At 34.9% G+C, this 283,725-nt stretch overlaps 2 protein-coding genes across 3 annotated transcripts in view; one reads left to right on the top strand and one right to left on the bottom strand.

Annotated features, from left to right (window-relative positions):
- Dennd1b (DENN domain containing 1B) overlaps positions 1 to 42,541 on the top strand; it is a 245,539-nt gene extending 202,998 nt beyond the window's left edge. For both annotated transcript variants that reach the window (XM_048809591.1, XM_048809592.1), the window contains 8 exons: positions 1,821 to 1,911; positions 8,642 to 8,682; positions 9,358 to 9,426; positions 13,665 to 13,721; positions 14,517 to 14,624; positions 34,062 to 34,141; positions 35,105 to 35,321; positions 36,298 to 42,541. In XM_048809591.1, the coding sequence (XP_048665548.1) occupies positions 1,821 to 1,911; positions 8,642 to 8,682; positions 9,358 to 9,426; positions 13,665 to 13,721; positions 14,517 to 14,624; positions 34,062 to 34,141; positions 35,105 to 35,321; positions 36,298 to 36,831 (1,197 nt within the window). In that variant the 3' untranslated portion in view covers positions 36,832 to 42,541. The remainder of the gene's footprint in view (positions 1 to 1,820; positions 1,912 to 8,641; positions 8,683 to 9,357; positions 9,427 to 13,664; positions 13,722 to 14,516; positions 14,625 to 34,061; positions 34,142 to 35,104; positions 35,322 to 36,297) is intronic.
- An 8,195-nt stretch (positions 42,542 to 50,736) lies between these two features.
- Positions 50,737 to 244,165, bottom strand: Crb1 (crumbs cell polarity complex component 1). The gene is made up of 12 exons (XM_015483387.2): positions 243,778 to 244,165; positions 184,460 to 185,041; positions 170,739 to 170,934; positions 169,065 to 169,204; positions 164,821 to 165,003; positions 108,528 to 109,484; positions 102,709 to 103,256; positions 101,006 to 101,171; positions 94,591 to 95,497; positions 91,959 to 92,087; positions 88,306 to 88,432; positions 50,737 to 53,954 (listed from the first exon to the last, which is right to left on the bottom strand). Exons 1-12 carry the CDS (start codon positions 243,845 to 243,847, stop codon positions 53,739 to 53,741), a joined length of 4,221 nt encoding a protein of 1,406 aa, XP_015338873.1. The 5' UTR covers positions 243,848 to 244,165; the 3' UTR covers positions 50,737 to 53,738.
- Between the last annotated feature and the right edge of the window lie 39,560 nt (positions 244,166 to 283,725).

Raw genomic sequence — 283,725 nt, 5'->3', positions numbered from 1 at the left:
TCATGCACATTGCTGGTGGGACTGCAAATTGGTGAGGCCAATTTGGAAAGCAGTATGGAGATTCCTGGGAAAGCTGGGAATGGAACCACCATTTGACCCAGCTATTGCCCTTCTCGGACTATTCCCTGAAGACCTTGAAAGAGCGTACTATAGGGATACTGCCACATCAATGATCATAGCGGCACAATTCACAATAGCTAGACTGTGGAACCAACCTAAATGCCCTTCAATAGATGAATGGATAAAAAAAAATGTGGCATTTATACACAATGGAGTATTACGCAGCACTAAAAAATGACAAAATCATGGAATTTGCAGGGAAATGGATGGCATTAGAGCAGATTATGCTAAGCGAAGCTAGCCAATCCTTAAAAAACAAATGCGAAATGTCTTCTTTGATATAAAGAGAGCAACTAAGAACAGAACAGGGAGGAAGAGCATGAGGAAAAGATTAACATTAAACAGAGACGAGTGGGGGAAGAGAAAGGGAGAGAGAAGGGAAATCATATGGAAATGGTAGGAGACCCTCAATGTTACACAAAATTACATACAAGAGGTTGTGAGGGGAAAGGCGGGGGGAAACGGGAAAGAATTGAACAACAGCAGATGAGGTAGAGAGGGAAGATGGGAGGGGAGGGTACGGGGGATAGTAGGGGATAGGAAAGGTAGCAGAATACAACAGTCACTAATATGCCATTATGTAAAAATGTGAGTGTGTAACCGATGTGATTCTGCAATTTGTATTTGGGGTGAAAATGGGAGTTCATAACCCACTTGAGTCAAATGTATGAAAGATGATATGTCATGAGCTTTGTAATGTTTTGAACAACCAATAAAAAAAATAAAATATATCACAGATTTTCACTTGAGGTTGGTCATATAAAATTATGTGGAGATATTTTTCAAATGCAATAGCAAAACCACAAGACTTTACTATGCTGTATATGTTGGGATAGGTAGGAACAGGGCAGAATGGTTGGGAGGTGCCCTGCAAGGTAATTGTAATTTTAAAAGTATTTGTTGATGCTTATCTTGGCTTCTGCATCTCACTGCAGTTTCTTCTTTAAGAACACTGAAAACAATTTTAAAAGAAACTTATAGTCAAAGCAATATGTATTTATCTCAACTATGTTTGAATTAATAATTTTAACTTTGATCATCCAGTGAGCAAATAAGCCAGAAATTGTGAAAGTTATATTTATTTTATTATTAAATGATTAGAACTTCTCAACACCCTATTACACTTTAGGACATAATAGTTTAGACAAGGAAAGTTTTCTTTCACTAAAGTTAATATTTATCTCAAAAGTAGTAATGTCTGTCATTTCTTGGACACTTACTGTGTCAGAGGCTATGTTAAGAACACTAACCTAAGTTATTATAATTTCATGTTTGCAGTAACACCAGGAGACAGGTACTGGTGAGGGAAGATACAACCTCAGGGACAAATGGCTCTTGGCAAGGCAGATGTGCTTTTGTGCAAACTCTTCTGTGGAGATTGTACACTGAGTTACCTTTCCAGAGCCTATGACCTTTACTGCTATAGTTTGCCATTTCTTATTTTTAAGAAAACTACAGTCTGTGCTGGACATTTCTCTTACAGTAGCTGTAGTAATTGTTTATTGTGGTTTAACTAATTGGCTGCTGTTTACTGAGCACCTGCTCTTTGCATTGTTTTGAGAATTTCTTATTCTGTATGTATATGTATATCATATTATATGTGATTATATGAGGGAAAATCTGCTATTAATATTTTTGATATAAGTGAAAATTTAATATTGTGAAGTAAATGAAAAATTAACATATTTGATACTTTTCAGTTTATAGATGGTCGACTGGCAAAACTAAATGCAGGAAGGGGTTTCTCTGATGTATTTGAAGAAGAAATCAGTTCAGGTGGCTTTTGTGGAGGTAAAACCTATTTACAATATTATTATCCATATTTAAAATAACAATTATCTTGATTTTTGTACTTGAATTTATATATTCTGTTTCATAAACAACTCTTTTCTTCTGTATATACATAATGTCTTAAGTATATTTTTCATCTTATAATATCAATATCAAGTAATTTTGTTTGATATCTGTTATTCAAGGCATTAAGTTTGTCTTCATGAATTGGTAGCTGTTGACTTGGACAATCTCCTAATAATACTGCAAATGAATAATAGAAGTCCAATAAATATATATCCTTTTGCCTTTCCTCCTAAATAGTTGTCTCTACCAGAAAATAATTGTAGTGGTAATTTCTGAGTATGAATTTAAAAACTGAGATTCGGATTGAAATGGCACATGTAATATAATCTAAAGGGAAATATGTGAACACCATAACTCATTCTGCATTTTTATGTAAGTGTATTATTTTATGGAAGTCTTTTCCTATTTTCCTTTGCAGATCACTTCAGCTTTAGGAAAAGTATATCATTACATAAATATAACTAATTCTACAGCCCTCTGGTGTATTGTATTTATGGTGTCACGCAAGATTCCCATAAGTATAATTAATTATTCAAATGTAAATATCCCAAAATATAATTATATGGGCAACTAATGATTTATAGATTGATGTTTTGTGCACAGATGTTCTAGTATATAGTCGCAACTTACATAGAATTTTGGTTGAGTCCTTGAAATGTCCCATTTATTCATTCATTCAGGCAGTATTACTGAGTCCTTACTATGTATTGTTCTAGATACCAGGCAAGCAAAATAAAGATTTTTTCCCTCATATCTTGGTGTGTTTGTTTTTAACCTGGTATAATGGCGTTTTTTTCAACTCTTTGTAGTTATATTTGAAGAAAAGAAGTTTTTAGTCTGCATGAATAAATAGTTGTTAGAATTGAGAAAACATGAAACGATAAAAAGTCATAAGTATTCATCTATAAATTTAACAAATTTTAATTTTATTCTTAAATAAGATTTATTTCCTCACCTTAAAATATAGAAATAAATATACATTTTTTTCATTAAAAGAAATACAAATGAATTTTGCAATTGCAGACCTTTATCTAAGGTACAGCATTTTATTGATTGCATTTAGCTTGGGGAAAAAGTTCTATTTGACTTAGTAGGTAAGCTGCATATGGAATCATTCAGCTCCTTGCTTTCCTTAGCTCTTAGGGAAAAATTTAGCTTCAATGGAACTTTTGTGTTAAAATAATGCTGTTTTACTTTTCAACTAAGACAAGCAAAATATTGTCAGCTTATGGACAAATTGCTTGAGGCATCTATTCAGTATTTACATAACTGCTGTCTCATTATCTTTATGACCCGTGGGGCTAGTAGCTTTTATAGAATTGAAGTTGACATCTTGTGACAGTAATGGGGTAGAACTATGATCCTTTTATACAGTTAAATTCTGTGGTCTTAACCATTGCTCAAGATACCTCTGTAATAAAGTAGAAATAAATGGCTTTTCTGGTGGAAGAGGATAACTTAAGATTTTTTTTAATTAAAGATTTTATCACTTAAAAAATAATAGGGAAATATGATCACTGGTTATCATCTGACTTAGAGACTGCCACATTGTTAGTTCAACTCAATTTCAATTGCTTTGTTGTTCTTTAGTACAATTTAGTACAGAAAATGTTTTTGAGCTTTTATTCTAATTTGAGGGAGCAAATAACCTATCCCAAAGGAAATCCTAGTTCAGCAATTACTCATTTCAGTAAATAAAGAAGTACCTTAAAATAATACCTGTCAAATTTTATTTTTAGTTGTATTTTAGATTCTTTTAGATATACATGGAGATTATTCTTAGAAAATAAAGCATAATTCACTAGGATTTGAAATAAGAAAAATGACTAATAAAATTAGCAATATTCTTCTAACTACTAATTAGGACATATCTGTCTGTTTAGGATATATATCTGTCTGTTTATTTCCAAAAATATTTCTTGGTGGTCTCCTCCAAATGTGTCATCTAGTATACTCAGGAGAAGGAAGAGTATATCTGCCATGACATTCACCTGTAAAATGTAAACAGTAATAACTCTCATTTCTCTTACAGTAACTGTAGTAATTGTTCATGTTTATTGAGTACTAATATGTGTCAGAAATTCTCATTTTATTCTGACTACACTCTAAGAGGCACTTTGACTAGTCCATTTATATGAAGGCACTCAATTCAGTAATTCTCTCAAAGTCGCATAGGAAGTAGAGACCAGTCTAAACTCGGCACATATCTACCTAGTTTCAAAGCTCTTGTGGTAATGACTATAGCATATCTATGTTTTTATACTAGGAGATATTAATAAGGGAACAGGTTGTAAGCAAAAGTAGCACTTAAGCCCTCTCTTCTCTGAATAAAAGCAAAAGTCCTATATTTCTGACCATATCTTGAAGACTTGTTTATACATCAAGCACAGAAAAGATCACTGTAAGAGAAATCAACATTAACTAAAACTGAAGAACAAAATTAAGTTTCTTTAAGCAAAAATAATTAGGAAAATTTAGGGAAGCATCTATACATCATGACAGTAGTAATTTGTATGCTATTTTTGTTGCTAGTGTTTGTTTTATGATAAAATGATTGTTGAGTATGGTATAATTGTGGTTCTAATTAAAATTATACAAGGCAGTATAATCAGATATAGAACATTTAGATTCACATTTGAATCTAGAAATATGATTAAAGAATCTGTGAATTCATAGAGATTTTATAAAACCTTTTTCTGTCCCATAAGTTTTCATATCAGGACTACTAAGCAATTCATGTTATACTTGATTCTTTTCATCACTTTTGCAGAATGTTTAATCTTAATTTATAAGAATAGTATACCAGGAAATATATGAAGGGAAATGTATCCATGGATGTTGAAATATAAGAGGTCATGAATATAACAAGACTCAATTAGGTAAACACAGATCATCTCAGAGCCACAATTTCCTCATTTGACAAGTTATTCATAGTAATAACTAACACTCATGATATTTCTGGGATGTGTTAGATACCCTGCTAAACATCATATCATCATTATCTTTCATACTCACATTAATCCTAAAAGCCATTGACTTAAGATGAATGATGAGGCTGAGACTCACCAAACTAAGGTTCTTTTTCCTAAATAGTCTGTGAAAGCCACTCAAGAAAGTTTAAAAGGAATGTTGTTTTGTAAATATATTTTCAGTTAAAATAATACTAGTTTTTAAATCCTCATCAAATAGTCTAAACTTTAGAAAGGAGAACTATTTTAATGTTGATTTTTATATAGAAGTATGTGGGTACTCTTCATTAGTAGCATTATTTCCTCATTAGCTTCCTGATATAATCTGGTCAGATCTTTGTTTATTTCTTTTTACTGACTAAGGTATTAAAGAATTTGATGAGGTAGTAGATATTTATCAGTTTTAGTGGCATTTTTCTGGCCACATAAGCACTTTAAATCAATTTACATATTTTGATAAATAACTATACTTTACTGGAATTTAAACAAATACATTTGAAAAAACAGTCTTTGCATAAGTGAAAGCTAAAGATATTTTGTCCTTGAGTAAGTCAAAATGAGTTGTTTAATAAGAATGTTAAAATTTTTAAATAAGGCTTGTTAATTGCCTGAAACAGTTAACTTAAAAGAAACATTGATGGATTATTTTTTGCATTCAAATTAATTTTTAAGAAGAAAAGCAGCCTTATTTTTTTTAACATTACCAAAGGATTATGTGCTTGTCTCATAAATTTCATAGAAATAGGAACCTTACTTATGTCATAAAACAGTAAAATTTAGGGATACAGTCCTTAAATTTTTTAAAACGGGAATCTACCTAAATTGTTTCACATTTTGCTGTCATCTTAACCAGTTTATTTATTCCTAGGGAATTACTGTTTGCCCTCATATGTCATAGTTTTATATTATTCTAGATTTTTAATTTCCCTTTCAAAGCTCTAGCTTGAGCAGCCCCTCTCCCTTTCTTCTTTTTCTTTTTTCTTTATTTTTGGGGGAGGGGATGGGAGTTGAACTTGGCAGGCACTCAACCACTGAGCCTGGTCCCCAACCCTATTTTGCATTTTATTTAGAGACAGGGTCTCACTGAGTTGCTTAGTGCCTTGCTTTTGCTGAGGCTGGCTTTGAACTCATGATCCTCCTATCTCAGCGTCCAGAGCTGCTGGGATTACAGGCGTGCACCACTGCACCCAGCATCCCTTTCTAATGTAATTGCTTTGGAGGTGATACAGAGAAACCTCTGTATAACTTAAATGTTCTGATATTTTACTAAGTAGTCTTAGAGATAGTATTTCAGAGTTGAAAGAATAATGAACCAGGAATTAAAATGCCTAGATTATTCTTTCTTGGTTGTTAGACTTCCAAATTTGGGCAAAGAATGTATCATCTCAGAACCACAGCTTCCTTATTTGGAAACTTATTAATAATAATTAATAATAACTAACATTTATGGTGGTTCTGTGATGTGTTAGGTACCCTACTAAATATCATATAATAATTATCTTTCATTCTTATATACATTAATCCTAAAAGTCAATGATAGGCTTTGACCAATAAGGAGGGTGAGACTCTGCTATTAAGAACCTAGTTCCATATCACATGGTTTGCAGGGTGGATCTGGACTACAAAGGTCTGTTGCACACCAAATGCTGCTTCCTTCCCATCCAGCTATGTTTCCTATGGCATTGCCTGCTTTGCCTGTTTTATAGTAGAAATGTTCAGATCGAATAACATAATGTAGATAAAAACATCTGTGACCTGTGGAGAGCTCAGTAGGAACTTTTTTTAAACCTTACAATCCTAAATATGACACTAACCTTTCTATAACAGATCCATTGTCTTATCATAGCCATTTTCTTTGTGTTTGAGTATCCAAAAATGCTGAAGTGTTATATTATTGGCATTTCTCTGATTTCTTAAATTCATTTTAGGAAAATAATTAAATACTTTACAGAATAACTGTAAATAACATCTAAATCTTAAATTTATGATTTTCACTCAATCATTTTTAACAATAAAGAAGTAAAAAATATATGAACTGATGAGACTTTTTAATAGACGAGTGAATAATTTGGATGAATAAAAATATGCACTTAATTTTATCATTAATAAAAATCTCCTTGAGAAATAAATTTATAGGATAACTTGGAATTTGTTATTTTACAATGGAAAATACATTTTAAAAAATTTGGACAAGCCAAGACCTCTTAAAGCTTACCCTTTTAAACTTATTTTACATAAATTATTTTAGGTAGATACATTTTTGTGTAGTCATTTACAAAATTAAAAACAATATATAGTATTTCTCTCTAGATTATTTTCTCCAAAAAAGGCATAATGCAGTGTGGAGTGGTAAGAGATGTTTATCAGAATAAAAGTTTATCAGAATAAAAGTGATTTCTTGATACTTCTTTAAATTAGGAAAAGATTTTAAGTCTAAGAGTGAATCCAGAGCACAATGCTTTGCCTGATGTTTATTAGGGTTACAAAGAATAACAGGAAAAAAATTCTTAGGCTGGGATCATTCTGCTTCTGTTTTTGTAACAACAAGGTGGTACTTCTCCTCCCCACCTCTCTAAGCCACAACCACAAACAAAGGAACACCATTTTTAGAAGTCACTTGTACCTGGTTATTGACAGGGTAGCCACTGGCACTTTGATTTTTTTGTTTGTTTTAGAAGGAAGTTACTGGGAATTGAGCACAAGGATACACTACCCCTAAGCTACATTCCCGGGCCTTTCTACTGCTTATGTTGGTATAGGGTCTTGCTAAATTGCCCAGGTTGGCTTTGAACTTGCCATCCTCCTGCCTTAACCTCCTGAGTCTGAGATTGCAGGAGTGTGCCACTACACCTAGTAACACATTTTATTGTGATTTTTCACCCTTCTTTAGAGAATATTTAAACATTTATACTAACAAGAAAGTAGTTGAAATCAGTTGATATGAAAGATTAGGCTAGTAATATGGATTACTTTTTGCCTTTGAATCTCATTTTATTGGCCAAATTATTTACCGTATTTCAAAGTCAGTCAGTTCCAAATTGTATTAGAACTAGTTTTTGTCAGCATTTGAGCTTTGTAATAATAATAACCAGGTACACTGTAGCTTAAAAGCTACATTTGCTTTACATTTCCTTGGGTGATACCTTTCAAATTTATAGATTTGTAACCAGAGAATATGCTCAGAACTAAAACTGTGGTTTAATTGCATTAAAATAAAGTTAATTAATGTGTTAATAATTAACAACCACAGAATAAATTTGTTGTACCTCAGATTCGTTCAGCTCCAAATTTCCTTCTGAATTTTTCACACTTCTCTCTGCACTTGAGTGGCATTTTAAGTAAAATTATGTAAAAAAGGCCAACTTTTACAAAACAGCAGAGACATAAAACATTGAAAATTAAGTTTAAAAAAATAGAAATTTTGGATTTGAAAAGAGGTGCGATATTCCCTCTGAGGCCAATATGAAAATAAAAGAATAGATAATAATATATTATTTTCATATGTCAATGAAAAAAGTGTCTTTTCAAGTGCTAATTATAAAAATTAAAGCATTAATTCTCATTGTGCCATTGCATCTTTTACAACATTGTAAGTAAAATTTGCCTACTAAGATGCTAGAAATACTAGTTATTGATGAATTTTAATTTATAAATTTTTATTTTTGATTCCTGATATCAGATTTTCTGTATTCCAGGGAACCCAAGGTCATATCAACAATGGGTACATACAGTAAAGGTAATAATATGCTTTCAAAGTTTCTTCTTTCACTGTGATATGGAGAAATCAGTAAAAGTATGCTATTTATACTTTGCTACTTATTTATAATATTTGAAATGTGTGCAAATTTTCTCAGTGCACATATTCTTATTTTATGCTTATAGTTTGTTGATATTCATAAATATAATTTTAAATTTGAAAGTTTCTGTCTAGAGATAAATGACATATTTTGTAGAGCAATATTTTCTTCTCACTTTATACTATAATCCAGATAAGGAACTAGCTGGAATAGCCAGATTTCATGGAACTTTTATAATTTCTTCATAACATAGTTTTGTTAATATGACTTTTTAAAAAATCTCTCTTCTATTGATTAAACTTTACTACCCAATATTAAAACAGCTGATAAATATTTTATTCCCTTTTTATTAAGTTTTAAATATGTAGGTTTTACTATCCATGTTACTTGTCTGCAACTTCAAAGATAAAATGTCTTTTAAACGATGTAATATACCAACTAAAAGAACAGAATCAAACGTTTATAGTTAAGTTATTGTAGTATTTTAAAACATTAAAAAATAATTTTAAAAGGTATTTAACTTGTGAGTAAAATTATTTTTGTATACTACTAATAATGCTTTGTTTTCAGAACAGTTTGCCAAAAGTTTTTGGAAACATTTTTTTCTTTTGCAGAAAGGAGGTGCACTGTTCAACACAGCAATGACCAAAGCAACGCCTGCAGTACGGACAGCTTATAAATTTGTAAGTGTTTTTATGGTATTTAATAATTTTATTGATAGATTTATATACTCCCTAGAAGATACACATATGAATTCAAAATATTTTTCAATAAGCTTTAAAAAACTTTAGAATTAATATTGACCAACAGAAATTCAGCTAAAAAGTTATCTTAGTGTATAGAAAGAGCATTTCCTTTAAATAATCTAAAAATGGTTCTTCATTTTATTTCAAAGCTACCAGCACAATTGTACAGCACATTAAAACGGTCCATGAGGAGGTATCGTTTTGTAAATTTGATTCTTTCATTCATTTTAAATTCCCATTGTGCATTTGAGGCAGAAGTAGAAAAATGTGGCAATATCTCTTCTCTCACAGATTCATTGAGTCTCCAAAATTAAAATTCTTCAGTAATTCTCCATGGCATGTAGTAAATTACAATAACCACAGTAACAATGAACAAATAATAAATTTAAAATCTCTTTAAATATGATAATTAAGACCTTGCATTACCTGTTCCTTCCTGTATTCTGTTCTGTTTTCCCCAATTCTTCTGAAACTTTCGAATGTCTGAACATACTTAGCAATGCCTTATTTTTTTAATGCAAGATATTTTCTTCTGCCCTTCTATTCTTGTTCAAGTTGTTCCTACTACTTAGAACATCCATTTCTTGGTCTCTATCCATCTAGTAAACCACTGGTTCATCTATTAATGTCCCTTGGAAAAAAAGTTTTCCCAATCCCATGCCGAAAAAACAAACAAACAACAACAACAATAAAAAAACAACTAAGTTTATAGAACTATTTCTATGGTTCCATTTGAACTGTAGGAACTTGCTTCAGCACTTTCTGTGTCTTCATATATGTTTATCTCTACACTAGACCAGTAGCTTCTCCAGGGATTATCTAGTGGTAGTGAAGTTTTTTTGTTTGTTTGTTTGTTTGTTTTTTTAAGTTCAACAGGTCATATATATTCTATATTTCTAAATATATTCAGGGTAGTAATTGTGATATTATAAAAATTTATCTTCAAGTGCTTTCTCAATAAATAATTGATATGATAGAAATAATAATAAAGTATTTTAATGTTTAGAATTTATGTTCTTTTCTTACATGCAATTGCAATATAAATGTAGTTACTCTTCCGATTGAAAAAAATCTGTTTCAAAGATTGCATTTTTTTTGGTAGGGAAGCTAATCTACAGAGTTGATTCAAAAATAAAGTTCTAACATTCTGAACTACTTGAAGCCATTTCATAAAGCGTTAAGTGAAAAGAAGTCATCAGTTTGCCTTAGAAACTTCAGCCTCTGCCTTTTGTTTGGTTTCCTCATGACTTTGCTGTTCTAGGAGATTACTGCCTCTAATGGGCTGATTTAAGTTGCTTTTGAAGGGAAATTTTTCACAATGAAATAGCACACAGCTACCAAGTGAAAAAACAACCTAATATCAAGCCTTGTTTCTCACACATACAAAATTCTAGATGCTAGGAAAGTTTTTGCAGTTAGTAGGCCCTCATTTTATTCCTGGAGCAAGCCTAGAGAGCTTGTATAGTTTTGCTAAATGTGTGCTTTCCTCCTGAATTTCACTCTTATCTTTTATAAAAGTACGATAATAAAACAAGCATGTACAGACTCATTCATTATTTAAAATTTGATCCTTCTAGGCAGTAGGATGTTTTCTTTTGAACACTTTTCTGCAAGGCAATGAAATCTTTTCAAATTAAGAATTCTGCTCTTTGGAGAATTATTCCCTAAATCAATTTCAACAAATTATGGTATTTAGAATATACTTAATAACTTCTTATCATTTATCTTGTATCATATCAGACATGCATCAAAAGGTTTGAGGCAGGTTAATCAGTTATTTTGTGACCTTCATAATTTTACCTAAAACTGATCTCTCCAGATTGCTCATGTTCTAAAATATGTGCACTAAAATTCCTTCTTTGACTATAAATTGCTATGAATACTACTTCTAATTTCTTTATGTGGGTATAATAGAAGTTATTTATTTTCTACAAGTGGCATATTTTTAAGCAGCAGAGGCCATGTTTTTGCCTCTGTTTTATACACTAAACACATTATTTGAATAACTGTCATGAACTGGGCCTCATTCTCATCATGGAGTTAGCTTAGCATATAAAGTACTGTAAGTAATTGAGATGCTATTCCTGATGTTATATTGATATTGGCATCATTTCACCCTGTGTTTTGAACATACTACTGAAGTACTGGATATGTATTTGTTGAAGTAAATAATGATTTTGTGCTGTATTTATAATATTTTTTCTATACTTATTTCTATGCTAGAAAGTTTTTTTCTCTGCTTTCTGTACTTTTCCATATTAAAAGGGCCCATAAAGCAAACAAGAGATGGAACACACATTCTCATAATTTAAGAATTACAGTAAAGTGAACTATATATTTGATTTGACTAAAAGATTTTCTAATTAATCTTTTCATTAGATCCTTGCATTAGTCAAAGCCATTTGTTTGGTGCGTTTCTATAGTGAATAGTTGCTGACATTGTTGAATGTCAGCTTGGTGAATTGAAAAGGATAGAAAGAATCTGCTCCATCTTCTAGGTAGTATGAAGGAAACCTAATGAGTAGGCAGGGTTGTATACATTTAAATTAATCAGTGCACAAATTGCAGAACTACGGAAGAGATTAATACTAGCTTCAACTTGATACAGGAGAACCTGGAAAGATAAGTATGATCAGGTGGATTAGAGGATGTCTGGATAAACTAGAATATAGTCCAAATGCAGTAAAAGCAAAGATGGATACAAACTCTTAAGAGATGGGAACAAAAGCATTATTCCTTGGTAATTACATATTTTTACCAATGAAATACAGGAATTAATATAGGACCTCTTAATTAGATTAGGTAGCTTTATGAATGAAGAATGTGAAAGTGCTATTTATCAAGTCTAAAGAAGAATAGGATATAATTTAGAGTTATTGGCTTTTTGGATTACTTTTACTATGTAGTATGTTTTAGTTTGCTTCATTTACAATGAAGAATTAATTGTTTTATTCAGTTCAAGATATTCCTTATGGTATGCCAAATACTCTACTGATTACTACAGATATTAACAGGAAGGAAATAAGATCCTTCTCTGCAAAGAAATTGGGAAAGTCGTGTGTTTACTTTTTCTAAAAGCACCTTGAGAGATCAGGATGGGTTAAGTGGAGCATGGCCTTTGTAGTTGAAGTCTTTAGCATGTGTGTCTTCAGTTTCTCTGTCTATACAGTGAGGTTCACAATGCCTTTTTGGTGAGACTTAAATTCAGTGATTATATTTTTTACAACTTTACTTCTTCCTTTGAGAAGTTGGACTCTATAATTTTAATATAAATTAAAAGAAGAGAAGTTAGACTTTATAATTAAATAGATTGAGATTTGAATCTTGCTAGGTGGACTTATTATTCCTGAGTCACTTTCCTTATTTGTTAGATATGATAACAATCATGCTGAACTTCAACCTGTGATGACTAAAAGAAATAATGTGTGCTAAGCACTCAGCACACAATCATGTATTTAGGAAACAGAAAATAAATGTGTATTCCTTTCTTCTCCTTTTTCACTCTGGCCACAGTGAATGGGAATTTCAAGTAGAGCAAAGGCTAAGGCTTTTGTGAAACTCCCAGTTGTCTTTAGTTAAGTTATACTCCACACACTTCACAGCAGGACTTGGGACACTCAAATCTGGAGCCAAACTTTGGTGAAAAACGGATAGCCTTCAAAGTGTTAAATGACTTTTAATTTTTGCCAGAAATATATATATGAAATAGATATACCATCACAATGGATTTATTTGTAAAATTTCTGTGACTGCCTATAAAAGCACCTTAATAAAATTTTGTAAAGTTGCCTGAGTTTCTTGAAGTTTAAACATTTGCCCCAATAATTTTCTGGTGTGATATGCTTCCTCTTTGCCCCTAGCTTGTCCCAATTTTAAATTAAGCTGTACTTTAGAAATCTGGTAGATCCCCCTTGTGTTTTTTATAGGTTACCAGACAAAATAGACTAAATGTTAGCCTTTGTGTGATTTGTGGAAATATTAAATACAGCCTAATTATGATTTAATTTAGGTATAATGAAATAGTGAATGATGGTGTCCTGGAAAATAGTTTTAGGTTATAATCAGCTCCTTTTCTAAATAATGCAAATAGTAATTCTAAATGTGATCATGTGTACTTATTTTTAAAGTGTTAATAGAACTATGCTGAACCAGACACATTCATTATCATTTTCTAGGCAAAAAACCACGCAAAGCTGGGATTGAAGGAAGTGAAGAGTAAACTGAAGCACAAGGTGCGTGGAATTGTTTCCTTCTACCCTCACTGTTGTCTTCATCTGAAGCTTATATGTTTACAAATCACATGAGACTTATGTTTTTAATGACTTTTGAAATATGCTTATCCCTTTGTTCAAAAATGTATTTTTCATAACAAGCCCTCTGGCAACTCTCTGCCATTCTATATGCATACACTGAACAATCTCTTTATTGTTTGCATATTTTATCACAGAACTGTGGAGATCTTCAAAGATGATTAACCGGATGTATGTTTTCATAAAGTTGATTGCCTTGATATTACAATTGAAGTTCTTGCTTCATGCTGAGAATTTTTTTTAAAAAAGATACCTTTGAAATAGAATTAATTCAGAAATGCCATTGTTTGGTTTAGAGGCTCTTTGCAAAACAGTTACTTTAAATTGAAGAATATTCTTAATTTTGTATATGAGGATTTATATTTAAATTTATGATATTGCAGGTATTTGAATAATTATGTCAGTATATGTGTATTTTGTTTGATTATACATTATGATAGATTTTATTATAAATTGTTACAGTTTTTACTTTCACCTTTCAAGAAAGCATAATAATTGAAATTTTCAGAGTAGTTCAGGTTATTCAAGAGTTTATTATGAAAATTAATTCACATTTTAGAAGAATGTACTTTGTTCCTAAATAGACTATTTAAATTTTATAGTTGAAGTGTTTTTTATTGTATGCATGTGTATCAGATACTAAGTCTATTAATCAAATAACTTTGGTAATAGAATAAATATGCTAAAATAATTCCTTGCTCATTTTTTCATGTATAGGAAAATGAGGAAGACTATGGGACCTGTTCTGGTTCGGTTCAATATACACCAGTTTACACTTTACACAGCGAAAAGGGAGGAAACATAGAAAAGCGTAAGCTTGCCCAGGTAAGGTCATTTACCCTGTTGGCTGCATGTTCTAAAATTACATAATTTTAGTGAATTCTTTAAGGACAGTTTTGGACCCATTAATTTTTTGTCTCATGATAAGAAAACCTGCAGTATTGTCGAGGAAATGATGGTGGATTCTGGGTATGAGATTAAGAACCAGATGTCCTAGCCATCAGTTTCTATATATATATAGGTTGAGCATCCCTAATCTGAAATCCACAACCAAAACTGAGCACTCAAAACACAGGTGCACTATAATATTTATAAAAACACTGAATAAAATTATCTTCAGGCTATATAAAATATATATGAAACACAAACGCATTTTGCATTTAGACTTGGGCCCCATGCCCAAGATCTCATGTAGATGCAAATATTCTAAAATCCTAAACTCCCAAATCTAAAACATTTCTGGTCCTGAGCATTCCAGATAAGGGATGCTCAGCCTGTACTTCATCATGTCATCACAGAGCTCATAATCCAGTGGGGTGAGACAAATATTTGATTTCCATAGAGTATGAACACACCGTGATGATGAACAAGAAATTACAGATTTCCTTTACTACAAAAAATCAAAGGAAACTCATATACAGACATTTGTTTACTAAAACAGTCTGTGAAAACCTCTGTAGAAGCTGCTCAACTTACAATGGGGTTACTCCTGATATAAACCCACCCTAAGCTGAAATATTATAATTGAAAATGATTTTATACACCTAATTTACCAAACCTTTACCTTAGGAGCACAGTATACTGTGGAGTTGTTTGCCCTAGTGACTGCATGGCTGATTGGGAGCTGTGGCTCACTGCCATGTCCAGAGCTGAGAGAGGGTGTCGCATCACATATGACTTGCCTGGGAATAATCCACAGCTTGCAGTATGGTTTCTTCTAGAAACATGTTGCTTTTTCTTATCATTATAAACTCAAAAAATTGTTTAAGTTGAACCATTGTAAATTGGGGGCTCTCTGTATATCTATCACTTTTCAGAGGTAGATATTTTACTTGCTAGGAATATTTAAAGCTTCTGCCTCTATGCTAATGCCACTTAAAAGACAGTGGTAAAGCTTTCTGAATCATAGCATTGTTTGCCTCTCATTTAGTATCAAAAGTATATTTCTGTAGGTTTTTAACCAAGGAAAATTTGTATCCATCAAATTATATTTTAAATGCTGTTAGAAAACAATGTTTAAAACAGAATTCTTGAATGGATATATAAATTACAAAAATCAAGAACTAGAGAGTAGCTACAAAGCTTATTACAGCCACCAAAGTTTATAAGCAGAAGTTGATGGCTAGAATGGTCCCATCACAAGGCAATTTGCCTTAAGTTTCATAACTAGTCAGTGGCAGAGGAGGTATAGAAGTTTATTTCTAATGCTTAGTTAGCTTCCAGGGATAGCTGGATACCGAAGATTATGGATGGCCATAAAATGCAAATATGTCTTTGTGTAAGTCTATTTTGTGCTGCTATAACAGAACACCTGAGACTGGATAGTTTATAAAGAACAGAGCTTTATTGCTCATCTTTCTGAAGGCTGGGAAGTTCAGGGCAAAGGCATGAGCATTTGGTAAGGCCATTATGTAGTGTCATCAAGGGGCAGAAGGGAAGGTAGAGAGCAAAAAAGAACAAGACGCCAAACTGACCCTTTTATAAGGCACCAGTACCACTTCTGAGGGTGAGCCCTCCTAATCTAATCGGTTCTTAAAGGTCCCATTGTTACACTGCAGTTAAATTTAACATGACTTTTGGAGGGAGCAAACATTCAAACCATAGCAGTCTTTAAGAATGGGAAAGGGCCAGTAAAGCTGTACTAACATCCTAGACATTTGTAAAGAAAACCCATTCATTTGATAGTTCAACACCTACTGTGTGTTAGGCACTTTTCTAGATATAAAGTATGTATATAGAAGGAAAACTGAAAACTTCTGTTTTCATGGGACTATTCTGTAACATGTTAAGTAGTTTCTCTTCATTTTCTACTTATTAAACTGATATCTATATCTAGTTATATTACTATATCTAGTTATATTACTCTGAAATGATTAGAATTGCTTAATTGCAGCATATTGTTAGTGCTTGTGAGCTAAATGAGCCCTTCAATAAAGCCCTTATTCCCTATAGAAGCTTTTGTGGTCACTATTAACCGAAAAACATTAACTTGTAAACTAATGATGTGTTTGCTATTGATATTTCTGATTCTACTCTCCTCACAAGTATGTTCAATTCTTGTCTGTTTTCAACCCTTAATATCTTAAAAAAAACTTTATAGAACAATTTACTGGCTTAATAATGGGACATTTAGATCATAATTACCATGGCAAAAAAGATTTTTATATGAAAAAAATATGAGATCTTTTTTACCTATAGGATGCTTGAAGATGAAAACAAAATATGTAAATTAAAGAAACTCTTAAATGTCAGTTTTAAGTTAAACTATTGTCAGGTTTTTGTATTTAAAACTATTCCTTTCTTTTAACATGACATAACATGTCTAATATAATTTAGTTATAAAATCGATTTTTTTAATTTCTGGTTTTGTTTTCTGCTAATTCCTAGAGATAAATTTTTCTTCTTATTGTGTACACTTAAGGTCTACAAAGATATTTTGATATACGTGATAAAATGTTTACTCAAGATAATTAACATATCCATCACCCTCCCAAGTTACCTTTAGTGTAGTGAGGGCACCTAAAAGCTACTTCCTTAGCAGATTTCCAATATAGAATACAATATTAACAATTGTGATCAATACACAGTACATTCTGATCAAAAAAGTATATTAGGTCATAGAAAACCCTACATGATAACAGGTCCCATTCATTGTATGAATCTTCAGGCTGTCATTTGTTGTCACATCACTAAGTTACTTGTGTTTGTTAGTTAGCATTATATGAGTTCTCAAGAAGATGTGACAGAAGTGATGGCTATAAAAAGAATTGAGAAGTAGGGCTTATTCTTTTATGAATTCTATTGTTATATCATGTGCATGTATGACTTTAACAACAAATTTTACCATTATGTACAACTAAAATACATCAATAGAAAATATGGAGACAAACAAAAAGCCAAATCATAAACCATGAAACAATGTCATTCACCACCGCCAAAAAAAAAAAAATTCTAATTACTATATAGGAATTTCTTCATCATATTTATAATTATGATGCAGAAATTAAGAGTGTCTAGAAAATCTTTACATTTTAAGTGATAAGTGTCTAGTTTCAAGAAGCCTGTATACCCAGTATATTTCCCATTATATCAGTGGATTCGTATATCTAAGAGTCCTTATTTCAATAGCTAAATATATTCATATGTCCAAACATTTGTGTCCTAATATTTTTTTAAAATTTAATGTTTTATTTATATTTTTCTATCATTGAAGTTTGTTTGATTTTAGATTCATGTATATACTTATCAAAAAGTTAAATTTGTGGCCAGAGAAACAAGAGAGAGTACCATGTTATCAGGGACACTGGGAGGTAATAAGAGTGAGTAGGGTGATCAGGAGAAGGAATCTCAGAGAAGGGTTTTAAGAGCTGTAACCATATCTCATAAAATGTCTATCATTTATAATTGCTTTATAAAACTATTTGCCAAAAAGTCATCTTGGAGCAATTCTTTCATTTTTACTTTCCATCTTAATTTTTTCTCCCAAGTCTCACAGAATTCATGCTTTCTAATATTGCTAATTTTACTTCTTTGAGATGAGTTATATTACTCTGAAATGATAGCCTGTTTGTGGCCGGAGGCTTATTTCTAAAAGCAGAACATGGTGTATTCAAATTGAAATTGTCCTAATCCTTTATTTGAAATATTTATTTATTTTTTTAGTGTTTAGCAAATTTGCACAAATGAAAAAAACAGTATCAGGACATTTGTGATCCAATGATATGGGTATTCCTTCAATATCTAAGTTAAAGAATATACGTAGGCCTGTGATAGAACTGGAAACAGGAAATGGAAAGAGCAGTCAGGGAAGAATGTCAGCTTCCCTTCACTTGCCCCTGCAGCACCTGGTCTGTTCTATGTTCATTGTGCATTCTGTATACATTGTGCATTCTGTATACTTTGCTTCTCTGTGCCCTGGTATAAATCTTGCTGGTCCTCAGTTTAAGCAGCTACTACTCAAAATGGAGAGGAATTCCAGAATCCAATTTCTTATGGAAGGATGTAATCAGCCCACTTGGACCCAGCATTAATCCTTGGTTCAATAAACTCCAGCCAGAGAAAACAGAACGAGACCATGTTATCAGGGACAGTGGGAGGTGGTAGGAGTGAGTAGGGTGATCAGGGGAAGCAATTCTCAGAGAAGGGAATTTCAGTACTATGACAGTATCTCATAAAATGTCTATTATTTATAATTGCTTTATAAAGCTATTTGCCAAAAGGCAAACAAACAAAAAAACAAATCCATATTGTTAAGTTCCTAGAAGCTGGATCTATGTACTTATCTGAAGGTAAGTTTAAGGTCAGCCTACCCTGAAGTTCTCTTGCCTTAATTCTCACATGACAATTGAGCCACTTCCACAAGCAAAAAAAAGGTTACAAGCAGAAATAAATTTAGAATACACTATTTGCATGTTGAGCAAAGAAATCGAGAGGGGACAGCCATAGTTTACTGCTCTTCTTTGTAGTCTATTACTGTAGAAGCTTCCTTGGAGCATCCATCTTTTAGAAATGATACAATCCCATTGATTTAATAAAAACATGAGCCACTATATTGTGGATGAGACAGAAAGCTGCTGCTAGAGTCATGAGCATATTCTTTTAGGCTGATTTCCAAATCAATTATTTTTTTACTCCTAATTCCTCATGTATAATAATATGAGTAGATTAAATTTTTAACTAATTATGTAAATATTTCTAGGAAAAGTTAAATGTGGTTAAAATCAGAATCTAGATATCACTATGTACTGCAGTAACACTAATTCTTATTTATTCATTTATATTTTACCTATTTCCAAAAATACAATTTAACACCTTACAAGTAATCATAGAAGAGTAAAATTTAAATACATCTATTTAAGTTAGATAAGACTGAAGGCTGACAGAAAGTAAGTATAATAAGAAGTTGTGAAAGCACTTTTCATTCCTCAGCAGCCAAAATGAAGAGACATGCACAACTATTATTATGTACAGGGTTTTAAGTTGTTCAGAAATTACACAATCATCCTAGGAAATAGGGAAGATGCTTTGGATCCACAGATAAATTAGTATCCCAGGGGCTCATATTTTGATGGAGTTACCAAACAGTGGCAAGGATCTTTGTTTTAAGAGACAAAAACTTGTTTTTCTTTGTTTGGTCTCTTCTGTGTACAGTTTTTATTATTTGAATTGTTCAGATTCATTAATATCCTTGTCAAAAACAGTTATATTTCCTAGCCCTGGACTTACTTAGCTCTCACATGAACTTTGAATCACTTGAAAAAATAAAAACTACAACTGAAAATACACTTAAAATATATATTTTTTTCTTCCTTCTATAAGGCTGTCTAGCAGAATAATATCACTTTCTTGTGTTAGAACTGGCCTCTGAATTACATATCAAAAGGAGGGATGCTCCAGTTCCTATCTATTTAATTCATCAAATAACCAAATTATCTTAAAAGATATGTCATGTGCTAAATTTAATGACTTAAAAGCAAGATTCTGCAGGGAATTTTAGGATTTGGTGATTCGAATAATATTCCTTTTCTTAATTTCTTTTCTGTTCCTCCGTTTTTATAGAGTTGAAACCATAAAAGAGGGCACTAGAGCAACCTTAGAAAACACGGAGAAAAATGGACAGGTTCTTGATAACAGTGAGGATCTCTCTGTCTGTCTGCATTACGTGATTCATACAAAACTCCCAACAATCCAATCAGAGGGGAAACTATTATCCCCTGCCCATTTTTCAGACTTATAAGCAGGGAAATTGAGAGATTAAGATCTTCACATTGAGTTCTTCAGGTAATAAATGGCAGAATAGGAATTCAAAAGCAGAGAGATTGCCTAACCACTACCATGGTAACTTTGGGCTGGGTAGAGTGCTTGAAGCAGACAGGCAGTTGGAGATGAGGGCATAGATCGTTAGTGCCACAAGGTTACCTGACTGAAAAAGATAGTAGCATTGATTGAGCTCTCTTCCAAAAAGAACATCCCTTAGCAATACATGTCATTTTCCTGGGATTCTATAGACATTTAATGCATATAAAATACCTGCCACATAAAAAGTACTCAATAGTTGGTAGGTGTTCATTTATATCTATACATAATCTTGATTGCCAGGTCTTTTAGGCAGTGCCACCATCAGACTTTCTTCTCTCTTGGTAATTACTGCCCAGAGTCAATAACAATTATCTGGACACTAAAAGAGCAAGAGTTCCTGAAATTTACCTTCTTTATTTTAAGTAGGCATGACTTGAAATCTCAGTATATGATTTGAAAAGCAATATATGCCGTTATACTGGCAAATCCCCTTTTTGTCAGAATATAAGACCCTATGTGTGTTGTTTTATTGTCGGTAAAATTATCTCAGCAATGCATGTGGGTTCCTAGTCCATTTGATTATCTATTTTAGAAGTAGATCTCAAGTGTAGCAATAACATTACATTTCTGGTTTCCAGTGAGAGTTGCCAGTGAAAGACTTTATTTGCATTTGATATTTATTTGATATTTTCCAAATTATAAAAATGGAATGATTTAGAATATATTTTAAAGTAAAAAAATAAAGTTTGTAATCTGGGTGCTATAAAGAAGAACAAGATCCAAAATATGTCTTGTTTTAATCCTGTGTTCCATTATTTAGCTTATATTTGGTATAGATTGTAAATCTACAGTCCACCCCCAACAAGCAGTAATTTGTGTGCTGGTCTGCTAATTAGGATGGTTATTTTCTGTTTTGTTGATGAGGCTTAAATAAATGTCGAGGGTACAGCCATGAAGATCTCCCAATTAGGCTTCACATTTGTAAAACCCAACCCTTTTCCCTTTTGTGTGAAGATGACAGTTCTAACAGCAGCCCCATCCTAACAGGACTCCAGGGAAAGGATCCTCCTCTGGTTTTATTGAAAACAGGGCCAGTTGGGTCCAGTGAGAATACTGCCACTGGTCATGGTGCAGAGCAGTTTTAATCTTGACAATGTACTTACCTTCTTTCATCAATTTTATTTTAGAACAGAATGCTAAATGCTGAGTGAACAATATTTAGACTATTAAGACTGATCTGAAGTTATTTTTTAAAAATTATAAAATTTTCGAAGAATAAGAAATTCTTTTAAATAATATGTAAAATTTATATAAATTTAAGGTTCTGCTCCATTTTAATAATATTAGCCATTCTTGACTTAGTCTGGCAATTACAGAATTATAGCATGTATTTATCTAAGTGTATGATACACACATGTACACATGCACACATACACACAATTACACTAGTGAACAAGTATGCGAGCTGAGCTGTATTACAAGTCAAAATTAACAGATGGATGGCCCTAAGCAAGGCAAAAAATCACTGCAACAAAATCTATTGAAAGTGGAGGAGTGAAGCTTTTTGTTAAGCCCTATTAAAATCCTGGTATACATATCACTTTTAACTATTTCATGTCTGGGAAAAATAACAATCTTCTTAGATTTTCTACCTGTTCTATCAGGTATGTAAAGCTGCACAAGAAAATATGAATGAAAGATTATTTTCGTTAATAATATGATATAATGCAGTGTGCCTGTTAATAAATACGTTTGGAATGTCGTCAGAATTTTAACTTAAACAGTGTTTACAAATAGAAATATGTGTAATAGTCATAATAGCAACTGATAAGAGCAAGTAAATTGGTGGACATATTTTTAATATAGTCATATGGACTAATATGAACTAGTTTGAGATATGAGCAGTTATCTTTTGAATGCACAAGGAATGTGTTTTCACCATAAAATATGATCTATGAGCTTTTTCATTTCTACCTACTGTGCCAGGTGCCATGCCCAATTAATGAATGAAACTTTGCTGTCTTTTTGCGTCTTTGTGTATTGAATGGTTTGTAAATCATTCTAATGGCTTTGTGGAATATAGGACAATAGCCATGAGCTCATTTTATAATTAATGAGTAGTATACTTTTATCTGTAAAAAAATATGCTCTGAAGATAATTACTTTTTTGGTTTGCTTAGATTTGTAAGTAAGGCATTTGAAAGCTATATTTTCATTGAACTTAAAAAGAAATCCCAATATGGTAGCATCTTTGTAAATGTGAGAAGACATTTGTCTTATAGATGATCATATTTTAAAATGCTGAAAATGAACTTGCTTCCATGAAACTTATAGGAGCAAATGAAAATGTAGGTGTTTTCTTAAATTACTTAGTCCTAAGGATAAAACAAGATGAGGTATTCACACCTAATAGGGTGTGGCTCATATTAATATATTTATGACAAACTTACTTCATAGGAATTCAGAGGATTCCAGGAATAATAGGTGCACAGATGAAATAATAGATTTCAGGAAATGATATACTTGTTTTGGGATCTTTGGAAAAATACAGTCCATTGAACAGCTTTTCTGGACTGGACAGTACAGAAAAGACATAGTTTACAGAGGGAAGTAGCCACTTGCTTCTGACCAAGTAAAAAAAGTGATTGTAAATCACAAGGGGATAACTGTGTTGGAGTAATTGAAAATAATACTTAACTTTGTAAAATAAGTTTATTTTTACAAAATAATACAAATAAGTATAACTAAATCATAATTAGCAAATAAATAAATAAATAAATTTGTACTTTTAGCACTTCATTTACTTTGGCTCAATCGTGAGAACATTTGAAGCTAAAATGCTGGATTAAAGTAATTAATTTGAAGAAGGCTTCAAATGGTAAACATTTGGCTGGGCACAGTGGTGCATGCCTGTAATCCCAGCAGCTTGGGAGGCTGAGACAGGAGGATCACAAGTTCAAAGCCAGCCTCAGGACAAGTAAGGTGCTAAGCAACTCAGTGAGACCCTGTCTCTAAATAAAACAAAAAATAGGGCTGGAATGTGGTTCAGTGGGTGAGTGCCCCTGAGTTCAATCCCTGGTACAAAAAAAAAAAAAAAAAAGAAAAGAGAGAGAGAGAGAGAGAGAGAGAGAAATGATAAACATTTGAAATAAGTTAAATGAGTGTGTGTCTGTTAACAAATGCCCATTAAAAAGTACTGCCAAAGTGAAAGTACATTGCAGCAGTCTCCATCCCAAAGTCACTCTTTCACATAGGATATATGTAGTCTAATGTATGCTAATGTCAGAGATTTTTGCAATTGATCTTTTGAGTCCACATTGAAAACTCTGAATACCATATTGTTAGTTAGAAAGTTATTTTCTCCATTGTTTCTCTGTTGAAATAATATTAATTTCCAACAGGTCAAATTTGATTTTAGCTAAACCTGTTTAAAAAAAATAATAATAAAATCCATTATGGGTTACAAGGGTGCCATCTAGTGGAAATCATTAGTACTTTCATTAAAAGAAGAGCATTTAAATTTATAGCGCCTTTTCAGAATAGTCTCTTAGAAACACAATGGGACACACGTTGAGACATTTATATTGTCATAAAATTGTTCAAGAACATTCAATCAAATAAATAGTTTAAAACTAAATATTCCTTCTAGTAACTCTGGGACGTCATTTTTTGGTATGTTTAGCTCTACTAAATAATACCTGGCATATTAAAAAGAAATAATGAAAAATAATACTAATTATATAAACATATTCCATATACATTTTGAAATATTTTAAAATGTAACTCCCTAATGTTATAATCTTACCCTTCAAATTTATTGTCACAAACAACTATTATTTATTATAGAATCTTCCCAACAAAAATAAAGGTACTCAGTTTTTCCATTTAGTAAATTTAATGAATATTACCACTCTTTATGTGGAATCACAAAACTAATATTTCTCCTCCCTGTTTTTCATCCGGATTAGTTTTTGAAGTTTCTTTTTTTTAAACTAGTACCTCTTTAATTTGTAGCATTCTGATTAACGACAGCTCTCTATTAAAAAAAAAAAAAACCTAAATTTTGCAGACAAATTCTTATTTTCTCTCAGGCATCTTAGGATAAAGAAATGGCGATTTTCCTCTGGTTTTGTGTAGAGAAGTGCTTTTAAAGTTTGTCAGAGATCAATGTTAATGTTGATGAAAGGAAAAGCTAGTCATTTCCTTTGTAGAGGTTACTCCTGCTGCCTTTTAGTGTCCCCTGAGAGGGAAATTGCCAGAAATGTCAATAGATATATAACTACAGGAGTATAATAGAATCTTATTATAATCTGAGCCTGATTTATATCTATACACATTGTTATATTCTTAATACATAACATAAAACAGTAGAATGATACATAAATATCTTAAGTTAGCCTGTGCCCCCATGCCAATTACAAAATAGGGCTACTATGTTTGCAGCCTTCTCTGAAAGTTCTTTATGGTTTTTCTAACATTGGAATATAATACTAGTCATTTCACAGAAATCTATTCCCTTTGTGGCTTTATCAGTGTCTCTGACATTTGTAATAAATGCTTTTAAAAACTGGTTATTATTTGATTCTGAGACCAAAATATCAGTGCAATGTCTGTTGAAATTTTGACTATATTCAACATACCCACACACACACACACACACACACATACATTTTAAATCTCTCTGTACCTACGTGTGATATCACACATGCACATATATACACTTAATATATTGTGTGATAAATTTGATAAGTAAAATGTATCTATAGTTATTTTCCTAATCAAATAATATTAATCCTTTTTAAAAGCATAATTTATTAAAGTAGTTTAATAATATGGAAATAATATGGTTCTGTTGATTAATGCTGACTTCTGAATTTTTTATCCCAGCTAGAAGTTCATCTTCAAATTAATTAATGAAGAAAACCAAATTCTGTGTTTTATTGAGAATATAAGACAAATGGACTTGACGTGTATATGAACCCTTTTTTAAATGTTGAAATATTGAAACTCTGTCAACAAAAGTGAAATAGATTGCCATTTATCAAAGGTTTACTGATATATTTATTTATTTTGCTTTGAGAATGTTATTTATCAGTCTTCTAAAATTGTGTTTATACTGACCAATAATAATCTGGCCCTGAAAAATTACTGCAAGATCATTGGCAATATTTGCATTTTCAAATATTAAAGATCAAAAATTATGGAACAAAGTATTTTAAATCACTTGTTATATAAACAGCCTTTAAAAGTTGTCTTAAAAATATTGTTTGCAGCCATGTTTCTTGTACCCACTCAGGTGAATAATGAGACCTCCTGCGAGTAATGACCTTCTTTCCACCTATTAACACACTTCAGTGACAGACCATCTTAGGGTACCCAGCAGTGTTGCCATGGGGTGAATTTTATAAAGTCTCTGATCAACAATGGAGAAATGAAACTAAAGTACTTCATTTCCAGGATGGTTTTAAACTCCTAATCTCTGCTCAGTAAAAAGCTCTCTATAAATGGGGTTAGTTCTGATTTCTAGCATTCTGTCTAATAAAGGTATTTCTTTAGTCAAATTCTAGAACAACTTAATATTAATTAAAATAAGCTTTTATTAATGTAATTAGTGGTGCAATATGGACAGAATAGACACACCATCCTGGAGTCTAGTTTAATTCAACTATATGAATATCTAGTGACTGCTGATTGACAGTTTTCAAGATCACTTACCTCTTTGTGGCTTCTGAGAACTTTCATTTACAAATTCAGAAAGCCTTTCCTCCTTTGACCTTCGTATTCACTCTCCCTTTTACCTTTTTTTTTCAAGAGACAAAAATGTAATATATGCACACAGTTTTATATATAATGCAGTATCACAACATATAGGGCATTTACTCTTTTTTTGTACATTCAGTTACGTTTGAAACACTTCTTAAGGCTACAAAACAGAACGTAGAAAAGTAAACATGAATATATTCATGTATAAAAAGTGATATGATAAAGAATATAAAGTACTATTTTCCTTTCAACACTTCAAAAGACATGTATTCTCCCTTTTACTTTTTTAATCATCACCCTCATCAGTTGTTAGAAACCACTTGGATGGTTTATGAACTTGAGCAACTTTCCTGAGCTCCCCAAGCCTCTTAGCCTTCAGGTCTATGACATGGTGATGATTATGTTCACTTCCATAGAATTATTGTGGATGTTATATACTGACAAAATTTGTTCTTCCAACACTCACTAGAAGTTTCATAAATATGAGGTAATATTATTTCCATTCTATCAAATACAACAACAACCACCAGAAAAAATAAAAAGGAAGAATTAATGCCTATTATGTTTTAGAAGCAGTATGAATTAGACTGGTTGATAATACCCCTCAGCTCTTTTTTGCTGATAGTTTTTTTGTTTCATTTTCCTTGCTTTCTTTAATCTTTGTGTTTCATTTTGAATAATTTGTATTGACCCGTTTTGAAATTCAGTCTTTCTTCAGTCTGTTGATGAGCTGATTAAAACAATTCAACTCTCATATTCTGTTGTTTCTTTTTTCATATCATTTTCACTTTTTAAAAAAAGATTTCATCTCTCTGCTATCAGCCTATCTATTCAGGTATGTTGTTTATCCTTTTTATTCTTCTCATGTCTCATAATGCTTAATTGAGTACTGGGCCCCATGGATACAAAAAATTGTTTACATCCAGAAATGGACAAGATTCTTCTTCTGTAATGCTGTTAGTTTAAGAGGTTGAGTCTACCAGAAGTTGCACTGGATTTGGATTTTCTTGTTGATATCATTTCCTTCAGTGGGTTGCTGTCTTGTCCTTAGGGTGGAGCCCTGCCAGTGCAGTTACTAGGTTTTCTCAGTGTTCCTACTTCACTCTCAGCTATCAGCAGACCTTTTACATCTGAGCCACACTGGGCTAATGGGGACAGGGGGAACCTCTCCATGTTTTTCACCCTCCATAGCCGCTGTTTCCTGGTCCTGGCCGTAGGGCTTTTCTGTGCTGTATCCAGCTTCAGTCTTGGGGACTATGTTCCCCTTTATTTCAGGTGTGGACTGTCTTAGTAGCCCTCTCCCTCCTCCCTGTGATAGACAAACTTCATCAGTCTGTATTTCATCCAGGGTGGATGAGAGTTACCTGTACCTCCCTCGTGGAATAGACCTCTGCTTGGTATCAATGTAAAATCATTTGCTTAAGAGAGTTTCTTGTTCCTCCTTAAGACACAGAGATTTTGCTTCTCTGTTGGATCTGAAGGAAGGCTCAAAGAAATTGAGGCTTCCTACTTGTCGCTGAGCTTGTCACCTTCTGCATACCTGAACCAGTAAGGGAGCTCTTCAGTCTCCCATCTTCACCTCAGTCTTTCTTATGAGCACTGGGTGGTGAGGTAGCCCAATTAGCAAACAAAATTATGGACATTTATGTTTGGAAAAGAGCCAAACTCCCCCTTGTCTTTGACATTCCCAGCTATTCCAAATTAACATGTTGGCCCATACTTGGCCTCTAAGACTATTAAAATTTTAGCAGATTTCTTCTTACCTGGTTATATGGCAGTTTTCTCTTTCCTTGTGCTTTGCAAATGGTGAAATTGGTCCTGTCTCCCATCTCTCTTTCGAAGAGATTGAAATATATGAAATTCAGTGTATTTAGTTACCTGGCAGCTCAGGACCCTGAGAGGCTCAAGAACAATTACAATTTATTTTTTAGATTTTCCAGCCCTTTCTCATTGTCAGAGTGGGAGTGACATTCTCTTGCAGCTTTCTGCATTGCAGATGAAAGTGGAATTAGAAGCAAAAGAAATTAAAAGATAAGATTCTTGTTCTCAAGGGCTTGGTAAAATAGGAATGAACTGAAAATGATATACTGATTTTACAAGGGAACATATACCAGGTAACCTTTGAGTGGTAGAAATAAAGTGAATAAAGCTGACAAAGAATAAGAAATCACTGTGATCTGGGAGAATTGGGAAAGGGTCCTCAACATGTCAGGACCACTTCAGAATCTTCTTACTGACGAGCCTCATGTGACATTCACCATTTATTCTCATAGCACTTCATGCAGGTATTTTTGTCTTTGAATGAAAAATGCATAAGCTCAGAGATTTCTTTCAGACTTGGGAGTAAGCAAAGTGAAACTTTTGGACAACAGTTTGTCTCAACTCCAAATTAGGGGCAGTAGCAAAGATTACATCTACCTTCAATAATTCATGTATTAAAAACACCTTAATTTTATGAAGTATAAGAATTCCATTTTCTTCATTTTCTTGCTCATCTGTCTATATTCCTTATCTCCCCTATCTAACCCCAGGCCAAGAATTTAAATTTACCTTGTATTTTGCCTTATTTGTATTTGTCTGCCATCTAGTGATCAAAATGGTTACTGCAGATCACCTGGCCCTTGTTGCTTCTGGAAGACTTCTTTCACCTTTCTACAGTCTGATTATACACTTTCTGGAGACCATTATAGTGAAAAGAAAGAAAACATTTAGCTTTATTAATCAGCTAAACAAGACTTACTTCTTGAGGTTTCATCAGACATTGAGTTGTATGGTTTTGCAACTTAGTCCTACCCCTAAGGTTTTCTTATGATTTTTCTTTCATATAAAATAGTTTCTCTTCTCGTCTTCACCAGCCAACTTTATTTCAGTCAATTTCTAGCTATATGTTTAACTTCTCTAGTAGGATTTTCTCTAATAATTTTCATCCCGTACTGATAGCCTTTCTTTTTCAATACATTTTTCCAAATCAAGTATTGACTTCATGAATTTTCATATATTCTAGATGTGTATTTTACATTTTCATGGAAGCAGAATTTAATTTTATGGTTATGTGTGTTCAGAACCTAGTAGGAGTCTGATTGAGGATGTATGACATCTTGTTTCCTATTTCATTTTAATCTTTTGTATCAAAGTGATATATATTCTTTATTTCATTTTTATGAGTGTTTTTACATCCCCAAAATGTGCCTTTATTTTGTATAGTACTGGTTTCCAAGACAGTTGCTAATAGCACATCCTCTATGTAACTTGTGTTAGTATAACCCAGTGTTAGTCCAGAAACTTTTTATTATTTCAGTTTTAGTAGATGAGCAGCCAAAGCAAGCACACTTCAGAAGATTCTATACCTCCTTACTTGATCCAAGAATTTACTATTGTTTGTAGTATGTAATTGCAGTTCTATATTGTTAGCATTACTAGTGTATACACTGAACCTATCTTTTCATTATTAAGAATGTTTCTATTTGACATTAATTATAACTAGCATTACATAATTACTTTAAATAATGTCTGATCAGTAATTTACATAAGTTTTCATCTATGCTGTCTGTTAAAGTCTTAATTGAATTACATTCATGCAGTGAGAAGAGTAAGTTTTTAAATCTTACATTCAGGATTTTAGCATTTTTGTCTTGTACTTTTTAATGTCTTCTGAAGAAGAAATATCTTTTTCATTTCTTTTATATGACTCATAGCATTGAAGAAAATAGCTTGCATGCTGTAGGTGCTTAGTGAATGTTTATAAAGGAAGAGATGCTAAGAGGCATTGCTTACTACCTTGCTTTCAGTAGGTTCTCAATTAAGATTTGATTAAGTAGCTTTTAATATTATTCTTCATAATCTGGACCTACAAGTCTAGGATATATTCCTTGCCTATCCCACCAAGTTCTCACTTGCTTGCTCCATCTCTGACCTCCTCCACTTCCATATAACCACCATGAATTTAAATTTTTCCAGCCTTTTGCCTTTTTAGAGTGTGTCTGCCATCTAGTGATCAAAAAGGTAACTGCAAAGTTTAATGGGCCCTTTGAGGAGCCCTGTGTACCAAGTTAATTCACAGCACACCACTTTCCCTGATCATCCCACCACAGAGACTTTGTATGTATTGTTAACTATTACTATCATCTTATTAAAATCAGCTAACTGTTGAGAGCTCAACTCAAAAAATCTTTCAGAGAAAGACTTCCTTTGACCTCTCAGGTTAGGTCAAAGTGCTTTTGTTGCAATCACAGCTTAGTACAAGTTAATTTTAGTCATAATTTTATGCTTATTTGTATGATTATTCACTTTAATTCATGTGTAGTTTACTAGAAGGTAATACCCATGAGGGCAGAGAGCCTTCTTCTTTGTTCCTCTAGCATTAGCCCAGTACCTGGCACATGGAAGGCACTTCTTTAATCTTTGTTGAAGGAATGAATATAACAGTCATCTATACCTCATGGATCCTTAAAGTGCTTATGTTAGTCAGTCAGTAGGGTAGTTTCTTACTAGTTGTTTAACTCATTGAATAAATACTTTGAATAAATACTCAACAGAAACTATCTACTTTGTATGATACTCATTTACTCAGAAAACATTAACTGCCTACAACAAAGGATAACTATTATCAAAAAGTAAAACTATGAATCATTTTATTTAGTTAATTAGTGAGAAAACCAGTGAGATAATACAAAGGACAGTCCATAGGTCGTTGGAAATATTGAAATGCTAGCAGATGCAAAACTCTGTTAGACAAAGGTTAACAGTCATAGAAAATTATTAATATATTAATCAGTTTTTTCTTTCTAATTATAATTATGTTTTGGAAATTGATCACAGGATACACTGTTTAATACCATTCCCATATAGAAGTGATGAACCCTGGTCTAGGTAGGAAATATGAAATCCTAATTCAGATGTGCCTATGAAGCCCACATTATGACTTTGATGCTACAGATTTCAGGAAAAAAAATAGTAGCTTCATTTTTAAAAAAGTTGGAATTGAAATAAAATCATCTACAATATATGCAGGAAGCTGTAGGATATAAAGTAAACTATTAGGGAAGAAAATGATCTAAGGATTTGGAACACAACAGAGAACGACATGGATTTGGTTTTCTGGTTCCTATTTTTGACTGTGTGTGACTTTGGGTAGATTATGAAGCCTATGTGGGTATTCTTCCAGATTTCTTGTACAGTCCTTTAGACACTAAGTGAGTGCTTAATGGAAGAATTTAATTAATTCAACTCTGTATTCCCAGGACCTAACCCCGTATATATGTGAGAATGCTTTGTAAAATACTCTATATATTGTTATATATTTATTTTCTGATCATCCTCTTCTATTAGTTCTTAAATTCTAATGATATTAACAAATGGCAACATAAAGTCCCAGATTTCTTATAGTTTTGCTCATTTAGTTTTAATTTTGATTTCTTTCATCAAAAAGTTAAAGGTAAGACCAATTGGCTGGCATAATGCCGTATACGGGGTTCAATGCAATAATAATGTCTTGTCTTTAGAAATAAAGAATTGTATTATATTTTGTGAGTTGGGGGATGAAATATATTTTCCCCAAAGAAATAATGTTGTGAGTGGTGATTCTGCAAATTTTCACTTAACTCATAAACCTCCAACTTACAGTAGTATGATAGTAAAGTGATACTATGGTTTTAGGTCATCCCCTTTATTTCTTTTCTTTCTTTTTTTTTTCTTTTGCAGTAGTAGGGATTAACTCAGGGCCTGGTATAGGCTAGGCAAGCACTCTACCACTGAGCTACATGCACCCTGGTCCCTCCCCAAATATATTTATAATCACCAGCCTTACAGGAAACTTAGAGGAGTAGAGAAGAATAGATCAGTGCTATAGGTTGCAGAAACTTGCTTATTAATTTTGGGTGCAATAAATGCAGTTATCTGGGTTGGAAAATAAAAATGAGAAGACAGAAAATTATTTCTCTGTGGTTTCATGGCTGAAGTGTACACATTCATGTTCACTGTTGCCTGTCTCAAACAATAGCATGCATTCTTAAGCAACTAAAACATACAGATTCTGGCCTTTAAATGTCATTTTCCACTTAGAAAAACTAGGAATCTTTTCTGAGGTTATGTCAAAGAACACAGGAACCAACTTTAAAGAGCTACCACTGATGAAGGATGGGATAATTTTTTAAAGTTTCATTTTGAAATATTTCAAATATGTGTAGTAGTAGAGAGACACTTATTAATATTTCCCAGGTTTCTTTCATGTACTTTCAGTAACAGTCAACTCAGGGTCAGCTCATGCATGCTCCTTCTTCCATCACTGTATTATTTTGAAGTAGAAAACCAACAGTATTTCGGGCTGGGGATGTGGCTCAAGCAGTAGTGTGCTCTCCTGGCATGTGAGGCCCACCCAGGTTCGATCCTCAGCACCACATACAAACAAAGATGTTGTGTCCGCCGAGAACTAAAAAATAAATATTAAAAAATTCTCTCTCTCTCTCTCTCTCTCTCTCTCTCTCTCTCTCTCTCTCTGTCTCTCTCTTCTATCTTAAAAAAAAAGAAAACCAACAGTATATAATTTAATCTGTAAATGTTTCAGGTTCTATCTCTAAAAGATAAAGGCTATTTTTAAATCAAAATCATGGTGTAGCTAGGTGTGGTGGCACACACCTGTAATCCCTGTGGCTTGGGAGTCTGAGGCCAGGAGGTCACAAGTGTAAAGCTAGCTTCAGCAACTTAGCATGTGGCACTCAGCAACTTAGCGAGACCTTGTCTCAATATTTAAAAATAAAAAAAGGGCTAGGGTGCTTAGTGGCTAGGCACCCCTGGGTTCAATCCCTGGTACTTGTACACACACACACACACACACACACACACACACACAAATTATGGTTTAAATTTTAAAAATGGGGCAGTTTGAACACCAAGAATAATAATAACTATGGTGTATTGAACCATATTAAATAATATGTCATGCTTATAAAAAGTCCTTATGGCTCACTTTTAGAAATTGTTAGAGAACTAACTCATTACTCTAAAAATTGTTAAATAAAATGAAACAGTTGGTGATTTATCCTCTCTTTTCCCATGCACATTGCACTTTGGGATAGCTAAAGAAAGTTGTTCTTTAGAGAATGCCCTGAAATTAATATAGAAGGAATGCTCTAGAAAAGCATAATTTTGCAGTTCCTAAAGAAATGATGGATTTAGTCAGTGGTTATCATAAGTCATGAGAACTCTCAAAACCCCCAGAATCTCTGTTGAACCAGAACCTACATTTATCTTTTTATAAATTGCTAAAAGATTTATGTACACACTAAGGATTGAGAAGTACTGCTCTAAAATACTTGGGGTGAGGGAGGAGTATGAGCAGGGAATAAAATAAAGACAAGTTAGGCAAATACTGATGATTGTTAATACTGTGTGACAGGTGCATGGTGGAGGTACGGTTGGTACTCAGTCAAATATACGTAAATCAAGGTCTGTGCAACTGTGTGCTTGTGTGTGTTCAGTCCACTGATTTATTTTTCATTATTAGTTTGCAGAACTATTAAGTGTTGAGATGAATACCAACTGTTTTCTTTCATTTCTTCTTTCCTTGTTTGCCAAGTTACTGGGTAACCTTCAAAAACTTTATTTTGAAAATGTTCCTGATAAAATCACATTGTTACTTTAAAATTTACTAAAGATATTTGTTTTAAACTCTGAAAGTCATTTTATTGTTCAATTTCTTTGTAGGCACGCTTAAAAAGGCCTCTTAAGAGCCTGGATGGTGTTCTGTATGACGATGAGGAGGACGACATTGAAAGAGCAAGCAAGTAAGTCATGGAGTGTGGTGTCCTACCCAGGGCGTGGCTTGGTAGCAAAGCCTTAGGCTACAAAGGATGTCTCAAAGAATGCACACTCCTGGAGCTCAGGTTTTACTCCCGTGCAGTGTCCTTCCGCAAAAGTAAACAGTGCTCTTGGGAACTTTGTGGAGAATGTCTTGGGACAGGAAAGAAAGACAGGCCTGAAATACCTTGTTCTTGGAAAGCAGCAATGTCTAGAGACTTTACTATCTGGGATGGTGATAAAGAAGACATAAAGATAAAGGTAAAGATAAAAATAAAGAAGACACCTAAATTAGGCTCTTACCCTTATGCTGAAAGGGGCAAGTTTAAATATGAGGAAAGGTGATAATCAAATTGAATTGAGTGAGACATTTCAGTACAGGATAATATCAGAATATAAAAATTTAGTACAAATGTTAAAATCAATTATAATATTAGGCAAGGGAAATAATAGTGTAGACTTCTTAATAATTTTGATATATGGGAATGACAAAATAGACAGTATTTCTCTACATTAAATAAACGTTTTATATAAAAAATATGCATTTCTCTATAAAATAAGTGAGTAAATAGAAGGAAAACCATATAAAAATATTGAAAGTGAACTTGGGCTATTACAAACTTTCTAAGTGTTCATGCGAATATTTCTAAGGTAAAGGGCCCAAATCCCACAGGATTAAATGCTGTGAAAAGCCCTGCTGCTTCTAGATGGCTAAGGTACCATAAACTTTTGGTTCTTAATGCATGTACTTAAATTTCCAGTACTTGAATTGGTGCATAAATAACTAAGAACAATTAGTTTGACCATGAACCAGTTATTGGTTTTTGTGTTGTTCCACTGTGAAATGCTGCTATGGATTTAAAACCATCTCATTGATTAAATGTGGTTGGTGAGCTGAGACACAGCATCTCAGGGTGTCCACCTACTATTGCATGTTTTATTTTCTCCAGGTTATCTTCTGAAGATGGCGAGGAAGCTTCTACTTATTTTTATGAAAGTGATGACTCTGTTGAAACAAAAGCAATGATTCCTTATCCAGGTGAAATGGACTTGTTAGGAGAGATCCTCGACACACTGAGCACACATAGCTCAGATCAAGGAAAGCTGGCAGCTGCAAAGAGCTTGGATTTCTTTAGATCAATGGATGATATTGATTACAAACCTACGGTTAGTTGACCATTCAGCTTATAAAAGTAAATGAAAACATTCTTGCCCTTGCTGTGATTGACTGATCTTATAATCTTAGTTGGTGGAAGCATTTAACCTCTAAATAGGTGTTCAAACCTCAAAACTGGTATAATTTAATCACTAAGAATTATTTCTAATAATAAAATTCCTATATTTTCCCTTACACTTACCTAATTCTGGTGATTATTACTATTAATTGAATTTTTTGTCTGGAAGTAATTTTTTTTATAATCTAATTTTATAGTTGTCTTCTTTGGGGGAATTTTTAAAATGTTAAGTGTTTCTATCTTTTTATTTTACTTCCTGGGTTTTCAGAAAAGTATAATAAATGGATTTTTTGAGTCATTTTCCATCTTCTTACTTCCAAAATGAATGGTGTTTTAAACAAAATTGAACTAAAGCCAGGCACAGTGTTGCACACCTGGAATCACAGCAGCTCAGGAGGCTGAGGCAGGAGGATTGTGAGTTCAAAGTCAGCCTCAGCAACTCAGGGAGGCCCACAGCAACTCTAACATTAAAAAAAGGAGGGGGAGGGCTTTGGGGATGTGGCTTAGTGATTAAATGCCTCCAGGTTCAATTCCTGGTATTAAAAAAAAAATTAAAAATAAAAACAATTGAATAAATGCTTTAAGTACATGAAGGATAATAGTATGAGCAATGGCAACCCTGTTCTGATTGTAAGAGACTCCAGAACTTGGCATGAATTATATAGTCTAGTTTGAATTTGACAGGTGACAATTATAAAGACATAGAGACCAAAGTCCATCACATTTCATTCCTGTTCATAGAACGATTTAGAGGTGTCAGAATAACTGTCAGTGCTATAATTCCCCCTGGGAAGAACTTCAAGTTGCCAGTCTTGAAAGATATGAACATTGATTTCAAAATGAAAAAAATGCTGCTAAAGTAATGCTGTGATCTTATTAAAAGTGTTCTGAATTTGTTATTCTTTCAGAATAAATCCAATGCTCCTAGTGAGAATAACCTGGCTCTCCTATGTGGAGGTTCTGGTGACCAAACAGAGTGGAATCTCGGGCAGGACGATAGTGCTCTCCATGGTAAACACCTCCCTCCATCTCCCAGGAAGAGGGTTTCCTCTAGTGGCTTGACAGATTCTCTCTTCATCCTAAAAGAGGAAAACAGTGAAAAACACCTCAGTGCTGACAATTTGAGTAACCCTACTGTGGTAAAAAAGCCAGATCTTACTGCAGGATTGAGTTTTCCAATAGCTGTCACTGAAGTATCCCAGACTGATAAAGGAAGAAGAGAAAAGAAAGAAACACTAAGCCAGATTTCAGATGATCTGCTTGCGCCCAGCCTTGGGCAACGTCCATCTACTTTCGTTCCTTGGGAGAAAGAAGGGAAAGTCAAAACAACTTCAGAAGATATTGGACTGCTCCATGAAGTAGTGTCATTATGTCACATGTCATCTGACTTCCAACAAGGTTTAACCATTTCAGAAGAAAATACAAGGGGAAACCAAGCTTAAGTCACCAATTAAGGGTCATTCACTTGCATCTAAGCTTCTATGGAAACATTTTGGGATTGCCTGAAATTTATGTAGTAAACAAAATCATTTGTAGGAATGATAACTCTTGCTACTATTTAATTTTTTTTATTTGGAACAAACATTTCCCCCACTTGTTCATCTTGTGGATATGTATGTTATCCATCGATTTTAAAATGTAAAGTGAATTCTTCTACTGTGCTGTTAAATCAGGTACTAGTTTGTATGTATGTCTAAAGTAAGTATTGAACATATGATTTCCCAGTATTTGGTGCTTAAATGCCATTCATTTATTTAAACTAAGTATGCATATATAATTCTTGCATATAACCAGTAGCTATTGTACTAATCTGGTTGAGCATGAACCTGATCAGGATGTCAAAACTAGCCTGAAACTGATGAAATTGTTAACCCACTAATTGCCTTAATCTTAAAACTATATTAAGCATACTTTAATAATGTATGAAATTACATGTAAACTTTGAGAGCTAAGTTATTTGTCCTTCAGAGCAATAATGCCTTTTTCTATTCATCAATTTAAGATCAAAATTCATTTTTTAAGGCTCAAAAGCTCTCTTGTGGAAATATTTAATTTGCTTTTATAAGGACACTGTAGCCATGTTTTCCAAAAGGTATAAAGCTATAAATTTACCTTTCACTCAGTGAAATATATGAAGTGCTGAATTGCAATGTGAAGTTAATGACTTCTGTTTACAAATGAGACACGTACAGCATTTTCAGTCTCTGTGTATGCCTTTGCTAGCTAGGGGTTCACTGCAAGAAGGCCAAATGCAATGTAAACTTGTCCAGACTAAAATTTTCATGTCTTTTTTCTTAGCTAATCATTTTCCATCAAAATGCTTCATATCATTATCTCAGATTTATTTTTTTTCAAATAACTGATTTTGTATGTAGAAGTTTTAGATTTATAGAAAAATTGCAAAGACAGTGCAGAGAGTTCCCACAATAGCCCTGTACTCAGTTTCCTAGATTATTAACATCTCACTTCGGTGGAATATATTTGCCATAATTATGAACCAGTATTGATAGTCCATACATTATTAAGATTTCTGCAGTTTTTCCTTAACGGATGCTTTCTGTTCTAGCATCCCATCCAGGACACCATATTACATTTATTTGTCATGTTTCCTTAGGCTCTTCTTGGCTGTGGCAGTTTATCTTAAACTTTTCTTGTTTTTGATGACCTTGACAGTTTTGAGAAGTAGTGGTAAGATATATTTCAGGGTACCCCTCTTGGAATTTGTTTGATTTTTTTCCCTCCTAATCACAATAGGATTATGGGTTTTGGGGGGAACAGGTCACAGAAGTAAAGTGTCATTTTCATCACATTATATCAACATGTTTTGTGGATGTTGATGTTGATAACCTGGCTGAGGTAACATTTGTCAGGCTTCTCCAACATTAATTTACTCTTCAACCCCCTTTCTACACTGTGGACTTTGGAAGGAAGTCACTACAAGTCTCCCACTCTTAAGGAGTTAGGCTTCATCTCCTTTAGGCAGAGGGTTATTGAAATAAATCATTTGGAATTCTTCATGGGAAATTTGTCTCCCACAAATTTACTATTAAGCTTTGGAATTCATCTAAATTACATAATTACTTCATGGTAGGGCAGACTAGTGATGTTATGGCTAATTTATCTCTGTGTACCTATTTTCTGTAGCCTCAGTCATGATTATATTCTTTTAAAAATACCTTTTTTAAAGAAAAAAGAAAAAAAATGTATGAGAAACCATTCAAGAACTCTAGTAAGACACCACTGCAAATATTTACTGAAGAAGTATAATTTCAGTTAAAAATCTAAAAGTAGGTTTGTTTAAAACATTGCTTAAAATTATTTATTCAGGTCAGTTTTTTAAAAATTACATTTCAAAATTAAAGGAGTACATTGTAATCAGGATGATTAATCATTCGTAATTGTAAAAGAAGATGAATCTTGTTTTCCTTATAAGAATGGGTTCTAATATTAAAGAAAAAGTTTTTAATCTTTATTTTATCATAAAAGTAAGATTCAGAGTTCTTGTCAAATTTTGCCTTTATATGTTCATTTCAAATTCCAGTTTAATTTATTGAAATATGCAATTAAAAAAACTCCATATATCAGAAGAGCTGTTCTAATTGAGAAGTAAAAAAGGCTACTCTGATGGTTAATCTGCTTGGCAAATGCTCCATTATTTGTGAAAGAATACAAAGCCATCTTTTAATACAAATTTTGAAATGAGGTATTTTTTTTCTCCTTCAGAACTCAGTCTGAAGAATGAGATGATCATGACACCAGACTGGGGTGTCAATTGACTTCTTAATAAATAGCATGGCCACAGAAATTTATGTTCTTTTTCTAACTTTCAGTCATCTCACAGCATGTTTGGCTCTAATACTATGTTGTTTTGAGGATACTTAGCCACTCACAAATAGCGTTAATTGTCTTAAGGAATTTTAAAGTGATTTGTGCCTTATTTTTACATTCAAAATTAGATGTTTTACTCTGTTAAAGACAAAAGCAAAAACAAAATTCTACCTGTTATTTCTGAAAAAAATCCAGAAGACCATTAGCAGATATTGGCATCTCAAAACATTAAAGTTCTGAGTACTCAGAGTCTGCTTTTAAACTAGCTTCCCAATATTTAGGTAGATATACTGCAAATGAAGTGAAATTAGCATGAAGTCTGAAATAAATAAGTTTTGTTTTCTACTGTGCCATATTTTCTGTTGTAACTAAACCAGATTACAAAAATTCCCTCACTGTTTGAAATTTTTTCAAAAAAAAAACAGCACCTCATCTTTAGCAAAATTATATAAACTTAATGACTTTTGATTTTGTGATATGATCATTTATATGACCTCTAAACTGAGTCATGACTCTTCCTGAATCTTGCTGTAGCTTTTATTGTTTTGCCCTTAGATTGCATCCATGGTCTTTCAGGGAAATAGAGAAATAGTATATAAATTTAGCGGCTGTTGTTTTGTTTAGTGAAAATGTTGCTAACTGGCATATTTTTATGATTAACTACTTTAGCAAATCTTAGGCACCAAAATAAAGCATGATTATTTTTCCAACTTAAAACTAATAACTCCTTCGTTTTAAAAATATGGACTTTTAAAACCAGTCACAAGGTACGATAACTGAAGGTGCAGGGGAAATAAAATAATTAACATTGTTCTTGCTCTGAAAGGAATTTCAAAAGTATTGAAATAATAATATAATAATGTGCTTTGCTTAGAAGTTATCAGCCTAAGATTCGAAAGTCAAGAAATATGTTCTTTTTTTTAATACCTGCTTAATCTAAAGCATGTTCTAAGTACAGAACTAAAGTACCATATTTGATTTCATTAACTTTCCTAATCATTATGCTAATTATAATAATGCTGCTAAGATATCTTTCAGAGACTGATTGTCCTTGTTTAACTGATTTTCTGTCAGATAAGCAAGTGGCTTATTCCTCTGTGGGGAATGATGCTCCTTTTCCATGCTTAGGGCACTTTATTCAGTTTAGTAAGAAGTGAGGGTGTGGATGAGAATCCAATCATGTTGATAAGAATCCAGTTTTTGTAATATGAAATGAATTGCATTCTGCCTCATATATAACAACTTAGAATAAATAAATAATTTAACTTTTTTTTAAAAAATCCAGTTTTTACTTTTTTCTCTTATCTTTATAATAGCATTCTCTAGAAACAGGTCCTTCCATTTAAATTAAACTAAGTGACAATGCTGTTATTAGGATTTTATGCTAATATTCTAATACTAGAATCCAGGAAATCTAATGAATTGTTTATTAAATAAAATGATGAAGTAGATTCCTGAACAAGAGGAGAAAACTGAATATTCTTATAATCGGTAGACCTTCATTCTTTATTTGAAAATTCAGATTGATTACTTTCATGAATAAGTTTTCTAATGAGAACTCCATTTTGTTTAGCATCAAAGAATCTGAATCTAAGAAAATATTTGTAAATGAGAATATAAATTCAGGAATATAAGATGAATCTCCAAGTTTAATTCCCCCAGAGCAATTTTTAATATAGGAAAGAGTTTTTAGAAAACTTGTGTCAGTACTGACATTTTTTTCTATGTGGAGCCCAGTAATATGGTTAGTGCATGTTTCATAAAACTTCTTTAAAAGCCAGATTGGTTTTGAGCAAAGCAGTTAACATTATGATCTGGTTAAGGAATACAAAATTATGTACATTTAGACCGAGATGTATTTTATTTTACAAAATAATAGGATTTTGTGCAATATTTTTTTTCTTTCATAATTTAGTTAATATAAATATGCACATCTGCTTTTCTAGCAGATGCCTTAAGGTCATGTCTTTCAGTATTTGCATAAAATTGTATGTAGCAATGTTCTGTGTGATTTTAGGAAAAAATATTCTTTATATTGTTGGCGAGAAAAATGTTTTTTTTATTTAAAATAATTATGGATATTGCATTATTGTATCATAACTAACTGCCTCAGCATCAATAAATATGCAATAAGAAAATCCTGTACCTTAGATTACCAATACTGTTACTTTAAAAGAAATGTTTATGGTACAAACTGTTGATTCTATGTGAGTACACTTAACACATAAGTCTGTTCTGCACAACATAAATTTAAATGGCATTTGTATGGTGATGACCACGTATATAGATTGTAACATCATTTGTGATGAATCTTTGCTAAGATTTATAAAGGGCATTGCCAATACTTTTTAACTGTATGTAAATTAAGTTAATTTTTGTATAATGTACAGTTTGTTTAACCTTAGAGCTTCTATAGATTTCTACTTTTATTATACTTGAAAGAGGCAGAAAGCACTGTGGAAAATTTGTAGCCCTGGATGTGATATGCAAATATACCAAAAAATAAATAAATAAAACAAGGTACTCAACAGCAATGTTAACAGAATGCTTTGTATCCAGTAGGCTATGTTTTTTCAAGCCACGTTTTAGTTTAATGAAGTAATTGAAGATATACAATCTTTTATCTTAGAAGGTTGTAAAGTTGCAAATGATTACCTCTTTGATATGACAAACATGTACGTCTCTTCATCTCTGCTATTTCAGTTCTCAGATGAGAGCCTTGTTGAGATCCATTAATGAATCCACCTTCTGGTTGATGATATGCTGTTTAGAACAGAACCAGTTTAGAACACTGTGCATGTTAAATGCACTGCATGTGTCAAGTCACCAACCTTTAGATATAGTTTTCATAGGTTATTTTGAGAAATAATCACATACCAAAAATTAGATTTTAAAAATCCGTTATGATTTAGCCATGCCTAAAACAGCAAAAAATAGAAACTGCATGAATCTTACAACTTAAAACACATAAAGCTTTTTTACAAAAGGTGACATGAAGGGTTCAAAAGTGAACTTTTCCAAAGCTTATTTCTTTTGCTTTAGATGAAGAGTTATTTCAAAGGACTGAAGATCTTGAGCTTTATGCTCAACATGATAACAGGTATCTATAAAAACTTACTAGGCATTGAGATTTGCTTCACTGTTCTTGCATCCTTGAGGCTACAGTATAAATCATCTCCAAAGTTGACTACTATTGGGAAGACATTGTGTATAAAATTATTGCTTTGGGACTTTTAAATATGAAAAAATAAATATTGGATGAATTCTACATTACCATAAAGTACCCAAGAATGCAGATATATAATAAAATTGGTCACAATCAAACTTTGTGTGGTGCTGATTCTTCTTTCATAGTTGACCATTAATCCCCCTCAGAATTCTAGGTGAATGACTAGAAGGACCCTGCTACCCTCATCTCTAAGCTTTGTAACTGCTGCAGAATCTTTCTGATAGGGCAGCATGAAAGGTATGCACACTGTTAGGTATAGTAAACATTTTATTAGGTTCTGAAAAATCATAGGCAAATAGTTAAGTGTCACTGATTGTTTCAGAGCAAGATCTAAGCCAGACAACTTTGTTTATTGACCCAAATGCCTAAGGTTCTAGGATAGAGATCAAATATGGCCAAGTGCTCCAGGGACTGGCAGAATGAACTTCTCATCCAAGACCTACAGTCTACTAGATTGTCCTTAAGTTTAAATGAAATATCCTATAAAATTTTTATGGTCATGACTCTGGTAATTTCTTGTCCAGAAGTAACAGAGTGAATTACAGGACGTAAAAAGTTGTACATACACGGAAAATATAGCATTGATAGCTAAAATATAAGATACTGTATAATGGAAGGTTCTAGATTAATTAAAAACCTTCCCCAGGTTCTACTATTGATTGTGGCTTAGTAACTTCCCTGAAGTTTTGTTTTCTCTGTGTTTTAAACAAAAGTGTCTGTTCTTAGAATTATGTAATATTTATTGAGAAACTTCTGTATGCATAGTAGCTGCCATGTAATTTGAGGGATAGAAAATATTTGTAAGTATCAATTTGAGTTTGAATTTATGGTGATTTGGAGTATGCAGTATAAAATACAACTATAAAATCTTAGGTCTTATCTAATCCAGCGTCGTCTTCTTAGTTTTTCATTAGAATCACCTGGAAAGAAAAAAGAAAAAGAAAGAAAAAGAATAACCAGATGATTGGGCCATTCTCCTACAAATTCTGCAGTACCTTCTATAGTTAGTTTTTTGTAGACATGAAGAAACTGAAGTTCAAGAAAAACAGTGATATCCTCAAAGTTCCATAGCACCAAATGGCCACATTGGGATTTGAATTGCAAGCTATTAAACAGAAATATGGGATAGTACATAGCATGCCCAGCATGTTTTCCCCTTTAATATTAGACAATGTCTTTTTTTCCTTTTTATTTTTTCAAATTTTAAAGTTTTATCTTGTACTGAAATTTTTGGTATCTTTTTGAGAGTTTGTATTAATGCTTGATTTTCTCCTTTTCATTTTTTTTTCTGTTTTTCATACTCCCCAGCTAGTCTCCAATTCCATCTCAAATATTCTCTCTTTTGTATGTATGCATGTTCCCTCTGCTATCTTTGTATTCTCTCTTCTCTGTCCACCTTATTTGATTGGCATGTATTGGGGAGACCCACTTGGGTTATGCAGGATAACCTCAGAGCATGTGGATGACATAATCTATTTTGGAAAAAGGCAAAGATTTAACTTGTGAGTTTTAAAAAATATGGAGCCACTGTTATTAACATTTGAAGTTGTTGAGGATATCTAAATATCACTTACAGAACATCCAAAGATATTATCTCCTACTTTTCTAATTTCTCATATTCAAGAACCAGTTCTCAAGACAAACTGTTGTTCTACACTTTTGTTATGAAATTAACCAAATTATGCTATGTACACATATGGAATATACTATAGTGAATTATCTTTATATGTATCTATAAAGCACCAATTTAAAAAACCAATGAATTAAATGGAAAGAAGACCAATAGAGTAGAGGAAGGGGACCTAGGCCTAGGGGAGGCAGAAGGGAAAAGAAAGAGGAAGTAATGGAGACTGAAATGGAACAAATTATGGTCCATATAAGTATGATTCTGCCAAAATGAACACCACTATTATGTGTAACTATAATGTACTACTAAAAACATTGAAATTGAATAAAGCAAATCTACCTTAAATATGAACAATGTTTTATATTAATGGTGTTTTAGAGTAACACCATTAAACATAATTTACAAATTACTTTTTGTAACTCCAGTTTCCAATTTAGGGATTCTCCAGGACATTAAAACACATTAATAACATTAGTTTCATATTTCATTGTATCCTCAAAAATCTAATATTAAATATATTTTAAAGTAAGCACTAAGCTTTCTGAGATTTGATAAATGTCCAAATTGGACACAATCCATTGGGCAAAATTCCCAACTCATGAACAGATGTTAGAAAGAAATGTACTGCTTTATCTTAAGGCTTCCTGTATAAGAGACACGCTTCTTGACAAACTGTTAGAAAATCGTGTATTTCTTAACTAAATCACAGTCAATAGAAACTTGAAATAAGTGTTTTTTAAAAAGAATAAAATTTAGCCATATCATCAAAGAATAATTAGTTAAGACTGGTGATCATATACATATTGCAAAGGATCATTCTGCCGAACATACTATTCTTTGAAATTATTGAGGGGTATCACAATTGATTTTTGATGTACAAATAAAAGGGGAACTCAAAGTCCATGGGTGTTTTACAGGATTTTCAAGTTGCTTTACCAACACCCACTACAAATTTGCTTCTTTGTTTGGTGAAGATTCTTTTTCTTTCAAGGTGCATTTTTTCACATTTTTTTTCAAATGAACTTTTTTTGAAGTACAACTTACTTTCATAAAAATTCACGTATTCAGCAGGTATAATTCAATGAATTTCAACAAATATATATCATGTAATCACTTTGAAATCAAGATTTAGAAAAGTTTATTACCCCCAAAATGACTTTGTGCTCTTGTGACTGTCCACTCTTGATTCTGACTACTGGTCACAGCTGATCTGCCTTCACTATGCTTTCACCTTTTAAGAATTTCCCATAAAGGGGTTCTTTCAGGTTCTCTCACTTGGTGTAATGCTTTTGTTGGTAGATTTAGTTGTAGTCACCCTGGTAGTTACGTAATGGTACCTCATTTTGGTTTCAATTTTTTTTTCTTATGACCAAAGATTTTGAAAATCTTATGTGCTTATTGGTGATTGATTTCTCTTCTTTGGGTGAAAGTATACGCCCAATATTTGCTGACACACATATTGAGCTGTTTTTTCTTCTTGTTAGTGACTTGTAAGAATTTGTTTTCTTTAAAACATTCTGGATAAATGTCCCTTAATATACGTTTTGTAAGTTTTTCTTTCTGTGACTTGACTTTTGATTTTCCTAGTAATGTTTCAAAAAAAAAAGGTTTTAATTTTGAAGAAATACAACATTAGCAACCTTTTTATTTCACAATATACACCTTTTTGTCCTAAGAAACTGATGTCTAGTCAGAATATCACAATGTCTTTCTTCTAGAAGTTTAATAGTTACTTGCATTTAGGTCTATGATTCATATTGAGTTCATTTTTTTTAATGTTAAGGGCCAGATTTTCCCATTTTTCCTAGTACCACTTGTTGAAAAGACTATTCTTCCCTCATATGAGCATAACATTTTATGTCAATTGAACATATTTATGTGTGCTTATGTATGGACCCTATTTTTTTCTATTGATTTACATACTCATTTCTATAGCATTTTTTCACTATCTTGATGACTCTATAATAAGCTTTAGAATTGGACAGTTTGATTCTTCCACTTTATTCTTGAAAATTTAATATTCAAGGTCTTTGCCTTTCTGTATAAACAAATACATTTGATTTCAATTTATTGTATTGTTCTTGGTGCCAAATGCAAGACATTTTCAAAATACATGTCCATGGATAAAATGAATAATTCTGCAGCTCACAATCAATGTGATAATTTGTTTTTATTGGCCCATATTAATTATGCAAAATTATGAGTTTTATTATGGTATATTGATACATGTACGTAACATAATTTGATCACTTTCACTCCTTAATATCTCCCTGTCATGGCTTGGATATGATGTATCTCCTCAAAGTTCTTATGTTAATGCAGGAATATTGAGATGTGAAATGATTAATTATTAGAGTTTTAACCTAATCAATCCACCCTACTTATAATGAACTGACTGGGTCATAAGTGTAGTCTTACGAGGTGTGGCAGGAGGAGGTGGGTCATTGGGGACATGTACCAGAAGGATTCAGCTCTCCTATGGTCTTTTCCCACTCTTCTTGCTCTCTCTCCTTCCTGGCTGCCATGGATGGAGCATCACTTCTCTGTACAACCTGGTGGGCATTAAATGGCAGCAGAGAGTAACTTTCATAGTCTCAAGGAGACATATGACTGACATATAACATAAGCTGTTTTAAAGAACTCTATATTAATTAACTTTTCCTTACTGCAATGAAATACCAGGGCACCTAACTTTATAAAGACAAAAAAGTTTATTTAACCATGTGTGGTGGCACACACCCATAATCCCTGTGGTTTGGGAGGCTGAGACAGGAGAATCTCCAGTTCGAAGCCAGCCTCAGCAACTGTAAGGCACTAAGCAACTCACTGAGACCCTGTTTCTAAATAAAATACAAAATAGGGTTGGGGATGTGGCTCAGTGATTGAGTACCCCTGAGTACTCAACTCAATCCCCAGTACCAAAAAAAAATAATTTTAGTTTTCAATTTTGAAGATTCAAAGTCTAAGAGCAGGTAGCCCCATTGGTTTGGCAACAAATCATAGTGAGAACATATGTGTGCAGAAGAGGAACTCAGTGTTTGGGCTTAATAATTACTTTTAAGGGCCTGACCCCAATGACCCAAGGATCTCCCACCTGGCCGAACATCCAAAGGCGTCCACTACCTCTCAGTAGTGCCTCTGTGCAGACCAAACTTCAACCACAATGGACCCTTAGAAAATATTTAAGCCACATTCAAGTGTTTTATTTCTAACAGTGGCAAAAAATTCCATAGCATCCCCCAAATCAGTTTTTACTTTGTAATTGATTAAAAAATGTGAACTCTGTCTAATCTCTTAATCAGCAAATGTTTGTGGAAGGGAAATGACAAATTTGTTCCTTAACACTCTTAGGATCCACCTTAAGCTCTGAATCACACATTGATCTGTCATCTTGAAATATTTTTCACTTACCTTCATCATTTCTAGCTTTTATTTCTTGATTAAAGAACCTAGAAATAAATATCCCATACAAAAATATACAATCATTCCTTTTAAAATAAACAGAATATTTATGAAACAGATTTAAGCTTAACAATGCATGGCAAGAATATATTTTTATGAACCAAATATTTGTATAATGGACTCATCTCTAGCCTAATAACTTGAAGGTAGATGTTAAATCTACTAATATGTTCAGAATAGTAAAAAAATATATATGTATTCCTATCAACCACTGGAACCCCAGTAAATCTAAGTAAATGTGATTTTATCATGTGGGTGTGCTTGACTAGTTTCTTCAAGAGAGAAGTGGTAGAATTAATGTGTATTTAATTTCAAAAGATAAAAAGAAGCTGGTATCAATTCAGATGATAATATCATGATTGACTTTCTAATTCTGAATGGTGTTTTCTTAATCTTTTTTTTTTTTTTTTTTTTGCCTCCTCATGACAAGGCCTCTTATTCTACCAATACAACATTAAGGTCAAATAAGTTACCTTAATTGGAATCTCCTCTCCTGTGGCCATTAGATGCTTCAGATGAACAGTCCGTAATTTGTAAATTGATTGTTCTGTCCTCTCTTCAACTTGAGCCACTTAAACTCTGTTAACCACAGATTCCATTGAATTAAATTAGTATTTGGCAGTTGGAGAGATGTTGAATTGAAATCCACATACTATTTCACATCAAGGGGGCTCCTGGGTTTCCCTTCTATCAGGGAAGTAAATATAATGCACTAGAAAAATAACAAGTACTCTTGGTAAAATTTGAGCCTGAGTTCATGTGGGGATGTCTATATTCTTGACCTATGAAACTGAACAGCCTTGCAAACCTGACAAAAGAAACTTATTATTAGCCTTTAGTTAAGGTTATTAAGTTAGACTTAATGAATTTTTCTTTATGAAAAAAAATATTTTTAATTAAACCTACACTTGATAGTTGATGCTTAGTTATTTCATTTTTGAAAAATCAAAACATTCCCCAATCATTCAAACATAGAGCAATTTCTTTTTAAAGCAGGTATTAGAAAACGAGACTAACTTTGCAATAACATGAATATCTCTGTTATGGGAAAGCTAACATAGAAACTACTTTGTGGACCACCTGACTCCAATAATAAAAGACTTAGCAACCATATGAAGGTGGATGTTGAGCATGGAGCTGAATGAATTAACCCATGATGTAACCAAATCTATGACATGAAGGGCTGAATTGAAACAGAGTGCTAAAAACACTTATACTTTGCAGACTTTCAATAACACATATGTTTGTTTCCATTCAGTGTCTGTCTTATTTTAACCATGGATGAGCTTCAGATTTGAGCCAGGAGCCTTAAGCTGCAAACCCTGAACTCTTCCAAGACATGCCCCCTTTAGTGTTGGAAGATGTGGATTTTATCGGTTTTCAAAGGGAGGTATTTGCCTAACATATTAGAAGACCCTTCAACTGGTTCTTAAAGCAGCTCTCTTCAGGCAGGCACTGCCAAATATATCTGATGGATGTTGTTCCCAGGTTTCTGGAACCACATAAAACAAAGCCTGAATACTAAATCACAGAAGAATGGGTTTAAATTGGAAACATGAATTTTTTGTCATCACTCTGCAATGCCATACGAAGCAGTAAAAATTTCACTTTTACTGGAAGCAGGTTGAAATTTGAAAAGTCATATTCACTCCAGAACTAAGAATAATTTTATGGTTTGGATCATACCCTTGCAGAGCATAAAGCTAGGTGAAAGTTGGCTAGCTAATCATCATCAGAAGCATACTTTAAACCAGGATATCTGGGCCAGTCTTGTTGATGATGGTAGTAGATGATCTTGGTTCCTTCACAAAAGAGGTTTAAGGAGTAATTCTAAAAAGCAGATGATGATGATGATGATGATGATGAAGATGAAGATGATGGTTATATTATGGTTATAAACTGAAACTCTACAAAAAAATTCTGTATTATAAGTTTAGGGAGTCTGATAGACCTGAAGCCTTTTGATTTATTTTCTGGTAATTTTATTGAGAAGAAGATGTGATATGTACAGTTTATTTCAGTCTTACAGATTAATCAACTTCTTTAGCTAATGGAACTTCCATCATGAGGCCACTTTAGAGGTGTGAGAACAACATGAAAAAAATACCTTTGTGTGAACCAACTAACATTACAGATGTGTTATGAGACAAGTAAGACAGAAGATAGGAATAAAGTCGTTACGCCCTTGGTTTGTTTGGTAGATACAAGTAAGAGTGTGGAAACAATCAAAATGTTACCCATGTTTGTCACTTGTCCTACTGACCCTCCATCTTCTCTGAATAATAATAATAGATATTGTGCACTTAATATATATTATGCAGTTAAGGGATAATTATCATAATACTCTTTGTGAGATAGTGGTCTGACTCATTTTTCAGATTAGTTCAGATCATTTAGATGGGACAGAAAGAAATTTAAACCTATGAGGGTTTTTTTTTTTTTTTTGATGTTTGTTTGTTTTTGTCTCCAAGGTTTCCTAATATGAAGATACAAGTTTCTCTTTCAAAGGGCTGTTGCAGGTTTAAATGAGACATCATGTATATATTGTGGCAAATTTTTTAACATACTCCTAGTGATACAGTTAGAGCTCAGTGAAGGATCCCTCCTTAATAACCCAATAATCATCATTATCATTATTATGCTGCTCTCAACCCATTATGACTGATGCTTTTCAATTCCTACCACGAACACTAATTGGTAAAAATAATGATTATTGCTCCGGGGGCCAGACTGTAGGACCATCTTGATCTTCATTTCATAGAGGACCTGTTGAGCAAGTAGTAATTTAAGGAGGAGGAAGAGAGACAGGTTTGACGTGCTCTGAGACTGCTACATAAGAGGCCACTTAAAGGAGCCTTCCTGTCACTCCTTATAAACACACACCATATGTGCCTTTCACAGGGGCTGCCCTGGGCCAGGGTTCACCAGGGGGCAGGAAGTAAGCCGGCTGTGTCCACTTTACACCCCAGTCCCAAATCCTGCAAATAGCTGCCAGAGCACTGTGACTCTCAGTTCCTCCTGGACCTATATTTGAATTTAATGGATCCTCATTCTTATTTGCCACTCAGAAAGAAATTAGGCATATATTCATATTTTATTAATAATGTACTAATTATTGTTACTAGGCAATTGAATACTTCATACTACAAAAAAAAAAAAAAGAATAACGAAGTACCCTATATTGCCTTGGATTGCCTCATTGACATAAATGGATACATCTCATTTGCCTATTACCACCGTATAAAAAACCACCCGAAAACCTCACTGGCTTAGTACAGTGGTTTATTATTTCTCATAAGACTGAATGTTGGTTGGGTTGTTTCTCTGCTGGTCTTACATGGGTCATACTATGTGACTATATTCAGCAGGCAAGACAGGATCAGCAGGCACAGCTGGCATGGTTGGACCTCTCTCTCCTCAGGGTATTTACATCTCAGGCTTCTTTGCAGCATAGCAGTCTCAGAAACGCCTTCCAAGAGAGGGAAAATGGGAGTCACAAGCCTCTAATGCCTGATCTGAAATTGGAACAATATCATTTCCTCGGTGAGCCCTTGGCTGAATGGAATTACAAGGCCAACTCTGATTCATGAGGAAGGGAGACAGATTCCACCTCTCCATGGGAGGGATGGTGACATTACATTGCAAACAAGGATAACAGAAACTGTTGTAACCATCTTTGAAACCAATCCGGATATAAATTGCAAAATGTATTCGATAGGACATTTGCACCATTTGTGAGGCAGATCCTAGATTTTTCTATGTAAAGTGAAGTTTACTTTTCAAAGGTGTTCAGTGCAAATACTCCATAGAGCTAATTTTGAAGCATTTCTCACATAAAGGTATTCAATGTTTTACTTGTTCAAGGATGCAAAGATTTGTAAAGAAACCACATTGTCATGTACACACTTGGAGTTTCCACATGGAATCATTCATCTGTTCATGCCTGCATGCATTCATTTATGCACAGATATGTATCTATATTCTTCCGTGAAGCTGTAAACCTAGATGTCACAGACTAATAGATCAATTAAATTTATGGTATTACTATTGGAGTTACCTCTTTATTCCTGTGTTAATATCCATAAGGACAATTTATATTCTGTAATATCTTAGTTTGTATTTTTAAGCTCAGCTACTTCTTTCTTTTTCCTTTAGGCAACAGCTCTTTTTGTCCTTCCCATATAAAACTCTATTAAGAAGTTGTAACTTTAATAGGATACAAAGATAAACATGTCTCATGGCATACTCCAAATGTAGACATCTAGAGACATCTGTCTTCTTGAACTTACGCTTAAAGCAAAGTTAGATATTGAGGGAAAATCAGAGATTAAGACGTTAAGAAGGCTACAGAGCCATGATAGCTTAGGAGCCAGATCATCCAATGACAGAACACACTCATCTTGGGCACACTGGGATTTTGCTGTTAGCAGGTACAAATGCAAACAACATTCACTCATTATTTGTTGGTTTAGCCATAAAATATTTATTATGTTGTCACTAGGGTCTGTTGTAAGTGCAGGGAAAACAAACAAAGTTCTTTTCCTCATATAACTTAAATTCCAATCAGGGGAAATAGAAAAAAATAGTGATAAACAATATGGAAAAAAATAAAGCAGAGTTTAAGAGACAAGGAGAAACCAGCAAGAGACTGAGAAGGGACTGATGGTGAGGTAAGAGGAGGTAGAATAGTGAGTGTATCATTGTGTGGAAAGTATGTCAGCAGGAGTGACAATTATTTCATATTCTTCTGAAAGGTCAGAGAAGTGGAAGACTGAGTACTGACCATTATAGTTGGCAATGGGAAAGTCTTTGATGGACAGAAAGGGCAAATTAGTTTGAATTCAAGAGAAGATTGGAAGAGAAAGAGAAGATAGAAAATGCTTTTGCAGATACTTGACTGAAAAGGATATATGGTCATAGGAGAGAATTCTATGTTATGGGACATAGAACAGCATGTTTGGTGCTTAAGGGAATGATTCAATAAAGTGGGAAAACTGATGATATTCAAAGAGAGAGGAATTTTCTGGAATTATGTCATTGAGTAATTAAGAAGATTATTTTAGACCAAATTTAAAAATTCATATCATTAAGATGTTTGAGCATATACCCCAAATATATAGGCATGTATTTCAATGTTTGATTTGTATTATACTTTAGTAGTATGTTGTTACATGTGTTTCAAAACATGTAAAAATATAACAAATACTGTGTAGATAAATATATAAATAGAAGGCCCAGGATTTTCCTCCTCAGACCATATAGATGGTCTGTACACATAACCCTTACCATGAGCTTATCTCACTTAGGGTTCTTACCTTGGAATGTCACTCTTGGTGACCTATCAAAAATAGGTCTTTCAGAATTGAGAATTTGAGTTTTATTGCTTTTTTAACTTCTTTCTAGAAAGTGTTTTGATCTTAAACTAACCTTTACAAAGAATAAAGACTATAGTGGGCACAGTGGCACATGCCTGTAATCTCAGTATCACAAAAATATAAAATAGTATAAGGATTCTTAAGTGTAACCAATGTGAGATGATTTAGTTAAAAGATTCATAAACATGTTCTTCAAATGCTTCCATGGGTTGCTTTGTCACATTTAATGCCACAAAATGCAAAAAAAAAAAAAAAATACTCAGAAGAACCACCACATTTCAATGATTATTTTTCTATGGCTTGATCACTTTTTGACCTTTTTGACCATGGCTTTCTCTAAGTACTTGATTAAAGGATGAGACTGTATATCTAATCACAGGCATATAATTAAGCCTTTCACCACATGATAGAAAGAGAAATGTATTCTATTATTTTGTTGTTGTTACTGTAGTTCCTGTATTAAAAAAAAATGGTAGTTATCTGCTAAAGGGCACACTAAAACGTTGTTCCCAGGTTGCAGAGTAAAGAGTTTAAACAATAGCCACTGGAGCTTTTTGCAAAAGATACAGTGCTCTGGAAGATGTTTTTGCTATATATGAGGCTGAAATTAATGGTTCAGACATAGTTTAATAATTGGTTAATATAAAAAAAAACAATGGTGTCAAGTCAAACCACTATGAAAATCTTTAAGGAGATCAAAATTATCCTTCTCACAGTTCCAGTGCAATCCAAGTTGAATTAGTGTCTCCAGGTATGTCCAAAAAATCACTCAAGTCCAATCATCAGTTCACCGTGAGCCGACCCCTTTCTCAAAGGGGCACCATGCTTCTAAATCAACCTCTCCAACGTGGGGGGCTGCCTCATGCTCCACATTTCCACGCGAGAGCCTTCTTTCTCTTGGCGGCAGGGGCTGTAGGTTCCCTGAGTTGCCCTTTTTTTGGAGGCAATAATAGAAGCAGCAACAGCCAGCAAGAGGATGAATAATAGGGCTAACGTCACTGAGCCAATGGCAGTGAAAATGTCTGAGATCAAGTCATCTGCCAACTGAAGGAATTGCAACAGTTAAGAAGTGAATTCAAGAGCAAAAGTTAACTTAGGACAATGGAACTCCCCTGGAGTGAAGAATAACAAGATCAAGTTGGTACCACTCAGTATTGTAAAAAGACCAAGGTGTTAAAAGACAGCCAGGTTTTCTTATTTCTAGATCATGTGAAGATGACCATCTGTCTAGCATCTGAGCCCTATGGGCAGAGAGTGTGATGTGAACTATCTGTTGTACTCAGTGTCTTAATCTTAGTGACTAAGGTCATTCATGTGACATCAAGGTCAAGAAATGAACACACGTGTGTGTGTGTGTGTGTGTAATTCTAAATTCATGGGATTGCATTATTTATGGTTTCTTCCCTCCCTTGCCCAAAGTTTGATTTTAGACTTTAAAAAAAATGTTGTTTTACAGTCTTTCTTGGGAAAGGAAACAAATTAAATTAGTTGAGCCTTGTGGGAAGATCCCTAGAGAAGAGGGACTGAAACACTAGTCTCTCAGGCGATTTGGATTTGAAGTGACAGCTGAATGCTTGTAAAAGCACATGAGTTCAATGCCAAACCCAAACATCTAGTAACAGAAAACTGTAGGTGGAGTCCTGGCAAGAGGATCCAAACCCTGTGATCTTGTGGGTTTACTAGTTGCACATGGTTGGTTTAATGTTGGTGCAGTGTGATTATAAAGCACTTCTTTAGAAAACCTGAACTCTATCAGTTTGGCAATAAATACATGAAACTATGATTGAGTTGCATATAAATAGTAAAGACAGGAAGCAGTCACTATTTGAATTTTAAGTGATTTTTTTAGGAGAAATATTTCCAGCAGAGTAAATATAGGAGTAAATTCCCTCACCTTCCCACTTAGCTTTCTCTATGGGCCCTGTGCCATTGCCAAACCAATCTACCATCACAAACAGAAACTCCATTTTAAGATTCTACGCAGTTTAAATATCTTTGTATCCTTAGTTTTCATTGTTGTTATTTAATTGTTCCTGCGCTTTGGTTCGAATCATTATATAATTAATATAATACAGTGATGTCTTCGTATTGTTGTTTTGGGTCTAATCACTGAATCTTGCTCATAATCATTAGTTTTTCTATTCATTCAAAAATACTTACTATTTACTATGGGTATTACTAGTAAATAAAAATACAGAAATAAATTAAAGTTTGGAACTTGAAACTCAGATATTAAGGATAGAAGAAAAGGAGGAAACACACACACACATACAAATAATCATAGTGCACTGTAAATTTGTATTATGATCGTGCATTAAATTGTATTGGGATACAGTGGAGTAAGAGTAGAATGAAGCATGTGGTTGTTCTTTGAAGTATGAGTGAAAGTTCAAGGATCATAAGCAGGAAATGCTATTTGGATGAAATAATTTGAATTTTTAAAAAGCCAGGGGATAGAAAAGTGCTTAGAATTTGTGAAACAGTAAGAAGCCCAATATGACCAAAGAAAGGTATTGCCCATCATCTCCATGTTTGAATTGGGAAAGGATATAAATCATTGATAAAAGATAAAACTATAAAGGAGATAAATTTTGTCAAGGAATTTGAGACTACCTTAAATTCTGGTGTTTGCCCTGTAGTCATTTTGGGGCTATTCAAGATGTTTCAGAAAGAATAAGACATCATCAGATTTTATTAATTTGTCTCTGATATTAGGATGAAGGATTGGAGACAGTGAAGGTAGGTAAAAAATTAGAAGTAGAAAAATTAGTTCATTTATTTGTCAAGATAAATGACCTAGGTCTAAGTTTAGCAAAGAAGTGAGGGTTGAAGGGCAAGGGTGGATGAGGGGGATTTTGGAGGTAAATTTGGCACCACTCCACATCAGATTGTATGGGAGTTGGGGACAAGCATAGGAGAAGGATTAAGATGGCTGAGGATCCCATGTTAGGTGAGTACCTGGATGGGATGTCATTAGTTGGGAATGGGACATAGTAAAAGAAACAGGCCTGTGTAGGAAGACTATGAATTCACATTAGAAAAAGCTAGTTTCAAGCACCTAGCACATTCAGGGATATGGTGCTATTAGGTAATTAGAAATACTATAATCGCTTCCCTTCTCTTTTATATTGCTGTGAAAAATCCTGAGTCAGAACAACTTTTCATTTTCAAGTTATTTGAGCTTTAGGAGTAATACATGAAGAGCTTCACAGAATCCAGTAGTTTTTGAGGGGAAAAAAAAAAAAAAACGATTTTAGAGGGCAAATTCCCCATCCATACTGCTCGGTGGTGCTTTTGTGTGTAATTACATGTGTTATTGACAAAGATAACTCTGGTCTGGGAAAAATGAACAGAGTCATAGAGTTGGCCTTGAAGGGTCAAAAGTCAGGCACACAGCAGGGCAGATGGAACCTGACCAGCAAAACCCTTGGTATTATCTCCAGACCTTTAGATAATGCACTCCTAAATCCCTGGTTGTTGATTTAATCATAGTCTCTCCAGTAAATGGAGTCAACTTTGGGAGTACAGCTGTTATCCTGGATGAGTGAGTTGGGTGTGTCCACAGACAGATGGGCAGAAATGATTTGGCTTGCCTCTGTTTTCTAAACTTTTTCTGCTCTCTTATTGTCTCATTAAGATGGAGATTGCTGACAGTGGGGAAATGAAGTCCAACTACATCCTCTCATTTGTTGCATTGCACCTGGGAGGATGAGGGCCTCTTGGGCATAGCCTCAGAGTCCCTGTGAGTGCCACAATTCAGGAGGTACCAGAGAGCTGATCTGTTTCACTCGTGATTTGTGAGGAACCAAGAACCTTGCCTACGGAGGCTTTACTGTCCTCAGATGTGATAAGAAGAAAAGCAAATTCAAGGGCTAGAATCTAGCTCTATCTTTGCCACTCATTGCTGTCACTTAATGAAGTAGTTACGGGTCCAGCCTATAGAGGGAGAGACCTGAGTTCAATTCATGATCCTGACACGTACTTGTGTGAATACACCAGCAACTTCTTTCATCTCTCAGAGACTCGTTTTCATCATCTATAAAATTAGATATTAATATCCACTTCAAGGGATAGGACTAAATGAAACACAGTGATGTGAAATAGACAAAGTATGACTTAAAGGAAGTTCTCAAAACATAAAAATATTAGTAGCCATTAACACACCATTGACCATTCTCACTTATTCTATTTATTTATAAAAGATAAACTAGAATTTCATTAGGATTTTGCAGTACGACCCAGTGAGCCAACCTATAAAGACTAAATTGCAAGTTTAGGCCTCATAGTGTTTTTGATGAGAGAGTTCCCTTAGCTGTATCAAGTAAGGCATGTCATTAAGCTCTGGAGTCAAGTGGAATGAGTAGGATTTTGAAAACCCTCTTGAAGATCCTCTACCTTTGAAGTCCCATGGTTGAAAGGCTCCTTTTGGTCTGCTATTCTTCAACCATGCTTAAAATACATAGCCGTGGAGTGGATCTTTTGATAATTGAAACTACTGTGACATGTGAACTGAGGATGATGGGGGCCTCCAAGTGTGGGACAAGACCTGTTTGGACGGGTGGTACTTCTAACACTGTGCTTTTGAATAACTTTTTCCTGAAAAAGATATACCCCATATTAGCAGCGACTATCATGTAAAATTATTTTTCTCAAGGATGACAGGCTTCAAACTATATTGAATTATTATTGTTAATTTCTTTTTTAAAAATATGACTCTTTAGCTGCTGAATAAATAAGTATTTCACTTTGGTTTTCCCCCAAAGTGGGTTCACTGAAACCTTGACTGGTTTAGGGCCTATCTATAACCCAAAGCCAGGTTATATTATGGCACTCTGAGGTGAAACTATCAGCACTTATTTTTAATCTTTTTATTTGACTACTGTATGTTGGAACCATTCACCAGTGCATCTTTTAATCCCAGAAAAGAGATTCTGTACTGTTTCTGCTGAAGGCAGACTGGAGACAGCATGTATTTGCTAAACAGACAAATGGGTTTGTATCTAGTTTTGTCAATTTTTAGTACATTTGGTCTATATGTGTTGTTTTCCCATCTGTAAAATAGAAAAGAAATAATTCTCGTGTCTCAGAATCGCTCCAAGATTCATAGCATTCAGCTGTGTAGAGAAAGAGAACTTGGTCTATGCTGTTGCCCCTCTCTTTTATTATTCAGTGAACTTTCCTGCTGGCTGCCCTTGCCCAGTGTGGATTTCAGGGCTCCTGACACCCACAACCCACACATTGATGAACAGTTCATCTAATTCTGAAAATATAAAATGAGCTGACCTATCTGGAAAGAAAAACATATGGGCCCATTTCTATATCCTCAGTATCAAAAACTGCCTTTCATAATATTTAGGGCTGATGACAGTGTTCAGAAGAATGTGAAAAAAATAAACACATTGAAAGAAGGCCGCCCCCCCTCCCCAGCCAATATGAAGCATTACAAGACTGCTTGGGAAAATTGACCTTACGTTTCCCTGTGCATGGAAGTGAAGATGTTAAAGCTTTGACTTAAAGTGAGAATTGATTCAAGAATTGATGCTGCTACAATTGAGGTCATTTTCTCATACCTGGTTTTATAAAATCAGCAGAAATGTGTTTGTGTTTAAAAACAGTGGCAATATTTGAGATTAAAATTGGCTCCTGGAAAACACTGCAGTGGAGTGAATTTCTTCAAGTCCTTTCCAAAATTCAGCTGTATGTCAGTTACAGAGAAATACGTGGAGACAGTTTAAGGTGGGAAGTTAGGATGTTGAATGCGCAGGTGATTACAAGCTGCAGTCCAGCTTCTCTATGTGAGTTTCTGAAACTAGTTTGTATGTGTGTGATGTATGTGTGTGCGCCATTGTGTAGGTATTATGAGCATACATTGTGTGCTATTATAAGAATTAGTGATCAGTGGGAAAATTAAACATGTTTTTAAAACACCACTTAGAATATTTATCTTGCATGTGCATATTTAAAACAAAATAAAGATAACTTTAACTCTCATCTCCCAAACAAAACAAAAAAAAAAAAAAAGGGAAAGGAATATTCCATATTTAACTTTGGAGAGCAGTTCTTGGGAATCACTATTGTAACAAGTACAGCTTCAATTTTGTGGATGGTGAAAACCTCCCACGCAGACCTGAGTCCTTGAACTGTATCTTATCAGTGAATTACTAGAAACAGCCGTTTCCATAGTAATATTGAATATATGCCAGGACTCTGTTTTTAAAATTAATATCACTATGGCAGCTAATTTTTAACCATAAATACACTGTCCACTTCACAGTTATAAAGGATGCAAATAAAGTATTGAAAAGCCAAGGAGAGGACGAGGGAGGGGTCCTGGGACAAAGAGGGGGCGATTCAGCCTGATGCTATGTTTATAGACTGGAAGGCTTCGGAATGTGCAGGAGGAGGCTGTGGCAGAGCTACCTGCCTTTCCCCAGGAGCTCAGCCCAGCAGCAGAGCACAGAGCAGTCAGTCATTTTCTCCTGGGCACTGCCCATCTCTTCATCTCACCACCTGCTTCTCCCAGGAAACTTGCAAGCTCTCCCTGGGATTGCTGAGAACAATACAATGGTGAGCCCCAGTCTCTCTAAGGCTGTGTACAACTGCAGTTGGCAGCATTTGAAACTCCTTGCTGGAAAAAGAAGGAATTTGACATAAAGTCTCTCTCATGAACTCCCACCACATCGTTATAATTCCTTAAAATCTTCTGATTGGGGGTCTTCAAGGACAGCCAGGAATGAAAAACCAGGCTGAGATGGGTTAATTCAGGCCACCACAGCTTGGAAGGTGTCGTCCTGGGAAAATTCCCATGTGATCTCCCTACAAAGCCCTGCTCAAGAGGCCAGAATAGCGACTGTGAAAATTTCCTGTCAAAACGCTGGAGGTAAATGAGAAAAAGGAACTGCGCTAGCATAGAGATATGCATTTGGAATTCTAGGTGCAATTAAACCATTAGCCTCTTTCATACTTTAACCCAAGCATGACACATTTCCTCTTATGACCTTTAAGGAAACAGCTGAATTATATTGAGACTTGAGATGTGCTATGAAATTGGGCACAAAGCGACACATTTGTTCTTGCATTTGACAAACGATTGTACGCGTGCTCTGTGTAAGCACCACGCTGGCTTGAGATCCAGTGTGAGCCCACGGGTTCCAGCCCTGCCAGCCCAGGCACTGGGTCTGAGTTCTCGCCTGATGCTTCACAGCCGCCTTCTTGCTTTAGAACCCAGATTGCAGGCAGAAGCACACAAGCAGCTAGAAGTCTGGACACACTGCCTTCATATTTTTCCTCTCTGGAAGCAGGTGGTGTAAGCGATATTATTGTTTTCCTTGGAACCCAAGAACTCATGAATAAAAATTATCTTTCTCTCAAACAAGAACCAAGTCCCAGAAGTCCAAACTCAGATTTCATTATGTTTTGTAGATTTATTGTTGAAAGATAACAGCTAAGCATTTCTTCTGACCCTTTTGTCAGGGGTTTGCCAGATGTTTTACACACAGAGACCATTTTGATTCCCCTGCTAACCCAACAAGGTAGGTGATTCTATTTTGCGTCACCTTCTCAGGGAGGCCTGCTCTGACCCCCCTCTTTAACTGCAGTCCGCTTTCTCTTCTGCACTCTGATATCTGTCTAGTTTACCCGTCTCCCCACTGTAATGGAAGCTCCGTGAAGGCTGAGATGTTTGCCTTCCCTGTTCCCGCCTGTCTCCCCAGCACCTGGAACAGTGTCTGTCCCACAGAGACACAGTGATTGACAACAGGGAGTTAAAAGATTAAGAGCTTGTGCAGCAGCACACGGCCAGCTAGGGACTTGATCCACTGAGAACTTCTTTCTCTTGGGAGTTTTTACCTGATAAAAATCTTGGCATGTGTCTGACAGAGGAATGGAAGCCTTTGCTCTCTGGCTCCCCTGCAGGGAGGGTGCCATCTCTGAGGTGCCAACACTGGTGTGGTTGATAAGAAAGGACACAACTGAGGGAGGCACCAAGCGGGCACAGAGACGGTTGGGTATTTTCCTCTTTGTGAAATTAGACATAATCTGTGTTTACCTTTTTTTCTGCCCCTCATATCCTGGGCAGGTACATCACCTGGTGACCCTAGCAGGAACTGCTAGTGAAGATTAAGCAATAAAGTAGCAGCAGCCAGCTGTGATCTTCTACCCGCGAATCATTCTTTTCATGGGTTAGGTGAAACTAATGGACACGATCTTGGCCCATCTTGGTTTCAGAAAGTTTTGTGGATGCTCTTGCTTCCTTTCCCTTTTCTTCTTATTTTTCTTTCTTTGTTTTATTTTGGAAAAGAGTCATTGCTAATGGAAGATTCTGAGTGTGTAAACTGCACGGCGCTGTGAGCTACTAAACACCTGGAGCTTTCAACCCTGATCCCTTCATGTCTTCACTAGCCTGTGCCCAGACCCTTTCCCACTTGAGTCTTCCACCCACATTTCACATTTTTGCATCCCCACAGTCATAATCCTGGTCTAAGTCATTAGCTATCTTTTTCCTGAGTGATTAAATAGTCTTCCAGCTACTTTCTTTTCCCCTAGAATCTACACACTCCATCCAGCTCAACAAGAACAATAGTAGAGGAGGAAAGTGTATTCCGGGGGCTCATGGCTTCAGAGGTCTCAGTCCACAGACAGCCAGCTCCATTCCTTGGGGCTTGAGGTGAGGCTGAACATCATGGCAGAAGAGTGTGGTGGAGGGAAGCAGCTCACATGATCAGGAAGCAGAGAGACTCCACTCACCAGATACAAAATATATACCCCAAGGCATGCCCCTAGGGACTCACCTTCTCCAACCACACACTGTGTCCCTACAGTTACCACCCAGTTAATCCCCATCAGGGGATTAATGCACTGATTAGGTTAAGGCTCTCATAACCCAATTATTTCATCTCTATACCTTCTTGCACTGTCTCTCTCATACATGAGCTTCTGAGGGACACCTCATATCTGAACGATAACAAAAAAGGAAATGAAAGCAAAACCTTGATTACCAGACTTAGAAGTCCATGGAAACTAACCCAAACATATCAAACCAACATTTCTAATCTTTAAGCTGATCCTTTTTATTAATGAACTCCCATCTGGTTATTATCTGTCAGAGTCCATCTACCTCCATTCCAACAAAGCACCTCTCTTTCCACTTCTCAGCGGGAATCACCTAATTCTGCCAATGCCACTTCTCCATCATGAAACATGCCATTTATTCAACCATACCTCTCTTCTTTTTAGGGCACTACTCAATCTTTCCTTCCTCTTTGCAAAGCACCCCCAAGGAAGCCCTTGTGACTCTACTCTCTCTAGTTCCTTGATACAGCAATATCCAGTGTCAGCAAGTAATTGGGAAGACCTATAGCTAGGGATGTATGACATGGAATATACACTTGAATGTGCTGCTACTGTTCTTTGTGAGTTAAGCCAAATTCTACCCTTTCCCTTTAGGACTGTAAGGAAAGAGTACCTGTTTATCTGTTTACTCTGGAACTTTCCAATAGTACAAAATGCCGAGCTTTGCACAAAGTGGCTAATCAATTGTTACTGACTCATACACTTGTAATGCTCATTGCTCTGTTAAATGCATTATTAATTTCCTTGCAGTCACGAGTCCTGTATAGCGCAGAAAATGTATTGGTGGTGAATTCATTCTTTTGCTTATTCATGCATTTATTCATTCAATAAATCTTTATTGAATGCCTTCAAAGTTTCAGACATTGAAGTTTCTGGAGGTCTGGAACTTGAAAGGAAGGTCATGGTCTTAAAAAACAACCTTTCTATTTAATAGTAGTGTGTATGGGTGGGGGCAGCTACAAACAACCATTGTCTTGTGGGCTGTGTTAGGTGGGAGGTGAGTATGAAGGACAGCAAGTGGAAGGAAGGAATGCCTCCTGGTGAACCTCGAGCTTCTCAGAGGAAGGTAGCTGCTGGGGGAATGAGGTAAAGAAGGGAAGGGTGACCAGGTACAGGGACACACACCTGTAATCCTTGGGATTAGGGAAGCTGAGGCAGGAGGATTCCAATTTTCAGGCCAGCCTGGGCAATTTATTGAGAATCTCTAAATAAATAAATAAATAAATAAAGAGGGCTGGGAAGGAGCGTTAGGCAGATGACAACACCCATGGTCCCATTGCTTTAAGGGGAACAAGAAGCACGACAGCGGTACTGGTGCATCTGCTTGTCTGGGCAGGGTGAGCCTTTATGTAGCGCTGGTTACAGATGGAGAGGTGGAAGCAGGAGTGGCAGCTCAACCCGGAAGGTGTTTAGGGAACCTGAGCAGGTAACCATGGAGACACTATCTCAGGAGGAGTTGGAAGTGAGGTGGAAGCCCATTTCATGTACATTCTCTGCTGGTTCTTTCCTAGTCCATTTGACTTGGGTCAGTTACATATCAACTTTATTATTTCGGTTCTTCTTCTGTGTACATGCCAAAAGTTCTCTATTAATCTGCATTTTACAGCACAGGAAAGATTTGAGTTTCTTTATACCCCATCTCTTCCATAGTAGGTATATTTTAAGGAGGTGATTGAAAAACATGCAAATTTGTTTTATACACAATTTCAAAAGGAAGAGAATATTTAATGAATTAAGAAGGCAGGGGGAAAAGCTGGGGTTGTGGCTCAGCAATAGAGCGCTTGCCTAGCACAGGCGAGGCCCAGGGTTCGATCCTCAGCACCACATAAAAATAAATAAATAAAATCAAGGTATTGTGTCTAACTACAACTAAAAAATAAATATTAAAAAAAAAGGAGGCGGAGGGAATGTTTGAGGTTACAAGATACTGAAACACAACAACTGATAACCAAATGCAATTGATTGAATCCTGGATTTAAAAAAATTCAAAAAAGGATGTTATTTGAACTATTAGAGAAACCTGAATATGGAAAGTTTATGAAATGTTAGGTTCCTTGAATATGATAGTAGCATTGTAACTCTAGAAAGAAGTCTTCTTTCTTGGAAGATGCTTACCCAAAAATTACATAGAAAAATGTTATGATGTCTGCAACCTACTTTGTAATGATTCAGCAAAGAAATGTATGTAACTAATGAAACAGCAAAGATAGCAAAGTGTTTAAAACTTGGTAGTGTGGGTGAAGGGTAAATGTGTTCATTCTACCTTTCTTATTGACTCTGTTCAGATCTGAGCCTTTATTCCAGAAAATATTTGGAAAGTAGTATTTAAAAAATGATTTTTATAATGAAAAGTTTCTTTAGCCCCCAAAATATGCAGTTCTTGTTTCTCCCACTCTCCGTTCCTTGGCTATTCTAGCCCTTTCTGATTTCTCTTTCCTCTATACTTTTATCACACAGTAAGTTTTATTCCCATTTATGGCCAAATCTATCCTTCCAGATACCAAGGTATGGGTCACATCAGATGACAGTTCCCTCACCTATTTGCCCTGAACCTTGACTACCAGTGCCAAGCAGCATCAGGCACTCACTGTGTGTTCATGGGCTTTCTCGTGATCTACTGGTATCACCATTTTTAACCTAAAACCCAAACCATGGCACTTTTTCATTCTGATTTCTTTCTTCTTTCCAACTTTATTCAGCTGGTTAAAAGCTGTTATTCATTCATTCCCACATTACACAGGAAAAAGAATGCCAAATCCCTGACATCCTTATGGCTTATCACATATTCCTTCGGCAAAGGTAATCTAGTCTGTGTCATCGTATTTATTGCCCCCAAATCAAAACCAGTTGCCAAAGTAATGAAGGTCTATTGGTTTGTGTTGACTTAATCCATGTCAGAGGAGCTTTAAAAGCATATAAGGATAATTTGACCAGTAAAAGGAAAGCCATAAAAATGATCAAAAAGCCAATAGATATTCTGAGAACACCAAGCTTATTTTACTGAGGATTTATGGTCAACTTATCAGAAAATTATTTGGTCCAAGTCTACATTCAAGTACGTCCCTCTGTAATTCAACAAAGATTCTAGTCTCTGAAAAAAACAGCCTCCTATAATGAGATACCCTAGTCACCCCTAACTTGCAGCACATGTAGTTTAATTTTCAACAGTTGTGAGACTGCAGTAAATTCAGTTTTTGAATCACTAGTCCCATTTATACCTCAGCCCTGCATTAAATTACCAGAGCATAAACTGCACTGGAGCAAAGCCAACTGTGTTGTCCCTTCTGACATACCTGCACAAGTGTTTATTTATCAAATCGAGCTTAAATACCAGACAAGCCCCAGATGGTAGAAGTGCCAACTCCCACTGTGTCCCATCCAACAGAAGTGGATGCCAGGTCATCAGGCCCCACCATGCCATGCCAGCTTTGCCCCAGGCCCAATTCTGGAGGTTGTATTTTATCGACCAGACTCAAATTGGCTTCCCCTAGTGTAGGTGATAAAGTGTGGCGTCAGGTCACCCATGTAAAATATATTGCTTTAACTTCGACAGCTTGTCATTGAAGTCCTTGTTTATATAATCTATTGTGCCATTTACTCCATTCTTATTTTAAAACGCAAACCTAGAAATAAAAACCCTTTCTTTTGGTGTTTTGTTGATGAATGTGTATACCCTGCTCCTTCCCTTAAATAATCTCAGAAGTAGCCATTTCTGTTGTCACTGTCAGTTTACATCAAATTATAAGGCTTCCAGTTTTAAACTCTGCCTCACGGAAGATGAAGCACACACACCATGCTTTAATGGGAAGCCTCTTACTGCACAGCCTTCTCCTTTCCAAAGAGTTTTAGACTCGGTATATCTAAACAGAGAGGGATCTTGTGGAGCTATGGCTGGGCAGATCTGAAGTGAGCATTACCAGAATCTATGAGACAGCAACAACTGAAATCACCAAAGTACCTGAAAACTAGCAAAGACCAAAACCTTCACACTGTGAGGATTTGTTGAAATAATATTTACTTTTAGAGCTACAAAAAAAAAAAAAAAAAGTCTTTCAGAAGTTGGGCTTTCAAACTCCAAATAAGCCATTTTGGGAAAACTCTGTAAGTTTTAAAGTTAGCAGGAGGGGAAAAAGAAAACAAACAAACAAAACATTGTTTCACTTTACTAACCATTTACTAAGTACCCAAACACATGACAGGGGAAAAGATATGTTTATATTAGTACTAAGCATTCCTTCTTGGAGAAGACCAAAATAAAGTCTAACAGCATTTTCCTATTAGCTTAAAAGTACTGCCAAACTAAAATTGCTCTATCTCTACATAAAGATTTAACACAGAATTTAAAAGCCATTATAAAATTAGCTCAGACAAAATAGGCAAAATGGTTACTTTATATTTTGGGATTTCTAAGTCTATATAAAATATGTAGAGTAAATATGTATGCATAATGTCTCCACATTCTTTCAAAAGAGGTCCTTGCCCAAGAAAGGATGGGAGGTAGAGGCATTAGGAAGTTTGATACTCTACTAAAAAAAGGCTCACAGGGCAAATTACATAAAAACTCTTCTTTACCATTGGCTGTTTTAATAAAATGAAAATCAAATTCCCTGCTTCCTACCCATTTCAGAGACTTGTTTAAGAGGAAATTAGATGATCCAGCTAAAGTGCTTTATTATTTTGGTTTTATAATTTATTAGTATTCTCAAAATATAAGGTTCTTTTTCTGGACAATCTTGTCAATTTTGGTATTTTCTCATATTCTATGTCATACTGACATTTGAACTATTTACATTATTTTTTTCCTGAATTTTTGAAGTAATTGCTAAGATATTCCTCTTCCTAACTTTAATAATCTGAAACCTAGGAAAATTTTGTTTCCTTAACTCCCAAAGGGACTTAGAATTGAGAATTCGAATGATAAACTCAGCCTCTTCAATTTTGCGGTTCATCACAATTCCCTCTTCTTTTTTCCCACACCCCAGAAAAACACTCCCTTCCGTGCCCCTTTAAAAAAAATATTTCCCTTGGGTCTATAACTTTTCTATTCAATCACCATTTAGATTACTTGTCCTCAGGGATATGGCTGTTAGGAGCCCAAGGAAGAAAACGGTGATTAGTCACTGGTCTCAAAAAATCCTCCCCAATCCTGTTTACAAGGATAGATGCCAATTCTCGAAACGTGCTCCATGCTCATGTTCTTTTCAGGGTCATTCTGCTAGCACAGCACAGATTAAACACACAGCCTCGGTGTTTTCAGTGTGGTGAGGAGACACATTTACATTCCACTGACAGCACTGGGTGTAAAAGGAAGCCATCTGCTGCGATTCAACGTCTTCACAAGGAGTAGCTACAACTTCGCAGAGAGAAGTCGAGAGAAAAGCAGTCACTCACGACAGGGCTCACCTCCGTCCAAGTGCTCTTCTTTGTGTGGTGGTAGACCCCAGCAGAAATCACCACCGTCCTAAAAGGCATTTTTATTCCTAATGGTTCTTAGAAGTTGGTCTTGGGTCACATGGTTTCATTGTTCTCTTTTCTTAAAAGATGTTAGCTGATACTTTTAGGGCTCTTTTCCTAGTTTCAGGAACCCACAATAAATATATTAATTTTACTACAAAGATGACAACGAGGTCTTTGCTTTTTTGTGCATTCTATCCAGGCAATTAATCTTTTCCAACATCTAGTTCATTTTCTACAAAGGAATCATTTCTGGAAAATCCTTTTTCTAAATTAAAAGGTGGTATATAGGGAAAAGAGAAAAGTCATTACAAACTGAAGATTGAATATATTCCCAGCATTTTGTACACCCTGTTTTAATTTTCACAACCATCCGAAGAGATAGTGATTATCTAAAAGAGGATTTAAGCAATTTATCCAAATTCATCCAGCTAGTAAGCCACAGACTTGGCATCTAAATTGTTAGCCCTTGTTTGGTTTTGCCCTGGAGCGTGCGAGGTGGAGCACTGTATAGACGGAACCCCAAATCTACTCTGTAATTTCAATTGTCACCTTTAGTTGGCATCTTTATTCATGGAAAGAAGAGAATCAGTGGTTATTTTATATTTCATGTCTCTTACCGTGTACAGTGCTTTTATAGCCAGTCGAATTTCCCTGCTTGTAGAAGCTTGTTTAATTACTTGAAGGCTTCACACGTGAGAACAAGCTTCAGTAAAGCATGCCGATGGGTGGGTGGGCTTCTTTGGTAAGTTCTAGGAAGGTGCCCAGCACACAGTGGGTGTCTGGGCAGTAAGCTGTCTCTACAGTGCCTGCCTGCGTAAATGCTGAAAAACTCAGCAGGAGAACAAAGAAAAGGACCCATAATTCACAACTTTCAGTCCTGTGCTTTTAACACCCAGCATGTCTATCAAGAAATAAAATAACTTAACAATGTAGACAACCTCCCGGGGTTGCTGCTTGTATAAAACAGCCATGTGCTATGCTTGCTCCAGTTTTAACACAACGTTAGCAGGCGATGATTAAGAAGGTAGCTATTTCAGTGCTTCACAGTGTCAGAAAACAAGGTATCGAGCCATCAACTCCCTTTTTAGGTGCAGCACTTAGATTGCAGCCATGTATTGCTTCCAACTGTAAATATTAACGGGCAAGCACAGAGAGAGCTCTTCCATTGGCCATGGGCTGCCTGAGCTCAGCATATTATATGACACTTCGGCATTATTTGCTGAGATGTAGATAATTTTACTTCTCGTTAACAAGTTTCTGTGTATTTTTACTCCATCAGCAGGTTCTTGAATCAATGCCTACAGGAGATTTGACTAACATCAGCATAATTTGACTTTGATGGAAAGTTTGAAATTTATTCATAATTTAAAACTATGCATCCATTTCCCAATTTCCCAGTAATGGCAGCTAATTCTTTTGGGTATCATAGTATTTATACATGGTTCCCCAAAACGCATTGGTTCCTTTGTTCTGACTAACTCTAGGAGTTCATGTTTTTATAAGGATAAAGAAGAATATTTTGGGGGCAAACTAAAGAGGCCTTTCATATTTGACCCTTGGAGTATTGGAGAACTGCAGAGTAATTTTTACTCCTTTTGAGACACTGAGTTTTAAAATAATTTTTTAATAAATGTAATATTAAAAAGGGACCTGAACATTATTTATAGGAAAATGTACACATTTCACTACATAAAAAATTAAGTATTATTATTTATCAAGTATATAAAGTATACATGGACATTGCCTGAATTCAATAAACGCCTGTTGATAAGGATTGTGATACAGTATATAAATGCACTTGTCTCATTGCAATGGCACATTACTGCATATAGAAAGTCAGATGAGAAAAGTTGTCCCATATTCCCATTTACAAAATCAAGGAAGACAGCAGTAACCATGTATAGTATGTTAAAAATCTAACTACTTTTATTTGTAAGGATATACTTTTAATCTTATGGAGCAAAAATTCTAATTGGCATGTTCTCTGCCATGAACTTTTGCAGTTCATAACATATCACATTTTTTTAACTTAAGATATGATTTCAAGGCCTGCACTTTCCTATATACAGAAAGCTAGAGTCAAACAACATACCATTTCTATTTTCCCTTCATGTTGTTAGCTTCTGAGTTCATAAAGATCCGTAGGTGCTCAAATTGTTTTAAACTGAACTGACAAATTAGATGGCATTGTAAAACAAATGCGGAACTTCTCCATATGAATGATGATCAGTTCCTGACACACCTAGGTGATACTTGAAATGTTTTCCAGGCAGATATCTATAGACCTATGTGTCTGGCCTAATCTAGCCCTCTCTGAACCAAGAAAACTCAGTTGGAGTTTGTGGTTATGAATGCAGTCTGCAGCTACTGGAATGAGTAAATTAGTTCATAGTCTTTAAAAGGGAATGAAACCAAGGATGGTGTCTTTGTTATGCTCTGTTCTGCTAACAGCACTATGTGAGTTACACTCAGGATACAGCCTACTCTCCCTCAAAGAATATTTAATTCAAAGAGGTAGAGCTCCCTGCTCAAATGCTTTGCCATCATGTGACTACACGTCACCTTGATTTACAAAATCAAGTCACCTTCATGGCCCTTGTAACCTATTCCCAGGCCCTTTACATCCCAGAGTGTCTCTTTCTAAAGGTGCACATATTTTTTTCCACTGGAGGAGGAATGGCTTGTCCTCCCCAGTCATGTTGAAATCCTATGAAAGACTCACTTCTGTTTCAGGCAGAAGACTAATAATACGCAATTATGTACTAAAGCCAGATTTCTTCAGCTCACCTCACTAGGTGAATGTGAAGCTCAATGTCATTACTTTGGGTTCTGCAAATAAAATTTTAAATTGAGATGCTTATATTGGTTTCTATAATTTGAGAGCATTTATATTGGTAATTAAGTGGCAATACAGTTAAATCAGCCAAACAAACACAACCTTCAACCTCAAGAAGCTGCAAATTAAGATAATTTACATACTGCCAGCTGTGATTAACTCTAGCATTTATAGGACTTAATAGTAAAAATAAATAGATACAGATCCTGCTAAGGCCATACAGCAAGTTTTGCAATCTCTTTCCCATTTTCTTCCTCATTTGCTCCTAGAATTGTTCTTAAAAAAAAAATCCACAGTTTCTTGGGCATTGTTGGTCTCATGGAAACCTTGTATTTTTGTGAACTATATGTAATTGTATCTATTTTTAAAAACTCATTTTAAATTTAAGAAATAGGAACACTTTTAAAATTTTCTGGTAAAAAAAAGATCTTTAAAGGTTTCATTTAACAAATTAGAAACCCAGAATTATATATTGGATGGGGCGAAATGAGGATTTAAGCTTGAATTAACTAAGTGACTTTCAATCAATCACTTAATTACTTCAAACCTTAGTTTTTGCATCTATAAAGTGGAAGTAATGGAACTACTGATAGTTAGGATTAAAGAGATACTGGATGGTGAATCCTTCCCATCACCACTAGAGCCCCAAGTCAGAGGGCATACATCTCCATGAAGGAAGAAATGCCATGGGAATCCTGCCCATCTGATTCCTGAGGTCAGGGGTAGTGCTCCTGTGCACTGGGCTAATGTCTTTCAGACAGTGAAGGTTCTGCTTTTATAATATCTGGCTTCCTTGGCTCTGAAAATAGATCCCACTAATCATAGATATTTTCAGACTGCCCACCGTTCAGTATAGTACACATTTGGTATTGATCTACTCAATTGGGACATTTTCTAAAGTGAGTTTACATAGTTTCTCCATTTTATGTGCTTTAAGATAATGAACAATAACATTAGTCTATTTCGCCAGAGACTGATGATCCAGGAAACTTGCTCAGGATTTTTTGTTTGGTTGTTTGTTTGTTTTAAAGGAAGGGAGATTTAAACTGATTATACTCAAACCTTCCCAGAATAAAACATGTCTTTAGTCCTTTGATAGAAATAGAGAAAGAGCACCACAGGCCTGAAATGTTAATTAATGAATAAGAACATTAGAAGGAATTTGAATGATTTTTTAAAGGACTCAAAACAAGATTCAGGAACAAAACTATGTGTAGAGAAAACTTTTAATTAGACAAAATCAAAACCTGGGCTAAATAATATGTATATTTAATAGGAGAGTTAACAGAGCAAATTTCTCCAAGTGTTTGCTCAAGAAAAACTTTTTGTCTGCATTGTATTATTAACACCCTCCCCCCCCGCTATAACAATGAACCATCTACATGGTTTGAGTTCCATCATGGAAGAATAAGTCTAAGAATATAATTGAGGATTTATTATTGAAGATAAAAGCATCATTAAGGAAAGTTGCTACATTTTGACATAAAGTCCTGCTATGTTATGAATATTGTGTCTCCCTGAAATTCAAGATGATGGTATCACTACATAGGACCTTTGGAAGGTGTTCAGGTCACAAAGGTGGAGCCCTCAGGAATGTCCCTTCCATCATGTGAGGAGAAAGGAGAACACAGAAAAAAGACAAAATCTAAAAATGGGAAGCAGATTCTCATCAGATACCATATCCGCCAACACCTTGATCTCACACTTCTCAGCTTCCAGAACTGCAAGATTTAAATTTCTGCTGTTTATAAGCAACCCAATCAATGGAATAGTCTCATACAGATGCCTTCCAGTCAGTAAGTGGGAGCCAGCAATAATCACAAGCTGCAGGAAATAGTTTGGAGGAAACTATAGCTCAGGCCTAAATCACAGAGTTCTGAAAGGCTCTTCTACTCTGCCTTAATTTTCACAGAAACTTGAGCAATTTAATCCATCCTCTAGCCCTCTGCTTTGTTTACCCACTTTATATCCCATTATGGCAGCATTCTTTGCCTGTTCCAGTCAGGCCTATCTAATCTCTGCTCTTTTCCCATATAAACTTTTTTTCCCACTATTACGTCTTTACTTGGGCCATTTTTTTTTTCTCTTTTGAATGCTCTCCCAATTTCTGTCCTATAAATAATCTTCCTCATATTTCATGGCTTTGTTTAATTCCCATATCCTCCACGAAAACTTCCCCTGTTGCAATAGCTTGTAGAGATCAGACTTCTGTGAATTTATGTGTGCTTTTACTCAGTGACATAAATTAGGGATTGTTTTTGATATGTTTTTTAGTTTCTTCTTCTTCTTTTTTGTTCCCTACAATGAGATTACAGTGTCCTTGAAGTTATTATGGTAGGGATTATATATTGTATTTCTAACTTTCTGCTTACTTTCCTCCCTCTCTGCCTACGCCCTACCCATCGTTGGAGGCATTGAAGAAACAAATGCGTAGATGAAATGGTCACTTTGGGAAGATGCTGGCATTCTTTTGGTTGAAGGGGACATGAGGAAGGCACTGTCTCCTACAGCTCTCTGCATTTCATGGGACCTATAAAAGGACAGAACATTGGATTTCCTGCCTTGGGGCTCAGAATGTCAGCTTGTCCCACAGGGAGCAGTTACTGTACAGGAAGGTGGCTTAGAAGGAGGCTGAATTGGCAGGGAGGAGGTGGGAGTGTGCAGTACAAACCCTCTGCTCAGCTGAATTTGGAAAGGGGAGAACATTTGGAAAATGTTTTGTAAGTCTGTTTTTTTTTCCCCCTGATAACTAGATTTGTGAGAAATTATCAACTTTGGTCTTTGTAATGGGACATTGAGACCAAATGCAGTCCTCTCTAGCCCTGTCCCTGAGCTATTGTGGCTGCACCAGCGCTTTTTCTACTCATGAGCTCTTCCAGATCTTTCCTGGATCCTGCTTTTCTTCTGGAACCACCTGCTCTTCCTTGGCATATTTTCCGCTGTCCTTGCTTGGGACTTTTTCAGCAATCTGCCTTCATGTTGATTATCTTTTTGGGCCAGTGCCTGAGATTTCCTTTCTTCTCTCACATCTACAAGCCTTGTTCAGGGATCCCTGAGGAAGTCTATGGGGCTTTAATGATTGTTTCGAAGGTTTCCCTTTCTCTACCCTCACAAATGTAAAAAATGCAGTTATAGAAAGAACTAGTAATCGATCAAGGCAAAGAGGATCATTATAAACACAATATGGCACTTATATTGTTTCTTAAAAACATGGGTATTCTCAGCTCTTTCTGCAGACAGGAGCACAACTTGTAAATTTCTCCAGTGAAAACAATTTTAAAACAACACTTTGATGACAAGGAAATAATCAAATAAAACATAAAAGCAGGTCAAGAGAAAATGTGTTTTCTGAAGAAAATTCCTATACTGTCTTCCCATATCCTCTGTGGGAAGATTTTTCTGTGCTCCCCACTCTTGGAAATATTGTAATTTTTCCTTCTGTGCATACCACATACCACTCATTCATCCATTCCTTTATTCCTTCAGTAAATACTGAAGCTCTCCTCTGCCATGCATGATTGCCAGGCACTGAATTTATGAAAGATAAAGAAGATATTTTCTCCTGTCTCTTTGGTTTACGTTCTCACTAGTAAAATGGAAGAAGTCTTAAGACTTCTGTGAATAATGAATAAGATAATGTGCATAAGGCCATAGAATAATTTCTGGCTCAGAGTGACAAGTCAGCCTTCATTAATTAGTGTTATTATAAGATGTTGTGACAGAGGTGTATGTAATGTTCTGGGAACAAGACCCTCCAAATACTGATTGTGGTGGGGGAAGCCAGGAAGTCTTCATTGGAGAATTTTGAAAATGTATATTTGACTAGGCAAAGAAGAATGAAATGAGGATTTTAAAAAGAATCATGAGCAGCATATCCTTTAAAATATCTTTTCAAAGTTGCAACAGTGGTCAGTTCTTACTGATTTAGATGAGGTAAACTAAAAGGATGTGGATTATAATGATTCAACCATAGTTATCCAACATTGAAGAGAAATTATGCCACTTCTTCTAGATCACTAAGATTTTGAGCAGTCCTCTCTATTCTGACATCATATAATACTCTTCTAAAAGCAGAGGAAGTCTAATTGAATATTAGTTGGACAACTGCTATGAGAGTGTCCTTCATTACAGGTTATATCTTCATGGACCTAAACTGCTTCTGGGATTGGTTCAGGGAAGAGCTAATTTATATCAAGTTTTAGTCCAATATGAATAAAAAGCTGTCTGTGAATTTGGTTCTTGGATAGAAATGTTGGAGCGTGTGACATACTTAACCCCAAGACACTATCACCAACAAAGGGGTTACTAGGGACCAAATCTAATGTTAGGCATCTTTTCATCCCTTGACCAAAATATCTGACAAGAACAACTTAGAGAAGGAAATGTTAATTTGGGGCTCATGGTTTCAGAGGATCAGTACCTCGTGGGCTGACTCCATTTGTTTGGGCCCAAGATAAAATAGTGCATTATGGTGGAAGGGCCTGGTGAAGGAAAACTCAGCCCCACAAATGCCAACTGGAAAGCAGAGAAAGAACACATCATCAGGGACAAAGTGTAAACCCTCAAGTCACGCCTCCAGTGATCTAATTCTTTCAGCCACACCTTACCTGCCCACAGTTACTACCTAGTAAGGCCATTTAAATTATTAATTCATCAAATGGATTAATCTACCTATTATAGCTCTCATAATATATTCCTTTCACCTCTGAGCATTCTGCATCAGTACGGGACACATTGGGGGACACCTCATATCCAAACCATAATACCTTGCCTTTTCCTTCTGTGAATTTGTTAGGGAAAATAGGTCCATTTTCTGTACTTAATATGTGTTATCGTTTTTCATCTTAATTTTAGTAACTTTGAAGAAGACTGAACACACATACACGCAAGGACACAAACGTACACACATGCCCACGCACAGACGATTCTAAAGTTAGAAATTGCTGTTTTGGCACTTACTTCAGAACCACTTCTTTGATTATGTCAGTTAATATTTATTATCTTCTTTATAACCAACATGATGTTGGCTATTAAAAATTTCAAAGGAAGATATTGGTCTTAGGATGTAATTTTTCCCCTGAATTTTAGATATCAACTAGAGTGATATTTGTCATTCACCAGACACTAATATATACTTTGCCACCTCGAATAACAAATATAAAATACCTTTGTTTTCCTTTATAACACTATTTTATTATCAGAATAGGATTATCAAAGGAATATAAAGGGAGTTAGATGAAAGAAACATGTATTCTCTTTACTGTTAAATAAAATGTATTTACTTACAGAACTAAATTAAACTCAGCTAGACAATGGAGCGATCATAAATGTGCTTTCCAAATGATCAGGTAAATTTCAATGCAAATAGCCTATTTGTTTTTGGATATCATGTTTAACACGATGCTTCTTTTTTGTAGACAACTAGTTAAGCAGATTTCAACAATTTACATGAAACAAATTTATGTTTTAGTACTCACATTGTGAGAAAAAGGTAATAGCAAGACTAATTTTTTTATATATAAAAAGAAAAATTTTTAATTACAAAGATCAGGAAAATTATATATATGTATAAAATCATATATCTATAATCATATACATTATATAATATATATAATATTTAATCATATATATTATATGAATAAATTATTCATATATTATATGAATAAATATTATGAGTCATGGAAGCTTTCAGCAGAAATAATATTAAAACAATTACCAACTTCAAGTGACCTTGATATTTTAAGTTTTTCAAATATTAAATTTTGCTATGTGTCTAGTTTTCTGTATGCCAATTCGTGTATTCTCACCAAAAGGATTCAGCAATGGGTTTAATGAGATACAGCCTCATTCATAAAAGCAATGTTACTTAAGAGATGCATATTACATAAAAATTTATACACCCCATTCTTGAAAATTAAAATTAAGAGAAACTGAATTCATGTCACATTGTACTAGACAACAGCATGTATTCAGTTTTATACTAGCAGTTTCCAGTTTGGTTGATTACAACTCTATTTTTGATAGATGGAACCAAATGTCAAAAGTTCTCAAGTAAACAATAAGGGAAATAAGAAAATTAAAACTAACAAGAGGCAATCAATTTTATGGTTTGCTTTGAATGATTTGACCAATTAATTGATTTGTAAAGTGTATACTTGATTTCTTGAACTATCTATGATAGACTTTAACTGCGTTTTAAGGAGAACAGAAGTGTACCACGTAAAACAATTAATTTTACAATATGGATAATAGGATATGACCCAGTTAGCCCAGAACAATATCAGTTTAAGCTGTTTTCCTATCTCCCTTTCACTTTCAAAGTATCCCAGTCTGCATAACCAATAATATGGCCATCCTTGACATAACCAATGTACATCATTATGGGCACATTTCAAATATCACCATGATTTACGAAAATGGAGAATTCTATGCATGGAGGAATGTGTCTGGTTCTCTTATCTAAGTTCTTTGAAAGCAGGAACATCCTTTGTGTGTATTTTAATTGCTTATCTTGCCTAGCTCAGAGCTTTGCCTATAGTAGGACCTCAATAAATGGTGGAAGAATGAATAAATGAACTATTTAAAAAATTGGCTTCTGTAAGTCAGTAGTGTATGTAGCAAGACAATCATCCTTTCAGGGAGATCTCAGTAGAGGAGTTGATTTGACAAGTGACAAAAATGCTGTAGAATATGGTTAGCTAGTCACCTCAGTGGCAAACACCAACCTGGTTATTTTCTATACTTGTTTATGGAGTAACAAGAATAAATTCCATTTGTTACACCCACCATTCAGGAGCCTCACTATATTTTCTCTTTGTGTTCTATTTTGGACACATAAAGAAATGCGTTGTGAAGGTGAAAATCTATGTTACATGATTTCTGTGAAGCCTGCGGCAATGGACTCACATTAAGAAATGAAGGACATTAATTATACTTGGTGAAGCAGAAATCATAATAATGTGTGAAAAGAGGAAAGGAAAACAGGTTAGTGAACTAAATCAGACCTGACTTCAGTGCCTGATAATGCATCAAAATAACATTTAAGAACTCATTTTATTATACCTATTTTTTCTCCATTTAAAATGTTTATAATACTCTATTAAGTAATTTTTTTAACTGTGGTGAGAACACTTAACAGGACAGCTACCTTCCTAATGAATTTCCAAATGCATGATAAGCATTGTTAACTACAGGCACAGTGTGTACACAGATCTCTAGAACTTATTCATCTTGTATAACTGAAATTTTACATTCATTTAATAGCAACTCCCAATTTCCTCCTCTGCCCAGCCTCTGGCAACCACCATTCTACTCTCTGCTCCATAAAATTGACTATTTTAGACATCTATCTATAAGTAAAATCATGCAGTATTTGTCTTTCTTTTTTTTCAAAGAGAGAGAGAGAGAGGAGAGAGAATTTTTTAAATATTTATTTTTCAGTTTTCAGTGGACACAACATCTTTATTTATTTATTTTTTTTAATGTGGTGCTGAGGATCGAACCCAGCGCCCCGCTCATGCCAGGCAAGCGCATTACCACTTGAGCCACATCCCCAGCCCAGTATTTGTCTTTCTGTAATAGTGAATTTCACTTAGTGTAATGATTTTACATTAGTAAACTTTTTACTTAGTGAATTTCACTTAGCTTAATCCATGTTGTAGCAGGTGTCAGAATTTCATTCTTTTTACAGTTGAATACTATTCCATTGTATGTGTCTACCATTTTTTTTTAATCCATTTATCCTTCCAAGGACATTTAGGTTGTTTCTATATCTTGACTTGCATTGATAATGCTGTAAGGAACATGGAAGTCTAGAAATGTCTTTGAATCCTGATTTCAATTCTTTTGGAGATATAACCAGAAGCAGGATTACTGAATCCTATAATCATTCTGTTTTAAATTTTGAGGAAGTTTCATTCTCTTTTCCATAGTGGCTGCACTGTTATATACTCTCCACAGCAGTGCACAGGATTTCCACTTGTCTGCATTCTCACTAGCCCTTGTTATCTTGTTTTGTTGAGAATAGCCATATAAACATGTGTGAGGTGATAGCTCATTGTGGTTTTGTCTTGCATTTCCCTGATGATCAGTGATGTTGAACATCTTTTCATATATGTGTTGGCCATTTTTATGTCTGCTTTGGAGAAATATCTAGTGCTATATTTACTCCCTTCTGAATGCTAATTAGTAGAAAGTCAGTGAGAAGTGACAGTGCTTTTTTATATTATAATTTGAAGAGAAAGTCATTCTGTGTGCCTCCTTCCTGCAGGCCAAATTCAGAGCACAAAGAAATTGCCATCAGAGTAAGACTGTTGTGCCATTGGCCAGTGCTCAGTTTGCAACAGAAGCCTGAGGAATTGGGCCAGTCAGCTCTGTCCTTGACATTAGCCTTTACAATTAAGCATAACTCTAACCCTCTCAGAAACCATTTATGACTCTGTCATTCATAAATGACTCCAAATCCTTGATGCATTTATTTTTATTTTCTGCCTTACTATCTTGGGTTAATGAGTTCTATAAGGTTATTATTATTTTTTTTAATGATGTGAAGAAGATTTTCTTATTACTTGCTATGTTTAGGTAGGTCTCAGTGAATGCCTGTATCCTGGAATTTGGGAGCTTACCAAACAGGTTCCCTCAATCATACCATCCATTAATTTCCAGGTGCGTTCAGGCCCTTCACTGAGCTCAGGTGAAGAGGAACTTTGTCATTAGATGTGTCTGCCCACTCCTCAAATCCCCTATATCCTATTATTCTAGTTGCCCTCCTCTATATCATCTTTACTTGTTATTTCATTTTAGAAATATGGCAACTACTCCAATAGGACCAAAGCTTTAGGGTTGAATGGAGAGGAATAAGTGAATCATCATCAAGCCATTTTGGGTAATAATTCAAATTTGGGCCACAAGACAGGAACCCCTACTAATTATCCCATAATCCCTTTCCTGGGTCCCAACTGACAGATCCTGACCCTTTCTTTAGCATTACATTTAGAAATAGAAAACTTGATTCAACCCCAGGTCTGTCACTTCCTGGATGATTGACCTTGACCAAATTAGGGAAACTTTTCAAATTTCCATTTCTTCACTTTTAAAATAAAGATTAAAATATTGGTCAGAATTATTGTGAAAGGGGCTGGGGATGTGGCTCAAGCGGTAGCACGTCCGCCTGGCATGCGTGCGGCCCAGGTTCGATCCTCAGCACCACATACAAACAAAGATGTTGTGTCTGCCGAAAAAAACTAAAATAAATAAAGAGAGAGTTAAAAAAAAAAAAAGAATTATTGTGAAAGGAAGAAAATCCTGAAGTTGTAAAATTGACAGACTTTCTTAAATTGAAAAAGAATACTGTGTAGGCGTGGCTTGCTTTTCCCAGTTTCAATACTATCATCTATTTCTTTTGTACCTTTCACAATAATTATTTTAGGGGTACCAATTGAGGTAATTTTATAATTTTTTTGCCCTTCTGAATGCCAAATGAGAAAGTTCAGAGCAAAGCATATTTTCTTTCACGTTTCTTTTATTAAAAATAAACAAACAAGTTGATAGGAATAATTTTTTTTTGCACTCAATCTATTGGATTTGTTATTAAAGATAGTGGTGCATACTGGAAAGACATGGCTTGGAATCAAGCACTCCTAGGTTCTAAATTGTGCTAAGATTTAGATATCTACTTTCTATGTTAACATTGGGCCAATACCTAACCCTTCTAAATGTCAATGTCCAAAATAAATGTCAATGACAAAAATGTCAAAAATACACTGTGTGTTTATCTCATAAGGGTGCTGTGAATACTAACATAACTATTATGGAAGTTCCCTTCAGATCATATGTCTTTTCATTGTTTCTATTACAAAATCAAGCCAGACCCAGCTTTGCCTCCTACAACTTCTTAAGATCTTAGGACTGAACAATGATAATTCACATTTGTCATGATACTGCCTTAGAGTACCTTTAACATCCTCAGAATAAGACTATAATTTTGATGAATATAGGTCTGATGTTGATTCAGTTTTACGTATTTTTGTTCTTTAAAATTCATAATATATGTAGAGAAAATGCAGGACTCTAGGGTACTCTGAGAATCTCATTCAGAATCTTCATTACAAGTGGGAAAGGAATTTGCTCTTTCAGCTTTGGACTATGGAAATGATATTGAACTGAATACTTTAACAGCTTAAGTAAAGCACCGCCTTTCCCACCTTACATTCTTCATCTTTTATAAACAGAAGTTGAATTGGATCATTCCTGAAATCCTTTTAAATATTTAATTGACTGTGCTGCGTTAGTAACCCAAAATTTAGGGGAAGCAGCCTCCTGGCACATATAGGTACTTATTATGTAACAGGTTGTACCATATGAAATTGTCATTTTTGTGGATCTTAAATATTAAACACACACAACTTCGTATAATTTAGTCTAATATTTCAGTGCCATGTACTTCAATGTGATGGTTGAAAGACCATTAGCTTAATCTTCCAATAGGGATTGCCCTATAATTAAAAATGGAATATGTTTCCAACATCATTTTAACATATGACTTAAAAAAAGAAACACCATCCAAATAAACTTTCCAGATTGCTCTTTTTTTTTTTTCCTGGCTACATGCCTCGATTCTATTGCATAGCCTGTCTAAAAATGATTGATGGTGGAGCAAAGCAGACCTCCAGGTTTGCTCAGAAAAGCTTGTGTATCCATGTGAAACACATGACAAGACATCCAGGCCCAGCCTATCCTTGCTCTGAATGATAAAGTTACCTTTCAAATGGTAATTGGAACAGAGTTGATGGTGTTAGGTTTTCAATTTCCAAGAAACCAGCATAATAAATCAGTGCATCAAGAAATACATTCTTAGGAAAATTTCTCATTTTTTAAACGTTGCTTCACTATAACATGGTCTAATGTATTAACGATCTGAAAATCCCAGAAGTATCTTTCACAGTCCTTCCTTTCTCCAAAATATCAGATGAGCTTAGTCAATTATTTAGCCCTCAACACTGCACTTTATTAAACTAAAAAACACAAATTTCATTTCTCAAACTAGCTCATAATTCTGCTGTCATGGGTAATATATATACCACAATCTTAAGAAATTTCACAGGTACAAAGTGCATTAGTTGTGCTTAATCAGCTAATCGTGGATGTTTAAGAATTGTCAGATCCATGCATCTTTCTCAATCACTATACAAGTATTCTCTGTGCTATTTCTGACATATTCTCTTGGAAGGTTTCCAGGGACAGGAGTTCACTTTGGTGCAGATCAATTCTTAACATTATTGAATAGTTCTAATGTTAGCTGGCTTTCCCTTAGGCTGACTTGAAATCATCCTAAATTTTTTTTTTTTTGTGTGTGTGTGTGTGTGTGGTTTTAAACTTTTTAGAAATTTTTATTTGTTGAGAGACCTTTGTTTATATGTGGAGCTGAGAATTGACTCACACATGCCAGGCAAGCGTGCTACTGCTGAGCCACAGCCCTAGCCACTTATTTTTAAATTTTGAAACAGGGTCTTTTAAGTAGACCTTAAGGCAAATTGTTGAGGCTGGCTTTGAACTTACGATCCTCCATGCCTCAGTCTTCTGGAGTTGCAGGAATTACAGGGTGCACCACCAGCACGCCCGAAATCATTCTAAAATTTTTATCCTTTTGTCTTTTATTTCTACTCTCTGTGTTTATATAAAATGAATCAACTTCTAACTTCTCACAATAACCACTGAAATATGTGAAGGAAGTTTTATGTTTTCCTTGCCATCTCTTTCTAGAGAAAACCTTCCTTTATCCTTACACTATTTCTAAATTGCCTGTTTTTAGGTCCTGGCAGTTACCCTCAAACTTTTCCTTTAAATATGGATTCAGAAGTAAAACCTTGTCTTCTGAAGTGACCTGGCCAATGCAGAAGTCAGAAAGAAAATCGCATCTTTTGTTCTGGGACCAAATACCTATGTTAACACAGTCTGAAATGGCCTACATAAAAAAATCACAGCTTCCACTTTTGATAACCAAGTTTCTCCTTTTAAACCAACCTCTTGCTAAATAACAACTATAAAACTGGATAGAATAACAAAACTGCAATTTAAGAGTGCTGGTGAGTAATCAAAAGTATGCATTAAACTATGTGGCAATGGAACTTAGAAATGAGTAGGCTACTGGGTGATTTTGTTGTTTGTTTGTTTTCCCCAACCTGTTTTCTGAATGCAGTCCCAAATCAACACCAAGCTGATTAATTAAATCCAGGAGTGAACTTTGCAACCTTAGGCTTAAAGAACCAGGGAAAAGAGGTAGGTTTCACCATAGCAGCTGGAAAGGGAAGAGGAAAATTCTGGAAAGGACAGTGCTACAGAGGTGGAGCCCCCAAATTCACAAAATGACTTCTGCTCAAATTTTTAGCTATACCCTGAAAGGTGCACAGGTAAAGGAGACTCCAAGCAGTCCAGCTAAAGGTGGAAGAACTGAGTGATTTCAGCTATGGCATCAATAGGTGGCACCACTATAAGAATGGGGGTTTCATTTAGCTAATTGATCACTCACTAAAACAAAATGCTTCTTAAAGGAATGGAAAAAAATTCATAGTCTCTATATAATCTATAATAACACATGATCTATACTGCCCAAGGTACAATCCAAAGTTACCAGAAAAAGAAACAGAAAAATGAAATCCCTTGTGCAAGAGGAAATTTAATCAGTGGGGGCCAGTCTCGTGATGACCCAGGTGTTGAAATGAGCAAATAAGATTTTAAAACAGCTATTAGAATTCTGCTGATATCATGAAAGAAAAAAAATTGAGACTGACATAATCACTACTCTTTTGACATTATGATACCACTAGGAATAAGTGCTAATTTATATTATCAAAGATAATGCAACTGAGTTATAAGTATATCATGATAACCTTTATCCTATATAAATCAAGCATTTACCCTTGCAAAAATCAACATATGAAGGTAAGAAACTAATACAGTTACTTCTCAAGATCCTCATGGTTCTGTAAAGTGAAAATTCTTTCACCAGCATTTGGAGAGCCATGTCAGTTTGTGTTAGACGGTCCTTGCCCTTGAGAAGTGTATCATTGAGAAGCGTTTTCTGTGTTTTGATGATTAGATTACCAACAATGAGCACTAGAAGAGAGGTACAAAGTGACAAGAGAGAAACAGAAATAAAATAGTGAACAACTTCCGGGGAAGTCAGGGAGAAGATCCTGGAGGAGTCATATTAGATCCAGAATTTCAGGAAACAGAGCGTGTTGCCAGAGCAGAAAAGAAGGAAATGGGAAGCTAGGAAGGTACCCGTGGGTAAAGGAGGAGCTGTGGAAAGCTTGAGGGAGGTGAGAGTTTCTGCACAGCTGGAGAGGGGAGTCGTGAGAGAATGGATAAGAAATGAGGCTGGAGAGGCAGCTGGGGTTATATTTATGAAGGGCTTACATCGAAATTGGATGCGGAGCCCAAATTTACAGTATCCAGATGTTGTGGGAATCCCCAAGCAGGCACTAGACTGACGAACCTCCTGTCTGCCCAGCAAAAGACCAAAGTGAAGACTCCAGCCAGGAACATTTCCACAACTCAGCGAGTACACAGACTCCCACAGCGGGGGACAGTCCTCTTAAAGCTGTGTTCACCCACAAAAAATAGAATCTACAGAGGAAAAACTTTTGTGAAGAAAATTCCACAGAAACAAAAACAGGACGATGAGCATTCTGAGAGTCTGAAATATTAGAATAATCTGAAAGAGATTATTAAACAAGTTCTTAGTATTTCAAAGAAAAAGAACAGCAATCATGGTGAAAAGAAATAGGGCAGGATGAAAGAAAAGGTTGATTTGTAAGATGATAAACTATCCAGCAGTTTAAAAGATAATTGAATTTAAAAAGCTATCAATGGATTTTACAGAGTGGAAAATAGATTTAAGGGGAAGAGAGATGTCAGGAAAACATGGAGGAGAGACCACACAGAGAGTGATAAAGAGAATACAGGGATGATGTGCCAAATAGATGACTCTGAAGGTTGACTCTGTGGTCACCTTTTCTTAGTTTCCTAGTCTCTGTTGAGACTCTCTCTGTGTGTGGACATGTCCTGTGATGCTTCTAACCAGAGGCTTTGTCAGAACCTGACAAAGCCAAGGGATATTTGTGATTACATGAGCATCATTACATGACAACATTTTATTAAACTGTCTTGCTGGACTCTCTCCCTTTTTGACTTTGAGAAAGTAAGGAGCCATGTTGGGGAGCCCCATGTGGCCAGGAACTGTGTGGGCTGTCTCTGAGCCATAGTCACAAAACAACTGAGGTCTGAGGTCCTTCAGTTGTAAGGAATTGAACTCTACCAACCAACTGTGTGGACTTGGAAGTGGATTTCTCTTCTATGGAGCCTCAAATGAGATTACATCCCCAGTTGACAACTGCTCTTGATAAGCTTCTAAGCCTAGGACCCAGGTGAGCCATGCCTGGACTGACTCCTGCACATGGACACTGTATGATAATAAACCTGTAGTTTTAAGTTTGAAAAGATATTGTTATAGAGCAGTAGATAAATAATACAAATGGGTCGTTCATATGGACCCATGGAGATAGAGAATATAAAAGCCAATATATCTGTAACATGAAACTCAAATTTATATGCTTAGTCCAGATTTGTTTCTTGAACTACAGAATGAAATTTCCATACTGATTGATTAATAGGTATCCCATAAAACCTTACATTTATTCATTTCTCAATAAGTGAATATTTAAAATATAATATTCGTCAAATGTAACTCATTTTCCCTTATCATCCTACACCTTCTTTAAAACAATCACAAGGGCTTACCACTTCAGACTTGGTTAATTTCTCTCCTTCCCTATATCACCTTCAACTGTGAAAGGTAGAGCAAAGTCTCCTTTCATTTTGTCTGTATCCTACACAACCTCTTAACTATGTTTTTCTGGGTCTTGTCTTTTTTTTTTTTTTCTTTTTGATCCATCCTCTACACTGCAGCCCAGGGGATTTTTAAAAGTGCTAGTAAGATTATGTCATTTTTTTTCTGTTTGAAACCTTTGAAAGACTTCCCATTGTTCTTCAGATGAAAAGCCAACTTCTCCACCATGGCATGTAAGGACTCTTTTCAACTCAGTTCTATGGCCCCAGTCTTACCATGTCCCCCATCTCTTTGTGCTCTTGTCACACTGTCCAACCTTGACCTGAAACTCTCTTGGTTGTTCCTTCTCTCCTTTCAGATCCTGGCTTCTGTTTACCTTTGAATCTCAGCTTAGGTTTGGGGAAACGTTCCTTGACCTTCCACATCCATCTTTAAAATTAGGTGAAATGCTCCTCCTCTGCACACTCTTCCTGCTGGTGCTCAACTCCATCTCAGCACAGCCCTGGGACCTGCCCCTCTGTCTTCCTACATTCTCTGTGAGAGCTTCAGCTTGTTGTGAGCAAGCTTGGCATCTAATTTATAGTCATATTCCCAGCACCTAGCCTTGGGCCCTGCACATAATATTCATTTAGCATGTGTTGAATAAACCAGAAAACTTAGAGAAGTGAAATAATCCATAGCAGTGACACTATTAGCAGTTGAGTAAAATTCTTCACTGTTTTCCTACTTAAATTACCATACTCAAATTTTATATAGCACATTTCTAAAATAAGTTTCAATTAAACATTAAAAAATCACAGCTGAATAGCTACTATCTCAAACCCACACATTGCAAAAGGATCTTTCAGCAAAACTTAGTGAAGAGTTTATAAGGTGAGAGACTTTGATTGACCTTGTGTTAAAAAAAAACATGGTTTTTAAAAAATCATGTATTTAAAAATGGCTTATCACAGTTTTTGGCACAGAATAAGCTGTGCCGAAAGTTGAATTAGATTTTGTTGTCTCTCCTGGTTACCAAAATACCAATTTCTCCAAATTTGCCTATTCTTTTTCTCTTTAATTCAAAATAGAGAGTAACAAAACCCAATCACTATGCACACACACACACATACAAAGGAGGAGGTGTGGCCCAAGTATTGAAACATACTTTTACTTAGTTCAGATGTTAAATCTGAAAAATGAGGAAAATAAAATTAGTTTTTATGCAGATAAATGCAGGCTATATTTTAGAAGTTTGGTCCAGAGTAGTGTTTGAGAACTTCTGTTACTTAGGTGAGATGTGTCCTCCTAAAAGCTAGGTTGAACTAAGGCTAGGTTTATCAGGGACAATATAAATCAATAGTCAGAACAATTAGGGTTGCAATCAGTAATAGATTGCCAACTAGATGATTACTTGCCAGAGAGGGAAAGTACATGGACTTGACCTTGATGCCACAGTGTTTATTTTCAGGGACAGGTGGAGAAAGAGATCATGATCCAGGAGATTGGGACTAGTGCTTCTGTGTTCCTTATGTGGATTATGTGTGTGTACCCATGCACGTTTGCACACATGGGCCTGCCTTGTGGATATCTTACCATGCAAGGCACAGTAAAAGAAAACAAAGACAGTCTCATCAGAGGGTGAGAAATAGAAGGTGCAGGAGAAAAGGTTTTATTTTTCTATGCAAATGTGTAAAAGCCATAGTCACACACAACACAGTTGAAACTACAGAAAAATAAAGAGAAAAGATAGTACGTTTTTAAAGTCAGATATTGCATGACAAGTACACATTTGGAAAACAGAAAGCAGTTGACAATTACAGTGACAATAGAGGCTTCAGAATTGCACAAAGAGATTGTGAGTTAATATTTCTTAGATATATTTTTGGTAGGAAAAAAAATTACATTTGGAATGGCCTATGAGTTTATAATTACAGATATGTCTAGAAGGGAGTAAATGTGAAAACTACGTGTATGGTCTTCAGCTATATATTATCTACTGTTTATTGCAAATATTTAGAAATGCAAATGTTGGGGGAAAGCTTTCCCCATGTCTCTTGCCAAAAAATCTGGGATGTGAAGGAAATGGATGTGTATAAAGAATTGATTTCAAAATTAGATACTTTTGGTTTGAAGTGATCGCTGGTACTCCATCAAATATTTGCTGCATAAATATTCAATTACTATTGTAAAATAAAATGTAATGTGTTTTCTTTGCTTTTAGATCACACTATTTTGTCCTCCTGATTGTCTGAACATATATTTAGGTTTACCTTGGTCATTTCCAGAGAAAAACAACGTTCTTAAAATAATTAGAAGACTGGATATCATTCAGTGAATAAATTATGCTTACATATTCAAACCAGGGAAGCTCCCAAAGACATTGACACATTCACAAAATGACATTTAGTAGATTATTGTTATTTTACTTGTGTTCTGAATTAATTCATAAAATCCAGTATTTTTCCCTTTCAATGAACACAAACAAAGCCTCCTTTGGACAGATATATGTACACAAATATATTTAGCATAAGTGATAAAATGTCAGTGAAAACTTGATAGAAAAGCCAACTAATGCATAAATTTATCAACAATCAATTTTTGCATGGATAAAAGGGAAAGTATTGCAAAAAAAAGAGAACATGTTATCTGTTATTTTATGGTAAAAGAGAAGGTCTTAAAAATCAGAAATTACACTAGCAAAGTATAATTTAAATATTGATACCAGAGCATTCTCTTCATATAATTTTAGGGATATAATTCTCTGCTTTTCCTTTATACATTTATCACTTATCAGAGAACTGGCAACAATTCATTTGAATGGCTTTGAATGAAAACATACATGATATAAAACAGTTGAGAGTAGTTTTCAAATTTTTGTGTCATAAATAATAGATGAGAATAAAGAACATATGTGAAAATAGAATTATAGTGAATAGAGGAACTGGCAGGAGGAAAGCATGTCTGTAAAAAAAAATGGAGTGGGGAGAAAATGGTTTCTTAAACCATTCAAATATGGAAGTATTAAAAAATGATAACATATTTATTTGTAATAAATACAGTCAATACTTCTACTTGTGTTAAGACTTTTTCTTCGTTTCTTAAAGCTAGGATAGGAAAATATTTTATACAGACACAAAGTACTTGTGATATGCTTAATATAGGCCTTGAATTTATTTCCATTTTCAAGATGGTTTTTACTTAAAATTTTTTTTTTTTTCTTATTTAGAGGTCTAAAGTGAATCAAGGCATGTCCTGAAACTCCAGGGCTTTTACACTGGGGAATGTTGAAATGAGGGCTAGTAATCTTCCTGTTCGCCCCACTCCACAACCGGCTCATCGTTCATGCGCAGAATGAGGTAGGAAAGAAGCTGAAAGAGGTTCTGCCACAGTAAGAGGGACACATAAAAGGACAGGCCGCTTACGTCCAGCTCGCAGCGCTCCCCAGCGAAGGCGACATCGCAGAGGCACTGGAATTTGTCGAGTAGGTCCTGGCACAGGCCTCCGTTGAAACAGGGATTGGAGGCGCACTCATCAATGTCCTTTTCACACCTTTGAAAATAAACAGAAACAGCAGAGACTCAGGGCCTGGTTTAATAAATGGGCTGTGAAATGGGGAACGAAACAGTTCGCCTCATCTACCCAGGACCGCACCATCTTATCTGCCAATTCCCACACAATTTATATATGTATATTTGATAATATGGGAAATGTTCCTTCAAACTCCTTCGGCCAGTTGTGGTTTTAATAGAAATTATCTGTGCACACATGTGGGGGCACACAAACGCACACGCTGGATTAATTAGAATGGGAAAACAGGTGTGACTATTTAGAAACCAAGGGAACACGGGCCATGCATAGAACAGTTTCTCCCTTAAGAGCATTAGTGGGTTTGCCACCTTATAAATGCTCGGTTTATTAGGTGCACTTAGAAGTCATGAGGTGAGGCTGCACTTTGCCAACCTAGAGTCTGCAGAGCAGACCTACATTTAAGCTGTCAGGATGCTAGTACACCAGCACCCTCAGGTGAGCCACCCAACAGACACAACAAAACAGTGAATTCTGAGAGATTTTAAATTACACTGAAAATCCATTTTTTTTAAAATTTGAGCAAAAAGTGGGTAATTAGATTATTTTACTTGCTAATAAATCTGTTTCAAAAGCTAATCATAATTTTAGTTGATCCAATAAAATGCCTTTCAATGGCAAATTTTTCAAAACAAATTTCAACATCAATTCTAAAGTAAATTGAAATTTTCCTCTTCCCTGGACACCATCACTACTACTACTACTATTCTTCTTCACCCCCCTCTTCCTCCTCCCCCTCTTCTTCTTCCTCCTCCTCCTCCTTCTCCTTTTTATTTACCTTATTCTCCACCAACATTTTTGACTTTTAATTATTTTAACTGATAATATAAAACCATAAAAATTGTGTGTATTCATGGTATTTGATACATGTGTACATTGTATGTTTAAGTTAGGTTAAACTTCTCTCTCTCCTCAAACATGATTCATCTCTTTCTGATAAAAACTTTCAAATTCCTTTCATCTAGGTTTTTGAAATATACAGTACATTATTGTTACCTATGGTCAGCAACTTGTTCTTATTTATACTCATTGATTAATTCACCAACTACTCATTCAGTCATTCAGTAGATTTTATCATGTGCCAAACACTGCTCAGGCCTTCAAATAAAGCAATGACTGAAACATCTGAATTATTGTAGGAAATTCATATAAAATCTCAGATTCAAGAATTACAGCAGAGCAGCTTATAATGTTGAAGTTTGATGTAAACAATTTTTAATGTCCTCTACCTTCCAAAACATAGAACTTCCATGTAATCAACCCACGGTATAGAAAAATGAAGATTTCTTCCAAGAAAAACAGTTCTTTATCCCATTGAATACCAAGCATAGCTGAGACATTTTGTTTTCCTCTTTTGGCTTAACCTACTGGGCTGGAAGGAGTCTTTTCTGATTAGATCTGAGTAAAACTTGACAATTCACAGAAGCTTGCCAAGCACTCTCTGTCCTGGGTGGGCCAACGTGTTCACATCATCCATCATCCAACCTACCAGAATGACACTATAAAGTTGGAGGTGTCTCCAGGCAAGAGAGAAGTCAGTGTATTAGAGGGCAGCTCTTCAATATCCTTGGATGTCCCAAAAGTCTCATTTCCCTAGTCCTTGGGAGATTGTCCCAAGTTTTCTAGACTTCCTCTAGCTACTCTTTCTCACCTATTTATATTTTGAGCTAAACAGTGAATAACACATACACATGTATAACAAGCAACACTGAAGCTTTCATTCAAAGAATTTATAGATGGAAAGTCTAAATAAATCCACTGGTATCCAAAGAATTAACTAATGATGAATTAAGTCTTTGAAAGTACTGAATCTACCTGAGATTTGCTATTTTAGAAATCATGTTGTGCCAGACAACTTTATCCAGATGAGAAGTTTATTCAGAGAGAAAGGAAAATTATGAGCTTTCTTTTTCATATTTCAAATCAACAACTTAAATTTCAATGCAAAATATAATTTAAAAATAAATAAATACATTTAAGAGGAGAGGTCAATATTTGTTGTACATAGGGGCAAGGTATAACAGAAAAATAATCCAAGATTTCAGGTGAGCTCTGTGCATTGTGACATCAACAGAAGTGGTGGAATTAGGCCAGGAAGTGATCAGCACTTAAGGCAGTTTTTCAAAATTTAGGACAAGGAAATAATTTTGAAAAAATAAATAAATAAACCTTTTAGAAGACATATGGAATTGGAAATCGTCTGGACCATTTCTGAATTAATAATTGCATGAAATAGATTTGTGAAATGGAAAGTGTGACTTTAGTCTATCTCTTTCCACACCTATACACTTGGACTGCCTATGCCACCTAGAACATTCTGAAGGGTAATATGCTCCCTGTTTGTTTTGTAAAAATGGCAAAAGAGCTGCATCTGTGTGATGCCAAAAGAGTCAGCTGAGAAACTGAAAATTCAAATTAATCCAAAGTGTAATTGGAGCAGGGACATTCCTATTATTTTACTATCTGTTCTTCTGGGAAATTTCAGTTACAATCTTTGTTAGTTATGTTGCTCTGTGTAGAAAGTTTGACCAGAAAGAGCTTATCCTGGATGGAACATGAGATGGAGGAGTAATTTTTCCATTTTCTTTTAATTGTGGTGAGCAAAAATTTATTCATACAATTATGCCAACATATCCAATAAATGAATAGAGGCTTCCAAGGCAGCTCAACCTTACTGCTACATACATTTGAATGGACACCTGATCTGTCACTTAACCTGTCAGTCTTACCTTGCGCATATGCAAAATAAGAACAGTAAAACCTACCTTGGAGAGCTCTAAGAATGAGGGATGATATCATAAGGTGCATGACACAATGATAAACAAATGCTTGACTATTAGGTCTCTATAATGTTGATAACCTATAGAGTTCTGGTTTGCAACTGCTTGGGGGACACAGGTTCCTTTGGGAATCTGATACATGTTATGAAGAACTTGCTTTCTCCCTTGATCTCACCCTCAGCCAATCATACACATATGCAAATTTCCCTGCATTTTCAGCAGGTCACAGATTGTCTAAAGTCAGTGACTGTCCCTGTAGAAAGTGAGGAAGAACTGAAGGCATTGCTCTGGGAAAGACCAAATCAGATGGGTAAGGTGTACATACTTTTTGGATTGTAGGTAATTCTAAGAGGCAATCTTTCAGGTGCATGTCATTTTACTTCAATAGCAACCATATTTGCATTGTGTATTAGAGTTAGTGGGAAAAATATGAATCCAGAAGTACTTATAAGAAAGAAAAATAGCACATTATACATTTTTAATAAAACATATTTCCATATTCGAAGTCCTGGCTAATAAAATGTTCTCTACTTTGACCTACACTGTAAATTTACTTCTTTTTTATTGCTCAACTCTGCCTTAGACCTATATTTCAGCATAGATATTCCTATGGGAACTAAGATGAAAAATTAGAGGAGAAAATGAACTCCAAGTAATCCCACTGTTCTTTAGCCCAGATTTCTCTTCCAGAATGTTCTAAGGTGACTTACCGTTCTCCGGTAAAACCTGGCCGGCACATACATTTTAATTCAGTCTGAAACTCTGTGCAGTTGCCTCCATTGTAGCAAGTGAGATTTGTCTGTTCATTCCCACAGACTGTTGAGGGTAATCTTCTGTATCTAGAAAGAGAAAAGTAACAGCCACAGCTGTTCATCTTGTTCATTCAAGAAAACTTTTTTGAAAAGTTCACATATGCAGTCAATGTCAAGCTAATTAGGTACTCAGTCTGGAGGCTTTCTAAGTGCTGAATTGTGCTGCATTATACCAGCACCACTTTCTCCAGTAAAAAATTCCTGCTGGAGGGTACTGTAGCAAGCCTGGCTATCCATCTTCTATTCTACACAGTTTTTATTTGGGAGATAAGATCTATGCCATGGGGTGGCAATAAATTCAGAGTTGGAAAGGAACTTGCTACAGTTAGATTTGCCGCCGCTCTGCTAATAAATCAACAAAGGCCATAGGAAAATTGCATCTCTATAAAGGCCAGGAAAGCAAGGACAGCACTGTGGTACCCAAACACTCATGCGATTTCTCTGTTGGCTTTCAGAGCTGAACTCCAGTTGCCCTGCCAAGACTTGCTGCTCTCTCTCCAATAATTCATAGCTTTGCAGAATGCAAGCCAAGTGCTGTCCAGGAGGTTTGTATATAGCACTCATGGCAACTGCATGTGAATTCAGCCTGCAACTCTCTTCTGCAACAACAAAACTGCACATGCTAAAGAATTCTTATAAAAGGCAGAGCAAATTGTTAAAAGCTGAGCTGAACATCATGGCTAGACAAAACCCTAGTTTCAAAGGACTGATGTTCAAAAAGATTTTAAGAATGTTGCTTAGGTCCTTTGGCCCACTGTGTATGTGCTTGGTATCGGATACAGAATAAATATTCAGGAACTGTAAAATGAATTCCTTTTTGTCCTGTCATGTTTGTTGTAGCTAATGTGGAGAAACTAGACTAGATGATAGTAAGAATGTCTCTTATCACAAGAGCTAATCACTTCTACTTTTAAAAGAAGATATAAGAACATTTCAAAAGAGTCAAAGATGTCAACCAGCTTTGAAAGAAGTCAATTAGCAATGCAAATATGAAGCTCTGTATACATCTTAGGTTTAATAAACAATTTCTGAATCTCATTAGAAGGTACTTTTGAAAAGTTTATACATTAAGAACTTGACTTTGATGAATTAGGCAAAAAAAAAGTTCTAGAGAATAGTTACTAGGGCAAATGTACTTTACTTACCCAAATTCACTGTGGAATGCTACTGATTTTGATCCTGAATAATGGCAAATAAGTGGATGAGCTCACGGAAGTAACATCTAACTGGCATGTTAACACTTAGCAACTATCACTTTGCTATCATATGCTCTGAACAACAATAAATGTTATGAAGATACATCCACATTTTATGGAGATGGATACATGTTATGTCTGCTATAAGATTCATGTAATTAAGGTACCAGCTCTGAATTAGTGTAATGTCTCCAATGTCTACAGGCTGCCAACCCACTCCAGGTGTTCTTGCCAAAGTCCTGGAATGTATTACTTGTTAATAATAACCCTCTCACCTACCCATAATGACTCAATTATTTAGTAAATTTAAAGCAGTGTAAGTTGTAAAAACAATAATGGCTTCTACTTACATGGAAACATTGAAGCAACGCGACTTAGTAGGAAAATATTCTTTCTTATCTTTGTTTACACAGCATGAAATAGAAGTGGTTGGTAGAACTAAAATACTGCTTTTGTAGTTTCAGAAAAAAAAATTGAGAAATACTTTGAAATGGGCAAGAGATCAGTGGATTATCTTCAGTGGAATACTGGATGTTATATAAAGGATCTCTAGAACAATCTGATTCTATAGTAGTAGATGTCTTAAGATCTTCTTTCTAAGCAATATTACAATTCTGTAAATTGTAGAAAATTATATAAATACAAAAGAATCTTGCTATTGACATGCAAGTGAATTTGTAGTGATACAATTGATTGTCATACTGCAGAAAAGATTATCTCAAATCCTAATTTTGTTCTCCTGTGGAATAGTAAACAGTTTTTCATTTATTAGTAGATCCACTTCATCCTTTCTATTTTTTGTATACATCTATATTCTGTAGATTGTCCTTTGGACTGCTTTTAATATCTCCCTAGTTTATGCATTAATTAATAACTAATAAAATCATCAAAACATGTTCATTTTACGTTTGAAAATCATAAATTCACTTTTTTGAAATTATAATGTAGCCTTTTCAGGATTTCATGAGATTTATCTGGCTGAAATAAACCAGGGCATTATTTTGTTATTAGACATCCTGTCTTCCTTTACAACACTGAAACTCAGTTTTTGTATTTATTGTAAATATATTTGTTTCTTATGACCTTGGGCTGCCAGATCCTGGAGTTATAGTTCATGAGATATATTCTAACAAAGGTGGCTGAGGAAACACTGTCTGGTTGAAACACTACCATTAATACTTGTACGTCATCCCATCAAGATAAATCCCATCTTTAGATGATCAAATTGTGTTGAAATGACCAAAACCTTTCCCATTCAGCATAGTGTATACATAGGCCTTGAGAAGAGAGCTTCCAGTTTGATAAGAACCAAGCTTCATGGATATTATGCTCACCTGCAAAATTTTCCCGTAAAATTTCCAAAACAGAGGCAAGAATAGCCATTAGTCTCACTAATGCAGGTGGCCCCATTTGCACATTGGTGATTCTGGCAATTGTCTATCTCCATTTCACAGTTCACACCAGTGTATCCAGGCTCACACCTGCAGTGGTAGGCTGCGACTCTGTCAGAGCAGTTGCCATGGATACAGGGGTCTGAAAAGCATTCATCAATGTTGAGTTCACAGTGTGTCCCTGACCATCCCAAGGGACAGGAACAGTGATACGAGCTATAGATGTCTTCACAATTTCCTCCATGCAAACAGGGGTTGGAGTTGCAGACATTTAATTGTAAACAGCCAGTAGCCACTGAATTTGTAGAGATTTTAAGAAACTGCTCTTCCTGAGGTTTATTAGTGAAACCATGAGTATTTTCAAAGTAAGAGAGATAAATGCCTCCTATTTCTATTGTACTTAGACACCCTTGCAGGCCCTTCCTATTGTTAAGAGCTCTGTCACCCACATAAATGTCTGTATTGTCCTTCAAAAAGTTGAGGTTTCCAGTAGCGATTGCACTGGTCACGAAAGGTGTTTGATGGTCCACTTCCATTTGCCACCTGGAGGCCTGGGCCAGTGGGTCTATCATGGAAAGAGCCACTTGGTGCCACGTGCCATCATTCACTGACTGCAGACTTGTAAGATGCAGCACATAAAAGCTGTTGCCACTTCGCAATTGAAAGAATAATCTGGACTCTTGAATGCTAATATTAAGAAACTCAGGCTCTTTTTCTGCGTGCAATATTATCACATTTGCATCTTTTGTTCTGAATCCAAATGTGATATTGGTGAGTTCTCTGGTAATGTTCCCATTACTTCTGAACAATATTTCACTGCTTTGTCCGTTAAAAACAGCATTTGCAATACCTAAAGAGAGAAGGCAACACTAATTAGCAACTTTATTAAGTCTATTATATGTGCTTAATTACCTGCATTAATAGTAGTGATCATCACGTTAATGATACCATGTGTTGATTGTTTGACATGGTGGGTACTGTGCTAGTTGTTTTTTAAAATTATTTCTAATACAAAACTCTTGACTACAAGTGTGGTTATTATCTTCATTTTACAAAAGAAGGAATAGAGACTAACAGAAGCTAAGCAGTCTGCTTATGTTTATTAATTAATAGATAATAAAGCCACAACATAAAACATGGATGGTCTAATACCAAAACACAAACCAGTCTTTTCTTTTTCATTGATATTCTAATGCATGCCAATTTTTATTTTCTGCTAGATCCCCAAAATAAGGCACTGATGATCCATTTCATACGCAAAAAAAATTGAGCACCAAAAAATTACAAATCCAGCTATAGCAACACAGAAGTCCAACAGTAGAGACTGGTTTCTGATGAAGCTGACCAACAGGGAGGAAAAGGTATATTCTTGCTGGGTGCAAAGGTACACGCCTATAATCCCAGCTACTCAGGAGGTTGAGGAAGGAGGATCACAAATTCAAGGCCAGCTCAGGCAATTTAGCAAGACCCTGTCTCAAAGTAAAATTTTAAAAAACTAGGAATATAGCTTAGTGTTAGAGCACCCCTGGGTTCAGTCCCTAGGACCCCCATCCACAACACACAGAAATGGGCATTCCCAATGACTGGGTTACCTAACCTGGCAAAAATCCAATTACGTGCCAAGCTACCCACTCTCTACCTATCACCAAATATTTTTGTGTGACTGGGAAAAAAAAAAAACATACAGCCAAATCAACCACCTTTACCTCATCATGTCCAAGTACTATCTGGAAGCAGAGCAGTTTGGGGTAATCATTGCATTTTTCTATTAAAAAATTGTTAAATCTATAAGATTACTAAATCACAACTTGTTCTCTGGAAATGTTTGAACTTATCTCAGTCTCCTGTTTGCATTCTTGAGCAAATAGGAGAAAAAGTGCCCCAGCTTTCCACCAAGTCTGAAACTTCACAGTCCCAAGATGCACTCTGCTTCTCATCCTGTTAAAATGGATGCATCTTCCATGTCCCTGTGCAAGGCCAACCTGGTCAGCAATGTGTTGGGTCCCGTTTATTTTCATCCCTTTTAGGTACTGTTCAGACATGCACCCTCTTTTCTATCATGCTCATTATTTTCCTTCCCTTTTCGTTTCCTGTCTTTACAAATATGCGGCAGTTGTTTCAATATTAAAAAATAGACACAAGCATGAGGCCCCGAAGCATTGTCCCGACTCCCCCACCCTGCTGTTTCCTTTGCTGTTCCTCTCCCCATCAATACTCTTCTAACACTTTCCTATTCTCAAGGTCTCCGCTTTCTTATCTACCATTTTCTCTTTAGTACATGCTACTCAGGTTCTGTTCCAATCACCTCACTTAAACCACTCTTGTTAAGGTCACAGTGACCTCCACGTTATCCAATCCAGTAGTCAATTTGCCATTCTCATTTTTTTCCCACTTTTCAGTAGCAATTGACCTTAAAACACTGTCATTACCCAATGTGTGAGGAAATATACCCAACTACTGTCATCTTTCATATAGACTAATTACTTATTAGGGTCCCTATTTCTGTGATGCTGAGGGTGAATCTAACCACTACTCCTTAGCCCAAGACCTCTATTAGTTGCCATCATATCTAGAAAGCCAAAGTCTTAAACAATACTCACAGGAGTTTTTTTTAATATGGTGCTGAGGATTGAACCCAGCACCTCGCACATGCTTGGTGAGTGCTCTACCGCTGAGCCACAACCCCAGCCCCTCGCAGGAGTTTATGTGAGATGACCCCTGCTTAACGTTCCAATTCCAATTCCTTCCACTCTCTTCCTTATTCACATATCCTGCCACTCACTGAAGACAGCAAGCTTCTCCCCAACTCAGATCTTTTATACTTGCTACTACTTAAACCTGGAATATTCTCTCCTAGGCCTTCCTGTACGTGGCTCCTCCTCAGCGTTGATAGCTGCTCAAATGTTACCTCCTCTGGGGAGCCTTCCCTGACTATCCAATTTAAAACAACTTCTACCCTGTGTCCATTCTCCGTTTCACTCTGGGTTTTATTTTCTTCATAACTCCTATCACATTTGAAGTTTAAATTTGTATACTTGTTCCTTGACTGTCTTTCTGTCCTAGAGCACGGGCTTTTTGAGATCAGAGATCTCTGTCTGGAACTTTGCCTAACACACAATAGGTGCTCAGGAAACTTCAGTAAATGAGTAATCGATGAAAATAACTTTCTCCTTTATTTTGGAAATGACATGATTAGAAATCACAGCAAGAGAAAATTAAAGTGTATCATTCAAGTTTTATTATTTGACTAAATTAAAATCTCATTGTTTTTGATTGTTGAGGTTTTTGTTTTGTTTTGTTTTGTTTTTTCCCCAACCAGGTTTTTGGGTAAGAATTAAGGAGGAAAAGAGCAATGAGTGACTCATATATTTTAAAGTAAATGCTAAAATAACAAATCTCTGAAATCACTTCTTGAGATATAGGTAAAAACCACAATGCACATAACATTTTTCCTTTGACTTTTCTTTGGGGTACTTTGCCATAATAAACACACCTGTATCTAAGGTGAGTTGTAAATTTTTAAATCTTGGTTTAATCCCAGAGGGATGCAGAGATACAGATGATTAAAGATCTAAAGGCAAACTCAAAGTAATGTATGAGTTGTGCTCTCAAGAGTATGTTGTTCTGTTAGACTTAATCTTCTCAATATATTTTATTTGAAAAGAAAGGTAGCAGAATACAACAGTTACTAATAGGGCATTATGTAAAAATGTGGATGTGTAACCGATGTGATTCTGCAATCTGTATTTGGGGTAAAAATGGGAGTTCATAACCCACTTGAATCTAATGTATGAAATATGATATGTCAAGAGCTTTGTAATGTTTTGAACAACCAATAAAAAAAAAAGAAAATACAATAGGGTCGTAAGATCACACAAAATTAAAAGTATACAAAGAAGCAAAAATGAATCCATGGTTCATATCTGTCAATTATGAAACTGATATGCAATTTCTATTGTAAACCTACTATTGATTTCCATTTCTGTCTGCACTAAGTCATACTTCAAAAAGAAGGCTGTTGGGATTTGGGGGGGATGTTGGAGCCAGCTTCTTTTCCTTTTGTAGCAGTCATGGTACAGCAGTAAAGATTTACTTGTTTCTGATACACATGTGGGCCAGTCCAAACTGCTTTGAGTGTACACTGTTCTTGGGCTGCCACTGATTTTTGAAATCCTACTCTTTTTATTCCCCCCTGTGGAAATGTTCCAAGTGACTTGAATGCTGTTGTAGAACACAGCTGGGACTAACAATATTAATATTTCTATCAAAAGAGTAACAATACAATTAATAGTTCATTTTCAACAAGCATGTCAGAGATAGAAGAATGGAAAATATTGCACTTAAAATCTGTGCTGAGCTAGGGTGTCATTCAGTAGTACAGACTTGACTAGTATGCACAAGGCCCTGCTGGATCTAATCACCAACTCTGCGTAAATAAATAAATAAATAAATCCATAAAGTTCTGTGTTGGTTAGAAACCATTTTACTTTCTATCAACTCATCATGCTTCTATTTATATGTAGTAGGTATTTCCTAAAAATGAGTTATAAATATACACATTCCTCTAGAAAATTTCCTCAAGTATATCTACAGTTTACCATGTATCATATAGATCTTTTAAAATATAGAAACATAAAAATTAATGTATTCTCTTGTCTTCAGTTATTTCAGGCACAGTCTAAATAGGATGTCGGAACTGACCTTCAGCCACTCTTACATCTAGTTCCATTCCATTATTTTAGTGCAGTGTTTTAAAATATATTTTATGTATATTTTTATTGTAAGAAGATAATATACTTAATATGTAGAGCAGTTAAGTGAATAACTGATTTGCAGAAAAATAAGTAAATTTACTCATTTAACAAATATTTATTGACAACCTACTATGATGCTTGGCACTATTCTAAGGGCCAACAGTGACTTAAATAACTACATAGAAAAATTTCTTGCACTGTGAAACTTATTTTCTACTGAGTAAAGAGGTGATAAACAAATAAACACATACATGTATGTCAAAATAGTAAAGAACAGGTCAGGTGCAGTGATGCACACCTGTGATCCCAGTGGCTCTGAATGCTGAGGCAGGGGGATTGCAAGTTTGAGGTCAGCCTTAGCAACTTATGGAGGCCCTAAACAATTTAGTGAGAACTTCTTTCAAAATAAAATATAAAAAGGGCTGTTGCTCAGTCACAAAGTGCCCCTGGGTTCAGTACCACGCCCCACAAAAATATCAAGGAATAGTAAGAGATATAAAGAAAAAAACCAGGTAGGAAGACCCTGGTGTCCAAATTTGAATGAAATGGTGGAGAGAAACTGTGAAGCTCTGGGCTGAGACAGTGGAAGAGAAAAAGGTGGTTTATGGGGCCTGAGTGATGAGGTAAAAGATTGGAGTGAGACAGCAGAAGTATCTTGAGCACAAATCTTCAGAGGTTTGTTCTGTTTTTCTCACTGGAAAAGGAAGCAGAGAAACGGAAAGTCGCAGGTGGGAATTTGGGGAAGGGAGGTCATGGGATATATTTGTAATGAGGAAATTTGATGGAATATTTATCTGCTAATGGAAAAACTGTTGATGTTGAAGAGTAAGAGAGAAATTCTAGGAGCAAAATCTTTAGCAGCAGAATCTTCGAATAAGGGGAAGGGATTCAAATTCAATTTAAACAGAGGATGGGCTATAACTTGGGCTGTGCGTTATTTGAAGTAAGAGAGGAGACAGCACAGGAATGACAGTGTGGTTACTTTGTGAATACGTCAAAAAATCCTAAGTGTGGTGTTCAAATCATTAGCATTTGAGAAATTGTGCTCTGTAGCACTGAAAGGGGCAGGGGAACCTTTCACATAAAGGGATGCAGTCCTGGCCAGCATCACCGGGTACCTAATGTGTTTGATTATATACATAGGAATATGCAATCATCACAAAGAAACCTATAGATTTCGGTACCCCTATTTTACAGGCAAGGAGGCTTTAGATCATGGAGATCATGTGGATTACCTGAAGTTTAAAGTTAATAAACGGCAGTGAGCTAACCCAGCGCTTTTACTCTGTATTTCTAGTAATGAGGAAGGACAGTATCACCTGGTTAACTCTTCAGACATCAGCTTTAAATGACCAAGGATCAGATTTGGTATTGCTACATTCTCCATTTCCCATCCAGACACACAGTGCAGGATAAAACAAGAGACTAATCTGGATTTTTATACTACTCATATCAGGTAATTATACTACTCACAGAGGGGTAAACAACCATCCACTTATTTAATAAGTTGACCATGTCTGTTCATTTATTTTTTTTGTTTCCTAACGGAACAACTTAAACGTGCCAAATTAATTGGAAGGATAACAGTCCTGAGCTCTACGTACATTCGAATCCTTTGGGCACCAACCGGCACTGGGCACTGGGAGGGCAGGGGCTGAGTTCACACCACCGAACTTCTTCACAGGCTTTCCCAGCTGTATTTGCAGGGCAGGAGCAGGAGAAGTCGTCCCACAGGGAATAACAAATGCCTCCGTTGTGACAGGGATTGGTCTGAGCAGGGGGAAAAAAAAGCATCAAAAGCATTGGCAACTAGATGTGGAAATGTTAAAGGTGACAACATATATCTGTTATTTTAAAATGCCAATTTCCCTATATCTTCAGATTTTAAACATTTAATATGGATTTTAAGTATATGGAATAAAACTGAATGTTACCATTGCCCACTGCTTTCTAAAAGAGCAGCAAGGAAAGACAGCAGTAGAGAGAGGGGATGGGGAAAGAAAAAGGGGGAAAGAGAGAATGGGAAAAAAAGAGGAAATATAAAATCAATGTATAATACTAGGATGCTTGTTGAAATGTAACAATGCTTTCTGTAATTTACAAATTACCTGATATTTTCACATGCAGTAATTATTTGCAATACGGATTATTACTTTTGTTTTTACAGATGAGGGCCTTTCTGTTGTGGAAATGAAAATGAAGCTTGATATCTAGATCCTCTGGGTCCCAATTCAATGTCCTCCCTCACCATTTTCTCTGCCTCTGAATCAGAAACTCATTGTTCTTAATTCAGGTCTTACAAGTCCACTCACAGAGTATTCAAAATAAAAATATTTTAAAAGAAAACTTTTAAACTTTGTGTGTATCCCAGGTCAACTATTAGCAAACCATTCAGGATAATTACATAACTTTAATTTTATTTTTATTTTTTATTTTTTTTAGGGCCGAGGGTTGAACCCAGGCCCTCACCCATGCAAAGCACATATTCTACCACTGAACCACACCCTCAGTTTGTTACCTAAAATTTAGTTTCTTTTTAAGTAGTATAAAAGAGGATAACAATGTCTGTTTTATACAGTAATCCTTCAACAGAATTAATGGATTAATCTATGTAAAATAGTGCCTGGCCCATTAGAAGTGCTCCTATAGTAAACTCATAATGATTCCTCTGTGTATATTTAGGACTAAGGCTAGTCTGTGACCATAGTTGGAGCTCAGTAAACATGTTAACACACATCAATATGCTTCCTTCTTTTCCTCTTGAAAGCTCATGCAGAGCTGACAATTTCATATAGTTAATGTAGCCCTTAGAAGAGTATATAAAGTACATAATATAAAGCATGGGTTCTGAGAAATTGTATTTCAGAGGAATTCAAATTCAAGCAAAAACCTCTCAGATTTTTTTTTTCTTGTTGATGTAATAAAAGTTCAAAACAACAATCGCTTGGTATTTAAGATAAAGTTAATTGGGTCTTTCAAAAAGAGTTAGTTCAGTTAAGCCAATGGAGTACTATTAAGAGTTTAAGAAATAAAATACTAGTATTCTTAAGAAATTTGATTGATGTGGGGTAGGAGAAGCATGTAACTGAAGTTATTATCTTTGTTAAATATATCATGATGCCAAATAAGTCCACTAAAATTTATCAGAAATCACCCAGTCTGCTGGGAACACAAAGATTTAACAGGTCTATCTCTGATGGGCCAGTAACATTGTCGTCAGGTACAAAGGATGGTTTTATTAAATTGCATGTTAATAAAATAAAAATTTAGCATACAATATGTGCATAGTTGGTACAAATAACCCTACCTTGCAGATGTTGTCTCCCAGACAGCCTTGAGTCACATTGACAAGAATTGGACTGTGGGATGGACTGTTTGTGGAATTTGGAAAGAATTCCAGATTTTGGTTATTTAATCTTACATCTTGGATACAGCCTTTGAAGAAGCCACCATAAATTTCAGTCTCTTTCTTGTCAGGCAGGCCACCAATGTAGATGACATCTCCTCTCTGGATTTTCCATGTGGGAGCAGAAATAAATCCAAGGTTTTGTGAAGATTGATACAATTCAATTTTATTTGGCTTGATTTTCAAAGTCACTAAGTGGACATTTCCATCACTAAGAACAAATTCTACTGTGAATTTAGGAGAGCTTGGAGTCAGCAGTGCTAATCTTCCATGCTCTAGCCAGACACGAATATACTGGTAAGTGCTGTTTTTCAAAGTTAGAAGTAAGCCTGACGGTCGATTTGTTCGGACAAACATGGAGAGGCTGAAGTTCTGTCCATAACTCCTGTCAAGATTAAAGACAGCATATCCAGTGGAGTCATCCTGGCCAAATCTGCCTGCCACATACTCTTTGATGTCAAAATAGAAGAGGAGAAACAAAGAGGAAACATCTTGAGACTCAAAAGGAAGAAGGCATAGAAGGGAAAAATTTTATATCCCATACACACACACATTTTTTTATGTTCAGGACAGACTTACTGAATAGACTAACAATTTGGCCTCATTTTCTGTAATTCTGAGTTTACTTTATCCTGAAAACAACTGCATTTGGGTCTGTAGTTCATAATTGAGGCCATCGATCACAAAAGAGAAAAAGCTAAAGAATCTCCCCTTCACTGCCCTAAAATGCTGGGGCTTAGTGGTGAAATGTCAGACACTATATTGCATTCCATCTTGGAAGAATTTTGAGTTTTGTAAGCATATTGTTCAGGCAGGCTTCATCTTTGCTATTTGTAGGCATGCTGGAGCCAATGGATTATTAAACCTAATTATTTTTTGTAAAGGACAAAAATCAAGAATTTGATTAGTAAATACTCTTTGGGATGATACCCCACATAATGAGGCAGGACAGAGGATCAAAGGAAGAGGAAGACTCTTCCTTCTGTGGTCCTGCTTGGGAGGAGAAAAGGAGAGAGAAAAGGGAGCAAAGAGGAATATTGACTCCTTTAGGCCTTTCTTATGGTTGAAGGAGTTAGAAATGCGCAAAAGAGGCAATATCAGTGATGCACACCACCTCAAGAAAACTCAAGACGTGTAAAAATGAAACCTACATTTAAAAACATCGGTGAGGTAGTAGGAGCAAATATTCCTATCCTTATCAAATTTATACACTAGTAGGGAGAAACATACATGGCATAGATAAGAAAGTTGGCTGTGTAGTATGTCAGCACACTAGAGATCATTTGGTATAAAAAAAGTCATAGAGAAATAGAATGGGAAGATTTGAGAATAGGGATGGGATTGTAATTTTAAATGGAATAATCAGGAAAGAACTCTCTAAGAAGTAATATTTGAGCAAAAACCCAAAGAGAGGGACATTACTGCAGTAATTCAAGAGAGGAATAATGATACCTTTAATCAGGAGGTGGTGAGAAGTCGTAGGAGTTTTAAAATACTTTAAAAGTAGAACAAATAGAATTTTCTAAATCAAGTACATCTTTTAAGATTTTGGACCAGCAACTAGAAGCCTGGAATTTCCATTTGTAATGATGGGGAAGAAAACTGGAGGAATTGATTTGGGAGGAAAATGGGAGTCCACATAAAATTAAAGATGCCTTATTAGATATCTACATGGAAATGACCATTAGGTAGTTGCCACAGAGATTCAGAGGAGATGTTCTGGGATAACCATAATAATTTGGTATTTTTCAGCGCATATGAAAGATTTAAAGACAGAAGACTGAATGGTACCATCACAAAAGTAAATATATAGAGAGTAAAAGAAGTGGTACAGGAACTGAGCCTGTCGGTTCCAGACATTTGGAGGCAAAGGAGATGACAGAAGAGGAATCAGTAAGATAAGAGAATCCAGTTAGAATGATACCCTGTAAGCCTGCTAAGGAGTATGTGTTACTCAACTGTGTTTGCTGTTGTTAAAAGGTCAAGTGAGAGGAAGACTAAGAAATGCCCATTACGTCTTGCAACCTAGAAATCAATGCTGAACTTGAATAAGAGCACTGTCTTAAAAATATTGCTGTCTTTGGGTTTTTGCATCCCTGTCCTAGAAGAAAAGCACATCTGAAGTGTTTAAATGTCATCATAAGGTTCAACTAAGTTTGGCCAAAAGTTAGATGTATTTTAGTTCAGCTGAGCTTTAGTGAAACTTGCTTAGGCAGCCATCTGTTTGAAGACCTCCTGCATAACAGGCTATATTTTCAGAACTCTGACTTGATTTCCTATGGAACATTGCAGTTTGAATCTTCATTTGGAGACTACCTGCTCCAGGCAACTACAGATAGCTTTCAAAGTGTACTGTTAGATAAAATAACCTCTTTGAAGAGGTTAACATCTCTGAATACACTGCAGCACTTTCATATACGATAAAAATGCTTAATAAGAAGATTTGGCTCTTGAAGCTTAAGGATTGAGGATACATTCAAAATTATTCAACCTCAGAGGTCCCTGCTGATCAATCTAGGATCCCTGCAGTATCATTTTGCAGACCTCAACTAAAAGACAGAATACAGAGTTGTTCCCCCGCATACACCTTGAGAAGCTTGACTCTTTAGTAATCCTATTCTTCAGAATCATATACAGTTAGTCAGCATGTATGATGTGCTACAAGATTTTAGAAATACCTGAAGCCAAATCTGATTTCTCTGTGGAAATAGAAGGGATAATTCTCATACATGTTTGTGATATATGTCCTGAAGATCAGTGGTAACATATGCAGATGAAAAATAAATTTTGACACGCTTTAATGATTGATGGAACACAAGATGAAATTTAATGAGAATAAATAAAAGGCGCTTAGATCAAAAAGTGCCTCATAGGTTTTTGGGAGAGAAATAGGATTCTATGACATTGTGAATGACAGTGACTCCAAGTGAGAAACCCATGTGATGTTAAGTGCCACAAAAGTGGCAGAGCATCAGTCTAATGTTAGGCTGCAACATAGAAGCATGCTATCCAGAATAAGGGAGGTTGAGGTCCTGTGACACCTTGTATCATCAAGCGCATCTGCCACATTTTAGAAAGAAGAGAGACAAGCAGATTTACCGCCAAGAAGCAGATGACGACATGTCTGAAGATCATGCCATATGGAAACTTTAGAAGAAACTAGGATGTGTAGCATGATGTGAAAAGTTTGATAGTTCTAGATGCTCTTCTTCAAGTATTTAAGCATCCTTAGGAAGAAGAGGTGTTAAGAGTTATATGAGCATATCTTCAGGAATTATAACCTGACCAATAAATGAAAGCTTTGGGGAAATCACATTTCATTTAAACACAAGGACAGAACTGTTCAGGGAAATTTTGGCAAGATGGAATGAGTGAATTCACCATTTCTGAAGGTATTTAAGCAGAGTTTTGGGTCGCTACACTAGGCAAGCACAATAATGTAAAACAAACAAACAAACAAATCCAACCATGGCATGAAATTTCTTCTATAGATGTGAATTTGTAATTCTAGAAGGATAAGATTCTCAAAGTATAGGTGTATAATTGAAGATAAACATAAATTGTTTTTATAAATTAAATATTCTCCCGAAGGAAAGATACAGGTGGTGCATTTATTCTGAAGAATATCTTGGAAACTCTGTGTTCTTACACACAATCGACCCAAGGTAAGCTGGGACCACCTTACAGACAGTTTTGGGTCTAAGCTTAGGGAAACCCTTCAGAGTTCAGGCAAATTTTAAAAAGATTGACTTTAAGATATTACAAATCCCTATGCTTTTTATGTTTAGTCAGTCAATGAAATTCTCTATCAGGTCTGCTTAATACTTGCAGTGTGTAACAAGGTTGGGAAATGTTTTCCAAAAATCATGATTTGGGTGAAGTTTGTGTCTTTCTGCTTGTTAGTACCTATCCTCCCTCTTGAATACACACATACCAAAGAAAGTCCTTTTTTTTCCAAAAAAATTATTTCTTTTACAAATGAGATTTACAACAAATTTCTGATATTCAACTAATGGTAAAATTCTAAGAGCATTTACAAGCATACAATTGCCAAAAGACGTGTAATTACTGCATTTAAGCATCTTTTGTAAAAGGAATATGCTCCACACAAAACATTTCTCATAGACAACAGCCAATATAGAATATTTTAGTTTTATGACTAGAGGTGATAAGAAAAATATAATTTTTTCTTAAACTTATCCCAAGTATTCAAAAAAGAAAAGATTTTACAGAACTTGTTATAATCTCTTGAAGCCAAACATTCTCACGGGGATTGAACAGTTTTAAATAGTGTAAGGATATAAGGATATGGGGGAAGTAGAGGGAGTATAATCAGAAACTTGGCTTAAAAAGTTCATAATTTTCCAAGTTGGAAAAAAAATGTACCAAAGAAAACCAGAGCCCACTGGATTGGCATCTCTTGAATCTATCTGCTAGGACAGTGAGCATCGCCATGGTCAGCATTAACCTCGAAGGTCACTACATCTGGAAGTCAGTCAAAGTGAGTCAGCATCTGTTTGTTATTTTGTATATGTACTAAAAATATTGCCTTGGGTCAATTAAATTTTTCTTCAAAAAGTGAACCATCGCCTCAGCATAATTTCCCCTTTTCTCCTTTAAAAAAAAACATCACGAAACAACTTGCCATTCTGTTTAAAATATTACATAGAGTGAGTAGATGCCATTCCTCATTGTCAAACAGGTCCATGATTTGTAATGAATATTGTGGGCAGGGGGAAACCCGTGAATAGTTTCTAATAATTCTTAGCCATTTGAACATGGAGTAGGGTATGGGCTAAGACTGGTTTTAATTTTATTTCATATAAAGCAGAGAAGACTATTTACCAGATGTTGTCCTACTTGGAGTTACTCTAAAATCTTGGAGTAAATTACAGCTGAACTTCAAAGTGGTCTGTTACAATTACCTCTCAGACTTTTTCAGTGCATGATAATAATAATAAAAAGAAACAGGTATGTATTGATCACTATCAACAGCAATTTTTGACATGATGCTGGAAATAAAGGATTTTGAAATTTATTTCAAACCATGATTTGCTAGAAAAATCAGATCAACTTGTTTATGGCATCTACCAAGTTTTACTATTGTTACTTTTCACTCCCCCCCATCCCCACCGACTCTCTCTCTTCCTTCCTTCCTTTCTTTCTTTCCCCCTGTAAGACCTCTATCTGTTTTTTCCAATGCAGTTCTGGCAAAACTTGTTTTTGTCACTTTGCATGAAATTAGTGTTCTGTTAAAGTGCTAAACTTAAGCATGATTTTGGAGCAAGTATGAATTGCATAGAAAGGAGATTGAGGAAGTGAATATTTACTGGGATTCTATTAAGCACAAGAGACTATGCTAATAGGTGGCACTGACTAGTTTTGTGAATAAAGGCCTTTTACAAATGAGATTTACAACAAATTTCTGATATGAAACTGATGGTAAAATTCTAAGAGCAGGTACAAACAGCAAGATGAAAACCCATTTGAATAGGAGCTATTTGCTTATTGTTTTATTTTTCTGACTGAGAGAAACTCAGGTCTCCTATGAATCCACTCAAAATGAACACACAGCCCTGCACTCTTCTGTTTTCTCATTAGTGGGCAAACAGCAGCGTAAGTCCTGAGGATCATTATGCTTCATATCAGTAATAGCAAGGCTGTTCTAGTGATTGCTCTGCTCTGAGGCACAGCACTCCTAGGCACCTATCCCCTCTCACCTCTCAGACAGTTGGGACCTTCATAGGGCCTGTAGCAGTCACACTGGTAGCTGAGCCACAAGTTGATGCAGCGTCCTCTATTCTGACAAGGTTGACTCTCACACCAATCCTTCCTCGCGCAGCCTGCCTTGACATTTAATGACAAGCCAGATGAAATGTTCTCCCAGGTAATGGGATTCAAATCAAATTTAATGTCTTGGAGACAGCCTACAAACGAAGGTGTGGATGGGATATTATAGATGTTAAGCAGAGTGACTGCATTGCTGGCTGATCCCACAGGTAAACCACCCAAAAAAGAGTTTTGAAAAGCACATATTGATTGAGTCCTTTCAAATGGAGAAGGAGCTTTAGCGATGCATTTCTCTGTACAAGAGCTGCTGGCTAAGGTAAGGGTCACGGTCTCTGCAAATATTACCTCCACTGAATGCCACTCTCCATCGCTGGTGTTGTGGGAAATGTACAGAAGCACTTTTGACTGATTATGAACTTGAATTGATAAGTGAATGTAGCCACTTAGCAACTCCATCTTTACAAATGTGTCCCTGTTCCCTTGGAAAAGTAGAAGTGCTGTTGGCTGAACAGTCTGAAACCTGAAGGCTATGTTACAAACTGAGTCCTTGGTTGTATGTGGGCTACTTGTGACCCATAGAAAGCCATTGCCCTCAAATGAAAGTGTGGTGACAGTTTCACACAATGATCCAGTATATCCAGGTGGACATAGGCAGCTGAATCCATGTTGGTCATTTTGGAAGTGAGGTATGCATACTCCATTGTTTAGACATTGGTGATGGGTGCAGCCCAGGAGAATGTCAGAACAGTTCTCTCCTCTATAAAATGTTCCAGAAATGTTGTCAAATGGGCAATGGCAAGTATAATTCCCAGGCAAGTTCTCACAAGTACCACCATTTTGGCAAGGGTTTGATGAACATTCATCGATGTCTTCTTCACAATGAATTCCTGTTAAATAATAAACAATAGGTTAGAAATAGGTATATTCAATATGATTACATGACTGCTTTGATTCTACACCATGTACAGTCACAAGAATGAGAAGTTATACTCCATATATGTTTGCTGTGTCAAAATGCATTCTACTGTCACGTATAACTAATTAGAGCAAATTTAAAAAATAGATATATTCAGATTAGAAATAGAAATTTCACATAACTTTCATGTATAATCTCCCAGTTTAGACATATCTCAAATTTAAAACTGTAAAGGAATAAAATATAGTTCTTGAGGAAGACTAAGATCAATTTGACCATTCCATATACATTGTAAAGAGAAGAGCATTCATGATAGACTTTGAATTCTTTCTGTAGAAAAAGATCATTTATTGATTACAGTGATTGATTCAAACTACCACTGTCAGATATACATTGAGCCCTAAATACCATAAAAATTAAAAAGGGAAAATATTGCTCTTGGCACTAATCCTACATATAAATGATTAATTTGTGGATGTCTTTTGCAATTTATAGTAGTTAAATAACAAGTTTATCCATTTATTTCACTCTATCCTATTTGGAAATAGTGATGTTTCCTTCTATCTTGTTTGTGTGCCAGATAACTCCTAAAACCAAAATTTGCAAGATACAAAGACCTGGACATCTCACACTCTGGAGCTCTTACGTGGATGGAAGGTCCCATTTCCTCCTTCCCAACAATTCTAGAATAAAACAAGGCATCTATCTCATATCAAGCCCCTGCTTAAAAATTTTACTTCATTGTTATTTACTCTCTTTCCTAACTCCAAGCCTAAGAAAGACATCCAGTAAAATAATTATTAGAATTTATTTAATCAATGTAATAGGAAGAAATATAATACCATTTAAGAATGATGATAAATTCAAATGAACAAATAATGGAAACAAAATTTGATATACGTGGAACACTTTATGATTTCTTCAATACCTTCCTCCACATTATTGTATTTATGCTCCCCACAATTGTCTGAGGTGTTCAAGGCAGATGTTCCTTGTTCATTTTCACAGAAGAAATGGAGGTTTAGGAAGAACAAAGTCTAAATACCAAAGCTAATTTATAATGTGACCCTAAACTATGTTTTAAAAAATCTAAAGTGATATTGTTTTTTATTGGACAACTTAGTGCACTCTTCTTTACTGTTGCCACCAGTACATATACTGCAAACAATGTGTAAATCATACAAATCAATTGAAGGGGGGAAAATCTACTTTACCCAAAATAGAGTAAGACTGAAGTCTTTAATAGGCACAAGGCTTCTTGATGGAAAAATCCTTTTCTAACCAAAGGATCCTGATGCATTAAGCAGCTCTGCCTTTTCTCATATATGAATACCCTCCACTCCACGCAGGGTTTATTAAGTCATGCCATCATGTTTTTATATGTAAAGAATAAACATCACACCCAGATTAAAGAGCTTTGGCAATAAAGTTCCCAATTAACTTAATGTCTGAATAAATGTTTTAAAAAATTTAATCAAAAGGCTGTTAGATATTGTGTTAGATATGAATTCCAGTTAGGCTATATGATCTTGAACAAGATACATTTACTTTCTGTGTCTTAACTTCCTCATCTACAAAATGGGGTGAATAAGAGTGTTTTTTTGTATTGTAGGGTTTTTTAACCGATGAAGTAAGTGAAGTCATATACAATGCTCATATCATCATTTGGATATAAGTTCTCAGAGAGTGTCGGCCATTACTAAAAAATAATAAACAAAAGAATTAACCCTCTACTGACAACATTTGAATAGTTCTGTGATCATTGAAAGAGACAATCTAAAATGTGTGGTCTAGGTAGTACCCCTCAATTGCACAATTTTACATAATGAGAGATTTATATGGATAGCATGTTAGTGTAGAATCTCACTGGATTGTGAGTTCCGTCATGCAAGGGAAAATGACTGTTTTATTCATCAATGTATGTCTAAAACACAGCTTAGTGGTTGGCTTGTATTTGGCATTGTTTGATTAGGTTTTTTAATGAATTAATCAATAATGACCATCCTTAAGTAATAAACACATTTAATCTGATCCAAACTCCAAAATGCTCTTCTTGTGTATACTTCTGGATATAGGTAGACAGTGCTAATCTTGGGTATCTGCTACCATTGATGTACCCTACATTTAGAAACTTGATTGGATTCTATTGTACTTATATGTTACTGTACTTGGATTACTTCTATATAGCGCTTGTTAATTAAAAAAATTAAGCTCTGTGAAAATAGTAAATGCACTATAAACTAAAATTTCTGACAATGCCTTCACAGTGCTAAGGGTACATGATTTAAAATGTTTGATGAATATAACAGAGTTGAACTGAACCAATCTCTTACTTAATCATTCTTAATACAGAGAACTGACAAAGGTATGACAGGTAAAGCTAAATCCTAAAGGAGTGTTCTAGTGCAAGTTAAATTTTACTGACTTTATGAATAAGTTAAACTTTTATATTAGAAGATATTTTCTTAAATTTGATTTTCCCAGTATTTAAAAATAATTAATCAACCAATATTTAATTAAGAGGAATATTGGACAACTTGTGATGTGAAGTACAACCAAGCAAAATACTATTATTTTTCTCTCACTAATAGGGGAAAGATGTGCCTTGCTTCTGGATAATATCTCCAGGAGACTGCATGATTTTTCTGCTCACTCTTAGATAAAGAGTCATGATCATTTAAAAAAAAAAAAACAAAAACAAATGGCAATTAAGATGGCCAGTCACATATAATTATAAAAGTCTCAATGCAATTCACAATAACCTAAATCTCTTTTTCTGATAGGCCGAAATTAGGCTGTCTTAAAGGAAGACCTGAAAAATTTCTTCCCTCTGTTTCTGTTCCTTTACTGTCTCTATCTCCAAACTTCTAAGTGTTCTGACCCTTAGAGGACTAGAGTTTGTGGGAGGGAAGAGGATACAGGGAGTAGAGTTTGCTGAAGGGGAAGACTAGAGTTTGTTGAAGGGGAAGAGGATACAGGGAGTTTTCACCTGGCAAGAGCTAATGTAGCATGATTCATGTCCACTGAGCCTAGAAGGTCCTTAAAGTTTGTATTTGCTCTAGGGTCATTTCTGAGTTCCTTAGACCCTCTTTTGCTCTGTTCCTGTAGGGACCTGTGAGGAAGGGAGGCCTGGCCTTTCCTATGGCTAGCTGTTCTCACAGTTCCCTTCTCCCTCCACCCCCTATGTATTGGTTTACAGACACTGACTCCTTTTTCACCAACTCTCTCTGTCCATGTGGGCTCCCTCACCTTCTGACAGAGGCCTGTTGGGAAGGTTCCCTTTTACCTGGTCCATTCACTGATATTTCTATCATGGGTTGCCCATCTGGACCTCGGGATTCCTGTACCTTTGACCTGCAGTTGAGGGGAATGGACATTCAATTTCTAGCACAGCACAGCAGGAATTCTCTCTCCCTCTCTTTCCTGCCTCCTCAGATTACCAGTCACCCCCATTAGTATTTAGATTCCTTAACCAGGTAGAGTCTCGTCTAAACTGATGATTTCTTTCCCCACCCCATGTTTAGGCAATACTGAAATTGTTCTTGACGCAGACTTATTTTGCTTGGGGTTGGAATGTAGCTTCTAACTCTAAATTTGAGGGGTGCTATGTAATTCAAAACATAGTCTCTTGAAAGAAATCTCTCTGTAGACCCACTGTTTATAACTACCTCTGAATAATCTTTACATGCTCTTGAATGAGAGTAAACATTTCAAATTCCTGAAATCTATTATCTTCATTTATTGTGATTTTCTATTTTTTGATGTCTATAACTCACTTTAGTACCCTTAGTTGACCCTTCAATTTACCATCTCTCAAATTTACAAAATACCTGGTTTGTGTCCTATTCACAGAGGATTGTGGGAGAAGAAAAATAGAAGAGTATCGACTTCAATATGTTTCAATATGCTCATGACATCATGGAAGGACAAAATGTATATTTATGAAAATACCTTGTAGACAGTATGCTCACAGTTGGTGTGGATAATATGTGAAGATCAAACTCTGGCAACCTTAGAGAAGGTTTCACAAAGTTTCAAGTATGGGTCAGATTGACAAAAGAGTCATCATATACAAAGAAGTGACTAAACAAAACAGTCTTCAATGGAAGAAAATTTCAAGGCATTTTGAGATTGACAATGAGTTGGGCAATCTGGTTGGCAAGAAGGATGTATGAAGGAAAATCAAGTCGGAAAGATTCAATGCAGCCAGATTGGAAGTCTGGGAACTGAGAAAGTTTTTATTTTTATTTTTATTTATTTACTCATTTATTTATTTTCTGGCCATGGGAAACAATAAAGTAATTGTTGGATAGAAGACCAATGTGGTTTCTCATAAAGATCACTCCCACTGGAATATGTAACAGAATGAATGAAGAAAAACTAGAGACAGAAAGACACTCCAGGCAGCTATTAAAATTGTTTACACAGAGGACTATTAGAGCCTGAAATAGGATGCTTATTTCCTCACAATTTACAGCTCTCTTTCATTTATACTTCACCAGCAAATATGATGGTAGGTCTTTCTTTATTGTTTACTACTAGATTTTTTTTCCTGTAATTCTTCCACTTGATCTTCCATAAAACAACTACCAAATCTATCTATCTATCTATCTATATGGAGAGAGAGAGAGAGAGAGAGAGAGAGAGAGAGAGAAGCTAGTTTTAAATTCTGCCATCATTCAAAATAAATAAACAAGCAAAACAATAAAAAAGAAGAAAGAAAGCCTATATTAGGGTCAAATGTCTCAAGAACAATAAACAGAATTTGAAAAGTGTGATGATAACAGTGATTTATGTTCTTGCTTTAAAAAAATCAATTCTATTGACATCTTCAAAGTAAAATAAAGTTCAACATATTTATTTAAGGAACCCAGTAAACTAAAAGTAGGAAAACAGATTGAAAATCCTTTCATTGGTTATTTGACTGTCTGAACAAAGAGAAGCTCTATTGTTAACAAAAACAAAAGGATTAGGCATTATTTATGGGATTATAGGTGCCATTTGGTCTTCTTAATTGGATATTTTAGTTGACTATGAATTTGTTGTTTATTTCCAAGTATTTATAGTGTGAGGCATGTTACTTGGAGCTTACTATCATTTTGTTTACATGAAGTTAATTTAATTAACTAGAAACTGTCACTTTATTTTATTTTACTAAAATTCTTTTAGTTCTGATTCTGATAATACTTTTCTTAAAAAATGATACAGAAAATCTCTACTACCTGGTATATCACATACACTAATCAGAATAAATTGTATTAATGGATAAAAACATAGACTTTATGTATAATATAAACATCACTGGCTATAAAAATGACTTTTGAAGTTATAATCAATGATATTTGGTAAGTTATTTCTACAAGGCATAAAAAATAAACAAGTTTCTTCTTGATCTGTTTCATTTGACCAAAGTATTTTCTTCATTTTAATAAATAAATTCAAGAATAAATTAAATATAAAAACTAAGAGCTCAATGCACCGTAATATCTACTTTCCCTTACTCAACTGTTCTACTTTTCACATGATAGTAGTACCATTATAATAAACCATAGTTGCCAAATAAGCATCTTAATGATGGCACCAATTATATATAAAAATAAGAAAGGAACAGATTACCTATGAGCATCACCATTAAAATGCGAAAACCATGTGTCCTGGCTCCAAACATGTCTCTGAAAAAAAGGAGGAAAACCCAACTTCACACCTACAAGGTGGACAGAGCAAGTTTCTGATGATTTTGTACCATTTCCAAAAGTGTTCTTGTTCTTCAATGCCTCTCTCTTCCCCTTTGGTGGCAAGTGTGAAGACTCAGTTTTGACTCATCACTCCCAAGCAGGATCAGCAGGGCTTAGTGTAAGACTCATTTGTGCCAATTACAGACACACTTGTTATTTTTAGATCCAATCTGTGCTTAATATGTGGTGCCTCCCCTTTACGAGTCACACTAGTGAATGTTAATCTGATCACAACACTGAAGGAAACTATTATTATGAAAAAAACTGGATTTTGAGGAATCTAAACACAGACTGCTATTTTGAGCAACTTCTATGATGGAAAATTAGGGCTAGATTTTGCTTTTCTTCACAACAATAGAAATGCTGGGGTTTTTTTGCTGTTTTGCTTTTGATTAGTGGTTAAGAAATTCATGGTAACTTCAAATCTATTGATCTATGCAGGAAATGGAGAGAAGAAAAACTTACGGAAAAAGAGCAGGGGCTTTCATCAACTCAGACTGTGGCAAGAGTTAGAGTTGGTTCTCTGCAAGTTTCACATCTGCATATTTAATCAAAAACATTTAACAAATTGTGCATGTACTTAACATGTACAGACTATATTCTTGTCATTATTCCCTAAGGCAATATGGGTTACCACTATTTAGATAGCATTTCCATGGTATTAGGTATAATGAGTAATCTAGAAATGACTTAAAGTATACAGGAGGATATATGTAGGTTATAGGCAAATACTACATCATTTTACATGACCTGAGCATCCATGGGGTGTGGTATACCCAGAAGTCCTGAAACTGAGCTCTCATGGATATAAAGGGGTGGCTGTACTTATGTGGTGTCTGAGTTAAATTTCACCCTCTATGAAAGAATAACTATACTCCTCTGAAATCTGGTGCCATTTCATTCTTTAAAATGGAGTAATTTGCATATATGCAGTGTTTGAGAAATACTTAGAGTAACTGGTGCTTGAATTTTTATTTGATTACTTATTTATTTACATTTTCTGAGAGGGGAGACCTGAAGACTTATGGAAATTTTATTTAGTCAGTGCCAAGTGAGAAGTTATACCCAGAATGATGGAGTGGCCTCCAATTCTTACCACTAAAGCAATTACTTTAGGTTGAGATTTTGTCTCTTGAAATCCTTAGAAAATATAAATATGTTACCTGAGAGGGATAATAATTTTACCCTGAAGGTAGTCATTTATGTTGTATTTCTACTGTAACATCCATGCTAAAAGATAATCCTTTCTAAATTTACCCTGAGGTAGCTTTTGAGTTTAAAATTGTCCCTGTGACTGAAGTCAGGTAAGTTGTGATGGAAACCGGGTGATAGGGCATGAAAGCTGAACAGCATGGTGACAAATAGAAAAAGAAAGAAACTGAGGGTGTTAGCACAATATGTACATATACGCAAACCTTAATAAACTACATGAATATATGTAAATTAGTCTATATATCTGATTACAATGATTTACAAAAGGAGAAGAGAAAAATGGGGATGGAAGCAAAATAACAGAATAGAATAAGAATAACAGAATATGGGCCTGGGGCTGCAGCTCAGTGGTAGAGTGCTTTCCTTGCATGCATGAGGCACTGGGTTCAATCCTCAGCACCACATAAAAATAAATTAATAAAATAAAGATATTGTGTTCATCTACAACTAAAATACACACACACACACACACACACACACACACACCCCACATATAAAGAATAACAGAACAGGATAAATATTGTGCAGGCAAATCAAGTTTCTTGTGTTGGCTAAAGGAGACAGTTTTTCATGAATTGAGGAGAAAAGTTGACTCTCTTTCTCCAACAGAGGTTTCACATATTTATTACTGAACCAATCAGCTAGAAACAAAGAAATTATTAAAATGGTAGTGACCTTAACATAGCATAAAAATATGAGCCATATAGTATGTAATTCCCTATAAATCAAGCTTGGTTCTCCAATCTCTCCTCTTGGACCTGATTGCATTACCTGGGTTTATTGTAACTCATTTTATCATGGGTTTTCATCTAAATCTTTTGAGGAATGGGATGATTTCACTTTTGTTTCTTAGAATGGAATTTCTTGATCATGAATGTCTTGTGAGAAGATCTGATAAGGAATGGAGTCAAGTGCATATACCATTTTGGTGGAGAGGGGAAGAGAATGGCTATCATTTTCTATCTGAGATTAAGCAAATATGAAACTGGATAAAGGAGACATAGTTTATCACATGGAGACATATGGGTTTCAATTGACAATAAACATAACAACCAAGGGAAATATTTATTAACATTATTCTGTAGTTTATGGTTTACTTATATTGTCTTCTTTATTTTTTAGTTTTTCAGTACTGGGGTTTGAACCCAGAGGTGCTCTACCACTGAGCTACCTCCCCAACCCTTTTTAAAATTTAATTTTTAGATGGTCTCACTAGTTACCCAGGCTGATCTTCAACTTGTGATCCTCCTTCCCCAGCCTCCCGAGTAGCCAGGATTAGAGGCATGCACCGGTGTACATGGCTCGCTTACTTTTGTGTATATTATCTCAACCTATCATTGGAATACAGAGCCATAGTAATGTAATGTGATTTCCAAAACTTTTTTGTGGTAATGGGGCTGTCATGGAGAATGATAATATCTATGAAAAAGGAAACTTCAGTCTCTCACTTCATATCTTACGTGCAAATATTTTTATTTTAATAGGAAGAGATAAAAATACAGATGCTGGTAAAAAGAATCTAAAAAAATAGTTTACTTTAAATCATGTCAAAGAGAAATTGAAGGAAATGGGATATTGAACCTGAAGAAAAGCAAATACTCCTGCACATCAGAAGAGTCTTAATATGGCTGAACATCCATCCCATCAAATTTTGTGGTTAGTTTTGTTCCATCTGTAAAAACTGGTACTAATAGTAAGATGCCATACGATATCATATGTATGCCTACCATAAATATGGTGGGCTGACCAAATAATAAATCAGATGTCTTGGGAGATAGCCTTTTTCCTGACATTGAAAATGAATAAACTCAGAAAGGAATACCTTAGCATGGGTGTTACAGTAGAAATTTAAGAAAGGGTAAGTTATGGCATTCAATAGCTTCTACTGATTTTTCCAATCCTGAGATGCTCTCATAATTTTTAAGTAAGTATTATACATAAATGCATAATTTATCAATAGATAACAGTAGAAAACTTTGTTACGTGGAGAACTTACTGAATATAAAAAGTTCCTCCAACTCAATAATCGTATAATAATTTTTAAAATCTATAAAAAGCTAATTTGCTTAGAAGGCTATTATGAGGATTTAAATGAGGCAATTGCTCAAAGCATGTGGTTCCAGGTCATCCCAAGTGCTCATAAACACTGCTTGTCTTTGCCATAATTCCCTACCTCCATGAAGATAGCTAGGTTTCATAGTGTCCACAATGTACTCTGTGTTGATTATAGTTACATTTCACTTTTCCAGAGGTCATTCACCATAAGTGACCTCATCTATCTGGACATACTCAAGAACCAAGATATGTGTTAAAAAAAAATCCTATGTTGAAAAATAAGGATTGGAAATTTGACTATTGCCTCTGGTTCTTGTTTGTCATTTATTGGTATTCTAGATACAACTAAAATAAGCTTGATTATCAAATATTTCAACTTTCAGTGCAAAGAGCAAACAAAGGAAAAGGGAAAACTTTCATGTATCTTTCAGCTACAAGAAATGATAGCTGAGAGGTAAACAGTGAATATGAGTGGAGGATGCTAGCACTTATTGAGACCCAAATCTGAACCAGGCAGTGGAATAAGAGTTTTATTTATGTGACCACTGAGTAATTTCAATAAATGATGAAGAGTGCACTACCAGTGTCATTTCATAGGTGATGAAACTGAGCAAGGTTGTGGCTGGTACCCAGACTGTCTGACTCTTAAGATAAGACTTTTTTTTTTCTCTACAGTGTGGTGCCTCCAAGTAAAATAATATGATGAGCTGGCCTAAAATAATATAAAATATATAGTCATTTCTGGGAGAAGAGGTGCTTGCCTATAATTGCAGCAACTTGGGAGGCTGAGGGAGGGCTACTTGGAGACCAATGTCAGCAACAGCCAGACTCTACCTCAAAATAAAAACTTAAAAGAGAGACAGACAGACAGACACAGGGGACTGAAGATGTAGGGCAGTGGTAGAAGATCCCAGGGTTTAATCACCAGTAAAGTAAAAAAAAAAAGAGAGAGAGAGAGAGAAATATCAATATTGAGACATTATAAAATAATAATCAAAAGTATGACTCATCAATAATTTTTAGCCAGAAATGTAATATATATATATATACACACACACACACACTCTATATGTGTGTGTGTATATTAATAGTTTAATGTGAAATAGTTAAGGGAAAACAAATTTTTCATAAAATTATAAAAATGTGTTCTGTCAAATGTCTTTTATATGCACTACCCCCAAACTTAATGATACCAGGAAAACATGAAAACTGGTGATTTGTTTTGTATAAAAAGATTTTGTTTTGTGTATAAAATAAAGAATGGGTTGTTTCTTCAGTGCCCACTTTTTCACTCTATTATAATACTACTTTGAAAATATGATAGAGACACACTCTCTAGGTTTGGTATTTGTTCATAAGCAAATCCTAGCTCGGATAAAATAAACACTGAAACTAGAGAAAAATTTCACCCAGTCTATTATGTGAAAAATATTCTGACATCCTCATATGAAAGACAAAATAGCAAAATGCTTTGCATTCAGTTCTACATTTCCCTTGATTTTAAACTTCAAAAGTCATCCTGAAGCTCAGTGGGTATAGGTAAGTGATTTTTAGTTAGTTTATGGACTAACACATAGAAAGCACAGCATTGCACATGCTCACTCTTGTTGACGTTGCTTTTAAAAGTAATTTCAGAGAAACTCAACCGAGTTCAACCAGAACCATCCTAATTGGCTTTGATCAGTAAATCATCAGAAAGGGCTCTGCTCTTGCTTAGTCCTTTTTTCCTTCTTCTTGTCAAAAGTGAATGATTAAACACTCAAGTTATGGTGAATTACAAAAACCTGCTTTGTATTGGGTTGGATGTGTTGCTATTCCAAGTAATGTTTGCTTTCTCTCTGCCTTAGTAAGAATCGGCTTTACATTCTTTAGTGGTGCTGTTTGTCATTTCTCACAAATTTATTAATATTTTCGTCTGCACAGCTACAAAAATAATGTCAAAGGCCAAGTAAATTACTGGTCTGGTAAAGGCCTGCCTGACATTCAAGGCCCTCCACAATCTGGCTTTTATTTATCCCTCAGTATTACTTTCCACTGCCCACTACATAAGCGGCCTGTATTAAAACATATTTTACTAGAATAAAAATTAAAACATATTCAAAGCTTTCCCTCTCACTTTTCACTTATTGAAAATTCCAACTTTGTTCAAGGTCAGCTCATGTTGTACTTACCTTCACTAAAATGCCTCCCCTTGGTAACTAATTCTCACTCCTGTTTGTCCTGAATGTCTGGGTCCCATCATGAACCTAGCAAAGATGACACTGCATTGCTGTTTATCGTTTAATATTTGTGATTTGTTTTCTTTAACTTTATGGGAAGAATTATAAGTGTGAATGCCTCTTTCTGTCTTTACTTTCTATCTATGTATTAATAATGAGTACTGTATATTAAATGGAATATTTCATACTGTCTGTATATTCTACTATAATATAGTACTACAAAATAATACAGTATGACAGGTATATATTGGAGTAAATTTGTACAGTATTATCAGCAATTTCCAAAATTAAAACAAACATGCATTTGATCTTATCTCATGTATAAAAGAGCCTAATGCATTGAAAGGTAATGTAGTCTTTATTTAATGCAAGGATTATGAATCTGGCATTCACAGATATCTAAAGTACCCATGAATGGATATTAAAAATCCATATATTATTTTAAAGTATCAGCAATTGTTTGTGATTGTGATTACATTTTCCTGGGGAGATAATTTATAACAGTGACTCTTTAAAATGTACTATAATAATTGCTTGGTTGTGGTGTGTACTTGAAAAGCAGATTCTTAGGACATGTTCCTAGAACTTTGTACTCTGTAAATGTGGATTGGGCCCAGGTTACACATTTTTATAAGTATTATGCAGTATAAAATTGACATGTAGTATACATGTAGTAAAAAATTTCAGCAAATTTACAAAGAGACACTTGATCCAAAAAAGTCCATGAAGCTCTGATGGATGAAAAGAAGCTGAGATATACAGAATTCATATACCCAGTTAAATGTGTCAATTCCGGGAATCAGTCTTGGGTTGATATTTGAGTTCTTCCTTAGCCAGTGACAATGGTCCATAGAACAATCAAATTATTTGATACAGTTTTCTTGATTAAAAGCAAACAAACAAATAGAAAACTAAAATTATTTCTTTAAATTTACTATTTGGTCAAAACCTCAAGATTCTAACTTACTGTGGGTCAACACCATATGTTGTCTATTAACTGAGTAAATTTCATTATGCCCTTCGTAAAATAAATAGAATTTATTAAAAATACAATAGGGAATATTTCTCTGCATTTTTACTTCATTTTCCATTTCATCCTTAGTATGCTCGAAAGATTAAAATTTTGGCATATTGTGTTACAGATTGACTTATATTCTTCTTTAATGATTTTCCATATATTAACTGACAAATTTATTTAATAGATATGGAAGGGGAAGAAGGTTTTTCTAGGTCAAATGTTCTAGTAATGACTCCAGTTAAATGTGTGATCCTACAGTAGTCATTTAGTTTCTCTGAGCTTTAGCTTTGTCAATACCAAAGAGCGAGCATCTTGGTACTATCCACCTGTAGGTGGTGTTGTGAGAACTGAATAAAGAAATTCATTTGCAAATGTTTTGGGAAAAAAATAAATAGCTACAAGACTAGAGAGCAATGATATTTCTCTTAATGTTTTGAACTTGACATTTGTTAAAAAGATAACAATCTCTCTAATTTTAAAATTAAATTAATGAAAGAACCATTTGAAATGTGAATTTATGTTAAAATGTCTGTTTTATAAATATTAATTCTAAAAGCTATTTAGTTAAAATATGCAGAATATTGAATGCATTATTAACAATAGCTACTGCTACTAAGTAGGTTTTGTGTATAGGTCACTCTACTGAATATTTTGCAGCATGATTTATTTCTCACAACTTCACAGTGAGATAGATATTAAGTTGAATAAATTAGATCTTATAGAGCTTATATAACTCCAGAGAAACTGCAGAATCAGAATTTAAATTCAGATCTGACAGTTTCCAAAGACCATTTTGTTATACTCACATCTGTCAAAACTTTCCCTACATGTCAAAAATGGCAACTTGTAGGGAGTAACAAGGAAAAAGTAAAGACAGAGAGCTTTATATAATGCAACCCAGAAGATATATAGGAGATACAGCCAAAGAGAGAAAACCCCTGGCTGGAATCCCTTGTGTTCCCTTGTCCAATGCATCTATGAAATAGATGTGATTCCACTTTATTTTATTACTACAAGTGATTATTAACTACTAAAAACTGAACAGGCATTGTCTTCCAGCTATAGATCTGAGGCTAGGTTTTGACTATTCCCTAGCATAGTTAGTGAACATGAATTTGAAGTTTTGTTTAAATCATTTTGAAAAATAAAGATCATAAAATACGATAACTGTCCAGAGTTATTCTACAAAATTAAAATTTGAATTGTAAAAATAATAGTTATATGGCAATGATCTGTTCCCAGATTCATGATTATGTTAACAAAGGTCAAGCTATAGTAGAGAGTTTGGGGTTTTATAAAAACATGCTCAGTTCCTTATCCTACAGATAGAGTACCTAAAGCAATATGACTTCATTTTAACCTTGATAATTACGGGAACATAGGTTAAAAGATTTGTTAAAACTAGTATTTGGAAGTGATTTAATGAAAGCCAAACATGAAAAATTCCATGAAGACAGAAAAAATAAAAATCCACAAACTAATATGCCAAATAAAAACACCATATAGCAAAAAATAAAAATCAACAAAATGGAAAATGAAGATGTAAGCCAGACAAAACAATTGTTATAAAAATAAATATAAAAAAAATAAATATAAGTGGTTAAACTTACCAGCAGAAGGCAAAGATTCAAAAACTGTGTTACAAATAAAAGGTTTAAATATATTATGAGGCAGCAATTTTTGAGGCAAAAACAATAATGCAGGAAGGAAAATACTCAATGCAGACAAAGTAGGATATAAAGTAAAAAGTATGAAGCTGGAATAAGGAAGGTCTTACACTGATAAAATCTACAGAATCTACAAAATAAATATACAATTTGGCTTATTGACAATTAGGTAAACTAGAACTTTAGGAAAATGACCTAAAAATTTCTTTCTGAAATAGTACATCTTAAGTTAGATTAAAATATAGAACACACCTTTCAGAATGTAGTACAAGTTAGCATTGCCTTGGGAGCATCCTTTGAGCCCTCATGGTGTAGACTAGAGCTTCATTTTATGCAACTAAGTGTACCAGAGAAGGTTGGCTTTGCAGTACAAGAGAGAAAAACAATCAATTCTATGATTTTGCCCTTATTTACAGTTGTGCTCTCTTTTTTTGCATGATAAATGTATAAATCCCCCAAAGGCATGAGGTGATGATAGGTATTCGTCTTGGGGGAGGTCAATTAAAAAGTAAATTTCCCTGAGGATTCCTAATTACTAATATGAATTTTCATGTTGATCATGAATTTAGGCTACCATATAACAAGTCAAAAATTTAGAGTGGATCTCAGGCAACTAGCAAAGAAAGGCAAACCTTCTCTGGAGGAAAATAATTTAAGCCCAGCCATCAAATAATTCCCAAGATAAAATTCCAAGGAATATGAGATCATCATAAAAATTAACAAAAAATGAGGAAGCAAAGAATTATGAATATATATATATACATCAGAAACAGCAAAGATTACATCTAGTTGAATGTTCATATGTTATTTAGTTAAAATACATGAAAATAAAAAAGATCGAACATTAAGGGAATGCAATATTTTAACTGTAACTCTGCCAATACTTTATCTTGAAGCCTCTTGCCACTTTTGTCTTCAGTGAAATATTTGTCCCCAAGAAAGGCAGGATGTGTGGAAAAACATGAGGTGCACTGTATGATCTCAATCACACAGAATACGATGATTTGTATGTACACACTAAGTACACACAAGACCTAGAAGCACATGTCCAACAAGCTCCTCATGATTGTGGATGATTTCTTTCTTTGCTTTCTACATTTTTTGTTTTCTCTAATGCACATGTTAGCTTTTAAAAAAAAGTTATTTTAAAAAGGAAAGAACTATAGGATGAAGAAGCAAAGTATTTTAGAAAGGTAAGAATTACTAGGAACTTCTAGAAATAAAAAATATAATTATTGGAATAAGAAATCCATTGAGAATTAAATAATGAATTAGATACCAACAATATGGGAATTACTGAATAAGAAGATAGATCTGAAGGAATTTCCAGGATTCAGCTGAAAGAGATCAGGAAGTAAAAGGGAGCAAATAAGAGTCATGGAAGATATAATAGTAAGGATCAACATCCGTCTAATTGAAGTTGCAGGAGAAGATAAAGAAAATAAGGAAAAAGCAATGTTAGAAGTTGGAACACTTGAGAATCACCCCAAATTAATGAAAACAACAAGACTGAGATTTAGAAGGCGCAACAAATACTAAATTAGATGAAAGACACAATGGACACCATCTTTCAGGAGGCAAATTTAAACATTAAAATATGTAGATAAAACATAGAATTTTTCTTAGCTAGAAAAAAACTTTCAAATAAACAATTAAGAAATGAACAAATCCATACAACTGGCATTTTGGAAGCTAGGAAAAATAAGAGAATTTGACCACGTAGATTTATTTAATAAAAGGAATAAAACAGTATACATATATTGTATATTAAATAGTAGCATATATAATTTTAATATTGGCATATGTAAATTTGATTAGCACAATGGGAAACCAATGCATATCCATATTGAATAATAAGTACTAGAAATAAAATGAATTCTTAATTTTATAGATATTTTGATAGCATGAGTATAATTCTGAATGCAAAGAAAATATAAATACAGTTTTAAACCTTAGAGATAGTTATCTGAAAAAAGTGGAAAGAATTGTATAAAATAATAATAACTCTTTAAACAAAAACTCAAAAATGCCTTCACTAGAAAATAAGTAATAGTCTCTTACATATCTACTATCTCAAAAAATGAATAGCAAAATAATATGTGAAAACATTTACTATGACTACAGCTAATTTTAAAAACAAATCATAAGATTTAATGAAAACATTGTTCAAATTTTTAATTTTTATATCTGAAAAATGAAAGATTAGCTGAAATGAAAAATAAAAACAATGAGTAACAAATGATAAAGTAAAATTAATAGTGGGATTAAAAGATTCAAGAACTATTAGAACTGTTAGAGGGAAAACATAAACAAACAGTTGAAAATTTTATTCAGGAATCATTTTAAAATTAAGCTCAACTGAAAATTTACTATAAAAACAGATACAAAGAAGATTAAAATATACCTAAAAATGCTATTTGTAACTTATAGTAGTCTATTTGAAAATCAGAAAATAATGTATAATTTGAGGGGAAGGAAAAAAATCAAGTAGCCAGTTTGATTGTTTTTATATAACATATGACAGGTAGGAGAAATATTGCAAATGGTTCTTAACAAAAAAACTTCCAGGATATAAATTAATAATGATCCTCATGCTAGAGTATCTCTTCCAGAAAAAGAAAATTTAATGCACTATGATAAAGCTAGTATAAATTCAGCATCTAAATTTAAAATTATACAAAAGAGAGGATTACATACTAACCTTACTTATGTATATTGCTGCTATAGTAGTAATAAGATAATAACAAATTAGATTTTGGAAGTCACATTTAAAAAAACAAAAACCTCAGAAATACTACCTCTGAAACCTATGCTCAAGGTTACCATCAACATGGTAAGTAACATTGATTGTCTACATCTTTGAATAAGATAGGATAAGAAAGGCACTTTATCTGTGTTCTCCCTTCTAAAAGCACATTTTCCAGTTGCATCATGAGAAAAATACCAGGAAAATCTCAGATGAGGGACATTTTATTTTACGTATCTGACCAGTACTCCTCAAAACTATCCGAGTCACTCAAACAAGCAAAATCTGAGAAACTGTTACAGCCTAAATGAGCCTAAGGAGACATGACAACTAATTGTAATGAAATCCTGGAGAAGAAAAAACAATTAGGAAGAAACTCATAGAATCTAAATAAAGGTTGACTTTAGTTAATGATGCATTAACATTGATTTGTTAATTGGGAAAAAATGTACTATAGTAAATGTAAATATCAATAATAAAAATGGTTGAGGAGTATAAAGGAATTCTCAGTACTATCTTTGTAATAATTCTGTAAATCTCTAACACTATTATAAATGTAAAAGTTTATAATTTATTAAATGAAGTGCAATTCAAAATCATGATGAAATACCATTTCACATCCATTAGAAAGACTACTATAAAAACACCAGAAAATAGCAAGCATTGTCAAGGATAAACAGAAATTGAAACTCTGGTTCACTGCTGATGGGAATATAAAATGGTACAGCCACTATGGAATACAGTGTGATGGTTTCTCAAAAAAAAAAATAGAATTATATGAATATATTATGAACATATATTTGCCCTTCTTCCCTTGTTATCTGCATACAATTCCTAAAATCTTGTGATCTCCAAAGGGATAGTGTCTTGTGTGCTAATGAGTTGTCTCATTCCTGGCAACCTTAGGTAGGCTCAGGAAGACGACTGGTCACTGGAAAGACCAAGGCAGCATGAAAGAGTTGAAACTTTTAGATTCTCCAGCCCCCAAACTCTAAGGAGAAGAGAGTTATTTGCAAACAAAGTGTTATTCTTTTAATACAACACTTGAAGTTGAGTCAGTGTACTGAACCCTGTCTGAGCATTAGCTCATTTTACCCTTTCAACAGCCCTGAAAGGCAGGTGTACCTATACTTTAGGAAGCTGAGTCTCAGTAAGGTTAAATTCACAGGTTTGGCAAGTTCTCATTTGAGAACTCATTTGAGAACTCTCTGTCCACTGAATTCAGAAGACCACTTTCTTTTCATTCATCAAACTACCTCATTTAAATTTCATCTCCAATTTACAAAACTAGAGGTTTATCTTCAGCATATACAACCCACTAAAATTATGTTTTTAGAAAATGTTTTAGGGAGTATAAATGCTCATAAAATGTTATATGATAAAAGTAGGATACAAAGCTATATAGAAGCATGATTTTTATTTTAGTATATGTGTTGTGGGAGGGGAAGAGAGAGATATAAGGAAAGAAGAAAAAGAAATCTGAAGAAACATACCAAACTATTTCAAAATGTGAGATTAGGATTGCTTTTTAATTTTCTTCTCATTTTATTTTCTTGTATTTTCCACAATGAGTTTCATTTTGTTTAGAAATATAAACATTATATTTAAAAACAAAATTACAGAAGTTTTTAAGAGCTAAAGTGTGTTGTTTTTTTTTTTAATGGGGTCTGGATGAGTATCTGAAAAATCTTGTACATAAAAGCAAGGAGTGGGTTTTTTGTTTGCAGAGCTTATTTATTCTAGAGAAATGACGTAACATAGACCATATAACTGCAATAGGGATTCAGAAGAGGTTTATTTAGGTGCTTAAACCTCTGCTTTTAAAAAGTATCTTTGTTTATTTCATCATTTTACAAAAAGGTCTTTTGCTTCCTTGGCTCCTATATTTAAAATCTCTGTGCCCTCTTTAATAACACAATGCTCCGAAGGACGCACCACCATCTAGTGGCAACTCAGGTTAACTGCAGAACCCTTGATTGATCATTATCCATTGGATAGAAGCAGCTGTTTGAGCACTTGCTGCATAGCAGGCCTTGTGCTAGCTTTTGGTTTTTATTGACTTCTCACATGTAGTAGGCAGATTTCTATAAGGCTCCCAGGGATCCTCATCTCCTGGCATGCACACCCTTGTGTGAGTTCCCACCCTTGAGTCTATGCGGAACAGTAACTGGCTTCAACCAATAGAATATGGCAAAGGCAAAGCCGTGATATTTCTGGGCTGGCGACACAGAGATCATGACTTGTCTCTTGCCGGGAGACTCTCTCTTGATGACTTCAAACTGCCTTTATTGGAGAAGGCCCCCGCCTTCAAGGAACTGAGCCCCTCTACCCATCCACCCTCCAGGGTGAAAGCCTGCAACAAGCATAGGAGAGCGCCTCGAAGTGGAGATGTCTTTGCAGGGTCTTCAGAGGAGACCCCATTTTATAGACACCTGAACTCAAAGAGATTAAATAACTTAACCAGGAATACAGACATGTAGATGGAAGTCAGAATTAAAACTCAGATCTATTTGATTTTCTAAACCATGTTTTTACCAGTTGCATAAAACTGGACTCCTCTTTGATCATTTCCTTTGGGCCAGGCAGTGGGATTGCAAAGATGAAAGTTATTAAGAAATTCACAATATTTTGAAGGAAAATGTATTCAAACTGACCAGCCAAGTATTCTAAGTGCTACATCTGTTAGAGTGATTCTAATGTGGCATTATAATGCATAAAAGATACAAATCTAACTACATAGCAGAGGGGATGAAAATGGATATGAGGCAGATCTAAAGATTTCCTTGAGGAGATGACATCTGAATAGGAGTTTTCAAGGGGTGTAAACAATATGTAGAAATGCATGGATACTTGAATGTTTCTTAACTCCAGAAAAAAATAAATACTGATATATATCATATTCTCTCTCTCTCTCTCTCTCTCTCTCTCTCTTTCTCTCCCTCCCTCTCTCTCTCTCTCTCTCTCTCTCTCTCTCTCTCTCTCACACACACACACACACACACACCATCATCCCTTGCCCCTCAATTCTTGGCAAATGCCCATCTCTTTACTGTCTCTGAAATTATACCCTTTCCAGGTGTTCTACAAATGGAATTATATATAAAATTCCTCAACTTCTTTCCTGGGATACAGAATGATTTTTTTTTGAACTATTTTCTTGGTAAGTTTATCAAGTTCAGTATTTTCCAATCTGAAATCATCACTTTATCCCTAAAACCTGTTCTTTCAAGTCATTTGCTGACTTGCTGAATTACTCCACCATTATTCAAATTGCAAAAATTGACCATAACTTTTGTTATTCATGTAAAAATTCTGTTTCTCTCTCTCTTGCTGTGTTGGAGACATCTCTAAGCTCTGTTGAGAAAGAACTCTAAATGTCTCTTCCACGTCCCACAGTTGGTATCTAAATTGGATCCCCATCGTTCTGCATGTAATCTCTCAACCTAATCTGCCTTCCTTTTGTTTTGCCTTTTTCATATCTATCCTCCAATTGGTACCAAGTAAGTACCCTAAGTGCAAGAGCAATCCCTTGATTAAAATGCTCAACTCTACCTTTAAAATGAATGACTCATAGATAAAACCAAATGAGAAAGTAAGTTAAACGTGAAATTCTAAGATGCATCAAGCTGAGAAAATGTGATTAGGAGAGAGCAGTATTTTGTAAGGCAAGGAGAAAGTATTGAAAGGAAGAAGTTATTGGTGGAGATAAATGCTATGAGAACTCAAGCATAAGAACTGAAGGTGAATTCTGCAATCAGAATGTGACTGTTGACCTTGACAAAGTCAGTTTTAGCACAATGGTAGAGATAGACTCCAAATTATAGCAGGGTAAAGAGTGAGAAAGTGAGATTAGGATGAACATTTCTGAGATGGAAGAGGCACAGGTGCCTTCCTCTTTTTAAAGTAAAGTTTACTGAGAGTAGTTCACACATAAGTCATCTGTCTTAAGTGTACAAATACTACACAGCTGCTAAACTTTGCATAGCAGCTACCACCACAAGCAGAATACGAAATATGTACTTCTCCCTAAAATGTGCTTTCATTCTTCCTGCTGTTAACCCAGGGCCTAATCCCAGGTCCTGGCAACTTTTTTCTCTTTTACTGTTTCTAGAATGTAAAAATTCATCTTTGTTGTTGAGTGTGTCAATAATTCAGGTCTTTATACTGTTGAGTAGCATTCTACTTTTAGGATGTTAGACAGTTTATCCATTACCAAATGATGGAAATTTTGGTGTGTTAACAGGTTTTTTAATTGTGACTCAAGAAGTGATAATAACACATTCTGCAGGTCTCAGGTAGATGTGTTTTCATTCTTTTGGGGTAAATATCTAGGGATTAGGAGTGATATTGCTGGATTTTGGTAGGAAGGGTATTTTTAGATTTCAAGAACCTGCCAAACTGTTTTCCATTTTACATCTCGAAAACCAAAGCGTGAGAGTTGCTTCTCTTCCCCATCAAGCATTTGATATTGTCACTTATTACATGGATAACTATAGAGACAGACAAAATTGTAATAGTTTTGTAACGGTATCTCATTATTTTCATGACGTTGAGCATCTCTTTGGGCTAATGTATCATCTTATTTGGTTGATTGAGTCAAATCTATATTTTATAATTTATATTTTATATTTCTGTATTTTAAGACTGATTTGTTTATATTATCGAGTTGTGAGGGTTTTTAAATATGTAAAATAATATGTGTTTGGTAATATTTTCCAAGTCTGTAGTTTGTCATTTTACTTTCTTAACTGTATCTTTCAAAGAATAGATTTTTTTTTTAATTTTAGTGAAGTGCAATTTATCAAATTGTCTTTCACAGTTTGCAAGTATTGTGTTCAATTTAAGAAATCTTTGCCAACCTCAAGACCAGAGGGATTTTTCTGTTTTATTTTAGGAGTTTGCTAGTTTTAAGTTTTACTTTAAATCTAGGCATTTAATACAGTTAGTTTTTGCACATGATATAAAATTTGGGTTGCATTCCATTTCAAATGCTTGTGTATGGTGTGTGCAGTATTCTAGCTCTGTTCATTGAAAAGTCCATCTTTTCTTCACTAATTTTCTTTACACCTTAAATGAACCTACTTAAAATGAACCTACATCTGCATTTACTCTTGTTCCTTTTGTCTATGTCTATACTTTGCCAGCACTACAATATCTTGAAAACCATGCCTCTAAAGTTGATCTGGGAGTCAGGTAATATGAGTCCTTCAATTCTGTTTTGTTTTTGTTTTTGTGTGTGTTTTTTTTTCATCCAAATTGACTGAGTTTTTTGTTTGATTGATTGTTTGTTTGTTTTTGTACCAGGGATTGCACTCAGGGGCACTCAACCACTGAGCCACATCCTCAGTCCTATTTTGTATTTTATTTAGATACTGGGTCTCACTTAGTTGCTTAGTAGCTCACTTTTGCTTAAGCTGGCTTTGAACTCAAGATCCTCCTGCCTCAGCCTCCCCTGCTGCTGGGATTGCAGGCATGTGCCACGGCTCCCAGCATGACTTTGAGTATTCTATTTCCCCTTGTTTTCTTCACAAATTTCAGAATCAGCTTGTCAATTTCTATAAAATCACTCCTTGTATTTCTATGTGAATTACATTGAAGGTGTAGATGGAATTTGTGAGAATTGTTGCAATGTTGCAACTATTCTATTAAATCAATACCTAATTATTTTATAGGCTCTGTGTGTGTGTGTGTGTGTGTGTGTGTTGGCTATTTTAAATAATACTTTTAAAATGTTTTTTTTAATTGGTCAATATTAGTATGTAAAAACAATTAACTTTGTGTATTTACTTTGTATCTTGTGACCATGTTTTAAACTCATTAGTTTTATTAAACAATCATGCCACCTGTTAACAGAGGGGTTTTAATTATTTTTTTCCAATCTGTATAATTCTTATTCCTTTTTCTTACCACGTTTCATTGACTAGAAACACAAGATAGTGTAGAAGAGAAGTACTGAATGTGGACATCTTTGTGTAATTCTTGATCTCCCGGGGGGGGGGGGTTGCTTAGGTCCTTCAGCATTATTATGTTAGTTCTAGGATTTATGTAGATGGTAATTATCAGCCTGAGGAAATTTCCTTGATTTCCTAGTTTGCTGAGAGTTTTTAATCATGCATGGATTTTGAATTTTGTTATCATTTTCAGTACCTATTGAGGTGATTACTTTGAGTTTCTTCCTCATTCTATTATAGTGAATTGCATCAATTAAAATTTTAGAGTTTAAAAAACACTAAATGAATAAACACTCCCAGATTAATTCCATTTGTTCATAATGTATTATCCTTTTCATATATTGTGGATTTATATTATTAATATTCTTGCAGGCTTCTTTTTTCAATGTTCAGGCAAGTCACTTAAGCCCTGAGATCGAACCTTCCTTCTCCCTGTGAGGCTAATAGTAATTAATAACCACATCCCAGGGCTAACATTAAAACTAAATGGTGAAAACAATGCTCCTTGAATTTCAAGTGAGTCAGACTTATTTATTTCTCTAGTTGCCTTAGGAACTAACCCAGGCATAAAACACAGGGATATATTTCAGAGATACACAATCTCATTTCAACCAATATATTCACTCTTCTGGTGTAAAATAGGATTTCTGTGAATGGTTTAGATCCCCTGCTGAATAGAAATGCTGTCTCTGCATCTGGAGAAATAGAGACTAATGTCATTAATCAGAGGTACTGTCTTATGTTGAAAACAACTTCAACAAAACTGAAATAAGGAAAGATTCCTTGAAAGGGAATGGCATAAAAGCAAATTAAAGATGATTAGGATTTGTTAATGGAATTCACTTATAATTGTGTAATTTGTTTATATTATAATTACATAAATTAAGACCTAATTATAAACTATTTTAATTAATGTAAATATAAATACTTTCATAATATCTATAGCATACATATATACTTATATATAATCCTTACTCAAAACATCATAAATTTTGTGGGAATTTTAAGAAAGAATGCTTAAGTACTAGTGAGATCTTAAAGTTGGTCTGGAGACTATTATTACAGTTTTTTGGAAAAAAATTTTAACAGCAGAAACTGTATATTTACCTATTTTATTATTTTCTCAATGCTTATTGAAACATTTTATAAAGTTGAGCAGTCTGGAAAAAATAAAGTAAAATACCAGATGAATGTGACTTAATCTTCATAAAAAGTCTATACTTGCTGATGGAAGTAGAGTTCATAATAAGCTCTGATTGGAAAAATATAACACAAACATTTTAAATTACATTGGGTGAAACATGATATATCATATTAGTTTGAACTGTTTGTGCAATACTTTTTATGTTAAGAGTTTGATCATCCAAGTCCTATAAATCCTGTAAATCCCTCGATTCTTTCCATTAAAATATTAGAGAATATTTTCCCCCTATTGGGTTCACCTCTTAAATAATGGATTTTTTATCCTTTGGAAAAATGAGCACTTTTCAATGATCAGTGGTGCTGAGAGTAGCTGGTACACTCATATAAATTTGCAAAGTAAAGCTGAAATCAGCCTAGCTGTTTAACTGCAAACTCTAGCTCCTGAGCAAGGTACCCAGTCCTTCTCTGGCTATGGTGTTGCTGGCTCCCCTGATTTCTAATTGTGGATTTCCCACCCAGTGTATAATACAGGCTGTGATCCTGAAGCCATTATTCATCAGCAGCAAATGTCTCTTTAAGAAACTATATAGTTTCTTAAATATGTATTTATAACAATGTAAATATTAGTTACCATGACCACTTCTAGAAGGAAAGTTAAAATACTGAGAAAGCAATACTATTTTTTGTCTTAGGTTCATGCCTGTGTCTCTTTTGCATGTGCTTTTAAATTTTCATCAGTTTTTCTTGCCTTTGGCTAACTATGTCTATATTGTAAAAGACATACTTGATCTGATTATCTAGTATCTATCTGGCTACTACTATATTATATAGTATATGCATTTATGCATGCATGTATACCCCAGAAATCAATAAGTGCCTTGTCCTGGACATTATTTCATCAGGTGCCAAGTTTCCAAGGTACTATACTTGTAACTTGATTCCCTGTGTGGCTACTATTGTGACAGAAAATGAAACAGCCCAAATCTACAATTGCAATTTCTAATTTCAAACAGAACTTAATTTCCTTGCAAGGACAGCATCCCTGTCCACTGAAGACATGTTGAATATTTATCCTTCCAACTGCATAACTTATATTTGATCAGAGGCATTTTAAAAGTTATATTATAAGCTCGCTATAGTTTTATTGATTTATTCAAGTGAGACTTTTGAGGTCTATAGTTTTATGTTCCATATTTTATAAAAGAGTAGTTTCATTTAAAAAAATTTTTCTAATTTGTCTTTCCACTTTTAGTGTATTCAGTCCTTTATGGGATACATCAATATTGCTAGTAGAGTTTGGAGAATGAATACTCAAGAATGAGAAGAAGAGAAATAATTAAAAAAAAATTTAAAAAGCAGACTACACAAAGTTATAATTCCAAGAATCAATGTAAAATGAATTTGTTTTATTTGGATTCTTTTTTTTAAAAATAAATATATCCTTTCTAATCTGGCCAGTTCCCAAGTTAGTACTAATTATTTTTATATTGTACATAAGCACATACTTTCTATTTTCTGCACAACCTATTTCTTTAGTGATCAAAGTATATTCAAGTTAAAAGTGTTGAAATGTGGAAATATGGAAGCAAATAATCTGAGTTATCTTCAAAGCATCAGTTCATATCCAATTGCCAGCCTTATTCTGGTGATCTGTCACTATGACCCTGTTACCCTGCAGGTTTTCTTATCTAGTCACATAACCTTTGATGTCTTAGACCAAGGTATTTGGAGCACTTTTCTCACTTGCAAATGGAAAATTATACATGTGTGTGTGCATGTTACATGTACACAAAGTATGTATTATATATAGGATATGTGTATATAACTGGCCCTTTATATCTGTGAGTTCCACATTTAGGATTTGTCCAGATTGAAACATTCAGGAAAAAATATTGAATCTGCACTGAGCTTGTCACGATTCCCTAACAATGCAGCATAAACACTATTTACATTGTGTTATTTTAAGTAATCTGGAGATGATTTTAAGTCTACAGAAGTATATGTGTAGGTTACAAGCAAATACTATACCATTTTATGTAAAGGACTTGAGCAACCAGGATTTGTATATCTGTGAAGGAACCAATCCCCCACAGATACTGAGGGAGGACTCTGTGTGTGTGTGTGTGTGTGTGTTATATGTGTGTATATAGGTATATTTTATATATATATATATATATATATATGTTTTTCTGTTTGTCACCAGAGTGAAAAATCAGCACCTTGGGTGTAGAGGAAGAGTGGAGAAAAAAGGCAAATGATTTTATAAGGTCTCTTTCTTGAAGATTCTACACTAAAAACAAATGTGTTTTCACTTCAATACCCTCTTCAGGGGATTTCAGAATGTTAGCTGTTTGATGAATACCAGGAGCACCATCCTGGTACCTCCAATTGCATGTGAGAAGCCACCAAGCTCATAGCTTTTTAAGTACACTCCACATAATGAAACATGTCTTTGCACTGGGGCTCACAAGTTTCAGCTGCAAACTCTATAAGCAGATACTTTACTACATTCAGACCTGGACCCTCTCAGATAGTGATTTTTGTCCTAGACTTGAACTGCTGCCCAGGATATATTACTATGGAAGGTTCTATTGACTCCCGACATTTTTCTGATTTCTTGTTTGTTCTAGCCATAGTCTGACTCACTGACAGCTCTTAGGAAGCCTTATAGTTATGGCAGTACACTCCTGAAAATAGGTTAAGTTCAGCGCCAAGAAAGAAGACAGCCACATAGATGGGCAAAACCCAAGAGTGGAATTTATTATAAAGTTTCAGGATGTAACTCTCAGAAGCAAGGATGTGGAGTTATATATGGCACTCACTTTGCTTGTTAACAAGAAACTACAAGGAAACTACAAACATCTTTTTCCATTTGAACTTCTTTTGATATAATCATCTTCCATTACAGTGACAACTTCACAGCAGAAACTTGGTTTGCTTTTTTATACTCTTCAAAATGATACCATTAAACAACTCTTCTGAAGGGATTGGATGAAACCACAAGAAATTTATGAGGCTCTGTCCAGCTATAGACCCTTTGCCTCTCTATCAAAGTTGGCTGAAATTAGCCCGTGGGATCAATGGTTATTATAGGAGGTGGACAGGCCAACAAGGCAAATGATTTTATAAGGTCTCTTTCTTGAAGATTCCACACTAAAAACAAATGTGTTTTCACTTCAACACCCTCTTCAGGGGATTTCAGAATGTTAGCTGTTTGATGAATACCACTATTGAGAAAGTTTGGGATGTTTCTAATATGCTATAAAAGGAATTGTGTTTCTGGTCTGTAGGTGAATTCTCTTGCTTGTTCTAATTGCCATTGGCATGTATTCTTTTGTGCTGTCTACTCTGAAACTATTTCTGCCACTAACTTTTGTCTGGGGAAATAGTTTCTTGGGAAAGTATTCCAACAATTTTGGGGATTTTTTTTTTACTCCAAAATATACGAATCTGCAATGAGTAAGTAATTATGTTTGTATAACCTTATCAGTAAGTCCTATTATAGCATATTCTTAAAGGCCTCAGGCTAGAAAATGATAGTTTTAACAGGAACTCTTCCTAGAAAGAGATCTGATCACCAGCAGACAGAGACTCTCTTGGATGTTTTATATGTTTTTTTCTTATTTGGGGCAAAGAGGGGTTTTAAAATATTTTTACTTGCTATTTTCTTGTCCACAATCAAAAAGGTGAACATCCTTAATCTCTTTAAAAATGTGAACAATAGAACTTTATAAGTAAAACAGGGCATCATACTGTGCTCAAAGAAGGGAATCAAGTCAGTTTTTATCCTACTCGATTTGCTGGATGAACTCTTGGAGCCTTGGAAAAGCTGAAGCTACACATGATTTGAAAGTCACCCCAATGTATCTTCTGGCCCCACTCTTCTCTCTGCTGCCCAGGAGAATGCCAGCAGCTGTTGTGCAGCTTCCTTTACTAGCTTAGAATCTCAAAGCAAACACAAGCAGAGTGCTCACTGCTTGCACTAAGCAGGGCATATGGCAAAAAATCCCTGGGTCTCATCTGCCATTGAGCAGAGGGCATTGATGACTGCTATAACTACATTTGAATTTCTTTCTTTCTTATCTGTTTTTTAAAGTACATTTTAATAAATTCATAATTTTTTTGTGGTTTTATCCAATCCCTTCAGAAGAGTTGTTTAATGGTATCATTCTGAAGAGTATAAAAAAAGAAAACCAAGTAATTTTTAAGGTACATTTAATAACGGGTAACTTAAGAAAACAAAGTTATAACTGGACATTTTGCACACCTTCTCTGAGCTCTTCTTCCCATGTCTCATTAGGAAGCAAAAACTAGCACTATCCCTCTAAAAGATTCGACTTCCTTTCTATAATGTCTTCTCTTCTTTTTCTCAGTCTCACCTGCCACTTCTTCCCCATCCTTTAATAAAACTTATTATTAAAGGCAGATCAGAGTCTTTGCAACTTTGACTTGCAAGATATTTTATGTAGCAGAGATAAGGAAGTAGCGGATTTTACATCACTTTCACACAGCGACCAAGGTGGCAGAATGTCCAGTGGAGTGCCTTAGAGATGTCAGGGCACTGAGCACTTAATTTTTAAGACTTTGGAACTGCAAACAAATATCTTAGCATTTATATCTAACATAAAAAGATTAAAGACCTGCCACCAAGGCCGCCTTATAGACCATGTAAACAACCAAACCAAGATCTCTTCTAGTTTATCGTTATAATAAAATACATATAACATAAAATTGACTATTATAACCATTCAGTTCTGGGGCACTAACTGAGTACATCCACATTGTAGTCATCACCATCCATCTCCAGAAATATTTCATTTTCTGTAAATGAATGTCTGTGATACTTAAGCACTAACTTCTGACCTCTTCTTCCCTCTTATGTTCCTGGGATTCACCATTCTACTTTCTGATTCATGAAATTGACAACTCCAGAAACTTCACAGAAGTGGAATAATACATGGTTTTTTGTGATTGATTGGATTATTTTATTTAATGTATATCTCCAAATTTCGTCCATGTTGTACGTTATATACCATATTTTATTTATTCAATCATTCATCGCTGGACATGGGTTGCTTCCACCTTTGGCTATTGTAAATAATGCTGCTATAAACATATTTGACTCTTTTTCACTTATTTTGGATATAAACCCAGAAGTAAAATTATTGAATCAAGTGGGAATGCCATGTTTAACTTTTGAGAAATAACAGCCATACTGTTTTCCCCAGCATCGGAACCATTTTATTTTCCATCAGCAATACACTTGGGATCCATTATTTCACACCCTCACTAACACTTATATTTTCTGTTTTTGTATTTGTTCCAACAGTAGCCATTTTAATAATTATGAAGTGGTATCTCATCATGGTTTGGATTTATGTTTTCCTAAGGATTACTCATGTGGATTATCATTTCATGTGCTTATTGACCATTTGTATTTCTTCTTTGGGGAAATGTCTATTCAAGTCTTTTGCCCATTTTTTAATTGAGGGTGTTTTGTTGTTGTTGTTATTTAAGGACAGTTGCAGTCCCTGAGACAGATAAAAAGAAAATTTCAAAAGTACATAATACTATATTTAAAAAAAAAATCAAGTAGTGGAAAAAGCTGCTCACCTCATGGTGACTGGGAAACAAAGAGAAGAAGAAGAAGGGGCTGCTGTCCCAATATCCCTTGGGCATACCCCCAATGACATAACTTCCTCCAATTTGATCCCTCCTCTTAAAGGTCCCATGACCATAGACTGGGGACCAAATGTGGGGACATGGGTCTTTAAGAGGGATTCCAGAGCTGAACTATAGCAAGTATTTATTGCATAGTTATTTTTAATAGGAAACAATGTTTTTTTAATCTAAATATCCAAGAATAGGGGTAATTCCCAGTAAGGCATATTCAATTAAATGGAATATTAATTGAAGACATTAAATTATATTTGTGGAATTTGTTCATTGTTAAATTCTAGGTGTGTGTGTGTGTGTGTGTGTGTGTATAGAAATGCATACAGTTGGGCTTACAAAATAATTTCAAATATATATATAATTGAAACACACACACACACACCCCAATATTCAGTTTTGTACAAAGAGGGTTGGGAAAAAAAGAAAGGAGATAAAATGTTTGAAGTAACTCTGCTAACATATTAAAAACTGCTATTTTTTTTGTTTGGTGGCAATAGAGATGGCCTCCTTTCCCTTTTCGGTTTTCTGTATTTTCTAATTTTCCTCCTATGAACTTGTGTTCTTTTATTGTAAAAAACTTTCTAAGTAACTATACAATTATTGTATTTACACAAGCATGTTTGTAGAAAATTTTGTCATATCCAATGAAGATTATAGAGTAAATTAATAAAATTAAACTGAAATTAGGATAATCATTTATTTTCTTTAATTAAACCTTCCTGGAAACATTAAATCATCCATAATACATCTCAAAACAAGTCATTTTGTACTATGCCAGATGCCAAAATCAAACATGGCTCTAACAGAGATGTAGTGGGATTTAAGAATTTCATAGAGCTGCAGGGAGAGTTCTTTGTTAAATTCAGACATAAAAAGATATATATACACACACAAAAAAAAAAAACCCAAAATGTAGAAAGAGAGGATCACCCACAAAGACAAACACCAAAGCATAGCATGACTCTGTGAAAAAAGTGTCCAAAACAATTGAGATCATAATTGTACATTTGCTTAAATTCCCCATACCTTGTGCTTTAAAAATTATGCTCTACTGCCAAGGATCAATGAATTGACAGCAATGGATAATGAAATAAAAACTACTTCACTGCCATTCTGATTTAAAATTCTTTGTCAGAGAAGACTATTAACCTGGAGGAACTAAACAATCATAGTTGACACAGGCAATCCTCATGGCTATATAAAAAAGTTAGCAGATTATGACTATAAAATCACCTTCACAATAATTATGAAATCATTGAAAAATGGGAGTTACTAGAATTTTAAAAGAGGGCAATAATTTTTGTTTCTGATTTTCTGAAGAGACCTTAATATTATACCTCATGAAAATATTTTAAGAAGACAATTCAAAAGTACTCAACATTAAGAGAGACTGCTTGTTTCCCCAAAATCCATTCCCTTTTGCAATGTGAGATAGAACCTTCCAAGTTAGAGAAACACATGATGGCCACATAAAGACTGTATATACCATCCTTCCTTGCAGAAGTTTTGACCTTGACTTAATTCTCAGAAATGGAACATGTGAAAAATCAATTCTGCAACTTCCAGATCATGTTTTTAATCAAAGTTATATGATGGATATGATTTCAAGAAACTGCTTTCTACTTTGCACACAGAGATGCAGGAACTTTCAGTTCTGCTAAGGAGGAGTCTTTGTCTACATTCTGCGATCTAAATTGACAGAGCTTGGTTGTTGGGCCTCAAAGACTGGAAAAGAACAATAGCTTCTAAACCATCAAAAGCATGAAAGGAGATACAAAGATGCTGAATAATAATAATAATAAACATTTAAAAGCCCCAATATGTGCAGAAATGTTCTTGAAACTTTGCATTTGTAGTATGATTTGATCCTTTGTTACTGAACCCACTGTTAGCACAGAGTGACTACTTAACCTGTTCTTGGATTGACGGCAAGAACCAAGAACACGGCAAGGGTTGGTATTCGAACCCAGGTAGTCACAGTCCAGAGTCCATGATCTTAAAATATTTTTTTTAACTCCTAGGGCTAAACAGCATGAGAATGTTTGAATTCATTCCTGTGAAAATTACCTTAGAAGCACAAAGATCAAGAACCTTCCTTGGAAAATAGTTCCTATTAGAACAGTTTTAAGATAACTCAGTCTGACTCAATTACAATTTCAAATCTAAGGCTTGTATTTTTTTCAACTATTTCTGATTTACTAATATCTTTTTCTTAAAGCTCTGAACTCTTCTTTAGGTCATTAAAAAGTAAATCCTAACTTATCTTTCTTGCCTGAAGTGATTATTATGATATCAGCTCTTGGACCTCTTGAGATATTCAGTACCTGCCACTGTCTTTAAAAAGTCTTTTTAAACTCTTCATTTTCTTCCTATCATCACAGAAATCTTGGAGAACTAAAGGTTAGAGCAATACTAATATTAAATGTAGTATATTTGTAATAGTATAATAAATACATTCTGATTAATTATTGTTGTTGTTGTTGTTATTATTATTATTATTATAAATAATTTACTGAACAGAGCAGTCTAAAGAATGAGGATAACAGAGGAGAAAAATCCCTCAAAGAAGTGAAACCTGAAAATGTCTTTCCTATTCCACAGTCTGATGTCCTACATTATACACATGGGCTTTCCTGGTAGAATATCAAAGACAAAACCAAAGAGCATTTATAAATATTTACATTTAAAAATATTGTTTTGAGAAAAGAAATCCTCATCAGCTTCTTTTTAATGATAAGTTAGGAAGCATTCCATTTTATCAAATGATAATGTATAGCTAATTCAACAAATTAGAAATAGAATATTTGTCTCAGAAGTTGTGATATGGGGGGAAAAGGAAAAACAAAGTCTGCCATAGCGGCTTCTCAGAGAAAAATTTCCTTTTTAGAAACAAGTTACCTGAATTAATGAGCTTAGCTGACTAGCTGACTAAATCATATCCTTTCCTCCCTGGAAACTCCTCAGATAGAAAATCCTTCAAAGGTTTCTGCTTATTCTCTGAAGTGCAGAGAAAGTCCCATTTTATTAAAAGTCTCTCCACCTCTAATGAAGGAGATTAGTTTTACTTTTTTCTATCCCAGCATCTTTAACAGAGAGAAAAGATAAGTGACTGAGAACAGGTGGTACACAAATCTCTCTCATGCAATGACTACTGAACCCAGGGCAAATAAGCAATCTAAATATGCAAATGTGGTCATTCATGTCCTTATTACCTGAAAATGCTAAACAATTAAGTGTGAAATCCTTTGGGGAATAATTTAGGCAAAACTGCTTTTATGAGCTGCACAACAGTGAAATGTATTCCAGTTCTCATTGGCCCATTTTATTATCAGTGTTGAGAACTTCACAGGAAGCTATCAAGACCTGTGGGACTCATCAATGTTAATTAACTTCAAGAAAAGACTAAACCTACAGAATGCATAAAGCACATTATGAGATGCAGCTCCTATCTCAAGATAATATGCTCTAAACTTAGAATGAAGGAAAGGGTCATAAACTGAAATGCCTACAAATACCAGGTGTCTGTCTAAGGAGGCACCCAGTTTTCAATTTTAACTACTGATGCTGCGTTGGAAAGTGGGTCCATTGTTGTTGGTGGGCTTGTGGGTCCAGGCCCTCGACTTGTACTTTTCAGATAACAGCATGGCCTACGTGGGAATATCTAAGCCTAGTGGTGGGAGTTCGGGTCCCAACTTCGCTATTTGCTAGCTGTGGAATATGTTATGGAACCTCTTCATGCCTCAGTTCCTCATTTGTGAAGTTCAGATGATGAGGATGGGAGTAATTTAGAAGTTTTCTAGAAGATTAACTATTAGAATCAGGGTCTGGTACAGAGAGCACTTAATTACTGTAAGCCATTCCTATCCTTTAAGAGAAGCCCAAAATTCTGGTTTGTATTTGAAATCTCTTAACTTTCAAATGTTGATAACTAATTTTTCTTTTAAAATTATTGGGTCAGCTAAATAAACCAATCCAAGCACAAGATCTGGCCCAAGGTCCTTGGCTGTGACATCTACGATAAGGTTATTTGAGACTCTTAAAAATCTCTTGGGACTTTCCACTTGTTTTAAGGTCAGGTATCCATTGCTCAGAATCATTATTTGCTATACTCTCTCTTTTCAAAAAGGACTTTTTATAGCTCACTCAAAGAATAAATTTCATTAAACTGCTTGTCATAAAATAAAATTTTAAAAAATCCGATGACAATTTAATAGAGGAAATAAAACAGAAAGTAAATATTTCAGAAAAGCAAAGCTCTGGAAACCTATAAACACTGAGGAGGAAAAAAAAACTGAAATAAGAAATTCTGTGAGTTTGTTCAGGTCACATTGTTAACTGAAGGAAGTAGCATATTAGATGGTCAAAAAAGATGTTTTTTTAAACCTTGAAATTTCTAAAAAGAGTCTTTGTATAATGGACATTTTGGACACTTTTAACAGAGCATATTAAGTAACAGTTCTATTGAAAAAGTGGAGACATTGTGTACAGAGCAGATCCTTAGTCCTTCAGGAGCAGCTTCAAGCACACTTATTCATAGTCATATAAAGATTTTGGCAAGAGGAGGAAAGTGGAGCGGGGAGTGGAGCCAGGTGCACCATGTTTAAGGTTATCTGATGATTCAGAGATGAAGCTTAGAAAACCTCCAGAAAAGAATTGTTACTATGATCTGTATTTCAGCTTTCCAAAATAACACAATTTTAGTTTGGGTTCATATGGAAACTCTACAGCTATTATTGATACCTTATGTATTGTCTAAAAGTCAATGATGTGTGGGGGTTGAGGAAAGAGATATGATCAAGTGAGAATGGGTGAATAGTACAGGAGGGCTGAGGATTCTCACAGTGTAAACTTTGAGACCATTCAAGTTCATGAGGGAGTCTGGAACAAAGGTTTATAATTAACTTACACCAAAAATAGAGGACAAACATTATCAGTCTAAAATATTTTTGAGAGCAGTTACCTATTTTGTCCTTCTGTTATAGAAAGATCTTACTCTAAATCCTATAGAGTGATTTATTTGGAGCAGGTCTGCATCCTGAGTGGTTCATAAGGTTCAAAAGAGCTGCAAAATATATCCTGAAAATGAGTGTGTGTGAAAATGTGTGCTTTTCTTGTCTTTCACTCTCCCTAGAATACAATGCCAGGGGAAGGGGTTATTGTTTGTTAGTTTCAGGGCATGCAGTAGTGCCTGGCACAAAGTCTGCTCTTAATAAATACTTGTTGAGTACATGAGCACATTTTTTTTAATTATGCATCTAGATACATACATGTATCTGAACTTTTTTGCATAAACAATTTTGGTTTTGGCATATTTCTATTTAACAGCTTCTGCTAGACATATTTGATAAATAGGTTCATTTAACACTTAAAACAGGCTACTTTATGCTTAGATGCTTCTTTGAAAAATGCTTACCATCTTTGAATGATCATGGTAGTGTCTTTTCTGAGATCACTTCCTTATTAGAACAAATATTTAAATCACTGGATAAATAAGCAAGTTAAAATGTCTATGTATTGTAGAAAGAAGATGATTTTTCACCATATTAATTCATCCATTCATTCATCACTCATTTATCATATACTTTATTGAGTACTAAGTCTGCACAAGGCACAGTGTAGGTTATTGGGTACATAGTCATGAGCCCATAGTTCCTGTCCTACAGAGGGATATGTGACCTTGGCAAATAACTGCATCTGGTTTCCTGCAGCAGGTGCTAGTGTAAGTGTTTGGTATTTATTAACTTATTTGCTTCATTGACAAATACTCTGTATGTTAGGTCATTATTATGTCCATATAGTTTTATTTCTTTTTGCTTAATTAAGTAGTGCCTAACACAGTGCTAGGCACACTACATGTATAGAAAATTACTTACTGAACCAAACCGCTTATGACCTGAAGGCAGAGGCAGTTTGGGAAGCATAAAACACATCTGCAGGGAAGGTTTCCTCCCTAAAGTTCATAAATCATTTGGCTCCCTCCCATAAAGAGTACAGAATATTTTAAGGAGTTCAGCTATCTCACTGGTAGGTATGCAGTTGACTTTGCCAATCAGTGTATGAATTTCTAGAATTTTTCATGCTAGTTAAGTGGCTGTGGAACATTTTCATATTAATTTGAGGCAGGAGCAACCCTCATTATAACTATTGCACTGAGTTGTTAGTCATGTGACAAATGGAAGGCTTTATGTCTACTCTCTTGCATCTCTAACCATTTTCTATAGGTTCTTCATTCGACCAAATTAAATTGTATATTATAGCTACGGAATTTCTTACAAAAGACAAAACTAATTAAGTTTGTTAATGATTAAACACTTTTAGTTTCACATATGCAGATTAAATTGATGCCTGAATTCTCCAAGGAGAAAACCTTTGAAAAGATATCACTGTGGCAACCTAAAGAAAATACTCATTCTGTGTAACCCAAAGTAAGATGCTGTATTTGATTTTTGTGTCAGCATGTTTAGAATGATCTAAATTCCCCTGTGAAATATGGGGCAAAAGGGGACAATGTAGACAATGAGTAATTCAAGAATATATAAGCATAGACTCGACTCTTCTCTCCTCTTTTACTCTCTTACAATCTATTTCTTTAATTCACTAAAAATATTCTCTTATTTCTCCAATACACAATGCCTGAATAGGCTAAAATATTGAAAGCGGGAGAATGAGGGTAAACTAGAATGAGGGACCCATTTAATAGATGTCAGCTGAATGTCCTAGAGGGGGTATGGCTTAAATGAACAGTCACAAAGATGATATTAATTAATGATTACTCAGGATCTAAGAGTAATCATTCAAATAGCATAGGTCATTAGATGAGATCTTGGAGTCCTGAAAGGAAACAGAAACAGGGAGGAGCTGAGGAATCTCTTCCCCTTTCCTACTATCTTTAGGGACATGCTTTGTGTGCTAAAAAATTCTCACCAACAGGGACAGCTCAACAAGGAGAGGAGAGATGTGCCAGACGTACACTTGTGCTGGCTCCTGGGCCTTGTCAGTCCTGCTGGGCTGCTTTGTGTAGCTTGGCATGGTGATGTGCTCAGAAAGGATGGATCAAAGCACACAAGAGCCAACAGTGAGAATTCAAAGGCAAAAAAAAAGGCTTCAGATGATCTGGAGAGTGTCTTGGTGTAAAGATTCCTGGTGTTTTAATTTCTTGTAGCATTTTTACCTTTTGTGGCTTTACAGAATTTACTATGGTTCAAGTTAAGTGCTCTGCAGGGTGCTTGCTTCTATCATTTTTCCTAATGAATCCACTATGAGAAAGGCTTGAGAAATTGATTATCTTATTTGGATATTCTTGCCTATTTGTGTAAGCTTTTCAAATCTTTTTGCTGGAACAAATGCATTGAGCTTCTTCCTGCTTCTGCAGGGGGAAACAAGAGATACAGGGATGCCCTTAGCTGCTAGAGATAAATCTAGCTACTTCTTAAGTGAATGACCACAGCTGGATGGCTGCTCCAAGAAATATTGTGAAAGTGGGTTAAGATAAGTATAGAGCCTTATTAAAATTTCAAGGGCGATTGAGACAGGCAGGATATAACAAATGGTGTTGGAGCTTCGCCAGGTCAACGTGTTAAAACTCACTCAAAGAAACAGATAAATTCGAGGTTGTGGCCTCTGTTCAAAAGTGCACCCAAAAAAACAATTCTCTTTTCTAAAACTTTTGATGATATTCCAGAATATTTGTTTCGTAGGTGACTCAAAGTAAAACTTGACCTCAATTTAATCCCTTTGGGCTCTGCAGAACTCAATTTTATGTAGAAAATTGTATAATTTTATCTTTATTTGCATTTTTTCTACTTATTAAATTATTGAAGTAATTAAAACACAAATTATAAAATGAGATTATCATATATGGAAGAAAAAGAAACAAACTTTAATGAAAAAGTACACAAAGGTGAATTCTTAATTCTGTCGTTGCATTGGAGATGCATAGTTATAAAACTTTTCATATTGTTCTCATTTGGGCAATAACTTTGTGTTAAAAAATCATGTCAGTGCTAAAAGGAAGACAAATAATAATTTCACTATTTGCCTTAGCTTTCTCAGGGTAAAAATAGGCTTAGATGTAAGTCCTATATCTCATGAAATTTATTCTAACCTTCTAGCCTAGACTATGGTGGTGATGTCTGTAACTTGTAATAAAATATTCTGTTAATATGAGAAACAACAAGCCCATTTTTCTGTTTTCAATGTACTTACTGTATGAACTTAAAAAAATATTCCCAAGAATCTTCTGTCATTTTCACTGATAATTAGAAAATAGAATTTCATTATGCAAATATACAAATTGCTTAGATACTACAACCAGGCATTGGTTGGCTAGTTTTCCATCACTATAACAAATTTCTGAGATGATCAACTTATTAAGAAAATGGTTTATCTTGGCCTACAGGATAGAGGTTTCAGTCCATTATTGGTTAGCCACATTGTTTGGGGTGTGTGATGGAACATCATGGTGGGAGCACTTGGTTGAGCAAACCACTCACCTTATGGCCAAAAAGAAAAACAAAAGAAAAGTGGAAGAGACTGGTGCCCTTTGATGGCACATCCCCGGTGATGAGAAGACCTCCTGCACACCCTGTCTCCTAAAGATTTCACCACCTCCTGATAGCAATAGGCTGGGGACCAAGCACCCAATACGTAGGCCTTTGGGAGACATATAAGATTCAAACTACAGCAATGATCTTAAGAGCCTGCTTTTGTATACATTCTTGGTTGTAAAGAACCAAAGAAGTTGTCTAAACCCACCAAACTCTCAGTGCAAATCTCATATTTCCTATTCACCAAACAGTTCTAATCACATAGACTCCTTCTTCAATCCAAGAGAGCTTTGTCCCATTTGTGGATAGTTTTAATTCTTTAAAAATACTGCTGTATCAAACTCAATCCTGCCTTTATTGTTATCTACAGTAGCACTAATTGCTGCCTTCAAATGAATGTATCATACATTTAATGAATATCTTGATCTGAATAAGTGAGTGCATTCCCTTTAAAACGAATTTATTGAACTATATGTGTATGATCTGCACAAATTTCTCTGTGTGAGATACTTCAATAAAATAGTCCCAAAAATAAATTAAAAGAAAGATGAGATCTTACCATATCTGAATTACTGTGATTTTATTAGAAGGTACTCTGCCTTTTGATAGGAGTAATTTTGAAGAAAACTTACTGAAGAAGGCAATGAACATAGATGGCTTCAGCAGAGATGCATCTGTGACATTTATGAAGTGTTTCACTCAGATCCTTTTTCTTGTTGGGCTCAGACTGCCCTAAGAGAAGTTCAGCCAAGCCTGAAATTCTTATGGCTCCATCTCATCAACATCAAAAGTGAACCCTGTTCTTATATTTTCTGAAAAGGTTGATAGAGTTTTGGATCTAAGAATGCTTCATATGATGGATTTATTAAGACCCATTGTAACTGGGGAGAAAAGCCAGGCGAGTAAGTGAATTAGAGAAAACAGAAGTGAGGAGTAAATCAGGTCACTCTGTGTCTTCAAGATAGCACTAGAACTATCTGGAAAAATCCAATAATAAACATGCAATGATCTAAATCATGGATACAGGTTAAATAAAAATTAACTTCTTTTGTGAGAAGCAGGAAGGTTTGCTTGATTCCATTCGAAAAACCTTCAATGGCTAGAATCTGCATTGTAGTGCAATGCTTAGGAAGTATCCGTAGTTTTACATGTGCCAAGAAGGGCTCACCCCACAGTTACATCTTGTCCATTCCCCACTGTTCACATACTATGGGAGATAGATCAAGGAGTCAAATGGAAAAAGAACGCTGACAACCATCAAATAACATCTTTATATGTCAACAAAACCTTGTGACTCTGCCTTAAGAAGATCACTCAATCAGCCTGGCTCTACTAAAACATCTAACTGAGAAAATTGCTTTTGTCACAAACCAATGAACTAAAAATATACACTGGACTCCAAGGTAGTGCCAGAGGGTAACAGTAGGCACAGAGCTGTGCCAGCTTTGCCTTAAGCTGTGATGTGTTTCACGACACAAATGATCCTAATCACATCCCCCAATAGTAATTTCTACAGATTTGGTGTGCTCCATTTTTGAAAAAAGGGGAGAAATCATAAAATTATAAAAATTTTAAAGATTTCATTTTTAAACTGTATATTACTAAAATATATGTATCTCACTAAAATAAAAGTTCTTGTACGACACTTCAATTTTTCCTCATCAATCCTTAAATTCTTGACAGGAAAATAGAAACTCCTGAAATAGCCTCCTGAAAATTGAAGGTCAATCAAAAGTAAGAGCACATTTTTCAAATTTTGTCAACTGGCAGGGAAAACTCAATTTATCAAAATTGGCATAGATTCTAATTTGAGCAAGAATTCTGAACCTCAATGAATTCCATCTGGCTCAGGAGAATCTTTTCTTTCTGGCTTAGAAAGAATCTTCCTAAGGTTAATCAAAGTTTTTAGCTGAAAAAGGTGAAACTTCACCTGCCGTTGTGGGTTTGATGATCAATATTTTTTACCGAGAGCTCTTGAGATTTAACTGAAACTTCAATTGAGTGATTTTAATATTTTTATACTCAACAAATATTTCTTGGACTCCTAATCATGAGCTAGGCACTGTGCTAGGTCCTGAAGCTATATCACGGTGAACACTTTTCGTCAGGACTGAGAAAGGGGAGAGCTGAAAAATAAACTGGAGTATGAGAAAGGGGGCATGTGAGCATGCGCACATATGCATAAGATTTGAGTAATTAATAATATGAATAAATTAATTACAGTAGAGGAGTAGGATATGGGCATATATATGTGTTGGGGTTCACAGAGAGGTGGCATTTTATTTAGAAAGACCTCTCTGGAAAAAGTGGCATTTGAACAAAGATCTAAAAGATCTAAAATTGTTCACTATGAAAGAGACTTTGAAAATCTCATTAATTATATAGCTTCAGGACCTAAAACAGTGCCTAGCTCATTAATCACTATGCAAAGATCTGGAGTCTTTCAGGCAAAAGTAAAAATAAATGCAAAGCCTCCAAGATAGGAGTGAGGTCCACCTAATTAAGTAACTTCAAGAACCCAGGCCAACTAGAGTAAAGAGGGAAAAATGTCAGGAAGTGAGTTTGGAGAGCAAGGTCAAGGGCAAATCATGCTTCTAAGGTATGTTTTGGGGTATGGGTTTATTCCAAGAATGGTCTCAACCATTCAACTGTTTAAATGGAAGACTCCTTATCAGGTGCACGTTGAAGTTACTCCAATATCTATGTGGAGAATGGGTTTAAGAAGTGGAGGATAAAACACCAAAAACTCAGGCTATTGCAGTAGCCAACATGAAAATGGTGGAGGTGGGGAAGCACAGCCATGCTTGGAACACATCTTGATGGAGAAGCTGAAAATTTTGTAGATGAATAAAATTGGGATATTAAAGAGAGAATTCAAATATGACTGAGCTTTAAGGTCTGACCGACTTGGTTAACATGCTGTTACCATTTATTGATATGGAAAACAAAATATTTTTATTGCTCTTGTAGTTTTGTGGGGCTGTGTGTGTGTGTGTGTGTGTGTGTTCTGTTTTTGTCTTTGTTTGCTTCAGCCTAATTTCTTTGTTTTGGAATTCATGGTGGCAGAAAATAAAAAGTTTTATTTGGGATATATTATACTTGAAAATCATTTTAGTTGTCTAAATGGAAAAGTTAAGGCACATTCAGGAGAGAGAGAATGTTAGGTGTTAACATATATACAAAATTTACTCTCATTACTTGAGATTTCCTGGGGAGTGAGTATGGGTAGAAAAAAAGATGCTCAAGTACTCAATCCTAGGAAACATCAAAACTTTGAAATTAGAAAACAAAAATATAAGAGCAATGCGGTACAAGTAAGTAGGAAGAAGACAGATATTAAGAAATTACAAAGATATTTTGTCCAGAATGTGGAATAGAGTAACTGTAACATGATAGTGTGATGTCAAGTCAGATGAAGACCCAAAATCAAGAGTTGAGTTGACAAAATGGAAATTCTTGACCAAGGAGTTTTCATGAGAAGTGGGAACAGCCTTGTTGGAAAGAGTTAGTGGGAAGTAAGAAAGTAGAGAGAGAAAGTATAGACCTGTCTTTGGAGGAGGTTGTCATGGAGAACTTCTCCTTGGTGGTAGCTGGAGGCACGTGTGTGTATTTTAGGGAGCATTTATTTATTTTTTCAGGTGGGAAGTAGGCAAGGGGATATGAAAGATTCAAGATAAAGTGGCAAGCCAATGATGCAAGATCCATAAGAAATAATTGCTAAAGACAAATTCCTGAGTCATTAAGAAGGAATGGGATCCAAAACTGAAGTAGTTTTAGGTGGAAATATTTTAAAGAGAAAGTAGGACAAACATGGGCAGGGGTCGAAAGGTGGCAAATACCTGAGTAACAGGTAAATAACGAGGTGTTGAAAGAGTCGGTCTGACATGCGCATTGGTGTCACTGCAAATTCTTGTTGGGTGTACCAAGAATGTAAGACCCTAATCACTTTTTACTTAGGCCATTTCTCATGAGTGCCTCTGCAGCAAGCAACTTTGAGGGTACTTCTCCCTTGGGACAAAAAATGATTGTCTTATTGCTTGCTCTGGAAACATCAGATTCCTCAAATTTGTTCTTCAGCTGTGATGCAAATCCTCTGCATTCACACTATCCACTTGAACTCATATCAAATTCCCTCAGTTGGCTCCGGAGCAAGGGGAATCTACAGAAGCATGATGCTTCTGCTTGCTATGCTATGAGTAATAAAGTATTTTGTCTTGGACCAACATCCAGAAAACAGTAACAGGTTAATTCATTAGTTTATGAGTAAGATAAAATTAAGTCTCAGACCCAGTAATTATGGCAATAAAGAGAGATGCTGAAAAGGCGTTTCAAAGAAAAATGTCAAGGGTCCTTTAGAATGGTTTCAGGGATAAGACTCCCTGGACTCTCATGCAAAGCGGTAGGTGAGCAAGTATGTCAGGGGCTCCCATTGTCCTACCTGTCAATCATTTATTGGGATTGAGAACAGGGAGTAGGATTGAAAGAAGTAGCTCAGAAGAGCATCTTGGTTGTTCCTGACTCTGCTCTCAGTGGGAGAAGGGACTTGTCCCTTAGATTCATCAGGGCAGACTGGCCAAACAATCACATGGTCAGCTGAATCCAGCAACAGCCACAGCTGTCAATTTAAACTCACCATATCATCCCTCTCCACATGCTATAAGAACAGATCAGCTCCTGTGAATTTGGTTGATCCTAAACTACTCTGCCAGCCTGACACAATCAATAACCGCTCCCAAACCTGCCCGGCTCTTCAATCTTGTGTGTGTGTAAACAGAGATTCTTCAAAGCTTGTTTCAGTCTTAACAATGTAAATTCACATCCCTCTCCTGATGCCCAAGCATCTTTGGGGCGTTGCCATACAGGGCAATTAAAGCTGTAACTACTCAGTGATACTATTCAGCGGATTAAGTGAACCCAACCAATGTACCAATGTTCTAAATGAAATGTAACAGCAAATTCCAAACTGGAGTATCACTGTGCCCCTTTGTGCTACATTTTTGTAGGTGGAATAATGTCTTTCCTTTAGGCTTATCTATCACCCCTGAAATTATTGGAAATGACTTCAAAGATCAGTAGGTCAATCTAAACTCCCTGTCTATATCCAAATGGGCAAGAGGTCAGCTTTCAAGTGCATTCCAGCCATAGGAAATAAGACCTCCTGATCTTGGGACTATTCACAATTTTCTGAGTCCACAACCCTATAGAATACATCTGAAGTAATATTACAGGTTGACCTGATTCTGTTGCTTAGAGTCCTCATGATAATATCCTTAATTAAATGTTGTGTGAGGCAAATTGAACAAAGCTGACCCTAATCTTTGCCAGTAAGACTAAACAAGGTAGTTAATGGAGTGGTGGATTCATATGAAAATTCCAATTTAACCAGGAACTTGTAGGATCATGGAATGGATTGCTAGAAGAGGCGATTCATGTGCATCTCTGCATTTTCTGGCTGAGAGTGCCACCAAAGCCCTGACTGTTCTTTACTCTGGCCTTTTCTTAGGGTTGGTTTTCTAGCAAGCAACTTAGAGGGATGAAGTAATGTGCTATCAGTCAAAGAGCAGGTTTCTTACTGCTTGTTCTAAGGTCAGTGAATTCTATAATTCAGAGTTCTTCAGCTGTTACACAAATCTACCTGTGCAGTACTTGCCTGGGTTCATGGAATGTCAGTTCTATGGTAATTGAGTGCAAAAATAATCGCTGTAAACATGGTGCCCGTGTTTGCTGTGACTTCGTTTCTGACCCATGTCTAATGTCTTCTGCCACATGTAGTAACAGGTTATTTACAAGCTTATAAGAAAGATAAAAATCAAATATTAGTAGGTTTGGTGGAGTAAAGGTAAGGTAGTTATTTTCCTGTGTAAAATGAGAAACTTGATAATCAACTAAGATTAACAAAGAAGGAGGAGGTGTTAGAAGTTTGAAGGAAGAGATAAAATTTTTATCTTAGGAAGTACAGCTCTGAAAGGATTGTGGTCTAGTGCCAAAGGGCTCCTTGAGATTTGGGCTAATAAATTTAAGGTGATGTGAGTTCAGTTCAGTGTGTGCCTTATGAGTTTTTCTCCACCCACATTTGAATTGCCCATAGAAGTGGAGAAGTCACATTTAACCATAATTGTACTTTTGCTGGGCAAATACAAGGAGAGACAGAATCAGGGAAGCTGAGAGTATATGCAAGGGAATAGTTATAGGGCTGGACCACAGAATCTTAACCTAGACAAAAGGCAATGAGTTAAAAAATGGTTAATATAATAGACAAGGACAATGAAAATATAAGTGAGTTTGGGAATATAAGTGAATTGGAAAAATACAGTTTGTATTCAGAGAACAGAGTGATTGAAAGTGAGTTTTTCATGGAGATTATTGGTGATGACAAGGTCTAGATTGTGACCAAAGTGTGGAAAGGAGTGGGGGAATGGTCAAGCAAGAGAGGCAAAATGTTGCATGGATCATCTACATTAGTGTTAATAACCCCAAAACGATGAGAAAGAGTAAGATATTAAAATATTTGGTCACTGAAGGGGAGGTACTAGGAGATACAAAGAATATCATAAGAAGGAGAGGTGGTGGGCAGCATCATCCAAAGATAACATGCATCAAAATGAGTTGGGATTTTGAATGAAGAGGGAGGAGTAGTTGTCTATATGCAGCAATAAAATGGGAAAGACATTTAGCTTACCTTTGGTACCAGTTGGACATGGGATTTGGAAGAAGAATATAAGACAGCCACCTTTTGAGAGGGTTGCAAATCAGTGTCCTGGGAAAAAAACTAGATTTTAATGTAAGGTGAAGAAATTTTTCAGAAAAGTTGAGGACTGTGGTAATTTATAATAGACTTAGGGGTTTCAGCATATAGTGAAGAGTTCAGAAAGGGGTGCAAAATGGCATGAAATTAGGGAATATACAGAGCATTCTGGGATAAGAGACCAGGGCTTGATGGACAACCAGAGATGCTGGCACTTCTGTGGATGACTGAGGTAAGCAGACATGGAAATCATGGTGGGATTGTTCCTGATGGACTTTAGGGGAAATCATAATTCTAATTACATCTTCTTAAAGAATTATTGATTAAGTAATCACTAGGGTGAAATGAGGAGGATTACTATAGAAGGGGTAAGTTTTGGCCAAGAGTTTGAATCTAGAATATTCCCCAAAAGCCCTTGTGTTAATGATTTGGTCCCAGCTTGGTGCCATTGGGAGGTGGTGAAGATATTAAGAGGGGGGGTCTTAGTGGAGGGTCTTCTGGCCATTGGGGGTGTGTCCTCAGAGAGGATTGTAGGACACCCATGGCTTCCTCTGTTTTGGTTTTTGTTTTCCTTTCCATCCTGACCATGAGGTGAAGAGTTTTACCACACATTGCTGCCATCATATGTTGCCTCGCCACACGCCCAAAGCAATGGACCAACTGGTCATGGACTGAAATCTCCCAAACTGTAAGCCAAAACAAATCTTTCCTCTTTATGAGTTCATTACTTCAGATATTTTGTTACAATAATAGGATACTGATTAACACAATGTATAACAAAAACCTCTTTGGGGAAAGATATCTAATACTTCAGTAAAACAATTAGTTGATTGAAGGTTTTGGATACTTCTCTTGGACTGAGATCTGAGTTTGTCAGGGATGAAGTAAGTTCCAGATGAATATGTATGTTGTGGTGGTTGGAGAAAGGATTCAGGTGATAGCAGGTGCTTTTGGGGTGCCTACGTATATATGTCAGAAGAAAGGTTCAATAAACAACAACAGCAGTGGCCCTTGGTAAAAGGGCTTTAACTGCAATGTCAGTGATATTGGTCTTCCGAATTATCAGCACACTTAAAGAAAACACTGGGGGATCTGGGTCAGCTGGGAGAAGACATGGGGTGTTAAGATGGACATCCTCATGGGCAGCAAACACATAGCTGACCAAGTCTATGAAGGTTTGCAGTATGGCTTACTGTAAGCACAATTCCCAGGATCCTCAACTTTTCTTTGAACATTTTCTTCAACTTCTTGCTCTAACAAATATCTAGCCATACGCAGAAAAAATATTCCTTTACTTGAAACTTTTTATAATGGGGATGGCTCACATCTCTCATATGGAAATAGAATCCTGGTGAAAATCAACCATTCAGGCCTTCTTAGTCTCCACAACAGCATCTATGGTGTGATAATGGGGATTATTGAGACTTTAATTATAAATTTCCTGGCAAAGAATTAATGATGCTTTCATTCTTTTGTTTTAGAAAAGAATTTTTTTCCCCAAGATTTTTTGGCCAGTATACTTGAATTAGAGAGTTGGCATCTGTCTTCTGATGATTCACTCATGAGCTTTTTTCCTAGTTTAGTTTATGTGACTTCAAGTCAACAAAAGAATGCTAACTCAATTAAGCAGTCAAAGCCCAGGATGCCATGTTTATCTATCTCATTCACTTGGGTCTCTCACACATACCCATTTCTGTCTTGTTCTTTATTTGGTCTTCCAAATCGTAGTCATTAAATTTCTCTTATGACCATAACATTTTTGTAGATCATAGCAAATACCCAATAAATATAATTTTCAAAATTAACATATATATGTATCTATATGCATATATATATGTTTTACCACTCATTACTGCCATCATATGTTGCCTCACCACACACACACACACACACACACATATATATATATATATAATACTATATATATATATATATATATATATATATATATATATAGTATACTATATATATATAAATATATGTGNTATATAAATATATGTGTGTGTGTATATGTATATATATATATATATATATATATATATATAAATTAGACCTGCCCTAATTATTGTAGTACACATAGTAAGAAAATAATACAAGAAGGAATATGCTCATGTAAACTATTCATAGTTTTGTTTATAGAAATTAATATATATAGTAAAGGCAAAAGTAAATGAGCTGACTATGTTGAAAATATTAAAATAAACATTTTATTAAGTTAATAAAGATTGAAGCAAAGTTAGATCTTTTAGAATTATAGTTTTGTATGTGTATAAGATATCTATCTGTTCAAGTTACTTAGACTCTATGTTCTCAAACTTGAAATTGTAAGGAAAAAAATGAGCAATGAGCCCAAAATGAAGTCAGCAAATGAACCAATTCTACTGAAAATTTCTCTTTAGGAAGAAGATACTGTCCCATGCGTCTCATTGCTTCCTACCACCTGAAGGTTTGGATAATATATGTTTGGCTCTACATGGCTATTTTAGTTGGATTTAGGTAAAGTGAGAGGATTTTTAATGTTTTAAGGAAAAGTGAACACTTCATTTTTAGCAACATTTTTCTTGAAGCAGATGAACTTGAGAAGGAGAGCTCTGTGCACTGTCACTTTGCCAGGTGGCTCTCATCGGGGTGTTCATTGTTAAGAACCCTGCTATTTCTGCCTGAGGTTTGAAGCCAGGACTTCACAGGATCCCCTGCTGCACTCCTCAGTTTTTTCCATGCAGAGAGCAGATGGGTGAAGCAGAATAAAATCCCAGCCTCAGAGGCAGCAGTGTAGCATTCCAGGCACAGGTGACAGTGTTCCGCTTAGTTGGAATAAACGCTAATTGGAGTTGCTGAGTGAAAGTTAGAATTGAAAATTGGACTTGGTTTATACAGCAGTTTGGAAACTTGTGAAATGTATTATTATGACAATATTTTGATAAACAAAAATGAATTTTTAGTGTGGTTCTGGGGATTGAACCCAGGGCCTTGTGCATGCAAGGCAAGAACTCTACCAACTGAGCTGTATCCCCAGTCCCCGCAAATGAAATGTTAACATTAAAAATAAAACATCAATTGTTTCCAAAGTAGATGTGTTGGTTAGGACAGGATAGTTCAAGGACAAGCACTGAGGTCCTGAGATCTTCTTTTTTTTTAATTTTCAGAAGTAACATATTCAATTGTATTTAAATAGGCTAACTTATCAAGCTGTTTGGGTTCTTATAAGTTCCACTAAATTCTTCTGGACATGAGAGAATACATAAGTCCTCCTTACTGATTTGTGTGATTGTGCCTTTTTATAGTCTCACTATGTCAGTTATCATATTTTCATGTATTTTTCACATCTTTTGCTTCAAATTCTTTCAGTTTCTTTGGAGAAGAGGACATATATTTTCATCATTATGTTCCTAGAACTGAGTGAGCCCCGTGTCCTGGACTGAAAATCTAAAGCATAACAGAAGGAAGCAGCCAACATTCCTTCTTGTAGCGGTCAAGGGTGGTCATAGAAAATAAAGATAATTTACTGATTTTGGAATGGACTGAACAGTTTTATTCAACAACAAGCCTTTTCCAATTATAGATTTATTTAGCTTATCCTTAAAAGTATGTGAATGTGTGGATTTAAGTATATGCATAGACCTTTAAATCCAGTGTTTATACTACATTCTAAAATTTGATATGTGCACTTTTGAGCACAAATAGCTAAGACAAGATGTAAGTGTATTTTGTAAAGGTAATTTTTTAGTGATTTTGAGGAATGGGAAAATAGTAACTTTTATTGCATCTAGAGGCATGATTCGACTCTAATTGTTAATATATGAAAAGGGATCTTTAGATTTTTTCTCAAGTAATCCATTGAATGAGATGTTTAATCTTTGGGTCATGATAACTTGTTTTACTTCGTAGAAATCCCAGAAGAAACCTTGAATAAACGTTGACCTCCTTCAGGGGTTTCTGGTTCTTCTCACTAGAATCCCACCTCCTGCACCCCTGTTTTTACTACAGCTCACTCTCCATGGTGTAGAGCTCCCTCTATCTCCATCTTTCTGAGTGTTATCTTCCCAGACTCCCAGTTATTTTTTCCCACTCCACTGTCTATCAGTTTTGCATTAAAAGAAGTTAGAAAAATTACATGAACTATGAAAATATTTTAATATGAAAGATAATCACCCTAGTAATGAGAAGTAAGAAGCACATTCCTAATGATAACTTTAAAAACTGGGAATAGTTTGTTACTATGTTTAACAATTCTGATGGTTTCCTTAAGTGAAGCTGTGTCATTAAACATATGATCCATGAGCACATTTCTCATTACAATGGAAAATTATTTTAATCTAACAAATGAGAGAACTGCAAATAGATAGAGTGTATGAAAAGTAAATTATGTCTTTTCTTTGTAAAAAAGAAACAAAAAGGATATATAAAAAATAAAGATAAAATAGAGCTGAATGTCCAAATTTCTAGAGTAGAGTATAGGCAAGAAAAAATAGTTAACATTTACTATTAATAAGTATATTCATCTCATCAATTACATTAATGATATTTTCATCTTGATATTATAGGGGAAATGAAAAGAAAATTAACATCTGTTTTTCTCCCTAAAGCCATTAAAGAAAATGATTCTTTTATCATAATACTTGGGTATTTTAAAATGTGACTTCTGGACAGGAGCGTAGGCTTGACATCTCACCCTTTGCCTCCCCACTAGTCACAATACAAACAGTACGTAACAACAGCAGAGACTTTGAACATGGAAAAGAAGGTGAACTTGTTAGGACTGGAAGACCAACAGAGCATGGGGGCTTTTACCACACCGGCCCAACACAAAAATGTGTCCCATAGAGGCCAGCTCAGATAGGCTCATTCCTCCTCCAGGTTGAACCAGGGTCTCACGTACAATACAAAATGAGCCCCTCAAGTCCTGGCAAGGGGAATTAAGCAGACCCCTGCTGGTTTAGAAAAAATCAACTAGAGAAAGAGCTTAGCTCCTCTCCTGGTGAGACTTTACTTCCCCACCCAGAGATGTGGCCAAGGGGAGTATGCCCAACAACAGACAGGCATGTGATGATGTGTTTTCCTTCCTTAGCAGGTTTCTGAAGCTCTTCATCCCCATGAAGGCCTGGAGGACCTCAACAAAAGGGATTGTACCCCAGAAAGCACCTTCCTTGAAACATGCTCTCCATCCCACTGAGGTTGGGAGAAGCCCAGCCAAACACATGTCCAGTCAAGGAGGCCTCCTCATTCTCATGGACCTAAAATTCCCCTCCCTCAACACCTTCTGACCACTCAGGGACCATCAGAAGAGACCAGTGGGAGCCCCAGTGGCACAAGATAAACTAAGAATATCAAATATCACTGCAAAGACTGGTTAAATGATGACTTAATTCATAGTCCACACAGGTAGACCAGGACCTATTCTCCAAACATAAGAAGTTGACTGCCTGCTAAATTTAAAAATTCAAGTAAGATTCTAAATTCCCTAACATTATATCTAAAATGTCTGGGATAAAGCTAAAAATAACCTATTATTTCAGGGATCAGGAAAACCACAACTTAAGGAAAAAGGAACATTAACTGATGCAACACTGAAATGAATCAGTTGTTAGCATTATCTGACAAGAATTTTATAGCAAGCATCATGAAAATGATTCAATAAGCAATTATAAATCTCTCGAGAAGAAAGAAAAATAGAAAATATCAGCAAAGAAATAGACATTATTAAAAGAAAAAATTGGAAATTATAGAATTGAAAAATAAAATAGAAAAAATAAACAACTTCCTGGATTGGTTAATAATAGAGAGGAGATGAAAAAGGAAAGAACCAGTGAGTTTGAGGACAGAGAGAAAAGCAACAGAGAGAAAAAATATGAGGGAAAAAAAATGATCAGAGTCTCAGAAACCTATGGGAAAAAAAGACCCTAAATTTGTATGAACAGAGTCCTAAAAGTGGAAGAAAAAGAGAGTGGAGCTAATAGTCGAAGGAAAATTAGCTAAAAATTTCCCCCGTTTGGCAAAGGACACAAATTCACAGATTTGAAAAGCTGAGTGCTATGGTTTGCATAAATGTCCCTCAAACACCTGTGGTCACCAGCCCACAGAACTATTAGGAAGGAGTGGAAACTTTATACCGTGGAGCCTACAGGAAGGAAAGCAATTGGGAGCATGCTCTTGAAGGGGGCATTAGGACTCCAGCCCCTCCTCTTTGCTCTTGGTTTCCTTCCCAGCCACAATAAGATGAGGAACCTCCTCTGCAACACCCTCCCTGCCGTAATGCACTGCCTCACCCAGGCCCAAAGGCAGCAGTGCCAGGTGATCAACTGAACCTCTAAAACATGAGCCTAAATAAACCTTTTCTCTCATGAAGTTGAATTTTTACAGTAAAGAAAATTTTACTGAGTAAATCCCAAGTAGAATAAGCGCAAATAAATAAACACCAACATATATCAGAAGTAAATTTCTGAAAATTAAGAACAAAAGGGAAAAAATGCTAAAGATAAAAGAGGAAGTTAGCCAGAAAGAAATAATGTATCATTTGTAAGGATCACCAGTTCCAATGGCAGAGGTTTTCTCATTACAAACCTTGGGGTACAGAAAGAAGTGCTGTGGATTTTTCAAATTCTAAAAGAAAAACAGAGTCAATAATGAATTCTATATTTAACTATCCTTCAAGAATGAAGGGGCCGGGCACTGTGGTGCACACCTGTAATCCCAGGGGTTTGGGAGGCTGAGGCAGGAGGAGTGAGAGTTCAAAGCCAGCCTCAGAACGTGAGGCATTAAGCAACTCAGTGAGACCCTGTGTCTAAATAAAATACAAAATAGGGCTGGGGATGTGGCACAGTGGTTGAGTGTCCCCCCAAAAAGAAAGAATGAATAGGCAATAAAGATTATCTCAGACTAAGGAAACTAAAAGAAATTGTCACTAACATACCTATCCTTAAATTTTACTAATGTTTTTTAACAGAAAATTACAAAAGAAGAATCTCAATGACATGGGAAAAAGAGAAAAAACAATGGGGAGAACAAAAATATAGGTAAAAATGTAAGTTTTCTAAACTATATATAATGATTAAAATAAACATTATAATACTTTCTGTTCCCTATTGCTAAATAATACATGGATCAAAGAAAAGGCCTCAAAGACAAGGTTGAAAATACATATAACCAAATTAAAATTAAAGTGTGGCATGTGAAAATATGTGGGATGCAGCAAAAGCAATATTGAGTTAAATTTATACTGCTAAATCCTTGCAATAAAAAAAAAAAAACTAAAAGAAAAATAAACCTGAAGCAAACTGAAAGAAGGCAATAATAAGGAACAAAAATCAATGAAATTGAAAACTGGGTAACAGAAAAAAAATTAATGAAACAATAAACTTGTTCTTTAAAAATAAAAATCAATGAAATTAATAAGCTTACAAAAAATGGAGAGAGACAATATAGACCATCAACATCAGGAATGAATTAGAGAAATCACTACAAATCCTATAGCTATTATAAGATAATAAGGCATCACTGTGAGCCAAATTACGCTCATAAATTTGACAAAAAAAAATCAGCACCAACATAGAGGATCTGATCATGTAGATAATCTAGTTGACAAATATAGAACATAATGTAGTTAACAAATATAGAACACTCCACCCAACAACAGCAGAGCGTATATATATATATATATATATATATATATATATATATACACACACACACACACACACATATATATACACATATATATACACATTCCTCACAGGGGAATGCATTACAATTCTCTCCACCAGGAAGTATTACAGGCTTAAGACCCATTGCTATGCAGCTAAGTGGGAGTCAAAGAGATCAAAGACCACTAGAGGAGATTATCTCCCCAACACTAACAAAGGAATATATAGAAACTGAATAAAACACAACATTATTTATAATCACCCCAAAGAAAGTAATAAATAAAAGTGTATATTTAGTATAAATTTAACAAAAAATGCTTAGGGTCAGTGTGTGGAAAATGACTCAAGAGTAAAAAGAACAATCCAGTTAGAAAGGGGCAAAAGACATTGGAGAGATATTTTGCTATAAAAGATAAACAGATCAAATAAATACAGGAGAAGTTGTTCAACATACTAGTTATTAGGCACGAATTAAAACCACAATGGCATATCACTGCCTATCTATCATAATGTCTTATTAAACTTAAAAAAAAATAATAACCAAATGTTAGTGAGGATGTGAATAAATTGGATCACTCACTAATACATTGCTGATGAGAATGGAAAATAGTCCATTGGGAAAACTGGGTGAACTATACATGGGATTCCCTGTATTATTTACATGAAGTAATATTTCTTATTACTTCATGTAAATCTACTATTATCACTTAAATGGTTTAATTAAAAAAACATATCCAAACATATTTATGTATACATATTCATATATGCACATACATACCGTTTATATATTGTATATATATTCTGTATATATACACATACATACCAGTTTTAACTATTAGAGTTATATGTATTTAGCAGTATATATAAGTATATATATATATATATTTGTTTATGTACATATACAGTGTGTGAATATATATATATACCTTTATGTGTATGTATATTACTATACATATTAATGATACATACATATCATTAACATATTAATGTATATATCATTATATAGTAAGTAAGTAGGAGAATACTTAGAGGATTCATGTTTGTATCCCCAGTCTGCCATTTTCAGTTTTTGTGTCAAACTGAAGTTCATGGAATGAACAATACATGAAATTCTTGTTCATGAAATTTGTTTTCTCTTTATTTTAGGTAAGACTAGATTTTTCAGTCTTCACTACAGTAAAATGTGGTTGTATGACTAAATTTCAATCAGTGGAAGGTGGATAGAAGAGTCCCATTACTCATGGGGCTCCACTCGTAAAACCTCCAGGTTTCATATTCTACTTTCCTTCCTTCTCCAGCAACTTGCTGCAAAAGACGACAATAAATTCAGAAGTTGAGTTTGAAAAGGGAGGGAAAAAAGAGAAGAGGCTGTGACTCTGAATCACCGTTGGAAGGCAACTGATGATAGGAACCCATTTTTTTGGAGTTCACATGTGTGAAAATAAACAATTTCACTAAGCCTCAGAGATGTGGTCAATCAGAACCTCTTAATTCATTTAATCATTTTTGGCAGCCCTTCAGAAATCAAGTCCAACACACTTTTCTAGCATATTCTACTGCCTGTTCTGTTTGAATCTGTTGGTCATCTGTGCCCTTTTATCTGATAAGGCAATATTAACCATATCCTCTGCTGTGATAGAATCCCCTCTCTATACCTAAACCAAATATTTTAGAAACAAATTATAGTCACCCCTACCTTGTTCCAAGAAAGATTTAACTAAAAAAAAAATGCATACACTGTACCAAAATCAAATAACTTGGAAAGAAAGAAGAAAAAAAAAGAGAGACACATTAAGAAACAGAAACAGGAAATTGAAATATCCTAGGGGTGAGATAAATATATAACAGAAAGACATTTATGTCTCTATAAAACATGTTTAGACATCTGGCTACATCATCGTTATTTGTAGCAGCCTACATTATTGGGAAATATGCATTACAAAATTTATTTCATGTTTGTTATTTATCAAATTTTGTTTGCATGCCTTTAAAATGTAAGGTAAAAGGTGTGCAAGGAAAATACCACTTATCCTGATATTGACACTGGAGAGGTCTTCTTCTATGTGTTCTCATAAAGAGGACAGCACATGAGCAAATAAACATTTTCTTCAGCAACCTTACACAAACACTACCGAAAAACAAATTCATTAATCTTCAAAGCTGAAATATTAAAAGAAAATCCCAGGTGTAAATAGAGTAACCCACCCATTTTCACTTATCCCTTATTACTTTTCTCAGAAATCCCCAATAAAAACTAAAATATTTTCCTGAAGTGTCTTTCACTAACCTATTGAGAAAAAAAAATAAGGTGGAAATCTAAATTATAATTTATTTTCTCACAGATATCTATGCAATTGTGGATAATTGCTGCTTATTAACAAATTGGGGACTGTATCAAAAATTCTGAAAGCTTTCAGAACATTAAGCAGACCCAAACACAATTGTCCATTGGAAACCTCTGGGTTTTACAGTAAGAATAAATAAAGATAGAGCATAAATTTAAATTTGATGTATAAAATGACTTTAGCTATAGAATAGTAGCAAAATATTACTTGAAACTAGATAATTGGTCTCAATATAAGTAGAAATAAGTACCGTGACTTTGTTAGCAAATTCAAATAACACATAAAATTTAACATGAAAATTAATAACAAAATATACCAATACTTTTGCTTTTCAAGGTAAATAATTTGTGGTATACTGAAATTCCCAGTAAGTGTATGAAAATTTTTACCCTTTTATACACTTCTTCTGTTCCTATAGTTAACATTTTCCTCCTGCAGAGAGGAATTATGAGATGTGAGCCAAGATTCTTCTCAAGCCCACAAGGGGGACCCTTTGCACCATGGCAACACAGTTTACGTAGCACAGGTTTTACTGCTAATACACCATTTGGTTAAATCCATAGTCTGCCATCAAGTGAAGAAAGTCATTTCCTGTCTCCTTGGCCTCACCTGTGAATCCAGGCTGACAGATACAAACGTAGCCCGAGGCTTCAAGGTAGCTGAATAAAGAAGGCAGCCCAGCAATACGACCATATTGTTTCTCTGAGGACAGCTCTATGCATTCCCCATCAGACTGGCAGGGGTTACTCTCGCATTCGTTGATGTCCATCTCACACTGGGCACCTGTGTATCCTGCAGGATGAAAGTTCAGAGAAGCCGCTGAGTCAAAGCTCTTAAATCATAGAGCATATGCCTGAAAAGAGGCTGACCACTGTGCTGGCGCCAATTAGCAAGGTGCCAATGCTAAAAGAGCTAGCCAGGGGAATCGGGTAAGAGGAGGTTTACGTGGAAATAAATATCAGTAGCAATGGAATCACTTGCTTAATTTGGCCAATTTTTTTAAAAAAAGATTTGATTAATAAAGCCTGAAATAAAATGGGACTTCAGGGTAATCTTGATTTAATCTGAACATTTAATTAAATGAATAAAACACCATTCATTTACTTGAATTTAACAAGTATTCTAATTGATGTGTTTTTATCAAGAAAAAAATTGTATAGAGAATTACTTAAAAATCAGAAGTATCCACATAGCCAACCCCAAATTATTATTTTAAAATTCAAAAGTAGGGTAAATAGTTATTTCCTAATATTCAGTGAGAAAGAAAAGTAAATTACATATATAGTTCTATTGTGTGGGTGTGTATGTTTTAACCAAGCTCAAATTGTACTATATTCGGAAACTTGCTTTTTTCATTCCCTTGCAGAATCCATGTTAGTAAGAGAGATCTAACTCATAGTTTTAAACTATTTCCGACTACTCCAAAACGTGAATGTGCCATAATCATCCTTTTATTGGTTTTAATGCAGTTTTTACTATTAAAATTTTTCAATGAATATCATTACATATGACGTATGTGTAAGTGTTTAAGCAAAACTCTAGGGTTTAGGCCTAAAAGCAGAAATTCTAGGTCATAAGCTATGTACAATTTTATTTAAGTACAGATTGACAAATGCTTCTAGAGTAGTTGTACCACTTATGTGTTACCAACTAGCAAGTAGATGAATACATATAGGACTCCAAACCCTTGGAAACATTAGTTATCAGCAAATATAAAATTTGTCATTAGTAAGTTGGACAAAAAATAATATCTTACTTTAGTTAACATTTTTCTCAATTACTATTGAATTTAACATTTTTTTGGTTGTTTATTGACTCAAGTAACATTATATATCTTTTTCCTAATTTTTAGGCTGGTTTTCTTATTGATTTTAAAGTACTTATATGTTATGTGTAGTGCTATTTCCCAAATAAAAATTTACTGGAATGCTAATATAATGCTGATGGATAATAAAATAATATCAGCTATTTTGCAAGACAGCAAGACAGCTGTATAAAGTTCTTAAAGGAATATAATTAAACCTACCATACACCTAAAAGCCTCTATAATGTCACTTAAGTCTGCTGAGAAATATGATTTTAAAACAAAATTTATAATTAAAAATTATAAAATTTATAAGTTATAGTATTTTTTTTACTTTAAAATTAAACAATGACTTCCCATTTCACATAGGATAAAATCAAAAAACTTACTATGACCTAAGAATGCACTTATTACCTGAACCCTTTCCATTTCAATATTTCTACCTAATCCCATTCTCCTCCTTCCTCCCAGGGAATGTCTTCTACCCTATGGCCTTCATAACGGTGTTCTTCTCTCCTCTAGAAAATTCTTCTCCAAGCCTTTGTGTGGCCAACTCTTACCCAATTTTCAGATTTTGTCTTGTATTACTTTCTCAGAATAACTTGCCCTCATGGACAGATCTAAATAAGTTCCTCTGTTTTCTTTCATATCACTAAATCCTTTTCTTTTATTGCTCCTTTAATAATCTTTAGTTATGTATTTATTTGTATACATGGCTGCCTTTCTCAACCAACTATACACTCTACCACAACAGAGACTGTACTTATTTTATTTACTCTTCCAATGCTGAGCAAGATGTAAACAGTGGATTTTAACCAATGCCTGAAAAAGCATAAAACAGTACCAATTAATCATTGAAAATAAGAATTTAGATTATAATTCTGGTTTACCACATAAACCAGAGAATGGACTACTATTAAGCAAATGATAAGAAGCTAATGGGATTGCTCATTTTGAAACTTTAGTAAAAACCTGAATGGGGTCATATGTCAAATAATAACCACAACATAAATCTATTGCTCAACAGCATAATATATATGTTACATGTGACCCTGGGATCCTTTCTCAGCTCTCTGAAGAAGAAACATAGTTGAGAAAAGAAACTAAAAGAACATGTGAGATCATGATCTCACAATCCCTTATTGTGATGCTCCTGCTAAAGAGTCCTCAGAATCTTTTAAATTTAAATGTCTACTTTCAAAATAATTGATTTCATACTTAAGGATATACAAATATTCAGTAAATGATAATTTTCACAGCAAGTTTTTATAAACTGTTATTTGTTGTGCTTCAGTGGATTTTGGACTATTTTCAATTTCCTTTTCATTCTAAGACTCAAGATCTGTACATAGGCCAGGTTAGGAAGTAATTTAGACTCATCATAAATCCTTTTCTGCTTTTCCAGCTCATGCATTATCTCATTCCCAACTTGAACATTCAGAAGCTTCTGATTTATACTTTTGCCATTCCTGTCTCCACCACTGAGGCCCTGTGGGGATTTTATTTTCTATTCTGCTTAACCACAGATATAAATAGACTCCTTCAGTCAAGACTACGTTCAATAGTTTAAACAAGTTTTTCGATAGAACTCTGTGCAAAGAAGCAATCTAATACCAAATCAAGCGCCCAGGGTTCCTATATTAGGTTGGTTTGTTTTAACACATCTGATCACATCTGGGTATCAAGAAAACTTGTAAGGTAAGCATTTAAGGTGACTGACACTTCTCATAATTAATTACTTTTGAAATGAGGACTCTAGGTAATTATCACAGTAGATTCTTGCCATTGCAGTCTGTGGCAGTGTTTCATGATCCAAAGGAATGATCTTTTCTTAGATTAGTTTGTGGTACTCAATCTTTTCTTTATACACAGCAGTGAGAATAGGGTACAAAGATGTTCTGAATTGTCTATCTAGTCCAAACTGCCATCCATGCAAGTGACCTAAGAGAAACTCAAAGGCAGAACTGTCCTAAATCTGTCCATCATTTAACCTCCTGCATGACTTCCTGCCCACCCAGTCCCTCATCTTCACCTCACCACTGCTCTGTGTTCTAGCAAACAGACTCAGCTCTGTTTAAACTCCTGCCCAGTCCTCTCACTAATTCCCGGCCTGTAGTTGTACTTCCTTCAACCAACTTCACTAGGCTGCCAGAGGGCTCTTTTTAAATTCACAGATTATGTAACTTCCCTGCCCCATGATTTGCAAGTGGCTTTGTCATCTGGCTTCAACCTTATTCCCAGCTTTTCTTTACCACCAGCCCTCCCTAAGCCAACATTGTGAGCAATTACTCAAAGTCCACAATTGAATATGTTCTTTCCTGTGTGTGAAACTCTTTCATATTTCTTTCCTTCTTCCATTCTTTGTTCTTTCCTTAAGTAAGCAATGGACCACTAGGTGCTAGCCATAGGACCTAGAATGGTGAACCTAATTTTGTTATCTAGTTAACATTTATTGTGTGTCTTCTATGGTAGAGGCTCAGATAGGAGCTTTATATACATTACTGCATTTCTCTCCAAAACAACTCTATGAAGTGGATATTATTACCAGCACCTCCATTTTTATAAAATGAGGAAACTGAGGCTCAGATCAGTTAAGTAATTTGTCCAAAGTCACATGGCAATTGAGGAAATTTCTGACACATGTTCATTATGAGGTTGACTAATTCAATTCAGTATAAAACAAGCTTCTAGTGTTTTAACATTGTTTGACAGGTTCCTATATATTCCTGATGTCTAAAAGAAAGTCCTAAAAGAAAATAAATCATCTTCTAGTGAAGCTTTCTCCCTGAAAACTATGCTGAATTGAATCTTTCCATTGATTTTTCCCCCTCTGCTTCCTCTAGAGGGTTCTAATCTTTGGATAACTTAGTCACCCACTTTGGATAATGTGTAGTATAGCAGTAAATATGTATAAGCCCTGAAGAATAAAACTAGAAGAAAAATTTCACTTACAACATTTAACAACAACAATTTTTAGTTTCATTTCATAGGCATTTTTTTCTATGCTAAGAGAAAAAAAAAAACTGGTGGAAGGTATTTTGTCACTTACCAGGCCAGCAGTGACAAATGTAATTGTCAACACTGTCCTCACAGGTAGCATTATGGTGACAAGGTTCTGACCAACAAAGAGGCATCAAGGTCTCACAGTGTGTCCCTGTGAATCCACTACCTGTGCAGTTACAGCTATATCTGGAGAGTAAATGAAATTTTCATGTCATTTCTTAGTCATACTGAAATCAAATATCTTTATTCTGTCTTTTCATTTTTTCATCAACCTGAGACCCATGACACAGTCTTTATACTTATCCCAAAAACTCTGGGGGAATTATCTCTCTAGACCTGAGTGATGTCTTATTGTTATCTTTTTAAAAATTATTCATGCAAAGTTATTTGGAAACTATGAATATTTACTTAAGTTTCATCCATAAGTTGAAGACAATAATACTTATGCCACAGGGTTATTGTGATAACTAAGTGTACACATAAAGAGGTACTGAGATACTGAGTAAATTACTATTAAATAGTATTAAGAAAAATCGTTAATATTTTTGAAGGCAATAGAGAATGATTTTCCCTTATAAAAAATAAAACAATAAATAATGAAAAACTCAGGAAAAAGTCCTCATTAAATACTTTGTGACTTGTAATATTCTCTCTCTCTCTCTCTCTCTCTCTCTCTCTCGGGTTGCAAGAATATTTAAATCTTGCTATTTCATTGATTGAGTGAGAATATCTAATACACAAATACAAATCTAGTGGGGAAGGTTAAGATGATGGCTTTAATTTAGGCAAGATCATTTAAAAAATTTATTATTATAAGCTGGGCATGATGGTGCCTATCTATAATCCTGGAAACTTGAGAAGCTGAGGTAGGAGGATAGCAAATTCAAGGCCATCCTCAGCAACTTAGTGAGGACCTAAGCAATTTCGTGAAACCCTGTGTCAAAATTTAAAAAAAAAAAAACTAGAGATTTGGTTTTGTGGTTAAGAGCCCCTTGTATTCAATTGCCATTAGCAATATATATATAATTTAGTACTATATAAACTGAGTTTTTTACACCTAGATAAGTGGAGGATTGAGGAAGGAATAGCTGAGAACACAACACTGTTTTTGAAATCCTATTATTTTGATAAATATATTTGAAACACCTGTGTCTTATATCATTCTCCCTTCGAGTGTCATTTACTTTGAAATTAGATTTGGAATAAATTATGTCTTATTACTAACTAAAGGGAAACTGGGTTCTGTGTGAATCTTCTAACTTCCATACACTTTAGATTTCTTTGTGTAATATAAGAACATAAATATTCATCTTGTTCTGTTGAAAGATCAAACAAGATGATTTTAAGTGCAACGCTATTAAAAGTTATTGTGTCATATACAGAAAATCTCACATTCACATTTTTAATAATTCCTAGCTTAGTTTTTATATCTTCCCTATTTATGACAGGTCTACTTCCAGGAATTGAAAATTTGTTCCTTTTCCTTAGCATAAGCAATTTCAAACTATAACGAGTGAATTTGAAAGCTCCTCGCTCAGGAACAAAATGAACTCCAACAAACACGTTTTCGTAAAATCTGAATACTACAATTTTTATCATAGAAAGTATAATGCAATGTAAAATCTTTAAGCTGAGGGCATGAGATCTTCAAATTGACCAGAGTGGTACAATAGTTCTCCGTCTCTCTAAGCCATTCGCCCAGCTACAGCAGCAGACATACCTGTTTCCTCCATCCATGCACAGCCCTCCATGGAGACACGGCTGACTCACACATTCATCAAAGTTGAGCTCACAGTGGTCCCCTAGAAACCCAGGGGCACAGTCACAGAAATATGCTCCCAGAGCATCCTGACAAGTTGCACCATTTAGACAGGGCTGGGACCAACATTCATCAATTTCCAATTCACAGTTCACACCTTTGAAAAAATTAGCACAGAAAAACAGAAAAGTTTTAGCAAAGTGAAAATATTTTAGCTATTTAACGATGCTTTATTTATTAAAGCACTTGTCAAATGTTATGTCACCCAAAATAATTTTCTTCCTTAATCCTAATTGATATTAACTTTGGTGTGCTTGTGGGAAGTTGCACACAGCAGAGCAGCTGTTACTTACAAATTACTGCATACAACAGCTTGTGGGATTTTAGTCTGTGGAAACAAATAAGTCATTTTTAGAACAAAGTTATTATAAATGACACTTTTATTGGAAGCCTAAATTGGACTGGTCAATTTTTTTTTCATTATTTTCAAAAAGTTTAGTTAGGTCTCATCTAGAATAGTGGATGAAAACTGGGACTTCAAACCAGATAGCTTTGGTTGAAATCAGCACAGCCAATTATTAGCTGTGGAACATTGGGTAAGTTTCTTAGCCTTCCCATATTTCAGTTTCCTCCTTTGAAAAATGGGAAAAATCTTTGTAACCAAACCATAGGATTATTATTGTAATTAAGTGTATTCTGAAGTGTTTATAACAATAACTGGTGCATACTAAGTATTTGCTAGAAAAAAAGAAAAAAAGACTTGTCTGTCCACAAAAATCTATCCTTCAAATATGTTGTACAATTATTTGCTTAAGTGCTCCTTTTTCATAGACATTTTAAATATTTTCCTATTATGTTGTTGTAAAATACAACTTTTAAATATAAAATTAAATTGTGATTTAATATAATTAGCGGCATCATGAGAACCCACTCATTTCAAGGTAGTATTGTTACAAGAAAAGAAATCAGTATTTATCCCTTCTCCCAAATCGTAGGTGATTACTTGCTAAATAGTTTAAGATTTACAAAAGTAGAAGTGATATTAAGATAAAACCAGTCTTACTAAATCTTTCAACTGGTATTTGATATACACAATAATCAAATTCACAGGCTTTAAAAGACACCAAACGAGGTATATCCATATTTCTCATTTTTATTTCAGTGCCTATAATCCAGGATAATAAATTATGTATTGAAATGTTACTGAGGGATTTTCAAATAGCTCAGAAGTAGTTTGATTGGTTTTGCCCTTTTTTCTTAAAAGAAACGGCAGTAGGCTGTTCTGTCACCATCTACCATTCACAGAGTCTTCCAGCAGCCAAGATGAAAAGGATGCCAGCACATTAAATTTGATTGTTTTTTTAGAATAAAGAGAGCTTAAAAATCAAATTTATTTCAGTAAAAATTGAAACTTGTGCCATAGCATTTGGGGTCGTGTTCATTTGCTGAGACCTTACTGACCCTCAGCATCTCTCACTGGTCTCACTACTACTGGCTTCCCTCTTTGAAATCACTCTCGGTACTTCTATATAGTACACTTCTATAGAAAGACAAATCTGAGGATATCGATGTCTGCTTAAACTTTTTGTATAGCTCCCCTTCCAGCATCTCCAGAATAACGCACAATTGCCTTGTAATGTAGTAGGAACTTCTCAAAGATGAGAACTAGCCAGTGTCATCCACACCATGTGCTTGCATCTCCCCTGTCTCTTGCGCCTCTCGCCGATCACAGAGGCCCCCTGACTTGTGATGCCCACTCCTTGTTCCCTACTTCTCCAAACCAGTCCAATTAGTTTCCAGAGATTGAGTTTGAGTATGACATGAGTACTTAATGGCTTCTATCTGGCACTGATGTTCATCCACTGTACTCTCAAAATTCCCTATGATAGAAACGTCTATATTATAGTATTACAGTTGCTTTTTTGTCCATTTTATCTATAAATGCTAAGCACTTTGAAGTCGATCTTTATTCTTTAACACTCATATCTGTAGCATTTAGCACATATTCTTGAACACAGAAGATGCTTATTGAATTTGAATGAAAAATAGGATTATCACAGCAAGGGAATAATCTACCATTTTTCCTGGAAGACAAGCAGATATACCAGGTCAGAGCTTCTCAATGCCTCTGCAAGCCTGGGCCCCCTCTAAATCAAAAGACTTGAAATCAAATTGATTGCTTTGTCAAACATTTAAAACAAATCATTGTTTCTGAATGATTGTGTCCTAAACTTCTGATAAGCATTTAGACATTTTTGTCCTTCAATATGTACCTTTTGGCAATTAGAGATTGATGTTAACACTCTGTGCCACAAGATAGTGTGTGTTATATGCTATCAGTCTGGAGCAGGTCTCGTCCCTGATGCTGTCCTCATTACTCATTACAGCGGCTGAGTACGTAGCACAGCAGCACGGCATTGATAAACCACTGTATACCTTTCTATTATCTGCAAAACCCATGCTTTGGGAATAATTGAACTCTGCCTTTGAGTTATCTTCTTAAATTTCAAATTCCACCTAATATAATTGCTACTCTATGCATATTATTTTTCTTTTGAATAAGAATTATGCTCACTGTTTCTGGGTTCTTTACATATGTCAATTATAACAGTTTTGGTGCAATTCTGTGACACAAATATCAGGCCAAAGAGGAAATGCAGCATTCAGTTTCCATTGCAGTCATACTTATGCAGTAGATTCTCTTCCTACATACCATAGTTACAGTCTTTTTAATATCCTAGAATACAAGGAGAAGCTGGGTGACTTCATGCTGTCATTCATAAGGTAAGATAATCATGGTAACCTTTACCAAGATGTTAAGAGAAATTAAGGCAATTTATTTCCATTAGTAACACCTTTGGGATTTTAGCCAATAAGATTTCTTACAGATACCAAAAATTAAAAAATTGCTGTCTTAAAAATAATCCATTTAAAAGCTGACTTTATAAGCTCAGAATTCTCTTGGTGCTGAATTTTGTCACTTCTAATATTCCTCACTTTTAACATCTCTAAAACCAGAATGCACTTTATAGTCAACAATGTCTTAATCTTATTATATTTTAGTTGCATCATTTTTCTTTCTTAGGGATATATGAAACCTAGGTGACATCCCTAATGTATTAAATCTGATGAAGTAATAAAATTGATTTATTTCAAATCAAAGTGGATCAAGTACCTAGGCATTAGACCAGAGACCCTGAATCTACTAGAAGAAAATGTAAGCCCAATTCTTTATCATGTCATCTCAATAAGGCTCTTGAAGCACAAGAAGTAAAATCAAGAATCAATAAATGGGATGGTACCAGACTAAAAAGCCTCTTGATAGCAAAGAAGACAATCAAGAACATGAAGAGAAAGCCTATAAAGTGTAAGAAAGCCTATAGAATGGGAGAAAAATCTTTGCCACCCCAAAAAGACCCAATCAATAAAGGGGCAAAGGAACTGAATAGGCACTTCATAGAAGAAGAAATACAATCAGTCAATAAATACATGAAAAAATGTTCAACATCTCTAGCAATTAGAGAAATGCAAATTAAAACCACACTGAAATTCCATCTCACTCCAATCAGAATGGCAATTATCAAGAATACAAGTAACAATAAATGTTGGCATGGATGTGGGGGGAAAGTTCACTCATACATTGTTGGTTGGAATGCAATTTGGTGCAAGCACTATGGAAAGCATTATGGAGATTCCTCAAGAAACTTGAATGGAACCACCACTTTATTCAGTTACCCCATTCCTCAGTACATATCCACCCGAAGGACTTAAAAACAGCATATTACAGGGATGCAGCCACATCAATGTTTATAGCAGCTCAATTCACAATAGCTAAGCTATGGAACCAACCTAAATTTCCTTCAACAAATGAATGGATAAAGAAAATGTGGTATATATACACAATGGAATATTACTCATCCATAATGAAGAATGAAATTATGACATTTGCTGGTAAATGGAAGGAACTGGAAAATATCATGCTAAGTGAAATAAACCAGTCCTGAAAAACTAAAGGCTGACTATTCTCTCTAATATGTGGATGTGATGGTGACACATAATAATTGAGGAGAGGGAAGAATAGAAGTTCATTGGATTAGACAAAGGGGAATGAAGGGAAGAGAAGGGGGATAGGAATAGGAAAGACAGTAGAATGAATCAGACATAACTTTCTTTCCCATATGAATAGATGTGAAACTCCACATCATGTACAACTACAAGAATGGGGTCCTAATTAAAAGAAGTTATACTCCACGTATGTAAAATATGTCAAAATATACTCTACTGTCATATATATCTAAAAAGAACAAATTAAAAAATAAAAAATAATAGACAATAGTAGTTACTTTATATGATCCGTATCTAGGAAAACTGAATAAATAATAAATTTCTATAATTAAAAAAGAAAACTAATTTTTTTGTTATTTTATGCTTATCCCATTAATATTTATAAGAATTAATACTTTATTATTTCATCATTATTTTACTTACCTATTTTTATTGTATGTTATTGCAACTAATGAGATCCTTTTGTTTCTACCACTTTTGTTTTCACTGAGAGACAAAACTGGAACAACCTCAGGTTTCAATATTAAACACTTTCTGGTGGTTTTTCTAGTCTTTGCTGTGTCATGTCTTTTTGCACGCTCCTTTTATCACCACAAGTTAAGGGATGTTCGTGACTGCTACAACCTATCTTTCCAAAGTATTCGTGGAGGCTGAAACTAGTTCTGGAAAGGAAAAGAAAGAATGTCTCCCCTTTGTCAACCCTGGGGCAGAGCATAGGGAGGGGGTTCTCAGACCTCCTTGTATCTAATGGTACTTTCTGGAGTTCAGCTGTCTATTTGGAGAACTGTTTCTCCTCTCTCCTCTGTATGCATTCTTTAGTCTTCTTCTCCAACCATGTTTCTCTAATGACAACCATGTCATTCTTTCCCTTTTACTCCCCTCACAAATGTCATAGCATTTCATTGATATTATTGTTTTCCTAAGTCAATGGGTATGACTTTCCCAATCTACTGACTATAGTTTGTATGTGTGTATACATACATGTGTGTGTTATGTGTGTGTATACTTTTTTATAACTCTAGGAAGATAATAAAATAGTATATGCTAAGTTTAAGAAGTCAAAGTAATCCATTTCAGAGTCTCTAAGATGCTGTTTGAAAAAAAAGAAAGCACTATTTTTATGAATGTTTTAAATCTTTTTTAATTTTCCAAGTTTCTTGGGAAGACTATGGGAAAATTACAATATTTACATTTTATGTTGAATATGCCAGTGTTTGATGCCTGTAATACCTGTCTTCTTCCAAATTCTACTCTTTTCCTCTGCATCTGTTTTTCATATCACTATATATTTCTCTACTCATCCCCTTCACATTCAGACCTGCACACACACCCTGCAGGTAGACGGAAAGGCACTAAGACAAACAGCAGTAGCATGTCAGAAAGAAAACTGGTTGTTCAGCTCCTGGACAGCACCTTGAGCTGAAGCTGGAAGGAGCACAGGCTTTCTCTGAGGTCTCTTGCAAAAAGGCACTCATGACATTCCTGAGGGACCCACCCCCATGACCTAAGCACCTCCTTAATACCTCACTCTGGTAGTTAGAATGTTGACATTCAAATTTTGTGTGTGCAGCACAAACATTCAGACCACAGCAACCTCTTTCCAAAACATTTCTGCAGTTCTTCTCCCTTCGTATCCAACATGTTATTTAAACAGTAATAATACCAACAACAATTTATGTAGCCAGAGGACAAAAGTTTCAGTTTTCTCTCCTGAAAAACGTGATTTTGTTCAAGTCATAAGCCAGTTTCTCTATGAAGCATTTCCTGACCCAAGCAATGTTACTGACTCTTTTATTTGTGCTTTCTCAGCACAAATAAAATTTAAAAAGAAATATAATTAAATTATGAGACAGACTGTAAGTTTTGTTTACATGCCTGCTTCCTGAATAAACTGTGAACACTATGTCAAGACATGTTTTGTCTTAGACATCTTTATGTCTCCAAGGTCTGGCGCAATGATCAGAGCATTGCAGGAATAAATATTTGCTGAGTAACTACAATTTCTTATTTTGTGCATTCATTCAACAAACATTTTTCAAAAGCCCTTAACTTAATCTCTTCATAGAGACTATTTCAAAACATTCTAGTTCTGAACAAATATCGTATTTTCTTTATACCACACCTTAAGAACGATCAATTTCATAATTAAGATCATATATGAAAGCAACCATTTTCCTTTGAAAAAATAATGGCTTTATTTTTCCCACATTGTTTTTAATGATTGTTAAATTATCCAGATGATTTTCCACGGAGGCCTTCAAGTGATTTAATTACTCAAAACATTCTTAGAAAAGATGGAACTTCAAGCCCAGATTCAAATCTCCACGTTGACTGAAGTTCAAATTATGCTTTGGAGAAGTGCCATTATGAAGTCAGTATCAGTTGGCTACATTTTACCTCTTAGACTTATGTATCAGAATGGATGTGGACTATTGGAGAAGGCTCAAGAAGAACATGAAATATTACTGAAATAAAAAGAGGTCCTGATAGGAAATTTTAAATGAATAAGCATCATGTAACTTAGTTATTACTCATAAGCTTCACCTGTGCAAATGAAAGACACTGTTAATTAATTAATTACATGGTTAATATAAACTACTACAAAAGACTGTATTCTTGCTATAAATATTCCAAAGGTCATACCTGTTCTGAAAAATCTATGCATGAACATCAGAGGGTAATGAAGAGCATGCAGGGAAAGGCATGCTGCCTTTAGTTTACATGATCCATGATCTTTCTGTGTTCATTTCTATCTTAAATTTTAAGGCAGGGATGTTATTGTTAAAATGTGATATTTCTCTTTCCTTCTATCCCTTAAGGTAGTCCCTTTGCTTGCCGTTATCTCCATTGGACCCTGTAATTCTACCCTAACCACTCTTTTAAATCTTCAGTGTAATAAGCAGAGTGATCCTGTTAAAATGTAAGATAATCATTCCAGTCTCAAACTCTCCCCGCAAGTTCTCATCTCACTTAGGTCAAAGCCAGTTCTTCCAATGGTTTACAAAGCCCCACACAGTCTGAGCTTTTCTCTCTCTGGCCTTTTATCTTCCTCGCCTACTCATACCAATTTCATTGCTATTCCCAAATACTTTAACCTCTGACATTTGCTGTTCCTCTGCCTGGAATGCTGTTCCACAAAACAATTCCCTGGTTCTCTTTCTCATGTCTTTACAACTTCATTCACAAGTCACTGTCCAGTGAAGCTGTCTTTGATCATTATACCAAATGTTAAATTGCTATTTCCCCTTTTTTGTTTTAGTTTTCTCTACTGCAGTTATCACACCAGCCTACTATGTATTTTATCAATTACTTACTCATTTGGTACCTATTTAGCTCTTTTCTCTAGAATATAATGAATTTTAAAATTTTTTCTTTACTCTTATATTTACAGAACATAGGACATTGCCTGATCCATTGCAGGCAACACACACACACACACACACACACACACACACACATATAATTTGACTTAATGAATCCAAAAATGCTTTTAAAATCCACACCATGCATCACACTTCATCTTTGCTTCTATAATAAAATACCTGAGACTGGATAATTTATAAAGAACAGACGTTTTATTTCTCAGAGTCTGGAGGCTGAGAAGTCCAAGATCTAGGCACCAGCAGGTGTGGTGTTTGGTTAGGGCCTTGTCTCTGATTCCAAGATGGAGCCTTGAATGCTGCCTTGTCCAGAATGGAGGACTGTTCTTCCTCACATGGTAGAAGACTAGAGGATATGAACCTGCTCCCCAAAGCCCTTCTGATTGTGGCACTAATCTGTTCATGATGGCTCTGTCTTTATTACCTCTCCACCACCACATTATTTCAATACTATTGCATTAGTGATTAAGTTTCCAACACATGAGCTTTGGAGGGACAATTCAAACTATCATATGTCTGAACTATTACTAGAAATAGCTGCTTTACATAAAACCTATTTTTCATTAATTTTTTCCTGTCTCAGGCATGTCAGATCCATTGAATAAAAATATGTACTTAATGATAAGCTCACCAAGTATGTTTCATGCAGTTTAAACTGGAGAGCCATCTATCTACATTTTAAGTTCATTAAATTGGAAATGGTGGTTTAGTCTTCCTTCCTTCCTTCCTTCCTTCCTTCCTTCCTTCCTTCCTTCCTTTATTTCCAAGAGATATTTGGTTCAGAATTTTCATTACTATGACCAAAAGACCAGACAAAAACAATTTTAGAGGAGGAAAAGTTCATTGGGGGCTCATGGTTTCAGAGGTCTCAGTCTCAGATGGCCAACTCCATTTCTCTGGGCCTGAGATGAAGCAGAACCTCAGGATGGAAGAGTGTGGTGGAGGAAAGTTGCTTAGGATGTGGCCACCAAGAAGCAGAGAAAGCTCTCGGTCACTGGGGGCAGAATATTAACCCCAAAGTCACACCCCCAGTGATCCACCTCCTCTAGCCACACACTACCTGCTTGTAGTTATCACCCAGTTAACCATTCAAATAGATTAAAGCACTGATTAGGTTAAGGCTCTCCTAACTCAATCATTTTTGTTTCCAAACTCTCTTGCATTGTATCCCACATGAGCTTTTGGAGGATGTCTCATATTTAAACCAAAACAGAGACTTTAGTGTTTCCTAGCATAAAATGAGTCTAAAAACATTCTTGCCTTGATAAATGCTAAGTGAAGCTCCTTCTCTTATGCCAATCTTTGCCTTCATGTATATGTTCACTGTCCCAGGCCAGGTCCTAAAACTTTACACCTGAATTATTGTAATAACCTTCTAACTAGTCTCCATGTAGTAATATAGATTTTTTTAAAAAATAAAAAGAATGTTTTCATATATTTTAGTTTCTGAAATAGAGACTCATCTTTTACTTGAAAGCTCAACATGGGTCTGCCTTATGCATGAAAAGTGAATGCAATGTGATATTTCTCTTATTTCCAAAAGTACATTTTTATACTAAAGATGTATTTTATCATGGAGGAAAAAATGTATTTTCCTGCAGAGTTGCTTCATCATACAATCAATTGGCCTTTCCTGTCCTCCACAGTCCTGTTTTTCTCATATTGCAAAACATCTTAATGAGAAAAAATACATGTTAATCAATCTGGTTAACTTTGAGGAAGACCTCCATTACAGAATGATTCATTGCATAGATTTGAACTAAGAGCAGTCATGTGCTCAGAGCTATTATTCTTTTCATTAAAGAAAGTTTGCAGGTGCTTACTTTGAGCTCCAATTGGAGTTTTTGCTTAGGCACAGCAGATTCTCACCAGCATCTTCCATGGCTCTCTGTGAGCCCATTTCTGTAGTTCATGAATCACAGCTCACAAAGCACAATGGGTTGCGGAGAGGAGAATTCACACAGTGTGAACCCTCTCCATGTGCTACAGCTCTTTTCCCCCCCTCCTACCTCTCTGTCTTTTAAAATTTATTACCTTTTCTTGCTTTGCTGCTCAGAGGAACACAGGCTTTTTCCTGTAAGCCAAGTTCTTTATGATCACTCTAAATTTGGATGGAGCTCACAGCGGCTAGGTCATTGTAATACAGTTTCCAGGATTCATGGGGTGGTCTAGGTTGAGTCGGAGCACTCAAGTGCATCCATGCTGATTGCTCATGCTCTTTTTCTTTCCGTCTGAACTTTGGCTTTTCCCTTGGTTCTATCGACCTTCTCTGGGATTCCAATTAATTGGCCTGAGCTGCCACAAATATTGGTAATCATGGGATGGCGATGAAGTAAACAAACCTTCCTGTGTCTAAATGATTGTGTAGTGCAAGGAAAGTTTCCAAATTAAGTTCACATGAACTTAATTTTTGTCTCCCAGCCCTAGCTGTACATGAGAATCATCAATTAAACTTAACTCTCTGAAGGCAGAGTCTGAACATCTCTGTTTCAGATCTCCCTGGGTAATTGCTAATGAGTGTTCAGGGCTGAGAGCCACTGATGAGCTACCAGAATGCAGGCTATTCTACTGTGTAGGGGATTGATGAGCAAGCCTACAATCACATTTTTGAACCTGAAAAACTTAACCAGATAAAAATAGACCTGATTCTTACTGCTTTATGAGTTTCTCATTTAAATTCTAGTTTGAAATCAAATTTTATCTATCTCACCTGAAAACACTGAAATAATGAAATTTACTTGGTCTCTTAGAAAACAAGGGAAGAATATGGTCATATAGGATGAAACATCATTATGTCAGGGTTTGGCAAGGAAACAGCCTTATTGTGAACTTCAAGTGTTAAAGTGAGAAAAGAGCACCGACTGTTATCAGCCCCAGGAGGAAAATGATAAAACCCATAGTATAAATGCACTCACTGTAGGATAAAGTGCCTTTTGATGGAATTTTACTGCATGTCACATTTGGAATACACCCTTGAAATCCTTTATGCCTAAATCTAGACCACAGAAAGGATTCATTACAATCCAATTAAATTAAAATGCTAAAATTTATTAAAAATTTTTCAAGCTGTTTTTTTGCAATTATAAGACTGTTTCAGAATACCTTAGTTAAATGACTAAAACATTAATTTGATCTCATATATTTTCCTTTTAATTACCATTCACAACGTTGAAATAGCCGTAGGAAATAAAAGATGCTATCTTAATGAACTATAGTGATATATATATTTTAAAAGAGACCATAAGAAACAAAATAAATACCAAACCAGCACCACACACACTAAAAAACTTATTTCTCATTTTCATCAAAAAATTTAAAACACTGAAAGTTAATTCCCAAACCACTAATGAAAGAAAATGGACATGATAGCACATATATAAACAAGGAGATTTTCGTGTATGTTTAATAAACTGGCACACGTGTATGAGACACTAAAAAAAAATCAATTAACTTGAGAATAAATATATGACAGTAATTTTGTCCTTTAGGAACTAACATTTAAGTAGGAGAAGGCAAGAACATTTAGATATCAGTAAAACAGGATGAAATGTGGGAAGCTCTTTAATAGAGGTGCAGACTAGTGTGGAAGTAATGACTACCACTCCCACAGCAGTGTCAAAGTACTATTCCCCTGAGAGAAAATCCAGAAATGTTCCTTGAGTTGGGGTAATATTTGAACAAGGTTGAAAGTAGAGGAGAACTTCAGAGTGATGTTGTAAAGTGGGAAAGGATGTTCCAGGGAGAAAGCGAGCTACTTCAATGAAAAAATGAAGATAATTGAATTGAGAAAATAGAATACTTTAGAGTGGTGTGTAGAGATTCACGTAATGTTAGGGACACACTGTGGAATGTTTTCAATGAGAAGCTGCAACTATTCTCTATGTAGTACAGAGCTCTCATGGTTCTTCAGAAAGTGTGGCTTAGATCCAATTTAGAAGGATTATTTCAAAGATGGTGTTAAAAACTAACTTGGAGAAGATAATGGCTAGATATAGAGAATTTGGTAGGCTATAGAGTAGTACTACACTCAAGAGATGAAGAGGACCTGTGCTAAGGCCCTGGGAATAGAATGGATGGACTCAATTTAGAAGACATCTTTGATTTCAAAACAGCAGAGTTTGAAGAATTGTTATAGGTGAAGCATGAGCAAATGTTATGGCAAAAAATACTAGGGATATGTCTATTTTGCAAAAGAAACATTTCCAGCATATGTAAGATTAGCAAAGTGATGTTGAGAAGGTTGTTCTGATGCAAATTTTGAAGAATATTTTGGAAATCATCATATTGTTTAACATATGTTATAAAAAAGAAAAATAAAGAATAAGCATGAAAGTTAAAAGAAGGCAGCAAATTGAAAGCCTAAAGTCACAAAGAGCTACAAGAATGGCCAGAGTAAGGGGAAAGCAGCACTAAAATGTGAGTGATGTCTCAGAGACATGAGACAAGGTAGTAGAGGATATGGGTGAGCAGAAGTTGGAACAGATAAATATAGGAGGCATAGATGGGGCAAATTACCCTCCTTATAAATAGATGGGAAATCCAAAGATACTACAAAGCAAAAAACATGGTTAACAGGAGGAATTGGCCTTAGTGAATAATTTTGTGTGATTCAGAAGGATGGAGAGGATGGAGACTAAATGTGAAGACCATGAGCAGGATGAACCTGGTAACGAATTGTTACCTTGTTGTACTACTAATAAGATAAAAGCATATCAACAGAAATTTTGTAAAGAATAGATAAATACAAAGTATTATTTTCTTTTCCTGATAGATTAAATAAGAGCTGGTTGCCACTATGGATTTGTTAATCACACTTTAGCACCAGACACCCACCAACTTATAGCCTGCCTTCCAAGTGGATTTCAAGGTCAGACTTTGATCCTTACAGGGAAGATTGATGAAATGGGGTGAAAGACATATGTGCCGATGGGGAAACCGGAACAGTCCTGACCTGGACAGTAAGGCCCCAGGAAGCCCACTGATTCTAGATTGAAACCAAGTTATGTTTTTAAACTTTATTTTATATTTAGATAAAAATCATTATTTATATTTATGAAGTACAGTGTGGTGGCTTGATATGTGTATGCGCTGCAGAATGATCAAATTAGGCTAATTGGCATATCTCTCAAATATCATTTATTTGTGGTGAGAATATTTAAAATATGCATTGCTATTGACCATAGTCACTGTGCAACAGAATAACAGAACTTATTTCTCCTATCAGCTGTAACTTTATACCAGTTGATCAATATCTCTCTTTTCCTGTCCATCCCCTGCCACCAGCACCAGCCTCTAATAACCACTATTCTACTCCCTACATCAACGAGTTCTATTTTTTTAGATTCCAGGTATTAGTGAAATTATATGATATTTGTCCCTCTGTGTCTGTCTTATTTCACAGGACATAATGTTTCTGGATTCACTTGTGTTGTTGCAAACAGCAGAACACAAGCAACCAACATATGTATGACATTACTAATCATCATAGAAATACAAATTCAAACCCCCAATGAGATACCACCTTCGACGTGTTATATTCACTAATATAAAAAAGATGCAAGATAACAATTGTTGGGAGGATGTGGATAAAAGGAAACCCAACACAGTGTTGGGGGTATTGTAAATTACTGAGATCATTTTAGGAAAAAGTATGTAGACTCTTCAAAAGATAAAAAATAGAATTATCATATGATCTAGTGATCCCACTACTAAGTATATATTGAAAGGAAATAAAATCAGTATGTCAAAGAGACATGTGCATTCCCATATTCATTGCATCACTATTTGCAATCACCAAGATATGAGAACAAATTCAGCATCCACCAACAGATATATACATTTTTTAAAAAAATGTGGTCTATATTCACAATGGAGTATTTTTTAAAAAGCTGAATTAAGTTTTAAGTAATGTGACACTCCATTGGAACCAGTAACAGTGACAATATACAAACACTTAGTTTGGTGGGTTTAGTGACATTTGAATGGTGTTGGAAGATTTCTGTCTAGTAATCAATTCCTGTCAAGAATTAGATGTGTAATAAGAATTGTAATGCATTCCTCTGTTATATATTTTAAAAAATAAAATCAATTAAATAAAAAAAAGAATTAGACCATTTTCTTATTCAATTGGATGGGACATAAAATATCACCTTTGCTTCTGTTATATTTTTAAGCAGAAAAAAATTAAGGGGAAAAATATAATTACATCATGTGGGATGCAGATGTAATCACACTTACCAGAATAATATTGAGGACAGATACAAGTGTATCTTCCTATCTCATTGAGACACGTAGCCCCATTCTTGCAGGGATCTGAAACACATTCATTCACTTCCAAGTCACAGTGCCTTCCTTGATATCCTGGGACACAAAAGCAGGAATAGCCATTGATGCCATCCTGGCACACAGCCCCATTGTGGCAAGGGCTGGAAGCACAATCATTGTGATCTATTTCACAGAATCTTCCAGTGTATCCAGCAGGGCAGATGCAGACAGGGTCGACAGGGTCTTGGTGGCAAATACCACCATGTTGGCAGGAGTTCATACCACAGGAACCAGTGGTAATTTCACAGGTGATCCCACTATACCCAGGAGGACATTGGCACTGAAAGCTCCTTTTTCCTGGGGTGTTCACACAAGTGGCACTTCCTTGACAGGGACTGGAGAAACAAGGATCTCTCATGTTGTCACAGTCTTTGTCCAAATTATTGGTTATGTCTGAACAATGGCAATTGCTGTCTTGTGAAAAACCTTTGCATGCAGAATTGTTTTGGCAAGAATTTGACAGGCACCTGGTGTTGTTTTTATTGCAAAAAGAATCTACGAGAAAATAAAAAATATCAAGATTAAACTTATAAAATTGTTGAGGGTAAAATTAAAGAACAGCTTTCTTTTAGACCCTATGTCACCTCAAATTCATTAATGAAATACATAGTTGGCTGCATTCTAATGATGAGTTTTAATTCCCCACTTGTCAAAATTTGTTATGTAGTTGCTAATATGAAACACACAAAAAAAGGCTGGTTTGAGATTCTTTCTTCTCCTCCTTATTCCCTTTCTCAGGTTTAAGATAATGTGAGTTGAAGTAACCATTAACACTTCCTATATACTTAAAATTTTGAAAATCACATTCTCTCATGGGAGACTTTGGGAATATTGGGAAGTGAATTACAAAATTCTCTCTGAATAAGATATAACTAATGTTTAAGTGAAGACTGTTATTTGGTTTTTGACTGTTTTATCACAATTCCAACTTATGCTCTAAAGAGAAATGCACAGAAAAATGATAAAAATAAAATTCTGGTTATTTACTGAAGTTGTTTATGCACTAAACATTCCAGAAATTTTACATATATTCTTTCTTATTCTCACTACAACACAAAATAATTCTGTAAACTTTACAGTTTTAAGACAGATTAAGTCCCATCACAAGGACATTGATGTAGTAAAGTTTGTGCAAACTTTCATTTTCCTAAAATCGTGACTGTTCTAGGAATGTATTTTAAAAAATATATTTGGAACAACAACCTGCATTAAAGCAATAATTCTTTGATTCTTTCCAAATTGATCATATACTCACGTGAATATGTTTTCCCTGAACATATAGGCATTCTTATTTTCTTAATCTTATATATTGAGAAATTCTATAATTTGACACCTCAGTTGTGTCAGCCCATAAAATACAGTTTTTTTGTGTGGAATCAGATAATACATTGTTATTTTAATTCCTTTCTCACAATATTGCCCCAAAGCGTAATAGCAGATTATAAACAGTACAAGCTTGTAATAGAAAACAGAAAAAAAATTCTCTTAAATCATAAGACACAAATACGCCTTTATAAAGGATGGACCATCTTCTTAGGAAAACTCCTTATCCCTCTCTCTCTCTCTTTTTTTTTTTTTCTGTTGGTTCTGTTTCATGGAGAACTCAGATTAAAGCAGATTTTGGTACTGGAAGCAGCTTCTACAGGTACAGATTGAGGGTTTTATGAGATTGTTAATAGACTTTTATCCATTTGCCCTAGAACTTTTCTTTCTGGATTGGTCCTCTGAATGGACTAGGTTTAAAGATACTAATGACTCTATTGCCATTAATAAAGAGAGCAGTAATTGTTATGTGATCTGGTAATGTAGACATGCAAAGTTTGACACTGGATACTTCTTATAACCACTTTTTAAAATCAAGCAGCTGAAAGACTGTGAACATAATATATTCAAGCATTTTTTGGAAACTGATACATATAGAAAGAATGGATGCTGATTCTTTTCAGGACCTACCTCCAACACATCTCTTTGCTTCTAAGACCTATAATTAGACTCAAGTCCCAGTGGGGGAAAGGTATTTCCATAAGGAGTTACACTGCAAACAGCAACAACAAAAAATTCTATTTGAATTCTAATTTACACAGTCAGAAATCCAAAAAATACATGTGGGAATAGATATTGAGGTGACTACAGAAGGACCATGAAGCTGGATCTGTCTGAACTTATCGATAAAATCTCCCTGAACAAAAATCCTACCTTTAATGTTAACAGCTCAGAGTTTTAAAAGTTTATTGACTGAAACAAAAGGTTGTAAATGAATTTAAAATGTTGGACATGACTTAGTTGAATAAAGGAGAAAACATTCAAAAGCTTAGAGAGCTTGGAATATTTATTTATTTATTTATTTATTTATTGGTGCTGGGGATTGAATCTAGGGCTTTGTGCATTTGAAGCAAGCACTCTACCAACTGAGCTGGAATGTTACAGCAGATATGTCATTAAGACCTATTCACACTCTGGGACATGCCTGTCATCCCAGTGACTCAGGAGGCTAAGGTAGGAAGAATACAAGTTCAAAGACAGCCTTAGCAACTTAGTGAGGCCCTAAGCAACTTAATGGCACCCTGGCTTAAAAAAAAAAGGGGGGGGGGCTGGAATGTGGCCAAGTGGTAAAGTGCCCATGGGTTCAATCCTGGGTCCAAATAAAAGAAGAAAAAAGAAAGACCTATTCCCCCACACCAGAAGAGGTTAGAAGAATTATCTTTTACAACTACAACAGAGGTGTCTATCTGCATATCAGATAAAGTAGACTTCAAGTCAAAGTTAATCAGAAGAGATAAAGAAGGCCATTTCAAACTGCTTAAGGGTACTATACATCAACAGGGCATATTAATATTTATGCCTCAAACAGTGGAGCAACTATATACATCAGACAAACCCTTCATAATCCCAAGAATCAAATAGATCACAACACAATAAAACTGGGTGACTTTAACACACCTCTCTCACCAATCGATAGATTTTCAAATCAAAACTAAATAAAGGAGCGATAGAAATAAAAAATACAATTAATAAGTTAGATTTAACAGGCATATTTGGAATATTTCATCCATAAACAACTGAATACACTTTCTTCTCAGCAGCAATGGATCATTCTCTAAAATAGACCAATATGCTAGGCTACAAAGCAACTCTTAGCATATACAAAAAGCTGAAATAATACCTTGAATTTTTTTCAGATCACAATAGAATAAAATTAGAAATCAATGATAAAATTTTAAAAAGTAGAAGTTATCTAACATCAGGAGACTAAATAATACACTATTAAATTACCACTGGATAGCTGAAGAAAACAGGAATGAAACAAAAAAATATTTACAGGTTAATGAGAATAGCAAGACAATATCAAAATCTTTGGGACAGTAGGAAGGCAGATCTAAGAGGAAAGTTCATTGCATTGAACTCATTCATAAAACAAATAGAAAATCACCAAATAAATAACCTAACTTTATATCTTAATGCTCTAGAAAAAGAAGAATAAATCAACACTAAAAGCAATAGAAGACAGGAAATAATTAAAATGAGAGCTGAAATTAATGAAATTGAAACAAAAAAATAAGAAAACAAATACATTGGTTCTTTGAAAAAATAAATAAAATTGATAGATTCTTAGCCAATCTAATGAAGAAAAAGAGAGAGAAAACTCAAACTACTAAAATTCATGATAAAAAGGAAACATCACCAAGGACACCACTGAAATACAGATGATATCAGAAGCTACTTTAAAAATCTATACTCCAATAAAATCGAGAATCATGAAGACAAGTGTACTCATACATTACTGGTGGGACTGAAAATTGGTACAACCACTCTGGAAAGCACTGTGGAGACTGCTTAGAAAACCTGGAATAGAACCACCATTTGACCCAGTTATCCCACTCCTCAGCTTATACCCAAAGGAATTAAAATCAGCATACTATAGTGATACAGCCACATCAATGTTTATAGCAGCTCAATTCACAATAGCAAAGCTATGAAACCAGCCTAGGCGCCCTTTAGCAGATGAATGGATAAAGAAAATGTGGTAAGTGTACACAACAGAATACTACTCACCTATAAAGAAGGATGAAATTATGGCATTTGCTGGTAAATGGATGGAACTGGAAAATATAAAGCTGAGTGAAAATAAGCCAGTCTCAAAAAACTAAAGTGAATGTTTTCTCCAATATGTGAATGCTAACCCACAACAAGGGAGAATGGGTAGAGGAAGAATAGAAGTTCATTGGATTAGACAAAGGGGAATGAAGGGAAGGGAGTGGGGAGGGGATAGGAAGGGCAGTAGAATTAATCATACATAATTTTCCTATTGTTGTATTTGAACCCATGAGCAGGATAACTCCACATCATGTACAACCACAAGAATACAATCTTAATTAGTATAAGTTAAACCCATGTATATATGTATAATATGCCAAAATACACTCTATTGTCATGTATTTATAAAGAAGAACAATTTAAAAAAAAACACATCTGATGACCCAGCACAAAAGTGATTAGTGGAGTGAGGGATGCCTATCAAGTTCTTCAAGCTCCAAGATTAATAATCCAGTCAGTATTTCATGATTTTAATTTCTTATTTACATAATTAAGAGGCCAGGTACAGTCTTGTGGCTTGACACAAGGGGAGAGGAAGCATTTCCATTAGGGGTCTACTTGTGGTCAGCTGTTGCTAGAGATAATAAGGGCAAATGTAATTACAGAAGGGCTGCTGTGGTTGAAGAGGTAAGAAACAGAAACAGGTGTTGTAACTAAGATGGAGTGGCTGTGGTTGAAGTTGTCAGGGGGTAGCAATCACAGGGTGTCTCCAGACCTGGTGTCTCCTTTCAGGTTGGCATGGTGCCCCCTCCCCTCCTGTCTTTCTCCAAGGCCCGTCTCCTGGCTGCCTGTGGGAGAGCTATGTTCTTTCCTCAATATCATTTAAAATTAGGAATTATGAAGTTTCCAGTTCTGTTTTTCTTCAAAATTGTTTTGGCTACTTGAGGTTTTTGGAAAGGTCCTTATAAATTTTAAGATTTTTTTTTTGTCTTTCTAGCAAAAATGTCATTGGAATTTTTATAGAGATTTAAAAATCTGTGAATCATTTTGAATAGCATAGACATTTTAACAATACCATGAAATATCTTTATTTTTGTCTTCTTTAATTTGTTTTGTAGTATGAGCATACAAGTTTTATACTACCTTGGTTAAGTTTAATCCTAAGTGAAAGAACGAACAAGGCTCATCGTTGGAGAAAATGCCCGTTTATTGAGGAACAGCTCTGCATATTTATAGAGCCGGGGGCGGTTTGACAGTTATGACAGTTTAACGGTTTGACAGTTGGCACGGGGTGCTTTCTGATTGGTGGGTAAGGATCATGTGAGTCAGCAGGGCTCACCATTGGGTGGCTCTTCTGAGGGGGATGGGGAAGTTTGTCTTGGAGCCAGGGCGACTCCCAACACTAAGTACCTTTTTTTTTTTTTTTTTTTTTTAATCAAGTGGTAAATGATATTGTTTCATTCATTTCTTATTCAGATTCCCATTGTTGTTGTGTAGAAATGCAACTAATTTTTGCATGTTGAAGTTGTGTCTTGCAACTTTGCTGAATTTGTTTATCAGTTCTAACAGCTTTGATTTTTGTGTGTATGGAATCTCAAGGGTTTTCTATGTACAAGATCATGTCATTTTCAAACAGAGAAAAACAAATAAGGAACAAGGAGTTCAAACAAGAGAATGTTAAAAATGTTGGTGGTTATGAAAGAAGGAATCAGAGGGAGAAGAAGGAAATTAGAATTGTAACAGAAATATTGAAAATATTATGAGAACTGAAAACAAATAAAATTATAGATTTAAAAGTTCTACTGAGTGCCCAAGAAAAATGAGGGAAAAATAATTAATTCACACCAAAGCATATCACTGTGAAACTTCAGAACATCAGGGGACAAAGAGAAAAATCCTCTAAGCTTCTGTTATATGGAACATTTGCAAAGTGCATTTACAAAGCATCAGTGAATTACTAATTTATCAACAGAAGCATTGGAAGCTAGAATATCTTAGAACAATGCCTCAGAAATCTTGAGATGATGTCATTTCCAAATCAGAATTCTATGCCCTACTAAACTACCAATCAAATTTGAAGAGAAGAAAAACATTTTTTAGCATTCACAGGTTCCAATTTTTAGCTGTCTGCCATGCTCTATCTTCAGGAAGATTCTGGGGGATAATGCTCACAAAAATAGCAGTGAAACTGAAAAAGAAGATGCTGTGGGATCTAGGAGACTTGGAATCTAACCAAAAAAAGAAATGAAAGATGTAACCTAAAAGAGATCTCAGGAGGCCAGATATGCTACTGGCATAGAAATTAACCAGAGATGTCTCCAAAAAAAAAGAAAAAAGAAAAAAAAAAGAAGTACAAGGCACCAGTTAGAGATAAAATAGAAAACTAGAAACACCAACTTAAAAAAAAAAAAAACCAAAAAAACTTTCATTGGAATTAATTCTAGGAAAGCTGAAAGTTATACCAGAAAGTAAAAGTAAATGAAATCAGTATATTTAAGTGAAATCAATAGGTAAATTGAAAGGAATATGTAGTTGTTGAGATCATACCTTATGATAATAATAATAGTGACAATGTAATGATATAATGGATACAGGGAGCAATAGATTTGCATGTGTGGGTGCATGTATGTGAGAACTGGGGGAGAATTAAATTTATTTTTACCATAATAGGATTCTAATAGATTATATCATTATCTAAAACTAAAAAAACAAGCATTCAGCCATTATTTGGAAATATAAATGAAAACCAGGAGAAATAATTAGGAGAGTTTTCAGTAGCTATTTCTGGGGAATGCATGTCATGAGTGAGAAGCAGGAGTGCAGAGCTCAGAGGAATGTGGCTGTTTCCCTTTTAACACTTGGAATTTTTAAAATATTACTGAATAAATTTGATAAAAACTTTTTTTAAAGCCATGTAGGTAGATTTACAACCTGGCTGCACCTTTCATTATTTGTTTCTGTGTATACTTTGAGGTGTTTTTAGGATTGGTTCCAGATAAGATTACCTGTCAATCATGACCATTTATTGTATTGTTGGCCCTATTTGCTACATATATGTATGGAATGTCCATAGAGATGCTAACAGTCTCTCTTCAGAATGCAGTCCACCAGGGGGGCACTATATTAACTAATGCTTCAACTGCCTGTACTAAAAAACCAAACAATTTCCTGTTAAAAAAAAAACAACAAATCAATCTTTCAAATATATAAAGGAACTGCAATTGACTGCATTATTAAAAGCAACCAATTAAATTAAATAATTAAATAACCAACTAAGGAAATCAAAGCAGACTATGGTCAGAACAATGATGGGAGTGTCATAAGGTAAGGTTTATGATTATTCCAAATTTTTTCACAATGCTTGATAAAAATATGTCATATGTTTCATTATATCCAGCAGATTGTATGTCCCCTCAGTAAATAACAAAATATTAAATTTTAATAGTGAAAAATCTTTAGAACAAGACTTAAATGAACACATAAAAAGCCTATAGTATTATTTGAAATTATAATTGAAATTTAGTTCCCAGGAAAATGACCATAGAGGATTTTATGTGCAGCTTTCATATGAGGACAGAAGAAAATTTTACTGACTGTGAAATGTAATTGGTACTTGCAGACCAATATACATGGGCTGCAAAATTGCTTCCTTGCAGTAAAGTTTGCCATCTACTGGTTATTATAAGAAGTTCTACAGTAGTGAGTTTTAAACTTTGTTCATTTCCTTCCTTCCTTCCTTTCTTCATTGCTTCCTTCGTTCCTTTGTTCCTTCCTTCCTTCCGATTTCCTTTGCTTTTTCAATAGTGGCAGAATTACTTTAAAAAAAATGTCATGAGTAATCCCAGTGTATAAATTTGAAGGCAGATCTGCTCAGATTGAACCTGGAGAGGGGCCTTTGCCACAGTCAGCCTAGCCTCCTGCCTCCCCTGGAGATGCCTCCAAGAGCCCTGGGGTTTCAGAACAGAGAACTGAAAACTTCTGTACAGAAGAAATAAAAAGATTTTATGTATTTACTATAATTATTTCTGTTTCTCATTGAGTATTTCTAATTCTAGAATAAAATACTTTTTGTTTGCTGAGAAGTAAAAATTAATTTGAACAGTTTTAAGGAAGATGAAGACCCAAAGAACATTAAATGTATTTCTTATCTATGTGTGTGTATATATTTAGTAATTATCTATGTGTGTGTGTGTGTGTGTGTGTGTGTGTGTGTGTGTATATATATATATATATATATATATATATATATATATATATATATATTTAGTAATGGAAAAAAGTCATATTGATAATTTACCTTAGTTATAAGGTAAAATATATTTATTTAGAGTGATAAATGCTTTAAGGAAAAATATTTAAATTCCTCAGAGATTGTTATCAGTAGTGTAAGAGTTATTTCTCCTTAATGGTATTAATGTACTTCTCTACGAAACAGGAAATTCTCTGATTTGAAATCATCAACCTGAAAATTTTATCCAGTTATTTTTATTATCAGTATTTTTGTTGACTTTTCTATTAACAAATTCAGGCAGATTTTCCGGAAAGGATAATTCAGTGGCAGGGTGAGACAGACCTGAATGGAGCCTAGCTCTGCCATTCAGACTTAAAGTTTCCTCATCTGTAAAAGGAAAACAGTAGAACCTACTTCTTAGCATTTTTAATGAAGATTAAATAAATATATTTAAATACTTGGCTGACACATATGGTAAGTGTTCATAAATGCTAACTTGTTGTTACAGAAGATGTTTAGAGATAGTTTGGGATTCCTAATAAAAAAATAAGTAGATTCAAACAAAATAACAATAATAATAAAAATACCCAATTCAATAATAATTTTCATTTAAAGAGTTTTATTTTAGGAAAAACAAAACCCATAAATCTAAGGGAGGTTTACATAGAAAGTCTATCAATGGACAAATTCAGTATGCCAAATACATCCTTTCCATAGGTATCTGGGCTTGGTCAGGATCAAATAGAGTTAAAAGTGGCATAGCATTAGAATCATCTGTTCTCCAGTTTGTGTTTTCACAATAAAAAATTAAAAAAAAAAAAAAAAAAGAAAATCTTATCATCCAATTACAAATTTAGAATGATGTTTAAATGTTTGGCTCAGAAAAATAACTTATGAAAGCTGTGATGAGTCTAACTGTTCTGAGAATCTACTGTTTCTTCATATTATCCTCAGCATCTATTTATGCATAAAAAATGTCCCACGATTATTTCTTGAGCATGAGTTATCATAATCCTGGGTCATACCCTTATGAAGTTCCTTCATGTGTAAACTATGTACATGTATATGCACATATATGCATATGTAAGTGTATAATTTTTAATATTTGATGATTTGAATTTTTTATTTTTTAATTAAATATCCTCTTTTCATCACTATGCCCAGTCTTTTCTCAGGATTTTATAACTTGATTATTCCCATATAACTCTAATCATCTCTGTCTTTGGTCTCTTCTTTATTGATAGTAACTTTAAGAATCAAATTTATCCTCACAGGAAGTAATGGTGGATATAATTACGATGATTGCTCATATCTGGGTTAAAATAAAAATTTTAATGAGTCCCATATTTAGCTTCATTGAATATTTACCAATATATACTTCCACTAGTATATACAAAATTATTTAAGTTCAGTGCTTTGAGGCATGTATTTTCCTGTATTTTTTTTTAATTCCTCAAACTAGTGGGAGATGGCAGGGACTTGGGGCACCAGTTCTTCCTATTTTCATTCTGTATTTAATACACATTTAGCTTAGTTTTACATAAACAATAATAGGAGAGGACTAAATATGACTTATGGATACAAAATTTGATATTCCCAATGACACCCAATGAATATTTTCTGATATCATTTTATATAAATTTTTTCATATGGAAGATATAAAAAATATTTGCTTATGAGCCTGTTAGAATGAAATAGATGACATAAACAATGTGATTGGAGTTGCATCAAAATATCCAGATCGAAAAATTTCAGTTTATGAAAATAGAAAAAGTAGTTGGTTGAATTTCGATTGTCCTGGCTCTCTGCAGAAAATGAAATTCTTTTAAGGGCTGGGATGGGAAGGGGTGATTCAGAAGAGGCACATCTTTATTCAGGACATAGCTAAAATGGTTTGCACGTGATAGGTAGTCAATAGCAATTTGTTGAATAATGAATGAATGAGCAAAGCTACCTACATTCTCGTTTAAGCCTTGCTGTGAAATTCTTCCTTTGACCTCTTTGATAAAATCAAGCAGAACAAATCATCAGTTAAGGCACTTACTTTGATGTACAGTATGATAGAATCCATGTGGACTAGTTAAAAATAAGAAGGAGATGGGCTTCTAGGACCATTCATTTACATCTAAAAACTATCTGTTCACTATCTTATATAAAGTTATTTACATAGATATAATCTTAAAAACTAAATTGAGGCCAATTTCATTTAATAGAAAGAGAATGGTTTTATGATCAGACAGAGATTTATTTTTCATTTTGATGACTTTAAGAAAATCATCATCACTGAGTCTCAGTTTCCTTATTTTTAAAGGAGATGATTGATAACCATATGTGTAATTTGTAAAAGCATGGATTTTGTATTCTGGGTTTTATATCCTGGCTCTGCTACTTACTAGTTCTATGAGTTTATCAAAACAAAACCTCTGATTCAGTTTCCATTTTTATAAAAATGGTACCTATGCCATAGAGTTATTATGAGGTTTAAATTAATGTACATAAAAGCCTAACAGTACTTGGCACAGAGTGGGCATTATCAGCCATCATCATTTGTGTTGCTGTTATAATTAGGAGTAAAAAAGGTAGCATATATAAAGTTCCTTATAAAACTTAGGCATGGAGTAGTTTTTTTGTTTGTTTGTTTGTTTTTTTTGAGAGAGAGAGAGAGAATTTTTTAATATTTATTTTTTAGTTTTCGGTGGACACAACATTTTTGTATGTGGTGCTAAGGATTGAACCCAGGCCGCACGCATGCCAGGCGAGCGCGCTACCGCTTGAGCCACATCCCCAGCTCCATGGAGTAGTTTTAATCAATGTTATTTGCCTTTCCTTGCCTGAGTCTAATCTTCTATTGACTTTCAGAGTACCATGTTCATAGTCAATGCCTTCCTTGTAAAAGCATAGTTAAATGAATAAATTCTAGAAAAACGAGACTATATGATGGAAAAAAAGATTTTTTGAGTTGTTATAGTCCTAAGAAGTACAAGTTTATCATCAGCACAGTTTCTGAGAATCATACTTCATAATCCAGGTAGGTGCCCAACACCTTCATATTTACCACAATTAATTCACATGCAAACTCTTTGAAGCCTGACTTCCTTACTCCACTTGAGAAGAGGTTGTGACCAAGGTTCATTGATGTCATCTGTACCTCACTATCTCTATTCTATTATCTCCTTTTTTGAGGGCAATGACCTCACTGAGAAACTTTTCTATGAACATATTTTAAACACCTGCATGTGATAAGCATTTTGCCAGGTTTTTTTTGTTTTTGTTTTTTGGTACTAGGATTGAACTCAGGGTCACTTGACCACATCCCAGCCCTATTTTATCTGGACACCGGGTCTCACTGAGTTGTTTAGTGTCTCACTTTTGCTGAGGCTGGCTTTGAACTCGAGATCCTCCTGTCTCAGCTTCCTGAGCTACTGGGATTACAGGAGTGCGCCACCATGCCCAGCTGCCAAATACTTTTATATATAATTTCTGAGTATCAACATCATCACAAATGAAATCAAGAGGTGACTCTTCCAAAAAGTTCTTTTTCTTGCAAAGCTTCCCCATGAGAATAAAAGCCTCTGGATCTTCCTTTACCCATCCTGTACACCTAAGCCAAGGTCTGCTTTTGCTGCAGTCTTGGTCTTTAGGGTAAGTGCTTCCTGCCTCTGGCTGCAACCATACACACTTGTCTAGTAGAAGGTGTACAACTCTTCATCATGCAATATGACTAAATGATATAAATTGTGAATGTCACTTTTTACTAAATGTTAATCATTGAAACTTTTAATAGGATCTAATTATGTTCCTTAGGCATTAAATTCATTTAAAGCTAATCAGAACTGGACTTTCTGACATTATTATAATCCATGTATATTTTAATAATGATAGGCTTTTAAATAACCCTTTTAACTTATGGGATAGGCTTACATTTTACTAGTTCCTTTGCTTCTACTAAGCCAAGATTGAAACTATTGTGGTAAAGATAAAAATGTCCTAAATTAAAAAAATAAACTGTTCCCATTCATACAGACCTGTTTTTTTTTTTAAATAAAAAAAACAATCAGCAATCAACAGCTAAAAATTCAATATCAATAATAAAGCTATAGTGCAGAAATATTTAGCTATATGATACCTATGTTCTAAAAAGGGTTTTGAACTTTTTAATATTTTCCACTAGATTCTTATCAGAGTGCTAAGCAAACAAACTATACACAATAAAGTTACAGAAAAAACAAAATTGATAAAATACATGAGAACAGCCCAAACTAGAGCCCTATTGTTAACCTATCATTCCATTTAATTCCTATAGAAAAAATTAATTGTAGAATGATATTCATTCTATAAATATGGAACAAAGTTTCAGGAATGTCAGATAACTTTACCAACTTTGTGCATCTAAGTGTAGCAGATCAGGCTGCTGAGAAGACTTCAAAACATTTATTTGAAAAACAAATAAACAACAAGAAAGAAGATGGAATCACAAAAAGACACACCTAAAAGTTTATCTCAATCAGCACCTCTCAGTAATGTTCATATGAACTACTGAGGATCTTGTTAAAGACTTAGAAGGTCTGGGATAAGGCCTGAGATCTGGCATTTCTACTAAGCTCCTGAGTACTGCTACGGCTCTGTGTCCTCGGGCTACACTTAATTACCAAGCATTTATCCAGTGCTAACAGAAGTATAAAGTGGGCCAATATGTAATGTTAAGTCCTCTGGTGACCACACTAAAAGGGGAAAACAAACAGGCAAAATTTATTCCACCATATTTAATTTAATCAAATACGTCTACAATATTTTCATTTCAATATGCAATCAATGTAAAAATGATTAATGAGATATTTACTTTTTAAAATTAAGTCTTTGAAATCCTGTGTATATTTTACACTTACAGCACACTCAGTTCTGACTAGCCACATTTTAAGTGCCCAAAAGCCAAATGTGACTAGCAGCTACTATATTAGACACTGCAGCTGTTGACAGCTTTGTCATGTTTTTGTACAGCCATCTAAAGCTTGGAAAAATAATGTGTGGTTATGAGTAAGATGTTAGTTTTTTAGAATTTAATTTATATTATTTTATGACACTTTTATCCCAGTAGCCATGAATAAAGACAGCTCAAATTACTTTCTGAAAGTTTAATTATGATATGTCTTTAAATGGTACACTTCCTTAGAGCCCATGAGAGGTGTACTTTTTCCATATTTTTCATTTTTATTGATCTTACAGCCTTAGCAGCCACAGAACATAAGGTTGTTAAGACACCATTTAACACTTATCCATGCATTTGTTTTACAATTAGTAAATTAACTGTTCATTCAGAAACTGTACTAGGTTTTGTCAATGTACCTATACATATGACCTACGTATTTGGTTTTGATCACATACTTTGAATACTACTGTATGCCCCGAATACTGCCATAAATACATGCTGGTTGTTTGCTTTGCTGATTAATTGGTTTTACCCCTGGAAGTTTGTTTTGCTCACTTTATGGCTCACTACACTTGAACAGAGAGAGAATGATGTGTTTCTGTCAGGTCACTCTAAGCTGTGGACCAAATTTGGGGGAAACCCAGGTTACTGTGGTTACTGGCTAACTTGGAAGCCACCATGAATATATTTCATTTTCTTTTGATTCAGCTAAAAGCCCCATGGCTCTGAGCACAACAACTGTGATGCCATTGTGCCTTTGGTCTGGATAAAAATTTGAAGAGTTTATGAATGGCTCCCTGCCCAGTGTGTTCTGGCACATGCTGCTCTGAGCAGGGTCTTAGTGCACACAGACGTGCCTAGCTCATCTGCACAACCTCATAACACACATGGAGAACAGTTCTTGATCTCCCAGGGACCCATTTGGCAAACTCTACCCTAGAAGGCTATGGCAAGTGCATATGTAATGAATTCTGAGGCTTCATTGTTGAGCATGAAACACCAGGGAAATGAAAATACTGCAGCTCTGTCTTAAAACTCAGAGGGAGATGCATGGCTGCAGACATCCTTCTGAGAGTTGAAAGAGACTATCTCATATTTGGAATTGGCAGTTTAACTGAATAGAAAAGCACAAAATATAAGAATAGCTGTATTGTAAAAAATGCATAAGACATAACACCTTAGATGAAATCATTCTTTTAAATACATGGCTATGCCTTTGTAGTTACAATTTAGGGAACGTTCGTAGGGAAAGAATGATGAATTCAAGCAAATGATTCATTAATTTCCAACAATAAATTGATTATATTATTAACATTTTGTTTAATAACAATGCTTTTTCTTGATAATTTACTTTTAAAACATGTCCATATATTATTCATCACTGTATATACCTCTGGTATCCAACCTAAGAGTTACTAGTAATTGATAATTCATTATCGAACTGAATCAGGCAAGCTTAATACCCATTTCCCTATATTTTACTGACTCTACCACTAAAGTTAAGCCTTCCACCTTTCCTTCTCTTGAAAAATTATATACAGCCTACCACAAACTGTTTTTGTGTCATGTACATGTCCTTCATTCCCTTGATCTTTCCCTTATAAGACTCTTGAATGATGATTTTGAATGAAATGGTCACCTTTGTTTTCTTGGATGTTGTATTTTACTATACTAACACTTTCCTTCAGAAAATTTTTACAGAACTTCCTTTTGTAATACTCAAATAGAGACTATCCCTAACTTAGAGCACACGGAATAGCATAACAAAGGATAAGTATTCAGGCCCCATTAATGGAAGCAGAAAGATCAACACCCACCAGGGACCTCCACAGGTGTAGTCAGTGTGTAATGATTCCACTAAAAAAAGCCTTCGGTGATCTAATGGGAGAGTTAATAAACTCTCTAATGAGGAAAATTCACGGTTTCTCACATTTTTGGTGAATTCTATGAATGATATGGCTTTGAGACTATTTCGGTTTCATTGCAGAATTAAACTAAGGATGCTACCAATTTTTTCCAGAAGTGAAGAAGCCTAAGATCCTAGCAGCTCTAGCCAGGGCTTTATAAAATAATTAACATCTTAATCTTTATAAAGTAAAAGCAATATTTTAAAGGCTTCCATCAAATTAGCCAACTAATATTTATTCTCCCAAAGGATGCTAATCCTGTGGTATAAAAGGGTTAAGAGACCCAGAAAGAATCTATTTACCTTAGGTCTATTTCTAAAGCACCGTATCATGTTGTTATAGAAACCACTTGCGGCTGAAAATCTCCCATCATGATTATTGCTATAGTAACCACCACAAGACAAGAAGCTAGGTTTTCATCCATTTGCCATCATCCCCCTTCCCAAGATAATTTTACTTCTGAATGCTCTATGTTGATGGAAACAAAGGGAAAAAAAAGAGTAAATAAATTACAAGAGAAGAAAATAAGAGAGAAAAATTCGAGCCTGGATAAATAGATCCATGGTATTTTGTCTCAACTTGTTAGAGGAAAGAAATTGTAATGAAGTAACCAAACCAGCTTTTAAATTATTAAACAGATCTCTTTTGTCCATCAGTTTATAGTATTAAAAATTAGTTATGAAAATATTCTCATATTTTGAAGCCATCATTGGACATTTTGGAGTATTTCCCAACAATAGACCTTTGTCTCATATTATTTCTCCCAGCTTAAGTCAAGTTAAATATATAGGGTGATGTTCTTATGATAGCTTACAAAAAGATATTATTAAATTCTAATTTACCATAATGTAAAAGTCAACTTCTGATAACTAAAATTTAATTATTATCTTTGTCACAAAACATACACATTCTAAATTATAACACATTAAATTTTGGAACTCTTTTGTATGAAAAGGGTATATACAAACAAAACCAAACACAATTATTTCTTTTACTTTTCTGCCTTGAACTTCATCTATTTATATGATTTGCTTTGCATGTGAAACACTAGCAAATTTGCTAGTCATATTTTATGTCTTTTTAGTTCTTAAAGACATGGAGTAGATGTATACATAAATCTTACTTTGAAAGCTCATATGATAACATGGCAAAATGACAATCACAGCAATGATGTTTAAAACACCTATTGGCCCAGCAAAGATCTCAGAAAGGATTTCTTCTTAAATTAAAACCTGGACCCCTCCGGTATTGGGTAGGAAAGATTACTGCAAATCAAATGTGAATATTCAAACTCATGATATTAGGATAAACACTGTCCCCTGCTATTGACCTCAGTTCACTTTTAAGATTATCATTTAGAATGTCTAGTATAAGGAAAAAATATCATTTTCTAAACATTTTATTTGGAAAGGATTAATTTATATTATTCAAGTATGCATTGGCCATTTTCAGGATACCTAGAGTACTCCCAAAGCCAAAACAGAATTGCACGATCACTCAAATAAGAGCAAGCAACTTTGAGAAAATCAAACAACTTCACTAATTGCATCTGAAGATTATTGTTAATTAAACACATTCTTTATACAAGTCTAAAAAATGTGGAAGTTGATGCAAATATTTCTCTATTTCAGCTTGTTGTCTCTGTTTGCATGTTTATAATTATGAACTATATCTATCATTCCACAGTGAGAGTCTATATGAATGGAAAAATTAAATGTTCTTTCTGATACTTTTATCCACATGTGTGGATTTTCTGTAACTCAGCACATTTTGGCTTACACCTGTCTATTTTAGCTTTATGCAAGTATATCTTTGAAGGTGAGAGAAGGAAATTCTCTGAAATTGTCTTTGGCTGAACTCTTTTGACACAGTATTTGTAATCAACTCTAAGAAGTTTCCAAAGTGGTTACAATAAAATAACCAACAATGCCAACATGTAAAATAATGATTAACACAAAGATGCAAGGCTATGTTTCATACCTTTTTGTATGTGATCAAACCTAGTTTGGCTATTTTGATTGAGTCACCTTTGATTGAGATATTTTTCTGTGATTACTCAAAGCAAATAAAATTATCATACTCACTGTGACCAGACATAATGCAAAGATCTCCTCTAGTCTTAGATCACATTTTTCTTTACATAAAACACATTATCTAACCAATTTATTTTTCTGTTGATTAAGCTCCTACTAAGTGTCTAGTAATTTTAAGAGATAGCTGCCTTCACCAATGTCCACTTCTGGCCAAAACAGCATTGCTGGTTCAACATTTACCCTTCTGATATAAACAACTAGAGACATGGGAAAGGTACCAGGCAAGTATATTCAGTATTGAGAAGAGTTAGTGCAGGACTAGATTTTTTTTTAATGGAACATACATGAAAGTACATGAACTCCTGGAATTTCTTCTTGGAGTGGCTTTTACGCAGTGGGAAGAGAGAAGGCAAACAATCAGAGCCGCAGCAATGTTCCTGATCAGAGGAGGATGAGATCAGAAACAATTAGTTGCCAGTTCAGAGCATATAAGAAGAAAACAATAAATAAGGAGCCCAGAAGACCCATTATTCATCAAGGTTCTTCAGGAGCTTAGCAAATATCATTTGCTGAGAGATGGAGAGATGAACTAAAATACAAATATATATATATTTAAAAAATTAGAGCACTGAAGTTCCAGCTCAGAGTGAGAGACTTCCAGAGCATCTCAAGCACTGAAAAACCAGAAAGCCCTGGCGTTAATGGTACCATAGAGGAAGGAAGACACCATAAGTTCAAAACCAAGACAGATCCATCAAACAGATAATGAAACCAAAATTTACAGGAAAATAGAATTTTTTGACTGTGTGCCAGAATATTCCAAATCTTTGAAAGAAAACTAACACAACCAAAAAAATCCCCACAATTATCATCTGAAAATCCAGTGTATGGTAAGTTATTAGGCATGTGAAAAGCAGATAAGTGTGACCTACATAGTCAATAGAAATAAATATTGAGGGGCCAGATTTGTGGCTCAGCAGTAGAGCACTTGCCTCACATGTGTGAGGCACTGGTTTCAAACCTCAGCACCACATACAAATAAATAAACAAAGTAAAAATATTGTGTCCATCTACAACTAAAAAAATATTTTAAAAAGGGAATAAATATTGAAATTGTCACTGCGGAAGTGTTTCAGAAAAAGTGTCTGAAGAGTTCTCAGAGAGGAGGAGATACTGGACTCAGGACCAGTGGCCTCTTGGAATATGTTATGAAAATGATTTGAGCATGTGCCACTCAGAAGCACAAACAGAGGTTTATTGAGGAAAACAGAAAAACATTCAAGGGGGAATGGGGCAATCTCAAGAGAGATGCCTTTGGGAATAAATAGCACATTCAAAGCGGAATGGGTCATCTAGAGAGTAAGAAATGTGGTTTTGAAGTTTCTGGCTCTTAAGGGAAAGTTGGTGAGTTATGGGTAGGGGAAGGAATATAGGAATGATATTGATGTATGACAGATGAGGCTGGACACCCAAGAAATTTTTAGAAAGAAGAATTATTTAAGCTGCAGTGGTCTAGGGGGGTTAATACCTAAAAATTTCTGGACCGCAAGTCTGGAAATTCTTTAAACTTTATACTCAGAGGGAGGAGATTTACATAATGGGAGGTTGCATAGAAGTACTTTTCGTTCCATTTTCTTAGAATAGACAGAGGTTTCCACAAGTTTTTACCATGGAAAACAGAAATAGGAATTTTTGTATAGCAACAAGCTTGCTACCTTTTACAAGAAAGAGAAACCTGGCACTTACAGGAAATAAGAAGATTTCAACCACACTGAGCTCTCTGCAGAAATCTTGCCGACATCCTGTCGATGTTCCTTGCAAAATTCTATTGATAAGAACAATTATGGGGAGGATCTTTGGAGAAGCTTAATTATGACTCTTTGGCAGAGGGAGGGGCTACTACAATATCAATCTGCTGATCTCAAGGCAATTTCTGGTGGTCTGATCAATCTCTGGGTCCTTAGGATGACCTGGTCTTAATTATCTGATAAGTAGATGATGCTGGAAAGTCCCCTAAAGTATGGGTTTGTCAAAATAATGTATCTCTCTCTTTACTCAATCAATTACTTGGGGGAAGGTTAATTTACAATACACAGGTAAATTTACAGATTTATCAGGAATTTGGGAATAACTGGCTTGGAGAGACTGGATTAGGAAGTGAGAGGCCTGGAAAAGTATGTAGAATTTGTAAATTAAATCATGTTTCCTTTCATTCCTTTATGTCTCCTTTCTATCTATTTATTTTATTCCTTCTATCCTACCTCAAAATGCTCAAATATTGAAATTAACAGTCAATAGCTTAATAATATTTTCAAGGACTTTTAGAAAAGGATGAATATGATCAAACAATGGAGAAATCTCTGCAGAGAAAGGAAAGCTGTAAGAAGGGTCCACTGAAAATTCTGGAACTGAAAAGTACTACATCTGAAATGAAGAATAGTACATTGGGACCAGAGAATGAAAGATTTATGAATCTAAAGGCAGAAATTGCACAATCTAAAGAATGGGGAGCCAAAATATTTAAAATGATGAAGGTAGTTGCAGTGGCCCATGGGATAATTCCAAGCAAATTTCCTTGGGTATCATTGAATCCCAGAGGGAGAAGAGCAACAGCCCAAGGGGTGGGGGGGATGAGTTAGGAATGACCAAATATTTCCCAAATTTGGTGAAAAACTCAGACTGAGATTGAAGGGACAAGGAAAATCATACCCAGACACATGAAAAGAAAATTGCTTAGAAACAAATGGGAAGCAAACACTGATAAACTGCTTAGGAATTCAGGGAGAAGAACCATATTACATACCAATGAATAGACTGATGATTAATTTCTCATTCGAAAAATACAAAGTCAGTGGGCAATGAAAAGGAATCTCTGAAACAAAACCTGTCAAGCTAGAGCTCCACATCAGTGAAAATACCTTCTAAAAATGGTGCTGAAATGAAAATCTATTCAGATAACTGAAGCTGGAAAACTTAGCCGTTAGCATATCTGATTCTTCAAGTTGGAGGGAATCCACATCAGAAGAAAATTTGCTTCTATACAAAGGCATGAAGAGCATTCTAATTAGTATGTATTTTAGTAAATACAAAAGGATGCATATGCTTTTTTGGGAATTACTTTGATAGAAAATTTGTTCTTTAAAGCAAAATTGATCACGGTTATTATTATTATGACTATTATATTTTGTTGTAGGGCTTAATCGTATGCTGATATAAAATATATGTTAAAAATAGTACACAGGGCAGAAAAGGTTAATAAAACTTTACTGTAGTAATGTTTTCATATTTTATGTGAAGTGGAACAATATTACCTCTAAGTTGACAGTGGTACATTAAGAAATTGCATTGTTATCATCAGAGCAGAAATTCTGAATGTAGTACATAGACGCCTGAAATCTGAAGAATTTTTTTAGGGAACTTGTGAGCTTAAAGCTATTTTCATAACTGAATTAAGACATTATTATAAGAGGTTATAGAAGTAGATTAAGGTTTTATTCCTGGATTTTTGTGTGCACACATAGTTTTTGTTACTATTTACTGTTTATTTTTATACATATTTTAATATACCTGTATGTATAAATATATGTATATGTACTTACAAAGATATGTAAATGTAATTTCTCCAAGTGTCCTCTATTGAGGTAGCAGGTAAGTAACACATTACAAACCTTTTAAAAAGGGAGAGTTACTGAGTGTGGTAGACACCTCATTACAGAATAGAAACATCATTTTTATCATGGTTGTTATGCATCCAAAGTTCATCCTCTTCCTTGATGTCAGACTCTTTTCCTATTACAATATCAGATTCTTTTCCTATTATAAGACATATAACTGTGGACAAGTTAATTTTCTTCAGCCTTAGTTTCCTCATACATCATAAGGATAGCAATAACCTAGGAGAGTTGGTTTCTGAATTAAATAAAATGTTAGCAAAATGCTCCTAGCAAAGAAGAGGGCACTTCCTCCAAGTCTGAAGGGTATAGTGTACTCTTCTATTCCCATCCTCAACACCTTACCTTCTCTACTGGACTTTATGCCTCAATAGATTTGAACAAGTGCTTTATTCTTACACCTTTCACAGAGCCTGCCATGTAAAGGTGTTCAAGTAGGTTTGATAAAGAAAACGAGTTTATGCCTTTTATTGAAGTTAAATAACAAATTAAAAACACATCATAGTCGTTTCTCCTACAGCCTTATCAACATTGCTTATTAGAGTATTCTGAAATTATGATTCTTCCAAGGACTGATGTATTGACAAGTATGTGTCTTTCCCTCAGGAGAAGTCTCCAAGATTTTGCATATATTTGTATTGGTAAACAATTTATTTGGGGTCATGCTTGTAGGGGACAGACAAATGTGAGTGGTGGGAACATGAGGTTAAGGAAATAATTCTATAAGTTAGGTCCATTGTACTGACCCATACTTGCTTTTTCTTTTAAAAAGCAATTTACCTGCCTGGCTGAGTTTGGCAGGATATTTTACATTCCTCAAGAAACTACCTGTTATCTGCAGTAGAAATACAGGCCTAAAATAATGTCCATAAGAGGAACACAAGTTACTTTGGTGGGGGTTTGTGGGAGGTTGTATGTGTATGTGTGTGGGGCAGGGGGAGGTTGTTGTAAGCCTTACACAAACCAGATCACAGAACTCAGGGAGATAAGTGTTAGAGGCTGTGTATGAATTATGGTTGAGCCACCACAAGGCAGGGAGGTTGCTTTTCTGGGAACTCCTGGGTGAAATTCCCTGGTTCAAGAATGCCCAGATTATGCTGATGCCCTGCCTTAGCTCACGGCCCTAGGTTCAAACACAGCTGCCCCAAAAGTAGAGGAGGCGGGCCTAACCTGCTAAGCTTCACCTGAGTTGTTTCTGCCATCTTCTTCCTGTTCCCTCAGGAAGTTCTTTACACTGAAACCCATTAGTGTTTCCACTTATTTAAATAAAGCCCACAGACTCCATTTTATGGAGTTAGAACCAGTCTCCATCAGAGCTGGTCCCCATCAGATCCTGCTTTTCACTTATTTCATGTCTTGTCTTATTTCTTAAATTTCTCATATCTTTAATATTTCTAAACTGACTCACTGCCCTAGCTTAGGGAAACTGAGTAAACATCACACAGGTCATGACAGATAAGGATAATTCACCCTAACCATAAAATCTGTAAGAACAGGTTCTAGTTAGAACCAGTCAGCATAGGCCAAAGTGACCTGGGGTGCTCATGGCAGTGGAGACTTGAAAGTCTGATTCATCGTGCTCTCAAAGTTCAAGAGGTAGATCAGTGCAGGACTCTCCAGAAACTCTTTCCTGGGATCCCACAATAAAACTGGAGGGCAGGAGAGGCACACTGTTCCTCTTCTCTCTGAGAGAAACCACTCTCTCCCTTGAGAGAGTCCACATTCCCCTTTCCTATCCCTTCTAACAACCCATTGTTGTAACTCTGAGAGACGGAGTCCAAATCTTTCTGATTTGATTTCAAGAATCTGGGTTTTGGGGTGTGGTGGGAGGTGCACTTCATGCTGTTTCAATTTCCAGGAAGGACCCGGCCCCATAACAATACTATAAAATAAAGCCACCTAGAAGAATTACTCTTATAGTCATATAATTTCATTATATAATTATGTACTATATTATATATAATATGTAATAGTACATTACATATTATTATATAATAATACTATTACATATTATATATAATATAATATATATTACATTATATATCATTTCATTATATAATTATATAATCTATAATTTCATATATCTGCTTTATACACAGACTTTTTTCTGAGCAAGTTATTAAGTTTCCAAATTGTGATCTGAAATTTATAAATGTGCAGGATCCTAATTTTACACTGATGGATGTATGTATCTTTCTGTTATCATTATATTTTCTTTTATTAATTTTTAAAAATTTTTGCAGAGTTCTTTATTTTCTTCTCTTTTACTTGGCACTTTGTTCCAGCAATTCCTTCACTTATTCCTTTTTGTATTGATTTGTGTTGTTGTTGTTGTTTATTAGAGTTTTATAGATATACATAGTGGTTGGGTTGATCCTAACAAACTCATACATGCATGGCAGTTAGCTTCCGTTCATGGTCCCCCTTTTCCCTCCTCTCCTCCCCATCTCCCATTCTCCTTCCTCTACTCAATTATTCTATTAGACTTCCTTTCACTCAGCCTATTTATTTGGTATCAGGATTGATCCCAGAGGTGCTGAACCACTGAGGCACATCCCCAGTTCTTTTTTGTATTTTATTTAGAGACAGTGTCTTACTGAGTTGATTAGGGCCTCACTAAGTTGCTGAGGCTGGCTTTGAACTCATGATCCTCCTGCTTCAGCCTCTTGAGCCAATGGGATTATAGGCGTGTGCCACTGTGCCAGGCAACACTCATCTTTTAATGTATATTTCATTGGTTCTTTATGTATCCTATTTTTCCCTCTTCCTTTCCTTTGTTTCACTCTAGCTTCCCCATATGAGAGAAAATATTCACCTCGGAGTTTCTCAATTTACTTAATACACCTGTAACCTTCCTAAAATTTAACCAGACAATATATTGTGGAAAAGAGTTCATATATTTAATATATTAAAGAGAATTAAAATACAAGAATAATATTAAATATTGCTATGAATAAAGAAGCACAGTATAAAAACATTCTTTTTTTTTCTATTTGAGTGAATATGGTCCCTGTTTTGTAACCAGATTGTCTTTTCCTACCTAAATACTGCTCTACGAATGACACGGATTACATACTTACTTGGTTTTTATAATTTTGTGTATATTTTATTGAATATCAACTAGAAAATAGTTTCTATGTGGTTACCTTTCCATGCTAAGGTTTATTTTTATATTTATTATATTTTTTCAAGGAAGTTTAAAATTCTTTCATCTCAGCAAACATGAAGCAACAATGCCTGAGTTGTGCTGTTTATGTGAAATCTAGAGCATGACGTTTAGTTTCCACTTACAGAAAAGAAAAGCAGAATACAGAAGAAACTCCTCAGCTTCTATTTGACTTGGCTATATAAAATGTAAATGTTTCTGTATGAAGAAGAGACATCATCCAAAAAGTAAGACAAGAAAAAGAGTGCAGCATATTTCACAGAAAAAGAGCTCCCACAAATCAATAAGAAACAAAGAATTGGTAATTGAGGAAATTTTGATTAAAAGAAATAAACCAAATGTGTTGATTTTACCTTTGAAGAAATATTAGGAAACCAATTCATGTTGAATATTGGCAAACAAAGGAAAATGGAGCACTTATATCTCCTTCCTATGCAAACTATACTTTGTGATAACCAACAACAGGTACAGATATATGATAGTTAATGACTGGAAAAATGAAATGATAGAATTAGGGTGTCAATATTTTGCAACTTCTAATGAATTAATGACTGCTAATAACAAAAGAAAAAAGACCACCAGACACTCTCTCTTTCCTGATGAAAGCATAAAACATGACCTGTGACATGGTCTTGCCAAAACAAACACACACAAAATCAAGCCTCTATCAATCGTATTTTCTAACTCTAACAATTTCAGAACTAAAAGGAACAGAGGAGGAACATATTAAATAAAATTACAGAAGCAATCAACAAATTCGAGCAGTGAGATGCCCTCTGGTTTAATCAAATTTTTATGTCAGGGAGCCCTGGTTTTGTGTCCTAGCTTTATTCATTAGCTTTAAGCTGGAGTTTTCACCTCTGCAAATTGAAAATAATTGTACCAATTTCAAGGGATTCATGTAAGGATTGAATTAGTTAACACATGGAAAGTGATTAGCCAACTGCCTGTCAAACCATGAGTATGCAATTAATGGCAGTGATTCTCTGTTACTTATGGGCTGAATTATTTTGTTTGTAAGGGCTTTGATGTAAAAATGCTGAGGTTAGAGGGAAACACAATAGTACCTGGTATATTGAGAACATGTTATGTACCTAGCACTGTGTGTACCATTTACCACCATTTAGAAGCCTTGTTCCTTTCTCCTATAATAATACCATTTAATAAATGCTGCTCCTGGCCCCGGAAACAATTACGTGAACACTGTTCAGCAAAGTGCCACATGACCAGTTACTGCAGAAGGGGATGCATACCCCAAATAGGTCACTCAGAGACATATAAAAAGAAATTTTTGTTTAAGCCCTTCTTCTAAAATTGAGCGTGATGAGGTCTACAAAAATGGAAAAGCAAAGATCTTTCTCTCTCTCTGTTAACAAGTGGAGAAAGTCCCAGAAAATGAGCTAATGCAGACCCAATTAGGGCTACAGACCCCAGAGACAGAAAAGAGATGGGGAAGGGAGATGGCAAGAGAGGCCAACCTGTTCAACGGAGAGAAACAGAAGCCCTGATATTGTTATGCCTGTGGTTAATGTCCCTGTTAACTGAACAAATAAGACACCTTTCAGTATGTCTTTCATACCTAAAACTTAAAGGATATATACATCTCTCATTATAGCATTTGATATCCACATATACAATATTTCTAATCCAACATTGTGCACAAATAGATTCCAAATATTATTGGAAGAAAGAATCACATATGGATGTTTTGAGAAGCTGACAGAGTGTTAATAAAAAGGATGCTCATCTTAACATTGTGGCATTAGCTGGGTGCCTTGGCACACTCCTGTAATCCCAGTGGCTCAGGAGGCTAGGACAGGCGGACTGCTCAGTTCAAAGCCAGCCTCAGCAATAGGAGGCACTAAGAAACTCAGTGAGACCCTGTCTTTAAATAAAAAATACAAAATAGGGCTGGGGATGTGGCTCAGTGGTTAAGTGTCCCTGAGTTCAATCCCCGGTAACTCCAACCCCACACAAAAATAGTCATGGCACTAAAGAGGAACTCTTGATTAAACATCATATTAGTTGGTGGATAAGAACGTTGTACATTCTCAGTATAGGGTTTAACCTAGGTTTTACAAAACTAGAGGGAATGGTGGCTGATGTGAAATACATTTTTTCTATTTAAATATTATACTCTAAACATTATTACACAGTAAACATGTTCACATAAAATGTTTGATTCTCAGGAATGAATTACTGACATTAAGCAGGCAGTGCTTTTTCTTATTTTTTTGCTGAAGCAAATTTAAGTTGCATTTGGGGAACTTTCAGGCCAAAGAATCCTGCCGATATTCTGAGAGCATTTTTCTTTAATGCAGCAAAGGTTTTATCTTGCTTAAGAAAATCTTTTTCTTTGCATGATTATACAAAATATACTCTTATATTTTACTCAAAAATGTGTAATTTTTACTATTGTTGCAACTAATTTCTTTTTTCCAGAGTTATCATGATATTTAATGAGTCTGACAAAATATTGGTGAAGAAGGTTCATGCATTTGATTTATCAAGGAGAATTAAAAATACAGGAATAGTATTAAATGTTGCTAATGGATAAATAAACATAGCATAAAAGCACTCCCGTTTCTATCTGAGTGAATAATGGTCCCTCCTAAGCTGTAGTCATATTGCATAAGCTGTGTAAATTTATAAAGTGTGTGCTATCATATATTGGTATTTGTATTCATAGTGAAAAGATTAGCACAACTAAGGCAGGTGGTAAGAACATTTAAGATCTACTTTTTTTCCCCCTTTAGTACTGAAAATTGAAGCCGGGAGTGCTTTACCACTGAACTACTTCTCTAGCCCTTTCTTATTTTATTTTGAGACAGGATATCACTAAATTGCCCAGGCTAGACTTGAACTTTTGATCCTCCTACCTCAGCCTTCTTAGTAGCTGGGATTTCAGTTATGCACAACCCTCCTTGGCTTAAGATCTACACTTTCTGCAACCTTCAAGTAAATAATACAATAATATTAAGAGTAGTCATTATGCTGCACATTAGATCCCCAGGAGTTATTCATCTTATAACTGAAAATTTATACCCTTTGATCAACATCTAATTTTCCCTACTCTGCAACTCCAGAAACCCATTCTATTTCTGTTTCTATGATCTCAACTTTTTAAGATTCCACATATGAGATATATATAGTAGTTGTATTTCTCTGTCCAGCTATCTTATGTAGCATAATGCCCTTAAGGTTCATCTATGTTGTCACAAATGACAGTATTTCCTTATTATGCCTGAATAATATTCCATTGTACATGTGTATTGTAGTTTCTTTATCCATCTATTAATGGACCCTTAGGTTTTTTTCTATGTCTTTACTATTGTAAATAATGCTACAAGCATCTACTTTAGAAGTCTCAAAATAACTTTTTATGTCAAAATTTTAAAAAAAACAAAAGAAAGATATTTTAGCTAGCATTTTAGGTTTAGACCTTTAATTCATCTGATAAATGAATAATTATATAATATAAACAGAAGTACATATGTTTTCTAGTATCCTAAATTGCCCCATGTAATAATTTTTGTTACACAAAAGCTATTTAAATAGTCTAAATATGAAGATATTTTTCTCAACTGAATCACATAATATACTAATATGTCCATTAGTATATGACTAATTTTCCATGCACTGAAAATAAATAAATTTAGTACTAATTGATTGAACTACAAGCTTTCTGATAAAACACTAAGTTCCTCTCAATGTGGTAAAAACACATTTTAAAAATTTATAAATTCATTTTCTTCTTGGACTGTTTGCTCAACAAATTAATTACATGGGTATTACAAGGGACTTCCCCTCACTGTTACCTTGGGGATGCTTTTCCCTCTTGTCTGCAGCCTAGCAGCAAAAACAGCAGTGTGTGGTTGAAGGGCTCTAACAACTTCCAGACAGGAGGTAGCATGGTCTTTCATCCCTTACAAGGGAACAATTGAGGCACGGCATCCTTGAACAGTAGGAAGACACTGTGTTCCTGGACCCTGGAATTTTGTTTTCCTTTTATATATTTCTATCTTGAAAATTGCTAAATGAGTTAGACTTCTCTGATTCCTTGAGGAGGAAAGGAGAGTCTCAAGAGCAGAACCTTCTTTGAAATTTTTTCCTGGAAAGTCTCATTATTTTGTTTTCAATAATTAGGGTCTTCTTATAACCCTACACTATTGGGTAACCTCTGTGCATAGGTAAGTATAAAAATGTAACACATATAACTACCATGCATCATTGCATGTATTCTTAATGCAAATTAAAAATTTAAAAGGAAGCTATGCACTAAAATCACTAGTTTAATCTATTTTGATTTTTAGCAGTCAGTGTACAGATATGGGCTTTTTATCCATTGCCTTTTTAAAACATGTTAGAATAACAGATGTTCACTGTGCCAGAAGAGGGTTGCAAACTACATTCATAATCCTTCATTAATTCAAGTATGCTTATAAATATCAGGCTCTGGGCTCAGTGTTTCCTGTAACCCTCTTCTTGAACCCTTAGAATCAAGAATCAGATTTCTCTAAATACATGCAATCCAGTGTTAGGAAGGTAGGAAAACAACAGAAAGAAATAGGAGAAAAGAATGAAGACTCCATTAAGCAAATCTTATGCTAGTCTGTATACCCAGGAAGAATTTTTGTGTGTTTGTATTAGCAAAACCATGCTAGGACATGTTCCACAGAAGTCCACAGTATTCACTTGAGTCCAACTAAGAAATGTACATAATGTTGTAAACAGAACAATCCAACGTATTTATCTCTGTGTAGTTTTGAAACAGTGAAGATATGCGTTCACATATATGCATACAAATATTTGTCTGCTTACACATATATTTTGTATTTATATAACATTATTAGTTTTATTGTGAAATGTTAACTATGAAGAGAATTATTGAATAACTATCATCATAATAGTTCACATTTATTGAGGACTGTCATATCAGGTATTTTAAAATTTAATTCTCACAGCACGATTAAGAGAGAAATTTTCTTATTCTTCCTATTTTCCAAAGAACTATTCAAAAAAAATACACCACTATCTTCATACTAAAAATGACATTTGCAATGATGATGCGTTTATTGACTCCAAACTTTTTGAAAATGCTTTTCTAAAAACTATCGATTAGCTTGTTTAAAACTCACTATAACTGTATGATTTAGAAACAGCTGTTATTCTCATTTTATAGGTTAGAAACAGTAGAACAGGGTTTAAGTAACTTGCTCAAGATCACAGAGCTGGCAAGTAGAAGAACCAGGTAGAGAGATGATCTGAAAGGGTCCCAGGTCCCAGTCAAGTTAGGAAGAACCAGAACCTCACACAATCATTGAGGCTTTTACTGTCCTCTAGTACCTTTAGATTAATGAATAACACATCATCCATTAGCGTGTGTCACCTACCCATCAGTGATAGTTTATAGTCGTTTATAGACAATTCTGGTCATTATTTGTACATGTAAAAATAATGTAAGGGAAAAGTGAAGGTTAATAATTAAACATTGACAGTGATTGAATCTGTTATTTGTCAACTTCATGCTGGGCTAATCGCTGCTCTTGGAGTTCCTGCCATTTTAAAAATATTTTGTGTATATTTCTGTCTTCCCTTTTGACTCAAGACCTCAAAGTCCAAATCCATAGCTCATTGCCTTTGTCTCAACCCCAGGACCTTGAAGGCTACTTGGAAAACATTATTTTGTTAATACACATGCATTAAACTAACTGAATTGTACATGTAGACCTCTTTAATGCTGTACAAAAAAAAAGAAAAAGATGTAAAGCAGCTTTTTATTATTTTCATCCAATAGTCATGAAACCGATAATGAGAGAAGTAATTTGCTCAAGGTTTCAGCTACTTAGAAACAGGTCTAAAACTCGAACCCTGAAATCCTAACTCGAGCCTAAAACTTTCACTACGTAGCTCTGTGAGCACTAAGTAGGCTCTGAAAACCTTTGCATAAGATAGGGTATGCAAGCTGGGCATGTGGCACAAGCCTGTCATCCCAGCTCAGGAGGCTGAGGTAGAAGGATCGTAAATTCAAAGTCAGTCTCAGGAACTTAATGAGACCCTAAGCAACTTAGTAAGATCCTGTCTCAAATGCTAACTAAAAAAAAAAAAAATGATGGGGCAGTGCTCAATGTTTAAACATCTCTGGGTTTAATCCCTGGTACTAAAATAAGTAAAATAAAATATTGTATTCAAAACGCAAGGCAAACAAAAATATTTAATAAACTTTAGATGCTGTTTTTATGTTTTGCCTCCAATTACTAAATGGATTCAAGAATTTTGCAAGGGACAAATAAAATAAAAGTAAAAGGACCCAAATTTTCACACCTAATGTTTATTTTCACAGTAAGAGGGGAAAAAAATGGTCAGGCCACACAAATCAAGTTTCTTTTTTTCAGTGTGCTGCTAAGAAACACAACAGACAACACAATGTGACCAGCATACAGATTATTCTGTTGAGATGTAATGACTAACACCATTCACCCTGCTTTAGACCCAAGCACCTGTGAGCTTTTGTTCATGGCAAAAATGGCTAGATGCAAGAAAGCACAGAGTGAGACCCGTCTATTTGAATTCAAGTGTTTACATCATGCCTCTCTGTGTGATTTTCCTTTTGCTGCAAATGAATTTTCAGCAAAAGACCAATTTCTCTTTCTTTATTGATTCTTGTCCCTTTAGGTGTCTGCGCCCAATCTTGCTTTCAGCACAGTTCTCTTCCAAGAATCCGACAGCCACTAATGCCTCACCAAAAACCTAACTTGCCACTGATTGCATGTGCCAGGCTCTGCCTCCAAGCATATATTTTCTCTCTCTGTACATGACATTCAGTTTCCTGGATACCCAGGACTGTGCAACTTGGATAAGCTCTTCTCTTCATGGTATAATAGAAAACCTAAAATCTAAGACAGGAAATCTGCCTCCATCAGCAAGTGATTCCTGCTCCTGATGTTTCAAATATGCTGTCTTTGTTTTTTCCAGGTTGCTGGCTGGAATTTTTCCATGACTTCCATCTTTGAACACATACTTTCCCTCTGCCCACCTGGAACCTCCCCATTCTCCTACAATTTGGACTTTACAGCTCACTTCACACCAATTTGAATGTTCCTGTTTTAATGTCCAGACAGAACTGGCCAACTGCTTCCCCTGAGACATGTCCTTGTATGTGCTGCATCCAAGTTGCTTTCCTGGGTCTGATTGATTCTTTTGCTCATATTCCCAGATGCTGTGCATTTTCAGATATTTTTACTAATATTCAGCCTGGACACAGAACTTCCTTTTTATCTCTAGCCATCCTTGGTTTTGCTTTCTATAAATGGGTAAAAAGATATTCCTAGCATGGAGCCTGAAAATGTGGAGAGTTTGCTCAGTTCTATTTTTTTCATGTTTTACTTTTTTAAAAATCTAGAACCTAAATATCAGTTTCTAAAATGAATCTATTCATTACTTCATTGCTTGCATTATACAGATTGTTCTTTATCATATGCTTTAAAATATAACCTTACTATGTGTGTGTTAATATATATGTGTGTGTATAAAATTTATAAGTGTATATATATATATATATATACACACACACACACACATAAATAATTGTCATTATACTAACCAAAAAAAATCTTAGAAAATAATTAATTGCATATTCTTAAAATTATGTCAGATATTCTATTGGAATTTCACAAAATTATCATTACACAACATGTTTTTCAAATATGTATGTATGCTCTTTATGTTTAATAACACTCAAAAACTATACTCACTCCTTAACTTATAGCCCATTTTGTCATTAATAAACATGCTTATACCCTTGACTCCAATATCCTCAAAACGAACAAGAGTAGTTGTTGGATAGTATTAAGATTACATTACAAATAGACTCCACGTAGAAAGAAATTGAAATTTCTGAAGAAATTACCATACATTAGAGACTATGTGTTAGAAAGCACTTAAGTAGAATATCCTCATGATTTAAAGAACACTATTAACCAGGCACAGTGGTTGCAATTGAAGGTACTGCAGAGCTGAGGCAAGAGGACAGCAAGTTCAAGGTCAGCCTAGGCAAGATACAGAAACTTCATCTCCAACAAAACAAATATTTAGAGCACAAAGCAAACTTAGATATTATATCAGGGTTCAGGATAAGACACAAAAATCCACTGTAAACATTTTGGATTCAATATGAAAAATTAGGAACAGATAATATTGGAAGGGCTGGAAGAGTGGGCTCCAAAAGGACTTCCAGGGATGACTGCCAGAACTAACTCTGAGGCTGCTTCTGAGTATTATAGAGTGCAAAACACAATGTCATGCTATGATCCAGGGATTAGCGCTGCCAACTTGTCACTGCACCCCACTGACATAGTCCCTGAGCCATCACAAAGCAGGTGGATGAGCACTGGAATGGGGAGGGTTGCCACTGTTTTTGCAGGACTGCCTCCTGACACCCAGGTAGCTGCAGAGTGGACAATGGAATGCAGGTGCTGATATCCTCCTGTCTTCCTGGTGGTATGAGCTTATGGACATGGTCTCAATGAGGAAAATGGTCTGCTGCCTGCCAAGTGCTTATAATTGGTGGAAGCTAATTTATTGAAAAACCCTACCTGTAACAAAACTAAGAAATGTGGATTTTAGCTTCCCTGATTCTGTAATGACAAACAGGTGCATAGGAAAGGATGAAGGCTAAATTAAGTACACAGTATTCCACAGAGGTATCTAGATACACTACTCTAATTGATAGATGATGAATGTGAAAGTCATGCAGGTTAAGAGAGAATATGGCAGAACCAGGGCATAAATTATCCTTTACTGACTAAAACCTGTGTTCTTTTTACTATATTTCACTACCACTTACAAAGCAGTCCCTCTCAAATGTGGTAAATTTTCAATGTCATTCAAAATTAAAATGATCATATTCTAAAATGTGACTATCAGGCAAGGAAATATCACACTGTACTTGACTTATGTTTAAAAATCAGATAACAATCATTAAAGGGCATATTGTGTTCAATTCTGGAGAGAGATATTTTGAGGATTTTGAGAAGTCTGTTTCCATTGGTATTCATAGTGACTTTCCACCAACAGAGCTTTTGCATATCAACACAGCTTCTTACATTTAATAAATGCATGCTCAAGATTTGTTGGAAGATCTTTAGAGTACTGCCTTTCTGTTTTTCTAAAACACGAGGTCTAATTTTAAATGTTTTGAACAGTGTTTTTCATAAGTTTATAAATTTCTCTTTTGATATTACAATAAAAATAAGTTTATCTATTAAGATAAAGGCAAAATAGATATGGGAAGTCTAAAGTGACTTATTTAGATATTATCCTAGCATAGCTGAATCAAACCACCTAAATTTTAGTTCTGGCCCTATTGTGAGCCTAACAAGAATAAGACACTTTCTCAGGGTTTGAATTTCAACATATTTAACCTCAGGATTATAATACTACCCACTTGTCACTTAATAGAGGTGTTGAAGAATAAAGCTTGCTGATAAATAATTTTAAGCAATGTCAACAGCTATATATAGACAGAAGATGGCACTATTACAGTGTTCATTATTTTACATTCTGCTGCTAATAGTAATAACTCTTTTACTTCAAGGAAAAAATGAACAGGAAAAAAAATCCACAAAGTTTTTTCTTCCTTAGGAATAATTGACCTAATTATTTGAGTCTGGAGTTCATTTTAATAAATAACTGACAATAGAAGAGTAGAATGTTGAAGACCACGTAAATAACATACAAAATGCTTAGTGCAGCTTCAGGAAGGGTGAGAAATTTGGCTGGCTATGGTGGCACAAACCTGTAATCCCAGCAATTTGGAAGCCTGAGGCAGGAGGATCTTAAATCCAAGGATAGCCTGGGCAACTTAGCAAAATTGTTTCAACACAAAAAAATTTTAAAGGGCTGAGGATGTAGTTCAGTAGTAGAGTAACCCTGGGTTAAATCCCCAGTACCAGGTACCTTAAGCTAATAAGAAGATGACATTCTTTCTTAGTTTCCTTTTATTGCCAAAAGGGGTATTTAATTTCACTAACATGTTCTGTTCTGATTTTAATTTGATGTGGATTCTAACACTAGCAGACTTCAGTTTCAGCTGACATAAAGATACTCTTGTGCCCCAAGTTAATATTCTTCCACATTTTTCGTGAAATTTTGTCTTTTGTTCTTTTATCCTGACCTGTGACAGGACTCCACTTCTGTTACTGACTTCATCCTGGATTCTGGATTTTCTGCATCTCCTTCCGTCAATTAGTCATTCTAAGACAGACCAGCAGACTCAGACGCTGCTGATAGTTAACTCATCCTTGTAATTCTTGCCTTCCACCTTTGCCCTTATGTGTATTTTGGCCCTTTTGAGGCCTTTATGTTCCTGATTTGTTGCTTAATTTTGATATTTATAAATATATAATTCCATAGTCCATGGAGTCCCACTTTTTGAGACTCATGCATGTAATTGCATATAAGTGTAGTCATTATTTTCTAATAATCTGTTGCATAAATATATATGTTAATTTGTTTTCTTCTCAAAAGTTTTTTTTTTTGAGGTTTTTTTCCTACTAGAAAAAAATATCAGGGGCTGGGTGGTGGCTCAGTGGTAGAACCCTTGCCTCGCATGTGTGAGGCACTGGGTTGGATTCTCAGCACCTCATATAAATAAATAAATAAATAAATAAATGTCCACTGACAACTAAAAAATATTTAAAAAAGAAAAAATATATCATATTGAACATTTTGGTAAACATTTCCTATTGCACATACTTAGTAAATATTTTTTTCCTCTAGTAAGTATTCTTAGGAGTAGAATTGCCAGGTCATAGAGTAAACTTATGATCAAATTTATAAAATAAGGTCAAACTGCTTACCAAACAGAACAAAAGAACAGAAGCAAAATATAACCATCCTTATCTATCTTTCATTTCCCCATAGCTGCAGGATCTGTCTTCCCTTCTACACAGTCAGACCTAAAGAGAGTTGTCCATGCTCACCGTGTATCCTTCTCAGCGACCATTCAGTACCCAGCCAACTGCCATCTGACTGTTGCCTTTGCCACTCCAGGAACCTATTGGCCAGGATCACCAGGAATATACCTGGAGTCATTTCTTGAATCCTTGGTGCTGAATTCTATTATCTATCATAACTCCACACCTTTCTGTCTTTTTTCCCTTTTAAGCTCTGCAGATTCCTTTGTGAATTCTGCTTACTTGGTCTCTCAATTATACTGACTGTTCTTCAGGGGAAGCAGACCTCAATTATCAGTCATATCTTCACTCACCATGTAGCTTGATGTCTACCAAATTTGATATCCAGCACACCTTTCTTTGCTCAGCTTAAGACTTGCACGTCTAATATACTACTTATTTCACACCTCAATTGAACTCAATTTGTAAATATGTGAGCTCTACTGGTCATCTTCCCTCCCCGTACTCCTCACCCAACATTTCTCCTCCTGCCATACTCCATACCTCAGCTACTTAGTAGCTGAAAATGTGCTGTCCACACAATTGAACCTGCCAGAATACTAGTGTCATCCTTGACTCTTCCTCCTTCACCAAACACATTCGATAAATCACCAGATCTTATAGACTGAAACTCCCAAAGACATCATTTACCTGTGTAATAACACAACATTCATTTTCAGTCTAGAAAGAGAAAATTAGGATCAGATAATCAACCGAAGGAAATCATTTGAAAGGGATGGAGTACAGTTTGGATATCAACAGTATTGAACACATGTCAACAAAAGACAAAACTGAGATCGTGGCAAGCAAATTTCAAAAGGCCCAAGTGTTTCTGGTGCAGAATCAGGACAGGATTCAGCAGCTCAGTCATAGGGAAACTTGAGTTCAGGATTAGAAAATCCAGACACTGACCAAGTTTATAAAAACAAACTCACTTACTGAGAATGAAAAATAAAGAAGAAATGTTAATTAAGCAGGGAAGCAGTTATTGGAAGAAAACAGTTCCTGTCACATAAACAAGACTTCAATATTAAATCACTTTGATTTTTTTTGAAGTCTATCTCTCATATTCCCTGAAGATATAAGTGACTTCAGAATCTGTAATGAGATAGTTTTAATAAAAGAAAATATACAATTCAGTGATTCAACTGGTTAATACAAAAGTTGATTAATATAATTGATTGTCAACTTTATTAGAAATTAAAATTAACTGACAGGTTTGTGCCAGGCATTGTTTGGCATTGCCCTAAGTCATTACCATTATGATGTCAATTGACCTTTATAAAAACAGTATAGTATAAGTACCATTATTATTTCTATTTTACTGATGAAGAAATGGAGGCTTGCAAAAGTAATTTTCTGAAGTCAAACATCAGGAAGGTAGAGGAAGGCAGGATTCAACTCCAGCAATCTGGTTCTTGAGCCTTAGCTCTTACCTACTATGAAAAACTGTAGCTTGTTCTACACCTAGGAACATTATCCTCCATTTTGCAGGGGTGAAAACAGCCCGGGAGAGATTAAGAAATGTGTGTATTATAGTTTAGACAGTTTTATAACACATTTTCTAGTCTGGTGTTCATATTTTTACAGCTCGCTTCTGTCCATGAGATACATGAATGATTCAATATGTATTATTTTGTCTGAGATGAAAACCAAAAGCCTCAGTAGCATTTGAATGCCATCTTTCTTAGATCCACAGAAGAGGCAAAGTAGCCCCTGTCTAGCTACGTCCAGTTATGTGTTGCCATGAGTCACAGCACATGTGGCCTTTGTCTTTATGAAGACATAGTACTTCATTAGGATCATCCAAAGTACACCAAGTCTCAGGCAGAAATAAGATTAGACCTTCAGCCATATGTCGCACTTAAAAGAAAATCTAATCACAATCTTGTATTGTCTGACAAATATCTCCATTAACAAATCTTAATCATGTGGGGGGAAGAAAGGAGGGTGACTGAAATAAAGCTGCTCAGATATATAGCAGCTATTAAAGGTTTCAGTGCTACAGATATGAAGGCTTGGACTTGAGCCATTCTGTTATAGAAAATATGAGCTAAATTTATCACGATGACCCATACAGCACAGCAATATTGTAAAGTCCTTGAGTGTCTGGCCCCACGCTTGAATCCAGAAATTCTGTATTGCCAGACGTCTTTGTCCTATTACATGTCACAGCCCTCAGCCTCAAGAGGATTTTCCTGGGTCAATGTGCTGAATATCCTAAATGGCTCTCAGTCATCCCTGTTTTGCATTTGACCTTTGCTCTTGCCTGCCACTCATAAATTAATGCCTTACTTTGATTTTCAGTTTGGGTCATCTACAACTCAGATGTTCATTACCCTGATGATGTAATCCAGTACCACCCTCACTCAAACCTTGGACTGACTGCAAACCAGAAGGCAATCAGACAGTATTGAAAAACCACTGGAAAAAGGATTCAGAATCCTGTAGCCTGCAAATAGCTTGACAGTTGTTTGTGGTCTTATAAAAATTCAGAGTATACCACTAACAACATTTACAAAAAAATTACTTCCCTCCCAAAGACTCAAGTAAAACAACTTATCTCTTTTTTTTTTTATGAGAGAGAGAGAGACAGAGAGAGAGAGAGAGAGAGAGGATTTTTTAATGTTTATTTTCAGTTTTTTTTCTGGTGGACACAACATCTTTATTTTATTTTTATGTGGTGCTGAGGATGGAACCCAGCGCCCCGAGCATGCCAGGCAAGTACGCTACCGCTTGAGCCACATCCCCAGCCCACAACTTATCTCTTGACCTACACACAGACCTTCTAGAATAATGCTGACAGAGAAGAGCAGTATTTAATGAAATATAAAATATTATATATATTTACATACTGTTTTTTATTGTATATTACATCTATATATAATATATGTGCATATATAATGCAAATGGATATTTAATCTAAAATTTAAATGAGTAAATAAAAGCTATCAGGAATGTGCTCTATTTTGTACTGTGTATGCTAAGGATTCTGGGAACCAAAAAGACAAATATATGAGGCCTCTTGAAATATATATAAACTCTCTTGTTAATTTTGTTTTTGCTATAGAAAGATAACTACAGAATAGAGGACACAGAGACAAGCCCACATAAATACAAATATCTCATATTAGACAAAGGCACCAAAAACATATATTGGATAAAAAACAGCCTCTTCAAAAAATGGTGCTGGGAAAACTGGAAATCCATATGCAGCAAAATGAAATTATACCCTGATCTCTCACCATGCACAAAACTCAACTCAAAGTGGATCAAGGACCTAGGAATTAGACCAGAGACAAGACCCTGCGACCATAGAAGAAAAAGTAGGCCTAAATCTTCATCATGTGGGATTAGGTTCTGACTTCCTTAACAGGACTCTTATAGCTCAAGAGATAAAATTAAGAATCAATAAATGTGATGGATTTAAAGTGAAAAGCTTCTTCTCAGCAAAAGAAACAATCAGTGAGGTGAATGAATAGAGAGCCTACAGAATGGGAGCAAATTTTTACCACACGCACATCAGATAGAGCACTAATATCTAGGATATATATTAAAAAAACAAACTCAAAAAACTTAACACCAAAAAAAAAAAATCAATCAATAAATGGGCCAAGGAACTGAACAGACACTTCTCAGAAGATCAGAAGATAATATACAACAAATATATATAAAAAATGTTCAACATCTCTAACAACTAGAGAAATGCAAATCAAAACTGCTCTAACATTTCATCTCACTCCAGTCAGAATGGCAGCTATTAAGAATACAAACAACAGTAACCGTTGGCGAGGATGTGGGGAAAAAGGCACACAAATACATTGCAGGTGGGACTGCAAATCGGTGCAACCAATATGGAAAGCAGTATGGAGATTCCTTGGAAAATTTGGAATGGAACCACCATTTGACCCAGCTATCCCACTCCTCGGTTTATACCCAAAGGACTTAAAAGCAGCATACTATAGTAATGCAACACATCAATGTTTATAGCAGCACAATTCACAATAGCTAAATTGTGGATCCAACCTAGATGTCCGTCAGTAGATAAATGGATAAAGAAAATGTGGTATATATACACAATGGAATATTACTCAGCATTAAAAGAGAAAAAAATCATGGCATTTGCAGGTAAACACATGGAATTGGAGAATATCATGCTAAGCAAAGTAAGCCAATCCCAAAAAACCAAAATCCAAATGTTTTCTCTGATATGTGGATGATGATCCATAATGCGGGTGGAGGGTGGGGGGACCACAGGAAGAATGGAGGAACTTTGGATAGGGAAAAGGGGAAGGAGGGGATGGGAGGGGGACACAGGGGCAGGAAAGTTGGTAGAATGATATGGACATCATTACCCTAAGTACATGTATGGAGACATGAATGGTGTGACTTTACTTTGTGTACAACCAGAGAAATGAAAACTTGTGCTCATGTGTACTATGAATTAAAATGCATTCTGCTGTCATGTATAACAAATTAGAATAAATAATTTTTTTAAAAAAAAGAAAGATAGGGCTGGGATTATGGCTTAGAAGTAGAGCACTTGCCTAGCATGTGCAAGACCCTGGGTTTGACCCTCAGCACCACATAAAAATAAATAAATAAAATAAAGGTATTTCGTCCAACTACAACTAAAAAATAAATATATTTTAAAAAGAAAGGTATCCAACAATGTTATGAGATTTCAATGATTCAATTAAGATAGAAACCAATTGAATTAAATTTGAAATTTTATTATATAATTTAAAATTTTATTTTTGCTAAGGGCACTTGACCACTGAGCTACATTCCCAGTTCTTTTCATTTTATTTTGAAACAGGGCCTCACTACATTTCCCTGGCTGGCCTCAAATTTGTGATCCTCTTGCCTCAGCCTCCCTAGTTGCTGAGATTACAGCAGTGTGCCACTGTGCTCCATGTGAAATTATTTTAATGTGAGTTTTGGGCAATAATTGAAAACAGTGATTTAAAAGGCATAACCAAATAATGTTAGAAAATTAAGAAAATGTGCAAACATTAAATTCCTCAATGTAATTAAGTCAGAATAAACTTGCAAAGTGTCCTGTGTTTCTTATTTCAGATTAATAAGGAAAGTAAAATTCATAAATTCATTAGAATATAAAAAATAAAAAGACATACCTGTCCTTTCTTACAAATTTCAATATTGTCATTATTAACATTTTTATTCAAATTGAGGTTTAGAAGATCATATCATTCAATAAATGTTATCTTATGTGGATGTTTAAATATTACTAATTAAAATTTACAAGATAAGTCATCCCAGTTCTTGTAATAGTTACTTTTATTTATAACCTCTTACATGCAAATTTACAGAAGCTGACAACTTGGAATAGCCTGCGAGATTGCCATATATTTGGAAAAATGGAGATGATTAATATCCACAGTATGTTTTGGATTTGTTTCTCATTTGAAAGGTATTTATTTTAAAGAAGGATTATTTCTCAATTGGGGCCCATTACAATTAAAAAATGCATTTGGATTTCTTGCCAGAGAGCCAGGAATAAGAAATATAATTTCCTGTAATAGGATATCATTTCTATAAAGATATTTTTACTTTAATGAATGCATAATTAACTTCTATTTTTAGTGAGAGGGCAAATGTTCATAAACTTAAAATTCTCCCAATACAAATCCTCAGAAATATTCAATCAAATAAAACAACATTATTTAAATATGTAAGTGGAAGAAATGTAGGTCACCAGGTAACACAGAGGAAGAAAGGGCTGAAATTCATGTTCATCACCATTATTTGTCTTCTTGTGGGGAGGGAGAAAGAGGAAAATGGATCCAATACATCAGGAGCATGGTTCATGATAACCATGGAGAGGAGCTGGGGGATTCTAAACCGAGCGATAAGCGAAAACAGATCTTAACAAATAACCTTCCCACTGTCAGGGATGTGGGGGAGTAAGAAGGAAGGAAATGACTGCCTGCCCATTGCACACCTGATCTCCAGAAAGTCCGAACCTGGAGACTGAACATTAGTCCATGTGATCTGAGATCCTCCTCCCCAAACACACACTTCAGGTAGGGAAATCACATACTGGCTCAGAGCCAGTGGCGTTCTTGGGCACTTGGCAAAAGCACATGAAAAAAAAATCTTCATAGGGAAGCTTCCATGACTTAGATCACAAAATGTTCTCACAGAATTAATAAAATACAATGTAGATTTCTAAAAAGCCTTGTTTGAAGAAAGGCTCCCAGTACCCTATAACAAGTCCTAAGGAAAATAAAGCAATGAGTTAGCAGAAGCAACATAGAGCAGACTAAACTCCCAACCTTGAGATAAGAGATTGAGAAATATGGGGTTGGGGTTGTGGCTCAGTGGTAGAATGCTTGCCTAGCACGTGTGAGGTACTGGGTTCAATACTCAGCACCACATATAAATAAAGAAATAAAATAAAGGCATTCTGTCCATCTACAACTAAAAATTTTTTAAAAAGAAATATGACTTCTATATACCTGGAAAAAATAACTGTATGTACAATAAGTAACAAAAAATAAGTATACATATAAATAATTATAGATGTATAGCTATCTATAATGATATATAACTATCATACAAAATAAATAACCATATAAGATATAGCTATCTATCTTAAAAGAAATTTAAATTGCAATACAAATATTTTAAAAGCAAATAGATCTGTTGTAAAGAAAAATGTCACTACTGACATATAAACTCAACCAATAAATATAAAGACCATATTAGACACAGCTGAATAGAAAAAATTGTTAGCAAACTTAACAGCTATCAAAAATAGAAAAAAACACTCCAAAGTTCATCTAAAAGTAATACCAAGAAATAGAAGTAAGAGAATGGGAATGAGAAAGTATTCAAAGTGATTAATGTCTTAGGTTTTTCCCAAAACTGTGAGATTTATGAAACTTTGGAATGGAGAAACTCAGAAAGTCTCTTACAGAATTAATAAAATTTGAAATAAAGTTAATGAATCCCACTATTATGTATAATTTCAATACACTTATTAAAAAAGAAATAAATAAAGTAAAAATAAACCCACAACCAAGGAATATCACAATATACTGAAGCTGAGGAGAAAGTATTCGGAAACCAGAAAGGTTAAAATAAAAAAAAGAAGTAGATAAGAAAAATGAAAAGAAACCAGAAAGGAAATAGAGTTCCTAGAGAAGAACAAATTACAGTAAAGAGCGCAATTCTCCACACAAAAGAATAGTGGCCTAATGAAAAAGACATGCTACCTTCAAAATAAAACATCATTCAAGAACTTCAAGAGATTATTGTGACATTTCAGGTGAAATGTCACATGGTTTCTCACTGATTAACAGAACCACAGAAAAGTAAGTGGAATTCAGAAGGAAAAAAAAACTGAAATCAAGAAATAGGCCATGTGTTGAAGAGCTTTGATAAGCAAGCAAATGGTTACATAAACACTAAATGGGTGGAAATTATAATATAAATAAAATAATAAATTTATGGTTATAAAACAAGACACAGGAAGATACACCTTTTTATTACTCAACAGAGTGCATTGATATTGATTTCTAAACTACCATATATTATTTTCCAATTAATGCTTTTAATATAGGCTGTGTTCTACAAATTTATTTTACTTGTCCTTTTCAACTGTTCTGTGACCTATGAATATATGATACAAATATTAATTTGGAATTTCATGAAAGCACATAAAAATTGTACCTTAAATGTATCTATCAACCTAAGTTTACTTTGAGATTTTTCTGTTTTTTTTTTTTTTGAAGATTTTCTTTAGAAACATCCAAGAGCCTATGAAGCAGGAAATTAATAGAATTCAAAATAGTTTTCATTTTACCCTTGAACCAGAGACAAGATGACTCAAATGCTTAAATAATCAAATTAAATATCCATTATTTCTGATGTCCATGTGGCTTTGCATTAAATTAGAGATACAAACAAAACTTTATATAATTATAATGCAAACAAAAATAAGCACCAATGATTTCTTCTTAAAATCACAGTGCTGTAGGGTGGGTTTGGAGGTCATTCAAGGTACCCAGTGGTCTTCAAATACTAATAACCTATAGTAATCCTAAAGACTAACTCTAAGAAAATTTTATTATATTCTGTACAGAGGTGCTTGAAATTTTGTGTTTCATTACAGGTGTGTAGGTCCTTTAATAGCTAGGATAATTTGGACAGACAGTTGAAAACTTGTTACATTACCATTAAAGAGATAAATGTCAAATGATTAATTAGTAAATCTTTAGTCATCTAAGATAGCTATCTGTAGTTATTCAGACCTGTAAAGTTGTTTTGAGGGAATGACAAGATGTTTTGGTTTAATCCTCGCTCTGTCACTTAACTTCTAGGATTTTAATCATACAATTTTCAAATAGAGATAACAGGTACCTTACAGATGTATTGTAAGATTCAGAGATTATAGATAACACAATTACAAGTATTTGATCCTCAATAAATGAAGATGTTGCTGTGATTATTTAGGGAAAGACTCTGTGTTTTTGAGAGTGGTCTTCTCCCTCTTACCTAGAAAACAAGCAATCAGGTACATGCCACATGAGGAAAAGAAAAAAAATCAAAATCTGTTAAAAAATTTGTTTACTATTCTGAGCATTTTATAAGTGGAAAAATGTCTAACAGTTCTTTTTGTTTCTTTCTAGGCTCAAGAATGCCTTAAGATTTGATTCTTAATTTTCAGCAGTAAACTATTTCAGGAATAAAAAGAAATTTACCTATATCAATTACAAGATAAATTAGAATCCCATTTACCAGATTAAGCACTTGTAACTCATTGTCAAGGTTGTTTAATGAATAATTGGAAAACTAATGAAATGGAGCTGCCCTTGAGAGATGGAGCTAATCACATAAACCTGATTAGATGTGACTAATCGGTTACATACGTATGGCTTGATATAAAAACTGAAAGAACATCAAAGCTGATGCTTTCTTTGAGCTAAAGTATCCAGTCAACGTTGTTCCTTGTGTCTACACACATTTAGTGGGCAGAATCCCTGGGACATCCAAGTCTGAGCCTGGAAATCAGGAGATATCTGTTGGCTTGTTGCTGTACATTCATTGATGCTTGTCCATAAATTTCTTCAAGGTAAGTATACTTGGTGCTTGATGCAGCCTATTGTGAATTTTTTTTTTTTGTATTAGGGATTGAACCCAGGGGTACTTAACTATTAAGCCACATCCCCAGCCCATTTTTTATATTTTATTTAGAGACAGGGTCTCATTGATTTACTTAGGACCTTGCTAATTTGCTGAGGCTGGCTTTGATCTCAATCCTCCTTCGACAGCCTCCAGAGTCGCTGGGATTACAGGTGTGTGCCACTGCACCTGTCCCTATTGTGAATCTTCAGTTTGATTATCAATCTGTAAGACCTTATAGATTGTTACATGTATATTATTTATCACAGCACTACATGCAGTTGAAAATGATCTCTATTTCCATTCTAGAGATGAGATAACATCTCCAGAAATTAAGTAAAATGGTTCAAAACCACACTGCTTAAGATTAAAATACACATTCTCATTTCTTACATATTTTAAACTAATTTCTTTTTAATAAGTATAGATTTTTAACATCTTAACAACAGCAAATATTTCCTGTGACTTAAATGTTGTTAGAACATCTATATTATTTTATAATAAATTTATTTCAATAGAAATATTTTGAACTGGTTATTAAAGATACTTTGCCTGCTTTTCAAAAATATCAAACCTATAGCAATATTTAGAAAAAACATTGTAATACCTTGTAAGCTGATCCAAAATCAATTACTACTAAATTTCTAGAATATTTCCCTTCAGAATTTTTCTTTCATTGTCCATAACATTTTTTTATACCACAAATTCCATAACGACATCCTGGTGTGATTTATTTCTTCACTTAGCTATTTGAGGGACACATGTGAAGTTTTTTCCTATCCCCAGTTTCTCTAGTATTTTAATCTTTATTTATTTATTTTAATTATATATATATGAATGACAGCAAAATGCATTTTGATTCATTGTACACAATTGCAGCACAACTCCTTTATTTCTCTGGTTGTACATGATGTACCATCACACCCTATGTGCAGTCTTACATGTATCTAGGGTAATGATATCCATCTCATTCCACCATCTTTCCTGACCCATGTACCCACCCCACGCTCCCTCCTCTTGCCCATCCAACTTCCTCCATTTTTCTCATGCCACCCCCCTCCCCGTTTTGAATCAGCATCCAGAGGTTTGAACTAGTGAAGTTTTGAACTAGTGTTTGTTGACATTATTTTCCCCTTCCTTGCTCACTAGAGTACATTTGACTTTGTTGAATCATTTTCCCCATTCCTTTTCTAACCTATATGAAAACTTGCTTTGCTCCTGGTCTGTTATTACACAGAATCAAGCTAATGAGAAGGAAATAAAGAGAATTTGGGAATCTAGGACATAGGAATTATGTAAGAAAGGGCAGAAATTTATTTCTAAGCGGGATTTAAAGAACCTATGAGGACTTCATAAGACAGAATCTGTAAGGAACTGAGAGTCTAGACTTCAGGAAATAGTGAAAGATACTGAGAACATAAAAATGGAGAAAGAGTAGTTGTAAAACATATTCTGTGAATTATATTCTGGATTTTTGTGTGTTTCTTAAATGACCTTAGAAAATATTTGATTGCCTTACTTTGCTCTTGATTATTGGATTGTGTTTATTTCTTTAAAAGCAACTCTGGTTATTGAAACATAAAACAACACAATTTGTTTCAAATATTTTTCTTAGTCTAAGTATGCTGTGTTAGTCAAGTTTCTGCTGCTATTAAAAAAAAAAAAATACCTGCAAGAAATCAACTTAGAGGGAAGAAAGGTTTATTTTGGCTCATGGATTCAGAGAATTCCCTCCCTAGTTGTTTTGCCCTGTTGCTTTGGGTAGGATGACACATCATGGAAGGAAATATGTGGTGGAAGAGGCCTATTCACCTCAAGGAAGATAGGAAACCAAGAGACAGGATCCCCTTCAAGGAAATGCCCGCAATGACCTAACTTCCACCAACTTGTCCCCCTTTTAAAGGTCCCAACACTTCCCAATAGCCTCAAGGCTGGGGGAACAAGCCATTAACATATAGACTTTTGAGGGGAAAGACAGTCAGCATCTCATTGGAGGGTTCTTCTGCCCAGAGGAATCCAGGCTACCCAAAATAGCCACTCTAAATCTTAATATCTCAAATAATTAAATAATAAAACACAATCACTCAGAAATATTTTACAAAAGCAAAGCCCCTGATAGATCTAGTCCACATGGGTTCTTGAACTAGACAAAGACAAAATGGCTCTGGTGGTTTATTTAAGGGGGTACACCAAAGGCAGGGATAGGTTTCATAGGTAGAGTCTTGCTTTGTGATGGCTTGCAGTCAGCAGATTGATTGACATCTTAGCAGGTCATACCCATCTCAGGTGCTGTGTGGGATCACAGACAGAGTGAGAGGGAAGGCACATTTGTGTCCCACAGCCCAATGAGCAATGCCAGACCAGTCCTGTCATACACTCAAATGCACATACCTCACACACACAGCCCATAGAGGGCTCATGACAATGAACCTTTGAAGGACACTTATCCAAACCATCCCATATGCAAATGTAATTGATATCCTCAAGATTATTTGTATTTAGTCACTATTACACATAATGTTATGGCTGCCTTTGCTTGATAATCTTTGGACTCATTTTAAACTATTTGCCTGGAGGTCAGTGGGTATTAACATTCATATTTAAGCCTTTTGATCTATAAGATTACTGTAAGATTATGTCATAGTACTTCTCTAGATTTTTTTGTGTAGCCTGTTCCAATCCTAATAATATTATATAGGATGGGCTTAGTGAAAGTTTCCAAAAGAGTGAGGACTCAATTCTCTATCTCCTAATTGGGTTTCTTCTTTAAACTTTAGAGGAAGTATCTCCAACTGCCTGCTGGACATCTTTTCCTGACTGTCCTATTGATATTTCAAAATAATCTGTTTCAATTTATAAGGATTCATCCTACATTTTTTACATTACTTTAAATAATGCCATACCATTGTTTAAGATGCATAAACTAAAAACCTGGAAATTATCCTTAACTATATTCCCTTTCCTTCTCATCCATTTCTCATCAAACACTAAGTTGATTTCCATTCTAAGTTCACTCCTATATCTTCCTCCTCACTGAGAATACATTGTTTGAGGTTCCCATTATTTCCTACTAGGTCTCTCTACCAGCAGCCTTGCCCCTCTTTAATCCATCTTCTGTATGACCAAGTTTGAGCATGTCAGTGTTTCTATTTAAAGGTCCATCCATGACTTTCCCTTCCCCATAGTGGCATTTCCCAATATACGTACAGAGAGCAAATTAAAACATGTCAGGGCCACAGGAGCCACCAAGTGGTCACCTCTGGTTGTCAATAGAACTGACTGCATGAGCAAGTACGGTGTGCATATGTTATCCTTTCATGGTCATGATGTGAAAAGATTCAGGAAATGCCAAGAAGATTATTATAACTCATTAGAGTTTTTAAAGCCATTCTTGTATGGATGCTGCCCCTACCACCTCATCTCACATTACCCCTCACTATTACATTTTTCTCTAAGTGGGTTCCAAATGCACTATGCTCGCCCCTGTTATTCCCCTCTTCTTCCCTCATAACATTCTTGGCCATGCTTTGATAATTAATACTCCATCAACTCTTAACCTATGAATTAATATCTCTTAATATCTGTTCTGTAAGTGATATTCATCAAAATCATGAGACTTGTTGTCTAAAAAATTGAGGCTGGGCATGGTAGCTCATGCCTGTAATCCCAGCAGCTTAGGAGGCTGAGGCAGGATGATCGCAAGTTCAAAGTCAGCTGCAGCAATGGCAAAGCACTAAGCAATTCAGTGAGACCCTGTACCTAAATAAAATAAAAAATAGGATTGGGGATGTGGCTCAGTGGTTGAGTGCCCCTAAATTTAATCCCCAGGACCTCCCTCCCAAAATGATTCCCAGGTCCCACACAAGAGCAATTAAATAATAAAATGATTATCCAATCTGGAGTTGGAGCCTAGAAATCCATCATTTAAATTTATGTGTTTATGTTACACATTAAATTTTGCAAATCATTAACAAAACATATTTTTGTAACAATCTGTAACCAAAGCCATTTCAGTTTGCATGATTACCTATTAGAGTAAAGAGTGCCTTAGAGGGGCTAGAGTCTGGCATGTGTGAGGCCCTGGGTTTGATCCTCAGCACTGCATATAAATAAATAAATAAACAAAAGATCCATTGACAACTAAAAAAATATTTTTAAAAAAAGTGCCTTGGAACAATGTGCTTATTAGTATGTATGTTTGTTATGCTATCTGGAATTTTAAAAGCCAGTGTATCCCTAAAGCTTTTGGGTCTTTGAAATTCTATCATCAACAATCAAAAATTTCCTTTGAGGGTATACAGTATGTTGATACTTGAAAGCACACCTGTAGCTCATGGAGCTGGTGATGGAATACATGATAAATAATCTTTAATGCCTTTCTTATAGTTTAATTAATAGAACTTTATTTATGGGTGGAACCTATTTTCAAACTTGATCATCTTCCCATTACATCTCTCTCTCTCTTATGTTTTTCTGACTTAATATTTTTAATTATAAACATAAGCACCAATTATATTTACATTAATGCTTCACTTTACAAAACAAAAATTTGGTATATAGGCTGGAGATATAGCTCAGTTGGTACAATCCCCAGCATCACCAAAAATGAAAGAAAGAAAAATTGGTATAGAACTCTCATGCTGTATCTATTAAAAGTCTATTTAATTAAATGAGACCAATGTTTGAAATAATCCGATTTATCAAGGTTTAGAAGGGTTTTATGAATACTGAAATTAGTCATTCAAAATCCTGATTGTATAATATGACTGTGTAAAAATTACCCATTTTGAACAAAAAGTATAGGTAATCAACAATTTGTTGGTTTGTTCTCTTGAAACCTTACATTCCTCTGCAAAATGGAAAGAGTACTATCTTCATTATAAGCTGATAAATTGTGTAAAACCATTCAGTGTAATGTTTGACCCACAATGTTGCCAATAGAGAAGGGGGTAACAGCATTTGGTTATATCTCACAGCCAAAGGAAGCATGAAATCTTAAAAAAATCAAATGAATATAGTATCTCCAAACACAAGGAACAGGAGAATAAAAGGACAGGTGGCAGTAGATTACACTCACTGTTGCAATACAGTCTCTCATAATGGACACAATTGCACCCCTTCTTGATCTTCCAACCTAGGGATGCATCAAGTTCGTGCAAGCATGATCTTAGATCTATAGCTATTTTGAAGTTCAAGCAGTTCCAATAGCTCATCTGCTACCTTCAGTAACTGAGCAAATAAATTACAGAACACATACATTGCCTTTTTTCAATTTATATATATATATATATATAATATATATAATATAAATTATATATATATAAATTATATATAATATATATAATTTATATATATATATATATATGGGTTGTATAAAAAAGGCCAAGAAATGGAAGAAATTACCTATAATGAAGTTAATGAAAAAAATAGAATCTCTCTTTATTTCTGTCATTATTAATTTTGTAGCAAAATCAATCTTTTAAAATTACTTCAAGAGAACATGGAGAAAAACAATCAGTACCACAATGAGCAGGATAAAGAGGCTTCTCTTAAGGTTCTTAGTCCATAAAATGTTAAATAGATTCTCAGAGTGTTTGATGAAATTTCTGATATCTAAAATATAAAATTGTGCATTTTGACTTCTGCTTCCTCATCCAGTCTCTGGTAGAGTATAAATCATAATTGAAACTAGATTGGAGAGAAGTAAGAATTTCTAATCTACAAACGATTTGCTAATTCCCCAAATCTGAGTTGACCTTCACCTCGAAGAATAACTGACTGTATTGGGGCTAATGGTTTCAAAGCACAGTTGATTATATTTCCTTTCACAAGCATCTCTTCCTGTCATCAAACTAGTTTTATGTTTTGCAATAAAATTTCTACCTCTATATCTGAAAAGAATAAATGTGATTTGTCTCATAGATAACAATGTGTGAAGAGTTTCACACATACATCCTCCCCACTAGAGTGGAGAATGTGATCTTTAAATAGTCAGTACCTTTCCTTTAAATTGTCCTACACATAACTGCTTAATAAATAGTTGCTGAAATAAAATATTTGTCAATGTCCTTCTAATTTCTAATCTGTACCTTTATTTATTTGTTTGTTTGTTTGTTTGTTTGTTTCTGGTGCCCAGAATTTATTTATTTATTTATTTGATGCTAGGAATTAAACCCAAAAGTGCTTTACCACTCAGCTATATGCCCAGCTATATCTATCTATTTATTTACTTAGAGACAGCATCTTGCTAAATTTCTGAGGCTGGACTTGAACTTGTGATCCTCCTGCATTAGCCTCCTGAGTCACTGGGATTATAGATGTGTGCCAACACACCGAGCTCTAATATACATATTTAATGCTTCTTTAAATGAACTTGCTTAGAAACTGACCCCTAAAAGTTTGAAATAAGAGGAAAGATGGAGTAGACAATATTATTTGTTCCAAATATTTCCTACCTTACTTCATCCCTAGTCCAGTGACATCAGGCTGAGCCACATGACCTGTTTTGGTTAATGAAGTGTAAGGCAAAGTGACCCATACCACAGCTGAGCTGAAGACTTCAAAGCCATAAAACTCTTCTGCTGTTCTTCTTCTCTTTTCTTCAGCCATGAACACAACATTCTCTAAAACCGGATAGTCCCATCATCTGTCCCACAATGAATGTCTTAGTCTGTTCCAGCTGCTGAAGTAAACTATCACAGACTGTGAGGCTTATAAACAAGAGAAATTTCTTTTTCACAGTTCTGGAGGTTGGGAATTCCTAAACCAATAGTGGAGGCAGAATTTGTATTTGGTGCCTGAAGAAGACCCACTTCCTACCAGCCAGACGTCTTCTTGCTGTGTCTTCACATGGTGAAAGGGGCAAGGAATCTCTTGGAGGTCCCTTTTATAAGCCTATTAATTCCATTCACAAGGGACTTGCCTTCAAGACCTAATCGCCTGCAAAGTCTCCACCTCATAATATCATTATACAAGGAATTAAGATTTCAACATATGAATTTGGGGGAAAAGGACACAAACAATCTATAGAAATGATGATGACAAATAAGGTAGTATTATAGCCAACCTGTACCCAGTATGTGATGAAGACATAAACCTTGTTTTAACATGAGAAGTTGCAGAAATTTGCTTGTTGTACTGAGACCTAGTGAAAGCTGTTCATCAGTGTGTATAATTAACTGCTTTGAATAATTATGAAATCATAAAATGTAGACCTTGAAGGAAACTTTGTAATTATATAATCTAACCCCTTCATTTTATGAGTGACCTAGAGAGTTAAAAGGATCCATTTATGGATGCACAACTAATGGGGGGACAGAGCCAAAATTTGAATTTACTGACCCTCCTTATTCAAAAATGGATGCTAGATATAAATATTTGTTCTTCAACTACATTAAAGGAATGGATAACAGATAACTAAAATTATTTAAACATATGTGAAATCATACAGATGCATTATTTGTATGAAAACATTATTGCTATAACCCACAGTTCATTTTTGCAGTGGTGATGCTTGATTTGCTAAGAGCTAATTTCATTTTCTGTCTTTGAAAGCTGCCAATTTGAGACCATCTGACCAGACGTGATTACTTGTATAGAGCTGGTCTCTGGGCAAAGCAAACTGAACTGTGCTGAGATTAAACTATAAACAGCCTCATTAGCCCCTAGTTCTCACTAATTTTCCTAAAGTATACTTATTTAAAAGTTTCAAAGAATTTTGGATTTAGAGAAAAGAATCATCCATCTGGGAATTATCAGGACAATAATGTGGAGAACCAAAAAGATTACACAACAAGGTTAATCCAGGTTACATATCAGCAATCCCTGCCACTGCAGAATTTAGTTGTAAGAGAGGGATACCAGTTGAAATTTTTGACATTTTTAATTTGGAGAAGTACAAAGATGGAATAGATACCTGGTTATCTAGGAGTCATTTTTTCTTCCTAAAAAACTTCCTCAAAGTCCTGATTCGTAGTGTTTGTGATCACTTCCACTATGGCTGATTTTAAACTGACAAAGCTTCAATAACTAACTTGCAAAATTCCTGAGTTTATCTTCTAGCTTTTGTGAGCTGATGTGAGACTTAGAATCTGACCAACCTATGTTTAAGTCTCCGTTATATTACCTTATAGCTAGGTTTTGAGTATATCCCTTAAGCTATCTATTGCCTCAAGTGTCTTAATGGGCTTTATAGTAGCTACTGTGAAGGATTATAGAAAATATTAAAGAACTGATAGCAAAACCACTGAAACCTCCCTAGTGATTCTATTTCTCTCAAACCATTCTGGTTTTGTTAGACACTTTGCAGTATTTCATACACTATAAGCATACTCCTGCCCCAGGGCCTTGGCTCTTGCTATTGTTGCTGACAAAATATCATTCACTGAGATACTGCTATGGCTTACACGTTTTCTGTCTCATCCTTTGCTTTTCTCTCCAACACCTATCACTGGCTCACAATTATATATTTTACTTATTTACTTGGATATTGTCTAAACCACTAAAATGTAAATTTCACTATATCAGAGATTGAGATCTTTTGTTCAATACTTTTCACAGCCTAGAACAATGTCAGACATGTAAACTTATAGCCCAATAAATACTTGTTGAATGTCAGTCAATGAAGAAACGATTGAATAAACAGTAAGCTTTGATTAATTAATTATACTACTTTGAGGCTAAAGACAATGAACCAGGTCCCCGTGTTCTCCCTCTAGAACCAATAAAATTTCTACTCCAGTCAAACCTTCAGCCCTAAATAGCCATGCTCATTCCTACCACTATGTCTTTTCTCATGTTGTGCCCCACATGGTTGTTAAATTAAGTACCTGCCTTGAGTTTTCTTTTAATGGGACTTTTCTGAGGAAAAAAAAAAGAAAACTAGAAAATATATGATAATCCACTTAACACATTGTTGTGAAACTTTAGAGAAGTCACTACTTTTGATTAAATAAGGAAGGAAACTTCAGAAGATTGTAAAGACCACTGGCAGTAGCAACATAGGGTCTGCTACTAAATGCCTGAGCACCACCTTCTTCACTGGCACAGAAAAAATAGAAAAATAAAATATAATGTTATATTAATAAACACAACATAGAATAGGTAATTTAGAGTCGGTACTTTGAATGAGAGATATGATAATCTAGTTCTCCACGTAAGGGTGGTACAATTTGGGAGAAAAGGTATGTTTAAGTATTGGACACTCATTTATGGAATTGAGTTAAGCTTCTTGTCCCATGAAAATAGGAAAATACATTAATACACAATTCTAGTGCCACTGTATATGAGTCAGACTCTAAATGAATAGGGTAAATTCATGTCAAAAATTTCTATGCACTTAATGAAAAGTAGAAGGTCAAACTTAGACGAGGTTGGCACAGTATAAAGAAGGGGGTTACAGATGTGTGAATAGGATTTTGTTTGTAAATAGGGTTTTTGTAGATACAACCAGGTTAGGACGAAATCATTAGAGTGTACCCTAATCTAACAGAATGCTCTCCTGATAAAAAGAGGAGAAGAGACAGAGAGGGAACACCAGGCAGGGACAGAGAAAGAAATTGGTGTGATGAGCTGCAAGCCACCGAGACCAAGGACTGAAGGTCACTGCCAGAGCTTGTGGGAGATGAGTTAGGGTCCAACTAGAGACTCAGAGGGAGCAAGGTCCTACTACCACGATGATTTCAGACTTCTAGTCTCCAGAACTATCAGAGAAAAAACTTCAGTTGTTTTAGGCCACTGAGTTGGTAATATGTTGTTACAGCAGCCCTTGAATCTAACTACCCCCAAACTGGAAGCAACCAAGATGTCTCTCAATCAGTGAGCGGATAAACAAAGTGTGGTGCGTCTCCACAATGGATCAGTGATTGAAAAATAACTCCCAACAATTTAAATAACAAAAATTAATTAACATTGGATTACAACCTTGGAGTATAAAATAAATATCAATAAGCCTTTACTGATATAAATTAACACTTGAATAAATTAATAAATGGAATAGTGTTAAATCCCTCATGCAAAGAATTCCAAATAATTTGGGTAGGTACTCTGCCCTCCAGGAGGGGGAGGATAACTCCTGATGTGGGCTACACATAGTGATTTCCTTCATAAGAGCACAGTATGAAAAGGGGAAAAAAACACAATGGTTTTTACAGTAGAGAAACACTACTCCAAGGTGGTTAAGGTCACATCAGCAGGAACATATCATGTTGATTATATGTATCACTGGTACAACATAACAACAATGACACTGTGATCATTGTCTCAATAGCCCATAACTTCAGTCTCATGATAATAACACGATATTAATTTCAATAATGGGGAAAACTATAAAATATCTGGCCAGTACTCCTCAAAACTGCCATATCGTCAACATCAAGGAAAACTTGAGAAACTGTCACAGTCAAGAGAAGTCTATTATATATAACAACCAATAGCAAAGTGGCATTCTGAATGGGATACTGGAGCAGGGAAATAGCATTTGGTAAAAGCTAAGGAAGTATGAGCAAACTATGGATTTTAGTTAATAATAATATTTAATATTGGTTCCTTGGTCATAACAAATCTACCACACTAATGTAAGATGTCAATAGTAGGGGAATAAGGGATCCCTCCCTACTACTGTCTTAACTTTTATATAACTCTAGGACTATTCTAAAGGGTATTGAAAAAAGTAAATGATGCAAAAGTTAAAAAAATACTTTAAAATGTTGTTAGGATGGAAGATTCTTACAAAAAATGCTATAAAAATTTCATCATTAATTGATTTATTAAATAACTCTTCCTTAAGTAACTTGGTTTATGTCTTAACAAGACACTCATGGTTCTTACAGCCATGTCCTGTGCTCTCACAGGTAAGCATAAATAAATTAATACAAAAACAATGTTTCTGAATTTTGATACATACCATAGAAGAAAACTTCAAAGTGTAGTCTAAGTATAGACAGTGAATACTTGATGTGGATAGAGAATGATGGAAAAAGAAAAAAGAAACCCTCTCATTTTCATCTGTTGAAAGAATAAAAGTGGGTTCCTTGGAGATTTCCTAACAAATGAGCAATGAAATTTAAAATAGAACTAGAAGCTCCAACTTTTCTTGTACATTTAAATTTCACAAATTGCTATAATATGACCATGAATTTATGGTAATTTTTGAAAATCACTAAAGATGAAAGAAGTATGCAATTCTCCAGAAAAATCTGGTTTGCCTAAGATAAGTGTATAGAAAGATAAACTAAAATTAATTCCTGCTGTGTGATGCAGGAAACAAGTAGAGACTATTATACTGTAAGCTGATAATTATTTTTACTTATGAAGAAGCAAAGATACATTTTTCCAGCACTAATAATTATGTAGGCACTTTATAACCTGTCGCAGTATGAATATTAACTTGCATAGTGAATAGCAAAGTTTTAAATTTTCCTATTACTCCCTGATAAATAACATCTACCATTTCTGATATATTGAAGAAATTCAATTATTTCTGGATAATGGCATTAAGATTAGATAAATAAGCCATAGTTTATCTTTAAAGATCCTGTTTGTTTTTTAAAGGCAAGTGTTCTATTCAAATTGAATTACTTAGTAATTTCCAATGGATTTTAGAAGATTATCCAAATTCTTTGAAGTCATTCACGTAGCTCTAATAATAGTTTTGTCAAACCACATTTCATTCACCTGCCATGATCATGCTTTGAATATAAATGAAAATAATTACTGTTAAATTAGTCTAGATGTGGCAATTACATTGAAAATATTCAATTTATCCCCCAAGTTGTAATAGACTAATGAAAGGTAGCTATAAATTACTTTTCTAATTTATGGTTGCTTTAATATGGTAGTTTTCTTTTAAACCTGTCACAACAGATTCATATCAAGGTTCCAAACAGAGTTGATTATGAAGTGCTCTCATTGTTTTTTTAACAGTCCCAAAATAACGGGTCAGAGGAGTCTCACACTAATAAAAATCTATCTTAACATATCAAAAGCAAAAAAGAATAGCTCCACTTTAATTATTAAAATTCAACTGATTCCATGCATTAGAACCAATTTTGCAAAATTGTTCTACACACGTAAGAACAATCAGGAAGAGAGAAAGAGCAAATTTGTTACAACTCCAAGAAAGAGGATTGTCTACCTGCTCAGGAATAAGAAATGAATGCCACTTGGTGAATTTATCTCTAATACTCCTTGAGTTTCATGCTCTTAACTGGACATTAAGTCTGTAAGGCACTGCACAAACCACATAAACTCCATCCACCTCATAGAAGAGCAAGGCACAACTTAAAAAAAAAATACTCTTTAAAGCTACAGATGACTTCTCTTAAATTTAAGGGAATTTCTTTCCTTCCTCCTCCTCCTTTTTTTTTTTTTTTTAAGAATTTCAGATCTTGTAATTTCCTGTAGAGTGACAAAGTGAAAAGATTTTTGGATTTTTTCAAATGAAAGACAGGAAAGAAAGTTTAAATGTAATAGAATTGGACTTTCTTCAAGGTGCAAAAGAAAAAGCTATTATTAATTTCTACTAATAGGACATTCACTGATATTTCCTGTGTGCTTATGATGTTCTGACCAGAGTGCTAAAGCCCTTATGCATTATCACTGCATGTAAATAAGTGTTGTGTTAGCACAGTGCATTTTGAGTAGAAAGGCGATATCATCATACCTTGCCAGAAAATAGATGAATACAGCAAAACTCTGTTTAAAAATTGAACAAAATGAAGCTTCAGATTAACTTGGTTAAACTAATAGAAGATTATATTGGAAAATAAATCAAGGAATTACTTAAGAGCCAGGCCTGTAGGCTCAAATCCCAGTTCCACCATTCACTAGTAGTATGGCCCTGGGCAAGTTAATAAACCTCTATGTGCCTCAGTTTCCTCAGCTATAAAATGTAATTAATAGTAAATTCTACTTGAAATGATGGTTAAGCATATAGGTTGAAATAACACTCAAAATTTTCATGTCTATTATTTTTCTCTTAAAAAACCACTTTGAAAGAGAGATATGTTTAAGATGAACTATTCTGGTGATTCCTTGCATCATAAGGTAGTGAGCTATCAGTTTATTTACATAATTTATTGTATTTATTTATTCTATAATTCAATAAATATTGTATTGTTATATTTATTGTATAATTCAGACCTTCTAACCACTACATTTGAAACAGAGAGAATGTTAAAATTATAGGCTCCAAGAATCCACTGTAGACACACAAAATACCTGTGGCTGAACTTGAGAGGTTGCATCCCAGCTCCCTGATGAGTGCTAAAGTGTGAGATAACCTGGTATAGTGATTTGAGTTCTGGTTTTCAATTCAGTAAAATGCAGATGATTATAGTCATATCTATCCTATAGAGTTGTTGTGCTAATTGAGTGAAATATAACAGACATAAAATGTCTAATGTAATGTTGGCCATTTTTACAATTAGATGTTAATTTATTTACATGGTTGGAATATAAGATTTATGTTGAGTAGCATGTCATAGCATGAGTAAGAAAACTGGAACCAGGTTGCTGGAAGTTTTAAAGTCAAGTTTTAAAAAACAGCAGATTTATAAAAGCTAAACCAAGTGTTTTGAGTAGAAAGGCAATATCATCATACCTTGCCAGAAAATAGATTAATACAGTAAAACTCTGACTTTAAAAATTGAACGAAAGAAGCTTCAGATTAACTTTGTTAAACTCACATAAGGTTATATTGGAAAATAAATCAAGGAATTACAAAATCTTTATTTAGAATCCATCAATAAAATAACTTCTGTCCATGCAAAAAAAGAAAATGGAAATGATGTGTACATAATTATCTGTTCTTAGTTATGCCGCCAAAAACAATTTATGCTGTAAAGGTTACATATTCAGCTCCCTAAAAGCAAACTGCAGCAGATCCTAGGAATTTTAATATATATTGCTTTGAAATGACAATGTTCTCTGCTTCTTAAATGTCATAATATTATTTCATCTTACATTTTATGTGTCTTTTCTTTTTCTACCCTTTCACCTCCCACTTTTCTACCCTTTCATCTCCACATACCTCATCTTCCCAACTTTCTACTGCATGGGGCACACTTCAAATTTCAGGGAGGGTGATTAACTGTTTAAATAACAACTCTTTAATGAATACACATCCTAACACATCCCTGCATGGGTGTATGCCTGGGTTACAATTGGGTATTTTACTATTCGTGTTTAAAGTTGGGACTTGTTTTTCTGTACTTGTCTTCAGCTACCTAGCTATAGCATCTACTTCTGTCTTTCCCAGTCTCTGATATATGTTCAGCTGTTAACTGTACAAGTAACAATCTCACTGGTGTGTCCACAGAACGTGACCCAGATTACACAGCACTGTGCATTAATGCCAAGTCGTCTTGTTCAACAGCAGCTGCTCTATGCGTCTCCTTATTGATATTCAGATTCAACAGACACAAATCACACGGGCCCTTTGACAAGCACACACTCTTCTTGCCTTCATTTTAAACGTGTTCAATAGCTACTCCCCTTCATAAGCACACAGCTGAGGCCATTTGGTCTCCTCTGGTTTTTCATACTGCCATGCATTTGACAAGGTTATCCCAGAAACATTGTTCTTGTTTCTATTTGGTGAAGTTTTTGGAAAATAATATCTTCATTTATAAAATAGAAGCACATAACAATAGATGCCCATTTCTCTGGCAAAGAGACATTTTGAACCATTATCCTCTGGGAAACATCGAGACCATCCCTTTGATTATGAGAGCAAATGTTGGAATACAGAGTTTCTTTAAAAGTGAGAATGTGGGAATAAAATGCAACATAACTTATAAATAACTTTCTGAAAGGATATCAATTATAAACTACCAATAATCTATTTTGTAAAACTGTAAACAAAACAAAATATCTTCTTTTCTATGTGACCATTTAATTCTCCTGATCATGGCTAAAGGGTTATAAAAACATTTTCTGAATCTACTGGAAATCACAAAATTGACTCTTCACATTGACTGATATCACTGATTTATTCAAAACAGGACACTTGCTGACACCAAGAAGAAATAAATATTTCCTTTTCTGCATTGTATTTTGTAGAACAACACAACACTATGAACTATTTTCAAGAAATATAATAAGCTAGGAAGAAGTCAGAAAAAGTGGAAAAAAGTTCAATAAATGGGAATAGCTTACTCTTTATGTAGATGAACAGTGAGAAACTGAGGTAGAAGATGAGAAGGTGGTTATTTTTCTTAAGCGCCATGGTTTTATTTAGAGAACATTCTCTGACGCCTTGCTGGTGTTCTGGTCCCAGTCCAGCTCCTGACCCTTGTCTGGCTCAGAAAGGAGCAAGTGCCCCAGAGATCCTGGGTGCCATCTCCGTCCCACCCCTCTTACACAGCTCCTTTGCAGACTTAGATTCAAAAAGCAGTTGTGCTTCTTAGCATCTCACTTACACAGGAGGAAGGGGTAATTTTTGAAACCTGGAGCAGAATTTTTTTCAGGCTGGACTGGATTCATTTCCCCCTCAGGCCTTTTCTACCAGTTTTCTTCTGTTAATGCTGCCTTCTCAAAAGGGCCTCTATTAAAAGATTAGTCTCTTCACTCACCCTTAATAAGGGAGATAATTTCTGATGACAGTCCTGGCACATAATTGTTATGATTTGGCAACTTTTAAAGAAACTCCCTATATTCCCATATATTTATGTTCATCTTCAAAACACAATTCATGTACAAGTAAATTTTTCTGTTCTTAAACCCTTCTCTTACACTTCAGTCAGACTTCTGTTTTTGATAAGGTAGGACAAGATAGAAGAAAAATTAAGCTGTCATAAAATGGATAGAGCTTTGAGTAGTTTTTCTCCATAAACCCAATGCCCGTTTTATGCCCTTCTCATGAATTATATCATCTGGAACTTCTTGATTCTTTTTTTTTTTAACTATAAATCAGAGCAAATATTTGCTTCTTTGAAATACCTTTAGCTCATTCTTTCCTTCATATTCCATCGTTCAAGTCCTCAAAATCATGTTATTCTTGGATACTTCATGAAAATGAGTGTTTGTAAGAATCAGAATGCCTTATTCTCTGATGGGGGGTTAGTGCTGGCATATGGCCTTTTCATATTAATAAACGGATCTGGGCTGGGGTTGTGGCTCAGCGGTAGAGCATGCGCCTAGCTTGTGCAAGTTCCTGGGTTCAAACCTCAGCACCACATATAAGTATATAAATAAAATAAAGGTATTGTGTCCAACAACAACTAAAAAATAAAGATTTTTTAAAAACTGATCAGGTGGCTTAAAACACAATTTGTATGTCTGATTTTGTATAAATATCTATAGTTCTGCTGGATGTTTAACTATTTAACATTTATTTTGAAGTCTTCATATTTTTGTCCCATGTATCTAAGTGAAGCATAATATTTTGATAGCCAGCATATTTTTCAGCAATCATATTCTCCGCACTACTTCCTAAGGATTTTACTTTCTAAAGGAGGATATGCCCTTTAAAATTATTCATTTTAGCTCATTGTGATGACACACACCTATAGGCTGAGGTGGGAGGGTCACTTGAGCCCATGACTTTGAGAACAGCCAGGGCAACATAATGAGACTCATTTATAAAACAAAGCAAAATAAAATATAAATAAATAAGTAAAAATAAGTAAATAAGTAAAAAGTAAAAGTAAATAAGTAAAAATAAGTAAAAAGAATTGAGAACAAGTATTATTTTTGAAGATTTTCCTTCTTATCATGCAAATCATTTAATTTGGAAAATTTGACTCAAAATAATTTCAGATTACAGAAATAATACTTGTGTGTGTGTGTGTGTGTGTGAGAGAGAGAGAGAGAGAGAGAGAGAGAGAGAGATTTGGAGATGGGACCTCACTATGTTGCCCAGAATGGGGCTCAAACTTGCAAACTCTCTATCCCCCCTCATCAGGCTCCCAAGTAGCTGGTATTATAAGCATGCACCACCATGCCAGGATTTACAGAGATATTATTAATCCAGTACTCTGTATTTTGCCAGATGGAGAATTGAGATGCAGAGTAATTATTCTGTGTTCCCAGAGTTATTTGCTGATGTGTTGGCAGTGTTAGTACAGTCTTCTCGTGGATTTCTGGAACATTATTTCTTCAATAAACCTAGTGTATTCCCTTTTCATCTTTATATTTGTGTATCCCTTCATGCCTTTTGCAAGAATCTCATTCTGGGAAGCTCACATACTAGACCAACTTGATCTTCTCTCTGTCTTAAAAAGACCTCCACCATTTAAATGGATAGAGTTTGAGAAAATAATGCTAAGTGAAGTTAGTCAATCCCAAAAAACCAAATGCCGAACGTTTTCTCTGATATAAGGAAGCTGATTCATAGTGGGGTTAGGAGGGGGAGCATGGGAAGATTAGATAGGGCAAAGTGGTGGGAGGGGAAGGGAGTGGGCACGGGGGTAGAAAAGACGGTGGAATGAGATGGACCTCATTACCCCAAATGCATGTATGAACACATGAATGGTGTGAATATACTTTGTATACAACCAGAGATGTGAAAAAATTGTGCTCTATAAGTGTAATATTAATTGTAATGCATTCTGCTGTCATACATAACAAATTAGAATAAAAAAATAAAAAACATCTCCACCATAGAGCTGAAGTCTAAGGAATTGACAACATGTAAGGCTAATTGAATAGATTGGATGATATAGTATGTATGATAGTATAAAATAAGAGGTTGGAAAAACATGTTATACAGAGAATGGTTGTAGGAATTATACATGTTGAGTTTGAATATAGAAGTTAGGTGATTGAAGCCTCATTGAAGCCATAAATGAGTGAAAAGCAACTAGGTGTCAGATTTGGAGCTAATCAAAAAATCCTTTATAAAAGATGTGAAATTTAAGCTGAATTTTCATGCCATAATCTGAGTGTTTATGTTCCCCCCAAAAGTCAAATGCAGAAACCTAATTCCCAATGTGCTCCTATTAAGAGGCGAAACTTTTTTGAAACTAAGTCACGAGGGCTCTATCCTCATGAATAAGATGAATGCCTTTATGTGAGACACCTAAAGGGCCTTATTTGAGCTTCCCTTTTATGGTGTGAGGACACCCAAAAGGCACCATCTCTGTGGAACCAGTTCTCATCAGATCCTTCATCTGCTGGTGTCTTGAACTGGGACTTCCCAGTCTCCAGAACTATAAAAAAATAACGTTTTGTTGCTTGTAAATTACTTAGTCTAAGGCATTTTTGTTTTAGAAGACTCAAACACAGTACTACAAATAAATGGGTTGGGGTAGATTTGAATCTATTGCAGAAAAGGGCCATATATCTAGGTAAAGAGGCATAAAGCAGCTGAGATCAAAGAACTACAAATAATCTAATACTGTAGGAGCATGGATGTTCAGAAGAGATGTTAAGTGGTAAGACTCAGAAAATCCACAAAATCACAGTAGTTTAACTTTCAGTGTGAGTAAAGAAAATAGTAAGTTGTAAGTACCAAATTTACATGATCAGATTTGTGTTTAGAAAGATAACTCTAATAGTAATGTGGCAAAGGCTGCAGACACTGAATTAGAAGTACAGAAACCGGAAAAAAAGTATTACTGTTGTCTACAAGAGAAATGATGGGGGCCTGATAAAACAGAGACAGTGGGATTGACCAAGAAAAAATGACAGTAAAATAGATAGGCTTAAAACACCTATATTGAGAGTAAGAGATCAATAAAGCCATAATTTTTTCCAGGTTCTGAATTTTGTCATTTGGGCTAATAGTAATGCCACTCAAGAAATGAAGACTATAAACAGAGCCTTCTGTTTCTGTGCAGGACCCTGACTAAAACAGAACTAAATAGACCTTCTCTAACATCTGGAAGATGTCTTCCAGATCCTTTTTAAATAGATGCTATTATAAAGGAAGAAATACACTAGAAAAAATTATGCTGTTCAACGTAAAAAATACATACATTAAAAATTTCCCTCACAGGGTTGGAATTTCATTCTATTTTTCTTCATTCTACTTGGAACACTCTGTTCACTGGGTATGAAAAAAGAAAAAGAAAAATAGCCAGACATGGTGGTGCATGCCTGTAATCCCAAACTAGGGAGGCTAAAGTAGAAAGATTACAAATATGAGGCCAGCCTGAGCAATTTAACAAGGCTCTCAGCAGCTTAATAAGACCCTGTCTCAAAATAAAAAAAATAAAAAGGGTTGGGGACGTAGCTCAGTGGTAAAGTACCTCTGAGTTCAATCCCCAGTACCAATAATAATAATAATAATAATAATAATAATAATAAATAAATTTAGATATATTAAATTTTGAGAAGTATATTATACATATAAGTAGATATATCAATATAGCAGTCATGTCATACATGAGCCTAGACCTCTGGGTTAGAAATTCAAGTTTACATAATGATGGCATCTAAAGCTCTTTGGAGAGATGACAATACTTAGCCAGTAAGTGTATATATCTTGTTACAAAGACCAACCCCATGACTCACTAGGTCTTGAGATTCAGAAGAATAAGACTAAGAAGAAACAACTAGAGAACAGAAGAGTAATCTAAGAACATGGGAGATCTCTCCATCTTCTAAGGTCTTCTTCAATGTCTGTAGTTTTCATTGTAGAGGCCTTTTCACCTCTTTTATCATATTGACTTCTAAATATTTTTTTCCAAGACTATTGTGAATGAGATAGTTTTCCTAACTTCTCTTTCAGTTGATTCATCACTGATGTACAGGAACACAATTGATTTATGGATGTTAATTTTATATCCAGCTACTTTGCTGAATTCATCTATGAGTTCTAGAAGTCTTCTATTGGAGTTCTTTTGGTTTCCTAAATACAGATTCATGTCATTGGCAAATAAGGATAGTTTGAGTTCCTGTTTTCCTATTTGCATCCCTTTAATTTCTTCTGTATAAATGCTCTTGCTAGAGTATAAAGAACTATGTTGAACAGAAGTAGTGAAAGAGGGCATCCTCATCTTGTTCCAGTTTTTAGAGAGAATACTTTCAATTTTTCTTCATTTAGAATGATGCTGGCCTTGGGATTAACATATATAGCTGTTATAATGTTGACATATGTTCCTACTATCCCTAGTTTTTATAGTGTTTTGAACATGAATGGATGCTGTGTTTGTCAAATGCTTTTTCTGCATCTATTGAGTCCTTAGAAGGTAGAAAGATCTCCCATGTTCTTGAATAGGCAGAATTAATATTATCAAAATGGCTACCAAAAGTTCTATACATATTCAATGTAAGTTCTATGAAATTCCAATAACATTCTCCATAGAAATAGAAAAGGCATTCATGAAATTCATTTGGAAAAATAAAAGGCACAAAAGAAGCAAAGCAATCCTCAGTGAGAAAAGTGAAGCAGGAGGGATCACAATAACAGACCTTGAATTATACTACAGACCTGTAGTAACAAAACCAGCATGGTATTAGCACAAAAGCAGACATAAAGACAAAATACAGTTATCTCATACTAGAAGAAAGTACCCTAAACATACATTGGGTAAAAGATAGCCTCTTCAACAAATAGTGCTAGGAAAACTCGAAATCCATATGTAGTAGAATGAATTTGAACCCTATCTCTCACTCTGCAAAATAACCAACTCAAAGTGGATCAAGGACCTAGGCATCAGACCAGACTCCCTGTGCCTACTAGAAGAAAAGTAGGTCCAACTCTCCATCATGTTGGCTTAGGAACTGAATTCCTCAACAAGACTCCTAAAGTGCAAGAAGTAAAATCAAGAATCAATAAATGAGATGGCATCAAACTCAAAAGCTTCTTCACAGGTAAGGAAACAATCAAGAATGTGAAGAAAGAGCCCACAGAATGGGAAATCTTTACCACCTGCACTTCAGAGCATCTCTAGGATATGTAAAGAACTCAAAAACTTAACACCAAAAAAAAAATCAAATAACCCAATCAATACATAGGCAAAGGGACTGACAGACACTTCACTGAAGGAGAAATACAATCAATCAACAAATATATGAAAAAATGTTCAACACCTCTAGCAATTAGAGAAATGCAAATTAAAACTACACTGAGATTCCATCTCACTCCAGTCAGAATGGCAGTTATCAAAAAACAAGTAACAGTAAATGCTGACAAGGATGTGGAAGAAAAATGTTCACTTGTACATTGCTGGTGGGAATGCAAGTTGGTGCAACCACTCTGGAAAGCAGTATTGAGATTCCTCAGGAAACTCAGAATGGAACTGCCATTTGAGCCAGTTATCTCACTCCTTGGCATATACCCGAAGGACATAAAATCAGCATACTATATTTACACAGCCACAGCAATGTTTATAGCAACTCACTTCACAATTTCTAAGCTGTGGAACCAACCTAGGTGTCCTTCAATAGATGACTGGATAAAGAAAATGTGGTATACATACACAATGGAATATTATTCATCCATAAAGAAGAATGAAATTATGGCATTTTTCCTGTAAATGAATGGAACTGGAGACCATCATGCTAAGTGAAATAAGCCAGTTCTCCAAAAAACCATAGGCCAAATGTTCTCTCTGATATGTGGGTGCTAACACACAATAAGGTGGGGAGAGAAGAATAGAAGTTCATTGGATTAGACAAAAGGGAATGAAGGGAAGAGAGGGAGGATGGGAATAGGAAATACAGTAGAAAAATTGGACATAACTTTCCTCTGTTCATATATGAATATATGATCAGTGTAACTCCACATCATGTACAACGGTAAGAATGGGAAGTTATACTCTGTGTATGTGTAATATGTCAAAATATATTCTACTGTCATGTATAACTAAAAAGAACAAATAAAAAAATAAAAAGAAGGATAATCCAGAAAAAATAGCTTCCTAGAAAGCCAATCAAGTATTTCTTTAGAATAGAGTGTTTAACTGGTTATCTACAACTCAAAAATCAAATAAAATGAAAACTCAGAATTGGTTGCTAGTTTGGTGACATGGAGGTCAATGATAATATTGAGTCGATAAATTTCAGAACAGCTTGCAGAGAGAAAAAATCAAGGAATTTTGTCATAAGGAATGGCAAATAATTGGAAGCATAGCTGTAATGCAATAGAGAGATAAATAAAGATAGATATCACCCACACATGTATCAGGATTTGTATATCTATATATGGTATAAATTATAACAGAACATTGAGTATTTACAGTAATGACCCAGTAGACATGGGGAATTACTGACAGCTTTCTACTTTCCTTCTAGTATTCCACAGCAAGTTAAGAAAAATAATTTGTTTCCTGAGCTATGTTCATAAAACTCAGTCCAAATTAGTACTAGTGCTGTCAGACTGAATTATGGTTAAAATTTTTTATCACCTCCAGTTCTATGGTCTCAGTTGGTAACTGCTTTGTTTTTAAAACAAGTATGTGCTAAGTATAGTTCTTTGCATTTTCCTTGCACTTGTGGCAACTTGGGAGATTCTGCCCTATGCTCAGAATCTCTCTTCTCTTTATCATTCTTTCAAACATGAAGATTATAATAGTAAACATTCTGTGCTTGGAGACCACTGGATAGAAGCGTTTATTAAAATCAAATACTGTAAAGGGGGCAGCATAGAGCTGTTTGCTACACATTTATGGTGCTTTTGATATTTCTCAAAAGTTTGGCTTTCCTATAAAGTTATGATTTTAATACCCAATATTAAAAATCGAAAGTTACATTGATGAACCAGAGAAATGTTTCTTTTATGTGGTTAATGTGATGATTTAATTTCTCAAACATAGTTAGGTTCCTACTTACTATCAGCAGGTTTTGTACTACATTAAGGGGAAGTTGGGGATGTTCTAGACCAAGAGAATGCCATAAGGCAAGACACGAAGTCATGAAATGTTATCAATGCAGACATCTATAAATAGTTAGTCTGAGGGTAGAATGAACAGTGAAGATTGATAGGAAATGAAATTGTGCAGGAATACAATGTTCAAGTCTTAGAAAGTCAAGTTAAGCAGTTGGAATACTGTCTGGTTGAGCAGTGATCTCAAATTTGTCTATTTTGAATTGGATCTCTGTGGCGGAGCCAGGAGTCCATATTGTAAATGCTCTCCAGGTGATTCTGATGCAACATTCTACTTCAGTGATTCCCAAGAGCACTAGAGTTTAAGCAGGGAGTCAAATATAACATAGATTGAATACTATTGAGGACAGTTTTGACAGGAAATAATTGAAGGCAGAGAGTCAAATTAGGAGGCTAGTGCAATTTTTATGTTAAAGATCCAAGGGCCTGAATGGGTATTGGAAACCCCCAGAAAGGAGGAATCAGCTCCTGAAATACTAACAGGACTTAGTTATTCACTGATAGGGTTCTGGCCTTGCAAACTGGCATACTTAATGCAATCAGCAGAGTTCAAGGGATGTGGAATTATTTTGAATCTCAACATAAGTCAATGAAAAAAAAATAAGAAATTTTTTTTTTGCTATGAAAAGTACATATACCTTAAATGGACAGGATACAAATAAAATTCATTGCAGAGTATATGTTTCTGTGGACTTGCATGGTAGAAAGCATGCTGCAGCAGTGGTATAGAATCATGTAGAGTCCAGAAGTTTCAAGTTCATCCATTTAGAACAGAACTTCAGCCAGTGGTCATGCTACGAGACATTGGGGCTAGATTGCCACAGTCTGGCTGGGCACAAAATCACGAGCCACTCAAACAGGAACAAACTTTATTTTGAAACTCCCACCAATGCCCTGTATGCTCTCGGGAAATATGCTGACCCACACACGCGCAGCGTTCTCCCGGGCACACACTCCAACAGGAAATCCCTCCTCCGGAATTCCCTCCTACCATACTTCCCCAACCAATGGGAACTCTCCAGGATTCCGTAGCAGGCCGAGGTGGACAGCAGAGGTCTAATATCCATATGAATGCAGATCTTAACATAATCATATCATCTCAACGGCTTGCTGGCATCACCTTTCAACCAAAAATGCCATGCATCATACTACTTGGCTATGGCTCTTAGCACTAGATTACCATGGAGACAATACTGGCATGATATACTCAAGAGTATTCAAGGGTCCAAGTCCATGGACTATACTTAAAACAAGGACTTTGGTGCAGAGGGGAAGAAAAATCACAAGCCCAGGCAAAATCTCAAATGTGCTTTTAAAATGTGTGATTAGAATTAAAGGGAAAAACAAGCTTGATTGATAATATTAAAACCTCAAATCTCAGGATACTCTTCCATTGCTATAGTGGTAGGATACCCAAACATCACCAACATCCCCCCAAGTAAATTAAGAATATCAGTAAGCCCAAGAAAGATTCACCAAAGAATAATACAATCCCACACCCAATACCCCCACTAACATTTAATCCCAATCCACCATAAATAGGCAATGGCAATGAGGAAAACCCCACAAATCCTAAAACAAATAATAAGCTCAATAAATACGTCATATACGTCATTATTTTCACATGGAATTTAACCATGACCAATGACATGAAAAATCATCGTTGTAATTTAACTATACAAACAATTCTCAATATTCTAGGGTAATATTCCAATTCCTAACTTGTATTGCTTTGGTAAAAGCCACATCTATAGGACTGAGCCTGCAGTATGAAGTTCCTTAGTGACTGTAGCCAAGAAAGACAGAACAAAGCAATTGATTGACAAGCAGAAGTTCAAGTTTCTCCCAAACTGGCATTATGTCCCAGTAACCAAGCTGCATTGAGCTACAGGCTCCTTCTTATATTTACAAATGTTCATTTCCAACAGGATGTGAGCAGTTGAAAGGTATTAACTCTTGATAAATATTTTCCTTGGCTAGATACAGGTCTAAAAACTTTTAGTTCTTAGATTATAAGTAACAGGTTACCTTAATAAAACAATTCACTGGAAGAATACTCAATGCCTCGTAGAACAGATAAGAATTCATGAAAACTGTGGTGGTGATGAGTCAGGGCAATAAGAGCCACACATAATTTCATCAAAATAATACCAGTCAAATGAGTGAGTTCTAATAATTTTCCCCATGTTTCTATCAAAGTTCAGGGAGAGATAGAGCGGCCAACGTAGGGTAAGGTGGTGCTCCTTGATATGCAGCGCAGAACTACAACACTACACCAAGTAGGCAAGTGCCTTTCCAAAGTATTTAGGATGCTGCTATCAAATAAAGGGGGATTAGATGCAGGTAACTAAAAAGAGCAAATGCCCACTACTGACCTCAAGAAAAAAAATTAATTAAGATAATGCAATATATGTGCACAATACAGTTTTACTCAGCTATAAAGAAGATGGAAATAATGTCATTTGCTGGTAAATGAATGGCACTGGAGAACATCATACTAAGTGAAATAAGCCAGATTCAAAAAATCAAGGGCCAAGTGTTTTCTCTCATTTGCAAAAGTTAGACCAAAATAAGGTGGGGGTGGGGATAAAGAGGGGGAAATCCCATGAAAATATAAGGGAGATCAGTGCAGCAGAGCAGGGGAATTGATTGAGAGGGAAGACGGGTGGGGAACAGAGAATAGTGAATGACATTGACCAAATTATGCTGTGTACATATATGAATTTGCCACAATGAATTGCAGTTTTATAGCTATAAAGCACGAGTTTAAAAAACTAAATAAATACATGGAAGACCAGTAGAATAGAGAAAGAGGACCAGGGGAAGGGAGGAGGGAAGAGAAAAGGGAAGTACTGACGACTGAAGTAGAGCAAATTATATTCCATGCATGTATGATTGTGTTGAAATGAATGAACCCCACTACTATTACAACTATAAAGCACTAATAAAAACATAAAAAAAGAATCCATGACAGGCTTGAGTATCCTTAACTGGCTTTTAAATTTAAAACAACAACAATGAAATCAATGAGACAAGTCATTGTGCATTTTAGCACATAAAAGTTAGTACCTGCTGAATAAAAGGCCTACCATAAAATTATTGAATATATTAAAAATGAGCATGTTTCTGTTACTGAGTCCTGCACAAATTTGAGAGATAATTTCCAGAGTTCTATGGAAAGCACAAATATGATAAATCAACCCATAATAAGATAAAGAAATTATTTGATTTCTGTACTGGTATATATGAACTTTATTCAACCTAAATGTCTTTTGAGTAAAGGCATTTTAAAAACTGACAGAGTTCCAGTAAGTTCCAGAAGCAACCCTGGTCCTAGTTATCTCTGTCCCTACTCAGACATTAAAACAGCTCAGGCCTTTTTTGCTCCCTCTACTTATTCAATTATGGGTACCACAACAGAGAAATAGAAATAGTAACAGTACATGAGATTCAAGTAGGAGAGACCATATGGAAAAATCTGTTTACATCGTAAATCATTGTGACACTACTAAGAAAAGAATATGACCATTTCTGAGCAGTTGTCATTTGTGACATCAATTTTAATTTCTAAAAATCCTCTGTGGACTAAAATATTTAACTCCCTATAGGATTTTTTTTTCTTATACCTTGCTATAAATAATGACTGCATTGAACTTGTCTGAGCATCACGCCTGAAGGGAGGGCAAAAAAGTACAAAGGGATCCATGTGCTGACCCTGTTCAGAAAGCCCGGCTTGCCTTCCCAGGTGAATAATCACAGGGCACACAAGACCAGAATCTCCAGGAAGCTTTTTATCAAATACACGTGCTGTGGCTTTCTTCCCATGAACTACACTTATATCTATAAATAAATTTATCTGTCCTTTTTGTACAAAAGAAGATGTACGAATTGGGAGACTGAAGAGAGTAGATGGAGGCTCAGAGTTTGGATCAATAGCTGCCTGAAGCACTTTCACCATTAGCATCCCTAGGACATTTGGAGGTCTGAGAGCATTTCTGTGCCCAAGTGCTTTTTATTAGAAAGAAACTCTCAAAATCTCAGGTCTCAATTTTTAATCTTACTGGGCTTACATATAAGTGGTAATAGAAACTACTGGCACACACTGCTGTTTTTCTTAAAAAAAAACAACAAAAAAAAACTTGATTTTTTTGACAAATGAAATTATACCTTAAAAAATTCAAACCCAGTATGAAAAATATTCAAAATGAACAAATTTCAGAGCACATTTTTTTGTCAAATGATTCCTTGCTTTGCAAAACGATAAATTCATACATTATTTATTTTCTGAAAGTGGTCTATGTATCATTTCCTTCCCTAAAAACACATTCTTTGTGTGTAAAGTATGGCCAATATGAGCATTCAATTATAATTCCTTTGTTGTAGCGTTCAAAAATCATTTGTTAAGTCCCAAATATATACTAGATTTGGGGAAACATATATGGATTAATCCAGCCTCTTACATCAAGAGTTTATATTAAGTTGGTGTAGATAGCCATGAACATAATAAATTATAATCTGGAAATATAACTATTTTTTAATGTTCAAAATGCTGTAAATTAGAAAGTGATTAATTCTGCCTAAAAATTCAGAGACAAATTTATAGAATAAGGTCATTTTGAGTGAACTTTTAAGCATAAGTAAAAGTATGCCCTGTAGCAAAGGGCGCGGGAGGTCTGGAAAAAAAAAAAAAAGCATTCAAAGCCTTGGAGAGAGCAGATTATATGGGACTGGCTTTACCAAGCAGTACTGAAATGAAGTATTAAAAGGCATGTCTGATAAAGAAGACAACACAGCATTTGTGACATGAACTCTCATGCCAATGAGTGTGGAGAGTCAAGACAGCATCATAAGGAGGGGAGTTTTGATGGATAATTTTTGTGTCATCTTGACTGGGCTAAGGGATATCCATAAAGCTGGTAAAATACTCTTTTTGTTCCTGCCTGTGAGAATGTTTCTGGTACAGATTAACATTTGAACTAGTAGACTGCATAAAGAGTCTCCTCACCAAAGTGGATGGGCTTATTTCAATCCTTTGAGAACACCCCCCACCAAAAAAAACCCCACCCCAAACCAAAAGACAGAAAGGGTGAATTTGGTCAGTTTGAGCTACCTGGCACGTCCATCTTTTCTTGCCTGGGGCATTGGAGCATTGTAGCTTGGAGAATGCAGATCACAGGATTTCTCATCCTTCATAATCACATGAACCAATTTCCATTATACATATGTGTATGATTACACACACACACCACACACACACACACACACAATCTTCCATTTTTGGTTCTTTTTATCTGACCAATACAGAAGTGATATAATCAGATTAGTGGTTTACTTAAGAATGATCATTCCAGTTGTGATACTAGAGATAAAATCAAATCACTAGAATAATATGGTCTACAGGAATCTAGGGCAAGGTAAAACATGGGGACTATAAACTATGCTCTTCTGCTGTGAAGAGACACCTATTTGAAAACTAAGAATTATTTTTTTCATATTTTAATTGTTGAAAATTTTATGTACAAAAATATTCCATGACATTCAAATTTCAGAGCCCATAATGGAAGTTTTATTGGAGCACAGCCACATTTATTCATATGCATGTTATCTATGGCAATAATAACACAGCAGCAGAGGTGATCAGCACAGAGATCACAAGCCTAAGGGTTGATTATCTAACCCATTGCAGAAGATATGAACAAAGTGTGGATAGCTAGGTCCAAAATGAGTTATGTTCAGAAAGATTCTTCCATTGTAAGAGTCAGGATCACCTAAAAATAAACTGGCAATAAGAATATACTTTAATTCTTCTTCTACTTGACATTGCAATTTCTTTTTTTTTATTTGTTGTTTGTAGATATACATGACAGTAGAGTGTATTTTGACATATTATATATACATGGAGTAAAACCCATTCCAACAAAGATCCTATTCTTGTGGTTGTACATAATGTGGAATTACACTGGTCATGTTTTCATTTATGAGCAAAGGAAAGTTCTGTCTATTCATTCTACTATCTTTTCTATTCCCATTCCCCGTCTCTTCCCTTTATTTTCCTTTGTCTAATCCAATGAACTTATATTCTTCCCCTCTCTACCCTCCCTTGTTGTGGGTTAGCATCAACGTATAACAGAGAACATCAGGATTTTGGATTTGGGGGGATTGGCTTATTTAACTTATCATTATACTTTCCAGTTCCATCCATTTATCAGCAAATATCATAGTTCATTCTTCTTTATGGCTGAGTAATATGCATTGTGTATATATACCACATTTTCTTTATCCATTCAAATGTTGAAGGGTACCTAGGCTGGTTTCATAGCTTTCCTATTGTGAATGGAGCTGCTATAAACAATGATGTGCCTGCAACACTGTAGTGTGCTGATTTTAAGTCCTTTGGGTAAATATCAAGGAGTAGGTCAAATGGTGCTTCTGTTTCAAGTTTTCTAAGAAATCTGCATACTGCTTTCCAGAGCAGTTGCACCAATTTGCAGTCCCACAAGCAATGTATGAGTGAAATTTATTCCCCACATTCTTGCCAAGAAAGATTCTTCCACTGTAAGAATTGTTACTTGTATTCTTGATAATTGCCATTCTGACTGGAGTAAGATGAAATCTCAGTGTAGTTTTAATTTGCAATTCTCTAATGGCTAGAGGTATTGAACGTTTTTTTCATGTATTTGTTGGCCATTCATATTTCTTCTTCTGTGAAGTATCTGTTCAGTTTCTTTGTCTATTTATTGATTGAGTTTTTTGTTTCTGTGGTGTTAAGATTTTTAGGTTTTTTTTGTCTATCCTGGAGACTAATGCTCTATCTGAGGTGCAGGTGGCAAAGATTTTCTCCCATTCTGTAGGCTCTCTCTCCATATTCTTAATTGTTTCTTTGCTGAAAGCTTTTTAGTTTGATATCATCCCATTTATTGATTCTTGATTTTACTTCTTGCCCTTTTGGAATCTTGTTAAGGAAGTCAGTTCATGCTGACATGATGGAGAGTTGGGCCTACTTTTTCTTCTAGTAAGCACAGGATATCTGGTCTAATGCCTAGGTCCTTAATTCACTTTGATTTTAAGTCAAAAGTGAATTTTTTCAAGGTGAGAGATAGGGGTTCAAATTCATTCTACTACATATGGATTTCTAGTTTTCCCAGCACCATATGTTGAAGAGGCAATCTTTTTTCCAAAGCACCTTTGTCTAGTTTGAGATAACTGTATTCATGTGGGTATGTCTCTATGTCTTCTCTTCTGTACAATTGGTCTTCATGTCTATTTTGGCACCAATACCATGCCATTTTTTGTTACCATAGGTCTATAGTATCATTTAAGGTCTGGCATTGTGATGCCTCACACTTCACTTTTCTCACTAAGGATTGCTTTGGTTCTTCTGAGCCTCTTAGTTTTCCAGATGAATTTCATGGACTGCTTTTTCTATTTCTATAAAGAACATCTTTAGAATTTTACTAGGAATTGCATTAAATCTGCATAATGCTTTCGATACTATGGTCATTTTGACAATATTAATTCTGCCTATTCAGGAACCATGGGAGATCTTTCCATTTTCTGAGATCTTCTTCAGTTTCTTTAGTGTTCTGTAGTTTTCATTGTAGAGATCTTTTGCCTCTTTTGTTAGATTGATTCCCAAGTTGGTTTTTTTTTTTTTTTGAGGTTATTGTAAATGGGATAGTTTTCCTGATTCTCTTTCAGCTGATTCATCACTACTGTATAGGAATGCAACTGATTTATAGGTGTTCATTTTATATCCTGCTACTTTGCTGAATTTGTTTATGAGTTCAAGAAGCTTGACATTGCAATTTCAACTGAAATAATTTAAAAACATGCATATGTATCCTCACATACACACACACTAATGCATTTTTGGAAAAGCCCATGTAGCACTACAAACTTAAGTTCAAGGAATATTCTTGCAACTCTCATGCTGGAGAAAGTGGTATCATTTGCCAGGACAAAAGTGAAAGGGATATTTTGAGGAACAGTGATTTAACTACTTAAACCTTGATGTCAACCAGTCCTGAGCTATGACTGTATCTATATCTATATAACTTCATTACCTGAATAAATATTTAATGAATACTAATTGTACACCAGGTATTTCTAGACAGTCCCCAACTTCTGATGGTTTGACTTATGATTTTTCAGCTTTACAATGTGCATTCAGTAGAAACCAAACTTTGAATTTTGAAATTTGATATTTTCCTGGGCAAATGACATTCAATACAATAATCTCATGATGTTGGGTAGTGGCAGCAAAGCCTGCTCTCAGTCAGCCATGTGATCAAGAGGATAAACAATCAATACTGGACAGTGTGCTGTGTTGCTAAGGTATGAAATTCTGTAAGTTAACTGTATTAAATGCACTGTTGTCTTAGGATATTTCAACTTAATATGGATCTGTCAGGACATAAACCCATCTTAAATCAAGTAGCATCTGCATGTTACATTGTATAAGTTTAACATCTCTTAACCTGTTTCTTGGGAAAAAAAATGTCTTTTGGGTCTGCTGTGAGAATCAAATAACCATCATTACAATTATCATCGTTATAGCAAGACAATAGTAAAAAGTGGTTCTAGAATGTTTGTTATAAAATGTGTCCAGCATTGCTGTAAGCACTTTATATATTAATAAATTTGAATTCTCTTACCATTTTACAGATGAGAAAACCAAAGTACAGAGAGGTTGAGCCAAATTGCATGCACAAAATACCACAGCTTGTGAGTTCAGGGCCATCACTGCAAAGCAGTTTATACAGAGCGTTCAGGTCCTTAAGCAATGCACTTTATTGCTCCCAATAAAATAAAATATGGAAAACAGAATTACGTCTATGTTTTGATTGATCAATGAACAGTGTCAATCATTTAAATTATATAGAGTCAAGTTCATCTGAGTGAGCAGAAGGGAGTCGAGAGAAATCACTTCACTTGAAAACCTTTATATAACAGTGATACTCAAAAAAGGCCCTAATAGGAGATCCAAAGAAAAGAAAACCATACCATATAACATGCATGTGCGCGCACATGCACACAAACACACACACACACACACACACACACACACGGCAAAGAAGCTGACCCTTTTCTTTTGAAGTGCAGCTCATCCCTGACATAGTCAACTGCGGTCCTAGGAAATGAGGTCAGAGAGCTACACATGTGTCCATGATGGATGGTGTGTATAATAGTAAGTTAGACAGGAGAGCTAGTGGAGAGCTAGTGTCCAGTATTATAATATCAACAAAATGGGATTAAACAGAGAAAATGTTCCTTTGCTGTAACTACAAAGCCTTCTCTCCATGCCTCTAATATGGTTGAATCCTTGAACCCATGTAACATATCAACCACATGAAATCTCAAGGGAGAATTAACAGAATGTAGGTAGGAATTAAGGACGTCTGCCCCATGGCCCCTTGGGGAAATATGTATATTAGAGAGAGAGGAGAGAGAGAGAGAGAATTTTTTAATATTTATTTTTCAGTTTTTGGTGGACAGAACATCTTTATTTTATTTTATGTGGTGCTGAGGATCGAACCCTGTGCCTCACGTTACCGCTTCAGCCACATCCCCAGCCTCCCTTTGGGGAAATATTATCTATTCATGTTCAAAATGGGTAAAGAGTGAAACATAGGCCCTCTGAAAAGATTCTAGTATCTAGAAGAAATTTTTCACTATCGTTAAAAGAAAATATTTACTTTATTAAATAAGAGACTAAAGCAATTAACTGAGTTAATAGGAAAACATAAGAAAATAATGCCACAGAGGAATTGCAAATAGTTTTCAAGAGATTTTACCTGCCTTTCACTCTGTACCAAGATAAATTTCTGATGGATGAATGAAAGGGAAACTATAAGTCAATGAATGATTCAGCATAAACTATGGATCTGCCTTCATGGTTTGGTAGTAGAGTAAATTTTACAGCTCTAAATATCTTATAAATTCTATGATTAATGCCAAAATAAATACTATAAACAAAAAAAATTGTATATTTGATCTGATTGTAAAGTATATGAAACATTGAGAAAAATAGTGATGCTATACATGAAATGAAATGGGTGTATGTTTTTCTAGAGATATAGGAGCACAAGGTGCTTGTAGATATTGATTACAATTTGCCATGAACATTACCAGGGCCACTGAAACCCACCCAGAGTAGTGTATACATACAGAAAAGATCACGCAGCTGATTCCCTAGGGTCAACATTGCCCAAATACTTTTACTAATTCCACCCTCAATGGACTTTGCCTATTATTCAGTAACAGAGCATTGGCCTGCTTCTCTCCTTTGTGTTAATCACCCAAAATTTAGGGCCAGATTTCCAACCTGTTATTTCCTACAACTTTTGTCTTCTCTAACCTAACCATTTGACCTGCCAAAATTTATCACACCACTAGTTTTATACTAAATGAAAAATGCGCAAAGCTTTTTTCAAAGCTTCCAACCACTCCAGGGTGCCAGGAGATAAGACTCATATTTAGAAACATCATCTACCTGAAACACTACTTTCATTACTCCCTCTCATTACTTTCAACAGTTCAGTACTATTTTCGATCATATCTTTAATTATCATTCTACAGCATTCTAGGAACCTTTTCTGTGTGTGTCTATGTGTGTGTGTGTGTATGTATGTATCCATATTTCCTGCTCTCTTTCACTCAGAAACATTCAATAGTTTGTATGCACATCATTCACAAAATTAGTAGGTTTGTATCAACCTTTCCTAATTTGAAAATTCCATATTCTATGTACAAGATTATTCATGACATCATGGCAGTTACAAAAACTTAGAAAAACCTAAACGTCTTTCAAAAGTAGACTGGTTAAAATGCATGATCTGAATTTTTAGTAGATCATTAGACAGATTTTTTTAAAAAGATTAAAAAGTTCTTTATGCATTTCACCATTAAAATCTCTGTATTTGTTCCTCATTTATTATTTGTCTAGGTACATTACAAAATACTTGATGTAATCTTGCTTTACAAAGAAAAAAGGTTTATTGAGCTCATTGTTTGGAAGGCTGAAAGTCTGAGATCAGGCAAAATCATGAGTTCAACCTCTGGTAAGGCCCTGTCTGAATCATGGCAGGAGCATATGTGGGAGCAAGCTATCATACCCCAAAGAAGGAAGTCGGAAAGTGATTCAGGAGTTGGATTCACAACAATTTGCCCTCATGACAGTTTTCTTCAGACTAGCGTGTCTTCCAAGGGCAGCACTCCCAATAACCTAAGTACCTCCCACTCATTTACTACCTATTAAAGATTCCATCATTGCCATATTGGGGACTGAGCCTCCATCATATGAATGGATGGGAAAACAAACCATGTCCAAATCAGCAATCTCCAAAGGATATTGTAAAAAAAAAAAAAAAGTGAAAATAGCATGTACAGTGTGTATATAACATTTGTGCTACAAAAACATGTGATTATAATTAAATGTAACATTTACATATGTGTAAAATAATACACGAATTAAAAATAAAAATGTTATTTTATTTATCTGTGCCAAGAACAGGTAGATGGCTGGAATACAGGGGTGAGTTGGAAATTTTTCATAATATGCTTTTTAATCTTTTTAATTTTGAAATGTGTAATTGTAGTACTCAATTTAAATTGAGAAAATGTTTCATTATCTGTTCTGAGAAATTTGTTTTTTCCATGACCTTTAATCACATTTTGTTTAAAAATGCTTTTGTTTGAATCTTATAACAGAGCTTAATATTTTTCAAGGCATTTCCGTCAATAACAAAAACCAAAATTAAAGTAAAATTCACTTATCTTTGGGGGTCATTTAAGTTAGCGGGTAAATAGGCAAATTTTTTTTTGGTCCTGGGGATTGAGTCCACAGGTGCTTAATCACTGAACCAGATCACAGCTTTTTAAAATGTTTTACTTACAGATAGAGTCTTGCTAAATTGCTAAGAGCCTTGCTAAGTTGCTGAGGCCGGCTTTGAACTTGTAATCCTCCTGCCTCAGCCTCCCCAGCCACTGAGTTTACAAGTGTGTGCCACCATACCCAGCTAAACAGGCAATATTAACTGTATCATAATTTAATCATTACATAATTCATTGCCTATTTATTCTAACATTAATTTTAAAAGTTGCAAAATGCCATTATTATAGAGACATTTTAATCCCCAAATCAAGTGTCACCTCTGCTAGGCCTTTATTTGTTTCTTTGGCCTTCTTCTCTTTGGTATTTTATTTGAAGTATTTTATACACAATTTTTAGTTATAATAATAATTATTTACCTAATGCTTATCCCAATCCTGTGCTTAAGTTGGGGAGTATTTTTCTCTTTTACAAGGAAACAAACTGAGACCCAGTGACCGGGGAGCAATTAGGATTTGAAATCTAGTTTGTCTGACTCCAGAACCTGGGTGTTTCATTCTGTTCTATATTGCTCTGTATAATCTCTAATTATTGTATTTAATTTGTTAATTTCATAAGGAATTAGCAATACATTCTTTGCATAATACTTGGTTTTCTCCTTCACAGCATCAAGCACAGCTCAGGAAATTCAATCATTCTTTATAAAATGCTTTTAGATGATGTGAGCATATTTTGTTAAAAATTAGGTCACTTTAGAAAAGGGTCCTTAAATACACATTTATAATGGAAATATAAAAATGGCCTTCCAAATGTAAAATATGAGATTTTGAAAGATATTAACATAGTTGTCATTTGGATATAATAATATTTAGAAATAGAAATATTTACAGGAGCTTATAACATTTGTAATTCCACAATGGTAATATGGTATATGCCTCTGCTTATAGATGTTTTTAAAACAACTACTCATGGTCAATTAAATCATTTAGGGTATTCATGTTATGGTTGTTGTTGTAAGGTTCCAAAGTTTAAACTTTCTTTAACATGCAAAGTTCCCCTGAGCATTTTACATTTTACAGACCAAACAAACTGATTCAGATAAGATGCTAGATGCTCTCTGGGGAGCTCCCAAAGGCAGTGGTGTGTGATACAGCTCTGCTTCCTTCTGATGAATTCCTGCATGAAGAACATGTTTTCTCTGCCTTGCCTGTGGTTGATACCACCAGGGAGCAATTCCACTGTCACTGATGAATGCCAGCTAGGTCAGACCTTGTCAGTGCAAATGAAAGTCTTGTGATTAGTATTCTGTACCTTCTTACTAATGAACCTTCTAATCATGAAATCTGTCTGTACTTATAATCTTCTTCTCACTGTAAAGTGCCCTTGAAAGGTTAGATAAGCTGGAAACAGTAGCATTTTTTCCCCTCACATCATCCTTTCAAATTTAGTTTTAGACTTGCTGTTTATGACTCTTAAAATTTGAATTTCTTGACATTATGACTATGACAACCTTGGTTATACAATTCTAACATGCAAACAGAAGTTACAAACATACAAAATCTTAGTAAAGTATTTTTTTATAATCTTATAAGTATTTCTTTAAACGTTCAGACTTCTTCAGGAACATTTTGATAATAGAAAAACTATGTAAGAGTATTTGTAGTAGATTTTACTAGAAAAAGTATTAGAAATAGACATAAGAAAAAAAGTTTGCATTAACCAAAACTAAAAAAGAGTGACTTTGAAGTCAATGCCTAAGGAAAACTTACTATTTTATATAAAACTAAGATTTAAAGAACAAAGAATGCCAATTCAAGTATGAAAGGGTATTGATTAAAGGCCACACATGTTGCAATGTTAAAACTATGTATAAAACTATGGCCAACTGTCCACTGAAAGTCACAGATTTTAAAATGTGACTTTATGAAATAAAGCTTGTAAAAATTATGGATATTACATAGAAAGAATACAGGAAGTCTTCTAAGATAGCGCTATCTTTCCTCACCAATATTTTAAACAAATTTACATTTAGCAGGTCCTAAAACTGCACATAGTATATCTGAATTTACACATCCATCTTTATTTTAGTATGTGCATGTGGATGAGTGTGTGAGATTACCTAGAGCAATCATTAAAAAAAAGTTTTTCAAAGAGATAAAAATATACAATCCAAAGCATTTATAGGGCTAGAGTTGTGGCTTAATGGTAGAGGGCCTGCCTAGCATGTGTGAGGCACTGGGTTCGAATCTCAGAACTGCATATAAATAAATGAATAAAATAAAGGTTCATCAACATCTAAAAAGTATTTTCTGAAAAAAAAAAACATTTATCAATGTATAAAAATGGAATTATAAAGTGTTCAAGTGACCCAGAGAAAGGCAATAAAGTGAAAAATGGGAAAACAGAGAAAACAAATAGAAAACTAAAAGTAAAATGGCAAACATAAGGCCCAATATTTCAAGGATCAGATTAAATGCAAGTGGGCAAAATATACCAATGAAAAGACACAGATTTGCAAAGTAAATTTTGAAACATGACCTAACTCTATGCTGTCTATAAATATTCATATGAGCTTTAAAAATATAGACAGATCAATAAAGGAAAAAGGCATCAATCACATATCATGGAGACATTAATTTTTTAAAAGCCGAACTACTCCTTTTAACGTTAGCTACCATTGAATTCACAGCAAAGAAAATTCCCAGACATAAAAGAAAATTACACAGAGCAAGAATGCATTCTATTCCAAAATCAGAACTGGAAAATGTGTGATACAAAATTGGTAGAACTTAAAAGACAAATAGACAAGCCTATAATGATGGTTGGGAATTTCAAGGCCCCACATCAAACTCCATATGAAGTTAGAAAATCAAGGAAGAATATAGAAGCAACATAGTATGATATGCAAACGGATGATCTCACTGAATTGTATAGAACACCCACCGACAGCAGCAGAAGCACATTCTTCTCAAGCTTTCCTGGAACAGACACCAAGAAAGACCACAACCCAGATCATAAAACAAACTCGGCAAAATGAAAAGAATTAAAAGCATACATAGTTTGTTCTCTGACAACAATGAAATCAAACTATAAATCAATAACAGAAAGACAACAGGAAAATCTCCAAACACGTGGTCACAGAAAAACATACTTCTAAATAATCCATGGATCAAAGAGGAAGTCTCAAAGGAAATTGAAAGAATACACTGAACGAACAAAAAATAAAATTGAACGTTAAAATTCCTGGGACAGCGACAAAGAGAGGACAGCCATGAGGGACAATCGGCGGGCACACCTTGGGCAGGCACGTGGCCAGGCCTGGCTCCTTGCAGAACTTGCAGAACTCCTCTGGGGCCGCAGGTGAGTGCCTGGGTGGTGCTGGCAACTAGGGCCCAGGGAGACACCAAGGGAAAGTCACTGTCAGGTAAGCCCCCAAGCAGCTGCAAAGCGCCTCAACCTGGAGGAGTGGACCTTGGAACAGTTCCCAAGCCCTACCACTGCCAGGAAGAAAAGACCCCAGAGCTGGAGATTGGCGTGAAGCAGCTTCTGGACATGGAGAGCAATGATACCCAGGCTGCCAGAGTCAAGGAGCTGATGGTTGTTGGCTGTTACAAACCCACTGACGCCTTCATCCCTGCCCTGCTGGACAAGATGCAGGGCATGCAGAAGCTGAGCTCACCCCAGGAGGAGTAAGGGTCCTTGACTCAGGAGAACTTGCTGGGGTGGGAAGGATGGGGGGGTGTTCCCACAGGACAATCTCTGTTCCCGGACCTGGTAGCAACAGTGATACCAAAGGACCCTGAAATCAGGATAGCTGCATGAGCAAAGCTCCTGCCATGAGCAGTGCTTCCTGTGTCCCTGATTCAAAGGTCTCTTCCCTTGTCCCCTCAGTTTTCCACTTTGGGTTTTTTTTTTATTTGCTTTTTGTTACTAAACCAATAGGACTTTTTAATCCTGGAACATGGCTAATACAGTGCTAAGAGGAAAATTAATAAAACTAAATTACATAAATTCATAAGAAGAAAAGTCTCAAATCAATAAAAGCTCTAGAACCTAGAAAATAAGCAGAAAATAAAGGAAATAATGAACAGAAATCAACAAAATTGGAAACAGAATAGGGAAAAGCAGCAACAAAAGCTGATTTTTTGAAATGATCAGTAAAATTGATAAAATTCTATTGTAATGATTTGCAAAAAAATAAAAAGTAAAAATTACTAATATCATAAATGAATGATGTGTTAACAATTCTGATCCCATTAACAATTAAAAGGAAAGCTATTAAAACCTCTGCCTACAAATTTGATAACTTGGATGAAATGGACTATTTCTTTAGGGACACAAGTTACAAAATTCACACAAAAAATTATAACTAATCAGAATAGGCCTTGCTGTGGTCCAAATGCTATGCTCCTCTCAAATTCATATGTTGGAACTTAATACCTTATGTGATGGTATTCAAAGACTGGGCTTTTGGGGAAGTGATTAAGTCATTAGGGGTCCACCCTCATGAGAAGGGTTAATGCCCTCTTGAAAGAGAGTTAAGGTACCTACCTTATACTTTCAGCAATGTGGGCACATAGCAAGAGGGTGTCATCTGTAGGAACAGGCTGTCAACAGACACCAAATCTGCTGGCACCTTGATCTTGGTTGTAATTCATAAATTTGTAATACATCAATTTCTGTTGTTTATAAATTGCTCTGTCTAATGTATTTTGTTATGACAACCCAAGCAAGCCAAGAAGGGCCTATGTGTACTAAAGAAATTGAATCAATAATTAAGTATCTGCCAAAAATAAAAGCACCATGCCTAGATGGTTTTACTGATACTTTCTACCAAACATTTAAGGAAGCAGTGATCCAAACTCTTAACCCTTGCCAGAAAACAAAAGCAGAGAATACCTCCCAACCCATTCTCTGAGCCAGGCATTGCCTTAATACCTAAAACAGCTAAAGGTGCTATTTTTTTTTTAAAAAAAGGGAAGATATAGACCAATGCCTCTCATAAACATACAAACAACCTGAATAAAAGATGAGAAAATTATATTCTTAAAAATATATAAAGAGAATTATATACCACAACAAAAGGGGATTTATTCTTGACATACAAAGCTGGTTCAACATTAGAAAGTCAACACAATTCAACATATCAATGGGCTTATACAAGAAAAATTGTATGTTTGATGCAGGGAAATTATGTAATGGAATTTAACTCTCATATATGATAGAAACTCTTAGAAAATTTGGAGGAAGGATGATTTGGTTTGAGTGTGTCCTCCAAAATTTCCTGTGTTGAAATTAAATCTCCATTGTCGGGTATTAAGAAGGTGGAAACTTAAATCAATCTCTCACCTTGGGGAGGTGATTAGAATTACATAAGGCTGTCAGGGTGGAACCCCCATGACTGAGTTTCTGATGGCTTAAAAGGGATACAGACCAGAAGATACACACACATACACACACACACACAATGTCTCTTGCCATGCGACACCATATACTATCTCAGGACTCTGTCAACATGAAATTCATCACCAAGTGCAGTCCTTCAACCCTGCACTCCCAGAATCATGAGCCAGAAAACCTTGTTTCTTTTTTTCTTTATTAACAAATAAAGATATTTTTTAGATATACGTGACAGTAGAGTGTATTTTGACATATTATACATATACATAGTATAACTTCCCATTCTTGTGGTTGGTTGTACATGATGTGAAGTTGCACTAGTCACATATTCATATATGAACATAGGAAAGTTATGTCCAATTCATTCTACTGTCTCTCCTATTCTCATTCCCCTCCCATCCCTTCATTCCCCTTTGTCTAATCCAATGAACTTCTATTCTTCTCACCCTCTCCTGATTGTGTGTTATCTACATACCAGTGAGAAAATTCGGACTTCGTTTTTTTGCGGGGGGGGGGGGGCAGATTGGCTTACTTCACTTGGAATAATAGTCTCAAGTTCTATCCATTTACCTACAAATGCCATAATTTCATTCTTTAAAGCTGAGTTAATATTCCATTGTGTATATATACCACATTTTCTTTATCCATTCATCTGTTGTGGGGCACCTAAGTTGGTTCCATAGCTTAGCTACTGTGAATTGAGCTGCTGAAAATTATGCTTGGCACCATATACATTGGTTGAACTAAATACCTTGTTGTTTATTCTCAATATCCAGCATGAGTCTGTTGCAAAGAACGTACACAATAAGTGTTTGCAAAAAGAGATACTGAATCAATCTGAATAACATGGTTAAGAGAAAACAGTATCTAGAGGAAGTCATTTAGGAAGAAAATGATAACGGATAATGATAGAAGAAGCTATGGACACAGTGGATAACTGGGGGAACATATATAATTGGGAACATATCTAATTGCCTTCCACTCAGCTGCCAATGCATTTGCACTTTTAAAAAATAATCCTTGGATTACATACCTTTTGAGAAAAAAATGGTTACAGTACCCTTATTTCTAAAACCCTTCTCTTTCCAAGTTATTTATTCTATCAGTTTATTCTTCTTCATACTAAGCCACTCCAAAACTTAGGTACATAGAACAACAATCGTTAATTTATGATTCAGTGGTCTAAATCCACTCAGGTGATCTCCACTGACTTGTCCATGCCTCCACGACGTCAGTGTGTTTTGCCTGGTCTCTGGGTAATCTGAGACAGCCTCACTCATATGACTAATATTTGGCAGCCTATGCACATGCACAACTGGACCATGTGTCTGTCATCATCTATCAGGTTAATCCAGGCTTTGTCACATGGTAATCACAGGATTCCAAAAGCAGCAAGCAAGCAAGAACTAGCATATTTTAAGCTTCTGTGGTCCTACCTTTGCTTGATGATCAAGTTTGAGCACTCCCTTCAGGAAGTTGACTTATTTTCCTGCCTGCTTGTCCCAAAGCATAGGCAACCCAAAGTGCTCAGGTGGCAGTTGTAGCTTAATTAACGAGACCAAGTAGAAGCATTCCCCCTCTGAAGGTCCTCTATGCCTCAGAATTTCAGGAGCAGAAAACATAACTTCCTCAATTGGGTCCCTGATAAAAGGTCTTACTGTGGCCACTCCTGTTTCCATCACTGAGTTCTCATGTATTTGCCCACTGGGGACACAGTGACATACATTCTTACTGATTTAGAATATACATAATAGGCTGGGCACAATGGCACACACCTCTAATCCCAGCAACTCAGGAGGCTGAGGTAGTGGCAAAAGAGCTGACTAATCAGTCATGATACAGGACTGACAAACTGTCTTTCAGCCCAATGAGGAATTACAAAGCAAATAACTCATTTTTAAAAATCTTAGGGGGATCCTACATGTGCAGAAATGGTCACACCCATGTCCCCATTTTTCTCAGCAAAAGTTAATGCAGACTTTGAATGAGTTAACAGGCACAAGCAGTTAGCTAACCATATCCTAGGACCTTTGCAAGAGAAACACATTTGACTCCTACCCAGGCAGCTCCAGATATATCCCTGACTGATCCTGATGCAAATGGGCAAGTGTAAAAGTTGAACTCTAAGAAAAGCATGCTAAAGTAGAACTCAGACCTCAATGTTTGGGTATTCCCCTTCTCCCATAGTACAGACTATAGTTACCCAAATAAATTACTATGGAAAATTGTTACCTTGTCCACTTTCCAAAAGTACTTCTTGTTGGAGATTTGGCCTCTTTGACTCTATGAATTTGGGATTTGCAAAGTGGCTCAGATACAAAAATTAGAAGTAAAATTATGCCTTGTTTTTATTTTTTAAAAAGCAGCTTCCGTTTTCTGGGCATCCATTCTTGCTTTTTTCTTTTTTCATTGTGCAGATTGCATAGAATCTGCATATTCATAGTAATCTATCTGTTTTGCCCCAACTGATGTCACGTTCTAGTAGCGAACTCTCTGAGGGGCAGGTCTTCTGACTCCCACTCAAACCTTGCTCTTAACTTGGTTTGCGCTCCTGTGGGAAGCCACTCCTGAGCAGTTTAGCATCTTCACTTGGCCTTGAGCCAAGGAGATTTTGGTCTGTCATTGCATGCTATTTTGTGGCCCCCTCCCACTTAATGGATTATGCATTGAACATGGACCCATTGGGCCTGGTCGGCCTACCTCTTACCTTATTTGGCAAAGAACATTCTATGGATAACCTTTGAACTTTCCCTATATATAATAAAGAAAAGGCAGGTACCCATGCTCTCTCTCTCCCTCCCTTCCCAGTGTGGAAGCTGGACTCCTAAGGTCATAGAGCCCTCCTGCCCCTGCTCTCCAAAATTACTTCTGTGTTGTGTGGTTTCTTCCCTGCTTCTTTGTCTTAGCTTAATTTCGCAGCCCGCCTCACATAGAGGAGACCCAAATTCCATCGCCCAAATGGGGCATGGGTGAGATAACCCCAGTGACTCCTTATTATTAAAGAGTGGCCGTTTCATCTCCATTGTTTTAGAGTTATTTACCCATCATCTCCTGTCCTTGAATGTATTGGTTTTCTATTGCTATTATAACACAAATTATTACAAATAGTGGGCTACAACAATACACATTTTATTCTCTTGTGTATTTGAAAGTTGAACATAGGTCTTGGTGGGATAAAAACAGGCTGACAGGACTGAATTCCTTCTCAAGTCTCCAGGGCACATGTAGTTGCATGTCTCACCTTCTACAGTTGCTTTCCTTCCTAGGCTCATGGGGGCATCATTCCAGCCTGTTTCCATTTTCATATCTCCTTCTTTGACTCCCCCCTCCTGCTCCTTTCTTATAAAGACTACTGGGATTACCTTGGGCCCATCCAGATTATTCAGGATAGTCTCCTAAAATCCTTAATCACATCTGAAAGGGCCATTTTGCAAAGACGAAGATGGTTGCATCCTCACAGGTTCCAGGGTCTAGCATGTGGACATTTTGGAGGGCCATGATTTAGCCCATAGCATCTCCTGCCATTAACGTTGAGCTAGAGAAGCAGTTCTTTCTGATGTTGGTGGCCCTTTCATTAACATATCCCAAGTCCTCCATATAGAGGGCTTTCCAGTCTCACACAATGTATCCACTCTAGCTCTTCACCTAGGCCTTTTAGTTCCTTCTTTTACCATCTCGGATGTCAATTCTGGCATTTCTAACTTGCTTACTGTGGTTCTTGACTTCCTTCATGCTACTAATGCTATCAGCATGTTTTCAAAGTCCTTGCTAGACTGAGAAATTCTGGGAGAATATTCTCATATACATGTATCCACTTTTGTGATATAGCTTCCTTTGGTTTCAGCATCCAAAGAATTGGGTCCACACCTACTCTCCTGGAAATAGGCAAGTTGAATACCATATAAGAAGAGTCTGGCAGTAGACAAATGGCGGATATTCTCTTGAAATTTTAAATGTGACTTTCATGAAAAATATTAGAAATAAGATGGAAAGGAGGGAGTTCTGTTTTACTTGCAAGAGTGGGGCAGGAGTGATGTCTCCCTTGACATTGGCCCTTAAGGACGTTTACCCTAAATTTTATTTTATTCTATTTTATTTATTGGTGGTGCCAATAAATTGAGCCCAGGATCTCAGACATACTAAGCACATATTCTACCACTGAGCTATACCTCCAGCTCCTTAAATTTTATTTTTTTAAGGCATCCAGATTTAGTAAAGACTACCCCTATATGCTACAATTCAGGAAAGACCTCAAATTGAATGAAACAAACCTCACATTTTATGTAATACTTTGGATTATTTATTTATGTTTTTACTAAAAATTTTACAAATGCTCTGAAGAATAAAGGAAAACTCCCTTTGAGGTGGTGCCTGAGAAACATTGTAAGTATCTTCAGCACGACTTCTTACAGGTGCATAATATTCTGCTTTCCAGAAATGCCCTGTTCACTTCCCTCTTCATCCTTATTTTTTAAATTTTTATTAAAAATTGTTTTCTTATCTAATTCATTTAGTTCCAAGTGCTGTTGTTCTGAAACTAGTTTCTTACTGTTATTACAAATTTATGAGTCTTATATTTTTGGTAACATGGACTCATTCATCATGAGGCATTGGTTATTGAGAAATATGACAAGGCCACAAGCTGAGTAGGAAGAAACTTGTCATCCTACTTTTATTTCATTACTTCTCTCTCCCCATTTCTAGTATGTTTTCAGCTAGGTACCCTCAATATTTTATTGCTCTGCTTTCTTGGATCTAAAGATTCTCCTCACTGTTTCCTGACATTTTGAAGAGCGACTGAGTCGGTAGGAGAGAAGGGCAGAAGAGCTGACTGGAAGCTTTCTCTTCTCTTCACCAGATCACATGGGATGGACTCCTGTGGTAAGAGGAGAAGTGAGGAAGGATGTCAGAAAGGAAAGCAGAGACCCCAAACTCCTCTTCCCTTTGAAATGAGACTGGATGCTGTCAGCATTTGATTTGATGGATAAAGTATCCAGAGCTCTTTATCTTTGTTGCAAAGAAATTGCATTTCTTACAGGGTAAAGCTGTGTCTACTCCATGCACAGAATATATGTATTTATAAACAATATTCACAACTATGTGAATTTTCCTTAGACCTGACAAATATTTGGATACTGTTCTGCAATTTTGCCTAGTATTCTGCATCTCATATTTGTTTCGTAGTTATCAGTTCCCAAGAGTTTTGAATACCATGCTTGTATGACATTTTATCTAAGAAATATATTTTTGAGACAAATAACTCATAAAATGTTGAAGTGCTTCTAAATGGATTTTTATCTTAGTTGTTCATCTGCTAACATGGGAGTACTGTTATTTCCTTTCATCTCTGAAACCTATAAAAGAGTTCAAATAATGGAATTGATTAGTTACAAATTTTAACTAAAAACCCATAATATTATTTGAAAATACTTAGGGAGAATATTTACATAAATATTTTTTTTAATATTTTTGTAAAAAAGACTAAAACAACCCTCAAAATAGTTTTGTGAGATTTTATGACTTAAAAATGAAGTATGAATTGTAATCTAATTGTTAAATATTAAAGATACTTGGGTATAATGTCCAAATTGTCTTCCAAAAATTTTATGAAAAAGCTGTAATATCTCAAGTTCTTATCTTGGTACAGGAAATAGCTCTAAGTTCTTGATGATTTATATATTTTATGGTATTTCCTCTCATAACAGAAAGCAAAAATCTACTCATAACAGGTAATATCTACATAACCCTTAATAGTTTGCAAACATTGCCCCTATTATTTTATCATTTGATCCTCCTAACAATTTTACGGGAGATATTATCATTAATTCCAGCAGCTCAGGAGTCTGAGATAGGAGGATCTCGAGTTTAAAGCCAGCCTCAGCAACAGCAAGGAACTAAGCAACTCAGTGGGACACTGTCTATAATAAAAATACAGAATTGGGCTGGGGATGTGGCTCAGTGGTTGAGTGCCCTGGGTTCAGTCCCCGGTGCCAAAAAAAACCCAAAAAAACAAAAAACCCTCAAAATAGAGTTTTAGGAGATAGAAGTTCCTTCCCTGTCTTGTTCTGCCATTCTGTCATCTTGTTGCAAGGTCCAAAATGGCTGCTTAGTCTCCAGCTGTGCTCACGGAATAGGAAAGAGTAAGTAGGAGTTTAGTGCTGCAGAGCCACAAAGCTTATTTTCTGATGAGCTTCCCTGGAAGCCCCACACAGTACTAACACCAGACATTTTATTATCCTCTTAGTTATATGTTCAAGAAGATCTGAGAATGTCTGGAAAATTAGTCTTACTCTAGTGGCAATGTGCCATCAAAATATTAGTGTTCTGCTACTGGGAGGGAAGGAAAAGAATAGCTGCTGTGGTATAATTGGGGTGTGTCTGGGGTGTGTCTCAGCCACAAAATCACTTATCCAAGTCATAATTACAGGAGTCCTTTCAACTTAGGCCAAGCAGAAAATGCAAAAATATATTTGATGGATATCTTTGAGACATTAGTTCACAATGAAACGACGTGCCTATGTTCTGTGTATAAAATAAAAATCACAATAGTATTATTTGAGAAAAAGTGGTTGACATCAAAAAGTTTAACAGTTATTTAGCAGTGATTAAGTCTTGGCCCTGGAGCCAGGCCACTTGGTTCTAACTATACAGATTTAGAGAAGTCACTTAGCACCTTTGATTGTTCATCGTGAAATGGAGAAAATGGTACCTAGTTGCTAAGGTTGTTGTGAGAATGAAGTAAGTTAAAAATGGGAAGTTAATGAATATAGAACTGTGCTAATACCTAATAAGTGCTCAGTAAATACTGGCTATTATGATAAGTGGTCTTTTATTAGCATTAAACCTGAGAAACACATAGATTCCTACTATATGAAACACACAATAAAAGCAAAAATATTAATTAAATGTATATATTATTTATATACTTATTAAACCTACAGTTAATCTTAGATGACATATTATTACTGGGAATAAATTCTAATAAAGGAAAAGTGATCTATATTTTATAGAAAAGTTTCAATGAATGCATAAACTGCCAAAGAAAAAACTATAAAACTTTATAATATTATATAGGTAGGGCTGTATTCATCTAAATTAGTAGACATTTTTATAGTATTAGCAGCCAAGAATCTCTCACACAGTATCCAAAAATGATAAAAGAACAAAACTATGCCTAGTATATAGGTCACCTGATCCTAATTAAATTATGAGTCTTTTGTGCAATAATACCGAAATTCCTATTGATGAAATTTCATTTATTTAAAGCATCAGGAAATCTGCTCTTACTTTTTTGTGTTTTGCAAGTAGTCAATTCTCCAATATTACTTCTAAAGTGTACTCATTAAAAGAACTGTGAAAAACTTGATATACTGACAAATTGCACCCTCCAGTGGAAAAAAATGTTTATCCATAAAAATATAGTGTTTGCATATTGCAGCTTTGGTAGATTCAAATGTGTTTCTACCCCCAAATTTTTAAATGTACTATATTTTATGACTTGAATGAATATATATCTATCTCTATTTTTCATTATACTTCCTAGGTCACTAGGAAGTTGCTCTGAGTTTCAGATTCTATTATGTTAATAGGATATTAAATGTTGGAAAAGTAAAAGAAATATTTAGGAAGAAAATAAAAGATGAAATCGCACCATATGCACATGCATATATTGATTATTTTCTAAACAAATATCCTCAAGTATGTTTTTAGTATAAAAATATTTTAGATATATAATACTTCTTTGTGTTGAACATACTGAGTTTCTATATTAACAAATTTTATTTATATTCCTATGAGCAAAGACTTTGGTTGGAAGGATCTTCAGCTGGTCAATATTAGAAAATGATTTCTTTTTAATTTTTTTTAATTATTTCTTACATACATCACAATAAAGGAGTGCATTACATTCATAATTTTTGTGTTACAATTCTTAATACATCTTTATACCAGAATTTATTAAATCTCTGTTTGTATATACTCAGCACTAAAAAATAATAAGATCGTGGCATTTGCATGGAAATGGATGGCATTAGAGAAGATTATACTAAGTGAAGTTAGCCAATCCCCCCAAAACAAATGCCAAATGTTTTCTCTGATTTAAGGGGGGTGACTCAAAGTGGGGTAGGGAGGGAGAGCATGGGTAGAAGATGATTTTTTAATTGGCTAAGTAAAAAATGAACCCCACACGTTTTCTCATAAACTGAAAAAGGAAGGAAAAGACTAAGAAAAATACTTTCCCTCTGGAGAAGTGCTAGGTGCTTAGATACCAGTAATTATCTTCCCTTCCCTGCTGCAATTGTATGATAATAAAAACAGTCTCATAATGCTTTTAATTTTTTGAAAACTAGAGTCTTAATGACAATGGGAATTGAATATGGCCTGCAAGAAATATGAAGCACATCCCCTGCAGCTGCCTGTAATCAAGAAATGTCTTTATTTTTAAAAAATCATCAGGTAAATGTTTCATATTCTACTTCAAAATACAGTATATGTGATTCTTTTCAGTGTAAAAACATAAATTAATGGTTAAATGATTGTTTTGCAAAAAGAGCTGAAACCTTGAGCACATCTGTTTGTCATGTTACTCTGAGAAGTCTAAAAGCTGATAGTAGTAGAAAGTGATGAACGTAGATGGACTTGACTTTAAAACTGACCTCACTCCACAATATTCTGTGCTAATTCCAAAGCCATCAACACCATTCTCCACCTTCTGTTTCTGGTGAGTGACTGCCATGCTATCAGACTCAGGCACAGATGGAAACTAAATTCCTTTTCTTCACCGTCTTCTGGTCCAGATATTCCTCCCTTTTGGCTTTTCTCTCTCTATTGCAACATGGCCTCTGAAATTCTCTTCTGTTTTCCTAAGTTGAACTCTACTGTAGCCTTCACTTCACACATCTTATGCACCAGCTATCTAGTTTTTATCCTTAATGTCTCCTTAGAGGACTTCTAGGTTTCTTCTTCCTGGAGAATTGTGCTAAGAAATACATCCTTCTCCCTAAGTTACCTCTTTGCAAACATTTGCTGTCCTTGACAAATTGACCTAAATCTCCTTCTCAAGAGAGAGCAAACATAATATTTACCTTTGTTTCCTAAAGTTCTTAGAGCCAGGACCTAATTCAGATCCTCTTCCTGCTGCCCTCTTCTTTGGTCCTGTCTCTTCTGGGAAACCCTGTCTGGAACCAGCCTGCTAGGCACTCAGCTGCGGAGAGGGCCTGCTCTCACTCTCTGGAATGCTTTCTCCACCCTAACTCAAGGTTTTTATGTTGCTGGTCTTGTGCTGTATTTCAACTTTTTTCCAAGTTCTCTAATTTACTTTAACTCTTTTATGATCTTTTTACTGATTTTACTTAGTTCTGTTTGTCTTTTAGACATGTAATACTCCCACTTCCTGAACTATTGTCTTATTGGTTTGACTTTTTAACCTGTTAAAAGGGATTAAATCATGCTATTTTTTTCTTTTCTTTATCCATTTTAGTTCATCATTTTTCTTTTCTTTCTCTCCATGCTAAATAGAAGGTTAGGTCCACAAAGAAAGAAAGAACAGAGAACAAAGAACAATATCTCATGTCTCGTGGAGGAAACATATTAATCTAAAAGTACTTAAAATTCAAGTCTGGAGCATATGAATGAATTATTATCCTAATTAAACAAAGTCAAAGCTTCCCTAAAGAAAAGATGAACTGAGGTCTTATAAAGAATGAAAATAACGGAAGAGACTAAGTACCATGGAAAGATGAGGACAGCAGACTAGCAAGCTGATTTGCAAGAAGTAAAGGCCATTGAAACCCAAAGAAAAGAACATATACTATGACAGAGCCAAGTGGGGTTTGGATCATTTAAGTTTTATTATGTATCTTAAAACCAAAAAGAAGTGATTCAGATATTTTGGCAGAAGTGATATGAGATTAGCATTTGAAATCTTACTCCTCTACCAGCTGGCTCTGTGACATGACCTTTGGGCAAGTTTATCAACTTCTCTTAGCCTTATCTGAAAGGCAATAACCATTACATTTGCAGTAGTATAAGAAGTTGTAATGATAATGATGGGTCAAGCTTTATGGAGCATGTACCTTGCCCCAGTCCCCGTTTTTCTTCGGGTGTCGTGCTTTTTCTCTTTTGATCCTCCTCGAAGTAGTTACTATTACTATCATTCCTGTTTTTCAAATAAGGAATATGAGAAACAGAAATCAAGTGAAACAAAACAACTAGTTAATGGTAGATTTCCTACTTCCCTTTTGTAAAGATTACAACAATTGATAAAATTGAAGTGGTTATCATAAACACCATAGTAAGTATTTGACAAAATTGGTCATGGTATTAGAAGTTCTGTAATTACTATTTATTGTGTTGGAAATGATGAGTTTAGATTTTCTAAGACCCTATCCAAGGTTGAATTCTGATCAGATCAGTGTCAATTTCTTTCTTTCTTTCTTTTCTTTTTATTTTTTCCTTTCTTTTCTTTTTTTTTAGCCAGTTTTGTCATACAAACTGCTTATACTTATTTTTAAAAGCATTGTTATTTTTTTTCAGTGGCCATGGAAAATCTGCAGGCACTTTCAGCTCTCTAGGACTCCCTTAGTACTTTTTAACTATATGGGCTTTAACTCTTTACTGTCTGTACTCCAACTAACCCATGCTCCTCTCCGTATCAAGAACTTACACTGGGCTTTCTGCAAATGTAAATATGTTGTCTTAACTATCTTCTCCACCAAATACTCCAACTTCCTCCTGGTAAGGTGGCATTCCTTAGGGTATATGACTTCTCCTATAGTTGCTCTGATGGTATTTCCTATCACATCTTTCTCCCCTCGTTTTCCAATATCCAATCCATCATTCCTTCAAATGAGTGTAAAAAAATAGCTCCTTTCAAGTCCATGTGTCTGTCTGTACCACATCCTGCCCTTGTAGTCCCTGCCATTCCTAACATTGCATTATCCATATCCAAGAGAATTTTACTACCACATATTTGGCCCACACAAAATCCTTGTCTCTCAGGGCTGTGATTCCAACTTCACTGACTCTACATTCACTTCATTCTACTGGAGCTGTGCAGTGAAGCAGAGGTTATCAAGTAGGGTATGAGGCCTGAAATCGGTTGTTTGGTTCAGGAAATTTAAAAAATATAGTTGATCTGACAGGTCTTCAGTCACCACAAATCCAAACTGTATATATAGAAAATCTCTATATAAGTCTATATAGAGGGCATTTTCTGCCCTAAGTATAAAAATATGTTCCAGTCATCAGTCACTACCTGAGGGTATATTCCCCTATACAAATTACTCTCTTGAGGTTTCTACTGTATAAGATAGGATCAGAAAACCCTTTCTTACTGGTCAGTAGAGTACTCCCTAAGACAAATTTAAGCTTTTGCAGTCATTGTGTTTTCATGGTATGATGAGAGATCTTATTGCTTGCCTAGCATACATGACATCGTCTGACACTGAAGACAAGTCTAGAACAGCCTGCATAACTATGACATTGTCTGACACCTTATCCTTATGGTACTTTTCAAAACTTTTTATTTTTTCCATTATTAAAACATGTGTTTATAATAGAAGAACTGAAAATATTTTTTGAAAATTGAAGAAAATAAAATTTTGCATCTCTCCACTATGTAGAAAGAAACTATTAAAATTTTTATGTAGTGTTTTCCAGTGAATAGTTTTATTCACATATACATATATATTCCAGTGAATAATTTTATTCACATATACATATATATTTCTAGGGATGTATCTCAGTGGTAGTGTGCTGCTTGCCTAACTTGCAAGAGGCCCTGGGTTTACTCCCCAGTATCACACATGAAGAAAAAGTCCTTTTTTCACATAAAAATGACTTCATAAGCATTTCAAATGTTATTGCAATCTCTTTGGACATATATTTTGAGATAAAATTCACAAATTATAAAGTTCTGTATTTTCAACCATGTAATTCAGTGAATTTCAGCATGCTTTCAATGTTAAATCAATGTTCATATTTTGAAAATTCCTTATAAACAGAATTATACCATGTGTGGTCATGTATGTGTGTCTTACTTCATTCTGTCATACTTAGCATAATGGTTGAGGTTTATCCATATTGTAGCGTGTACCAATGCTTTATTCCTTTTTATTGAATAAAAATATTGGTTTTTTGGAAAGCAATTAAAGGAATAAAAATGTTTTATGGAGCAATATTCAAGGGAATGGATATATCAAATTTTGCTTATCAGTTCATCAACAGTGGACATTTGGGTTGTTTCCACTTTTTGACTATTATGAATAATGCTGCTTCATTTGTGGACAAGTCTTCATGTGAACATGTGTGTTTAATTGTTTTGGAATATTTGTACAAGTGGAATTTGCTGGGTGTTGTGGTAACTTATGTTTAACTTTTGAAGCAACTAACAGTTTTCCAAATGGCTATGCCATTTAACTTTCCCACCACCAATGTAATGTATGAGGACTAAATTTCAGATAAAAGAGGAGCTCAATATCAGCAAGAAACAGTACACTTTTGACTTCTCAGTAATGTTAAAGAAATATTTCCTATTTTCTGCTATTTAAAGTTTGTGTTTTATTACAGTACTTCTATGTCTTCAACATTTACATGTAAAACTTTGATCCCTTTGGAATTTATTTTGATGAATTGACAAGTTTGTAGAAGAACTTACTTTTATTTCTGATACCAACATTTTCTCCATTCCCATTTATTTAAGAGTTCCTCTTTTGCCACAGATTTAAAATTTTATGTTTCTATGTTGTAAATTTGTCTGTGATTTTGGATTCATTTCTAGATTTTTCTATTTCTCTATTCTCTTTCATTGTATGCTTCTGTTCTTGTGTCTATGTGACACTTCTTTTTTTAAAAAAATGGTTTTACTTATTTAGGCCTCTCGTACACTACTCCACATGCATTTAATAATTTGATCAGTTATGACGTGTATATCTTGGTGAAAACATCACACAATAAAAGTCATGAAAAAACATTTTCTTGTGCCCTTCTTTTGTGCCCCCATTCCTCACCAAGCAACTGATATGTTTTCTGTCATTATACCTTGGAGTGTCTCGAATTTTGATCATATGTAAATATACTCATTTTGTCTTTTGCTCAGCATAGTTATTTTGAGACACATTTATTTGTTGTCTTTAATCATTAGTGTTTTTTATTGATGAGAATTTTGTTATATAAACATTCACTTGACATCCATTTATCTGTCTTTGGACGTTTGAGTTGCTTCCAGTTTTTGACTATTATAACGACTGTGTGAACGTTTATATGTAAAGCTGTGTGTATATTTGCTGTTATATCCTTTGGGTGGGATGGAACAACTGATGTTCTTGGAAATTACTAGACTATTACCCAAAGTGCTTGTACCATTTTATATTTCCACAAGAGGTGCATGAGGTTTTTTTGTTTTTGTTTTTGTTTTTTTTTTTTGGCTCATCCATGTCCTCATCAACACTTTGTATTGTGACTATATAATTTTAGGCAATCTTATATATAAAGGAAAATATAGAGATATGTACTTTGTAAATATATATAAATGAAATGCCTAAATTTTCATTGAACATTGGTCTAGATGCGGCTGTCAAGTTATGGTTTACATATAGTCAACAGGCAAATCAGACTTGAGTAGATTACTCTCTAGTCAAGTGGTGAACTCATCCTATATTTGAACGCCTCCAGAGCAAAGTCTGAGGTTGTCCAAAGAAGCATTTCTCCCTGAGATTTAATCTTAGAAAGCTTGCCTGAGTTTTCAGCCAGGAGAATTCAGACTCAAAACTAGAATCTCATCTCTTGCTGAATTTACAGCCTATGGAGCCTATCTTATGATTTTGAATTTACTATCCCCCACAATCATGTGAGTCTATTCCTTTAAATAAATCATTCTCTCTTTATAAAAAAAAATAGCTGTATCATATTGTGATTAATTTCCATCTCCATTAAGATGCAAATTAAAAATTTAAAAAAACATCTTTCCATATGCTAGTTTAGTCCTTTTCCATGAAATGTCTGCACAAATATTTTGCCTACTTTATATAAATGTATATATAAAATATTTATACAATGTACATTCGTGCACATCTCTCTGTATAGTTCATCTTATTAATGTGAATTCCTTTTATATTCTAGCTATAAGTTCTCTGCCAGATGGATATTTATCAAATGTTTTCTCCCAGTCTGTGGATTTTCTTATTATCTTTTGAAAAGAATATTAATGAAGTCCAGCTTATTTGTTTTTAATTTATTCTTGTTGTATTTAAATAGATTTGGAGACAACTTTACAACAGTGATTTTTACAGTATGTAAATATAGCATATTCTATGGTCTGAATGCCCCCTTCCCCCCAATTCATGTGCTGAAATTTCATTCCCATTGTAGTGGTATTAAGATGGGGCCTGAGAATGGAACCACCATTTAACCCAGCTATCCCACTCCTTGGTTTATACCCAAGGGACTTAAAAATCAGCATAGTATAGTGATACAACCACGTCAATGTTTATAGCAGCTCAATTCACATTAGCTAGACTATGTAACCAGTCTAGGTGTCCCTCAATAAATGAATGGATAAAGAAAATGTGATATCTATACTCAATGGAATATTACTCAGCTTTAAAGAAGAGTAAAGTTATGGAATTTTCTAGTAAATGGTTGGATTTGGGAATATCATACTAAGCGAAATAAGTCAATCCCACAAAATCAAAGGCCGAATGTTTTCTCTAATATGTGGATGCTAATTCACAATAAAGCGGGGGGCACTAGGGAAGAATGTGTTACCTTAGATTAGGTAGAGGGAAGTGATGGGAGGGGAGGGGATGTTAGGATAGGAAAGACAGTAGAATGAAACAGACAGACATTATTACTGTATGTATATATGTGACTACATGACCAATGTAATTCTACAACATGTACACTCAGAAAAATGAGAAATTATATACCATCTATGTATGATATATCAAAGTGCATGAATGCATTTTACTGTCATGTATAACTAAAACAAATTTAAAAATTAAAAAATGATATAGTGAATAAAATTATAAATCAGATGGTATAAATGACAAAGTTGAAATTCTAAAAAAAAAAAAAAAAAAAAAAGATGGAGCCTGCAGCAAAGTAC

Source organism: Marmota marmota, unplaced genomic scaffold, assembly GCF_001458135.2.
Source record: "Marmota marmota marmota unplaced genomic scaffold, marMar, whole genome shotgun sequence".
NCBI lineage: Eukaryota > Metazoa > Chordata > Mammalia > Rodentia > Sciuridae > Marmota > Marmota marmota.
The sequence above is the reverse complement of the archived record's forward strand: the minus strand, read 5'-3'. Positions and strand labels throughout refer to the sequence as shown.

Bases quoted from the DNA above. Each gene is read 5' to 3' on its own strand.
- Crb1 (XM_015483387.2), bottom strand. From the start codon at position 243,847: ATGGCGCTTAAGAAAAATAACCACCTTCTCATCTTCTACCTCAGTTTC. The intron at 170,935-184,459 runs GTAAGTGTGATT...ATTTTTTCAAAG, and splicing joins CTGTCCTCAATATTATTCTG to GTGTGAACTGTGAATTGGAA. The intron at 165,004-169,064 runs GTAAGTGACAAA...TTCATCCTGCAG, and splicing joins CATTTGTCACTGCTGGCCTG to GATACACAGGTGCCCAGTGT.